This window comes from Peromyscus leucopus, chromosome 19 (genome assembly GCF_004664715.2).
Source record: "Peromyscus leucopus breed LL Stock chromosome 19, UCI_PerLeu_2.1, whole genome shotgun sequence".
Taxonomy (NCBI): Eukaryota; Metazoa; Chordata; class Mammalia; order Rodentia; family Cricetidae; genus Peromyscus; species Peromyscus leucopus.
Genome location: NC_051079.1, coordinates 44,798,749 through 45,060,390, shown reverse-complemented (window position 1 = coordinate 45,060,390; position 261,642 = coordinate 44,798,749). Strand labels below are relative to the sequence as shown.

Below are 261,642 nucleotides of genomic sequence, written 5' to 3'. Positions count from 1 at the left end.
TACTTCAAGATGCTGCCTTGAGATCCTGCCCTGATTTCTCCCAATGGTGGATTATGACCTGGGATTACAAGACGAATAACTACACCATCCCCAAGTTGGAGTGTTTAATCACAGTATCAAAAAGAAAACTAGAACACTGGTGCCCCCTTCTTGAATAATGATGATTTGATGGCTCCACTTAACTGTTAATTTCCTTCTTATACCACATGATGTTGGGAACAAACCTCATTCATCCAAAATTTAAAGATTTCTTGTAGCAGGGTCAGCCAGTATACTGCATGCTTGCTACTGTGCTTTCACCCATACCCTCGATGGACACTGTCCACTTGTCTCCATCTTCTTTCCTACTAAACCTTGACTTCAGCCTCACAGTACTTCACGGTAATGCTTCTTGGTGATTGCACTGGTACCAAGACAGAAGTCTACTTTAAAACCAATAATTATTTTGGGACCCAAATTAATCTTAATTCACGTAGTCAACCTAGAGACTCCCTCCACAATGCCCATGTGAAGGTCCAAACTAGCTCGTGTGCTTGCAGATGACTTACTGGTGCCTCTGACATCTCTAATCATGCATCCTCATCTAGAGCTTCTGACTCTGCTCCTCCCCAGCTGCTTACCTTCACTATCCAGGTAGCCACCAAAGCCTGTGCTTTGTCATTTCTAAAGATCTCCGGAATCTTTTGCCTGCTTTGCGTCTCTTCTGTCACTGCTTTTTCTGGGCTCTTGCAAAGCCTGTTTGCTGGGATCTCCAACTACATTCCACTGTCCTTCACCCACATCACTGCAAGGATAGTTCTATGATCCATATATATAAGCACGCCATTCCTCTCCACACAGGTTCTGAACAGCCTTTCCCCTCCATAAGTTTCAACGTAGAATTTAAGCCTCTTAATCCAGCTCATCACAGTTTGTCATTAATCTATGTCTGCCTTTCTATAGATGCTTCTTTCTCATTTCTATATTTGATGAGAGGCTTCTGATTGTGCTTCAAAATGACCACATTGGTTTCTCATATTGTTCAAATCTTTCCCTGCAGTTCTGTATCTTATCATTATCTTCTTTGATTCCCAATTTCTTTGATTTCATTTTCATTTATTAAGTCTCCTAATTCAAGTACTTGGTTAACTTATTTTAAACTTTTTGGTTTTTTTTTTTTTTTTTCAAGACAGGGTTTCTCAGTATAGTTTTGTAGACCTGAATCTCACTTTGTAGACCAGGCTGGTCTCGAACTCACAAAGATCCACCTGGCTCTGCCCCCTGAGTGTTGGAATTAAAGGTGTGCGCCACAACTGCCCGGCTTATTTTAAACTTTGATATTCTCTTACAAGTGTTTTTTAATTCCGGATTTCCTGGCACATATTATACTGAGCACATTCTGCAAGTCTCATTCTACTCTTTAAACACATTCAGTTTTAATTTGATTCTATTTCAAATTTGTTTTTGATTTCATATGGGATTTACTGTAGAGGTAATACATATAATATAATTATTTATACTATTATTTGAGATAATTTGCTAGTGAACGGAATAATGCTTTGCTCTTTTTGTGCCACCAATGTATTATGCATTAGAGTTAGAAAAATAAAGCTGTAATAAATTCTGCACTTTGAAATTTATTGAGAATGTATATTATAATAACATGTGGCCAGTTTTTCTAACTATTCCATGGAACTTAAGAATTTATACTCAGGTGCTTCTAAGTATACTACTCTTTCAACATGTTAAATGAAGCATATTAACTCGGGTTCATATATTCTTAGAGAAATTTCTTAATGGTACATTTTCTGAGTAAGGTATACATTTGATATAATATACACACTCTATCAAAGATGGGTGCATGCTCTTATATGGCAATGAGTAAGGATGCACATTTGATACAATGTGTACATTCTATCAAAGATGGGAGCATGTTCTTACATGGTAGTGAGATCTTGCTTGGGCTTTTAAGTCTAGGTCCCAAATGCCTGCTCCTCAGAGCTGTGATTTTTTGCTATTTAGCTGTGTTTTTGCTATCTAGCAACAATTTTTGCAGCTAAGAAGTCGACGTTAACCTGATCACTTCCTAATGGTACACTCCTGGTCCCTCTCAAGTGTTTTTGGATAATTCAATATTTGGGTCCTGCCAATCATCAAGATGAAGCTAATGGACTTCGTCTTTGTTTTGAGTGTGAGATTTTTTTTTTCATCTGAAAATCTGATAAGAACATTTTAATCTCTTACTGTGTTTATTATTTCTTCTATAATGTCCCCTCTCTTCTGCTTTTTTTGGAACTCTTACTAAGTTAATATTTATCCTTCAGGCTCTTCCTCATACTCTTGAAGTTTTCCCTCACATCTTCCATCTGTGTTCTGGGCTTTATGGTTGGAGAAGCACCCTCTTCTCTTATTGACTCTTCAGCTCTGCATATTTGGCTGTTTTGTTCCCAGGCCATGAGTAGATCAAACTTTTCACTGCAGAGATCTCTACTGGTGCGTTCATTACTGAGCTTCTATCACTGAATCCCTTCAAAGCAATTGGAAGAAGCCCTTCATTTCGGATGTTTTTTTTTTCTTTTTAATTTTAATTGCTTATATTATTCTTCTGTGTTTTTTGTTTTCTAGGATTCTGTCTTTTCCCAATTCTATTTATTGAGTTGAGAACTGAACTGTGGCCATTGTTTGGTTACTTCTTTACAGTTGGTTTTCCTCAGTGTTACAATTCTGCTTGTCATGTTTCTAGCTACAGATGTAGCTCCTAGCCCAGATGAACATCCATATTCCTGTAACATCGTAGCAGGTTCTCATTACAGAACTCCCCACAGCATGTGTGGGGAGCGTGTGAGGGAACGCAGTGCCAAGAATCCTGGTCCTCCTTGGTGTCCACAAGCTTCTCTGAGCCCACTCTTCCCTTTCCGGCTTCAGCTGCTCATTTTCCCATACTCCAACTCGCACTGAGAGAGCTGCCCTCATGCCTCCAATCTGGGCATGGACCAGGAGTCTGTAGCTATAAGAACTAACCGCTCCCTTCATGGCAACACAGCCGTGGGCGGGCACTGATGTAAATGTTTTGATTGACATCCTCCAACTCATCACCTCACCCACAGTCTCCATCCTGCTCCTCCCCTCTGGTTCCCACTGCTTCCGCTGTTTGGCTTATTCTGGGGCCGTTGGGAAAGCAAGGTCTGTTTGACCTTCTATTGCTCTGGTATCAATTGTGACTTCCTCAGCTCTCCTGGGTTTTATTTTCAAATTGTATCTGAGCTCCTATGTGACTGCTAGAAGCTAGACATTTGACTGGTGACATCAGTTTCAAATTGACCACTTTGATAAGATACATCCACTTCTATAAGGTTTTCCGAAATTTCACAGTTACCCCTTCCCCAGAACATAAATTCAACTTGCCAGTGTGGCCTAGAAATCCAACCAATTGCTTAGTAATTAATAAGTTACCAGGTCTTCCTTCTTCTTCTTCTTCTTCTTCTTCTTCTTCTTCTTCTTCTTCTTCTTCTTCTTCTTCTTCTTCTTCTTCTTCTTCTTCTTCTTCTTCTTCTTCTTCTTCTTCTTTTGGTTGAAGAATGTATAACCAATATCAAGTCACGTCTGAGATGTGCCACACAGTGCTATTTCTTGCCTCGTGATTACTCAGAGTCTAACTAATGCCCATGTTAGATATCTCTTACAGTAGGACTGAGAACTTGGGGGGCACCTTTATTTCACCTCTTAGAAAACATAATCGTAGGCTTCACATTTGAACAGATTTCTTAAAAGCCATACAGATTTAACTTGGGAAGCTTGGGACCTTTAGGCCAGGAATCCTGCTTCTCGAATTGGGTCCTGTAACAGCACTCAAGTTTGTATAATTTTTTCTTCCTTTTTCCTTTACTCAGACTTACCCACTGACTTTCACTTAAGCTCCTTGGTAGTTTCCTTTGTGGCTTAAAATATAATCTTTGTTTGGCACACAAGGAACATGCTTCAGGCAGGTTATTTGCCAAATCACACAAATTAAAAACTAGAGGAGGACTAGTTCTTAAACCCTAATGTTCGCCCTATTTTTTAGGCTAGTTTTTCCTATTTTTTGGATGGTCCCATGAACTATTCTGTTGAACAAGCACATGTCCCACATTAAGCTTAGTGGCTCTTGCTTCCAGCTCTACCAGACAGACAGTGGGTCAGGCTTAACTGAGCTCAGCTGGATTCACTTACCTCTGAGCTCTGTTCATGTGTCTGGTGATTGACTGGTTGGCTGCTGGCTGGGGCAATGTCTGTCATTGTCCCATAGGCCAACCCAGGCCTACTCATGTGGTGGCACTAGGCTTCTAACACCATCCATGGAAACTCCCAAGGCCTCTGTAACTCTGAGGTTGGAATTGTTAGTTCCTGTGTACGTTTTTTTTTCAGTCAAAATAGTTCATAAAACCAGTCCAGATATAAAGGACGGAGGGAGGGTTTGTAAAGTCATATTGAAAGAGTGACAGGTACCAAGAAGAAAGCCCTGGCTATCACCTTCACAACCATCTACCACACTTGGCGTCTGAACTTGTGCCTCAGTGGCTCTGAGTTTTGGCTTCTAACAGGTCACAGATGTCTCTGGGTATGGACAATATCAAGTCTCTCCAAAATTCATATGTAGGGACTTTTACCTTATGCGTCTGGATATTGGGCCTTTAGGGGGCGATTAGGGTTAAATGAAGTCATAAAGGTTAGGCTCTGAGCCAACAGGAGAGAGATGAGAGAGAGAGGTTTTTGTTGTTTTGTTTTGTTTTTACGCTTCTTGTTCAGGGAAAGACATTCATCTATAAGACAGGAGATGGGCCTTCATCATCACCCTTGCTGGCCTAGAATGCCATCCTCCAGAATGAGAAACTAATTTCTGTTGTATAAGCCACAATGCTCCATGTTCTTTGTTATGGAATCCCAAGATGACTAATGTGCTTCCTATTTGGGGGGTTTAATTGATACAGCTCAAGAGAAACTGTGTGACCCTAGAGGGTATGACTCTGTAGTTTATGTGCAGGGAGGGGTGAGGCCTGTGACAAATTGGTGCGGATAGAGGGAGATAAAAGGCTGGTCCTCCTAACTTAAACGCCAACAGCTACTTGCTATTATTGAAGCTCAAGCCTCCCTCTAGGTCCAGGTGAGAGAGGAAGACCTAGTAGATTTGTCTGAGACCACAACCCCTGCCCTCTCCTGGTCTTCTTCTGCTCCTCACTTTGCAGGGTCTTCCTGAAGGACTCCACCTCGAAAACTCACAGCATCCTATCTCGGAGTCATCCCTTGCTCTAGCATCCCTACCAAGGTGGTTGCTACAGACTGACCCTTGCCACCAGTGCATATTCATAAGCATAGATGCATATTTTAGCTGGCTTATAGACGCTCTATAATTCTAAAAATGTGGCTTTACACTCTGGCAAAAACAGCAATGATGAATGTTTTCTAATCCTATGCTGAGTGTGTAGATAGGATCGAATCTAGTCCTCATCATGACCATTTGAGATGGCTACTGTTATGTGGGATTTTAACTTTGGAGTGTTTTCTAAATCACTCCCTATCTGGGGTTTTGATCTACTGTCCTTTGCTCTAGCAACAAAAGACTTCTGGGCCAGCATTAAAATAGCCTTTGACACATGGCACTCAGGAAACACCTGATAAGTGTCCCAGACAAGACAATGTAACCTTGCTTCAACTTAGAAGGTCAGGCCTCTCTGGGTTCATTACTGGGCAATCTTGATAAGGGAATGTAATGTTCAAGGAATCAGTCCTACTTGAGACAGGCATCTCTCACTCTGTGTTACAAAGTGCTTTGTTGAGTAATATATTTTGGACCCAGGCACACTTCTCATGTTAAAAAACAAAAAAAAAAAAAAAAAAAAAAAAAAAAACAAAACAAACAAACAAACAAAAAAACCAAAAAAACCACGTTTTTCAAATTTTCTCATGTTTTCATTCGGTCGGGCTCACTCATTTGTACAGCAGACTTTCCTATTTCATCACCACCTGTTAAGTACTTCTGTAATAACTGTGGGTACTACTGGAAGGTGAGCAGCGGGTCAGTAGCACGCCCACTCTGTGCATCCCTGATTTCACCGGCTGGGGCAGGAAAGAGGAAATCTTATGAAGGGAGGGTCCAGGAGCAACCTCGGTTCTTTGTTAGTTGCTTGAAAATGCTTTGTCTTTTTCAGTTTAGGTGGAAATGACCTCTGACTCCAAGGGAAACCCCAGGAAGACCAGTTAAAGCTGTGTTTGTGTGGCAGGACGCCTGAACGCAAGGCTTAGAGAGGTAAGAGAAAGGCCGGAGGTCGCACAGCTCAGGGGTGGTGCACTCTGGATTGGAGCGCGGGTGCTTCCCTGTCTGCTGAGACCGCAGGAAGTGAGTGAGAACCACAGCGGAAATGAGTGAGAACCACCGCGATGAGCTGCTTCCCAGACAGCGGCGTGTGTGCTGAAGGTTCTTCCACAGTGAAGGCAGATAAAACCCCAACAGGTGGCATTCCCTGTACCTTCCACGATCCCACGGCCAAGCTGAACTCCAAAGAGTTTATATTCAGGGGATTCTGACCGGGCTTATAAAAACCAATTCATTAGGTACCCAGAATCAGGGAAGACAGGGGAAGAGAATGATGGGCAGGGGAGGTGGTGTGAGAGACAGACAGATCAGTGAAGGAGTGTGTTTGTGAGTTTGGCTGGTTTGAGATCTATGTTAAATTTGATGAGAAACTGCTAAGAGGTTTGAATGTTGGAGCTTCTAGAAACACAGTTGTTTTTTTTTTTTTGCTTTGTTTTGTTTTGTTTGGAAAGTGAATAATTAAGACGTAATTATTTCAGTGAAAGAAACACAGCCCAATTCACCAGAAGAGTGATTACCTTGTTTATTAGTAGCTGGAAATTGAAGGCTGCCCCGGGCACTCTATGAACACCTATGAGGGTGGAAGCTCACTGGCATGGAGCCCACGATTAGCCCAACTGTTTGCACACGAAGGATTCACAGATACAGTGCAAGTTCCCAAAGACTTTTTTTTTTTTTTTTTTTAATCTAAGAAACAAAACAAAAACACCAAGCCAGATGTAGTGGCCTCCTATCTGCAATCCTAACATCTGGGAGGCTGAGGCAGAAAGAGTATTTGTAGTTTAAAGGCAGCCTGGGCTACACAGTACATCATGGAATAGCCTGGAAGAGAGAGAAGGAGAAAGAGAGAGGGAGAGACTCCAGCGTCCCCAAATGCACTGTCTAGTCTACTTTTTGTGGATTTCCATGCAATTCTATGCCTTGGCCACTTGAGTTGGTTTTTTCTGTTTCAAGCAGGAGGCCAAGGCACACAGGTTGCCTCTGTCACGTACCAAGCAGGAAGGTGTATTACAGAGAGAGATGAGAGGAAAAGAGAAAGCTTAAAGGAAAGCGATTGGACTAGATTAAAAAAAAAAAAAAAAAAAAAAAACGGAAGAACCAAGGCCTGGTGAGCCAGCCGTGGCAGTGTGCCCAGAGCAACTTCAGGAGAGGGTCGGAGCCCAGTCAGAGCATTTCCTGCTTTGGGTTAAAAAAATAAATCCAACTACCCTCTAAGAGGTGGTCTATTCTTCCTGTGCAGCATTAGGTCATTAATTTGAAAATTGCAGGTAGTAATAAAAACAGCAGTCATTCGATTAACATGGAGCTGAACGGGCATCCCTGCTACACCCACTGCACACCTGGGTGATACTAATGCTGCCTGTGCGGGGCCAATTTCCAGAGAACTTCAGTCTGGGCCAAGGCTTGAAGCCTGCTGTCGGTTCTCCTGGATTTCCCATTAATTCTGTTTATTTCCGCTCAAAATCTTGGACATGACATAAAGGGTAACCAGCCTATAGGTTGGGGAGCTCTCTCTCTCTCTCTCTCTCTCTCTCTCTCTCTCTCTCTCTCTCTGTGTGTGTGTGTGTGTGTGTGTGTATGTGTATGTATGCATGCATGTGCATGTGCATATGTGTGTGTGTGTTTGTGTATTCATTATCGCTGGAATTAGCAAAGTTCTGTCAGGCTTCATGTATTCCTTGCCTTCGAGAGGTCACTGGTTCCCTTCCCCCATAGCACTTTTTAGCAGGTTTCACAGGGTTCTGCAGCTCAGCCCGGTCAGTCTAGCTGGGCTTCCTCCAGGCAGCAGATCAGCGTAACTTTCCGTCTTGTTTTGAGAGCTCAGACAACCTGGGTCTGGGGGTGGGGGCTTTGCCTTAGACTTCCAGGCTTGTGACCACGTAAAATTTTCCTGATGCTTGCACAGCCTGTAACAGAACCGCTCTGCTTTGAACTCCAGCAGGTGTATGGTTTTACAGCGCAATATTTTCAGATAGAATTTGTCTTAATCTTCCAGTTAAGCCTCTTTATATGAACAGGGCTGCCAAGATGACAAATGTAATTCACTTGCGAGTTGTTTGTCTAGTTAACAGTAAGTACGCAAATCAGTTTCCTGTTCACACAAAGGGTTTTCTTGTGTTGGGAATCTTTGACCAAGGCTACCTTGGCTTGGGTTTTTATAAGGGAATTCACAACGTTAATTATCTCTAGTACCCTGTGCACCAGGATGTGAGGTGACTTACTAAGCAGCCGGCTAGAACCAAACAAGTATATGACCTGTGTTGCTGAAAAGGACCTTTGTGTTTATACTAGGGGGACATTACAAAGGAGCCACAAGCAATCGGATCCTGGGCTGTGAGTGATATTAGGAAGTCGAGTGACAGCGCAGTTGAGGGGAAACGGAAAGATTTGCTGTGCAGATAAAACTCAGATAAAGGGTGAGAAATGGTTCATGGCCCTCTGAGTTTCTGTTCAGAATTTATTTTCTGCTTCTTTCTTTCTTGAATGAACTTCCTTCTTCTTCTTTTTTTTTTTTTTTTTACCTTAAGCAACATGAAAACACTCATGAGTATTTTTTTTTTTTTTAAAGAAAATACCTTTTATTTCTACTTTGGCAGCTTCATACACATATACAATATATTTTGACCCTATCCAGTCAGCTCCCTCTCCCACCTTCACATCCTCTCATTTTTGTTGTTATTGGTAACAAAACCGAGTCCAGTTAGTGCTGCCTGCTGGAATGTTCTCTGGTCTTGGTGGCTTGATCTTGTGCAGGTAAACGTAGCTGCAGGAAGTTCCAAGTGTGATGGCCATGCCGTTCTCAGCAGACAGTGCTTCACAATGGTCCTCTCCATCCCTCAGCTCTTACGTTCTTCTGTTCTCTTCTATGCTGTTCTCTGAGCTTTTTTGGTGTGTGTGTGTGTGTGTGTGTGTGTGTGTGTGTGTGTGTGTGTGTGCATGCGTGTATTATGATACAGATGTCTCATTTAGGACTGTGTAGCAATCTGTCCTTCTCAGCCCTTTGATCAGTTTCTGCATTAACTTGCGTCTGCTGCAGAAATCGGGTTCTGTGCCTGAGATTGAGAACTGCACTAGTCTACAGGCATGAACTTAAATACTTAGAAAGTACTTAGCCAACACAAAGCGAAACAAAAACAAACAAGCAAAAAAAAAAAAAAAAAAAACCCTCCAGGAGTCTCCCACCCCCAACCCCAAGGCCTGTGACTTCCAGAACTGTGGGCTTCTGACTAGGTTCTCCATCAGAAAGGGGTCAGTTACAGGCATTCCTGTCATGCCCCTATGGCCCCAGTGGGCACCAGTGGCCATCTTCCTTGGCAAGTCAGTATCATAGCATTCAGAGTTCAGTGTTAGGATATCACTGTAAAACACAAACCTTTAAAGATACTTTTCTGTTATGTTGGTGGCAGCTCTGGGCATCAACACAGGGATCCAACCTCTAGCCCCTGCATATGGCAGGCAAGCATTCTGTCAGTGAACTATACTACTCAGCCCTTAGTATTTTTAAGTGTGCTGAATTGCTGTGGAATAATCCTTCTGTACACTATAAATCTGTATTACTCTCATTGGTTAATAAAGAAGCTGATTGGCCTATAGCAAGGCAGGATGCAGTTGGTGGGACCATCAAACCAAGGATACAGGGATGAAGAAGGGCAGAGTGAAAGAGCTGCTGACAGATGCAGAGAGAGCAAGATGGGCATGCCGTACTGAGAAAAGGTATCAAGTCACTCGGCAGAGTGTAGATAAGAAATATGGGTTAAATGTAAGGGTTATGCAGTAACAAGCCTGAGCTATTGACCAATCATTTATAATTTATATTAAGTCTCCAAGTCAGTTATTTGGGAAGTGGCTGCCAGTTATACTTGGGAACAGGTGGTTGGGACAGGAAACATCCACCTATGCTGAACTATAGGGCTTGGGAAACAGCTTGGTGGTAGAGTTGTTGCCTGGCAAGCTCAGGTACCTGGGTTCAAGCTCCACAAGACAAATCTAGATACCATAGACAATGATATCATACCCAGAGCAGCTTGGGGATTGTAGGGCTCCATTTTCTCCATAACTTACATTGTTCCTATTATTTGAAAGAGTTCTTTTTCATTATTGTTATTATGTATTATGTATTATGTATTATTATTATTATTATTATTATTATTGGTATCTGGGTGAGAGCAGGGTCTCCTGCGGAGTACCTTACTTTCTGTCTGACTCACTAGTGTCACTGGCAATGGGTTACAGGTATAGGCCACCACACCAAGCTTCAAGGAGATTCTTGCATCTTAGGGACAAGCAGGTTTGTGCTAATGTGGACTTCAAGCTGTAGGCAGCATGGTCAGGGGAAGCCCTGTGTGGTCAAAGCACTGTGTGTTGGGGGAGGAAGGGTGTCGCTGAAGCATTTCCCTATGCATCCTTCCTAAGACACAGGAACCTGCATAGCAGGCCTACCCCATCCCTCAGGTACTAATGTCAGCAGCTTGCCCTCCTTTGCAGGCTCTTTGGACCCTCACTTGCTCATCCCAAAGAGATGGCCTTCAGCAGGATAACTTAGGTGTAAGAGTTGTGCATTGCCCTGAGTGAGCAGTGGAATCAGAATCACAAGACAGTGGAAACAGGATCTGAAGTTCAAAACTTTCAGTTCAGCTGGGAGCATTCCAGTAGAAGCCATGTGGAAAACAGACTGAAACTCGCAAGGGAGGGTTGGAGCACAGGACGGAAGTCTCAGGAATGGCCTCTTTCCAGAGGCATTCTGATGTAGAAGGCTGCAGATACAGAAGAGAACCAGAGGTCCAGTAGAGCAAAACAGCAGAGAGCCAGAGAGAGTGTCCTCAGTTTCACAAGAACGCCAGTTTGTGTGCAGAGTCATGCAGGTTCTGTAAGCCTCCAGAACAAGCCATTGATGTGAGCTGAGGCAAGTCTCTGAGATACACAGCTATGGACAAAGCAAGAGGAGGGATTGTATCCTAGAGAGAGTGTTAGGGCTACCTGTTAACAAATGGATGTCGGAGTGCTATGTGAGAGCAAGGCCAAGGTCTGGATTCTCTCCGGGAGCCATAGGGGAAAAATAAACACTGTATTTGGTCTCTGTTCAGTATCAGACTGGATAACACATACCTGGACACACACAGCACTAGGCTGGTGTCAACCTGACATGGGAATGGATACCTGTTGCCAATTGCTATCAGACTTATTAGCATCATCAATTGTAGGCTAAGGATAGAAAGAAACAGTTGTTTGTGGAGGTAAGGGAGGGAGAGAAGATGAGGAGGATGAAGAAAAGAAGGAAGAGGAAAAATAGCAGAGGGAGAATGAGAAAAAAGGAGGGGGAGGAGGAAAGGAAGGGGAGGAGAAAGAGGGAGAAGAGGATGATGATAAAAGAAGTTGAGCTTTTTATTTATTGAACTTCATATTTTAGATAAGTGTAGACTCACATTTAGTTCTAAGAGATACCATAATATTTCAATATTGCAGTTATGAGAGACCCTATGTGCTCTTTACTAAGTTTTCTCCAATGATAACAGATTAGAAAAGTATAGTCTAATATCACAATCAGGGTACCACCAGGATGCTGAATGCTCCTATCATAAGGAACTTCATGCCATTTGTAGCCATACCCTGAATCTTCTGTTGCCCTTGTACTACACAGTCACTAATCTGTCCTATTGCTATGGTTCTGCTTTTCTGGGGAAAAAAGTATTTCTTTTTCTTGAGACAGGATTTCATGTAGCCAAGACTAACCTTGAAGTCACTATGTAGCAAAGGCTGGCCTTGAACTCTTCACCCTCCTGCCTGCACTATCCAAGTTCTGGCACTACAGGCAATAGCTAACATGCAACACTGCTCAGCTTGCAAGTTGTTACTCCTCATTCACGTTTGAAAATTGGCTTCGCTGATAGAGAATTCTAGATTGGTAGTTTCTTTTAATTCAATAATGTAGGAATTTCCCTTGCTCATTTCTTTGAATTGGTTCTGATGATAAATACAATGTAATTTGTGTCTTTGTTCCTCTATAGATAATGGTGTTTTATCTTTTGTCTTTACTCAAGAATTTCTTTTTGTATCTATTTCTTTTCAGATTGACTATAATATGAATAACTATGTGAGGGTTATTTTGCATTCATTTTGGTCTTATTCTTTGCAAACCTGTAATTTGGTGCTCACCACTTACTTTGAAAATTTCTTGGCTACTTTTAATTTAAATATTTCCAAGTTACCTTGTAATCTAGTTAATATTCTTTTTCACATCAATTTAGGGTGGTGATTTAAATGTATCATAATCATTTTGCTGGAATTTGATCAGAATAATGCTGAGCCTGTGCATTAGTTTGGGAGAATGAATAATTTCTTCATGTTGAATTTTCTGACCTCCACACACAGTATGTCCATCCCTTCATCAACTATTCCCTTTTTTATTTGCACTCTTGGATTTTCAGCATTAAGGTTCTGCACATGTTTTGTTAGATTCACACCCAAGAATGTTTCATTAAAACCACGATTGTAATGATCCATACCTTTTCTTCGTTACAGACTCATTGCTACTCTAAGTAATTCAGTTTTGTGTTGTTTTTAATCTTAGATTCTGAGAACTTGCTGAATTCACTTAGAACTCCTAGGGAGTTTTTTTGGCAAACGGTCAGATAGGGAGAGTTTTGTTTCTCCCTCCCTAATCTTTACGCTTCACTTCCTCTGGTTGCCTCATTGCTCTAGCTGTGACTTCCAGCACTTTGCTGAAGAAGATTGTTGAAACCAGACAGCCTGACTTTGTTCCCAATGGCAGTGAGAAAGCACTCGGTCTGTCCTCATGGAGTGTGTGACAAGTAAGTCCTGCTAAGTAAGTTCTTCTTTCTTCTTTTGGCAGCTCCAGGGATCAAGCAGAGGTTCTGTGAATGATAGGCAAGTGCTCCACTGCCAAACTAGAACCCCAGCCTGAGAATAAGTTCTTAATAAGAAGTAAGTTAGATTTGACTTAATTAGTGTTTAATTGTGGGAGGATTTAGAGTTTTGCCACATTTATTTTCTCTGAACCCCATGATAAGACTCTTTGATTTTTCATCTTTAGTTTGTTACAGTGATGTATTACATTGATTGATTTTTTTTTCAGAGTGGGAGGGTAGGAAAAGCATCTCACTATGAAGCTCATGTTGGCCTTGAACTTGCTATCTAGTGCAGCCTGGCCTCTGACTCCAGATCTTCTGTCATAGCCTCCAAAATGCTGGTTACATGTGTGCACCACCATGCCCCGCTTCTTTATGTGCTTTAGATGTTGAAGCAACATTAGAGGTATAAAATGAATTGAAAGAATTCTATTTCTTGTGATAGTTTTATATTAAGCCATGTCAACATGACTAGACCATGATACCCAGCTATTTGGCCAAATATTATTTTGAATGTTTCTTTGAAAGTATTTTCTACATGAGAATAAGAAAGCAAGAACTGAGGATCTTAGGGTGGTCCCATAAATAATTTGAATCAACAGTGTGGGTTTTTTTCATCCTATTTGAGTTATTCTAAAGCATTTGGTAAAATTTTGTTAATATAATCAACTCTGTTGGCTATGCTTTTGGAAGTTACAAAAGAAGACTGTGTTACAGCGTGAGTCCACAGAGATGGACAGGAAGCTGTGCAGTCCTAGCATGGCCTTTCTCTAAGCTGCAGGGTTCAAAATGAGAATGGCCAGCTGAGGTCTTGACTCACCAATATGATGGGTTTGTGAAATAAAGCATGATGTCTCACTGGGTTTCCAGAAACCTCTTGTGGAGCAGAACTCAATGGAAGGATGGAGTCTACAAAAATGTTTAGGTAAAGGTGTGGTGTCCGTTCAAGCTGCATTTTGAATAGGAGAGTGTTAACAGTACAGCTCATGTAGATTTCAGTGAGAAAAAAGCCAAGTCTGTGTGGATTCCTTTTGACCTTAAAGGTTTCTGAGTATTGATCCTGAGCTTAGTTCTACCATGGGGACAGGAACTTCAACCAGTCATCCAGGTCTTCTACTGCCTGGCCTCATACCAGGGTTCTAAATACCTTCTCTGTCATATAATGATACTCAATCCTCTGCCCTCCTAGGCATTGTGGTCCTGTAAGATCTGCTGCTGGCCACATCCAAGCCACACCAGGGAATGCAACTTCAGCCGGGGCTATGTGCAGGGCCTTAGAATCTACCCCATATGGTAGGTATCCCATGGAGCCAGCCCCTCTCAGCTCCTTTCACATCCTGTAGCCATGGCAAGATGCAGGGATGGCTAGAGGAAATGAACCCCTGTCTCCTCATGTTCCTCTCAGAGGCATGTTCTCAGTCTTCCTTTTTCCTAATTGACTTGGGCTTTGGAATAAGGACCTGGAGTAGAGTCTCTGGATTAGCTTCTCATTTCCCTCTGCCACAGAGTCCTGAGCATAGGAGGCCAAGGCAAGCCACCTCTTAATGTAGGAATAGAATGGAACACAGAGAGAAGGATGTAGCAATAATCCAGAAGGAAAGGTTTTTGATACAGAATAGTAACAGATGGCTAAGCTTATTTATTAATATTTATTTTAACCAAAGTTCAGTGAGATTTGGGACTCCTGGTTAACATATATCTTTCTTATGATGTTTGTGGAGAATAAATATGTATAGAAAGGTTTGTATTCTGAATATAAGGTATACCCATCCTGTAATAAAAAAGTAAGCCTTGGGCCTGCTTCTGAACACACTGTCCATTTAACCGAGCAATTCATCTCATTGCTCTAGGCCAGGGGTCAGCAGGCTTTTGCTGCCAGATAGCAAGTAATTTAGATTTGCTTATTGTCTAATCAAATGAGAATCACTGTATTCCAATAACATGATTCATAGACAGTAAGTGTTGAATTTCATGTAACTTGGTGTCACAAACTGCTCTGTTTAGAATAAGATCATTTAAAACATGCAGAACATTCAAAACCCTCAGGCCTTGCAAAATCCGGTAGCACCCAGATTTGGCCCATGGCTGTAGTTTGTCAGTTTTCTTGTCTGCATTGGGAAATACATTAACTCACAGTCATCAGAACCAGTGGAGGCAAAATGTATTCCTTCGCTTTCTGATACGCTGCATGAAGAAGCCATACCTCTTCCATTTCCATCCAGGTTGAAGGTAAAAGCAGCTAGAACTAGACCACAGTCTTCGTAGTATCGCCTCTGGATTATGCTTGTGTAAGTGAGAATGGAGGTCTGTAGGTGAGGGAGGCTTCTTCCTGCCTTCAGAAAATCCCGGGCCTGGTGATATTCACTCACCTACTTACCTGTGTCTATCATGTGGGGCAAACAGCATTCATGGATAGAATTACACTCCATGAGCACAAGCATTCAGGAAGACGCAGTTGCTGTCGTGTGTGGGTGAGGGAGATGCAATGGACTCTTGGTCAGGGATTTTCTTCTATGTCTGTTCTTTCCCTGTCATAAGTTTGGGATGTGCATTAACCTTGAGTCTGACACGTAATTTACTCATTTTGAATACATATTGAGCTTATATGTATATATCTCAACCATAAGTCAAAAGCTCAAGTCACTGAAATTTATGACAGCACCAATTCACAACACACTATACAACTGTATTTCATCAGGGGTGACAGAACCATTTACTTACAGGGCCGGGCAGGTAAGACAACTGTCTTAAGCAGGTGTGGCTAAGACAATTGAGGATGGTGGGACACTGTGTAAACTGTAGAGTTGCTACAATTACTCTTCATAGGAATATTTATTTTAGAACAAAACAAAGCCCAATGAATAAACAGAAGCCAATCCTTCTCTCCCTCCCTCCCTCCCTTCCTCCTCCCTCCCTCCCTCCCTCCCTCCTCTCCTTCTTTCTATTCTCCTTCCTTGTGTTAGGATCCACTGAGTCTAGGGTCTTCATACATCCTAGGCAAGCACTCTACCTCTTAGCTAAACTCAGCAAACCCCAACATTTTCATCACTGAACCAAACAAATTGATAAACTGATTGTGGGCAGCTTTTTGTCTTTAAACCATTGCTGTGGATCAAGTTTGATAAAGAAGGTACCTGTGGAAAATTCTTTTCCTAAAAGTGGAATCGAGATTGACTTGAGAGAGAAGAAAGACAAGGAAGATCTCTGTGATAGAACTGTGCAGGGGTGGTGTGGGGGTGGGGGTGGGGTGAGTGATGAAAGATGCAATTGCCCAGGGCTGTGTGTCTTGGTCCTGTGTGGCATTTTCTAGTAATAAGTTTAGGATTTGTTATCTCACTGAAACCGTTTTTGTAAGAATAAATGTGTAAGAGCAAAACAATTCAATTTGAAAACATTGCCATTCATTCATTGTAAAGTACTGGGAAAATATCAATTACACTTTTATAGTCAGTTCATTGTTCTCAATGCAGGTCCCTGACAAGGCCATGAGCTTCTGCTGATGTCACTTTTTATTTATTTATTGTTTTCAGCAGCAACTAGGCATGGGGCATCCTTTTTACAAAGCATACCACTAGAAGGCTGAGGTAGCATCAGTGTTTGGATCGGAGCTGTAGCTTGCTAGCCCAGTCCACATAGAGCAAACAGCTGGTGGTAGGTTGTTCTTTTCCTCACTGGGCTCCCATCATTGTTAGGATAGTTCCATTCTATGAAAAAAAAATGACACCGGATAACAAATCTGTAACCCAACAGTGGGGAGGCTGAGACAAGAGAATCATAAATTAGAGTCCAGCCTGAGCTACAGAGTAACTCTCTCTATACATAAACAAAAGTGATATCAAAACATGTTACATGGTTTTCTGTTTAAGAACAGGACTCGATATTATTGGTGCTGAATGTTAAGGGTCAGTCTTTGCTAAATAAAACAAACAAACAACAACCAAACAAAAACCATATATACATGCTCAAAATGGAGCTAGTCAGACAACTAGGGCCTCCCACCAAAGGCTCGGGCTATGAGATGTGTATTGAGTATCTGGCTTTGGAAGTGTGATCCCTGGGGATCTGAAAACCAGCACAGCTTTTGTTTTGTTCTGTTTCGTTTTACCCTAAAACCATGATTTCATTAGGTGTGGGAAACTCTGTGACTCGTCCTGTTTTCTGCTGTGAACTTTGTCCTAGCACACACATCCATTAATTTTAGAAAGATCATTTCCTACTTGAACTCAGTTCTCCTCTATTAACGGGAATGCTCTCCTGTGTCTGGGAAATCTTAACCAAAATTTTTGTTGTAAGAATTATTTATTCTTTGTAGTTTTGACTAGTTTTCCCTCCCCCCTCCTTCCCTCCCTCTTTTCTCTCCCTCCCTCCCTCTCTCCCTTTTCCTCCCCTCCCTTCTTCTCTCTCCCCCCCTCCCTCAATCCATCCCTCCCTTTCTCCCTTCCTATTATAATTTGAACTCAAGGACTCATGTGTTCTAAGTCTACACTTTTATCATTGGGCTTTGCTCCAGTTCTTTCTTCAAATTCCAAGTCAGTGTGATCAGACCTTTTGAATCGTAAACATTGGCTTTCCAAGTCTTCGAAACAGCAATTTAAAGACTGGAGAGATGGGTCAATGTTTAAGAATGTACTCTGCTCTTTTAGAGGACCCCAGCTCTGTTCCTAGCACCCACATCAGGCAGCTCACAGCCTCCTGTAACTCTAGGTCCAGGGGACCTGATATCTTCCTTTGGAGTCTGAGATACCTTCAGACTTATACCCCTACACAGACCACACACACATATACATATAATTCAAGATAAAAATAAATCTTTTTTTTTTAAGTACTAGTGTGGGCACTGGAGAAATAGCTCAGTGGTTAAGAGAACTGGCTGCTCTTCCAGAGGACCCGAGTTTGATTCCCAGCACCTACCTGGTGGTTCACATCTGTCGGTAACTCCAGTTCCAGGGGATCTGATGCCCTCTTCTGTCTTCTGCGGACAGTGGGCACACATGGTACACAGCCACACACACAGACAAAATACCCATATTCATGGAATAAAAACAAAATAATAAAAATTGCTAGGACCTGCATGGCTTTGAGATTGACCTTTTTTTTTTGAGACGACAGGGAATGAAGAAGAAAATGACAGATGTGAGGTGGGTTGGGCCGTGTGCTCTGATGGCTGTGCAGCAGCTGCCAGAATCAAATCTCTTAGCACACTATTCACAGCTGAGGTAGGAGGCAGGTGAGCTCATCTCAGTAGGGGGTCTCTGTAGGGGAGCAGTCTCAGGCTGCAGTCAACCTGGAGGAAGAAACTTTTGTTGATACTTCCCATGCAGTGCTTGGACCAGGGACCAGGGTAAGGCTTTGCTCTCTTCTGAGCCTGTCCTGGGGAAGGCCTTGCTGTTCCCATGGATCCGAGGCACTGGGGTCCTCGACATGGCTGTGCTTATGTCAACAATATCCATTCGCTCAGCACTTCATCTGCTCCCCACATAAATAAAAGAAAATATTTGGGGGATGGTTTCATCCTTGCAATCCTTACACTTGATTGTATTTTGCTACTGTTGTTGTTGTTGTTGTTTGTTGTTTGTTTGTTTTTTTTTGGTTGTTTAAGACGGGGTTTCTCTGTGTAATAGCTCTGGCTGTGCTGTAACTCTCTTTCTAGACCAGGTTGGTCTTGAACTCACAGAGATCTGCCTGCCTGCTGCCTCCCAAGTGCTGGGATTAAAGGCTTGTGCCACCCACTGTCCAACTGTCCTTACACTTGTTAATTGCCAAGTAAATAGTATTTTGACTTAGGCTCACAGAATTTGCCTGAAATTTCTCTATTCATTTTGCTAAAGGAAGAATTCTTTATATTATCATAATGTAGAAGAAAATGGATTGGGGAAAAAAAAGCACAGTGTAGCAGATAATTATAATTTGGTTGAATTTATTCTTTCCCAGAAATGCATTTAGACAGACTTTTAAAAATTGTGACTTCTTTGCAGTTATCAAAATGAATCCTCATTTGTATTTTTGGGCCAATGACTTGATTTCTGCTCATTTTTAAAGTCTAGTACTTTAAAGCAATTTCATCTCGCAACGATTGTGTTTGGGAACATTTGACTACAATAATGAAATGAAATAATTGTTAATTCTAACATTTATTTAAATTAACTATATATCTCCTTATTTAACTTTCTGGGGGGGGAAGCTCCTGATTAGTGAAAAGATTAATTAATACTGTATATTTCTAGAAATGTTTTTAGAGTATTAGAAAATGGCTTTAAATATTCATGAAATATTTTATTCTCTGAATTTTGTTATGTTGATGGTTACTTTGTATGTGTGTGTATATATAAAGTGTGTACGATGTGTTTGTAATCCTCTGTGTGAGTGTGGGCAGGGGTGTGCCATAACATGCCTGTAGAGGTCACAGGATACCGTTGGGCACTGGTCTTGGCTTTCTACCTTTTTTTTGGCAACATGTCTTTGTTTGTTTGTTTGTTTGTTTGTTGTTGTTGCTTATTTTTCCTACTGCTTTCAAAACTAGGATAGCTAGCCCCATGAGCTTCCAGAGATTCAGCTGGGAATGTACATTTTTCTCTTAGAAACTGCTCAGAGGCCAGTGTCTCCCCTGCTCCATACGTCTCGGGTATTGAAAGAATTCTTGTTACCAAAATGTCACATCAGCACAGATTAACCTATTTATGTTTAGACCAAATCCCCTCCCACCTTCAGATTTGAAGGTGACCCAAACCTGAATCAAAATCAACTTCTTATAAAGATGGCTTTTCAGACTAACGTGACCCTTGATGCTAAACTCGAAGGGCTGGCGTGTGTGGATCTGTAGAGGTGACAGGCTCAATTAATCATTAATTGCAGATCTGCAGTTCCTGTTACTTATCTCCACGGTGCGGCTGCTTTCATGTGGGGGCTTGTCTGACCACTAACCAGGAAGTTGATGTAGAAGTTAACACGGGCCCATGTGGGATGCGGTGGGATTTTTCTTCCTGTCTTGTTCTCTCTTACTTCCTTATCCCCCTCAGTATCCCAGGGGCTCAAGGCAATCTTTCATAAACTAGAGAGGAGAGAACCTTGGTTATCACGTTAGTATATCAAAATGAGAAGACGATGGCTTGTCTTGAGGAATACTCCACTCTTTTCAAAAGGTAAAGATCTGAAGCTTTCTCTCACAAACACACAGTGAAGAGACGCCAACCCTCAGCACCACTGTTGTGTCAGGGCCAATGGGCACAACCTTATGACCACAGCTGGCATATTTAGCTGGTGTTAAAGATCATGAAGCCAAACCAAGGCGATCGTGCTGCATAGGGTGATGGAAAGGTACCAGAGAGAAGGGCTGTCTGAAGCCGATTCTGTAGGGCTGATGTAGGCATCTCAGAAAAGGTAGAGAAGTGCTTTGTGTGGTGATATATTGTGTACCCTAAAAAACTTGCCTGAGGATCAGAGCCAGCCACTAGATTAGACATAGAGGTCAGGCAGTGGTGGCATACACCTTTAATCCCAGCCCTTGAGATCTCATGCCTTTGCTTGGGAAGTGCACATGCCTTTAATCTCAGGAAGTAATATGGTAGGGCAGAAAAAGGTATATAAGGCATGAGGAAACAGGAACTCTCTCTCTCTTTAGGCTGAGGATTTTGTAGAGGTAAGAACTAGTGGCAGGCTGCTCTGCTTCTCTGATCTTTCAGCTTTCACCCTGATATCCGGCTTTGGATTTTTTTTACTAAAAGACCATCTAAGACTCTAACAACAGCTTTGAGCTGCTTTTTGGGATCTGTACTTATGACCAGTAAGTTTTGAGTTGCTCTCATCTCTGACATTAAACACAGGTGCAGACACACAGATACCGACACACACACACACACACACACACACACACACACACTGACATACAGATACAGACGCAAACACACATACACAGACACAGACACACACAGACACACAGACACACACACACACACACACACACACACACACAGACACACACACACACAGAGTCATTATATATGAAGCTGAGGTTATGTCCAAATACAGGAGGATTATAGCTCAGCATGAAAACCTAAATTACTAGTGGGACAGTTCTTTAAAAAATTATTTTGTATTTTTCTTTTGATGAATATCTAGAATCTCAAAGCCATCATATGCCTGTATAAAGCTCCATGAGCTCCTTCAAAGATAAAGGAAAAGAGAAAGAAAGGGAAAGAGGAGAGGACATGGGTAAGGAAAAGAAAAAGGGAAAGGCAGGGCAGGCACTCTGGTTTAGAAATTGTCTTGTAGGTGGTCGGGACATACAATCAGATCATGCGCTCTTTTAATAGTACTGGTCCCATCCCAGCTTGCAAGGAGCGTTTGTCCATGAATCAGGGAGTGAAAGTATAAAATCGGAGTTTGAAGCCTGCCTAATGTTGTCTACTTGGACAATACTCACCAGGAAATCTATGACTTATTAAAATGTGTCTATCATGTCCAACTCCAGAGGCCAGGCCTATGCAGTCATGCCAACCACTCATCAAATGTGAGGTCCTCTTTCACGGCAAGCAGGCAGCCCCCTGTCCCCGGACTCCCTCATGTTCTCTCTGCCCCTCCATCTATAAAATCACCACGGTTAAGGAGACCCTTCTGTGTCTATGAGCACCCTGCTTATCTAAGCTGATTCTTAGGTTTGCTCTGTTTCTGACATCTGCTGCTGTGCTCAGAGGACAGGATTCCGATGCCTAGTTGTTAAACTGGATGAATTGGATTGACTTGTAGCAATACAGCCACACTCAGAAGTCTGCCAATACTGCTTCTCATGAGGTTCACTAGAAGAGTTAAGTTCTGAAATCTCCTCATTAGTGCCCTTTGGGGAGGACATGGATTGTTTGAGTGGGAAGGGGACATAACAGGACTCCTTGCAGTCCATTAATTACAGGGTGCCCCCCTGTGCCAATGCTGCTGTTTTCTTTGCCATTATTTTACAGTGCTCACAGCGATGTGATCATCCTAATAGAAGTGTGTGGGGGGGTAAAAAAAAATCAGTGTTGTGTCTTTTCCCAGGGAGATACTGTCCAGAACCTTTTCCCAAAGGACCACAGCTCTGATTCAGTTTTGAAAATTGCTTCAGCATTATTTTGTTTCTACCCTTGCTAATGTTCATAAAATTCATGCCATAAAGAAATAAACTTGAGAGGACATGAAAGGACAGACCTCGTGACTATTTACTCGCTTGGCAATGATTTCCCTCTTCGGGGCTCTAACCTTCCCCAATGTGAAGCAGGCCCTCCAACCCAGCTTCCACTGCCCAACAGCGCTGCACCAAGGGACAGACACCTAGCATCCTTCCTTCCAAGTGTGGCAAACTTCTCGTGAGAGGACGGTAGCAAGCTACCTGGTTTTGTGTTCTTCCCTCACCCACAGGAGTGTCTAAAGACACAGCCTTCTACTGCTGTGTGGCCACTGCTGAGTGTTAGACACTTTCAGGGTCTGCTTCTGAATGCCCCCCTTTCTACAGATTTCTCCCAGCACGAACACTGTAGGTGATACCCAAACTTGTAAACTCGAATTTGACGGGCTGTTTAGATTTTGGACTCCATCTTGATGACACTAAACTTTAATTATTTTCATATAGGAAATCTACAACTCCTCCTTCGAGGCCACTGGAACACACCTATCGTCACATACAGTGGGGACTTCTTGTAAATCTTCTCTAAGGTTTGCTTCCGCTTGGAACAGTTGGCTACTGCGCGAGGCTACCAGCTCCTCAATCTTCCGTTCCTTTTCTGCTAAAACTTCTTCGAGCTGAGTGATCTTCTCAGTTTGTAGGGAAAGCTGGGTGGATAGCTCCATAATGAGGCTAATCTTTCTGTCACCCTCTTCCACAGGGGGGAGACCTCCATAGGGCACTTCCACGGAGTTCGACGCTAAAGCAGGCAAAGAACAAACACAAGAGGAGAGTCATTTTCATCAGAGTTCCCAGAGCTCAGAGAGAGGGAAGATGAAAAGCGCTTCATTTCTCACGTTCGCCAGAGGCGGCCCAGATGTTACATCATCCGGTTGGACACACTGAGAACAGAATCTAGATCCCGTGAGGGGAAGAGCTCAGGGTGCTCGTGAAAGAAGAACTTGGAAGTCTCTGGAGAGGGACCAGAGTCAGTCCTTGCCAACTTCTAATTTTATTTTATTTTTTTTTATATGCGTTTAACTTTCAATTAACTGTGGGAATGAGCCGACCTTGAAAGACAAATCCCAACAACAGTCATGCCAGGCTTCATCTTTTCCTTCCCCCAAAGAATCATTCACAAGAGGAATGACTGAGATAAAGGAACACATGCTTGAAATTCAATGTTTATGTGTCTGAAAAAACAACAACACATCTTGCCCTTGCTCCTTTTGGGGGAGATGGTAATATAATATAGAAAGACTAACTTCCTAGTCCAAGCATCAGAATTGCCAGGAGTAGAATTTGAGCCCAGGCAGGGAATTGCTTGCATGAGATCCATCACAGAGGTTCAGTTCTTTTAGGCTAAAGACTGGTCAGTGTTTTAAAATAAAATTAAGCATCCTCTAGGACATCGAAGTTTATTCAGATCCTTGGTGAATCTCTGAGTTAAGGATGAAGAATAGAAGAAGGGAAAGGAGGAACCTACAAGGAGATGGAGGATGCATCACTGGCCCCAATAATCCTGGAAAATGAATCTCACTACCCATAAAAAAATGTGGCGCCTGTAAAGTAAACGCCATCTTATTAGACCTCAGAAGTACCATGTGGTAGCCCACAGAGGCTATCTAGTGAGAACTTTCTCGGGGTCAGAGAATCTGAGCTTGCTTTACCCAGCAGGCCTGCATAAGGGGATGATTTGACCATGGGCATGGTTGCCAGGTGTTTAGAAAGGTCTACACTTATGGTGTGTTTTGATCTAGCAAGGAGGAGGTCTTTTGCTCTGCCCCTTGGCATTGTTATAAAAAGCCCTTTTGAATGAATGGAAAAGGCTGTTGGGTAGTGATCCAGGCCCTCCTGAAGCTATCCTGTGTTCTGTCTTCCTTCTCATCAACTAGGTCTCTCTATCTAATACTTTCTTAGCCCCCTCTCCCCCTCATAAGGACCCTAGAAAGGGTGGGAAAGATAGGAGCTGGACCCCACAGTACCATCTTATTTACCACTCTTTGCTTGAAAATTTCATCATCAAATTTCTCTGCGCTATGGAAAAGCCAGACATAGATATAAACAGTAAGAGATGTCACAGGCTTGGACATCGGTTTAGGGGTAACGGAGCCAATAGCATCCCAGTACGTGGCTTCAGTGGTTGATCTGATATAACTGAAAGCCCATTGTTTTCTCCAACCCCAGTGAAGAAAAGCCCAAGGACCGCATCTGATACACGATTGCCAGCTATGGATAGACAGGCTTTCTATACACGCCTGCGTGATGGCTCATGCTATTATTTCTAGCAGTCAGAGAGATAAACATTGCCATGAGTTCTAGACCAGTTGGGGATATAGACTGAGACTCTTAACACACACACACACACACACACACACACACACACACACACACACACACACCTACTACTGCTGTAAACCCATACTGCTATTCTCTGTCTCTGTCTCTCTCTCTCCGTGTGTGTGTGTGTGTGTGTGTGTGTGTGTGTGTGTGTGTGCATGTGTGTATGTGTGTATGTGTGTGTATCTGTGTTTGAGTATGGAATCACCGGCATTCATTAGTGAGTAAAACATAGTGGCCATTAGCACTTCCCCTGAAGGGTCTCTGGAGGAAGCTTGAGCACCTAAGGCACGATGTGTAGCATCCTTGTGGGTCACAAAAGTGACAAGGAGATGCCAAGCCATTCTCTAATCTTAGAAATTATTATTGGCAAATTATTAAATCTTTAAGACTGTCTGGGAAACTTTAGTTCTCGTTATTTGAAATCCTAATGTCAGTATTGAAGGGTGCGATGACTTGTTCACCTCCCTTGTGTTAAAGAGCAACAAAAGGAGATGGGGAGACACTCAGTGGTCCAGAGCACACACTGCTCATCAGCATCCCTTCCTGGAGGCTAAAAACCTCCTGCAACTCCAGTTCCTGGGGGATCTGATACCCTCTTCCGGCCACCACGGGCCCTGGAACACACACAAGATAGATTTACACAGACAGACAGACACACACACACACACAGAGAGACAAAAAATTAAAATAACGTATTTTTTTTTAAAGAATAGTTAAAAAAGTATTGCAGTTTAAAGAATTATTTGGTTCATTGTCTCTGTGAAAGGCATATGCCCTCCAGCCCTGTAGAAGCTGCCCATCCAGCAGGGGCTTTTCCTAGCTACTGATGTGGCAGACCCCACCTACCTTTTATATCTGGCCAGAGCTGTGCTGGTAGCTACAGTAACTACACATGACCAATAAGCAACTGACGCGGCTATTCTGAGTTGAGATATGCTATCATGGTGACATAGGCATTGATTTTGGAACACTTAGCTTGGAACAATGTGAACTGTCTCATTAATTTTTGTTGATTATTATTGAAGTAGCAATATTTTGGCTATTTTGCATCAGAAAAAAAACATGCTATTGACATTTATTGCATTCATGTGTTCTAGCTTTGAAAGTGTAGCTACTAGGAAGTTTGAATCACATGGCTTGAGTTTGTGAACCTCTTATATTGCTGTTGAGTAGTGCTGGGCGGGCATCTCCTGCAGGTGAGATCCAGGTGGCGGCCTAACTTGTAGACTGTATTTATCTACTCAGTTTTCACAGGCGTTATTTGGGAGGGAGGATTGGTCACTCTCGATGGATCATTTTTCTGTGTCCTCTGGGTGTGGAGGCCTGAAAATGCAGGTTTTCAATGGGTTCTTATGGGCTGAAGTAAGTTTCAACAGGAGTGGAAAGAATGAGATGAAAATCTGCAGCAGGGCGGCAGTGGCACACGCCTTTAATCCCAGCATCCGGGAGGCAGAGCCAGGCGGATCTCTGTGAGTTCGAGGCCAGCCTGGGCTACAGAGCGAGATCCAGGACAGGCACCAAAACTACATGGAGAAACCCTGTCTTAAAAAAAAAAAAGAAAAAGAAAGAAGAGAGAAAGAAAGAAGAAAGAAAGAAAGAAAGAAAGAAAGAAAGAAAGAAAGAAAGAAAGGAAGGAAGGAAGGAAGAAAGGAAGAAAGAAAGAAAAGGAAAAGAAAACCACAGCAAGGTGAGGTGAGTGGGTACAGGCTACCAGCAGGGTGGAGCAGCCAAGCTTGGCAGCCTGGGTGGAGAAGGTGTCTCCGGAGCTCTTCCCTTGGATGTGTTTGGCTGCTACCACTTTTCACTTTGACCCCTCTATCAAATTTCTCTCCCCACCTTGTCTTTAAACTGACGTGTGAAATGAAAAAACAGAGTGCAGTACCACGCCAGAAGGCACATGGGTCTCTCTCATTCTTTTCCTTCCTCCTTCTCCCCCACCCCTTTCTTTCTTTCTAAGATAAGTGAAAGTAGAGATAGTGAAAGGTTTAGACAGTCTGAAGAGAACCGGAGTATGCAGCATTGTAGATGAATACCTTGGTCACCCGCTTCTAACGATAAAGGGGCAAACTACTGCAATGGGAGGCCTTCCCTAGGTGACGTTAGATAGCACATCTGTATTCTTGCTCTGAAAGAGGACAGCAGAGAGAAGGTGGAAGAGAGAGAGAGACAGAGAGGCACAATGGGCCTCAGATGCTTTAACGAAGTGTCACACACTGGGTGTCTCAGGCAATGGGCATTGTTTCTTATAGTTCCAGAGGTGGGATAGTCTAGATCATAATGGTTGGGCTCTAGTAAAACCTTCTTGGATTGTAGGTGGCCTCCTTCTAAGTCTCTATGGTGAGGTGAGAGACTGTAAGTTCAATAGAATCTCTTCTCCTTCGTCTTTGACACAGGGTCTTATGTAGCTCAGGCTGAACTAAAACACGTGATCCTCCCACCTCCGCCTCCAAAATTCTGGGATTACAGGTATGTGCAATCATACCCAAAAAAACATTTTTATTTTTAAATTTTATGTATAATATTGGTGTTTTACCTGCATGTGTGTCTGTGTGCCATGTGCATACAGTCCCTGCAGAGGCCAGAAGAGGGTGTCACAAGAAGAGGGTGTCACAAGAAGAGGGTGTCACGTCCCCTGGGACTGCAGTTGCAAATCATTGTGAGCTGCCATGTAGGTGGTGGGAATTGAACCCTGGTCTTCTGGAAGAGCCATCCATTCTCTCAACTGCTGATCCATCTCTCCAGCTACCAGTGTCTGTTGTCAAGGGCAATAATACCTATCACAAGGACCCTATTCTCATAACCTCATCCAAGCCCAATCTCCATCATGCTCACTTCATATCATCGTCATGCTGAAAGGCAGGCCTTCAACATAGAGTTTGGGGAAAGGCATAATTCAATCTGCGGCCCAGGAAGTTGACACTTAGAAAAGGAGTAGACAAGGACTAGAAAGACGAGAAAAGGGGAGCTGACAAAACACTTTAAGATCTGCTCTGCGTGGTTTCTCTGAATGAAACGAAGATGCTGATAAGGAGACAAGTTAATGGCTACGTATGCCAAAAGGGAAATTTCTTATACAAGTCAGTTCATTGTTAAGCAGTTTCTTTAGCCACATAACACAAAAATGTCTGTCCTACTTCTCGGGGTGGGGGGATTTGCATGTGCCGTGGGGCACATGGGAAGGTCGGGGGACACCCTCAGCTCTTGTGTTTGAGACAGGGTCTCGTGGTGTGCCGCTCTGCAGTGTAGCCCACACTAGTTGTCTTATGAGCGTGCTGAGGCTCTTGTGTCTTTGCCTACCATCTCATGGAACAAGTGCTGGGATTACAGATGTTTGCTCTCCATGGGTTCTGGGGAGCACTCTACTCTACCCATTGAGCCACCCTACCAGTTAAGCCATGCCTACTTGTCCAAAATGTAAAAAAAAAAAAAAAAAAAAAAAAAAAAAAAAAAACTTTTAAAACTCTTCATCAAAGCGAGGGAATATATAGTTAGGATGTCTTGAAAATTGACTCAGGCCAACCTAGGTTGTTTTTTTGAACCCAACTATTAATCATGACTTTCCTTTCCCTGAACAGTAATCTCTCATTGTAATCTCTCAAGGTCCTCCAAAGTCCCGCCCAACAGCTTACATGTCCCAAATCTCAAACTCTTGCCATTTCCCCCAGACTTCCACCAACAGATAGATAACCCCACCTCCAAAGCCATGACTGCTTGGACATGGAGGGTCTGCCATCTGACCGGGTAGCTAAGATTTCTTTCCATACCGAGAGTTTCATTCCATACCAAGACAGAGACAGCCACAGGCAAGGGCACATCTCCCTGCGAGCGAGGCACAGACCTGACTAGCCACAGCTGGAGTAGGAACCTGTCACACTTGCAGAGGTTTTCTGTCATCAGACAACGGCTTTCATTATTTTCTCTGTTTCTGCCTATACTTAACATAGAGGTGAATGGGCTGAGACTGTAGCTCAGTGATGAGACAATGCTTGCCTGCATGCCCAAGGCCACAAGCTCAATTCTGAGCCCCGGAGGGCCAGAAAGACATGAAAGAGGAATAAAGCTGAGAGCTTAAGATTGCAGCAGAGAAAAGATGAGGCAGTGTACCACCTGAGTGTGAGCTGTCTCCCACAGGTTCCCCGAGTTGCACGCTTGACCCCCAGTGGTTGGTGCTTCTTTTCTGGAAGTTTCTGGAAGCATTAGGACATAGGACATATTTGGAGGAAGTAGGTCTTTGAGGGCATGCTGTACAAGGCTGTATCTGGTCCCCAGTCTCTTCTTTTTTGCTCCCCACTTCTTGACTGCTTGCTATGAAGTGTATGGCCACTTCCTCCGGAGGCTCCTGCTGCCGCAATGTTCTGCCCATGTGCATGCCCACGTGCATGGCTTAAATAGTGCTCTGAAATCCCAAGTCAATACAAATCCTCTCTTCCTGAAGTTATTCTCGCCAGGCATTCTGTCTCAACAACGAAAGTAGGCAAGCCATGGGTGGTGGAAGTCGGGCATGTTCAGCAAGGTTAAGAGTGGGAAGTACAGGAACGTTCTTGCATCTGGCCTGAGCTGCTCACTTTTCTCCGTCGGCCTGGAAGGACCAGAGGCTGGCAGAACTGTGGCCTGTGCCTTTGGCATTTCCACCTTTTCATTCATAACCTCACAGTCACCACGCTCTTAGCAGTGTGACCCATAAGAATTATACAAAAGTAACCGATAATAACTAAGTAGATTATAGCAGGGGGAAACAACATTTAAAGGAATGTCTTAGAGCCTGAGAGTTGGAGAGGGTAATCTGATCTTTCTTTCTTTCTTTCTTTCTTTCTTCTTTCTTTCTTTCTTTCTTTCTTTCTTTCTTTCTTTCTTTCTTTCTTTCTTTCTTTCTTTCTTTCTTTCTTTTATTTTGTAGCCACTATAGGAATTCTGAAAACCTCCACAAACAGTGATCCTCTAATCCGGAGTCCCTCAGGCTTTTCATATGTTAGCCACGGAACTGTAACCAACGGATAAAGTCTGTATCATGTTGTCACTGCAGCTACGAATTTATAGAGACGATGGACAGATGCAAAGCTGTCCTGGACAGACTGGGATGGGGGCAGGGCAAGCCCAGTGCTGTGCAGCATTATATTAGATTGGAAGACCTAGAACATGGGAACATGAGCTTGTGAGTACAGGAATTCTTACCCTGTTGAACGGAGGCCCAGTGAATGGTGGGAAGGACTTTGTTGTTGCTTTTTAACATCCTCTGCTGAAGAGGAGTGCACCCTCTAAGTTCCTTTACTGCTGTCACCTCTAAGTACTTACTGAGCTGAGTACCACTGTCTGGTTTGTGAATCAAATACCTCCAACCATGTGGCACTTTGTTTTCATCTGGGACATGAGTATCTACTACAGCCATATTTAGCCCATTCATTTTTTTCCCTAGCAATTCATGATTGGGCCCCTGCACACAGAGCATGGATATGATGTGATGTTGGCTCCTGCAGCCATGCTATGGGGCAGGGGATAGGCAGCCCCATGAAGCCCTGAAGGAGAGTCAGGATTAGCATGAACAAACACCCCCAATAGGTCCTCACCATGGCAGTTTATTTTTCTCTTTGTTTTTCAAGCGGATGCTGAGCCTGCCAAGTATTTACTCAATAAGAAAGACTCTTAGCATTGAGGTGATTAAATACCTCATCCTAGAGCCACCCAGGATTACTGTTCAGCCTCCAAGCCTGTGCCAGCATCCTCCTCTGAACAAATGCCCATCACTCTGAGTCACTTCAGACTGGTTTTGAAAGCTGCAGATGCTTGTCCACAACCGCCGGGGAGTCCAGGCTCACCCCCTTGTCATTCTCGGGCTTCCCGATTGGCACACCCACAGGCATATGCCTCGCCCACTTAAATAAAAAAACGAAGAAACAAAAACCTTCCTAGTTTTCTATCTTTCTTAATAATCATTTGTGTGTGAATGGAAATTCTCTGAAAGAAATGCCCCCCCCCTCCGTATTCTTGAATTTTACCGGCAAACACACAGATAGCTATTGTCTGGAAGTTCACTCCATCCTACGGCTTCCGTGTTTTCCTTTGCTCACAAAGACTAGTCTCGATGGTGCCAGACATATGACTTCAGAGGCTGTTCAATTTCCTTCTACCAAGCTGTGCACACTCAGAACACTCCTAGTGTTGGCACTTGTTAACTGACTTGGCAAAAATTAGAAATACTGTGCAAACAGACGTGATTATTAAATAGGGTTGGTCACTTAAAAAATTAAAATAGAGTGAAATATTTATCAGTTTTTGATATATCATAGTGATAATCATCTACACAATAGGATTGCATTTTAGAATAAAAACATTAGACAAAATTTCAGACTAAAGAGAATAGAGAGCTTAAGAGTGTCTGTCTGTTTTCCTAAGTGCCTTGGAAGACAAGGACACACTGAGACTCTGTACCCCCAAGGATGTGGCTCTTTCACCTCCTGAAGTATTAGGAGAGAGTCTGAGAGTACTGCAGAGATAGAAGGCAGGAAATCCAGGGGCCAGAGACTGAGTTGGAGGTCATTGTTTCAGTGTTCAATAGAGTCCCAGGTGGATGTGATGCCCATGTGACCTGGGCATCCACAACAAGACTGTAGGCTGGGTAATTTGAATACAAGAGAAACTCACTTGGCATAGGTCCCAAGCATGAGAACCCTAGGATTAAGACTCCAAGCCTGTTAGTTCAGTGTCTGGGGATGGTTCTTTCCTCAGAAACAGCACCTTCTAGCTGACCTCCCAGGGTGGGTAGGACATCAGGACAACAGTGTAGGGGCCACGTTCAGATTCCAAGGGCAGATTGGGATTTAGCTTTCAGCAGAAGAACTTTGGAAGGGTACAAACATCCTGACCGCAGCATTGCAAATGTCACTGGAGGACTGTAGAGCTCTCCAGAACCAGAGCAAGAGGTGGAGTGGAGATGGACACTTTCAGGACCTCCATAGTAGTTAGGGATCCTGGAGGCTGGAAAGCACTCTTGTCTGCTAGCTGCAAATATGGTATGCACTCTCTGTAAGATACCAGCAGCTAAAGGAACCAAGGGAACTGAAGACACCCATCTTCTTCTCATGGACTCTAAGGCGTGGAGTTACTACCCACCATGCTTATCACTTATGTAAATGCTAACTCACAGTGTGTAAAGTTGCAGCAGTCCACTAGCTTCCCATCTATCTTTGCTGTTTCTGCTATCAGGTCTGTTGTCAACATAGACAGCTTCCATTCAAACACACACATGAGCTATGCCAAGAGGCCTTGGTACTCTTACCCAATCCAATATTCTTCAATGATTTTGCATCTCAAGAAAACTAAATAACTCAAATGCTTAGAGAGACCCCATGTGATCTGGGTCCACTTTCCCTCCCTAACACATCTCTATTCTTCACAGTCTCCTCTCTAGTGTAAATCCAACACTTAATCTCCCACATCCCCACGATTCTTATTGCTACTCCTAAGAGATAAGGCATATTCCTACCACAGGGCCTTTGCATTTGCTATTACCTCTGTCTGGACTATTATACCCCGGATATGCACATTATTCTCCACCTTAATTCCTTCAAGTCTTTATTCTACAAAGTTTCCTTCATTCGGTAAGGCCTTCCCTGGACATCTTTCTTATAATTTCAACTCCCACTACTGAGCACTTCAAACCTCTGTTTACTGCTTTGATGTAAATGACACACAGCACCTGACCACTTTGGCCATGCTGTAGTCTCTCTTGCTCCCTAGAGTGGAAGTTCCAGATGGACAGACTTTCTCTACTGTCTTCTTCCCTGCTGTGTCTCCTATACTTGGAATGTGGTAGGTCCTCATTACCAGGTAGAAAGTGCACATGTAATACAAAATCACCATAGGAAAGGACTAGCCTGGAGATTTCAGTGGGTGTATCATTAAGTGATATCAGAAAGGGACTAGCTGACTATGAGTGGTTTGAAGGAGGGGATGGGAAAGATGGGGCAGAGATGGCTTTTATTATGGAGGAAGGTCAATACAGAAAGAGAGGGAGGAGGGTTAAATAATGCAAGCATGTCTGAAAAGTCACAAGGAATATTTTTATTATTTATTTACCTAATATATATATATATATATATATATATATATATATATATATATATGAATCTATGTGCATACATATACATATGTAGTTTGAATGAAAATTTTCTGCCTGTGCTGACAATGCTTCCCCCAAGAGCCACAGATGATCTAGCAAAACCGTCAATGCCAGGCATAAGAAGTCCTCTTTGAGTTGTTGGTCAGGGCTATCCCAAGACTCCAACATATTATAGGCTATTGCTATTCCATTGGTTGTCTCCCAGAGGTTGAAGATAATTCCTCCTCATTGCTGAGGAAAACATACTTCAGACACAAAATTTGAAGGACTTGAGCTGGATCTGACCAGAAAGCCTCCTCCCTGGGGACATTCATGGCATCAGAAAGTACCAAGCAAGCTCCAATGGAGGAAAGCAACTAACAGCCCTACTTGGTTATATGATGCCTATGGACTTCAACAATGGCCATCATGGCACAACAACCCTTAGTGTGCAATCGTGGCACACACTATCTTGATAGGAACCAACAGCTCTCTAGTAGGAATTAAGACCTGCTCAATAAGAGGGAAATCATGCCTGGTACTGGAAACCTAGTCGACTACTCAGAGTCAATGAGGTTGTGGATCTTGGTGGAGAACCTACAACCTCCAGTTTATGAAGCCAGCATAATTCCTAACAGCATCCCAAATGTGTATTCTTATACCCAACAGAAAAGTATAATTCTTATCCCTCATCAAAGAAAATTCTTTTTGAAACAGATGAAGACTGTTTCAGCAAACCACAGAAAATCAAAATTCAGAGAAGAAGTAATCTACCAGCTCCCACTGATAGACTTATACCACAAGTCCCGCACCTACGGCTCAGGAAACACATGGAAGAGGGGGCAGAAAGACTGTAAGACTCAGAGAAACGGGAAATATGCTGTGAGATTATGTCTCGTAGACTGTCAGGGAAACCACACTCATGAAATCTCAACAACATGGCTGCCCAAATGTGGCCTGCATAAGGAAATCACCAATAGACACGCTAACATGAAAGGGAGAAAGGCTATGGGGTCCCAGCACTAAACAAAGAACCTCAGGAAACTAAGGGATATTGGAATAGGGATGGGGAATATACATGCAAGTAACATTGTATGGCAGATTAGGGTATATATATATATATATATATATATATATATATATATTCCTAGATACACACACACACACACACACACACACACACACACACGCACACACACACACACCTTAACAGTTAAAGAAAAAGCAGTCATGAATTTGAGAGAAAACAAGGGTGGCATGGGAGGTTTTGGAGGGAAGAAAAGGAAGGGGGAGAACAATGCAACTGTATTTTAACTTCAAAATATAAAGTTAAAATAAAATGTAAAAGATGGCATTTAGGTTCCTTCCTGGGCACATTTCCCCCTCTTCCAGCAAATCTTTTAACTGCTGCATTAAAATAGTACTGATGATGTAGGAGAAACTTGGAGTAGTCATTTGATGTTATAAAGGATCTACTAAACTTGTTTCAAAAAGGAAATTCCATAAAGGAGAATTCAGCAGAGGGAGCAGTCAAGGATACGTAACACAACTAGACTTGGTAGAAGCTATAAAAAAAAATGAGACATCTAACATAAACAAGATTAGTTTGCTGAGAACATGTTTCTGTTAGATTTGTCCACTAAGATGGCCACCAATGAAGCCCTATTCCCATAACAAAAGGAGACAGCTTTGGTCACAGCTTGCCCTTAGGCCCATCCCCCACCCCCACCACACAGGGCAGCACTGGGACAGGGCCACCATTAAGTCCTGGTCTGTCATTAAATTAGGAAAGATGTAATTCTGCCCTGCAGGCAGGATGACCCTGATTAACAGCTGCTGGTCAAAGCAGCCCCATCTGTCTATGGTTAGCTACGACAATATTTTTATGTTGTAAATCTAATTTCTCTCAGCAACCATCTTGGTATTTCTGTCTCAGTGAAATGGGTTTAATTGCTCAAGTGTAACTTGGAGCCGTGACACTGAATATGTTAGTGGGGATTTCTGTTCAGGGCTGGTTCTCTTTTGTGCATTAGCTAGAAAAAGTCAGGTGATATTATTCAAGAGTTTTTCCTTTGTTAATCTCTAAGCGGTGGAGTGATTTCTCACTGGGAAGTCATATTAATTCTTTTTGTTTTTATTTTTTGAGACAGGGTCTTTCTATGTAGCCATGGCTGTCCTGGAACTCTCTATGTAGACCAGAATGACCTCGAACTCAGAGATCCACCTGCCTCTGCCTCTTGAGTGCTGGGCCAGTACATTAATTCTACAGCAATAAAAATATACTGTCATGATCCTGTAACACTGAATGTAACACATCTGAGTTTATTCTCTTTAAAAATAGGCATGTAACAGCTAGGGGATCTCACCTGCTAGTCTTCCTTGAGATCTGGAAGATATAAAAATGATTCCCAAACTTGACACCCAGGATCTCATCAAACCAGGATTTCATCTTTGAAATTCTGCTTGGGTGGATGGATCAGAGTGCCAGGGAATCTGTGTTTTCAAAAAGCCCCACAGCTGACTTGGATCAGCCAGCTTTCTGCTGACCTACGTGAAGCATGGTAGGTTGACCTTTTGACTAAGTCCTTAAAAGCTGGCCAGTAAGCATCCAGACAAGCCTCTTCTTAATAAAACTGCAGTTCCCAAAGCCAGAGAAGGGAGATCACATCTGTTTTATTCTTGGTGCCTTTCCCTGGCTATTGGACAGGACTCTGCTGGTAAACACTACCGGTTGACTAAACGTATTCATGGTCCTCATGGCCTCAGCCCTCTTTTAATTAGATTACATCCCAGAAACATCTCAACAGTTTATACTTGGCTAAATCATCTCCAGGGCATCCCAGAGAGAGTCAAAAGTGTTGGCTTTGTTTTGCTTCTGTTTCTGTTTTCATGTTTGAAGGGTTCATCTATCTCTGTTCTCTGCGAGGAGTCTCTTTCCACCAGGAATGGATGGAAAAGAGAGACTCCGAAGGCAGAGGAAGGGAGGATCATATCTGAGGTGGAAACGTAAGACCTTCTGGATTCTATGAGTGAGTTATCCCTAAAGCTTGCTGGAGTCAGATAATATGCCCCCAAAGACTTAAGGGCATTGTCACAGAAAGACAGAATGATACCTTGGTGTCAACTTGGGGAGGGTGGTAGTTGGGTATCACAGCTGTCTCTGCAGAACTAACACAGGTTGCTGCAGACACTTAACTATGGCACCCTGAAATGTCAATCTTAGACACACTTCATGATGTCTATTCAGAGAAACTACTAACAGACACAGCTCTTCATTTTGTAAATGAAATTAATACCTGAAAGGAAATTTACATTGAGGATGTAAAAAACCAGTGCATGTAAAATAAGCTTTCCCATCTGGTATTCACCTTTTTGCTTAGAAAGGATCCTTTCTGAGGAAGACAAGATTGGGAGGTGTGTGTGGTTTGAATAGGAATGGCCCCCAGAATCTCATATGTTTGAATGCCTAGAGAGTGGCACTATTAGTAGGTATGGGCTTGTTGAAGTAGGTGTGGCCTTGTTGGAAGAAGTGTGTCACTGTGGGTGTGGGCTTTGAGGTCTCATATGCTCAAGCTAGGCCTAGTGTGGCAGTCTCTTTCTACTGCCTGTGGATCAAGATGCAGCTTCTTCTCCAGCACCATGCCTGCCTTCATGCTGCCATGCTTCCCACCATGATGATAATGGACTGAACCTCCTCACTGTAAGCCAGCCTCCCTTAAATGTTCTCCTTTATAAGAGTTGCTGTGGTCACAGTGTCTCTCCATAGCAATAGAAACCCTAACTAAGACAGGGGAGATCTGACACTGGGTCCAGTCAGAGATCAGCAGAGGTAGATTTCATTGGGATAGTTCTTCTAACGATATGTTCCTCCTTCTCTGGAAACATGCCCTCTCAGCATTTGAGAGCCTGCTCCAACTCCCATCTCTTCGAAAGCCTTTGCTTAGCTCTGCACCTGTCTAGCCCTCTCTAGAATCATGTGCTTCCCATGTGTCTCCATGTTCACTTTTGTTTTCTAGTTAATATGCCTCTTGTCAGTTGTGTTGGAGCCCACCGAGGTTTCCTAGTAGCTTTACCCAGCAGGACTGGGTAAAGAGGATGACTGGGCCACGGGCCTGGGTACCAGGTGTTTGGAAGGGTCTATGCTTAGCTGTATCTAGCAGGGGGAGGTCTTTTGCCCCTCCCCTTGGCATTGTTATAAAAAGCCCTTTTGAATGAAGTTCTGGGCTGGTGGGTTTGGACCCAGGCCCTCCCAAGGCTATCCTGTGTTTCTGTCTTTCCTCTCATTGTCTAGGTATATCTTTCTTTCTAAGTATTCCTCACTTCTCCCTGCTCAAGAGTTTCCTGGTCATAGAAGTGGGGGCTGGTTCCCCCACACAGTTGAACACATAGATTAAAATTACCAAAAAATTCAATGGGAGAGAGTGTGTTTAAAATCTTCATAAGTTGGAAGGAAGCTGAGGAAAAAGTTCAAGTAGCTAGACATCGCCTGGTCAGCGGTGGTCAATACATATTTCATTCTGTGAGTTACTTTTATATCATTGTGATCAAACTGCCTGACAGAAACAACCGATGAAAGAGAGGAGGTGGTTCTAGCTCACAGTTTCAAAGAGTTTTAGTTCATCACACTAGGGAAGGCAGGGCACAGTGGATCAGTTCTGGAGCAATACAAGTATGTGGCAGTCGCCCTTCCCATGGTGACAGACCAAAACCAGGGAGCTCTGGACTAGGACTGGGGCAGGCGCAGCCTTTAGAGAGGCCAGGACTTAGAGCAGGGCAGGCACACCTTCAAAGGCACAACTCTGGTGAACTACTTTTGCCAGCCGGGCTCCATTTGCTAAAGGCTCCATAGCTCACCCAGATATCTACTCACTAGGGCTGAAGTGCTCAGAACACCAGCCTGTGGGGGACATTTCAGCTTCAAACTACAGTGCCCATCTTCTGTTAGCTTGCCCATAGCACAGGTATTTTGCTGGGGAAAGGTAAGAGCACATGGGTGAACTTGCTCTTTCTGGAACTTTGGGCCCTCAAGTCATTTCTGGATATTTACAGAAAGGGTTCTTGAACACAGTTGAGAAGATGTAAACACCGTTAGCATTATGAGCTACTCCAGGAAAGAGTCAATCTATGCAAAAGAAGGGGGGTTTTTAGAAATGCCTTACTTTTTCCAATGAGCAAGTCCAACAACACCTTTAAGAAAGTCTGAGTAGCTGGTCTTTCAAAGAAAATAAAGACTAAAATATAATGATCAACATTGCTTGCCAGAAGCCAAAGGTGAAAATGAACCATGGTGGGAGGGTCTGGAAATTTAAGGCAGGGAGAGACCCAGGGGATTATCTGAAGGGACAGAAGAAAGAAGACAATGAGTGGAGGTCTATTTCTGTCCTTATGGGAAAAGGAATCAGCAGGGACTCAAAGTCCATTAAGCTGAGTTTCTATCTTTTAGGGTCTGTGTTATTCCCTGAGCACCCCCACCCACCCACCCAGAGCAGCCAATGGTACATGAGTTCTATTTTATGGTTTCTAGTGTCTTGTAGTATTGAAAAATAATATTCTGGTAATGATAGCACTCACATAGTTATTCTTTGATAATAACAAAAGAAGTTAGTAGGCTTTTTCCTTTTCTTTTTTCCTTCTGAGAATGATAGGATAAAGGACATCATTTTTGTTTAAGATTTTGTTTATTTAGCTGGGCGGTGGTGGCGCATGGCTTTAATCCCAGCACTCAGGAGGCAGAGCCAGGTGGATCTCTGAGTTTGAGGCCAGCCTGATCTATAGGGCGAGATCCAGGACAAGCACCAAAACTACACAGAAACCCTGTCTCGAAAAACAAAACAAAACAAAAAAAGTAAAAGAAAAAGAAAAAAAGATTTTGTTTATTTACATAGTAAAAGGGAAAAGTAATTTTTACTTAGTTGACTCAATACTACTTACATCCCTTGTGTGATACAGTCGTATTTTGTGCACAGGTTTGAAGGATGTGCACCATTTTCTTCTCTTCCTCACCTATTAACACTCATGTATTCCTCTCTGTCTTTGGATTAGCCCTGAGATGAAAGTATTACCATGGACTTTACCAGCTCCCTAGGTGAGGTGTATGGTCTAGAATCAACCCATTTTGGCAGGAGTTCTGTTTTGTTTTTAAATTAGGCATAAGACATGATAAACTGCAGTAACTACTATAGCAGCTGGAGGGTTACAGAGAATTTATATGGGTGGTTCAGGTTTGTTTTTCTTTTTCTTTTTTTTTCTTTTTTTTCTTTGTCCTGAACACTAAATCCACTGTGACTTGTTCCAGCCAAATAACATCGTCACATAACTCTCAGAGCAAATTCTCCAGGTTGTGAGTACTCCATCACTGCGGGGTGACATTGCTGAAATTTGTTACTGAGACTTTTATTTATATGAAACATTGAGCAGAGGCAGATATGAAGGCTTCATCCATAATTCTCAGCATTGCAGAGTACTTTGGAAATACAGATATGGGGTTTGCAGAATAATGACCCTCTCAGAGATGTCCACAGAGATGTCGAGAATAACTCCTGAAGGATACTCCCATACCAGAAAGTATGTGTCTTTATGTGGCAAAGCCCCTTTGCAAAAATAACTGGGGATGTTGAGATGGAAAGGTTGTCCTGCGTTTTACCATGGTAGACTTAATGTAATCACTAGAGGGATTTCCCTTCCCCTCCCCTCCCCTTCCCTCCCCCCTCCTTTCCTCTCCTCTTTCCTGTCCTCCCCTCCCCTTCTTTTCCCTCCCCCTTCCCTCTCCCCTCCTTTCCTCTCCTCTTCCTGTCCTCCCCTCCCTTCTTTCCTCCCCTTCCCTCTCCCTCCTTCCTCTCCTCTTTCCTGCCCTCCCCTCCTCTTCTCTCTCCCCTCCCTCCCCTCCCCTCCCTTCTTCCCTCCTTTCCTCTCCTCTTTCCTGGCCTCCCTCCTCTCTCCCCTCCCTTTCCTCCTCCTTTGTCCTTCCCCCACGATTTGTGAAAATATAACAAGCTTTGGTATAGGCTCCTGTGGCCCCAGCTGGAACCCCAGCGGCCATACCCACCCCCCCCCACCCCCCCGACCCCCACCCCCATCATGCAACTGAGACAAACAAAGCCGCTTTTGCTAAGTGGTGCCTTGCCGGGCATTTGGTCACAGTGCTGAGAAAATATCTGATACACTACGCTGCTGGCTCTGAAGATAAGCAAGGTACCCAGAGCCAAGACGTGTCATTGTCCTATAGAAACTAGAAAGTATCAAGAATCATGTTGCTCAGGACTGCTAGTAGGGACACACAGGCCCCTCGCCTGCTGGAGCCTTGACTGTAGGCCAGACACAGTTGTTTTGAACTTCTGACCTCCAGAACTATACACTAATACAACTGGGCTGTTTTAAGTTACTAAGTTTGGATCATTTGTCACGGCCGCAATAGGAAATCAATAGAGGGCAAACTCATGCTCTCCTGAGTGGTAGGAATGGAGCCCAATAGCTCGCCCGGGCCAACGCACTACGGCTCAGGCTCTTGCATTTTACCTGAAGGGTGCTGAAGGTTTCCCCAAGTCCAGAAAATCCTGTCTCCAGTGGCATCTTAAGATATTGTCACTCCCTTTGCTTTTGTAGACGTTAATAGTTCCACGCAGTTAGCATTTAGACTTTCTCCTGCTGACGGTCTTTAAAAGGACAGAGAACCCTTCCCTATTTAGTCACTTCGGGGTGCTTCCAGACGCCTCTCCTCTGAATTCTCTACATCCAGACTGGCTTTCCTATCATTTGTCTCATGTTAACCCAATGCAATCTGGATTTTCATTTTGGGGTTTTATTTATTTGAAACAGACTCTTTCTGTGTGGCCACACTGGCTTCAACCACCCCACCCCAGTGCTGAGTTACAGGCATGCATCACCATTGTGCCGAAACCCTAGTGTTTAATTTGTTTAATGATGCAAAGATGTGGTGCATTCTTTTATGTTGCATTTGTTTAACCTGTGAAGTTAAATGCCTATCGAAAACACTTGACGGTCTAATAAACAGCCAATAGTGAGGCAGGAGAAAGGCAGGCGAAGCTGGAAGGCAGAGAGAATAAATAGAAGGAGAAGAATAGAAAGAGAGGAGTGAAAAAGGGAGGAGAGGAGGATGCTAGAGACCTTCCACACAGCCACACAGCCAGACATGGAATAAGAAGGGAAAAAAGATATACAGAAATAGAAAAGGGTAAAATCCCAGAGGCGAAAGGTAGATGGGATAGTTGAAGTTTAAAAAAGCTGGCTAGAAATAAGTCAAGCTAAGGCTGGGCATTCATAAGTAATAGTAAGTCTCCATGTGATTACTTGGGAGCTGGGTCGTGGGCACCCAAAGAGTAAAGAGCAAACAAAGAGAAAAAACCAAAAAAATTACACCCTAGATTTTGCTTTTAATTGCCATGCTAAACTTGGCCATGTGAATTACCAATCCTACTGAACTGGACGGGCTTGCTTCTCATTCATTGTATTTGCTCCCTACTAAACCCTTCACCTATTGACAGCACATTCCTTCATTGACTTCCATAGCATGATAGTGTTTCTCTTTCAAACTTTCTGCTGCTCGTTTGGTCATATTATCTGGGCTTCTCAGAGTAATTACTACACCGAGAGCCTTGCATTCCTATTTCTAAACTCCCTTCTTTCTGCAGGTAATTTCTGCAGAACGTTCTCAGGTAAGTTCACGCCTATGGACTTGGGTGGAATCTATTTGGAACAATAGATTTTGTGCCCAAGTTTACAACTATAGGTCAGACCTCTGCTATGGACCTTGAAGATTTATTTACATTGAGAAGCCACCATGCATCTATGTACTAAAGTTAGAATAGAGTTATTTTACATTTCCCCCTCACTTTAACCTCTTCCATGTAGTGTGTGTGTGTGTGTGTGTGTGTGTGTGTGTGTGTGTGTGTGTGTGTGTTTTGGAGATTGAACCCAGGGCCTTGCACATGCATTGAGCTACACCCCTCCACTGCTCTTCCAACCATCTTATCACAAAGTCCTATTGGTTCAAATTTCTAAATATTTCCTAGTTTGCCTATCTTTTTCCCAGTTAGGTCATAAAAATGTACTTCTGCAAACCACCCAGCCCCCCCATGAGTAACTAGAGTTTTTAAGACAAAATCTTGGACTCTAGCAAGCCCCATCATACTTGGTTCAGCCATGTGTCCCAACCACCAAGTGAAGAACCAAATAATGGTGAAAAGCAGAGGAAGGAGATTCACTCCTTGTGTCTCCATTAAGAGAGGACTGGTGACCACAAGTCCATCGTTAGGGTAGTAAAAGAGCATTGGGTTTACACAGAGGGCAAGGGGTATAACATAAGGAAGCAGTCCTGGTCAAGGCATGTTTCCACCCAACACTGTCTCAGTTCTGGTTCTGAGAGATGGCATCTAGAAGTCACATTGCAGTCATTCTCTCAACCCTTCAGAAACCATTTGTCACTAATGCTCTGGGGAGCCGTCTGTGTAATCATCCTTATGGGGGCTGATACTGACCTGCAAGGGTTTGTTCTCCCAAGAACCCAAGGTAACTGCAATTTGGGGATTCTTATCTCTGACCCTTTGTCCAGAGGAAAGGGGACAGACAGACAGAACCAAGGCAAAGATGCCAATCCCCCATTCTCTTTTAATTATCCTATGGGTCCAACTTTTTTGCTTTTCAGATAAAGTGCTTTTTAGCAAAAAATCTAAGTGTCTGTTTCACATGTCTATATAATTATCATTCAAACACTATGTGCTCAGGGACTGGATCTCAATCTCTTTGGGTACTGAACTATAGTTTCTGAACTCTGTATTTCTCCTTTTTTTTTTAAATAACTTTACAGGAACGTAATAGATATCTGTATGGAACTAGGAAGATAATGGGGTTCACCTATCAGATGACATCAATGGGCTTCAGCGCTTGGACATTTATTCTTGGAATATACAGGGACCAATTCAGAAAAAGACCAGAGAAAAAATTAGCAAAGAGGGAAGGAGCCATCAAAGTGTATGAGAAGCAGCAGCAGAGTTGAAGTTAGAAGTGTTAGAACTCTTGTCCACTGGAAAGGAGAGGCTCAAATTAATCAATACTGTTTCTCAATCTTCCTTCCAATGTAAACAATTCTAATGTCTTCCTTCCTTTCTTCCTTCCCTCCTTCCCTCCCTACCTCCTTCATTCCTTATTTTTTTCTTCCTCTTTTACTTTCTTTGTGATTTTTGAAATCATGCAGCTTAGGCTAGTCTGAAATTCCTTATGCAGTCCATGCTACCTTTGAGTGTCTAATTTTCCTGCCTCTATTTCCCAAGAGCTAGGATTACAGATTTACACCACCACACCAGCTTAACTTTATTTTCTTTTTTTTTTTTTGATTTTTTGAGACAGGGTTTCTCTGTGTAGCTTTGCGCTTTCTGAGTCACTTGGTAGCCAGCTGCTCAACTCACAGAGATCACCTGCTCTGCTCCGATGCTGGATTAAAGGCGTGCGCCACCAACGCCCGGCCCTAACTTTATTTTCATTAACACTTCGTTCTACTTTTTTTGGTGCAACTTTACTGATAGTTTAATATAAAAAAAAAAATAGACCCAGTGATGAGGCCAGGGCCAGAGATAGATGTCTATTACCACATTCAATTGTCAGCATAAAAACACCTTGTTCTATTATTATTATTATTATTATTATTATTATTATTATTGCTATTGTCTTACATAGCTGAGGCTGGTCTTGAACTTATTGAGTTATTAATGACTTTGAACTTCTGATTCTCCTGACTCTGCCTCTCCAGTGTTGAATTACAGCAGACAAAGTTGGGTGGGAGACAGGGCAGGAAATGCTGGGGGAGTTGGAGGGAAGCAGTGGTGGATGGCTATGACCAACATACATTGTGTAAATGTAGGAAATGTTCACAGTATAAAACATTTAAAATAAGACAGAAACAAATGCCCTGCTTTCCACGGCATTGTGTAGAACACAGTTGTTTCAATTCTCACTCCCTGTGGAATGCTACTTCAATTTTATCAGCTTGAATTTTTTATTTTTATTTCAGCTTCAAGATGTAATTTCATCTTGAAATTACAAGAGATAATTCAAAAATGATAGAGAACCTCCCCCAAAGGAAACTCAAACAAGCTTTTCTTTCTTTGCAAAACCTCCTCGTATTCAGTATAAATGGTAATTCTCATAGACACTTTACTCATTAGTTTTCTACTTTATCAGGGAAATTATATTTCTTTTACTATATTATTACAGCTAATTATTTTCAGCTTGGGCTTAAATGTTGCAGTATATTTGATCACAGTGTGAACCCCAAGTTTGTGTTTGCGTTAATTAAATAAACCAACCTGGGGTCAGGAGGCGGGGCCAGCAACTAGTTGACAAAAAGTAATCATAGAGAGTCAGAGGGAGTCTGGAAGATGGACAGAGAGATGCACAGGAAGTAGTAGGGCGGGACTTTGAGTGTGGTGGTCTTTTTTTTGGTCTGGGAGAGCATCTTCCTGAGACACTGGTGAAGAGGGAAGTTGCTCCTCAACCTCTCTGAGCTAGCAAGTTTTCACCCCAGCCTCGGACGCCTGTGTCTTCTTGATAAATAGAACGATAGAGATTTATTTAAAAACTACATTTGGTGGCAGTGGCAGGAAGCAGATCCAGCAGGACATAAAAGTCCCGCTGGGCTGCTGCTGCCTGAGAAACGGGCCAATGACTGCTGAGCCACAACTGCTGGCAGAAACAGCACGAGCTTCAGGTGCAGCTGCTGTGCCTGAGGAAAAACAACACTTAAATCCAAAGCACATTACGAAAGTACAAAAAAAAATATGTAGAGGATTGATAAAATACTTAGCAAAATACCTCTGTATTGATATAGGAAATTTCATTGTATGTGTTTGAAATATATTGTGCATTAAAGTCAGGAAAATAATACAATGCTTAAATATATCAAGCAAGTGACATCAGTGAATTCATCTACTTGTGTTCCTTATATATTTTATTTTATTTACTATGATTTGTTAATCTTTGTGTGTATGGTGTATGTGTGCATATGTGTGTGTGTGTGTGTGTGTGTGTGTGTGTGTGTGTGTGTGTGTGTGTGTGTGTACATGAGTGAGTGCATGCCATGCATGCATGTGAAGGTCAGGATTAGAGGACAACCTCTTGTGACTGTCATTGACCTCTATCTTGAGACAGGGTCTCTTTGGATGCCACTATTTGTGCTAGTTGTCCTGAGAGACCCCAAAGGATTCCCCTGTCTCTGCCTCCCATAAGAGGCATGCTAACAAAGGTATGTTACTACATCTAGCTTTATGTGATTCTGGGACTCCAATTTCAAAGTAAGGTAATTACGTTTTGCTTCAGTATTTTAATAGGATGCCCTCCAAATCTGTATGAGAGCATATGTGAAATGTGTAGGCAACTTTTAAATCATATCACTACATCTTGTTACTGGAGTTTCTATGGCCAAAGCCTTTGCTCTGTCATTGTCCTCGTCACACTAATTAAAGAGACAGCTAAAAGGAAAAAGCAAAGAAAGAGTCTTTAATCTGGCCACATTGAAAAGAGGAACAAAGAGCTGTAGTGATGCCCAAGTCTGTCTTTGGGATAGTTTCAGGAGGTTTTGATTTAAATAGATGGCATAAAGTTTGTACGAACAAGTAGTCTTAGTCAAGCTGTATTCCCTCCTCCTCATTGGATAAATATTGTCCCAAGTCCAGTCTCTCCTGAAAGGTAGTCTGAAAAGTTTCAGAAATATATGGAGTCTTTTCTTGGGAGACAAGTTTCTCCACTGTCTGGCACCCAGATTTCAGCCTTTCCCTTCCCTAGCATGAGATTCCTGGGGGAAATTTCAATTTCTTGAGGTTCATTGCTTCAATAGTTTTATATTCAAAGAGAGGGGGTACAGGTATTTCTATATAATTGGTTTTGCTCTGATTGTTACAATCTTGCCTCTGCTGCCAGATTTCTATGTGTTTCCATATAAAGTTTGTGCCACCAGCATTTCTTGCTTCTCTTAGGTCACAACATGTCCATTTGATTATGGGAGGTTTCTAATCTTTTCACATTGAATAGAATGCCCCCTAAATAACACAGGCTATTGCCATTGACCTGGGGTGCCCACAAGAACTCAATAATAAAACCCTGTTGCTGAGAACACCATGCTCTTCAATCACATGCCATGGAGAAATCAAGTAGGTGCAGGTGAGGATGTTTTTTGCATGCTGGCTAACTTCCATAGTACCAGGAGATATTTTGTAGGCAGAGGATGGGGGGGAAAGTCATCAACAGTATAACCAGTTAGTTTCCTGTCAATCTGATGCAATCAAGGATCATCTGTAAAGATGGAACATTGATTTTGAAAATGCCCTCCTCCATAAGATTAGCCTGTTGGCATTTTCTTGATTAATATTGATATGAGAGGGCCCAAGCCACTGTGGGAGGTGCCACCCCTGGGTAGGTGGGCCTGGGTTATTAAGAAAGCAAGCTGAGTAAGCCATGGATGGCAAGTAAACAGCGCTACTCCATGTCTTGCCTTCAGTTCCTGCCCTGACTTCCCTTAATGATGGACTGTGATAAGGGTATGTAAGCTAAATAAACCCTCTCTTTCCCAGGTTGCTTTTGGTCATGGTGTTTATCACAGCAATAGAAAGCAAACTGGAATAACAGTCTTACTCAGTTGTGAACTCTGTGAGCTTCAGTAATGATCAGCACGCAAGACAGGCCCATTGGTACAGCAGTGGCAGGAATGGTATGGGGGTAATCAACCACTTCCTGATCGGATGTAAGGCAAGCTCTGAAGCAGGAAACACATATCCGGTACTATAAACCTGACCAAGAATACATGGCTCAGAGCCGGGTGGTGGTGGTGGTGGTGGTGGTGGTGGGCGGTGGCGGCGGCGGCGGCGGCGGCGGCGGCGGCGCACTCCTTTAATCCCAGCACTCCGGAGGCAGAGGCAGGTGGATCTCTGTGAGTTCAAGGCCAGCCTGGGCTACCAAGTGAGCTCCAGGAAAGGCGCAAAGCTACGCAGAGAAACCCTGTCTCAAAAAAAACAAAACAAAACAAAACAAAACAAAACAAAACAAAACAAACAAACAAAGGGGGGAAAAAAAGAAAGAATACATGGCTCAGGAAGCCATAGGTTCCGGGGGTGAACCTACCTACTATTATTTTGCTAAATGGACACAGTATTAAATTGCCTTCTAAATATGTATCTCTCTACTCATTGATCAGTACAGCTTGTTAGGCCTCCTTAGAAAGGTTTCTTTGTACAATGGATGGATGGTAGTTAATGCCGTAACTCATAACTGGTCGAAGTATTGAGACTAGGTGTCTAAAGAGCGCTCAGCAACAAATGGGATTCCTATATCTCACTATCTCCTCACAAGATTCATTGTGGATCAAGAAAGAGAGTGCAGAAAGGTTCTAGGAGGCAACGCCAAGATATGAGAGTGATCTAGTTACTATCCTGTTGCTGTGAAGAGACATCATGACCAAGGCAACTCTTCTAAGAGAACTTAATTAGGGGCTTACTTACAGTTTCAGAGGCTTAGTCCATTATCATCATGGCAGAGTGTAGCATGAATCTTCAAAGTACTTATTGATAAAATCAAACCTGAGGCCAGTTATTGAAGTGAATACTGGAAGGTCAGAGAGACAGAACAAGCTACAGCTATCTCACCTCACCAGTTCCTCAGCTGGTCCTGTTTCCTCAGACTGGAAGCCTCTGAGTCCTCATCCAGAATGAATCCCAGCTGAACTGTGCTGCTTCAAAGCCTGAAAGCTTAACCAGCCAAATGCTTAACCAGCCAAATGCTTCTAGTTTCTGGTCATCACAACTTCTATACCTTTCTGCTTTCTACCATCACTCCCTAGGATTAAAGGCTTGCTTCCTGGGATTAAAGGCGTGAGTCACCATGTCTGGCTCTTTCCAATGTGGCCTTGAACTCACAGAGATCCCAGATGGATTTCTGCCTCTGGAATGCTAGGATTAAAGGCATGTGCTATCATTGCCTAACTAGTGGCTTTTCTGTTCTCTGATCCCAGATAAGTTTATTAAGGTATATAATATTTTGGGGAACACAATACCACCACATCTCCTCTCTTTTTGTCTAAAATTAAAGAAAGCTTATGACTAATACAAGAAAAACTATCCAATAAGTATATACAATATATACAGCCAAAAATTACATTAATGATGTCTAGTCCATTAGCATTTGACAGATTCAGATTAAAAACTCCATTATATATATTAACAATGTCCAGTCCAGTAACATCTGATAAACTCAGACCAAAAAATTTTCATTACTTATCTTATTTAAAACAAGTAGTTCCTTTTTAAAAGTAGATTCCATAATCTCCCTTTTTGTCTTATCGTATCCATATTCTCTCTTTTTTCTTTTCACAATACATTCAGTAGTCTACCTTTTGTCATTTTTATATCTTCCCCTTTTCATTCAGTGTAGATTCAATGATCTATTTATCCTATTATTTCTTTTCTTTCTTCTTTTTTTTTTTTTGGTTTTCAAGACAGGGTTTCTTAGTGTAGCTTTGCGCCTTTCCTGGAACTCACTTGGTAGCCCAGGCTGGCCTCCAACTCAAAGAGTTCCCCCTGCCTCTGCCTCCCGAGTGCTGGGATTAAAGACATGCGCCACCACCCGGCTTATTTCTTTATCTTTTTTCTCAAAGTAGATTCGATGATCTATCTCATATCTCATTCTCTTTTTCTTTTTGCTTTCTAGGGGTGAAGATATCTTTAGGGAATCTTGAAAAGAAAATTTTTGGGTTAATTGTCAAGTCCTGTATCATTTGTCCAGTCTCTGCATAAAAGGACAGTTCAGGGCTTGTTTCAAGTCCTTGTTCAAGTAGTCTGTCAGGCTGGATCATCTCAGCTAGCCATCTCAAAATTGTCCTAAGCAGTTTGTAGTCCAAAGCAGATCTTTCCGTGGTGTTAATCAGCTTAATGGCTTTACCATAGTCCTTTTGAAGATTTCAAAGTTGCTGTTAGGTATGGTCATGGTTCCATGCAGACTTTTTTTTTTTTGTGCATCCTCTGTGGTTTGGAGCAATCACAGTCTGATAAATGTCTGTCTCTCGGAACCATGAACATTCTTCCGTAGAACAGAAAATCTTCACAACAATTTTTCCCCACCATTTTTCTTGCCAAACTTTTCTAAACTGACCTTTGTCGATACTTTCTCGTAACACGGTGGTCCTGGCAATTCTTCTCTGAACCAGCAGCAGTAAACCCTTCGTCCCTGGTAGCCGCATCACTGCAGTCACCAACATGATGAGAAGGAGCTGGCAATGTGGAGCAGTAGCCACTGCTTCCATGGTCCCACCACTGCTTGTGGCTCAGTCCAGGCCGAAGCTTCTCCCAAGCCTCCTAGGCCGGCCCCAAACTCGGGATCTTCCTGCCTCTGTCTCCTTCAGCAAATCCTACTGGCATGCACCACCACAACCAGCACTTTTTCGTGAATTCGTACCACAAACATTGGGCGCCAGATGTAGCAGGAATCTTAAAAGTTCTTATTAATAAAATCAAACCTGAGGCCAGTTACTGGGGTGAACACTGGAAGATCAGAGAGACAGAACAAGCCACAGCTACCTCACCTCACCAGTTCCTCAGCTGGTCCTGTTTCCTCAGACTGGAAGCCTCTGAGTCCTCATCCAGAATGAATCCCAGCTGAACTGTGCTGCTTCAAAGCCTGAAAGCTTAACCAGCCAAATGCTTAACCAGCCAAATGCTTCTAGTTTCTGGTCCTCACATCTTATATATCTTTCTGCTTTCTACCATCACTCCCTAGGATTAAAGGCTTGCTTCCTGGGATTAAAGGCGTGAGTCACCATGTCTGGCTCTTTCCAATGTGGCCTTGAACTCACAGAGATCCCAGATGGATTTCTGCCTCTGGAATGCTAGGATTAAAGGCGTGTGCTATCACTGCCTAACTAGTGGCTTTTCTGTTCTCTGACCCCGGATAAGTTTATTAAGGTACACACACAATATTTTGGGGAACACAATACCACCACAGCAGAGAACATTGTAGCAGGGAGTATGACAGTGGGCAGATATGGTGGTTGAGAAATAGCTACAAGCTACATCCTGATCCATAAGCTGAAAGAGAGATTGGGCTTGGCATGGGTTTTTGAAACCTCAAAGCCCACCCCCAGTGGCATACTTCCTCTAACAAGACCACACCTCCTAACCCTTCTCAAATAGTGCCATTCCCTGATAACTAAGGATTCAAATACATGAGCCTCTGGGGGCCATTCTATTCAAACCGCAGCAGTGAGACAGTGTCTTCTAGACTGCTACAGAACCACTGAACTCATGAACTCACTGTGGCTGTGGCTGTCTGCACAAGATCAAGCCAGTCAACATTCCAGCATGGAAGGAGGAGGGACTTATGATTCCTGCTCCCTGCACCCCAGCTGAGGAGCGACTGACAATTGATAGATTCTAAGGGACAGAGAGTCACTTTGTTAAATAGTGGGGCACCTGGTAGCTCAGTAATGTTCCAGTGAATGGCCCTACTCCTATGAGTATATGGAAGGCATAAACCAGACTCCATGAATTATAAAAGAAAGAGGACATGAAGTTGGGGGAGGGGTGGAGAGCGGACGTAAATCCAAGAGGAGTTAGGGAATGAATATGATTATAATACATTTTATCCGTGTATTCAATTCTTAATTAATGAGATGTTTTATTTTTAAAAAGCAAAAAAGGAATAGCACAATAGGTCACATGTCTCATTCTTTTGTGTTTCCATCTATTACTGATTTATGATCCAGCAAATGCTAAGAATCTTAGGAATTGGCAGCAGGGTTACCATTAAGACGTGTGGGCATTTGTTCTGGCTATTTTCCAAGATGGCCCTCCCATGTCTTCTGGTTCTAACCACCTGGATAAACAAAGACTTAGAGAATACATTCATTTCAGCAGCCTAGCCTTTTATTTCTCACTTAAGATATAGAAATTGCTTACATTTAATCTGCATCACGTAGTAATTGGCCAATACAATTCTTGGAGCCAAATAAATAACACGTTTAAATGGCAAAGTTTGCCTAGAATTAAGAAAATAAGTTTCTTTTTCAGATTCAAGTCATCTTTAATCAATTAAGTTGATTTTATAGTTAGGATTAGTCTGAGAGAATCAATACTGTTTGTGTCTTTATCTGTTAGAGTGATTCAGCCACATATTAGATGGCTCATCTATCGACAACTTGGACAAAGGGAGATTATTATTATACATAGGTGAATCTAGGAATTCCAGGGTTAGTTCATTGTGTGGCTTCTCTTGTTTCTGACCCAGTTGCAAGGTTACTGTGTTTTTCAAAGAGCTTTGTCTACAAGTTGGAAGAGAAAAGAAAATCCTGTCTTATCTCCCGTGTAAGGGGTAAGAAAACTTCCATGATGCAGGCATGCTTTCACAGTCTCTTCCCTCTCCTCTCCCCCATCCTCTCTATGTATTTATGCTTGTAGAGAGATACTATAGATATACCTTTTAAATTCTAGCATATTCCTAAAGCAGTCCTGAAAAAAAAGATTCCCCATGATTGGTATGACTAATGAACATTCATGTTCTGGGTTGTATGTGCGGAAACTCCTATTATTTGCCTAACTTAAAATTGGGGTTCTGTTAATGAAGAATGGCCTCTTTTGTGTAGGTGACTAGTAGTGTCTGCCACTGAACAAAACTATTTTGTATTAAAATCAAATAATAGTGTATCATTCAGGGCTATTTTTATTCAAAAACTCTGAAAGCCCATGCCTAACCAGTTTAAGCAATGAAGAGAATGCACTGGCTCCAGAGACAGTATTAGCTCCAGGCAAGACTTGAAATAGTGGTCTCAATAATGTAAGTGAAATTTGTCCTCTTCTGGTCTCCCTGTTCATTCTTTACAATGCCAGATTCTCCGGAAAACCTGCACTATTTGGGATCTAGATGGTTGTCACTGTTTTCTAGGACAGACCTCTTTCAGTCTAGTGTCAAAGAGAATCTATTACTGCACAGGAAATCAGGCAGCTTTTCTTTCCTATAAGTCACAGACAAGATCTCATATTTTGTTGTTTCATTTAGTTTATGAGATTATCCTGCCATCTGTGAAGGAACTGTGTAATTCTTGTTTCAGCTTACAGATTACTGGCATGTGTTTAAATGATGCAGTGTATACCAATAATGTTCCGACAGGAGTAAACGGAATTAGGAAACAGCAATATGAGTAAATGAAAGAGTATGCTCCCAATGATCACAAGTCCTATATCATAGGCATTTTTTCTAGTAAGAGTTTCAACAAATTGAATAATTGTTTCTAGAAAGTGGCTTAAAATAAAGTAAGACTTGAAAATCAAAATTGTAGGAAATGTGTAATGAAATCCAAAGCAGTGTATAAAATTTTGGTGGAGTAAGCAGAGATTTCAGATATAGTCAAATTATTTTGAAAAAGATTAAGAAGCTATTCATGTTAAATATTGATATTAAAGTAGTTCAATTAGTTATTTTCAAGGGTAAAATTTTATACAAAATCTAGTTAGTTCAAATTCAAAATTGGCGTTGATAGCTATCATTTGAAGGCATTAAAACATTGAAATAAACAAGAAATCCTTAGAACCCTATACATTTCACTGAGCAACACTATTTAATGCTAGAAGTGTCTGTGGATAAGTGCCCGTGTGTGCAGGGAGGAAGTATGAGGACATGACGCACAAGTCAACAGGATAAATGGTCCTTGGCCCAACAGCAGTCTTTTGAGCCGGTCTTAGCTCCTCTGGAAGTCTGTGGAATTATGTTCTGTGGAAGTCATCCATCCTGCCAGTGTAGTACAGAACAGATAGGTGTAGTTGAGCATTATCCCACAGCAGATAGGAGCCACGGAGAATCAAAAACACGGGCGAAAAAGCTGTGGAATGAGCATTCATCAGGTAATTTAGCAGAAGCTACCTTAGGGAGGAGGGACTCTCTCAAGTGCCAGCACTGTCCTCATGCAAGGCACCATCTTCTGGAAAAGCTCTCCTGGAAAATCTCTGCTCTGCTACATAACTTTGAACAACTACAGGCAGGGAAAGGAAGAGCCTGCCTTGGGTATAGAAACTACAGTCCAAGACTGGGAGGTGCCATGTCCACCTGCTGCAAGCCGCAATAATATGAAGTAGGATTTCAGCTGATTAAAACAAGCTAATGTCTGGAAGAAGCCAAGGGTCTTCCAGAGGTCAAGCCAAGGCTCAAGGAGTCTTGGTGATATTGGCTTTTGATTATTAGTCGTTTCTTGCTATAAATCTCTTAGGTGCTATTGTAGTTTTTTTTTTTTTTATCATTCATTGCACACAATTTCCCCTCTACTAAAGGAATATTTAGATAGCCTTCTGTGCAGTAACACAGCCAGGATTCCTAATCTCAGGCCTTTCTCTAATTATCATCATTAGCAGCATCCAGCCAGGACCATCCCCAGATGGAAAAAAAGTATCTTATCAGAGATACCTCTGTATTCTCTAAGAACAGACTTAAGCATCCAGACTATCTGTTTGAGAAGGTCTGGCGGATGTGCCAATTAAACTTAACTTTCTCCTTTCCAAAGCCTTATCTCTAGTTTTAGATCCACCCTTAACAATGAACTCAGAACTAAAGGGTTCCTACTTACAGGTACATCTAGCTGTGATGTAAGTTGCCTAGCGACAAGCACACTTATCCTGCCCTGCCAGGAATGGCAGGAGCAGAGATGGCTTGGAGAGATAAGGACCAAACGGATAAAAGACAGTTTTATTTTCAGAGACAGGATGGAGAAGAAAAAAGAGAATAGAAGAACTAGATGGGTAAGAACTGGAGGGGAACAAACTGAGATGGGAAGAACTAGATTGGAGGAGAACTAGATTGGAGGGCTAGAAGAGAGAACTAGAAGGATGAGATGGAAGATAAGAAAGGGCCAGATGGGAAAGAACTAGATGGGTAAGAACAAGCTGAGAAAAGCCAAGATGGGGCAGAACTAAGATGAAAGAATTAAGATGGCACTTAGAGGGAACAGCAGAACAATGTAGAGAGAATGAGACAAGAAAGGAACTAAGTGAGAGAGCAGGAAAGAAGCAGTGTAGAGAAAGAACTGACCCAGAAGAATAAAGTGTATGGACTAAAGAGTTTCGTGCACATAGATTTATTAGAGAATCCCTCAGATTAATCCACCACCAGTAGCATCTCTTCTGGAACTCTGGGTGAAGGCTCTCGAGGGGCTGGACCCCAACAGCTTTAGTTATTCACCAGCACCTCAGATAGCTCAGGACCCAGGAAGAAGCTGCGAAGACTACAGAGGTGTGGCAGGCATACAAAACATGAGTGAGGCCAGAGAGAAGACTTTCCTCAGCCGCCAACTGCTTAATGAGTAAGTGTAGGAAACTGGTGCTGCAACTACACATTGAACTGAAGGTAAATTTGAATATACTATTTATTTTAACCTAGTGTGGCTATAAGCACTCTCCTTCTTTCTACTGAGTCAAAGTTCTGAGTGAAGAATGTTCAACTATAGGCATAGGAACCAAAAGGAGAAACCTAGTTCTGGCAAGTCAAAAATTTGGAGTGATAAAATTAGATGAGCAGCATTATTTTCCAAGCACTGTGAGAACAATCAGTCTGGATGGGTAACACCTTCCCGTGAAGGGCGATGTTATGGATATGTGCACATTAAAGTGTCTGGAGTGAGAAGAGACAAGTTCTAGCAATGATCTCAACCAAATGCAAAGCTGTGAGTTCATCCTTGCCATCAGTGCCACGCTTACACCTGAAGCAAACCAACACAAACAAAATGACTCCATAGGAGCTTGCAAAAGAATAGTGTACACCCAGAGAAATGTGTAAATAAACTAAATCCTGCAAGTTGGCTTTCTGGGAGGGGATATTGATTTAAGTGGGGGTGGAGTGGGAGTGATGAGAGAGCTGAACCATTTGTTTATCTCGTATAGTGTGAATTCATGCACAAGGTACTAAGTTTGGCCTTGTGGATAAGACAGTGATTCAAAAATAACCAGCTTTTTCCTTATGGAAAATGTAAATAATCCATTTTCTTTCACATTATTCAAAAGCTTACAATGTATCAATAATCTGCTAACCAGCACAGTGTGAAGATAATGAATTATAAATGTGGGTAAATGCAAAAAGACACTTCTAAATGAAAACTTCAAAACATACAATGCATTCCTTAATTTCTTGGTGTCAAGAAGAATATGTCTAGACTGCTATTTTTACTTGTATAAGAATAAAATTTTAATATTAATATTGAGGGAATGAACCAACCTACATATTAAACTTGGTCCTTTCCAATTGTTTGCTGCCAGTTGAGTAGAGCTCTTTACACTTTCTGTTCACCCATTTCCTCACTGGCAATAGGTCTATTAGTACTGTAGCAGGGTAACTTTTGCTTTCCTAAGAGACTTAGAAGGTGAATTCAACTGGAAAATTTTAGTTATGCAAAAATGGACATAACAACCAACTTCCCTCAATTTCTCTTTTCAATCCATAGATTAGTGCATCTCTCAGCTTTTTACAGTAGATGGAAATTAATATCGAAGACCCATAACTGGTCATTATACAGACAATAAGAGACAAGGGATTGTTCAGAAATCTACATCATACCTCTCAAAGCTCAGATCATTGCCAGAGGTAGGGAGGGGCAGAAAGATGGTAAGAGGTAAAGGGAATAGACACCTATAGAGAAACAGTATTTGTGCTAGACATGATAGTGTCATTGCATACATGAACTCACATGGACTGCATGCATAAGATTAAGCCAATTAAAACTCCAGCATGAATGGGGAAGGGACTCATGAAGTCCACCCTTATCTGAGGAACCGTTAGCAAACAATGGTTGCTGGAGAAGGGAGAGCTAGCTTTCTTTGCATGTGGTCCCTGATAGGACACTGGCAGCATTAACTTAACTTAGTGGGTTTAAAGAAAAGAGAGCACATGAAGATTCGAAGGGGAAGTAGTGGTGGGGATAGTGGAGGAATTGGAGGAGAGGGAACAGTGTTTGAATAAGAAGAAAACATGTTATGTGCACATGTTGTAGAATATTGTTTTAAGACATGTTTCATTTGTTTATGCTGTGGAACATTTGTTTTAATGATGCAAAGATGTGTTGTTTTCTTTTATGTTGCATTTGTTTAACTCTGTGAAACTGTGTTACTTTGCTTGTCTAAAACACCTGATTATTGATATAATAAAGAGTTGAATAGCCAATAGCAAGGCAGGAAAAAGGATAGGCAAGGCAAAGAGGATAAACAGAAGGAGAAAAAGAGAGAAAAGCGATAAAGGAGCAAGAAAAGAAGGGTCCAGCCACCCAGCTACACAGCCAGACACAGAATAAGAAGGAAAGAAATGATATACAGAAATAGAGAAAGAAGCAGAAGCAAAAGATAGATGGGATAATTTAAGGAAAGCTGGCTAGAAATAAGCCAAGCTAAGGCCAAGCATTTATAAGTAAGAATTAAGTCTCCGTGTGTATTATTTGGGAGCTGGGTAGTGCCCCCCCCCCAAAGAGCAAAGAACAAAAAGTAAAAGAGTAAAGAGTTAAAAACAAACAAACAACCCAACAACATGCATGTATAGCTATTAAATACAATATATTCTTTAAAAGACCTAGAGCTTCCTAGGGGACAAATTGGGAAGCAATGAGCCAGAGAATGAGAAGGATGAGAGAGGGTAATAGGGAATGAAAATAAGACCACAGTACATTCTATATGTGTATGTAATTGTCAAACCTAATATATCAGTTTAAAAAAAAAAAAAGAACTACCATATGTACTGGTACGGTTTTTTGTCTACTTGATGCTAAGGTTATCTGGGAAGAAGAAACCTCAATTGAGAAAATGTTAGAGGGCCAAGACCACCAAGGGAGGTTCTTCCCCTGGGCTGGTGGTCCTGGATTGTAGAAGAAAGCAAGCTGAGCAAGGGGGACCAAGACAGTCAACAGTGTTTTTCCTTGGCCTCTACTTCAGTTCCTGCCTCCAGGTTCCTGCTTTGAGTTCTTGTTCTGACTTCCTTTCACGAACAACTGTGAGCTGTAAAGTGAAATAAACCCTTCCCTCCCCAAGCTGTTTTTGGTCAGTGCTTTGTCACAACTATAGAGAAGCAAAGTAGGACACACTGTGACTCAGTTATCCCATTCCTGGGTACACAGGGGAAGGACTCCATATATTACAACAAGGACACTTATATATCCGTGTTAATTGCTGCCACAGTAGCCAGTAAGTGGAACCAGCCACGAATCCCATCAACAGATAAACAGTGATAAAAATATAGACACCATGAAATTTTACTGAACCATAAGGAATAATAAAATTATGAGCTGGGCGGCGGTGGCAGTGGCGCACGCCTTTAATCCCAGCACTCGGGAGGCAGAGCCAGGAGAATCTCTGTGAGTTTGAGGCCAGCCTGGTCTATCCAGAGCGAGATCTAGGACAGGCACCAAAACTACACACAGAAACCCTGTCTTGAAAACAACAACAACAAAAAACTAATAAGATTATGAAAATTTCAGGAAAATAGGTGGATTTGGGAAATGTTTTATCAAGCAAAGTGATCCAAATTTATAAAGACAAAAATTATACATACTTTCTCATGTTTTGGACCATAGTTTATAATGTACATGTGTGTGAATGCAGATGGGAATAGATACAAGTGAAGTTAACAACTAGAAAAGAGTTCATGAGGGGCCAAAAAGTGACGTTGAGGAACAGGACAGAGGGTAAAAGGTCACATGTCAAATTAAAGCAGGAAGGGACTCTGGAGCAAGGAGATTAAGGGACTGAGGAAGATGGGGAACTATAATCAACCAAAACAATATTTGTTGGAAAATACCATAATAATACCTAATACTTCTTAGGTTATTAAAAAAATAATTAATTGAGGAAAAGAGAAATCTTAAACTAGTGTCTGGCACACGGTAATGCTCAACAGATGTTAAATATTGTTACTTCCCATGTAGGCTTCTAAACCCATTCTCTGAATTTCCCCGAGTTTCTATGGATCAGCCGACGTTCTGTTCATACAGTTGAGCAGATGTCATTTGTACAAGTCCCCAACCCCTGGTCCTAGTTTGCAGATTCCCAGTCTCCACAGCACCTCTGCTGGCAAGGCCCAACCTGACTTGATCTCAATTCATTTGGCAGTAAGATCTGACCTAAACAGGGAGACTATTTATAGGGCTTCCACATCCCATCCAGTGTAAATATTGGTGTATTTCATGATGGAATGTTGTTCCAGGCCCTACCTGGTTGCCTTCCCAACTTGAGAAACTCTGCATTCTGAGAAACACAGGGCCTCTGAGATTTAGACAAAGGGTTGGAGACCTGTAGTGGCTGGGTAGGCAGCATAGACGTGATTTCCGTCTGTGGCTCTGTGAGTCAAGATTTATTAAACAAGCATTCGTATCGCTCCATTTATAAACACACTGATCGAATCAGCTTTCCGGATCTGAGAAATGTGGACCTTGTTTCCTCCGTGACATTCACTATCAAGGTCAATCTCCCTCCTACTTGTTCTCTCTGCTATAATTGCCAAGGACCACTTATTTTGGCTTTGGAACATTTTTCAAGTTGGAAAAATTCCCCTTACCCATTATTTTAATTCCTACCTCCATCTGTATGCACGCCTGTACAAATGCATGGATGAGTAAATGTCACTCGGACAGTCTGGCAGAGGTATTGTACCTCTGTCCTACTCAGTCCTGTGTCGGGGTGGCTTTCCCACCCAACTCCACCTGAGGTGGGTGAAGAAATCAAGAAGCTCAGTGGAGACTTTGTTCTGTTCTCTGTGTGTCCTATTGCAGGAGAATTACTGGCTGAAGACCTGGGTCATCTTCAGGCAGTTCATCTGGTTCTGTTTCAGGAAGGGATAGCAGATCACAATCTCCACAGCCTGTTCTTGTTAACTACTCCAGATCTTCGGAGATCTAGGAGAAAATTATTCTCACTGCTCACCTTCTGCTGTGTCTCTGGAAAGTCTAAAGTCTTTGCACGCATTTTAAACATCTCAGAACAGACAATAACCACACCAGAGCTGACTAGAGGAATGACATCTGGCTTTGAAAATCTGATCTCACCTCTATTTCACACTGAAAGCAGAGGTGTAGGTAGAAATGAAGTTGAAGATCTCCTTTGCAGGGTACTCGGCATAGTCTCTATCTTTGATGTGGTAAGAGAGGAGGCCTCAGGATGTAGAACTGCTAGTCCCCCCAGGGGCCAACAGGGAAGAGGCAAATGTTTTTCATGTTAATATGTTAATTCAAACAAGAGGGACAGTTAGATCACAGGGAAGTAGAGACTCCATTTTAAAGAAAACACAGCAAAAGGCCTTGACATTCGAGTTCTCCTTAGGCCCCTTTCCTCAAGTGTATTGTGGATCTTAGAGCTTCTTGGGGCTTTTAAATTCTTTAAAATAGGCATCAGGATCCCTGCTTTTACACAATCAGTCCCGGCCACCAGCTAACAGTCGCTGAGACTCAGATTCATTTTTGTTAGACTTCCAAACTACTAATTTTTGTCCTCAAATCATGCTGTCTCTGGAAATTTCACACAGGAAACACAAGAGTCCTTTTGCTGTTGAAAATGTCAGCGAGCTATTACTATGGTGAGGGAAGGCTTTTGCATTGTTTGACTTCCTTAGGAAACCTCATTGAAAGTACTGGAGCACCATGAGAGTTGGGCAGAAAATGGGGCAATGGACTGAAGAGATGGCTGGATACTCGCTGCCCTTGCACAAGGCCAGAGTTTGGTTCTCAGCCCCCACACTGGGTGGCTCATAGCAGTCTGTAACTTCAGCTCCAGTAGATGTAAATGGCATCTTTTAGCTACCAAGGGCACCTGCATGTACTTGGGCATATACACAGGCACACACACACACACACACACACACACACACACACACACACACACACACACAAATGAAAGGAATCCTAAAAAGTAAAAATGGAAAGATTATAGCAAGAAATGTCTGCTTGCTTTAAGGAACCAATCCGAGAGTGAAGAAGCATTCCTTCCGGGGCAATCCTGGACACTGATATGAGGCTTCAGTGACTCTCCCTTGTTACCAGAAAGAATCCCTCCTAGATAGAAGACAAGATACCATGGCCTGTACACACAGCCACTCAGGAGACTGAGGCAGAAGGATGGGAGTTCAAGGCCTGCCTGCTCTGCAGAGTGAGCAGAACCAACCTGGGCAATTTAGTGAGACCCCTGCCTCAAGAAAAATCTAGGGATATAGTCTGGTAGACGAGTGTGCAGTTAGCATGTGGAGGCCCTGGGTTCAGCCTTCTGTCTGCCATATAAAAACTACATATGTACCTAAGTGATAACAGATGGGATGGATGCCTTGCTGAGAAGCCTGCTCATAACAGTTGCTCACTATTCTAACATTTTTGGCTTCCTACAAGACTTTAAGATCTCACTCTCTCTGATATACTCTCTAAAACATCATACTTCTTTAGAAACTCAAAATACAATGTCTCCCCCCGAACCCTCACCCCAAAACTTGAGAATCTATTTAATGGGGATTGGGAGAAAACATTCAACCTAAGTTGCTTTTCCTGTTGTGGCAAAGTATTTGGATGAAAGCAGCCTAGAGATTTGCATTTGGTTCACAGTTGGTGGTATGGTCCATGTTGGAGCAATCATGGCATGAGGTGTAGTAGAATATTATTTTAAGGTAATACTTTTGTTTATGTTGTATTTGTTTAACTCTGTGAAGCTGTGTTACTGTGCCTGTGTAAAACACCTGATGGTCTAATAAAGAACTGGCTGATCACAAGGCAGGAGAAAGAATAGGCAGGGCTGGCAGGCAGAGAGGATAAATAGAAGGAGAAAACTGGAGAGGGGGAGAAATCAAGGAGCCAGAGAAGGAGGAGGACTCCAGGGCCAGCCACCCAACTACACAGCAAGCCATGGAGTAAGAGTAAGATTTACAGAAGTAAGAGAAGGGGAAAAGCCCAGAGGCAAAAGATAGACAGGTTAATTTAAGGAAAGCTGGCTAGAAACTAAGCCAAGATAAGGGTGGGCATTCATAAGTAAGAATAAGCCTCCGTGTGTGATTTATTTGGGAGCTGGGTGGCAGCCCCTCCCCAAAAAAGAGCCAAAACACAACCAACAACAAGGAGGAGTTTGAAGCAACTGGTCACATTGTGTCCACAGTCTGGAGTAGAGAGCAGTGAATGCTCGCCCTCAGCTCAAAAAAGCTCTCCTTTTTATATGCCAGCCAGGATTCCAACACAGAAATGAACGGTGCCACCCATAAGTAGGCAAGTTTTCCCCACCTCAATTAATCTAATCAAGTTAATCTACCACGAGTGTGCCCCAAGGCCCATCTCCTAGGCAACTGTAGATCTCATCAAACTGACAATTGAGATAACATCACACAACCTATTGTTGCGTAATGTTAATGAGAACCCCTGACTAAGGCCATTAAAAGAGGCCATGAGGATGACAGCCAGAGGACCAGTCTCAGGCCAGTAGTGTTTCCTTACCCAATGGTAATGGACAAGTATATTGAGGAGAGGAGGAGACAAGGAGGATAAAGGCAAATGAAGAAGTAAATGCTTCAGAAAAATTACGTGCAACACTGAAAACAAGAGAAAATAAAATTGTAGCATTTACACTTTCCTTTTTAATTTTGGATGTTGTTGTCTTATCTGTGGACCTAAAAGGAAACACTTTTCTATTTACATCAATCAGTGGATACCTACACAATGCTGAGGGCACAAACTTGTAGTGCTAGGGAAAGTAAGATATGCCATTTTTTTTAGGTTTTTGTTGATAGGTTAGAGAAAAGGGCAGGGGACAAGGTCATTTGGATTCTGGGTAAATGGTCCCATCTCCAGATTCCTAAGGACACCCTAGAATACAAGGCAGTGACTCTTTTCCCCATTTCTCCTTAGCCAACAGAACACACTAAATTATTTTTTCCTTTGTGTGTATACATGTGTTAAATGTGTGAGTACGTGGGGTGGGGGAGTGCCTGCTTGTGTATGTGGGTACGGGTGCATCCGTACCATGGTGCGCATGTAGAAATCAGAGGACAACTTTTGGACGTTGGTCCTTGCATTTTCACCTTGTTTCACCTTGAAGACAGGCTCTCTTCAGTGCTGTGCAAGCGGGGTTAGCTGCCTGGCTTCTGAACATTCTTTTGTCTCACTTTCCATCTCCTTGTTGGGGAAGCTGGAAATCATTCAGACCATCCTATTGTATCATGGCTCCGTGTGGGTTCTGGAGATCCGAACCCAGGTTATTGGACTTTCTTGTGACAAATGTTTTTTTTACCCACAAAGCCTTCTCCCCAGACCCGGGATTACTGTTACTTATGTATTTATTTACTTACTTACTTATTCATTTTTACCTACATCTTTGTCCTGTGCACTGGCGTATGAACTCCTTGACAATGTTACCTGCTTCACATTTTTAAGGGTTAAACAGTCCCACGGCCTACACTGAGTGTTCCAATATTTGTGCAATGGTATAGGAGGACAACATATGCCTCTGAAGTTGGTCTTTGTTGTAGGATCTGATGATTGCAACGATTGTAATGGAACACTTGGGGAGCTATTTAAAAAGTGTTCTTTTGGGCTATGTGCTATATATAGCTTGAAGGTCACATTTTACATAGAAGTAAATATGTCAGTTGATTAAATGAGTCAGAGCAAGTTTGTTTATATCTAATGAAATTACACAATACACAAGACTACAGGAAACACATTCTGCCTATCTTCTGTTTCCAGCTAAATTAAGCTCTAAGAAGGAAATACGTTGCTCTCTCACAGCCTACCACTTTTAAACAACCTCAAAGGCCTATTCCCCATGGGCTATACTTTGGCAGGACACCGCTGTCAGTCTGTGCATGGGGTCATGTGAAACCCTGTGATCTGGACAGTTAGTGGTTCGCTCTTCACTAATAGATACCACCTTTTGTATGACTCCTGCATGGGAAAAGAAAGGCCTGTTCCTGCAATGGGAATGTTTGGGAGAATCGCTCTCCACACAATTATTCAAACTCCAATAATCTTATCTCATTTTGAACAATGCCTGCTTCAACACAGGGACTTTATTGTTCTGTGGATTTCCTTATTACCCACCCTGGACAAGCTCAGCTCGAAGTTTCCTTGAATGCTGTACCATACCATTCCCTTGCTAACAAAGACAGAAAGCAGTGAGCTAAGGGTAAAGCACTGGTTTAATTGGAGCCTGCATTCCTGGTAATTTACTTAGGAAACCAGTAGAAGGAACTGCCAATCATCCTGAGAATGAGCGAGGAGGCCAAAAGCCCACAGAGTCTAAACAGTGATTTAGTTTAACAACAGAGAATTTTATAGTATCTCATCATAGATCTTCCAAACGACGCAGCTATCGCACTCCTGGGTATTTACCCAAGGGACTTCAAGTCAACACAGCAAAGTGGTATTTGCACATGAATGTTATCAGAGCATTAGTCACAATAGCTAAATTATAGGACTAACCTAGATGTCCAACTACAGAGGAATGGATAAAGAAAATGTGGTTCATATACCCAATAGATTTTTTTCTCAGCTATGGGTTAGGGAGAAGGCTTAGTAGGTGAAGGCACCTGCCTCCAAGGCACCTGCTTCCTGAAGACCTGAATCCAATCCATAGGACCCACCCATTGGAAGGAGGAGAGAGCTGACTGCCACAGCTAATCCTCCAGACCACCACATGTGTGCCATGACACATGCCACCCCCATGCCACACACGCCCACCAAATAAAAATGAAATGTTTTGAGAAGAATGAAGTTTTTCATGTGTAGGAAAATGGATGGAACTGGAGATAATGGTCTGCCAAGTAAGTCGGTCACAGAAAGACAAATATTACAGTTTTTTTTTTTTTTCTGGTAGATCTTATATTGATACATATAGTCAGTTATGTATATGCCATGAATGTAGAAATGATGCTGTCTAGGAGAACAAAGAGATGAACAGGAGTGGAGAGGGTCAAGAGAGAGGAGGGAAGGGTCAGGTGAGTGGGAGCAGGCTTAGCATACAATATGCTCTTACACAAAACCTTGTAAAACTACACAAATAAGGTATTTACTTAATTTCCAAAAAGTAGCCATAAAGTTATATGTTATCTTGCAGATGCGAAGACAAAAACAGATGTGTCTAGTGTCTGGCTTTAGGCCCAAGGTGCAGCCCCAACTGGTCCTAGGAACCCAGAAAGTCTGGCATTTCCTCCTTGGCAAACACCTTCTGCTGGGTCTAACTTGTTTTACATGGATCCTTATTGTGGGGTTTGAATAAAAATGGCTCCCATAGGCCCATAGGGAGCAGCACTATTAGGAAGTGTGGCCTTGTTGGAGTAAGTGTGACTTTGCTGGAGGAGGCGTGACTTTGCTGGGGGAGGCGTGGCTTTGTTGGGGGAGGCATGGCTTTGCTGGAGAAGGTGTGGCTTTGCTGGAGGAGGTGTGGCTTTGTTGGAGGAGGCGTGGCTTTGTTGGAGGAGGCGTGGCTTTGTTGGAGGAGGTGTGGCTTTGTTGGAGGAGGTGTGGCTTTGTTGGAGGAGGCATGGCTTTGTTGGAGGAGGTGTGGCTTTGTTGGAGGAGGTGTGGCTTTGTTGGAGGAGGTGTGGCTTTGCTGGAGGAGGCGTGGCTTTGCTGGAGGAGGCGTGGCTTTGCTGGAGGAGGCGTGGCTTTGTTGGAGGAGGTGTGACGCTAGGGGATGGGCTTTGAGGTCTCCGGCCCAGGCAGGGTGCCACTGTCCCCCCTGCTGCTTGTGGATCCAGATGTAGAGCTCTCAGCTCTTCCTCCAGGACCATGTCTACCTGCATGCCGCCATGTTTTCTGCCATGAGGACAATGGACTAAACTTCTGACTGTAAACCAACACCAATGAAATGTTTTCCTTTATAAGAGCTGCCATGGTCATGGTGTGTCCTTGGGGTGACAGAAGACCTCACAGACACTCTCTTGGCAAACACAGGGGGGTGAGTAAAGTGCCCACTTAAAATGAAAATATTTTTAAAGTCCTGAAATTGATATTTGTATTGGTTTTTTTAATAAAAGAGGCAATAAAAAAACTTTAGAAATGAACTGCATTTCTGGTTTTCCTTTAACAATAATAAATATATAAACTATTTTGTCAAATCTTAAACTTTTCCGTTTCTCTATCTCGATCAGAAAATTAGAGAAAAAAAAAAAAAAGAACCGATGCCCAGGACCTGTTGTCTGAAAATGTAAGTGTTCCAGTTGTTATCGGTATGATGGTGAACGAACTGCTGAGCTTCACTGCTTTTACAACCGTTGAGCTGGGGCCATCATTATCGCGCCGTGCCCCACCCCCCACCACCAAGGACTGTAAACCACACAGTGAATTTAAGAAATTGCAAGCATATTAAAATCAGAAGTCTGTTTTCTTCCTACAAACCACCCCCCTTTGAAGTGCCTGATTATGGGTATTCAGTAAGAGGTTTCCAACAATTTATAATTAGTTAATTCTTCTAACTGATCTCGATGGGAGCTGAGGAAGGAGGCAGACAGATATTCGCCCATTCAGGATAACTGTTCGGACAAGACCCTCAATTCAGGGCTTCCTGCATCTACCTTCCCTACCCTTTTCCACAATAAAGTCTTTAATCCCCTTGCTTTGGTGTGACACAAGGATGTCCACTCCTGGCACGGCCCCTGCTCTGGCATGTCTTGCTTTGTGCCCTCCAGTGTCCTGTGCTGCTTGGCTCTGGCTAGGCCTTGGCTGACTCCGCCTGCTTGTCCAGTGTTCTGCTGGAGCTGGACACTGAAGGCTCTAATTTCTGACCCAGCCCATTTTATCCTGGTTCCAGAGTTGTCTCCTTGTCCCAACCTTGGGCCTCTTGGGATCCCAGCAATTTTGTTACTTACTCAGTACCCTGTTGGGGCTCAAGAGAATTTCTTTCTCTCCTGGACAGTGTGTGTGAGACCAGAGGAACTAGAAAAACACCTCCTTTTGGTCGTCAGTGTGGTGTCTTGTGACATGTCGACTGTGGTAAAATGGTTACTCCAAAGCTAAATGACTACTTAGCTACTTGTTCTCTGTCTTTGAGGGACCTGACTGGACACACCTTCACAAGGCTTTTGTCACTCTGCCCTTGTGAGTGTGCTCAGCAGCAGGAGGATAAGAACTTTTTGACTTGACATCTCATGATCTTACTTATCTTGGGGGAGGATACAAACCCCATTTACCAATCTTGGAGTTTTTGATGCACATTAACAGAACAAACAATAGCACATTGCATTTTCATAGTTCAAAATGGTCAAATGTTAGAATTTTGAAGTGATCTAATCTGCAAAAATAGGATTTCAAACTCCAAAAATTAATTTTTCTCCTCAAAAGCAACACCTCCTCTTCCAAACCGTGGAACTTAAGCCATCTCAATTTGGATGCCAAACTGAACAGCTATTCTTTGTGCTGAACAGTTTCCGCTCTCCTCTATCCTGAGAGTTTCTCAGTCTCAAGGTCTAACTTAATGGTAACAAAACAGATCTGGGGAAAGTCCACCCATAATATCACATACGCCTTATTACAGTTTAAAATCCTGGGAAATCATAAGCACCTGTGAGGACGTGGAAGAACTGGTCCGCAAGCATTGTTAGAATGGCAGTTTCAGTGGAAAACACTATAGAGTCCTCTCAAACAATTAAACGCAGGTAAGTCCACAACCCAGCAACTACATTTCTATGTATATACCAAAGGAATCGAAAGGAGGGTTCAAATAGATATTTGTACACCAATATTCATGGCAGAATTGATGACAATGGCTGAAAGGTAGAAATGATCTGAATGCCCACTAACAGATAAATGCCAAAAAGCCACCACCACCATCAACAAGAAACTGTTTTGAGTCCCTGGGAATGTTGCCCAGCATGCATAAAACTCTGGGTTCAATTCCTAGCACTGTGTAAACTAGATGTGGTGACTTTTGTGATGATACAGCTAATGGACTACTTAGCCTTAATATACATAGCATGTGCAATGCACTATTAGGTCAGCATTTAAAAGTAGTGCAGCTGCATCGAGCTAGAGAGATGGTTCAGTGGTCAGGAGCATTGGCTGTGCTTGCAGAGGACCCAGGTTTGGTTCCCAGTACCCACAGGGCAGCTCACAACTGTCTGTAACTCCAGTTCCAGAGTATCCAACATCCTCTCTGGCCTCTGTAGGCACTACATTCATGGGATGCACAAACATACTTGCAGGCAAAGCGCTCATACACATAAAATAATATATATGTCTTTCATCAAAAGTGTAGTTGAAATCCATATCCATGGCTACATACGTGGGGACAGATGCTGTGTGATTCTATTTAAAGCAGGTACAGGGGCTGGAGATGGCTCAGAGGTTAAGAGCACTGACTGCTCTTCCAGAGGTCCTGAGTTCAATTCCCAGCATCACAACCACCTGTAATGAGATCTGGTGCCCTCTTCTGGCCTTCAGTCACATATGCTGTATACATAAATAAATAAATCTTTTTAAAAAAATAAATAAATAAAGCAGGTACAGAGACAAATAGCAGAACAATGGTCTGTATTTGGAAAGAGAAGAGTTATTTTTATAGCAGTAGAGAAGTTTAGTTTGAAATGAGGGAAGGTGGTGGTGGTGGTAACAGCAATGTAAATACTTGATGCTTCTAAATCAGATACTTGAAACTAATTACAATGCTAAATTGTAGGTTATGAGTATCTTACTGCAAAAACTTTTTTAAAAAAATTTCTTATTTTTTAAAAAAATTGTTTGACACAGGGTCTTGCTAGATGTGGCCCAGGCTGACTTGATATCTCTCTCTGCCTCAGTGTTCTGAGCACTGGTATTACATGTCTCCCCTGTGATTTCTTGGGTAAACCTGAGGTGCCCCCATAGAATATCTGTTTTCTGTCCAAACTTGATTTGCCCTTAGGCGTTATCACTCTATTAGCTATATGCCTACTTGATTCCCATAGTCCTGAGTTTCTCTTCCATTAAATAAGTAAAATGAATTGAGTTATTCTTAACATCCCAGACTATTAAAAAGAAAATACTAAATTGCTATTGTGAAAGCAGATTATACTTCTATTCTCTTTTCTTTTGTATTACAATTCTCAAGATAAGGATATATAGGGTGGATTTACTTTTCATTGTTAGTTGTATATTTTTGCCATCGTACAAAGAATCTTTTGGTAAATTTCTCTGTGGAAGGTGAGTTGGAACAGAGTATAGGATCCAGAGGATGCAGAAAACGACAGCCCGGCAGTGACTCCCGGACCTGACAGGGCCACTGCACATAATGAATTCACGTTGGTTGTGACAGAATGCATAAGCTCTACGCAAGCTTAAGTCAGACAAAAATCCTAGCATGGAGAAGGAGGGTGGAGTCAAGTCCCAGGAAAGGGACAATAGGTTTTCTTTAATGGTGTGGCCACAGGTAGGACAACCATGGTCCAGTGGGTGGGCACACCTAAGAGCATGTTGACTGCACAGATTGAACTAGATGGGGAAACAAGAAGACCCAAAGTTGAGTGAGGATGGAAGAGGTGGTAGATCTGGGAGGAGCTGGGGGGCGGAAGGGACTATGATCAAAATACATTGTATGAAATTCTCTGAAAACTAAAGAAAAAAAGGAGTAAGGCCTTAGCAAATATTTTAAATAGAAAATATTTTGAGATAATAAAAGTAATTTTCTTAACAAGTATTATGAACTTGCACAACTTTACACATCTGCAACAATGTTACCAATGACAGGGAAACAAAGTTATTAATAAAATGTTAATCTCTGAGGATTTCATATATGTATACAGTTTATTTTAAGCATATCTATCCCTTATTATATCATTCCTCTCCTCCTGGACTTCTCCACTGATAATATTCCTCTCCTCTTGTTCTCTTCTTTAAAAAGAAATTCCAAAGTCCAGTTAGTAATGCTCATATGTGCACAACTGTGGCATCACCCACTTGAACAAGGGCAACCTACCTCCCGGTGGCCACACCCTTGAAGAAAACCAGCTCGTTGCCCTCTTAGAAGCTGTCAATACCTTCCCTCAGCTAGGCATGGGGTCTTGGGATCCCTCCTCCACCCATGCTGGAAGTTTGCTAGTTTGACTCTGTGCAGGTCTTGTATAGCCAATGACAGCTGTTGTGAGTTTGTGTGTGTCATGTCCAGAACATCGCATGTTTACAGAAGTCCCCCTGGTCTTCTGGCTATTATAGACTCTCTGTCCCCCACTTCCAAGGATGTTCCCTGAGACTTGGTGAGAGAGAGTGTGATACAGATATTATTACATAGTCACTTATTTGCAATATGACCAGTTATGGGTTGAAACATGTCATAAAAATTACGACTATACAGAAGAAGACATTCCACAGGTTAATAAGAGTGACAAAGTTAGCCTGGTGTGGTGGCACACATTTTTAATCCCAGCACTTGGGAGGCAGAGGCAGGTGGATCTCTGTGAGTTCCAGGCCTGCCTGGTCTATGTAGTAAATTCCAGGACAGCCAGAGCTACATCATGAAACACTGTCTCAAGTGACAAAGTTATTTTGTTTATTTTCTTTTTGGTGTTGGGTATTGAGCCTAATGTCTTAAACATGCTAAGCATGTGCTTCACCACATCTCTGTTAATGAGAAGCGATAAAATTAGAAATAAGTTTTTACATCATACTTAATAGATTGTATCCTTTTTCTCCTCGGATGCCCATGTCTTGAGTATAGTTACTAATAAGTAGTGAATAAGTTGGTTTTCATAAACAAATACACCTAGAAACGTCTGTCACACAAAACATCAAAATGTATCTTTCCCTCAAACAAATCCAGTGGTTCTCCAGGAAGCCCCACCCCTTCCACCAGTCAAGAAGCAGGGATGTGAAATCCTATGCTACCAACTGTCTCACTAAGAGCCTTCCCATTTGCCTGTACAGGGAACACAGAGAACCAGAAGGCTGCATGGAATCCTTGCTCTGAGCCTGCAGCATAACCCATGCTGCTTAAGCTCATAGTCCATTGGCCAGAGAAGATCACATGACCCTTTATCACTGTACAGAGAATGAGACGGCGAGTGGTACATAGATTCAGTGAGGATTTTTGTTGTTGCTGTTTTTGTTTTTGTTTTTTTCAAGACAGGGTTTCTCTGTGTATATAGCCTTGGCTATCCTGGAACTTGCTCTGAAGACCATGCTGGCCTTAAACTCACAAAAACCCACCTGCTCTGCCTCCTAAGTTCTGGGATTAAAAACTCGTGCCACAATTGCCCAGTTTTGTGAGAATTTAGTCACTGGAAAAAAGAAATTCTTCAATGTAAGCATTCTATATGGCCTGGAATGACCATAGTCTAAAAATTCAGGTCATATTAGGACATAGGAAGTCTTCAAATTAGCTTCCTTTTTTTTTTTTTTTTCTGTGTAGCAATGTATTACAAACCATTAAAGAATACACGTTCCTTATCTTATCACATAGTCCAGAAGTCTACCATGAGTCTCAGGAGGCTCCAATCCCAGTGATGCCAGGTGTCTGGGTTAATTTTTGTCAACCTCATATTGCTAGAATTGTCTGGGAGGAGGGATCCCAGTTGAGAAAATGCCTCTCTCAGGTAGGCCTGCAGGCAAGTCTGCAGGGAATTTTCTTGATTAATGATTGATGTGGGAAGTCCCAGCTCTCTGTGGGTGTTGCCACTCCTCAGTAGGTGGTTCTGAGTAGTTTAAGAAGACAAGATGAGCCAGTCTTGGAGAGGAAGCCAGTAAGCAGAGTTCCTCTGGGTTCCTCGTCTGCTTGAGTTCCTGCCTGTTCCTTCCTTTCATGATGTACTGTAAGCAGAAGTAAAATAAATCCTTTCTTCCCCAAGTTGCTTGTAGTCATAGCGATTATCACAGCCACAGAAACCAAAGGGAGACACCAGGGCTAACACACTAGGAAGAGTTAGGACAGGCTCTTCTGCTTGCCTTTTCCATTTTCCAGGGACTGTCCACCTTCCTCGGCATCCAGCTCCCCTTCCCTATCTCCCAAGTCAGTAAGATTACATCTCTCAGACCCTGTTCACTCCCCTCTGACCACAGACTGGCAATGTTTCCGCTTTTAAGAACTCGTGTGTACACGCCTACCTAATAAAATCCATTGCCACTTGAACCTTATCTCCAGAATCTCTTTTACATGTAAGACTTACAGACTGTAGGGTTTAGGATGAGAATGATGTGTCTATCCGTCTGCCTGCCTGCCTGCCTGTCTGTCTCTGTGTGTGCATGTGTATGTATTCGTGTGATTCTTCTGCCTGTAATAGCCACTTTTTGTTATGATATTTACTCTCATTTTATTTTAATATCAATACCTGGCCAGGGCTTTAGAAACATAAAAGACAACAAGCCAGCAGGTGTTTTACTTCATTCACACTTCAAAGTCATGGGCTTGCTGAATGCTTGACTGGAGGAGTTTAACATGAGACATCACGGTCACCTAAGATGGATGCATCTTAAGTGCATATAGATAGGAGTTACATGAAAACCGGGGTGCTGATCAATTAAGGAATGGTTTTGAAAGCAAATTGAAGAGTACTTGGTCAACTCTTTGAAGGTATGCAGGAAGTTCCTTCTTCCCTCCCTCCTTTCCTCCTTCCCTCCCTCCTGTCTTCCTTTCTTCTTTCCTTCCTTTTTGTTTTGTTTCCTTCTAAACAAGCATGTTGTGAATGTCAAAGCCTAGATCCAAGAATGGAAAGCATCACTGTGTAGCTTCTGGCTGTTATGTTTTCCCCAGATCCCTTGGTTATTATTGTTAAAAGAAAGATTGACATTCCTCAACAATTATTCCCTTACACATAGAGTTTACTCATCCTATTTGGGATCCTCATGAATGGAAATTCATTGAGATGTAAAAGATCTTACAAAATAGACAAACATAGCACGGTGTTTTGATTATGAACACGTACATGTGTAAATGTGTTTCTATGGAGCACCAATATACAAAAACTCAACCTATTACTAGGACAAAGTCATGGACAATTTTGATCTTATTTAGAATCACAGCGAATGCTACAATTGATGAAATTCTTGCTTGATGCTTCATGTTGACAGTGATTTTGTTTGTTTTGAGACAGGGTCTCAGGCTGGCATGCAGCTTATCATTCTCATTCCCCGAGTCTCCTCATTGCTGGGACAGTAATCATGGGCCACCACACTTGGCTTTTGGAAATGCTCCCCAAACTATGCTCTGATCATACACTAAGGCATTCACTTACCTCTCTGAGTTTGCACTTGCTCATTCACTCACCTGTCTGAGTGTGCACTTAGGCGTTTATTCACCTTCTGACCTTTGCTTCCTAAGTTGGGACCAACATGGTCCCAAGAGATATCTGTCTAGTTTCCCTTTTTAAACTCCCTCACGGATGCAGAGGTGGTAACATAAAGATATTAGTGTTGATTTCCTTGCTCCAGCCATAAGCAAAGGCATGGAGACCCATTCCTGCCCTTTGCTTTGCTGACAGCTCTGTAGTGTAATTAGATGGACCACGGCTTTCCCCAGCTTCCACAAGCCTCCAGCCATCTCTCCTATTAGAGTCCCTACATTTTCTACCTTACATTTTATTCTAAACTGAGGTAGTTAAGCTGAAGAATTTTCTAGAAACAAGCCTGATTTCTTTTTCAGAATATTCCTTATTACCCATAAGGCTCTTAACTAGGGGATAAAAATACACAATTCTGCATGATCCAGTCAGGTAGGTACTAAGGAAGATTATAGTCAACTCTTCCACTTAGGCTCTGTCTCAAGGAGGCTACTACACAGCTCTAGGCATACTCCATGCATGGAGATATCCCTGTGTGACTAGCTTTTGGTTTTCAAAGAAACCCACATGCCATAAGGAATTTTGTGAAGAGAAGAGACTCTTAGGAACCCATATAGATCTCACCCTGACCCCTCTGATATTCTTGCTTATATCTCACTACTCTGACATATTTCTATTTCAATAAGACAAGGCAATCATCTTCTATCTGTGTGGTCCAGTAAGTACATGGAATACTTCTGTAACTTGGGCTTTGTTTGATAAAGGTTTGACCTGTGGCACTACAAACAAACAAACACAAAGGAAAATAATAATGAAAAGATCATTAAGAAATGATACAAAATAGGCCATAAGTGTAGCTCTAAATAGGAAGGCCAGATAATTGAGCCTAGAGTTGGTCAGGAAGGACCAAGGCAGACAGGACTGATTTCAATAGCTTCAGGACGCTGGGGTTTGAGATGAACCATCAAAAATGTGAGGAATGCGAGCAGATGAATGGCTAGGAGCAGGCTGATGCAGAGCGTGAAGGGGCTTCAGGCAGAAGCCACACACTTCCTCTGGGTTTTCTCTGATGCTGCTGCAAAAGGGATGTTCTTCATTTATTTCAGTCCTCTGAGAAAGACTTAGTCTTATTTTTATTTTACATTGTGTTTGCTCTTTACGGCTGCATGACTGACTCTGACTCTCCTTGGACTTTCTTTGTATATATGTTTAGAATTCTAAATCAATCAAATCCCATAAGGACTTGAATAAAGTTTTACAAAGTCCAAATCACCTCACGTATTTTCCCAAGAACAAAATCCTTATTAATCAGTAATAGAAATGCAAATGAAAGATGAGAGATAGACTTATCAATAGCCCTCAAAGCATTCCTTCTTTGGTCAATATCTACTCAAAATAAATTCAAGTATTTGGTGATTCATTAGGTGATTCATGGTTTTCATGACATTGATGTCATTCCATGACATCCTGCACTAACAATGCCACCACTTAACAAAATGGCTCACCATTTTCAAGAATATTTTAGTAAAACAAGATGGAATAAGTTTTATTGCCCAAGTGCTGTGCAAACAGGGAATCTACTTTATTTGATTACTATATGTGGATACTCAATTTGTTATGTGGAATTTATGAAATATTATACTGTTTGATCAAATTTATATTTATGTCTAAAACTTGAGGGCTGGAGAGATAGCTCAGCATTTAAGACCACTTGTTGTTCTTAAAGAGGACCTGGGTTGGGTTCCCAGCACCCACATGGTGGCTCACGACCATCCATAGGCATGTATGTGGTGCACACACACACACACACACACACACACACACACACACACACACACGTAGCCAAAACATTCATACACACATACACAGAAAAAGTTAAAAAACAAAAATTTAAAAAAATAACAGACATATTTAAACATTTTAAACACAATTATATGTACTTCAGGAAACACAGCTTTCTTTTGAACCCAGCTGCTTTTTTCCATCATCTGCCCCTTTGCAAAAGATGGAGTATTTAGTAAGCTGTAAAGCATAGAGCGGAATCACTTTGACACAATGTCTTGCTAATAAAAACATTTTCAAAGAAATTCCAATAAAAGAGAAAAGTTGCTATATCTCCTCTCTTTATTAGAAAGTTGCCCATTTCCATCCATGAAAATACGGCTGAGTAAATGACAATTTCCATTAATTGCAGGTGCATTTGTAAATGTCACAACATTTAATATGCTTTCCTATATTGACGTTTCCTTCTAATCTACTCTAAGAATCTGTTGGCCCGAGAAGAAATGGAATTTATGACAAAGGAAACACCAACAGGCTATACTCGGCTCCTGACCTTCAAAACTGGGTTATAAAGCAAACCACATGTGGTGGATGGTATTTTCCAAAGATGGCCACAGCAGTGTGTCCCACCCCACATGTTCTTCTGCAGTGGGCTTGCCACACCCTAGGAGGAGACAGAATCTATTCCTCTCCCCTAAAATCTGAACTGATCTCAATGACATTCATGTAACTAATAGAATAAACACATTTTCATGTTACATGCGCATCTGACTTTAGGGTGAATGGAAACTTGTGACCTCCATCCCTAGGAGGAATGGACACCTCCAGGAAAAGGAACACTTGTGGTAGAGAGAGTTTCCATATTTTTTTCAATAAAATTGTATAATTCCCTTCCAGTTTTAGAGCAATAAGGAAATTAAAGCATAGAAAAAAAATATTAGGATCGATAGAGCTGCGTTTCAGATGTTCGTTTTTTTTTCTCTTTCCATTCTACATTCTTTCCCCTGAGAACCAAATCCAATAAGTGTTAAAATCTCTTCAGCAAACAATGATTCAATCTGCACACAATGCTTAACCTATGCACGCAGACAATTTTTGAAACTGACGAGTCCGTTTGCTCTGCTTAAGTGTCAATGAAAATATCAACTTGGGGGCATCCTCAGAGGGACCTGATTTCCCTTTCAGAATTCAGGGCCCTGGCCTCCTTGATAATGCCAGTTGCCGTACTAAAGAACGAGCTACACACCCAGGGAACATGGACAAGTATCTGAAGATGAATGTGCACGTTGCGATGAGAACGCAACGCGATTTTGTGAGCACCGAAACTGTGGTTTTGCTCTGACAAGGTCAAGATCAGGACTGGATCCTTACTCCAAGTCTCAGGAAACCAGCGAGAGAGCCGATTGTAAGATGCATGAGCTTCAGCGCACAATTTGTTCTTGTTCATGCTTTTCCTCATTCTCATGTGATACTTTTTTTTTTTTTTTTTTTTTTTTTTTTTTTTTTTGCATTTGGGGCTGGAGGCTGAAAGGCAATGTTTACCTTCCGTTCAGGGATAAGCTGCCTGGCTGACTGACATTGGAGTCTTATGACTCAGCCGGTCCTTTTGCTATCCCAGAAACTCACCCAGCGTTTCCTCTCCTTTACGCTCTTGGCTTGCAATGCTGTGAGTCTCAGTCAGAAACCTCATGGCCAGGACCTTGCTTCCCTTCGGAAGTTATGAATCCTTCCCGTTTATCCTGAACATTCTCTGCTGTCTAGAGGAGTGGTTTGTGGGTCGCGACCCCTTTGACATGCTATCACATATCAGATATCCTGCATATCAGACATGTACATTATGATTCATAACAGTAGCAGAATTACAGTTATGAAGTAGCAACAACATAATTTTATGGTTGGGGGATCACCGTAACTTGAGGAACTGTATTAAAGGGCTGCAGCGTTAGGAAGGTTAAGAACCGCTGGTGACTGCTGTTTGGTCCTCTTTTTCCGCTCTGGATTCAACCTCTCCTTATTGGTTGAGTGGGTGGTTTTGTTGTTTTATTGGAAGTCAATTCACTGGCTCCCTCTCCCTCACCCAATAAAAAGCAAAATAAAGACCTCACTCCCAAGTTTTACTCCACAGTTTAAAATTAGCTTCCTATAAAACTTAAAACTAAATTTCAAAGTGAGTCTGTATTTCATTTATTCTTCCCAAACGGCTGGCTGATTCTAAGAAACCCACATTCTAGCTACTACCACTGCCTTGGAATTCAGAACAGGCTCCACAGAGAAAGCAAAGTCGGAGGGACCAGGAACCCTTGATCACAGTGACATCCTTAGATATGGCCTATGTGCCTCAGATCCGCAGGGCTTACTGAGGAAACCCTCAAGTCCACTCTAAATTCAACGCCGCCGCAGATTTCTCCTAGGACCATTCTGTCTGGAGTGACCTCGTTTTTCCCGACCTCCTTAGTGAGGTTGCTTTGGGACAACCTAGGCTCTAGAGAGCCACGCAGAGCATGGGAGGGCTCCTCCCTTCGGGTCTGCCCCTCCATTTCTGGGCATTGTATACTTCTTGGTGTGCTCTGCTCCCGCTAGCCCCTCCCTCCTTCAACCTGCAAAACTGCTCGATCATTCCTGCTCAGTCAGGCATGCTTTCAGGCTCATTTTTCTCCTTTCTTTGTTACTGTACCTGCAAACAAGATTTCTATTATTTGAGAACTAAATCAAGTAACTAAATCAGGCCTTCTCCTCTAGTAACTAATATTTGGACGATGTTAGGGTCTCCTCCAGGCCATTAACATCTACTCTAGTGTGTTTGAAAGCTATTTGGTTCCTAAGTTCTCATGTTAATCATGAAGCTGAATATAGTTCTTTCAAGCCATCACTGCTGGACTACCCATGATGTCTAGTTTCTCATCTGATACTGGGGGCAGGCTTACTAAGTGAAATCTTGCCCAGTAATTACTCCTGCACATTTATTTACATTCTAGTATTACTAAAGCTTTTTTTGAAATAAAATACATCAGAAGTTGAAAACTTCTTAAATCCTTTTTTACTCTTACCAATGATTTTTTTCTTCAAAAGCAATTCTTACAGTAGAACATCCATTCTAATGCAAAAGTTAGATAAAACTTTTAATGGAAATATAATATAGCCATTTTAATAAAATTATATAATGCCATTAGTGCCTAAATTTCTTTTTCATTGAATAATATAAAAGAATCTTGCAGGGCCTTTCTTCTTATGAGATGCCTGGCTCGTTAACTGCATCCACATCCAGAAATCATAAGTGCTTAAAACCCAAGAGTCTTAACTCGTACATAGAAAACTGTCTTACAGGAAATCCAACTCAGTGTCTTACTGAAGGGTCTGCTATTTTATATTTATTTATTTTCCTAATGTGTTGTCATTGCAGTTTCAATGTGGATTAATTATGGATAGATGTTACATCTCTTTTTGGTAAATTCTTTCCTGTAAGAAATAAATATTTTGGTTTTTTTTTCACTTTTGAACTAAATATAATTTTTTTGGTCCTTTAAAATGGCTTTAAGTAAAATAACCCAGAATGCATTTGGATATAATAAAGCACTAAAGCATATGCAACCTCATTTTTGTGGTGATAGGTGAGGAATCTCTACACCCATCCATTTTGCCTTTTGGTTAGAACAAAAGTCAGCTTCAAAGGAATAGAAAAGGAAAAATATAAAACTTTTCTGAAGACAAGTTTTAGGGAAGAAACACAACAAATTTAAGTGAAGATTCAAGCTACAATTGGGCAGATTAGATTAATAAAGGAATCCTTTTCAAGGCAAAGAAAATATTCAAGACACCAAGTCTGGAGTGGGCATCCTCATTCAAGCATTTTACCGTGGCTCAGACGTTGATAGTTGGTGGTTACATTTAGGTTTCTATCCTTTGGATTACACCAGTCATATACTTCATTGTATATCATATACAATTTATTTATTTAATGAAGTAGAAGCACGGAGCACAGAAATGCAAGGGAAGCATTGAGAAGCCCAGGAAGGTTGCATTCTCTGATTAAAGGGGAACAGGGTGGCAGGGTTCGGATCTAGGACTTAGTACCACCAAGGAGTCAAGAACAGATGTTCCTCTGGTAGGTAAATGGGATGAAATCATCCTCATTCAAAATTCAAATTCCCAAACATGGGCTATAGGTGGAGGCAGAGCCCTGGCCTAGCTTACTGCACTAAATAGTTTCATACTGAAAAATAACTAATAAGCAAATACATAAACCCGTGAAAATTAAACAGTGAACAGACAAGTGGTTTTCATGTAAGTTAATCTCTGAGAGCTGAATAAAACCAATTTAAATATAAAAAAATCATACATGAAAATGTAATAGTACTGACTTCTAATGCCAGCACTCAGAAAGACTGAGAATTTAAGGTCAACCTTCATTATATAATGAGTTCAAGGGCTGCCTTAGCTGCCTCTGTAGTAAGACTGTCTCAAAAAACAAAACAATGAAAAAGTATCTAAAAGTGTGGGCTGTATGTAGGTCCAGAACAGAGTCCCTGTCTAGCATGCATGAGGCCTCAAGTTTGATCGCCAACATGGGGAAAATACCATATAATCCATTTTCTGATAGTCTTCCTTCAAGAGCATTTCTAGGGTTGGTGTCATGGTGCATAGCTGGGATCCCAGCACTTGGATGATGAAGGGAAGAGAACCACATATTCTGGGGCCTGGAAGGCAGACCCTGCTTCAAAGTAAAAAAGAGGAGGAGGAGGGAGGAGGAGGAAGAGGAGGAGGAGGAGGAAAGAAAATGGCTATGTCTCTAACCTAAGATCAAACTAGGCAACTACTGATGGGTAACATTTTAATCTGAGGTGGCACTACTTTTTACCTAATTATTCATTTCTTTTACCTCTTACTTTAGGTTGTATTTACCTGCTTACTCATTTTAAAACATAACTAAGAAACAGTAAGCATTAAAGGATTTCTGAAATGGAAAAAAAGGTATAGCTAGTTTCTGGAACTATCTTCAGTCTTTTGATTTGACTGGGTTTGGGGTTTCCTTTTTTGTAAAATGTGGATTATATTAGACAGGCACTGTGCAGGTGAGGACATGGGTAGCCCTGGCCTCCTGTTCATCTCATGGAGAGATGGGAGAAGGACAACCAAACAGAACTTTTGCAGTGGGTGGCCAGTGTTCTGATCTAAACAAAGGTTGTCAGGCAAGAGTCCAAGTCCAAGGCTGCGGGGTCATCTGGCTTTCCAAGGGAAGCTGGAATGCTACTTGTAATGTAAAATCTTTTAATTGTTAAGTCTTTGAAACCATTGAAAAATATCTAAGATACAGCACAGCCCCCTGGCTAGTACTGTTGAGGAATACTATAAAATACTGTGGCTGGTTTCATTTAAACCATGAACTAAGTTTGCCCCATTGAAGACTCTTTTTCATCCTAAAACTATGTCTAATTTTCACCTTTCTCAGCCATCTGGAAACAACCCAAGTTATAGCCAGAAGACACTAATTACAGGGCATCCTGGACTGTCTTAAGAAAGTGTGCAGTGGAATGCTTGAATGGGCACCTGGCTGTGAAACCATAAACTGCTTATCCATCCTCAGTAAATCTTGACCAATGATTATTATGTCTGTATACCTGAACTATAATTAAATGTAGCTAAAATATAATGTTGTGGAATATTAGTCTAAGATGTGTTAAATTTGTTTATGCTGTGGAATATTTGTTTAATGATGCAAAAATGCATTGCATTCTTTTATGTTGCATTTGTTTAACTCTGTGAAGCTGTGTTACTTTGCCTGCCTAAAACACCTAATTGGCCTAATAAAGAGCTGAATAGTCAATAGCTAGGCAGGAAAAAGGATAGGCGGGGCTGCCAGGCAGAGAGAATAAATAGGAGGGAAAATCTAGGCTTGAGAGAAGAAGAGAGAAGAGTGAAAAAAAGGAGGATAGGAAGACTCCAGGGACCAGCCACCCAGCCATACAACTAGCTATGAAGTAAGAAGTGAAGAAGAAAGGTAAAAAGTTCAGAGGCAGAATGTAGTTGAAGAGAAACGGGTTCATTTAAGTTAGAAACCTGGCTAGAAATAAGCCAAGTTAAGGCCGGGCATTCATACTTAAGAAGAGTCTCTGTGTATTTATTTAGGAGCTGGGTGGCAGGCTCCCAAAGAGAAAAAAAAAAACTACAGTATAAGAATAATAAGATTGCTTGTTATTCATTAAAATTTATCCCCAGTGTTGGCGATAAACCTAGGGCTTCCAACATGCTAGGCAGTATGCATTACTAAGCTTACTAAGTACATTTTGTAAGTGATATGGTATGTATTTTCATGTCATGGGGCAACACAATAGAGGTAGCTAACTAGAATATATATATATATTCTCATCCTTCCACATATTATAAAGACATAAGTAATCTTTCTTTACCTCTCTGCCAAAACTCATTTGATGTTTGAATGCTTGGACTCTTATCCTGTCCTTTTGGGTAGATAAATCTAACAGAATCTTGCTGAATTAATTTTAAAAAGGTCATTATGATTTATAAAATCTAATTTGGCATACATGTATACAAAATTGGTATCCACACATGTTTAAATATAAAAGATTCTCTTCAGAAAGACCCTTCAGCTCTGTTCATTAGTGTATTTCTTAGTTACTAGATTTCTGGCCTTTTGGTTGAGTTATCTTCTGCTGTGTTGCTATTCTGGAAAAATTAGAAAGTTCCACTTGGCATTTTATACAATACTGACTCACTTGATATTTCTAGATTATTAAAGGCCTAAGTATTTATAGACTAGTACAATGATCCCCCGCTCCTCTTCATCCCCTTTCTGGGAAGAGGCCCACAGGCAGGGGATTTCTTAAGATACAGGAGGGCACCCTTGGACTGAAGCGGGTGTCTTTGTGCTGCTGCTAATCCCAGGACTTTGGGCAAGCAGGCCCAGCATTTGTTGATTCTCTCCGTGTGCCAGGTGGTTATGCACAATGCTCTTAATCCACACACCATCCCCATAAAGTACCTATTTTGAGCCTCATGGTACAGGTAAGGAAACAGGCTCAGAGATTTTGGAGGCGATTGAACTCAACTCATTGTGTGCTCTCTATTTTCTGCACTGCTTCCTGGTACACCCCAGGCAGTAGAGCAGAGTGATGGTCCACTGGTCCTTCACTGTCTCATCTGCAAATCTCAGGAGTGAGATGAGGCGATCAAGAAGGTCTGCTTGACTTCTGATGGCTCTGGCTGACTGTTTTATGGCTTTCTCATAGGTAGTATATGACTCATTCTTGGGCGAAACCCTCTTTAGATGTTTTTAGATAGTTCTGATCCTCCTGGCTGGGATTTTGAAACAGGATGTTGACAGATATACTTAATATTAATCTTGTCTCCTGAGGTATTCGGATTCTTGCCAATTCTTTGTCACTTGAAACAATGGGCAGCATTATTTTCTTTGCCCTTCTATTTGCACACGATTCTACTCTGCACTACTTCTTCTCCTAACCCTGAGCTGTGGCTTTATATTGAATCAAATTCTTGTGTATACTTTAAAATAATCATTCCGTGTACATCTCACCAACAATAGTATAGATTTCTGCATGTTGAAATCCATGATTACTTAGGCTCTCCTTAAAACACTATGTAAAACACTGACACATTAAAGGAGAAAACACTGGACCCACAACAAGGTGGATGCCAGCAGATCACGCTGCCAGTCACCAAATGAATTATAAAGCTATTTTGAGCACCAATTTCCATTCTAATAACAACTTTAGTGATCATGTAAAATAATGATTTTTCCCCCTTTGAAACAGGTTGGTTGAAACAGGCTGTCCTCATGCTCAGTATGTAGCTGAGGATGACCTTGAACTTTTGGAACTGACCCTTCTGCATCTGCCTTCTCAGTGCAAGGGTAATAGATATGTACCTCCATGGCTTGTTTTTTTCAGCGCTGGGGATTGGTCCCAGGGCTTCATGCATGCCAAACAGGCATTCTGTCAACGGAGCTACATCTCAGCACCCAATAAGTGGTTTATTTATAACGTTTTTCTCTATAAATATTGCTCATAATTGCCCTATCACCCTTCTCTTCCCGAATAAAATTTAAACTTCTCTGTATCACCCCTTTCCTATACATATTTCTTAATGTAGTTTATTCTACCTCAACATCTAAGAATAATTTAGGAGATACATTCTTCAAGAATTTTCTTCCGCCAGGAAGTGGTGGCGCACACCTTTAATCCCAGCACTTGGGAGGCAGAGGCAGGTGGATCTCTGTGAGTTCGAGGCCAGCCTGGGCTACCAAGTGAGTTCTAGGAAAGGCACAAAGCTACACAAGAGAAACCCTGTCTCGAAAAAAAAAAAAAAAAAAAAAAGAATTTTCTTCCATTTAATGTGTAATGACATCAGTCAAGTTTGATTGTGACTGAGAGATATCTTTCTTTAGTCTTACCCCATGTCATTAAGTCAATCTGTGGTCACTTAAAAAAAAACAAAAACCAGCAACTAGAGGGTATAAAATGTAAGGTCTAGAGTTCAAAAATAAAATCTTTGACAAACTGATGATAATTTCATTTACAATCTGTTTGTTTATTGATTTATAATGATTATTCAGCTCAGGGTCTTGCACATGATAAGCCTGGTGTTTTCTTTTTTCTGTTGCTGTGATAAGCACCATGACTTACAGCAACTTGGGAAGGAAAGGATTTATTCCATCTTATAACTCCCAGTTGAGAGACCATCAGAGTGAAGTCAGGGCAGGAACTGAAGGCAGGAATTGGAGGTAGTAGCTGAAGCAGAGGCCATGGAAAAATGATGCTGCTGCTGGCTTTTCCTCATGGCTTGTTCAGCCTGCTTTCTCTATAACCCAGGACCACCTGCCCAGGGGTGGTACCACCCACAGTGGTCTGGACCCTCCCACATCAATCATTAGTCAAGAAAATGCCCCACAGGCCTGCTTATAAGCCAACCTGATGGAGGCATTTTCTCAATTGAGTTTCCCTCTTCCCAGATGACCCAGTTTGTGTCAAGTTGATGAAACCCAGCCAGCACATCCATGCTATATCACTGAGCTGTACTTCACTCAAAAATCTGCTATCCTTTTGATGAAACATGTTTTCAGCCATAGATATCCCTAAGATTTATTTATGACACTGATTTAAGAGTCATGTTAATGAAACATGGAATTCGAAGGCATGAATATTGGTGTGCCCTGCTTTCCAAGCCATATTTGGATTTTTACTAATGTATAGGCATTATATACAGTGCTAGGCTTCATAAAGACAACTTGCTTCAAGTACATTATATACTTTGACTACATTCACCCGCTCCTACTCCTTCTTCTTACCCCTCCCTGACTAGTCATTTTCTTCCCCCATCTCTCTTTATAAAAAAAATTCCATGGCCCATAAATAAGAGAAAGTGTAATTTTTTTAAATGTCTGGCTTATTTTTTTTTAGTATGATTATCCTTTGTTCCATCCATTTTCCAGCAAATGGCCTGATTAAGTTCTTCTTCATGGCTGATTAAATTCCATTATGTAACTTATAATATAATATAATAAACATAACATAATATAATATAATACATATAATATCTACTATTTTTGCTATCCATTCTTCTAATGAAGAAAACCTAGGTTGATTCTGTAACTTAGTCATTCTCAGTAGTACTGTAATAAACATGGTATGTACGTGCCACAGGTATGTTGAATTACAGTCAGATGTTCTGTAGCTGCTTCCTATGGTAAATATATATATACACACATATATAAATACAATATATACATATATAATATTGTATATATGTATATACTGAAAAATACTCTGGACCAATTTCCATAATGTTTGGTCCAGTTCACATTTCTCCCAACAATGCCTAATGGTCCTTCTTTCCCCATCCTTCTTAGCATTTGCAGTTTCTATTTTCTTAATGATTTCTCTACTGACTGGGGTGATATAAAAATCTCAATGTGGTTTTAATTTGCATTTGCCTTATACTTAAGGATATTGAGCATTTTTTCACATTTATTGGTCATTTGTATTTCATCTATTCAGGACTGGCTATTTATTTCATTAGCCTCTTTATTGATTTTTTTGTAGTTTAGTTATTTGAATTGTGTATTTTGGATATAATCTTGTCAGATGTATAGCTAGCAGAGATTTTCTTCCATTCTGTAGCCTGCCTCTTACTAGTTTCCCTCATTTTGTAAGTCTTTTAATTTCATGCAATACCATTTGTCTGTTCTTGGTATTGTTTCTTGAGCTACTAGGGTCCTGTTCAGAAATTCTCTGCGTCAGCCTGGATCTTGAAGTACTTTGATTATATTGCCCCCTGAAAGTTTTGCTTCGGGTGTTATATGGAGGTCTTTTATCTGTTTTGAATGGATTTTTCTCTACAGGGTCAGAGGTTACGTTCTAGCTTCATTTCTTTCTGTGTAGATACGCAGTGTTCCGGCGCCATTTAACAAAAAGGGGCTGACTTTCATCCAACGTAGATGTTTTTGAAATCTCTGTGGAAAGTCGGGCACTTGTACTTGTGAGTTTACTTCTGGCTCTGTCTTTTCCTGTTTCATCGATCTACACATCTGCTTTTGTTCCAGTCCCACATACTTTTTGTTCCTATGGCTCGGATCACCTGAATTCAGGAGTGATGATATCTCCAGCAACGTTCTTTTGCTTCAGGATTGTTCTGGCTATTTAGAATCTTTTGTGCCTCCGTGTCGATTTTAGGATTTCTTTTCCTGTTTTATTTGCTACTTTTTCTGAAAAATTTTGGAACGTTGATTGGGATTGGGTTGGATCTGCAGATCACTTCTGGTAATGCAGCCAACGTCTGCCACTCCACAAGAACGTGTGGCCTGCCCATCTTACGCCAGTTTCTTCAATTTCTTTCTTCAGTGTCTTACAGCCTTCATTGTAGGACTTTCACTTCTCTGATTACTTTTATTCCTAAATATTTTATATTTGAAACTATTGTGGGTTGATTATTTTATTGATTTCTTTCTCAGTATGATCATTATCAGTGTATGAAAAAGCTATTGATTTTTGTATGCTGGTTTTGTGGCCCTGATACTTTACTGAATATGTTTTTAAGTTCTAAAAGTGTTCTGGTGAGGTCTTTAGAATCTGTCTTGCATAAGATCATATATTTGCAAGCAGGGATAATTTGTCTTTTTCTGTGAATATTATATCCTTTTTATTTCTTTCTTTTGTCTTACCGCTTTAACTAAAACTTAAAGGAGCATATTGAGGAAGAGTGGAGAAAGCACTCATTCCTGATCGTAGTGAGGATGCTTTAACTTCTCCCAAGTTAGTGCTGCCTTGACTACAAGTTTGCCATAGGATGCCTCGATTGGTCAAGGTAATTTCCTTCAATTCCTAGGTTCTTCAGGGCATTTGTCATGAACGGTTGTTGGACTTTACCAAAAGTCTTTTCAGTGTCTATTGAGATGATTATATTATTTCTATTCAGTAAGCTGTTGATGTGATATATTACATTTTTTATTTGTGCATGTTAAGCCAACCTTGTAAACCTGAAATAAAGTTACAGAAGCTCACTTACCTGATGAATGACATTTTTGATATATCAGTAGATTTTGTTTGCAGATATTTTATTGAGAATTTTTACACCCATGCTCATCAAGAGGATTGACATATAACTTATTTTTTTTCCATGCTCTTGTCTGGCTTTGATATTAATGTAAAACTTGCTTTTTAAAATTGATATTGGGAAGATTTCTTACCTTTCCATTTTATAGCATAGTTTGAGGAACATTTATTATTACTTCTTTAAGTTTCTGATAGAACTCAGCTGCAAATTTGTTTTTTTTTAGTTGGGAAAATTTAATTATTGCTTTAATCTTGCTGCTTATTACAGATATATTTAAGTTGTTTATATCTTCTTGATTTAATTTTGTAAGTTATATGTGTGCAGAATTTTAAACATTTCTTTTAGATTTTACAAGTTTTAGAACATAAATTTTCAAAGCAGTTTCTAATTACCTTTTCATTTGTTTGGTGGTTATCAGACTATTTCCTCTTTCATCTCTAATTTTGCTAATTTGGGTTCTTTATCTTTCTTTTGGTTAGTTTGACTAAGGGTTTTTAATTTTGCTTATCTTTTCAGAGAGTCAACTTTGTTTCATTAACTTTTTCTTGCCCTTTTTACTTCCATTTCATAAATTTCTGATATGTGTTACCCCTTTTCCATTTCCTGATTTGGGGTTTGACTTGTTCTTGTGTTCATAAGATGTAGGGCATCTTAGTTACTGTTCTATTGCTGTGATGAAACACCAGGACCAAGGTGACTTATAAAAGGAAGCACTTAATTGGAGGGTTGCTTATAGTTTCTGAGGGCCAGTCCAAGCCCATCATGGCAGGTCACACAGCAGCAGGAAGGCGTGGTGCCAGAGTAGGAGCTGAGAGTTGACATCTGATCCAGAAACAGGAGGCAGTGAGAGTGAGACTGGGCTTGGTGTGGGCTTTTGAAACTAAAAAACCCACCCCCCAGTGACACACCTCCTCTAACAAGGCCACACTTCCTAACTGTTCCAAAATACTTAAGCAACTAGGATCCAAGCATTCAAATATATGAGCTTATAGGGGCCATTCTCATTCAAACCACCATGGGGCAGGAGTGACCAGTAAGTTATTTATTTGAGATTTCTCTCATTTTAAACAATATAGATATTTATAGTTAAACTTTCTTCTTAGGACTGCTTTCATTGTATCCCACATATCCTGGTTCATTGTGGTCATCAAAGAAATATGGAGATAAATATAAAAATTCCTCAATAAAGTAAAACCCCAAACAGTGTGCCTTTAGCTGGAAATCACTTAACTCCTTACATATCCAGGATCTGTAGTTCTGTCCTTTTAAAAAGATCTCACATTCATCTATATTCTGCTTGTCCTTTCCTGTCAATTTATCTTTGTCATATTCTGAATGTTCTAATTTATAAACCTTGTCTTCCAGCCCTGATATTCTAGTTTCTATTAATTTATTTTCTTTTGATGGGTTTTTCCATGGAGCTTACTTTCGTTTTGAAAAATTGAGTTTCATTCATGCATCTACATACTCTAGGTCTCCTCCTCTTCCCCCCAATACTCCTCCATGTCCCTCACCAGGTTTCCCATTCAGCTTCACATGTTCTGCTTTTTTAAAACTACTGAGTCCACTTAGTGCTACCTGTACACATGTGAGTGTTGGACCATTTACTGGAGGTGTAGGGACCCTCCCATGTTCTACATCCCTGAAGAAAACTCCCACTCCCTCTGCAGTCATCAATGCCAATACCTTCTCAGCTACAGGTGGGACTTTATTCCCAACTCTGCGCTGGGATTTGTCTGGCTTGATTGTGTGCAGGTTTTATGTGCGCCATCACAACATCTTTGAGTTCCTGTGTGCAACAACCCAGTAGCTTCTGGGGAATAGTGTCTCATTGTAGCCAACTACTACTAATTTTGGCTCTGACAGTCTTTCCACTTCCTCCTCCAAGATGATCCTTTAGCCTTGGGAGGAAGGACATGATATAAATGTCCCATTTAGGACTTGTCACTCTGCAATCTCTTATTCGCTGCATGTTGACCAGTTGCAGGTCTCTGCTGCAAAAAGAAGCTTCTCTGATTAAGGTTGAAAGATTTTAATCTATGGGTGTAGTGATGTGTCTTTAGGAGTCAGGTTAATATGATAATCATTCTGAGTGAGGTAACAGAACCAGGAAGATAAACATCATATGTTCTTTCTCACATGTGAAATCCACTGAAGTTTTTTGTTTGATTTATTGGATCAAATAGAAATTTTAGTATTTCTATTTTGTTTTTTTTTTTTAGCACTTTTATCACTATTTCTTCATTGAATTCCCTATATTGACTTCCTTAGTTCATTTTGCCTGTGCATGCTCTTCTTGAATCCATGCAAGGATGTACTCATTTCTTCTTTGATGATATTAATATTATACTCTTTTTAAAATGCTTAAAAGTTATTTACTTTATTACATGCAGACAAAATACTCACACACATAAAAAAGTATGTGTGTGCACCACATGTGTGCCTGGTGCCTGCAGAGGTAAGAAGTTGTTGGATCCCTGGGACTGGAGTTACCATGGTTGTGAGATGTCATGTAGATACTGGGAGTCAAACCCAGGTTCTTAGCAAGAGTAGAAAGTGCTCTTCATCACCAAGTCAACTCTCCAGACCTTGAATACTCTTATAGTAATTCTTTTGAATTCTTTGTCTGCAATTTCATCTAATCCATTCTTGTTGGAGGCATTACTGTACAGTTAGTGGTTTTGTTTTTGTTTGTTTGTTTTTGAATAGTCATGTTGCCTTGGATCTTTGTGTTTTTATATTTGGACTTGTTTGTTGCTGGGTTAAAAACACTATCACCTCTACTCTTTTAGTGAAAATATTTACAATGTTAAAATTGGACTAAGATGTAGTAGCGCTAAGGTACTATTTTTTATCTCTGGGAATGCAGTTCAGTAGTTTGACATTCAGCCCACATGCTCAGGGCACCAGGATCAATCTCTATACTATTCCACGAGTAAACCACTATCTGCAGAAACAACCACAGCTAACAAATAATCCGCTATAAAAATATAGTAAATGAATAAATAGGTGTGGTAGCAGATATCTTTTATCCCAACATTCTGGAGGCAAAGACAGGATGGTCTGTAAGAGTATAAGGCCAACCTGGTCTACATAGAGATTTCAAGGCCAGCTCAGGCTACATAGTGAGATGTAGCTGGATGATATTACTGTGTGTATTAAGGTATTTCTTGAGAGCAAATTAACGTAAAGGAAATTTGTGAGTAAGATGGCAGTTAGAAATAGATTGACAAGCTAGGTGTGGTGGTGCACACCTTTTATCCCAGCACTTGGGAGCCAGAGGCAGGCGGATCTCTGAGTTTGAGGCCAGGCTGGTCTACAAAGCAAGTTGCAGGACAGCCATGGTTATACAGAGAAACTCTGTCTTGAAAAACCCAAAACCCAAAGCCAAAAACCAAAAACCAAGTGAACTGATTAATAGTATAAAGGGTAAAATGAAATGAATACTATCAGGTTGTGGCATACCTTCTTATACAAATAAGATAGATGCATATTGAGAATTAGCTGCCTTTTAATAGAAAACCTAGCATCTTGGGGTAGCCATTCCTTACCACCTGTGTGTGGGACCTAACACCCTGTAACTCGCAGATAGAAACCCTTCGAAACCTGTCAACTTAGCCAGCCACTAACTTCGACCAACACAAAAGCTAAGATAGCATCTGACGCCCGCAGCTGAGATTTCTCCACTGCACTGTGGCACACCTCTGATGCTTCCACCGAAGTATCTGACATTTGTTTTGCTACTATAAAGACTTCATGAAACTATTTCCATGTGGGAACATGGAATTTGGAGTAACTTAAACCTGTGTTCCAGAGCCATGGTCACTCATACGTGGCATCAGAATTAGCTTTCTCTTCTCCCTTTGAGGCAAAAGTTGTGTTTTTGCCTCAGCACCAGTCAATATTCCAGTATGGAAGGGAAAGGCTCCCGAGCCCCCAGCTCTACTTGAGGAACTGTTGACAGCTGAGAGCTGCTAGGGGAGGAAGAGTCAGGATGTTTTTAAGGGAATGGTCCGGACCGTGGGGGCTGACCAGGCTTCAGTGAATGACCCCATGACTGTGAGTATTTGCGCAGCATAGATTGGATATGGTGGGCTGTCAAAACCCAAAAAAGAGAAGATGAAGTGGAGAGAAGATATGGGGGAAGGGGAGCTGAGTATGATAAAAATACACTGTATGTGTCTATGAAATTCTTAAACAACTCATTTAAATTATTTATATATATATACACACACACATATGCACACATGTAATATAAAGCATTTGTTTTGCTTCTGAGGACTCATGTATTCAGCTTTCTTCCATATATGCACATACTAGGCACACATACACATTTTTTTCAATATCTTTTGCATCCTCTCCTTGGCTTCAGAAATTTCCTTTTTTGAGTTATAGCTGACAGTTTGTAGTAATCCAAGCTCAGATTGTGGTAAGGGACCCTTCCTTCCTTTAGCTGGTGGACTCCATTGAACATCCTCTAGACTGTAGACAGGGCTCCTTCCTTGTTCACTAGGAATAGGTATGGAAAACGTGGCCCCTAGAGCACATCTGGGCTATGCTTGGTGGAGCAGACTCGACCACTGGGCCCCAGTGCAGATGAAGTGCATGTGGCGGGACGTCCAGAGGGGCCCTGAAGGTTGCCTTGCTCTGTTGGCCAGTGGGTCTGAGATGCCGAAAAGCATTTGCAGAGGGTGTGAAGGGCTTGTCTTCTAGGTCCGATTTGCCCTGTAGCAGGGGCTCAGCTACACTCTAAGCAACTCTTTACCACCCCCTTCCCTGTCCTCTCACCCTTTTTCTTCTTATCCCCCTCTTTCCTTCCTGCCCCTTCCCCTCTCTTCCCCTCCCCTCTCCTCAGCCGCTTTCTTTCTTAAATTATCCCTGTCCTGGGTGTGTAGTCCAGAGCCTTACTCATACTAAGCGGGAACTCTACTCCTGACCTGTCCTATGTATCTTCTTGATTTCTTGGTATGTGCTCTGTGTGACTGTATTTGGTTGGGAAAGCTGGAGGCATAGCATGGTCATATGACACAGACAATGCATCTTTAAAAACCAACACTTCTTTCTAGACCAACACGTGTGGACAAGGCTATCTATACATTTAATAAATAGAGCATGGCATGTGTCTAACTCCATCCCAGAAGTAAATACAGAGCTCTTCCACTTGTCATACTGAATCAGGTTTTTTTTTTTTTAATCTTTTGGAAATTTGATTTCATGAGTCCATGTCCCCATAAGACATCTGCTCTTTAAGCCAAATTTACCCATATAACCAATGTAAGTAATCTCTACCTTCAGTGTCTTATCAAGAAACATCAAGTCCCTGAATAAAATCCAAAGATATTCCTGGGGAGCCAGAGGAGAGGATATCACTAATGTCCTTCCCTTGTCAACAAGAGAGGGAGCAGCCACATGGGTTTCGACAATTGTTTGCAGCCTCAAAGTGTCTGAAATCCATCTGCTGTTATTTAACGAAGGAGCGCCGGACACTGCTGAGTAAATTTCCTGGAAGAAGGCGCCTTCCTCCTCTGCCCTCCGCTTCAGGATTTAGCAGCATTCCCCAGCATTGCACGCAGCAGGGACCACAGTAAAGTAGGAAGCCTCTGCAAGGGATCCTGGTCCCATTCCCACGTGCCTTGTCTGACATTTAGCTCATGCTTGACCTTTCATCCAACCTCTCTGAATATAGAACCCAAGAGACTTTAAAAAAAAAGGGGGGGGGGAAGAAAAAGGAAATAAAACATTCCTAAGGGATAGACAGAAGGAAGGGAGCACCGTTTCCTGATGATGGTGTACTTCCAAAATTAGTCCCACAAACAAAGGACGGAGGGGACCTTGACATCACTGAATTCCCACAGCTGGTGTAGCTACAAATCCTGGCCCCCAACCCAAAGCTTTAGAGTGGATCTTCTTACCTTTCGTTCATTAGAAAAGAAACAGATTTCCAGAATGTTCATAAAGGAAGTGCCTAATTAAACAGTGATGAAACTGATAAGGAGAAAGAGAAGACGAGGTGTTCTTTCCTGACGGGACAGTAAATGGCTCTCCTCCCTGCTTTTATGAGATTTAACTAAGGCAGAGCAGAGGGGACCATGACAGGTGTACTCCTCAGTCCCGAAGGCTTCCCCCTCTCCCTTTATCTGACTGTGTTCCCTTGTTGCCCTCTGGCACAAGGCTCAGATGTGGACTACAATAACAGCCTGTGACCTCAGCCACAGCAATTGATCCAAGGCTCATCAATGTCGGTTAAGTGTGGCCAATTTTCCCCCTGAGATTTCTCTACAGACTCGAAGAGAAACGGGCCCCCCTAGAATTGGATATACAGTAAGGCTTTTTGGTTGCAAACACTACAATCCAATGCTCACTACCTTTAGAGAAATTTAGAGTATGAATTTAGATCGGCATATAAGATAGCCAGAACTGAAGGAAATCCTTGATAAAGGCAAAGAGCATGGGGCTGCAGTTGAGACACAGGTACCAAAACCATTAGACAATTTCCTCAGACGCCAGGGGCCAACTTCCAGAGCAATTAGCTCTGGCGTTTTGCTGTCTTCCCACATCAACTGAGCTCAAGATTCAAGGTCCTAGGACAATCCAGTATGATTGGCTAACCTACATGCGACCTCTACACAAGGGAAGAGAGACACCTCACCTGCCAGCTCCACAACACTACAGAGAATAAGGGGGGGGCGGTCCCCAAAGGAAAATCATACTCCATTACAGAAAGGAGGGGAAGGCTTTTCTGCACAGGCCGAAACAGCAGATGGTTGAGTACAGACTGTGAGCCAGGACCTCCTGGGAATCCATTCCTAGCCTATGCCTACCATAGACGAAGCCAACACCCACAGAGGAACCAGCTGAGTAGTTCCCAGGCCCGTGGCTCAGCACTCCGAGCCAGCCTTGGCAGCTAAAAATTTGCTTCCCACTCACATTGGTTTTATTTCTGTTTCTGTCACTTGCAGCCAATAAAATTCCAATCTCTGCCTAGTTTATAAGTCGGTGCTTTTTAGGCCTGGAGGTCTCTGAAGTGTCATTTTGAAAAGGAACACTATCCTTAATTTGTGCATACTGAATTAGGCTCCAGCCTCCACCCAGATGGAGCAACGTTTGTTTCTTGGGATCTTGTGCAATGGATTGCTCAGCTTCGTGGGGACTCTTGGGGCCAGTGCCAAGTCTCCTAGAGACTTGTGAGAAGGTTTTGGTTTTGGGGTTCAGTGGGTCTGTTTAGGGACGAGTTGAGTGGATAGAGGAGGCAACCTACCAGATAGTGTCTAAGTGAACCTGTTTCTGTCAGGCACATATTAAACCCTTGAGAAGCCAGTATTGGGAAGTGCTTCCCTGACCTGATCACAGTTGTGCTTTCTCCAAGTCTTTGCTGTCCAGCCCTGGCTCTTATTGCTCTAAATATAAATGACCCCACTTCAGAGGAGCCTCTGTTTGAGAAAATTCTGTGGCATTGCTTGCATTTTTGCAAGCATCTGGGGACAGACACCTGCTGGGAGAGAAATCATCATCTTTTGTTTCCCCCAAAGTCTTATCTTTTTTTTTTTTTTTTTTTTTTTTTTTTTGTCAAGATAAAGACATCCTGCGTGGTAACTAGGATTGCCAGCTGCCTGCCTGTCCTCAGTAGCCATTAGAGTGACCCCCTTGCCATCCAATGACACAGGTGTTCAGGGGTGCTTTATTGTGAAAGATTCACAAATGGCTTACACTGTGAGGTGCCAGGGTTGGCCTGGCCACTTTCTGCATAACATGAGGTTGCCTGGTAAACTAGAACCCTGTGTTCGGAAAGAAGGTTGTCTGTAGGACTTCTAGTCAAGCCGCTGTTTGCTGGTCTGGGGGATAAGAGCGTTTGAAAAAGCTGTGGGTGAGGATAGAGTGGGATTGCTCAAAATCTCTGCACACTGGAGAGTTATTCAAGATGGAACTCAGTCCAGTACTTCCAAAATGACCTCTCTCTAAATGCTCTTAATTCTACCACATTAAGATCTAATTTATCTCTACTGTTCTTTCTTTGGGATATACTTGGAGACTCGGTAGGGTCTTAGTAGTTATTATACAGCAGTGGTGATTTTCAAATTGCTATTTGTTTGATTATAACTGAAGTTAAGCCAACAGAATATAATTCAGTATAATAATCATTTCAGAGGGGTTTAATGTATAAACTGTATTGGGGAAATGCCATAGTTAGCCTTGGGACATTTTCTTCATCTTCTAATCTCTAGTTCCTTAACTTGTAATTGCAACAGGAGTTTTGATCTTAAAGATGTTTGAAAAGGGCAGAGGAACATTGGAGAGGAAGTTTAGTCTGGAGCACTTAGGGTAAAAGATTCCCCTTAGAGTATTTTCACTTAGCTCTGGGATGATGGCAAAGTGACTTCTCTCCATTTTCTGAAGAAGATAGAAAGAAAAGCAACAGTTTGACTTTCAAAAGTCATGGGGGAATTTGCCCAGTGTTTGAAACTGAAATGTTACTTCTATTACAAATTCTCACCCCCACATGTGGCTGGCTCTATGCAGATATGAATCCTGGAAATGTCTGCACTGGGATATGCCAGCATCACCTAGAGAACGTCCTTTGTTTGTTTGTCTGGTTGGTTTTTTGGTTTGTTTGTTTTTTGAGACTTTGTGTAACAGCCCTGGCTGTCCTGGAACTCACTCTGGAGACCAGGCTGGCCTCGAACTCATAGAGATCCACCTGCCTCTGCCTCCTGAGTGCTGGGATTAAAGGAATGGGACATCACCACTGAGCAAGAATGTCCTTTAAATGGAAATAAAGTTAAAGATGGCTTGAGAGTTGATACAACTCTCCCTTGAGGAGCGGACCCAGGCGAGTAGATAGTTGTGCATCATAAGAAAAATGAATTAAAAAATTAAAAGACAACAAAATCTAAAGCTTGAAATAATACATAGTCTGGCTAAAGAGAGGAACCTTGTATGCTGTCAAGTAACTGTACTCACTCAACAACAGGTCTGGGGGCTGGGAAGGCATCTTGTAAAGTAATGGGTGAAAAGTGGTAAGGCACACACCTATGGGCATGTTAGAGGGAGGGTTGGATATGAGGGTGCTGACTGAATCAGTAGTAGCTTAGCCCCTGGACACAGTCCAGTTGGAGCAGACGGTTGGAGGGTGGAGGCTGTAGAAGAAGGGGCCTGCTTTGAAGAACTAGGTCACCGGGAGTGACTTCCAGGGCAGACTTGGCCTGGCCACTCCCTTCTTTACTTTGCTTCCCGCCCTCCACCCAGCGAACAACCTCGAAACAAGATTCTGCCACCACCACGATAGTCTCACCACGGGCCCAGAAAGCAAGGAGCCGAATGGGCTTGGCCTTAGGAAACCAAGAGCTGAGACAAGGCTTTCCCCACTTGACTTGTCCTGGCAGGTCTTTCTGTCACATTAACCCCTCTTCCCCCATGGGTAACTCTGTCTTCCTAAAGCAAAGAGGGCGAAGACTGTTCAATTCCTACACACTGTGATCTAAAGAGTAGATGGCCTCAGACTTTGAAAACCCCAGCACACTAGGCGTCCAGGGCTGCTGGCAGCCAACAAAGCTGTGAGCACTTCAGGGGAGGACTCTGGAAATGACAGGAGGAAGTTGCTTTGGGTTGTGACTATGTGCACAAAGTCAAACCCACAAGGACTAGGGCTGTAAGATGCCTGCTGTTCTCTTCTCTCTCTCTCTCTCTCTCTCTCTCTCTCTCTCTCTCTCTCTCTCCCTCTCTTTTAATAAACAAAGTGTTTTTATTCTCAGCTGAACTCGAGTGTAAGAAGAAAAACAGTTTGGCATCTCACTGTTCTCTCAATTCGAGCATAAATATGCTTCAAGATATTCCTAACATTCTGGAACAGTCTCTGATCAGAAGGCCCGAAAGGTGATCTGATGGCTTGGCAAACAAAGCAAACGGGAAAAACACGGCATGTTTGGGTAGCAGAGACATCTGTTTTATTTGGAAACAATTCCATTAATCCGTTAGGCTTGTAAGCATCGGTTTGTCTCTAACAGAGAAGTGGTGTCCTGGTAATCCAGGGACGTGAGCTGCTACTTAGAATCCACACTTTCCTTTCCTCAGTGGGAATTGTTATAATAAGCAAGCCACTGCTGTGGGTGGCCACCCCATCACTGACAGAGGCTGGAAGGGCCTTCCCCCAAACTGTGCTCTGTATCTCTTATGGGGTCTAAAATCCACTCTGGATAGTTATTTCTTGGACCATTAAAGGCCTTCTGTTCATTGATTTTTTTTTTTTTTTTTAAATCTACCTTTAAAGTGTAAACGTCCCTGGGATCGATGACTCATTAAGTATTTCATTATATTTTAACTTGACCACGAACTGACAGTGCATTGATATTGGTCTGATCTTTCTCCATTCCAGTAATGGGACAGCCCTTCCTTTAAGTTCAGCTCTATGCGCTTGCCAGGCAGAGATCTCTTTATTTCCCCACTTCATTTTCCCTCTACCCTGCCACCCAGTGGTGGGTGCAGGACCTAAGCTTATGCATCCATCATCCCCCAGCCCAGGCCACATAAGGATATCCAGAGATGGGTACCCAACTCAAGCCAGACAGCCTTCTCTCAGATGTTTTTCTAACTAGAACTGCTAGGAAAATGTTTGCTTTCTTCTTATCGGAAGTGATAAGTGCAGATAGCCACTGCTTATAGTCCGCCTTCTATCCTCTCCTGACATCTAACTGAAGATAGAGAAGGCTCCGTGCAGGAAGAAGCAGAGATGGATGATAAAGAGTACCCTGAGGGTACCTGAGACTCCACTTCATTAGATAATACTGTGCTCTTTCTTGACTTGTTTCCAAGAATCACAAATGATCCTTTCTCCTTAAGCTCTTATGCCTGGGCCATCTGCCATTTGGTCTGAGAACCCCAAACAAACATTTTACAAAAAATGACCCCAAGAAAACTAGTAGTGTAAATCTAGAAATGTGTGTGTGTGTGTGTGTGTGTGTGTGTGTGTGTGTGTGTGATGAGAGAGAGAGAGAGAGAGAGAGAGAGAGAGAGAGAGAGAGAGAGAGAGAGAGAAAGAGAGGAGAGAGAGAAAGAGAGATTTGGTCTCTTACACATAAGCCATCGTGTATTAAAAGTCCCTGGATATCTTTTCACACAATTTTGAAGAGATGAAAAGGCATGGCAGGGTGACCAGGTGTCTGAGAATGCCAAGTAATATTAGTCTGGACCACGATGGACTGTTGAGTTCAGGGTAAGGCTTCACAGTAGGGGCTGACTGATGAGTTAGAATTTGCTAATATTGATTTAAGAAGGGGTGGAGAGGCAGCTCAGAGGTTAAGAGCACTTATTGGTCTTGCAGCGGACCTGGGTTTGATCAGGTTTGGTTCCCAGTGCCCACATGGCAGCTCACAACAGCCTAGAACTCCAGTTCCAGGGGATCAGGCATCTGCTGGCTCCTGCAGACGTGTGGTGCATACATTCATACACACATACACATAGACATAATTTATTGTGTTCAGTTTCCTCACCAAATAAGACAAGCAACTTGTAGGACCACAATGGGCTGACAATGGCTGCTAAGATTTTTATTTATATCTTTTTATCAGTGTATCAGATAAAAGGGGAAGCTACTTTCTTCTTTCCTTCACCTCAATATTATTTAAATTTTGACCTACCTGAACATCCAAGAGGTCCTCACTTCAGAAGCATGTAGACTAAGACTGGACACACACAGGGAAGAGAGTAGCGTGGCTGGTGCCCAAGGATGACTGACATGCAAATTCATGAAACATTCCACACCCTTAAAAAATGCACTTTGTTGGAAAATGTCATCACGATGTCTAACGCAACTCACATGCTAATTAAAAACAAATAATCAAAAAAAAAATAAACTATCCAAGAACCCAGTTTATTACTAAAGGGCCGTTTTGGCCAAAATGGAAAGAATGAGAATTAGATGGCTTGCGTTAACACTTCTGCACTAGGTTTACCAAGCAGCTAAAAAGTGGGAAGTTTTTGTCAAGTGAGTTGGAGTTGGTCCTCCAGTGTTCTAGGATGACGGTTGGCTTCTTCTATGTGACCCTTGGAACTCTGGAATGGTGCCTGGAGTAAAGACCGTTACGTTGACAACATTCTCTAATGGATTTTGTGAGGATTTATGTTGGTCAAAGGGCAATTAAAAAATCTTTCTAAAAAAAAATTTCTTTCTATGCTGTTTTGATGAAAAAGAAAATCGCTACCTTTCCACATGTGCCCCAAGGTGACGTTGTGACTGACTTATCAGTTGCATTCTGGGAAATTGATATTCAGAATTGAAAATGAAAACCATCCGAGTATTAGTGGCACACACTTTTAATCCCAGCATTCAGGAGGCAGAGGCAGTAAAATCACTCAGTTCAAGGCCAGCTTGGTCTACAGGGCAAGAACTAGGACACAGATTCTGTCTCAAAAAAACTAAAAGGAAAAAAAAAAAAAGAAAAAGAAAACCAAATTCATATTCAAAGCTTTACCCTGTAGTTAGGATGCTGGGAGTGCCCCCTTCTGAAGCTACCACATCGCCTGCTTCTTCCTTCCCCCTTCTTCCCAAGTTGCTCCTCTTTTTCCAGCATTACTTATGAGTAGGAAAGGACTGGAGTAAGAACAATGGCATATTCCTGACTTTGCAGGCAGAGCACACAGCAAGTAATGACCTTTGCCCCTCCCCGGGGACCAGAGTTTAACCTGAGATCCTGGGTCAGAAGTGAGCTGCTGGAGACCAGAGAGAAAATGTCCTTGGTCTATCTATTGGGTTGAGAGGTGCATCTGCTTTAGTAGACGATGCTACCTGCCCAAGATGGCTTGCTCCTTTCTAACCAGGACTGAGCTAATCACCATCCTGAGCTTCATTTGATCTAATGGAGTCTGTCTGCACACTTGGCAGTTATTCTGAGAACAAGCGTGCATGGAATTCTCAGTAAACTGTCTAGCACATACTGTCGAATATTAACTTGAATTATTGCTAACGAAGACAACTTGACGGGTTTGTTTTGTTTTTCCCCTCTGGTGAGTTTATAGCTTCTTGGTAGCCAAAGTTTTTCTGTTTTTTCTAAATCAGTGTAAAGCCAGGAAGGGTGGCCTACGCCTACAACCACAGTCTCTGAAGGCTGACAGGAGATGATCAAAAGTTCAAAGCCAACTTAGGCTATGTGATGAGACTCTCCCTGTCTCAAATGTCACCACCAAAAAACCCTTTAAAAACTAATGTGGAAGGGCCTGACTGTGAACTCTTAGCACCCTCATAAAAAGCTGGACCAAGTGGTACATGTTTGTAACCCCCTACCAAGCTTGCTGGCCAGCCAGGGTAGCTGAAACTGTGACTCCAGGTTCAGTGAGAGACCCTGTCTCAAAAAAACAAGGAAGGAAGCAATGGAGAAAAGCTCTTGATATGAACCTTTGGCCATCACATGCATCTGTACATACACACATGCACATGCCTACACATCTATATAGCTAGTTCTGAATTACCCAGATTTCTTTCCCAAGTACCATACCCTATTGCTTCCTGCTTCATTCATCTACTGGCAAGAAAGAATTTCTTCTTTCCCTGTGCCTGGCTCGGCCTACTGCCGCTCCTGGCTCCATTCTAGGGTCCCAGACCTTGAAGTGCCCTGTTCTTCTTTTTCATGCTGTGCCCTTCCCTCTCTGCCACCCAGCTTAGCCAGTGACATTTCTAGATGCATTTCAGCCCAGCTCTCCATGTACAGAGACATCCCCTCTGAAACTGCTGGTTCCTTATCGCCCTGTCAAAAAGTCGTAGCAAATCCAGCCTGGAGTTCAGAGATCCTGCGCTGACTCAACTCACGTGTTGTCTTAACAGAGCCAGGCCAGGCTAGCATCTAGGCCAGAACGCTGCCAGGCACAGGACCCAGCATTTTGTTTTGCTGTCAATCCATCTATACGCATCACCCAGGACCAGGGGCCAGTGTGCACCTGTCACGTGGTAATACTAACCTCTAGGGAGAGGCCTTCCTTCACAGAGTGTCTTTATCTTCTCATTGAGTTCCAGGACAGTAATGGCAGCCTCTTGCTTAGCTATTGCCAAATCAGTTTGTAGCTTTTTCACTGTCTTTTTGTGCTTTAGTTTCTTAAAAAAAATAAGAATTTCCTGTCACTGGAGACAGCAGATGCATCAAAGGGATAAAAGGAATTAATCGTGTCTGGGCAAGCATGGCTTAAACACTCCATTCATCTAAGCCCACTCTCTCCATCATCAACTCTTTTAACTTTCTTGAAGGGGGGAGGGGGCTCGTCTGGATCTAAACCCTGTGGTTTGGATACTTCGAATAGAGGCAATTAGAGAAACTCTATTTGTCATTTAGCATTTACTACCAGGCTGCTATGGCTTCCAAGTATCAGGTTTCCAACCCAACCTGTGAGCAGATTCTGGAGAGACAACCAGAGCCTTGATTAGGAGTCCTGTCTCCCCTGACATTTGAATTTTATCTGCATTCAAATAAACTCTGGAATGCATGTTGCTCCCAGGAAGTGCAGAAATGTAGACATTTGCAGACACTTGTTGCTGCGGCTGTAAAGGGAACATGGTCAGGTCTAAACCTTCCTGGGAACTCTACTGGGAAGTATTTACATAACGGAAGGATTCACACTGAGCCTCTATGGATTTCAACGTGGATTTGATTTGTCAGAACTGGACTCATTTGCAGAGCTGGAGCCAGTTTGTTAGAATAAGCGCTGCTTTCGCACATTGGTGTTGCTTTTGGGTAGCTGCCTTTCCACTGGAGAGCTCACCTTGCCAAGTCTTTGTGGCCGATCATTAAGAAGCCCAGAGAATGAACAAAAAAACACTGCTTGTTGGACACACATCTTGAGATAGGGAAAGGAATGCTCACTAGGAAAGAACCCACTCTTCTCTGGCCTCTGAAGGGCGTGCACGCAGGCTCCAGGGAGTCAGCCTCTTGGTGTAAAAGCCAGTGAAATCAGCTAGCTAGTCGAACACAGGGTTAGAGTGGCACAGCTTCCAGGTTCTAAAGTTGGGTGATGAGACCAAGGGATGCAGCTAAGCGGGGAAGCATATATATTGAAAGCAAAGCAAGGGTTCCCTCACTAACATGGGAAAGCAAAATCAAAAGCAGATTGTCGAGCCTGGCACAGTTGCCCATGCCTGTAGTCCCAGCAACCCCTGGGAAACAGAGGGAAGACTAGCAACAGGTCAAGCTTACTCTAGGCTACATATCAGAGATCAAAGCTGGAGTGGGCCACACGCGGGAGACTATCACTTGAGAAATAAAAACAGAGATGGACTGTCTTTTAGATTTAACCCAGGATGATAAGAACATCATAAAATCTTTATTAATGACATAAAGATGGCTAAAAGCAAAAGAGCAATTCAAAGGAATGGTAGGTAGCAAAGGAGCCTTTATCCAGGGAGTAGGAGAGCTAGAATACGGCAGAGTTTACCCTTGGCAGTCCACAACCCAGGTACCCTGACTTCTCAGCAGCCTTCCTCATTTCATTGTGACACATCCCCTGATTATCAGGAATCATACCGGGTTGGTTGGCTGCTAAAATCAAGACCAGTAAAACCTTATAGTTTCTTCCCTCTTTCTGAGTGTCTAATCACTAAAACCATTCATGATTCACCCTGGGAAATAGCTAAGTTCCTGAAGAGACTGAGCTGAAGAGGGCATGTGTCAGGAGGTTAGTTGTTAAACTGTCGGGCAGATCTGCATCTCCTCCTCTCAGGAGCTGGCTTGAGCCAGTCTGTTCCTAAAGACCTTCTCCCCTTAAGGCAGGCAGGCAGCAAGGGCATCTGGGAGACACCTGACTGCTGCTCACTTTTCCTGTTGCGATCTCAAGAGTATTCCACACTCACACATGGATTTTCGCCATGCCTTTTACAACTCAGAACTTTGGAGATAGAAGACTATGGACGTGAACACTGCAGAAGTGGAGATGACGAAGAGATGTATAACCAAAGAGGAAGAGAAGGGAAATGTTGAACTAAGAGTAGAAAAAAGTGCTAATAATGAAGCGCAAGGCAAAGCACTGCGGATAGATGTAGTGACTGGGTCCGGTTATGCCGACAGGCACAGAACAGTAAAGTGAGTGATGACCTGCTAGAGAAACAGACATGAGGCACACTGAGAGGCACAGGGAGAACTCGAGTGTGGTGACATATTGTGTCCCCCAATATACTGTGCACCCTAATAAACTCATCTGGGGTCAGAGGACAGAACAGCCACTAGATAGACATAGAGGCAAGAAAATGGTGGCACACATGCGTGCACGCACGCACATGCCTTTAATCCTATCACTTGGGAGGCAGAGATCCATCCTGATCTCTGTGAGTTCAAAGCCACACTGGAAACAGCCAGGCATGGTGACTCACGCCTTTAGTCCCAGGAAGTGATGGCAGGAAGCAGAAAGGTATATAAGGCATGAGGACCAGGAACTAGAGCTGGTTAAGCTTTTAGGCTTTTAGCAGCTGTTCAGCTGAGATCCATTTGGATGAGGACTCAGAGGCTTTCAGTCTGAGGAAACAGGATCAGATGGGGAATTGGCGAGGTGAGGTAGCTATGGCCTGTTTTGTCTCTCTGATCTTCCAGTGTTCACCCCAATACCTGGCCCCAGGTTTATTTTCATTAAGACCTTCTAACAATTTGTGTTACACTTGAGAGCTTTGTTATATATTTGTTCACATGACAAGCCTCCAGTATCTCTGTCTGCTTGGGGTTTAAATCAAAACATCAAAGATGAATTAAAAATTGAGGATTTACTTTCCTCATAATTCTTTTTTTTTTTTTTAAAGTGGATAGAATTTTGTTTTTTTATTTATTTTACATACCAACCAGTTTCCCCTTCCTCCTCTTCTCCCATTCCCTTTCCCTACTTCCTTTCCACACCCTCCCCCAACCCACTCTTCAGAAACGGTAAGGCCTCCCATGGGAATCAACAAAGCATGGTGTATCAAGTTGAGGCAAGACCAAGCCCCCCCCCCCATCAAGGGTAAACAAGGTGTCCCTCCATAGGGAATAGGTTCCAAAGAGCCAGCTCATGCACCAGGGACAGATCCTACTCCCACTGCTAGGGGCCCCCACAAACAGACCAAACTACACAACTATAACATGATTCTTTTTTAAAAAAAACTTGTCCTTTTTTGAGACAGGGTTTTGCTGTGTATCCCAGGACAGCTTCAAATTCGAGATCTTACTTCCTTATAGATGTATGAACACTGATAATTCTTAACAGACTATATTCACTTTCTTAAAGCATGTTAAAATTCTTTGAAGATAAGTATTTTTCTAGAAGCTTTTTTTTAAGTAGGCATTGATCATAGGTAAATAAAATAATAGCTAAAAGCAACCTGGTGAGAGTTGGTGATCTATAACTGTGAGTTGACATGATATTCCTAAGTTAGAAAAAGTCACATGGCTGCATTTTGACAAGGCCACAGAATACAGGAACCCAAGGTGTAGACATAGTGTATCTCAATATCAGCTAAGACTTTCAACCTTTCCCCTTTTCAGCTTTGTTTTTATTTCTTGGTATTTGAATTCAGATCCTTGCATACACTAAGAATGTATCCACCTCTAGGCTATGTCCTCAACCCCTCAACTATTCATTTAAGATATTTTACTTTAAAAATACGCAGCTTCAAGACTATATTGTTCTTCTCTTACAGTAGTTATGTGTCAACCTTTTCTTATTATTATAACATTTGTCTGCTTGCCTTATGACCTCATAGGGAAATCGAGGCTGTTTTGTTTGGAAAAAAACAGTATCCAAGGGCAGTCATGACAGTTGACTCCAGCTATCTAAGGGACTATTCAAGGGGAGAGGAAGTTGAGTCAAACTGTGTTGTTCTAGAGATACCATGAAGAACAATGGGGAGAAAACATGAGGAGGCAGGTTTTGGCAGGACATGAGAAAACACTCCCCAACAATCAGAGCTGCATCCATAATAAGATAGGATGGGTCCTGGCGAGGACTTGCCGCTCTGGGAATGATCAAGTAGAGACAGGAGGAACATAACCAGGCAGGCCCTGCTAACTCTGGAAGCTGGGTCAAGAGGTAATTCTGAGTTTGGCTCACCCTCCAGTTCTTTCCATCTCTGGCCCCTCCCACTCACAGAAAGGGCACAGTGCAGGTACTAAGAGCCCGGCCTCTGAAGCCTGGAGGGCTGTTAGAGTCACCAGGGACATTTTAAAGACGATTCTGGTTATTTGTGAGAAATTGGATAAGAAGGCCCATGCTTCTTTTAGAGTTCAAGGATGATGTGACTCAAAACATTAATTTTGTTATTTAGCTGCAGAAAAAAAAGGTTAGGTGACGTTAAATTTACAATACAAATTGAACAAACAAACAAACAAAAATTCCCTAGACTAGTTGCCTAAGGTCTCTATGGGAAAGTTTTGGTTATTTAAACACTCTTTCGAATAGTTTAACATCCTTGCCTTTTCTCTCCATCTCCAGACAGGATTGCTGTGGTGTTACTAATTCATAACTTTAATGGAGCCCTTTGGGCAGTTCAAAAAATTCAATTTGCCAATGTGTTTTTATTAGTCAGGGACATCAAATGATTTCAACAATGATAAAATTTTCCTTTGCTTTTCTTGGCATTCACTAACCAGGCAACCCAAGTTTTGTACTTGAATCTAATGGAGTCTGTTATGGTCTCCCTAGTAACCAGGGACTCTCTTTAGTCATTACTGAAAGGATAGGAAGGCTTCTATTGCTTGGAGCGAAATTCCTATTACTTTGCTGTTTTCCTATTTCGCCCAAAGGGTGGAAAGAGGGAGGAAATCATGTATTTGTGCAGTGTTTTGAAAAGGAAATATTTATCTGTATCATATTGCTGAATGGCTTGCATTATAACAAGTCAAGAAATAGCCGGGGAACTATTTATAGAGGAGTTTCAACACAGAGCTGTTAGTGATATTTTAAATTTCTCGGTATTTCCACATACTTTGAATCATGGCCTTGTACTGTGCAGCTGGGCCTTGTCACTTCATGGTCATGAGAAACTAGGCCAGCCACATGTCATTGAAAAGTTCCGTCCCTACTGTGGTGATCAAATGATATATTTAGACGTGCATCCTACTCTGTGTGTGTAGTAATGTCTATTTTTTTTTATCACTATTCCTTGAAGCACATAGGACACATTTTAGCCCTTCACTAACATACGAATACATTTTTGTAAAAGATGTCAGTCCACTCTTTATAAAGTGAATCTGCCCTTATTTGAAAGTAAGACTTCCCTCTTTATCATTTTCTGCATGGTTGATTTCTTTCTTACTTTGTATGGATAGAGAAAATGTAACTTAAATGCCCTGAAAATAGACCTGTGTATGGCTTGATCCTCTATTCAGCCAGTGCTGGCCTGATGCCTGGGTGAAGTCAGGGGATGAGTGGAGGAGTTTTCTCAAGCTCTAGTTCATATTCCCAGGGCAACGCTCTTGTCTCTACAACAGCAACTATTTCCCCTATGTCTGAAATCTACCTAGCTCATCCCTCCTTCATTTCTTATATCACAAAGATGAAAATGTTGTCTATAAATGACCACTAATAACACACTCAGTACCAAGGATGTAGGACAGACTTGGATTTGAATGCAGAATGCAGAGTTAAATTTCTCCTTTTAAACCTTTTCCAGTTAATAAAGCAGTGAAAATATAGTAGTTGGTGGCTTAAAAGTCAATTAATTGCACATCTTTTCTTATGTCTTTATTCATCACAGCCCCAGGAGATCAGTTTAAAGTCTAGGGATAGCAACTATGTGCCCTGTGTGTGTTGTTCTTCGTGGGGCCATGCTTAGAGATTATTTCATTCTGCCTTGCAAACATGCCCTCCAGCCCTTAACCCACATTCCCACTCCTCATTGGTGAAACTGATCATCATTCAACTTGTGTCTCTCTAGGTAGATGAGATGGCTGGGCTATTGGAGTAGTAAAATGGACTGGAAGCAAGGCCTTTTCTGATTTGCTTCAACAGCAATGGGAGGCACTGTTAGACAGTAGCACCATTAATATTTTTATAAGTTAATTAAATGTAGCTTAACAGACTTGGGATATAAAACGTTGGCTTTGAAGTAATATGGGGAAGCATTTGTAAGGTGGTTGCTGTGGTAACTGCAGTAGAACCTAGATATTAAATGAAATATTTGATAAACCCAGCCAATAACAATGTTGGCAAGGTGTTGTTAATTTCCTCAGTTGTTCTTATCAGGGGATCATCATCACATCTATCTATCTATCTATCTATCTATCTATCTATCTATCTATCATCTATCTATCTGTTAGCAGGCAATCACCATCACATTTCTGGGCAGGCAATCACCATCATATTTCTGAGTCATATGGCATGACAGAGAAGGTTAATCAAATGAAACTTGCCTACAAAGCATTTTGAAGGGAAAACACAAATGAAAACTGAAGGTTAGTCTTGTTCCATTTGGCCAGGTGTCAGGGAAGAGTTGATACACAAAGACTTAGGGCTCAGCATGGCTGTCACCACACACCTATGCTTGTGTGACCTCTGAGAGATGCCAAGAGAGCCAGATTCAAAAATCAGAACCAACAGTTTTTTTTTAGTTCCTTACAGTACCCCTCCCTCCCATTTCATTATTTTTATTCATCCCATTTGATGGGCGGAAATCTATACAATTCATTTTAATTACTCCCCAAATTTAATAAGTTCAAGGTTTCCAGTGACAAAGCAATCTTACTAATTAAGCAAGCAACTGAGCTTTGTAGAGGGGAAGGACCACCCTAAAGTAAGAACCAAGTCTCAATTCTTTTTCTTTGTGAGAAAAACAATTATTAGACATATAAGAGAGGATTTCTAGTTGAAATCTTAGCTTCCAGAACACCAATATAAGTGTCCATTTAATAGAAATTATAGATGAATACAAACCAAAGCGGTATTATACACTTTGGAGAGAATTTCCATGGCAAGGGAGTATTTTCTAACAAAAGAATTGTATTACATTTTTGCACTAAAGACAATAAGCTGCCATTCCCTTCCTGTGGCATACAGCCCATTCCCGGGAATTTTCTAGAGAGAAATGAACACTTATTGACCCTCTGCAGTACACCAGACATAGCTCTTGGAGTTTCATATTCATTGGCTCATTTCCTATTTATAGCCATTCAGTGAAATTAGACTATTGTTTTTCTCATTTTAGACACAAGTTACGAAGAGCCTGAAGTAAATTGCTCAAAGTGTGAAGATTCAAATGCTTGAGGACTAATTACATTCTACCATCTATCACTAGGGCAAACTGGACACAGGCCTCTGAGTTGTGCCTAGCATAGAACATTTCATAGTCTATACCTTTCTAACAGATATGGAAGTGGTGTGTAGCTCCTGACTCTGGAATTCTGACACTATGAACTTGACCTGAGAGCGAAAAGTCATATGAGGCCATCAAATCCTAGAATAATATAGACTTGGACTTTGCAGAGCGAGGGGTCCTGACTCTTTATCTCTGTCCCTCCTCCTATGCCAATATTATGTTGCTTTTGGGCCAGAAGAGCTTAAGAAAAATTGGATAGGTATATGATTGGAACTCAGAGTTGTACCTAAGATCTCTCGAGGCTAAGGCTTCAGTATCAGAAGTAGTTGGACTTCTGGCAGTCAGCCTTCTCTTAAAGCCTTCTTTATATAGTTAGCCAGCACACACACACACACACACACACACACACACACACACACACACATATGCATGTGCTGCACACACTCACACAAACATAGGCATACACAAACAAAGACTTTACTCATGATAGAAAGAAGGATCTAGGCAGCCAACTTCTTGGTAACTTGAAAGACATGAGCTCTGGGATGGGAATGTAGTTCAGTGATAGACTGCCTATTATGCTGAGGCCCTGGGTTCAGAGCCCAGCACTGCACACTCTCCACCACAAGAAACAGACAGAGTCAATCTCTGCCAGCAAACTTGCTCTTATAGTTGCAGCACGAATCTTAAAAGGTCTTATTAATAAAAACAAACCTGGAGCCAGGTATTGGGGTGAACTCTGAAAGATCAGAGAAACAGAATCAGCCATAGCTAACCTCACCTCGCCAATTCCTCAGCTGATCTTGTTTCCTCAGACGGAAAGCCTCTGAGTCCTCACCCGAATGGATCTCAGCTAAACAGCTGCTAAAAGCTAAAAGCTTAACATGGCTCTAGTTCCTGGTCCTCATGCCTTATATACCTTTCTGTTTCCTGCCATCACTCCCTGGGATTAAAGGTATGTGTCATCATGCCTGGCTGTTTCCAATGTGACTTTGAATTCACAGAGATCCAGATGGATCTCTGCCTCCAGAATACTAGGATTAAAGGCTTGTGTGCCACCATTTTCTGACCTCTATGTCTATCTACTGGCTGTTCTGTTCTTTGACCCCAGATAAGTTTATTAAGGTGCACAATATATTGGGGGACACAATATCACCACATACAGTGCTAGGCTATATGCTATATTATACTGTTAAAGATGTTCTGATATTAAGGGGGAAAGTTTCCCTGATTTTGGCTGAGTCCAGGAAGAAGAAAGCATAGTGTTTAAAGGAATCTTGAAAAAAGAAAAATGTGGGCAGTATCACAAATGCCAAGTCTACTTGGTCTCAGCGTTTCAAACCACACCCTATGAACAGAGAGAGGTGCATTGTCACACCTAACAGAGTCTGGTAGGAAACTGTTTCCCAGTCCAATTCTCCCCGGGGACAGAGCCCAAAGAGCCCAAGCTGTACATGAGGCAATTTCATTTTCTCAGCCGCACCTTTACAGGTGCTGGGATCATTAGCAAACAGTGATGTGGGTGGAAAAGAACAGGAATCAGAAAGGAGAGATTATTCACATGGAGAAAACGAATTCCCTTATCTGCCTGTGAGAGAGGTGCTAAGTTCCTCTAACATGATTACAAAACAACAAAGCGCTTTGCTATGCAATTACTTTATAATTGGGCAGATTTTGTTTTCTCTCTTTTTTTTCTGGACTCAGCACTACATTTGAACTTGAGGAAAGGCATCTTTCTAGAATGGAATCAGCGCTATTGGCCACCTGTGACCCTTCTTGACTCTTAAAGCAGAGGGATACAGGCAAGTGCTGGAAAAGCCAGATCCCAAGCATCAAGCTGATGTGATGACTTTTAAGGCTTCTTCTTGTAATTCAGACAGCCTAATTTAATTAATATTCTAGTCAACAGCTCCTTTTTTGCCAAGCCCCACTTAGCTCCCAGAGTGGTAGGCAACAGGGGCAACCTGTACACTGAGTACAAGTGCTGACCATAAAACAATTCTACAGTGATCAGGAAATTCAAGTAGAAAATGGGAAGCAATCTTAGGATGGGGACAGAGCCTAGGCAGCACCAAACACCTGCAGACTGCACAAGAGAGAGCAGCTAAGTGAGGCCTTTTTGTGCTATGTATTGTTTCCGCATGCAATGCAATGTTTCAAAACAATCACCATTTTATAACAGAAATCCTTAGGCTTGAAATGAAACCCATATGCTCTCATGTGAACAAGGTTTTATATTAAAAGTATGTAGAGATGAGTGGCTTAAAAATGCTGAGAAGTGTATGGATCACGAGTAATAACTGACTGTATTATTATTTTGAATTTTGATTCTTTGTAAGTAGAATTTCTGAGATCCTAATCAATTATTAGCAATGAACCATCTTGGTACATGATTTTAGAGTAAAAGCTGCAAGTCAACTACTTAATGGCTACAATTAAAGGAGCAATTTGTCAATTCTTTAATGTTTCAATTGCTCTAATTGGATGTATCTGGAACAAACATAGTTTTATAGAGGACAAGAGTCTCAATTAAGGTTTCTCCTAGTGAACTAAAAACTTATCAGATTGATTGCAAGCACTCTTTGAAAGTAGAGTGGCCTAAACCTAGACATGATCGTGGGCAGTGTAATGCACATCTGGGGTACCTGATGATTGAAACATGGGCAGTGTAATGCACATCTGGAGTACCTAGAGATGATTGAAACATGGGCAGTGTAATGCACATCTGGAGTTTCATTTTCTCAGGAGACTCAGAAGGAGAATGAAATGAGTCCAGAGTGCAGAGCTAACCTGGGCAATGCAGAAAGATCTTAGCTCTTAAAAAGTAAAGGTTATAAAAAATATAAAAGTAGAGATGATGGAAGAAATCATCTTGACTTGGCATTTATCACAACTATCAAGACTTGTTATTTCTTCAATGAAGAATCAGTTTAGCACTTGGGGAAAAGGTCTCAACACGCAGCAAACCTAAATAGTTTTATTCCTGTATTACTTATCTTCAACATCCCAGCTATGACTCTAGCTGCATATTAAAAACCACCTTTCCATACTGTTTAGAGAAACTCTATGGTTCACATCATGAAACCATATTTCTTGGCGTTGAGATTAAAATATTGGGATTTATGCATAGCTGTTTTAAAATAGTGCTTGAAACAAGTTGCTTTCAGAATCTGCTCTGTATGTGAATTGGTTTGCACACCATGACCTGATAAAAATCTGTGGATTGAGTGTGAGGAGTGGAGGGGGAGGGAGGGGGTGGTGCTGATGTAAACCTTTGCTTTGGAGGTATTAGCAAGTTTCAGATTGCATATTTTAACAAGTCTGAACAAATACCCTCACTAGAAAATGACTCATCAGAGAGAAGCTATTCCTTGGCTCTGGGAGTCTCAAGGGTCTGCCTCACTTGTTACTCCACTCTCTACAAAGTGCCTTCACTAATTCCATTACAAACCTAACAGGGTGATGATTGTACATGAATCTGACCTCCCTGGTGAAGATCCATAACTAACTATAGGAACTGTGGCTAGTAGGTCTCTACGCTAGTTCTCACCAACACGCCCTCCTCTCAGATGGGCCAGGATAACAGTAGGGAGGGGACTGTGTGGACTTGGCTGAGTACCACTTGCCACATCTCTGACTTGTTATGTCACAGTTTCCCAGAGCCTGAGATAGTAAGATTGCGGGATAACTGTGCCAGTTGTTTGTCAATAAAAGGTTGAAGATTTCACAACAGATGCATGATAAATTGCCTCTTTTCTTCTTGACCCAGAAAAACCCATGTGTGCTGGTCAATTTTGGTTAACTTGGTGCAACTAAAGTCACCTAGGAAGAGGCAACCTCAGCTGAAGAACTTGCTTCCAACAGATTGGCCAATGGGCAGGTCTATGAGCATTTTCATGATTAATGATTGATGTGGGAGGGCTCTTCCCACTGTGGGCAACTACCCCTAGGTAGGTGACTCTGAGTTCTATGAGAAAGCTGGTTGAGCAAGGCATGAGGAGCAAACCAGTAAACAGTGTTCCCTCACGGCCTCTGATTCAGTTTCTGCTCTAGGTTTCTTTCTGCCTCTGCTTTCCTGGAAGATGATGGACTGTAGGCTGCAAATTGAAATGCATCCTTTCTTCTCTGTGTTGCTTTTTGGTCATGGTGTTTATAACAACAACCAAAAGCAAACTAGAATACCATGGGAACCATGTTCACTGACTTTTGATTTGAACTTGAACTTCCAAATCATCTTTGAAATAGTGAAAACAACACTAGCCTGGTGGGAAATGGTAATGTCTGGTGCCCGGAAATACATCCCTGGGGTACCCAAGACTGAATTTGAAACTCCAAGATGAGAGTAAGGCTGATACAAGGTCAGCCAATCAAGCATCTGTGAAGCCAAAATTCAAAGTATGCCCAGGAAATACTTTTTATTGTGAAGAGAGTGAGTAGATGAACTAGATGCCTCTTTATTTTGTTCACAGGTCACATGTCAAAGGTGACATTGACTTATGTTTGCTCTAACTCAGTTCCATGGTGTCTTATGTAAGCTGATGTCAACTTTCTGAGTCACCAGTGTCCTTCACTTTCCAATGGAGGGTACCACATGTTCATAATCTTAATTACTTTGAAGTATATAGGGCAGTAGTGTCAAGTACAGAGATGTCACTGCCGGGCACCAATTTGCAGATCTCTTTCAGCTTGCAAAAACCAAGAACTCCCCATTTCCTCTTCCCTTCTCCTCTGGATAGCCATAATTTCTCTTTCTGTTTCTATGAATTTGACTGTTTTGGGAACCTCATGTAAATAAGATTATCATTTAGCACATTATCTTCAAGGCTTGTCCATACTGAAACATGGGTTAGAATTCCCTTCACTTTTAAAGAAGAATAAAATTCTGTGGCATGAACAGGTCATATATTTTCTTTTAATATTTTTACCATGTGTATATCTTGTGCGTGCGCGCGCGCGCGCGCGCGTGCGTGTGCGTGTGTGTGCGTGTGTGTGTGTGTGTGTGTGTTTGTGTGTGTGCTGGGAGGTGTGCATGCCACATGCATGGCGTAAGAGGACAATTTTGTGTAGTTGGTTCTCTCCTTCCACTTTTATGTGGGTCCTGGGGATCAAACTCAGGTCATCAGGATTGCATCAGAACCTTTGTATGTGGAGCCATCTGGCCCTTGGCCACATTTTGTTTAGCCACTGATTCATCTCAGCACATGGATTGATCTCACTTCCTGCATTGTACAGAGTATATTTCTTTATATATATGTCTTTCAAAAAAATTTGAGGTTATTATGTAATCACAATATTCTGTCCTTCCCTTTTCTTCCCCCACACTGTCCCATATACTCTGCTTTCTTTCAAATTAATGGTCTATTTTTTCATTAATTGTTATTACATGCCTATATGCATATGTATATGTATTATATATGCATGTGTATATTCATATATATTCCTAAATATAACCTGCTCAGTCTGTATAATGTTACTTGTATATGTTTTCAGAGCTGACCATTTGGTATTGGATTGTGTGTGCTCTTCCCTGGAGAAGACTATTTGCTTCATCTGATGAATATGATTTTCTTCTTTTCTGTTTACTGGACTATTCACTGGGCTGACTATTTTCTTTGCTGTGAAGACATTACTTAGTTTGACTTAATCCTATTTTCACTAATTGTTTTAACTGTAGCTTGATGACTAAGGCTAGGTGCTTTATAAAGAAAAGAGGTGGACTTAGCTCACAGTTTTGAAAGGTTGAGGCTATGGCACTGACATCAACCGGCTCAGTTCTGGAGAGAATTTCATGGTGGATGGAGTCCTGAACATGGGAATTTGTGTAAGAAGCAGCAGTTGTATCACTAGACAGGAAGCCAAAGAGGAGTGTCCAGGCTGGTTGCTCTACGACAACCTTCTCACAAGGATCAATTTACTGTCCTTAGAGAACTACACCAAGCCCTTTGAGGAGTATGCTGCCACTAACTTAAGGGCCCCTCTAAAGATCCCCATCTCTCAACATTGTCACATGAAGGACCATGTCTCAACTGCTCAGACTCTCTGATCTAAAACAAATCACACACAAACTGTAGCAAATGCTCTTTGTCTGGTTTTGCTTTCGGGGTCTCACCTTAATTATATCTTTTATCAGTGGCTTTAATTGTTTCTCTAACATTTTATCTAGTAGTTTTATGGAGATTGTTTTAAACCACAGATTTACAAATTAACTTTTCCTTGCAAGTCTGACCTAGAGCCTTCGACAGTCTTAAGAAGGAACAGCTGTAGGCTGCCATTGACCAAGAGTAGGCTACCATTGTGCTTGATACTTGTTTTACTTGGAAACATAAAACCTAATGACAGGAGAAGGCTGGGGTCATGGCACAGCCATAATTCAATGCACTAGGCTAGAAAACTGGTGAGATGTTCTAACCATCCAAGGTTGTTAGAAAGACGAAGGAGATGGCTATAAGGCAAACTATTTAGTGGTAATCTTCCTCTCATCTACTCTTTCAAAATAGAAATGCCAAGATTTTCCCTCTTCTACCTTCAACCCCGGTATCATGGAGGTCTTAAAAAAACATAGGCTCAAGTTTCTCTCCAAGCCAGCTTCAACCAAAGTTGGATGGGATATTAATCTGCGTTGTAGGCTTCCTGGTTAGTCTTGTGGTGGCAGACTGGAGGAGAACCTGTGGGGAAGATTCAGATGCTGGTCACAAAAGCACATGAGTTCCTCCGTGAACAGCAGTGTACTTGCACACCTGAGGGCACTTAAGCAACCAGGAGTGTGTCTCAGAAAGTAGGGCGGCCCACTAATTTGCATATGGGCTCCTTCCCATGGGAACTGGGTCCAGGTAACGTGGGTGGCCAATTTCAGCTTTGGACAGAAAAAGATGAAAGCAAAGGGATCTCTAGTTTTAGAAGTCATAAATTTGGGAGTTAAACTTCTGAGTGTAAAGACAAAGACATGGTCATGAGTGCCAACCCGCACCAAGTCACTCGGAACTCCGGTGCCTCTTCCCTCCCTGTGAGCAATGCATCACTGTCTTCAGAGTCTCCATTCCCACCCGTGACTCCTTCACAGGTCACACTAGCTAAAGAAAATCCCTCCGTCTGTTTTCTCACTTGCTGCCTTGTTGAGAGTCATGTTAGTGACTTCTATAACATTCAAAGAAACCTGCTGGGAGAATTTTAAGCCCTTTCCTTAACTCTGGCAGCAACAAAGAGATCCGAGACAAGTATCTCTCAGTTTTCAATGCCAAATGGAAATTTTGAGACCATGTTGGGGCTTATAAATGGATGAGTGCACTCATGTGGATTAAATGCTTTGTGCCTCCAATTCAAAGTGAGGTTGAAAGCAGTTGCTTAAAGAATTCTTTAAGAAACTCTCCCTTTAAAAGCTTTAAGATGATGATTTATTTTTTTCTTACTTAAAAAGTGACCCAGGAGCTGGGTGAAAAGTCCCAGGGTTATAATCCTAGCATTTGGGAGGCAGAGGCAGGAGGATGAGGAGTGCAAGGTCATCTCTGCTACATAGGAACTTTAAGGTTCAGACTGTGCTATGTAAGGATTCTGTCTCAAAAGTATAATACAAAAAGAGAGAGAGAGAGACCAAAGAAAAACATAATTCCTGCCAAGAAATTATTAGGTTATTAGTAATAAAAGAGTCTGAAAGTATTTTGCATGTTCAAATATTTGAATGTATGTTTGTACATGTAGATGCATAATGTGAGTACATGTGTGTGCGCGCGCGCGCGCACATGCGCATGCACACATGCATTCAAGTGCTTGTGCATGTATACTATGAATTGAACCTAAAGCCATATGCCTGGTAGGTGAGTTTTGTACCACTGGGCTACAATTATAGTTCCCATGTCAATTCATTTCAAATATGTAAACAGGGGCATAGCCCAGGTGGTAGAGTGCTTGCCTGGCATTTATGAGGCCCTGGCATCAATCCTTAGGACTGGAGGAAAAAGAGGCATTTGGCAAAAATGTAGAACAAGTCTGAAATAGAATCAAGTAAAATAAATTGAGAGTGAAGGAAAACTCTCTCTCTCTCTCTCTCTCTCTCTCTCTCTCTCTCTCTCTCTCACACACACACACACACACACACACACACACACGTAAAACTGTCAGCTTAATACAATAAACTTAATAAGCTGGCATGTGATCAGGGAGTGTGCATGCAGGGGATCATGCAAAGCTACAGAGACATGAGGGAAAATATGTAGGATATGTAAGAACACTCTAAAATTGGAGTAGGACAGGAATTTCTAAATGCAGTTGCAAATCTTGGGTTTGACTCTTTTTCCTTTCCTTCTAGCTGGAGGAGGATCATTGTGAATGCAGAGTGAGCCTATAGTGTGTCTCTGCAGTCTTTGCAGGAGGGAACTAAGAGTGGGCACGTGCTTTGTGCGGAGACAGAGGAAGCATGCATTTGTTTGTCAAAGGTAGACTTGGCAAGTAGAATACTGGGGGGGATGGGACAGTCACAGTTCTTTGATAGTGTTTAGAACCTAGTTATGAAAAGACTCAAAACAATACATATACATTATGCTAACAACTGTAATAATCGTCATGAAGGAGTGGCATGTATTCAAATAGATGTTCATAAAAGAAGTGACTTCACTAAGGATATTGGAAAAGTCATTCATCGTTTAAGGAGATAGGAAAAAAAAGATGCTAAGAGGTCTAAATAGTACAAAAGTTCATCAAATTGGATTAAACAGAATGTGTAAAGTCTTGGGATGGAAAGACAAAGGATGAGCGGAAGGGTCTGGAAGAAACCCAGGGGCCCTCCAGTCACAAGAGTGAGAGGCTGTGGAATAAAAAAGAGCTCCGTGGATGATAATGAAAGTAGTAAGAGGGAACTGAAATAATTTATGCGGTCAATCAATATGATAGTATTTATAATTTAGTAATCACAGCAGCTAACATTGATTCAACATATGCTGTATTCTAGGCATCATCCTGGGTGTTTGTCAAGTGTTATCTCATTCACACACTGAGCAACCCATGGGGAATACACCATTGATATTCTCATACACACAAGCAAATAGATTTGGAGCTGTTGTGCAGAGAGCTAACTGGTTGTGTAAACTTTCCTGGACTATAGTATCCAATTGTTTGGTCAAGTACTAGATTGGATGGTGACATAAACCTACCTGTGGATATGATTAACATTTACAACCAGTTGACTTTTAGAAGATTATAATGTGGACAGCCCCAAGCAATTGTGTGAGGTCCTCAAGAGAGACGATTCAAGTTTCCTGAAGAAAAAGCACCCCTGCCTCAAGACACCACCATAGAAATCCTGTCTGAGTTCCAGCTCACTACTTCAAACTGAAGATTTAGAACTCAAAAACAACATCAACTTTTCAAATTTCCTGTCTGCCAGCCAGTGCGACAGATCTGCACATTTCAAATATAATAGGCCCAGCATTGTGTGAGCCATCAATTCCTCAATATAATTATCTTTCCCTTTCTCTCTCTCCTTTCCTCCCTCCCTCTCCCTCTTATACTGATGACATATAAACCCTACAAGTCTTACTGAATAGATTCAAGCAAGCTAAGTCAGGATGGAGTCAGGTGAATAGCAAAAAGGAAATGAATTCAGTAACTAAGGCATATTATGATGGAACTAGAGAAGTTGAAAGAAGAGAATGGATTGTAGAAACAGTTAGAAGTCAATCTCTGTAAGATTTTGTTAATGGTTTAAATGAGGGAGGCAGAGGGGTAGGAGGTATGAAAGATGATGAGTCCTAGTTTATGTAAGTTGGAGAATTATAGTGTTGTTCAGCCAGTTGAGAAGCCTATAAGATAATGATGTCCATATGTGTGGTGGAATGGCATTAGTATCATGGAGCTATAACTGTGAGATGAAGAATGTTGATTTAAGATTTGAGATTTCCATATGAATATAATAATAGGAATCTAACATAATGAATATGATATTCAGTTAAGGGCTGGACAATATCATTTAGGAAGTCATCTACAAAGAGTGGTATTAAACTTTTTTTATTGGTGAGCTTGCCAATGTTGATGTAGAGTAAAAAGAGAAAAAAGGCAGAGGACTGAGCATTGAAGAACTCAGATGTTAGTGAAGGAAGAGGAGGATGAAGCTGCTAAGAATAAATGGATAAAAGGATAAAGGAAGTGGGAGGGTATCTAGAGGGTGTTAGGATGAACCCAAAGGAAGATATTGCTTCTATAATGAGAATACGGTAGTGCCTGACATTGAGTGCTTGAAGACAATGCAGTCTAAAACATTTGTAGAGTTCAGTGGACTAGATGTCCTGGATCATTGGGGAGCTGGATGGGATGATAGAAAAGGTTTATTGAAAAGTGAGTGGGACACAGATATGTAAGCACACACCTTCTAGAAAGGTTGTCTCTGAGTACTGACTCTGAAGCTGAAGGAGAGGGTTTGGAGGGGGAAATTCTCATTCACTGTACTTTTGACATTTTGTTTACTGTACATTTGGGAATATATTGCCAATTAAAATTCTTAAATTTCTAAAAAGTGGTTTAGCGAATGGAAACCACTGTCTGTACAACCTGCTGAGGCTTGGATGAGAAAAGAGCTTGAAAAACAGAGACTATGAACATTTTTCATGTTGCAGTCATGAAGACAACAATTTTTAAGGGCCAGAGAGAGTTGCATTTCAGAAGGTAATTAGGGATTAGATAGCGCAAGTAATTAGGTAGCAATGAAGCTGAAGAGTAGGTTGCAAACTGGGAGACTATTCTAGGGGAAGGTAAACGCCAGGGCTGGGGCAAAGACATAGATGTTTGTAAAGTATAAACACACACACACACACACACACACACACACACACACACACACACACACACACATATACAGGCGGTGGCTTGCTGTGATTAAGCCATGGAAGGAGCACAGAAAACTGATGATGGTTAAGAACCAGGTGTGAGAGCCCCAGCCATCTTTAGCAGGTTACACAGTGTCTTCCTGTCTTGCAGCGGTAGACCACCCATGAAGAAGAGTAAAGCTTAACACTGAGCTCTAATGAGTGAAGGCTTAGATGGGGTTTGCTGGGGTTGGTTACGCAGGGTAATAAACAAAGGAATGGTGACATGTGCTCAGATGCCACTGAAAAGTGTGGCTCTTAAGACATCTATGTCTCCTGGGAGCATGCGTATGTGACTAAGTTTTCCTTATTACACCCCATCTCTTCCTTTTGTGAGAAGATCCTCTAGAAATCTCTCTTCCATGAGGCTGAACAGGTGCCCGTCTCAGGAATTAACTCTACATTCTTGTCAGCCTATCATGACTAAAAGTAAAGGAACAGTTATACATAGTCTTTGTGTTCAAAAAAATCGCCAAGATTAGAGTAACTAAACCAAGTGCAAAAGCAAGCACTAGCTGCAAAAGGATGATAGGTTTTGGGTAAACCAGACTGTCACTAATGAGTGAAGGGAAAAGTCAAGGGGAAGAGGAAGTGATGCTTGTAGTCTGGGGTCGGTTGCTGTACAAAGCATGTTGCGTACAAAATGATGATTCCCAACTTCAAGACTTAGAGAAGGAAACACAACACTGGTGTTCAAATGCAATTTCAACTGTTAAGTTTTGAGTGGTCATAAAACTGGTTTAATTTTTTATAACCATAAATATTTACAACCCTGGACATATCACAGCCCATCTAGAACCGATTCCTGGAACACAAAGTTCTCTGGCATACCAGTTGGTAAACCTTGACATAGAAAAATAGCTACATGGATATGTGGGCTCCAGGCAAACGGTTTCACTTAACCTGAGCATTGCAATCTTGCTCAAATATTGACAGGAAGGATCAAGTTGGAAGGATGTAATTTAAATATATAAGAAAGAAATGAATAGTTGGTAATCTAAGATCCCTGAGACAGTGAGAGGGGTCTGGACTTAAAGCTAGGTGAACATTGTCTCAGAAGACTTAGGCACACACCTGTCTGTGTGGTAACAGGAACAAATAGTCCCATCTAATATCGTTTCTCAGGAACATTTCCTACTCTCCGATAAGTGTTCACAACTGCAAATCCGAAACCAACACAACAGAAATAATTTACCACTGGAAAACTCAGAGAATGATATTGTAGCACAGGACCAAACGAAAGGAGATGGGCAGCAGCTAGACAACCACCAGACCCTCCATCAGTCTCAGACCCCCCCCCCCCACCGTGTGAAGCAGTCACCAAGGCAACGGGTGATAGGTTGCTTCCTATGGCTCCTGTGGCCTCTGCTGCTTTGCAAGGTGCAATTTGCTGCTTCTCTAAAGAACTTCTCTGTGCTGTTCTCTGCATCTCCAATTTCCAACTCACAGCCTCAGGAATGCACACCAGCAGGGTCATATTCCTCCCGCTTGGCTGTAAGGGAAGCTGTAAAATAATAAGTTTGTTGGCTTACAGAGTGGGCTCTGCTTCCACTGATGGGTGGCATAATGGAGGCTTTCCTTTCACAGGTAAGCAGTTTAGAATCTGGGATGGTAAAAAAATGACTTCTTTGGTTCCCCAGGGAACACCTGTGTGAGAATTAGTCAAGGTGACCCATCAAGGCAGGTGCACCTTTGGGCATTAGTCATAGGAGTGTGTTTGAGAGAATCATTGTTCTTATTTTGAGGTGCTGAGGATGGAGTATTGCTAGGAAAATATGCCAACAGCTAACATGCACCCCCAGTGAGGTTCCCCCATCATCAAGTATTTTTTTCTCTAGGGAAATCCTTTCTTCAGCCAAAGTGCTCAGTTAAACTAGTGTTTGAATGTAGCCACATTTTAATCCTCCCTTCCTCCCCTGCCAGGAGCCCTTGTCCAATTCCATGCAATATCCCTGATGACTTCACCTGCAAGATAAGGGGATTAGATTCGATCATAAAACCACTTGTGAAGAAATGACAGATCCAGGCGGCTGCACTGATCCCAAACTCTATAATCTATGAGGTTTTTATTGTATAGCTAATCCTAAAGCCATAAACTACTGCCTTGTATCTAATCGGCAGATGTTATCAGCGGAACCGTTTTAAAATTCTTTTGCTGTTATTCTTTAGCTAGGGATCCAAGTAGGTAGCAGGCAGCATTAGTGAAATGAACAAAGTCTAGAGGTCTAGTTTTCACTCAAGATATAGAGGTCTTATCTCAGTCTCAGACCATGAGAGATTCTCCTTCAAAGAAATGTTCTCTAGTTGGAAAACCCTGGCTTGAGTCACTCCAGGAATCAGAAGGGGCCTTGGGAAAAGGCTTCAGTGAGAAGCTGAGCATTTGCATCCTCTCTAGTCACATGCTATATCTCCTCATCTCTTCATATGTCTAACCCCCCAGACATGTATAAATCACCCAGATGGCAATACTTTGGCTTTTACAAGTTGTAGAAGTATAAGGATCAGTTAACGAATCTCACAATGGTATTTATATCCCTACAGGAGTGATGTCAACTCTGTCTACAACCTGGAATTTCAGAGGCCACCTTCCAGAAGTTCTTAAGCAGAAATGAGCCATGCTCCCCAGTTCTCCTGAGGCATCCCTAGACCAGAATGGCCCAAAGTAGTCAGCAGTCAGCCTCTGGAAGTTGTAGGTAGTAACTGGGGTGGTAGGACTGTAGACATAAAACCTTAAGTAGGATTCTAGAAGTAGAATAAGTCAACCTACATATGCTAATTTGGACTAAACTCAAGATAGAATTTTTAATGTTTATATAGACATTTGTATTGTGTTTGGGGCTTTTAATTGTTTGTTTGGTCTTTGTTTTTGTATGTGGGTACAGATGGGTATATGTGTAGAACACAGGGTCAGCCTCAGGTGTTATTCCTCAGACACGGGCCACTATTTTTTTTTTTTTTTTTTTTTTTTTTTTGGAGACAGGGTTCTCACTAGCTTAGAGCACCCCTAGACACCTAGGCTGGCTGGCTAGTAGTCCACCTAACTCTTAGTGCTGAGAATTATAAGCATGCATTACCTCACCCAGCATTTTTATGTGGTTTCTGGGGCTCAAACTCAGCTCCTTGTCCTTTCAAAGCAAGCACTTTATCAACTGGGCTGTCTCCACAGCCCCAAGACTTTATTTTTATGATATATTCCTCCTCTGACAGAACTAGAGTTACTCAAATTTACATAACCAATGATTCCCTTTCTTTCCAGAATGAATTACATGTCTCCAGATAGTGAGCAACAGCTAATGCTAATGAACTAAGTCATTTTCATATACATTTTATACACATTAACTCCTGAGATCTTCATAACAAATAAATGTGATAGAGACTCTTTTTTTAGCATCCTTATTTTGTAGCTGAGGAAATCAGGCCTGGAAGACTGGCTATGAGACTTTCAAAGGCCACACCCAACCAGTGGCAGAAAGCTAGCTCCAGGGTTTTCAGGCCAAAAAGCTAGCTCTGGGCTGAGCTCTGAGGTGCTGTGCCAGCTTGGCGTCATGAAGAAAGCAACCCAGACTTTCCAGGAAGAAAGGACAAAGGCTAGAAGAAATGAGGTCAGGAACTGGATAACCAAGGATGGGAAGTAAATGTGGCTCAAAACATGGAAAATAAAGACATGGAAAAAGACACGGGAAATTGCAGACTCTATTCTCAAGTTCAGCAATGGCTAAAGGGTGTTACATTCCTTGTGCAACAGTTAATAAGCCTCAGAATAAAAGGACGAGAATATGTGACCAAAATGTTTCCTAGACTCTAAACATGCAAAGAACCAGGTTCATGCTTAGGAACATCAAAGATAAAAGAAGTCATATTGGATCCTAGCCATTGACACATGGAAAGGGAAAGTCAGCCTGACCTGTAGAAGAGTAGCTAAAATTGTTCTTTGATAGTGAAATTATTAAAGGAAAACCAATTTTAGAAGATGCATATAACTTTATAAGAAGCAGGGGTTAAACACCAAATAATCAAATGTATTGGGCTACCCTGTCTCTTCTTGTTATTGTCTATGATTTGGCCATAAGATGATACTTACATTGACATCAAACTCAGGTCTTAATGAGCCTCAGCAAAGGCGTTACAGAATTTATAGGGAAAAGACTTCTGGAGAACAATTGTCTGGATAGAGGAATGCACAAGGCACTGGTTTGGGGATCTGTTTGCAGAGGAAGTGCACTGTTTGAATTAAGTGCAATCATGTTATCACTGGAGACAGTTTGGGGGCGGAGGAGCTTTTACTTCCCAAGCTACCCTTGTTGCAAGCCTGATTAGCACAGAGCAGAAGGGTATCTTTAGTTTCCTGACCACTACTCCACTACTTCCAAATTGTTTCAAAGATGGGCAGCACAGTCTAAAGGCAACACACATCAGCCACTTTTCTAGAACAGCCATCTCAAATTTTTTGGTGGTGTATAATTTGCTCATGTCAACCCTTAAATGTGCCACACAGATGGCATTGTGCAGAAGTAAAAAAAACCCATGGCTCATAACCCAAGTGGACAAGATTTACTCACTGAAGCCCCTATCGATGCCTGTTAGAACCTGACTCCTGTCTGAATCTAAGTTTCTAATGAGAGTTAGATGAGGGATGGAGAAATGGCTCAGTGGTTAAGAGCACCGGCTGTTCTTCCAAAGGACCTGGGTTCAATTCCCAGTACCCATGGTCAGAACTCCAGTTCCAGGGGATGCAATGCCTTCTAAGCACTGTGTTCATGCAGTGCATAGACATATGCAGGAAAAATACCTACACACTTAAAATAATTTTAAAAAACTTTTAAAGGCGGAATAGCTGAGAAGTTAGAAACAATAGACTCATGCAAGTTAAAATTTCATAACCACTAACTTGCAGCTGAATCTAAAAGTCTGGTGGATATTAGTTAAAATTTCCTTCATAATCAGGATAGTAAATTTCATTCTCCTGATAAGAGTACCTATACCATAGCTTATCCTATTTTACAATAGAACTTCTACATATTGGAAAGTTTTATAATTATATATTATGGTATCTTATTTAGAGTTTCTATTGCTGTTAAGAGATACCATGAACACAACAACTTTTATAAAGGAAAACACTTAATTGGAGTGGCTTACAGTTTTAGAGGTTTAGTCCATTATCATCATGGGGACATAGTGACATGCAGGCAGACATGGTGCTGGAGAAGGAGCTGAGAGTTCTATGTCTAGATCCACAGGCAACAGGAAGGAGTAGTCTGTGTCTACATTGAGAGTAGCTTGAGCATAAGAGACCTCAAGCTCACCTCCACAGTGACACACTTCATCCAACAAAGCCATACCTCTTAATAGTGCCACTCCCTATGAGCTTATGGGGGCCAGTTACATTCACATTACCACAATCCATTCCCTGGTCTCCATAAACTTGTAACGATATCATAATGTAAAATGCATTTAGTCCAAATTCAAAAGTTCCCATAGTCTATCATAGTCTCAACAATGTTTAAAAGTTCAAAGTGTCTTCTGACATTCATGCAATCTCTTAACTGTACCCCTATGAAGTAATAATAATAATAATAATAATAATAATAATAATAATAAAGACCTCATGCTTCCAACATATAATGACACAGAATACATGCTACTATTCTAAAACATAGGGAAGGGAGCATAGTGAGGAAATACTGGATCACAGCAAAATCAAAAACCAGCAGTGTAAACTCCAAACTCTGAATCTCCATGTTTGATGACAAAATGCTCTTCAGATCACCAACTCCTTTCAGCTTTGTTGACTGCAGCATACTTCTTTCTCTTGGGTTGGTTCCACTTCCTATTAGTAGCTCTCCTTGGCAGGTACCTTATGTCTCTGGCATCTCCAACATCTTAGGGTCTCTAAAGCAATTCAGGTTTCACCTTCACAGCTTCATGCAATGGCTGCTCCGGGCCTTCATTCAGCGACACCACTGACATGACTGGCCTCAAAGGCTTTCCTTAGTCATGGAGGAAGATTCCATAACCTCTTTCTTCTATGCTTGACCATGCAGAACCATGTGACTAAAGCTACCAAGTTCTGCTGCTTGCTAGGGTGGAACACGACATGGCCATTGTTCTATTACATCTTCACCAGCTTTCTGTTTTTGATGGTATCCTTCACTGCCTAAGCTTGGCCATCCTGAAACTGAATCTGTAGACCAGGCTGGCCTCTAACTCAGACATCTTCCTACTTCTGCCTCTGGAATGCTGAGATTACAGGCGTGCACCACCACACCAGGTTCTGAGATTTTCTTTAATTCTTTTTACAAGTTGAAAACTTAGCTGGGTAGGATCTTGCCCTGAGGTCACCACTCCCGTTATTCCATTTCTTAATCTATCTCCTTGAACACAGGCCTTAGCTCCATTCTAGTTTCTGGTGCTCCTTTTCTCCTCAGATTTTACATTTTGTTTTTTTCCTTGCTCAACTTGTTCCTTTTCATTATAAATCTTCATTAGTGTTAACAATAGAAACCACACAAGAGAGTCTATACTAGGATGTTTTGAGATTTCCTTTGCCAATGCACTTAATCCAAAACTTTTTACTTTAGCCTTAGGCTGACTTCTCAGACAAGAGCAAAAAGCAGCCACATTCTTCACGAAAATATCACAAGAACAATCTCTAGGGAACATATTTATTCTCCTCTCAAAATTCTTGAGCCAGGCCCCCCACAGTTTATCAAATCACACTCAGCATGACTGTCTTCCATGCTCCTACTAGTATGGCCCATTAAGCAGCACTTAAAGTATTCAACTGCTTTTCTTTATTTTTTTCCCCCCTTCAGTTTTTCAAGACAGGGTCTCTTCATGTAGTTTTGGCGCATGTCTGGATCTTGCTCTGTAGGCCATGCTGGCCTTGAACTCATAGAGATCTGCCTGGCCCTGCCCCCTGAGTGCTGGGATTAAAGGCATGTGCCACCACCACCACCACCACCACCACCACCACCACCACCAACGCCCAGCTCAACTGCTATTCTAATCCATAGTCCCAAGGTCCATATTCCAAACAAAAGCATGGTCAGACCTATCACAGCAATACTCCAGTCTCTGGTACCAACTTCTGTCTTAGTTAGGTTTCTGTGAAGAGACACTATGACCAAGGCAACTCTTAAAAAGGAAAACATTTTAGTTAGGGTGGCTTACAGTTTCAGGGATTTAGTCCATTATCATGATGGAGACATGACAGCATGTAGGCAGACATGGGGCTGGAGAAGGAAATGAAGATTCTACATTGATCCACAGGCAGCAGGAGGGAGTCTGTGTCTACACTGAGAGTAGCTTGAGCATAGGAGACCTCAAGCGCACCCCTACAGTGACACTATTCTTCCTGCAAGGTCGTACCTACTTCAACAAAGCCACACCTCCTAATAGTGCCACTCTCTATGAGCTTATGGAGCCAATTACATTCAAGCTACCAATATGGCTATTTTGACTTAATTTCATTATGAGGAGAGAAGAATATATTGCATGTCTCTAGTTTATGCACATTGTTACAGTGGATTTACTATTAACATTAATAGGCTGTTTTCTTAACCATACATCATAAATTGTTCTGCATCCTTTGGAGAAAAGATTTTTAAAAAGTAAATAGCATCAGCAGGAAAGATACAACTTAGTGTTTAGTGTATGGATTTCAAAAGGAGAAGTTATTTGGAAGGGAAAAATATAAAGAGCAATTATGATTTCATGAGACAGGCTAGAAGGCAAGTGTGTTACGCATGGAAGAAGAGGCATGACAAGGGTCGTGGAAGTCAGAAGGGAAAAGTGCAGGGTGGGGTGGAGGGCAGAGATGGGAAAAGATGGAATCCAAGGCACAGCAAAGGATTCACTGAACCCTGCTAAAGGCTGCACAAAAACACAGGTCATAGGACAAACATTTGCAAACAGTGACAGGCCTATGTGAAAAACAGAAGTCAAGGGAGTGAAACATAGTCCCAGCACAATAATCAAGCTGAGAAATTCTGATGGTGTTCAGAGTGGGAATAATGGGTGAACATTATTGCTCTAACCCTTCCTAAGATGGGATTGACAGCATCTGGAAGCCAAGTTGTCTGAGGAATAATTAACAAAGAAGTCATTGACATTTCCTTGTTTTTTGTTGTTTGTTTTTTGAGACAGGGTTTCTCTACATATCCCTGGCTGTCCTGAAACTCATTCTTTAGACCAGACTGGTATCAAACTCAAAGAGATCCACCTGCCTCTTTCTCCCAAGTGCTGGGATTAAAGGTGTATAACACCATACCCAGCTGACAGTGCCCTGTTTTTTTTTTTTTTTTATTGTATTCACTAAACTACTGGAAACATCTTCAAGTTAGATAATAAGATTATTTTTAGGTGTGTGGATATAAAATAAGTCCATTTTTAACTTTCAGTTTCTTGTCAGAAGTCAAAGCAAGATCCTGCTTATCTCTAGGCATTCACCCACTTAACAAAGACTATATTAATCAAATGCTCACCTATCTAGGAACTGTTCTAGGCTTTGAGATTACTGTAGAAGGGAAAAAATCAAAACTATGATCTTTATAGAGGTTACTTTACACTAGAAAAACAAAAATATTAATTTCAGATAAATTTGTGATGTACATAGATGATAGCTCCCTCCCAGATACAGTAAGATACATGGAAACCTTTCATACAATTGATATATTTATCACATGTCTATCTCTCTTGACTCATCATAATTCATACACTGAGTAAAATGGTTAGGTTTATTTCCTTTTATTTTACACTATTATTTTGTCTATGTTCTAAAGTCTTGCTCAGCCATGAAATAGTTTATTATTATTATTATTGTTAAGTTTGCAGGAGAAACTAGCAAGTGTGATAAAATGGTTTTACTTGAAGACATACTCATCAGAAACCTCAATTGTTAAATGCGTATTCTCTGAACTTTGATTTCCTTATTACAGGTGGAAGACACACAACTACACTCAAATCCTGCCTCCCTCAAGTCTATTCAGTGCAGTCCACCTGTCCTGCCCTCACAATCGCCTCACATCACCCCCTACCCTAACCTACTTTCCTTGACTCTTGACCATTGCCCTGCTTTCACAGGCCTGCCTCAGGGCTGCTGAGCTCTGCAGAAGGATGAGCTCATGATGTCACATTTTAACGACCTTAGACAGTCTAGTTATCTAATCTCAGCTGAGTTGCCCAGGTGGCTCAGGGATCCTTCTGAGCTTCTTTTGCAGCATGCTTTCATTCCCCACAGTGTCTACTCATGAAACCCTTGCTTCAGTTTACAAATCTCCCTGCCTCCTTACACATGACCTTGCAAGCCCCTTCCCCGAGAGACACACTCAACTGAACAACTCAGACAGGCGCTCTCTCAAAGCTACAGCACACGTTCTGTGGGGCAGCATCCTTTGCTGTCTCTCTTCCTCTCTTTCAGCAGCTGCTCCCAATGGACAAGGTCCATAAAGTTCCATTGTCCTCCTCTTCTTCAAGTCCCATCTGCCCCCATATGCCCAGGGTCTTTCTCCTATTTCTACTCACCCATGTCTTTCTAGATCCATCTTAATAGAAATGAAAATGCCCAAGACTTTCCTTCTTTAAAAACAAACTATTAAACTTTCATATCCTCAACTTCCTGGGCCATCATCCTCTGCTCCTGTAGATGCTTCTCTCTAGTTCCACTCTCCATCTCCCACTTACTGCTCAGCTCTCTTCAGGGCAATTCTTGTCTCCACAGCTGACCAGAAAGTATTGTGTAGATGGAAATATTTTTGAATAATAAAAATGAAATTAAATACACAAGGCCAATTTCAGAACTTTTATTATCTGTAAGATTCCAAGTGAATAAGAGTTTTCCATATGACATGTGACAATGATATGACTTCTGGAGGACAACCTGTAATGGGTAATTTTGGATAATGTAGAAAAATGGAGAATAGACTTTTTTTTTTTTTTTGGTTTTTTGAGACAGGGTTTCTCTGTGTAGCTTGTGCCTTCTCGGGAAGGGGCGTGGTCATGTGTAAGGAGGAGGGAGATTTGTAAACTGAAGAAGGAGAGTAGACATGTGGAATGAAAAGGAAAAGAATCAGAAGATGAGACCTGGAACAGAATTAGATAATAGACTGTCAAGGTCGTTAAATGTATCATGAGCTATCTTTGCAGAGCAGCAGCTGAGGCGGGTGGGGGTGGTCGGGGGGGGGGGGGGGGGGGTGGGGGGGGGGGTGTGGGGGGGGGATTGAGTGCAGTTGTGTGTTTACCTGTAATAAGAATCAGTTCGAGAATACGCATTTTTTTTTTTTTTTTTTTTTTTTTTTTTTTTTTTTTTTTTTTTTTTTGGTTTTTCGAGACAGGGTTTCTCTGTGTAGCTTTGCGCCTTTTCCTGGAACTCACTTGGTAGCCCAGGCTGGCCTCGAACTCACAGAGATCCGCCTGGCTCTGCCTCCGAGTGCTGGGATTAAAGGCGTGCGCCACCACCGCCCGGTTTAGGAGAATAGACATTTTTAATAGATAAGGTTTTGGCTGAAAAATGACTCCAAATGAAGCCATTTGGAGATAAGAGTTGAATACTGATTGGGAGGAGCAGCTGAAACCATGCCTTTCCCAGTAGAGGATATTGGTTACTCAGATACATCTGCAGGATTCTCTCTCCTTCTCTCTCTCTCTGTCTCTCTCTCTCTCTCTCTCTCTCTCTCTCTCTCTCTCTCTCTCTCTCTTCCTTTTTTCCCCTCTCAGTAAAATAAGGCTGAAAATTTTGGGTAAATAGGAAGGTTTTGCTGTACCCATAAATGATAACTCAGCTCTACATATTGTGACTGGATCCAGAAAGCGTCTTTCCTGTGGTCCCTGTGTTTGTGAGCATCATGTGCTCTGCGGAAGAACACACTGGGTTTGTTAAGGAGTCCCACACACTTTCCATTTCGTTCTCAAAGGAAAACTTCACCTTTTTTGCTTTGCTTGGACAGTGGTATTGACTTGCTTTATGCCAAATGCGGCCTTTTCAAGCCAGGCCAATTCCTTCTTGTTATCTTGGGTTATTTGTTCCTTCACACACGATCCTTCTTAAGCTCAGAGGGTAGCCGTGCACTGTTGCTGTCTTCAAAGGACCACAAAGAGAAGGGTGGCACTCTTTGTTTTTTTAAAAAAATAATAATAATAAACACTCAACAACTAACAAAAGCCAAGGTCTTGTGAAACGGTGGCACAAGGCCCTAGGTGGCCACAAACATAACTTCCTCCTCCTGTCTTACCAGAGTCACTTGGTATTTTAGGGGCACCTGCTGACGGTGTCAGCTGCCAGAATACTGCTGGCACCACATGGCACAAAACAACAAAAGAGCAAGCACAGGGCACTGTTGGCAGGGCCACCAGGCAGGCTGCCACCATGAATGCACAAAGAGCAGCTACACCATCTACAGACTGCTGTGTCCCAAAAGGATCATGCTCATCCATCACACAGCTCTTCATCCTCAAGCCATGTCTCTGCTAGAGGGAAATCCAGTCTGGCACCAGACATGATCTGCTGGGAGGCACAGCATGCCAAGGAGAGTACAGATGCCCTCAGAAGGTGGGCATGAGCAACTCCAAAGAAAGACGGTTGAAGTTAAAGTAGACCCCTAGCCCAGTAACCAGGACTCTCTTCTAGTCAAGATGCCAGTGGATTATTTGTTTGTTTTTGAGATTTCTTCTTTATGGTCCCTGTCATATTTATCCCCGAGAATGCCTGTCTTCATTATTATAATATAATCTCAAAATGATACAAGCAAAATGAAAAGTTCATCCTATTTTGAAAATGAGACTTTGAGATACACGGGGTTCAAATGATTAAACTGGTGATTTTGAGTACTTTCACTGTTAAAAATATACCCACTGCCTCATTCTGAAGCTGTCAAAGCACAAACACAGGCTACCAATGGCTTACCAGAATTCTCCTTACTCAAGATGCCATGGAACAGGGTAAACAGAAGGATGCAGAGATACAGGAATGAAGACAAATGTTTACCATCCACCTATAACCCCAGCCCTTGGGAGGCTAAGACTTTAGGATCTCAAATTCCAGGTTATCTCAAAAAACAAAATACTATATTTCTGGAAAGATATGTTTATTACACATTTTTCAGAAGTAGAACTAACTCCAATAAAATTTAAATCACATATACCAAGAGTTCTTATTATGTCCATTAACCCATTAACATGTTTTCTTTCTTTCTTTTTTTTTATTCTTCTCTCATACAATTCATCCTGACTGCAGTTTTCTCTCCCTCTACTCCTCCAAGTACCCGTCCCCACCTCCTCTGTCTCCCAGATCCACTACTCCTCAGTTTCCATTCAGAAAAGAACAGGCCTTCTGGGGATGCCAACTGAACAAGGCATAACAAGTTATAATAAGACTAGGCACAAACCCTCATATCAGGGTTGGGCGAGGCAACCCAGTAGGAGGAAAAGGGTCCCAAGAGCAGGTGAAAGTCAGAGACAGCCCCACTGTTAGGAGTACTACAAGAACACCAAGCTAACAAAGATATATTTGCAGGAGACTTAGTGCAGACCCATGCAGGGTCCATGATTGCAGCTTCAGCCTCTGTGAGCCTCACTGAACTCTGCTTCGTTGATTCTGTGGGCCATGTTCTCCTGGTGCCCTCGACCCCTCTGGCCCCTACAATTCTTCCTCCTCCTCTTGCAGGGAGTCCCCTGAGCTCTAGAGGGAGGGACCCGATAGAGACCTCCAATTTGGGCTCTCTCTCCACCTAATATATAAACATGCCTGTAATGTGCTAAAAATGCATGCATTATGATTATGCATTTTTGCATGCTGTATTTTTAACCTCTTAGAACACACTGAGTGTTGGCAAAGCTGGCAGCATTTAAAAAAGGGAAAAATGGGCAAAGAAGGGCTGGAGAAGTGACTAGGCAGCAGAGAGTGCTTGCTGCTTTCCCAGCAGACCCACATTCAGTTCCCACCCTCATTGGATGGCTCACCACAGCTCCCGCTCTAGGGGGATCCAATGCCCCCTTCTGGCTCCCACGGGCACTGTGCACACATGTGGCAGACACATGTGAATAAAAAGCAAAATTTCAAAACTTGGAAAGTGGGGGGGGAAGCGAGAGCTCTTGGGTAGGATCAGGTGACATGCTTCCTGCAGCAGGCTTTGCCGTGGCATCACACTAACCCTGGCTAAGTAGAAATGATAGCAAGGCCAACAGTGGTTTCAAGTCCCTGGGGGGGAAAAAAAACCATGTCAGCGAAAGATGAAAGACAGTTTCTTGGCTAAAACACAGACCAAGCAATTAAAGTAATGAAGCAGAAAATGCACACTGTCACAGATGCCGCGCAACTCAAATCCTCATATTTGCGGGTGGGAATAGCATGTCCAGGAAGAAGTGAAGTCAACAGGCCCCAAGCACAGAGTCATAACTGGCTGCCTCTGTTTCTCAACTGGAGAATAAGGGGCTCGCAGGTTGCAATTTAAGCTCTATCTCAAGTCTTAAGACTCGTCTAGACGGGGAGGCCTTGTCAAGTTCAAATCTGTTGGCACGTTCCTCGGTCGGCCGGCTTGCCGTTGTCTACCGTTCACTTCGTTTCCACTTTTAAATGATTGCCAATATCTAAAAATATTTCAAAGAAGGCTATGAATTGCTGCCTTTAAAAATAGGATGAGTTGCACCATGCATTTTGTGAAGGGAGAGACCTGGTACAAAAATAAAAATTTTAGCCACTTCATCTTTAAAAAAAAAAAAAAGACTGGGAATTTCAAGTTGGTGGCATTAAATTTTACACCGAATGTGGGACCTTCTGAGTGTGAGCCTTGCGCCTCTACGTAGGTCATGTGGCCAAGAAACAAACCTCGTTGGAAAAGGAGGAAGTGGCAATGTGACCCACACACTCAGACAAAATTCAGTGGAAGCTGAGTGGGTAGCTGCCATGTCGCCACAACCTCCTTTCCTCTCCTCACCGAGGCCAGGTGTCAATCAACATTTGTCGCTGTATTTGCTCAGTTGACTTTTTTTTTGTTTTCCTACCACAGCCTCACTGAGCTCCTCTCCACAACCTTCCTGTCCCTGTAGAAATCAGAGCCGTGCTCTCTGGGGCAAAGGTTAACACAGCCCAGACAAAGGCATGCTTTCTCATCACCCACTGGGACATGGACCAGGCTCCTGAACTTTGTTTCTAATTCTTTATTCCAAGATGGTGCAGCTAAGGGTGGACACAGGTTAAACAGGCAGCTTAGATGAATCTCAGGGTCTTCTCCATCTTTTCTCTGGTGGGACCTTAAGGAATGATGTCAGACTAGGACCTGGTAGAAGCCCTTCTTCACTGTAGAATTCAAGTCTGTTGTGTGAAAGCCTGATATATTCTGTTCTAAAGTCCAAACCCAACCACATCACTCAGAACCAAGCACCAAACCAAACCAAAATAAAACAGAAGCAACAACAACGTCAAAACTCAGATAACCAGGAAGGAACAAGGGAGACCCTTGGTGAGGTACTGACTACCAGTCATTTTCTTTGATCCTTTCTGATGTACTTTGGTGAAGTACTTTGCTCATGCTTTGGGGAAAGTTTGGTGAATAAACCCAAAGAATCCAGACAGCTGTTCCTAAGTATAACATATTCCAAAATGATGTCTTGTTTAGTGCTTGATTTGTGGAGTTTCATTTGTAGAGACAGATTCACCTTGTTTCCTTGGCTAACCTGGAACTCATCATGTGGCTCGTATTAAATTCAGGCCTTCTAGATAACCAGATCTCAAGCAAATGAGCAAGTCAGGAAACACATCCAGGCCCCTACCCCTTGGGCTTCAAGGCAGTTTGACTAAGCCCTCCTTTCCTATCCAGCGTCTCTGTGACCCCAGTGAGGGAGCCTAAATCCTACTGCCTACTTCTGCCATGTAGCATAGAGCAACATTAAGTTTGCTTTTTTTGTTGTGTAGGTTAATGCTCTCCCTGGAGACCTTTAAGAATAGAGACCTTACTTTGTCTGGTAGGAATGATGCTTTGAATCCCTGCCATCTGGCTTGCAGTAGCGTTAACAATTGGGTGATCAGACTCAAAGTCTCTATCTATAACCTCCTTTCTTCTCTCCCTTTCCAAGGCCTGACACTAGCCAACATTGGCCTTGAACTCACAGTGAATATTGGAATTCCAGGGATGCACTATCACAGCTGATGTTGCTTCGTGTTGTTGAGCCTCAAAACTCATGACAGGCTTGACATTTATTCCCACCCCAGCTGTGACGAATGCTCTATACTACAAAGCCAATCTTCGTGCTATGAGTGCCTACAAATGGAAGGCTTAGTTTTTGCCAACAGTTCCCTTTCCCCTTTGTTTAACCTGATGTGGTTCCTGGCACGAGAGATGATTTCATTTTCCTGGGCAGTTTCCAGGCCAGGTCTTGTTTCTATACAAACCCTGAGAAGGTTCAATAATCAGGGTTCTGGTTGACTCATTCCGCCAAATTTCTCCCACTTGGTCAACATTCTTTTTTTTTTTGGTCAACATTCTTTACTCAGTTCTTAGCTGTAGCTGTAGCTGTCACCAGGGCTTTCAATGTACGAACACACATGGTAAATATTTGGTAGATTCTATACACCTCAGTAAATAAAAATATAATGCACTTAGCCCTTCAAGTGAATACTATAATGAAACACATTTAAGTCTTTGCCATTAATCTTTTACTACTGGTGAGCTGCCACTCAGTCACAAAAGATCAAAAACAAAGTGATGAAGGACAGGCATCAACTCCTTGAAGCCTCATGAGAGTTCAGGAAATGTATGGTTCAACAAAAAGAATCCTAATGTGTCTCTGTTTCTGCACGTATGTTTGCTCTTTTCTAAGGTTATCTATGTAGAGCCCTTGGGTACACATCTTCACTTGTTTGGTCGTTTGGAACAAGTATACAGAGTCTGCAGACCTGTTTGGTCTTTGTGTGTCTGTCTCCATTCTAGCCTTTGGGCTGCAGAGCTTGTATTTACTCAGTTGGCGTTCGGGACAAATGAGCCAATAGGGTGACTGCAATACTTGGGCCACTGCACTCCACTCGTCCTCTTCCACATGTTCTCTTGAAACCCTACACACTTGACTCATTAAGCAAGCTGGGAGGATGGTACACGTAAGGGCCCTGTGGAACACTGGACTTTTTTCCCAATGGTTTTCATACGCAGCTGGCAGGCTTGGTGCCGAGTCTTCATGTGGAGAGTCACTCTCCCCTAGTGTTCAAATGCTTTCCCTGTGTTCCTCTCAAATCAAACCCCTGCTTCACCCCCAGGTCTTCTCATGGCCTTAAGTCTGTAGGAATGGCTCAGAATTGTCAGCTGTTTGTTGTTGTGTATACTTCTGAGGATTTTATGCAGATTTGAAAGTTCAATTCTCAGAAACTCCTATGAACTAGGTACAACTATCACTACACTTCATTCATTTCCTGACACATTTTTTTTAAATATCTGAAATATGAATGAAGTTTCAGAATGGAGCATGAGAAGCATTAAAAAAAAAAACCCAACAACACTGTATCTGTATAGTTGCTGAAATAATGGCAAACATGTCTTACAGCCAAACCACTGGATTTGATGAGATATGGTGACCTCATCCAACTGACAAGGACAAAAAGTAAGAGATGTTAGCCCAAGGTGAGGAATCCATGCCATCAGATTCCACAGCCCACCTCCTGACCACTGCCTGTAATGTGGTGCAATGGTCCTCGACAGTTCTTTCTTCCATAATTTCCTTCTCAACTTCAAGTATATTAGCATAAAACAAATGATCATTTTCTTTTGTGACTTAAAAGTTTATGAATATTTACTGAAAGATCTAGAAGACAGATTTGAGGAGGAACAAACATCTAAATCACCTTAAATCTTACTGAGCTATCATTATTGCAAAGGCCTTGCTATGTTTTCTCCCCAACTTTTTCCCTTATTATATCGCAATACTTAAACCTCTCAGGTTAAAATACATTTTCCCTCTCTTGTCTCCTTTCTCAACATTACACACTGAACTTCTGACCCAAGTATTTGTGGACTCAATGTATAAGGACCCAGAGGAACATTCCCTTTATGGAGTCTCTTGGACATTCCAATATGTCAGTAACATTGGGAGCACATGGAAATGGGATTTAATTCCTTTCTTCATTTACTGTGTGTGCTGCTGATTCCTTCCCTATGATATTACAGCTTCAGAGAGAACACATCTAACTTTCAAGGTCCATCTAACTTTCTGTTGGATAAGCCATACTGTAGTTTAACACCCAGACTGTTTCCAAGTTATCATGTGATGGGATCCCATGAATGGCTGACCTTCATCTGGAGCTGTCAGGCTCAGCTCATCAGTAGAATTGAGAGTGTCCCCCATACCGAAGGACCACTGACAGCAGACCGGGAACACTCATCCAGCGGAACTGCAGCTTCCTATGGCACTGCTTCCTGGGCATTGTTCAGCTTCTAAGTTTCCGGCAAAGGCCCAGGCTACCATATGCTTAAAGTTGAGTCCCTTTTTAACTGTAGGGTGCTGGTCACACCTTTGAGGTGGGCACTATTTTCTTACTAATGAGCTGCAGAGTGGAGAAACAGATACGTAGCAATGGAAGGCCAAGAGTTTTAAGGTAAACGTTTTTCCAGATCTTAAGTTTCTCAGCCTCATTTTCCTTCTGCTTCTCTGCATTAACCATCATAGCAGAGCTCAATCATCACAATAGGGCACTGTGGACTGAAGAAAAGCAAGTTTTGAAGAGCCCGTGAGAAGGCTATTCACATTCTTGACAGCTCATCTACTATTCCCCAGAAAGATATGTGTACATAGTTCACCTTCCCAAAATAACCACTCTTGATTGTGGCTTTTACTTCCTGGGTACATTCATGTTTACTGTTGTGATTAAAATGTCTTGAAAATTAATGACTTGAAGACGAGAGGATATTTTCTCAGAGTCACCAATTAAAAGTTTTCAGCAGCATCTTTCAGTTTCAACTGAAATAAATCTGGAACTCTCTAGCCACAATTCAGCTTTCTCTAAGTCAAACAGTAGCACTCCATTGGGTCTGTTCTGTCCTTGTCTCAGCCTGCTTACAGCAGGCTAAGTGTATGTGTGATCGACACTCTCCTAGGTGCCTTACATGAGACAATACCTTGGCTTTCCCAGAGGCTACTGAGGGAGAGTGAGGGCATAGTTATTAAGAAGAGTGAATAAAGCTGCTTACTTCTATGGTATTCGAGGGTGAGCCCTGAGTGGGCAGCATAGAGTTGTAGGACTAACACTAAAGATGCCACAGATTCCAGAAACTTTGGTATGGACTATGGCCCAATTATTGTCTTCTCTGTGAAACCTTGAATACCTTCTATTTGAGTAGTAGATACTTTCCCAGGGAGACTGCCATGCTTCTTTGAGGTATAGCTCTTGTACACAGCATTTGGATTCCAAAAAGAGTGGGAGATTCCTTCATTGTCACTATAGCCTAAAGCCTCGTGATGAGGTCACAAGACACCCCATATTCAAAGGAAAGAAACAGGCTAGATTTCAAGGGCATGTTTCACTGCAAATGTGGGTTAGGAATTTAACTCGAGAAAATGGCTGAAAAGAAGATGCTGGGAGGACACTCAAGGAAGGAAACAGTAGAGAGAATCTGGGCAACTTGGAAGATTCTGGGTTGACTGCAGAACCATCTGGAATATCTCCTCATAAGGAAGCCAGATCAATTTCCTACTTTACATTTCAATTTCATTAAATCCATCATCTACTTGAGAATTCTTTTGCATTTCTTGTGGAGTAAGTCATGAATACATACCATAGGACCAAAGAGAAAAATAGTCAACTTTTTTTTTTTTTCTGTCATGTTTCAATAGGATTCTAGGGCACAGTTATTATTTTATTTCTTCTCTCAAGTTATAGATGCTTTCTGAGATAGTAAACTCTGGCTGAAGAGACAGTAAAATATTTTAAATATATAATGTTAGCTTTCTCAAATCAAGGTTCATAAATAATTTAAAAATCTGCTTTTTTTTCTGTTTTAAAAATGTCCCTTTAAGTTTCTGCTTGCTTAGCAATACACTCGTCACGTTTTACTGCTGTGCAGTCTCCTCTTGCCTCCTCAGGTGACAGTGTTCTCACAGGATCAGGAGCACACAACTGTTTAGTCTGTACTGGAGAACAAGCAATTAGCCGCTGACCCTCAGGAATAGCGTCTGAGTCTGCCCAGGAGGGCACTTGTTTACATACAACACTTACTCCTTACTCGTCTAAAAAATTCTCCTGGCGGTGATTTTGCGTTGTTGTGATTTCAAATGCTTGCCTGAAAAAATACTACGGTTGACTTGTGATGGTGCAGAAACTGCATGCTTTTATCAAGTTTGTTTGGGCACCACGATAACCGAGTTGAAGTCTTGCTTTTTATCACAGGGAAGGGAAACTTTTTATTTTCCTCCACTTAGGAGCTGACTGACATCTGCCTCATACATGTGCATGGGAGTCCTCAGGGACCAGGGCCCCTCAGGGATGGCTACAACCTGAGCATCTGTGGTTTCTTAGCTAAAAAACAAAAGAGAAGAGTGTTTGCTAGAGAAGTTACAAGATGAGGGGGAATGAACTTGAGCTCCTGGGGCATCGAACTGTGGAAATGTAGGCATCGTCATCTCATCAATTCTCTGGGCTCTGCCCCAGTGGATGCAGCCAGCCTTGAAGAAAAACTATCTGGAAAAAACCTGTACCTGTGCTAAATATATATTGACATTTGCTTCCTTTGCCCCGTCCCCCAAACAGTACAAGACAGTAACCATACAGCCTTCACCTTGTGTTCAGTATAGCATAGTGAAGGTTTAAAGTACATGAAGCATGTGTGCAGGTTACATGTAAAATACTGCTCTGTTTCAGATAAGGGATGTCAATCAGCCCCTGGATTTTGTTATCTTCTGAGAGCCTGCTCTCCAGCTCTCAACCCCAGCTGTACAGGGGCACACCAATGGAAGATGATGTCTAGCTGGTGACGTTAGCTGCGTTGATTCATCTCATGCTGGCTCTGGCTTGACTCGGGTGTCTACTAACTGTTTTCCTCCATAGAGGGAGGAAGGGCACCTTTGCATATTTATGCCCTGCTTTTAGGAAAATAGGAGAAAATAGGATGCTTTTTCTTTTTTTTTTTTTTTTTTTTTGTCTATTTCTAAATTCTCTTCAACCAAATAATCCTTATGTTAAAGGGCATGGTAGAACAGTGTTTTTATTATGATGGTTTCCACTTTTCCTTAAATAAAAAGATTTGTTTTTATTTCTAATTTAGAGGATGCATGTGTGTTCACGTGTGGGTATGAACACATGAGTGTAGTGTCCATATATAGCAGAAGAAGGCATGGAATTCCCTGGAGTTACAGGTGGTTGTGAGCTCTCCACATGGGTGCTGAGAACTCAGCTCACATCATCTGTAAGAACAGTAAGAGGTCCTGACTGCTGAGCCATCTCTCCAGTCCTCCACGATTTCCATCCTCTTAAACTGGCTTCTGGTTAACTGTCCCTTAACCATGGATGCATTGTAAATTAAATACTGAACAATTGTTGACATAAGACAGAATAGAGTTTTTCAAATTTCTTCTCCCTGCTGGAAACTGAGACACTTCCTGAGAGACAGACTTCCAGTTCAATATTTTCTCCTGCTGTGTGTTTGTCCTCTTGTTTGGAAACAAGATCTTACCATGTAGTCCAGGCTGGCTCAGAGTTTGTGATCCTCTTGCTTCAGCCTCCAGAATTCTGGAAATACAAGAGTTTGTCCATACCTGGATCAAAGTCATTATTTGTATATAGCTTCCTTTACACTACTGTTGTTCACTTCCATGGTCTGGTCTTGTGTAACTAAGAAATTAGCTTTTGACTCCAGAGGCACAAACAATAACTCATCCACTAAAACATGGATTTGTAGCACTGGAACTCTTTGAAGGACCAGAGATGTTATGTTTTACTTTAGTAAAGAGAAAAAATAATTAAATCCTTTTATGTAAAGAATCAAACAGTTTGAAATTGTTGGTATGTGTATGGTCGTATTATCTGTACAGATGGGGTGCAGAGTAAGGCCTCTGCCCCCAATAAGTTAATCATAGTGTGAAGAGAAGCAGGAACAAATATCTGGAACAAATTCAAGGCAGTGTGTGTTTACTTAGCTCTTAATGTGTGCTCGTTAGACAGTGAATTAAAAGCCAAATTAATCTGGAAAGTGAACACATAAGAGAATTCTAATAAGATAATATTTATTTTAATACAACAATTTAAATACTAGGATAGAGGTGTATCTACCTACTAGGGCAGAATTAGTCAGCTGATAGCATACTATGAGCTCACTGGTGAACCATAACAAGACAGACGGCTGTGGGAGGGGGAAGAGGGCCATAACAGTGTTCACACATGAGAGCTGAACAGGGCAAGGGAAAAGAATGAGATCACCTCTGCAGAGGGCCAAGCATTTTAATATGCTTGCAATCGGCATTCTCGCAGAAATTCCATAAGCCTGCAGGAAAACTCTATTCCTGGGATTACTTGAGAATAGGTGGTAGGCTTACTCTAGGTACAGTTTCAACAATTAGGAGATTCGAACTCTCTAACAACCCACAGCACTTAGCTAATGCCTGATGAAAACCTGAACAATTCAAAGATGCCCAGGCTCCCTCCAGTGGATTTTATTTTGGCTTAGTTGGATTTTGCTGGCTATGAACAGGATATAAACATACAATTTGGGGTTTGATGGTTTAAAACAAAGGCCATATAGGTTACAGTCATGTACATACTCACACATGTATATAATACATAAGCATGCATGGGTAGCATATACATTCAGTAATAAATTTGAAATCTACTTTGTTCAAATCTTAGCATCCATTGTTTCTTTTTCAGTTGTCCTAATTGCACAAAGCGGCAGTTTTCATTGTGACATATTTATACATGCATATAATCTACTTTGAATTCACTTGCCTTAATATTCTTCAAATTTCCTTTTTACTTAGAAGCAAGCACCATTTTGAATTCTTTTGTAATCTCTTCAGTTTTTTTTTTAGATAAAAAAAAAACAGATTCTGTCATTCTATGTTTTTCTCAATGGTTCTTCTACATGTCCCTTTACTACATGACTTTCCTACTTCATATGGTTGTATAAAAGTTTACGTCAGTGTCCTGAGTACTGACTCTGTGCAGGCACAGTTCTCCTGGTGAAGAACTTCCAGGGTAGCCTCCCCCGCCTCCCCCTTACCTGCAGCTCCGTTTTTCTCTGTTTCATTTACCCACAGTTACCAGAGCCCAACTGCTGTCCAAAAGGGCCGAGTGAAAATTTTCAGAAATGAAGGTTCTTTAGTTTCAAATTATAGGACATTTTGGGGTAGCGGGATGAACCCACACTCCATCCTGTTCCATCCTGCGTGGGGGAACCACCCCTATCTAATGTGTCCATACTGAGTAGGGCACACAACCACAATTACTTATCAGCTGTCACAGTGCCAGACATGTTCAAGTGTCCTTTATTTTACTGAGTAATGGCCCCAAAGCCTACGTGTAGTGATGCTGGTAAATCTATTGGGGTACATTGTGATATTTGTCTATTTCATTGTTAGTTACTGATACAGAAGTGCCAGTCTTCTGATTTTCTCTCTCTCCTCTCCTCTCTCCTCTCCTCTCCGTTCTTCTTCTTCTTCTTCTTCTTCTTCTTCTTCTTCTTCTTCTTCTTCTTCTTCTTCTTCTTCTTCTTCTCTCTCTCTCTCTCTCTCTCTCTCTCTCTCTCTCTCTCTCTCTCTCTCTCTCTCTCTCTCTTGCCATTGCTTGGTCCCATGGATTTCCATGTGCATTTTATAATAACCTGAACAATTTCTTCTAAGAAGCCAGCTGAGACTTTGCAAGCAGTTGTACTGAATAAGTGGTTGAATTTGAATTATACTGGTGTCTTAACAGAATCAACATGTTTGATGCATGAGGGTAGGATAGATTTTGATTTGTTTAGGTCCTAGACCCTTTACAATATAGATTTTGATTTAAGTTGGGGCCAATATTCTTAATTTGTCTCAGCTCTACCAAGCCACACACTCAGAGCAACAATATTCTGAAAGGTTGAAGCTGCCATTTCTTTCTAGGGTTTGAAGGCAGGAAGACCAAGAGGTCAGAGCCAGTCTGGGCAACTTAGGAAAAGCCTACTTCAAAAACAGTTGCTACAAATGTTTCAAAGGAGAATTCAAGAACTATACATCTATAGGCAATCAGGAGAGCTGAATGTTCAAATGAATTAAGAACTAATTGCATTCCGCCAGACAGCTCATTTGCATTTCTGTGGACCTTTATTTACATTACCATTCATTTTCTACAATGCACAATTAATTATAAAGCAGCTCAAAGTCAATGAGATAGCCCACAAGGCTACATTCTAAAGAACACCCAGGAAACTTCTTTTTTAATCTATTAAAAAAAGTTTTTGTGAAACATAAAAGATTCTTTCACTATTCCCATGGGAAACCAAACCAGCATGAATAGCAAAAACATTCTGTGAGGTGGAAATGGGCATTGCTACTTGGGGAGATCATTATATGTTCTATCTCTCTCTGAATTCTATTTTTCCTCTTATTATTTAGAAGTTTTACACTTATTTCGTGTGTTTTTGTTAGCTTTTACATTTTAACAGCTTCATCTGAACAAAGTCTAGAACAAATCAGTATCTTTACATCCTAAGTCACGTGTTTCTGGAACATTATCATTCTTGGCTCAAATCTGTCTCTGTTTTTCATTCATGTTCAGACTGTCTAAAAGGCTAAATTAATTAGGGTTTAGTCTGTAACTGACTTTTTACCTCAATAAACTTTAAGCCCACAGGGAAGCTGAAGGAATGTCTTGAGGAACACCCTGGGACCCTTTCCTTCCCTCCCTTAACTGCTAACAGCTCATCACCTACGCTTTCCTTCTCCCAAGTGCACACCAGATCTCATGACACACGAGTCTTAAGCATGTTGGCATTCACCTATGAAAATAATGACCTTCTTTATAAAGACACAATGCCATCATCACATTCAAGAAGTTATGCTTAGTACAAGAATTAATCCGGTCTCCAGGCCCTCACCTAATCTCTTCAATGGCTCTTAGGACTTTCTTTCTAACTCGATCAGCTTCTCAAGGACCACACACTGGATTTCAACCTCACATTTCTTCAGTTTTCTTTTGGGTGTGCTGTGTGTGTGTGTGTGTGTGTGTGTGTGTGTGTGTGTGTGTGTGTGTGTTTCCATGTGCAGGTATGTGCATGCTCATGTATGTGATCTGCTTGTAGAAACTAGAAAACCAACTGGGATATTATCCACCACCACCCCCTTTTTCAGACAAGCCTCTCACTGGCCTGGAACTCACCACTCACCAATTAGGCTATGCTGCTGATGAGCCCTAGGAATTCACCCGTCTGTACCTCCCCAGCAGAAATCAGAAGAGCTCATCATTACACCCAGTCCTGGGGAACAAACTTAGGTCCCTGGGCTTGCTAGGCAAGTGCTCCCCGACAGCTCTAGCTTTTTTTTTTTTTTTTTTTTTTTTAAATCTGGACCAGCCTTTTCTTTTCTTTCATAACCTTCCTCCTTCTTTCCTGCAGTTCATCGAAGTAGCCCTGGACTTTGGTGAATCTTATTGATTTCTTAGCTTGGGTATATAATATATTATATACCACATAGATTCAGACTTTCCATCCCTAAGCAGAGCATGCCTAGGATTTCAATTTCTTGTAGTTTATTACAACTCAATACACCAGTCTGGGTGGATAAATATGTCCTTCCAGTCATCACGGGTCTTTTTATCTTCTGTCCTATTACACGACAGTTTCTTAGCCCCAGGCATTCCCATTAAGCTCCATTCCAAGTCCTCTGTCATCATATCCTACAGCCTAGTTGTTTTTCCATGTACTCTAGGCTTCCAGCTACTGATCAGTAATGGGCTCTGCATTTCCCATGAGCCTTTTGTCATCAGCTCTAGCTCAGCATTCTCCTCTTGAGTTAGTCTTCTTGCCTACAACAGGAGAATTCCCTTTTCCTGGTTTTCATCTGTACTATGTATTTAAGTTTGTTTTGTTTTTCTGGGGAAAGGGAGTAATATATCACCTAATATCTCAATGTCGATGCAGCAGCTCAAGAGAGTCCCTGTGTACCAGATGTCTTCTAAAAGTTCTGGAAGTTCCGAGTCATTGTTGTTGAATGCTGCTTCTTGGCTTTGCAGTAGGCAGAGATGGATAGAATCCTTGTCTATGTAAGTGGCAGTGACCATTTTGACCAGATGTGAAGAGAAATCTTCAGAAAAGCAGGGAAGTTTCAATGTGACAAATACCAATCACCGAGGAAGAATGCCAAAGACAGTTTCTACCAGTGTTCTGTGATCCTGAAAGTTTACCCTTAAGAATGACTTTTAAATGTTTATTTTTTCAGTTTTTAAAGATTCTTAAAGGAAAGGGGTATCATAATCAACAGCTAGCACTTCAGTAGGTTCTCATTGGCACAGTCTAATTATTTTCTAATAAGTAGTTGCTAGGAAAAAAAGTACAATACAAACATCAAATATTGAGAGGAAGACGGTAATGTGAGAAGGCTCAAAATATAAAAATGTTTAATATGCAGGACAGTTTACTAACTCAGTGACTACAGAAGTAATATTTTTAATATTCCAAAGCATGGTTTATTCTCACAGCAATTATAATTTGAGTTTAAGATTCATTTACTATTACATTGTTCATGGTGCTGGGAGATACTCTGCATGCTACCAGAGGTGGAAACTAATCGTCAATATGTCCCAGCTACAAACCTTACACCTAGAACAATGATCTGCCTGCAAGAAACACACTGTGCAACGGTGGTACACATGTTACAAGAGTAAACAACTACTTTTTAAAAGAAGAAATTTAAGGCCTGCTCTGTGAGACAGAATCCATACTTGATACTGCTAAAGTGACCAGTGACTAAATATGTCATGAACCTAGGAGGAAACCTACTGCTAAAGGAACATAGTAATAAAATGACCCATAACGGCATTTTGCTACATTCATAGAGCAGAGAATCACTCACCCCTCATCAGATAAACTTTTCCTTGCGGTAGATGTGAATTACCACAGAGACTGACAACTAGACAGTGTACAGAGAGTAAAGGACTTGGAGTAAGCAGTCCTAAAGGGAATGTTTCATCCAATTTCCCTTTCACAGTTCAGGAATCTGTAGGGACGACTGGGGCAGAAAGACTGCAAAAGCCAGAGATGGTGGGTGACTCTAAGAAAAGATTATCTTCCAGACACAACAGGACTGATGTGTGGTTGAGCTCATAGAGACTGTGAGCATGCACAAGACCTGCACAGTTCAAGCTAGACAAACATCCCAGCACTGAGAAGGGAAAGTGGACACCATCCCATTCCTAACCAAGAAGTTTGCAATAGAAATCTGCTGGGAAAAGGACAATCCATTTTCTTTAGTGGAGTATCACTGTGTGGTTAACTGCATTGCTGGGCAGGCCCCATGCTCGGGAGCAGTTGGCCAACACAAAATGGACTCTATATTTTGATTTGGGGTTTTGTGGACTATTGCTTTTTTTTTTTTTTTTTTTTTTTGAGAGAAAGTGGGGAGGAGAGAAGGAGCATGAAGCTGAGTAAGTAGGGAATGGAGAGAAGGAGAGAATCTTGGAAGAGTTGGGGTAGAGGATGGGATGATGCTTTATTTGTGCTGAAATGTGGTGATATTTTATTTGTGCTTTAATTCATCTACAAGAGGAAACATGGTCAAAATATATAGTATGAAAAACTTTTAAATTTAAGGAAGAAAATGTTGAGTTCTTGATTTTTCTCTAGGACCCAAGAGGCATCTGAACACCCTTTGAGTATGTGCCTTGCTTGGTCCCCTTAGACAGTACGTATTGTTTCCAGGCAATAGAGACTCTTTTAAATCCTAGAAATAAATTTGTATTGAAAAGTAGATAAGAAATATAGGCTCGTATTTTTATTTTTCATTGCATTTCATGATATAGAATTTTTTTTTTTTTTTTTTTTTTTTTCGAGACAGGGTTCTCTGTGTAGCTTGCGCTTTCTGGATCACTTGTAGTCAGCTGCTCGAACTCACAGAGATCCGGCTGGCTCTGTCTCCCGAGTGCTGGGATTAAAGGCGTGCGCCACCACCACCCGGCATGATATAGAAATTTTTGAGAATAGATGTTACCAAAGAAGGAATTATTTTAATTTTCATCATAAATCTGGTTAAGCCACCAGCCTGTTCTTCTCCCATGACTCCCGTCTGATATCTGTGTTGTTATCCCTGGACAGGCATGGGGCTAGAGCTGGAGGAAGGATACTACCCTTACCATTGATTCCACAAAAATCAACTAAGAAACAAAAGCCCCAATCCTGGAAATGCATACACTAAGAAGACACATAACCTTTGAAACCTGAAAAACCAGATCCTAGTAAAATACGGAAGCCATTATGGCAAACGCCATGTGAAAAAGACATGTTTGACAGTTCATATACAAAACCACATCTTTTGGTGCGGCTGATCTTCACCCAGCTCCTCTTTGCTCTGTTCGGCTTTTTCTTTGTTACCAGCAATGGTGGTAAAAATAGATGAATGAACTCATTGGAAATTACAGTGCTGTCAGACCCTGGAAAGACAAAGGTGGCCGAAAGCGCTTTCTGTTTCGAAGTTCCTGAAAGATGTTTATAATGTGAACTACCAGAAAACAATGCGGTGTGTGTGTGTGGGGGGGGAACTCTCAAAGAGTATCAAAACTCTCTCTTTGAGCACTTTTAACTTTCAAATGGCTTCTCACTTTTTCAGCTTCAAATCTGCATGTTCAACTTACTCCCAACCTCGTTTATTTTAAACACACACTGGTCAAGTCGAGGCAGTGTACATGAAAGCATATTCGTCTTGCTCCCAACCCGCATGGCTGCTCTGAGTGGCACCACCTTCCGTTCCTGTTTCAAGATCCCTGCAGCATCCTAGGTTCTCTCACCCTCCCTCCCTCTGCATACTTCCTACCCTCCCACCTCGGAGTTGATACTAACCCCATCCCCAAGGCCAATGTAGGGAAAGCCACTCTTATCCCACCCAGGGTTACTCCTATGGACATCCTTAGTTCATCTTCCCTAGGCCACTCTCCATGGTCCCCAGTCCAAAATTTCTAAAATCTTATGTAAAATCATTTGCAGTATCAGCTGCTGTGGCGATGGCTTCCTGTCTAGATCTTATGTGTGCAGACTTTCTGCCTTGGCTCCTTTTTGAGGAGTTCAATCTGGCATCCCAGTGGTTGGTGTTCTCTCTAACCTGAACTCCTAAACACTTTCTGTTTTAAGGTATCTGATTTCTTCTGGGAGGCTTCCTCACTCCCTCTTTTCCTCAATTAGGCGATACTCCCAGGTGTTATCACAAATATGTGAGCTAACACTGTCTTGGTTCTTTGCGATCAGCATTGTCAGTGAATACTAATTTGACTGGGTTCTCTGCTGGCCTGAGAATGCAAAGTAGAGATAACATTCACACTGCTTTCCATTGTTAAGTTGACAGAGCCCATCACATAGTAGACAATTCTAGGTATTAGTAAATAAATGGGTCAGAAATAGAAGACAAAGATTATACTATTTCTGATGGATTCCTTCCTTTGCCTTTTCATTTGGATGGTTTGCCTGCATCATTGATGTCTTAAATATAATTGAAAAATATAGAAATTCCCTTAGGCAAACTTATTTTATTCTTCATACAGTCCTCGAGGGCAGTTCACTGGCAGCGAAGAAAAATAAAGTGGTACTGATTCCAAATGGATCAAGACATTGGCTCATTTTACCTCTCCTGTCACTTACTGAAAGATTTAATTAGTGATGTGATTCAATGCCCTTCTTGAGTGTAAAACACCTTTTCCCAGAGCCTTCTAATCACTCCAGAGAAGTCAAGCTTTTCCTCAGATTAAATATATATGGAATGGATGATTCTTTAACTTTCTTGAAAAATAAAATGTAGATAGATATAGAATCAATGAGCCAAGACTGAACATCCTTAGTAAATCGATGGGAAATAGCCATCCTGGGTCAAGGACTTTTCACAGGAGATTAGAGGTTACACTTCTCTTTCCTGATCAGGAACTGTTGGGACTGCTCCCAGAAGTGGGGAGTGACCACCTGACAGAAAGGTCACACCCTAGACAGTGTCCCTTTATTGTTTTGACATTCATATGTTAGTTTATTGTTTCAAGACAACCATTGCACAGCTGTGTCCAGTGAGACAGTTAATGACAAGCCACAGCACACACAGTTCTTCTGCAGACCACACCTAATTCTTTTATACTGGTTAAATATTTAAGAACGCCAAGGTTCCGTATTTAAAGATGCCGTGCGCCTTAAGCCATGCCAATCTAAACCAAATGGCCTTTAAAATGTCAGGCATCTCTAAGGCTTTAGACTAATCATCCACCTCTAGAACGACACAATACACTAACTTCCAAACTGAGGCAGCCATTTCTCTTTCAAAGCTGTGTTTCTAAAGAGCTCACTGGATGGTCCTGTAGTGTCCAAGAAGAACAGGTGTTGAGAGAAAGCCCTGGAAGCTCCCCTTCGAAGTTTCACAGATCAAATAGGTATTTGGTGTTGGCAGAGCAACCTGTATTTTTTTTCTCTCTTCCTGGAAGGAAGGAAGGACAGGTGGGCTTCTTGGGGAACGGTTCTGTGCTTTGGGATTTTCATTGCTTTATGGAATTTTCTACTTTGGAAAGCCTGCCGTGCCCTACACAAATCTCCCTTCTGCCACTGGCCTCCATTCTGTAATGAAGATGGTAGAGAGACACAAGTCTAAGTTTAACTCGTGTGTTCCTTCCATATTTTCTGTCTCTGTCTTTACCCCCCTTTCTCTTGTGGCCCGTTTCTCATCCATCTGTCTGATTCGTTTCTTCATTTCAACTGGAAAATAACTTAGACACACACACACATACACACTACTAAAACCTGTGGCTTAAGCTTCCACACATGCGGTGCTATTAATCAATGCCATTAATTAATTAATCAATTAAGCAACACGAGTCTTCATGGGTTCACTGCTATCCTATCTCCGTAGACACAGTTAGTATCCCTCCCCACTGAGGTTTCCTGCTCCTGGCCATTTGGTGGAAGTCAGTGAGGTAACTGTGTGGTGTTTTGTATGTCTTCTTAGCAATAGTGACATTAATTCCAATGTAAACCTTAATGTGCACATGTTCATTGACTATTTGAAAGATATAACTAAAGATACAACAGTGCTAACAATACTCATCCACAAAATAGCCAAGTAACCTTTTGTGTTCTTTGACAGACTGTAGCTCAGTCTGGCCTTGAACTTGTCTTCCCCATGCCTGAGAACACTGAGTGTTAAGATTATAGAAACACCACTGTTGTTGTCAAAGAAATCTCTAATAACCCCCAAGTAACCAAATAATACTCAACAAATAAAATTGAAAATGCTAGCACGAACCCAGCATTTACTCATGATTATGATTTTTATTTAGAAAATCCATGGCAACAGTTGTAAATGGTACTCAACTCCTGAGGCTGAGGAGCTCTGAGAAAAAGCTGACTGCTGGGTCTCCTCCTGGGAGGGTTCCGGGGCTGGTAAGCCTGCATTAGACTGGTCCCATGCAGAATATCCACCCTCCTTAAATTCTAGCAAGCTGCTGGTTCATCTGTGAACTGTACAACCAACCGTTCACAGTAGCACATTTTCAACTTAACTAGTAAGAAGTCTCTACTCCTCCTTAAAAGTGAGTGACTATGGAAACACCCATCACTGGTTAGAAGTGGAAGTTACACTGCGTCCTGTTGGAGCAGCTAGAGTCCAGCAGAAAGCTCTTACAGAAGCCTGGGTTTTGAAATGTCCCCTAGGAAAGCCAAGTGTAATGGTTAGAGGCTGGCTGCAGCCCCTTTAGGAATAACAGACAATAACATGATGAAATGGAGCTGGCTGTTTTTCAAGTTCCAGGATGCTGATATTTCCCATCTTTGACTTAAAGGTCCCTTAGGCTCCTGATGACCCTGGGAGTCCCCATTTATATTGGAAGGGAGATTACAGTAGATATTTCGGCCCAGAGTTTCAGCTATGTATTTTATTTCAGTGGCTGTACTCTTGATTTTTCTGGGGAAAGTGTAAGCAGTGTGAATTATTAGCTCCTAGACTATCTTTGAACTATTGTTCTCATGCTGTTAACTACAAATTAGGAATGGGTTTTAATAGACACAAGTATAAGTGACTGTTATTATCAATGCCTTTCCAGGTTACTATTTTTAATCAATCTTCCACTAGCATCTTCAAACCCTTGGTGAGGGAAGCTGGCCAACGAGCTTGATGGCCCTGTTGTATTTCCATCACGATATCCAGATGAGCTGAAAGGCCAGGTCATGAGTTTGAACAACTCTTGGGCTTGTCCTCTGCTATATTAAAAAACTTTTAATAAGAACTATCATTGTTTCTCTGGAAACAAAGATCTGACAGCAACATCACCTCATTAATCTGACCCAGGTGGTGAAAACAGGGTACTCTCAGCAGCCCCGTGACTTCCTCCTGAACATTCCCTTTCCCAGCTGTGACCCTGAAATAAGGACAAGATTCTCACGTGGGTCAAGAGAGTGGGTGGAGGTGCAGAATGGAGCCATTGCATTCTAGAGAACCCACAGGGCTCCCAACTGCCCCCAACTGCAATGGATTGCTCACACAGGCTGATTTCGTCTCGAGGCAATGTTTACATTACACGATATATCCAGAATCTGCATAGATCTCGTTTTGTGCGTGGGCCTGTGAAATCCAATGGTGGGGGTTCTCAGAAATCGCTCCAGTCAGCAAAAGAATTGGGGCATTTTGGAAATAATCAAACCTGTTTAATTTATATGAAAAGTTAGTGAGGCGAGTTTTAAGAATGGGAGGTTGAAATCAAAATTTTCCACATTATTTCAGAGTTTCTGCTTCCTTGCTGAACGCTGCTGGTTGCTTTTATAAATAATGTTTCCTCCAGCTGGCACACTTCAACAGGATCCATTCAAACAGATTACATGGAACATTAAGCAATTCCGGTACCTTTCTCAATCAAAACCAAAGGTTATGTTATTCCCTCTCTCATTTCCCTGTGCTGCCATTGGCTAGGGAAGGAGCTGGTGCTTTGGAGACGGTTTCAAGGAAAAGCACAAATGCTAGGCCTTTTTCTTAGATGACAGGCAGCTGTCAACCTTGGTCACGTCCTTGAAAACAGGTTCTTTTAGGTAGAACTGCCATTTCCCAGAGGATGAGGAGAGAGAGGGGGAACACCTCTGGCGGGCTTTACCTACTCATACTTCTTTTGTGGATGTGCTTGAGTGAAGGAACCTTGCTGCAACCTGGTTAGCCTGTGATACAGGCCGATCTGGCGTTTTGGAGATAGCCATGATTTCTATCAGCAGAAAAAAATTGGCCAATTGACAACTAAAGGTCAAGCCAACAATGACTCTTTTGTGTCTGGACACAGTTGGGACAGTAAACCTTTCACCGGTTTTAACAGAACCTCTGAAACATGATTATGTAGAGGCACTGGGGAAAATCCCATGACCTCTTTTAGAACACATAAGGACTCTCAAGGTGACTACAGAGGTTACAAAAGACATGGAGGCTTGGGAACCACTCTTTCTAATGTGAACAGTCCTACAGCTTCTTAGTGGCTGTTTTAGAAATGAGGCAGAGACCACAACAAGGCTTGAAAATAGAAATGCACTGGCTGGCGTGGGGGAATATTGGCCTCCCATAGTTAACAATAACTATGCAGTTAAGAAAGAGTACTTCACGGATGAAACCATCTTTGGGGACTGAGTTGGTATAATCAGCGAAGTGAGGAAAGAAACATGCAAGAGCATATTAAAATGTGATTACTAGTCATAAGCCTTACAGGAGACCTCTGGATCATTCTAAGGGCAAATGGATTAATATAGAATTTAGCAATCAAAAGCAAAAAGGGAAGTATCTCTCTAAAGACAGGGTAGATGGTAGAGAAGAGAGGCATGGTTACAAAGCCGTGGGCACTGTCAACATCAGCTGTATCTACAGATGTGAGGACATAGACTTTACCCATACAGAATGTGGGGAAAAACCCACAAACAAATAATGAGATAGATTAATGTCACCACAATGTTGTCAGTAAGTACTCTGACCTGGAAAATCAACTATCTCCCACCGAGGGACAGATTAGGGAGAGGCCAGGTTGGCCTGTATTGTTCTCTAATGATACAAAGTCTGGGCACTATTATCTTCTCTGGAGATGAATCTGGAACTTAGCTAGATTAGGGTTACCTATGGAGGGTCCTGGAGGGATGGTTGGTTCCTGCTTCCCCTGGAAATCTCGCCTCTAACTATAGCACTATGGGAAGGTATCCAACCTGGAGTGTAGAGGTGGTATGCTCCTGAAGACAGGGGTCATTCACTGTGCCTCAGAGGCCGGATACGTTGGGCACCGCTTCAGGTGCCACAGGAACACGTTATGCCCAAGGGACACCTGTGTTTCAGGACACTTAAGCTGCCAAACTGTCATCGGAAACCAGATATGTGCATTTCATCCTCCCTGGGGCTGCTGGTGGATTGTCCTTTCAGAGACATGCCAGAGTTCCCTGCGTTTCTAGACTTAAGCCAGCTCCTCCCGTCACTCTCTGTAGAGAGCCTACAGTCCGCATCCCAACCCTGTTCCTAGTTTGTTCTCTGTAGCCTTTTCACTGCAATATTTTATATATTTCTTTACTGTCGTTCTTGTCTTTCCACCCACACAGTAAGCTCCACAGGGGCAACGATTTTTGTCTATTTTGTTGGCCATTCTATCCCAGCATAGGTTTCTCATAAACGTCAGATGAACTGGCTGTCTGAGAAACAAAGGAATAAGGCAGTAAACACAGTCTGTCTCTGTGGTCATGGATCAAGATGTGAGTTCTCCGCTGTTCCTTTGCTCTCCCACCCTGGACTCCAACGCTCTGAAATCATAAGCCAATTTCTTTCTTTCTTCTTTTTTTTTTTTTTTTTTTGGTATTTTGTCACAGCCAAGAAAAGTAATTAAGACGAAAAGTCATGCAAGGTGACTCAGTGGGTAGTGGTGTTTGCTGCCTGTACAAGGGTGACAATCTGAATTCAGTCCCCAGAACCCGCATAAAGGTTGAAGTAGAAAATCGACTCCACAAAGATGCTCTCTGGTCCCCACACATATATATACCTTGGTACAAGCACTCACAGCATACACTATGCATGTGCATGCATATGATAATAAGTGTGAAAGATAAATACAAGAATAAACACTATTTCGTGTTCTACGGATCTTCTGTTGACTTTGATAATCTCTCAGGTAAGGGGAGCTCTGGAAGGTCTCTGCTAACTAAAGCTTCCCCAGACAAAGCAAGCTGGATACATGGCACACATCTGTTCTGTGCTTGGAAGCTAGAATCAGGGGGCTTCCCACATGTGGAAGGCCATTCCCCAACCTCTAGTGAGACATCATGTCTCAAAATGACAACGACCATTACGGTTTCTGCTTTAGTCTGTACTTGAGTTTCTGCCCTGACTTCCCTACGACGGATTGTGATCTGGAAGTATAAGCCAAATAAAACTCTTCCTCCCAGGTTTCGTTTGCTCAGAGTGTTTTATCACGGCAACAGAAATGGAACTGGAACACCATGATTTTTTTCTATGCAGACATGATAAAGTTTAACTGATAAATTACATATGGTAAGTGTGGGAGCCCACAGAGGTTTCCTAGTGAGACCCGAGCTTGCTTTACCAGCAGGGCAGCATAAGAGGATGACTGGACCATGGGCCTGGGTACCAGGTGTTTGGAAGGGTCTGCACTTGTTGTATCTAGCAAAGGGGAGGTCTTTTGCCTCACCCCTTGGCATTGTTATAAAAAGCCCTTTTGAATAAAGTTTTGGGCAGGTGGATAAGGATCCAGGCCCTCCCAAGGCTATCCTGTGTTTCTATCTGTCTCTCTCCCCTCTACATTTCTATCTAAGTCTCTTTTCCCTCATTCTTCAAGAGTACTCAAGTAAAGGTGGGGGCGGGCCTCCCACAGGTAAGATTAACAGCAGTGCCAGAAAAAAAAAAACAAAAAACTGGTTATGACAATGCATGGTAATAAAAAATATGTGAATGGTGTCCCTTTCTTTCTCAAAAATTTATTTTGCTATTTTCACCTTTCTTGTGACGATGTGATAGGATATAGAACCTGTCGATCAGAGGAAATGAAGTGGGGTCTGTGACACAGTATGGGGCTTCTACATAGATTTACCAGACACCAGCAGTATGGTACTGCCACAGTGCGGTAATGGAGATGGAAACTAAAGTGACTGATCAGGAAAGTGGCACATAGAGTCTAAATATCCGGGGCGAGAGTGAGTTCATCACACTGTTCAGACAGTATAGGCTTTTAAGCTTATGGTTGCTTATTTATGGAATTTTCCATTTAATAATTTCAGGCCATGATTGATAGTGGGTATCTGAAACCTTGAAAGGGAACTGTAAATAAAGGGTGAATCAATACATTTAATACATTTTTGACAGTGTAGACATTGAAAAAAAAACCATCAGAAGGCTTAGTTCCCAAGCTAACTTATATTAGGATATTAAATGTGTGCCAATACATAAGCTTCTTTAATTTCAGGTCTTTTAACTCATACGATTGTAGTGCCCACCTAGACTCAACATAATGAGCATGTATTACTGCATGACTGACTCTACCATGTCAGATAAAGGCAATCTCCCTACAACTCAAACAGCGCTGTAGAAATGACTCAGACTGTTTGCTCTCATGGGAACCACCAGCATGCATCACATGGCGATCTGATCGGAAAGATAGGAAGAGCACAGGGCAGGAGCCTAGAGCAGGACCTGCTGACAAGGAGGTGGCGGCTTCCCAACTGCCCAAACTCTTCCAGGGCTAAGAGAGAGCTAGACGTCTGCTTCGCCCTGCGGACCGTCAGTGTTCACTCACTTCCTAGCGCTTGTCCACCTTACATTGCCCCTGTTCTCAGCCGCTACAGAGTTCCGGACAATAAAGGAGTCTTACCTGGGATTGGCCACCTCTAGAAAAGTGGGTCAGCATTTGATATGGGAGGACACATTTAAAATACATTATAAAAATAGTGACTCCAGGACTTATCTCAACATCTAACATCCGCACAGCAAAAGCCAGCATGGCTAGACATTCTTCTACTGTGACCCCATAAAGCAGGAGACTGGGTTATTTCCTCAACTGAAAACAAAACAACAATAGCAACAACAAAAATAAAACCCACAAATGTGGTGGTATTGTGTTCCCCAAAATATTGTGTACCTTAATAAACTTATCTGAGGTCAGAGAACAGAAAAACCACTAGATACTTAAGATAGGCAGTGATAGCACACGCCTTTAATCCTAGCATTCCAGAGGCAGAAATTCATGTGTTCAAGGATACAGCCAAGCATGGTGACTCATGCCTTTAATCTCAGAAGGCGAGCCTTTAATCCCAGGGAGTGGTGTTAAAAAGCAGAAAGGTATATAAGGTGTGAGAACCAGAAACTAGAAGCATTTGGCTGGTTAAACATTTGGCTGGTTAAGCTTTCAGGCTTATAGCAGCACAGTTCAGCTGAGACCCATTCTGGATGAGGACTCAGAGGCCTCCAGTCTGAGGAAACAAGACCAGCTGAGGATCTGGCAGGTGAGGTAGCTGTGGCTTATTCTGGTTCTCTGATGTTCCAGCATTTCACCCCAATAACTGGCCCCGGGTTTGTCTTATTAATAAGAACTTTTTGAGATTTCTGCTACACACAAACAAACAAAAAAACAAGATGTCATGGCCAGAAGCTCCAACACTGTCACTTCAGCTGTTGCCTCCCATGGCTTCTGAGGAAACTTTAATTACAGCCAGTTATAAAACACATGACCAGGTTGTCGGGTTTAACTTCACAGTCCCTTCCTCCGGCTAAGGTCCAAATGTTTTCACCTCTCCTTGTCTCACAGGCCACCTTCCCTACCCGGACCAACCCCATTGATACCCCATTCTTCCCCTAAGTTAATGCTGTGCTCATGTCTGCATGTTTATGGTGGCTGGTGTCCACCTCCAGCCAGAGTCCCCCATCTGCTTACTGCCATGGTTCTTGGCAAAAGGTGCTACATCACTGGAGTGGGCCTCATCTGTAGTGGGTAGCTATTCTAGCTTTGATCTGGAAGTTCCAACCCTCATTGGGGCTTCAGTAACTGTCATGCCTACAAGGCAGGGCCAAGGGAGGACCCTGAAGACCCGAGATCTGGATGCACCGCGCTCTCTTGGTTCCTGGACCCTGGACACTGGAGGTAGACTGAGCAGAGTTCTCCAGAGAACACTGCCAGATTGTGCTACACCTTTCCCAGACTCTGTAAACTATCCCTTCACTTGTAAGTTACCCCACAAAATAAACCTCCCTTTTAACTACATGGACTAGCCTTAATAATTTCACCAATACTCATCTGTTAGTAACTCATAGCCATAGTTCCGAACTTTGTTAACACGATGAAATAATCCAAGGAAGATTATAAAGTCAGCATAACCTACCTGCACCCCAGACCAGCAAAAGTGGGGTCTCTGGGGACAGAGCCCAAGAGTCAGGATTTTCAGGAAGTTCTCAATTGTTTTCAACATGTATCTAATGTCAGAGACAGGCTAATTTTAGTCTGTCTGGTGCTAAGTTTTTCTAAATTAAAGAATTTCTGCTGTTAAAATGGAAGGGGTTTAGAATTGTATTGCATGGTATTGAATTATTGAACTTTATGTTTCCTGGGTGGTGGTGGTGGTGGTGGTGGTGGAGGTGGTGGTGGTGATGGTCATGATGGTGGTGGTGGTGGTGGTGGAGGTGGAGGTGGAGGTGGAGGTGGTGGTGGTGGTGGTGGTGGTGGTGGTGGTGGTGGTGGAGGTGGAGGTGGTGGTGGTGGTCATGGTGGTAGTGGTGGTGGTCATGGTGGTGGTGGTGGTAGTGGTCATGGTGATGGTGGTGGTGGTGGTGGTGGTGGTGGTGGTGGTGGTGGTCATGGTGGTGGTGGTGGAAGTGGTTTGAGTAGAAAACAGACAAACACCAACATGATCAAAACCACTAATTCACTGGTTCTTTCTTATAGCAATGCTTTGAGAGAAAGGTAGCATAATTTTCTTTCATTTATCATATTCTGAAGACTCTTCCAACAGCCTCGAGCTGTTCCTTGGGTATTTCCCATGATCAGAAGAGGAACCTAGAGATTTTGGCAGCACAGGGCAGCACTAGAGCTCAGGTGACCTAGGGACGTGAGGACCAGGTGCAGTGATTCTCAGAGCGTCATGGGTCAGCGGCAGGAAAACAAAACCCATATTCCCAGATTCCTCTCGCAAAGTTCAGCAGCCACTTATATTTCCCTTCTTCTATAGGGAGGTACAGTATCCACCTCTACACTGAGCCTACAATCCAATAATCTCCAATATCTTCACCAAGTCACACAACTCTTACTGTTACACAGTTCCTGAACATTTCTACCCAGACTCCCTGGAAGTTATGTCTCCCTCCCTACACAGACCAGTGGGAATGGGAATGGACTTTGTGTCTCCCCACGTTTACTTACATACTGGACATTTATATCAATGCAGTCATAAATATATAAACTTTGGTTTCTGGTTTATTTTGCTTAAGGTAGTAGTAGTAGTAGTAGTAGTAGTAGTGTGTGTGTGTGTGTGTGTGTGTGTGTACATGTGTATGCTTGGATATTTGTGAATTTGTGTGTGCACTCTCGTGTGTGTGTGTGTGTGTGTGTGTGTGTGTGTGTGTGTGTACATGTGTATGCTTGGATATTTGTGAATTTGTGTGTGCACTCTCGTGTGTGTGTGTGTGTGTGTGTGTGTGTGTGTGTGTGTGTAGGTGCCTGCACTCATGCCAGCATACTCATGTGGAGGCCAGAGGTTGATATGGGATACCTTATCCGATATTAACTTATCTCTTATTTCTCTTCACCCAGTTTTTTGACAGGGTCTCTCACTGAACTTGGAACTTCTCATTTTGCACAGGCCGGAAGGCCCACAAGCCCCAGGGGCCCTCCTGTCTCCGTGCTCCCCCACACACGCCATCAGCACTAGAGTTGCTGGTTTGTGCTGCCCTGCCTGGCTTTTTCGTGGATGCTGGGATCTGAAGTCTGGTCCTGATGCTTGCACAGCAGGTGTTTGACCCACCGAGCCAACTCCTGGGCCTGCAAGGCGGTGTTTTCTAATGTTCACCCGTGTCATCTATGTGATGGCAAGAACAGGTTTATCTTCCTTAAGAGATGTCCTCACCACGTTGCTCAGGCTAGTCCCAACCAAACTCTTGGGCACAAGTGGTCCTGCTGACGAGCCAGTTTGGCGTCATGGAGGTATTTGCCAGTCAATTAGCCTTAGGCGCTTTCCCTAAGCTTAGGGGTTCCCCACCTCGTGAGACCACACCTTCTAAAGAAGGGCATGCACCCCTTGTCCCTCAGAGCAAGCCTGCAGTCCCAGCAGTGGCCCCCATGCCAGGACTGAGATCACACAGCTGCTGTGAGTATTGCGCGCACAGGAGAAACCCCTGGTTCGGAAGCCCAGGATCTAGGGAAGGGTCTTCCAGCGCCTGAATCAGAAATGCCAGTTGGAACTGGGCAGCAGGGGGACGCTCTGGCGGGAAACATCTGTTGTGATTTGACTCTGCTTCCCAGCTTGTTTCTAGCACTGGTCTAATGCTTCCTGGGGGGTCTGGGAGTTGTCGGTGACCTCCACTAACACTGACTCTGCTTACATAGACCGTGTATTGCTGTAAATGGGACCATGACCAGCCTCCAAAGCCCGTCAATGCCCATTGTTAAATATAAGAGTGCTTCAAATCTGCATGTCAGCTTCAGTGTCCTGTCCAATTGCTGTCTCTTTTGTAGTATAATCCCACTTCCTGTAAGTCTGGTGCCTTTTCTCTTTAGTTTGGGTCATAAAAAGTAAAACCTTTCAATAATTCAATAATGCAACTTGGACTCTTTGTGATATTTAACACTAGTGATAAAATATTTCCCCATATTGTGATGCATTTCTTTCTTTCTTAGAATGTGTTACTTTTATTTATGTGTATGTATGTGCACCTGTGTGAGTTCTTACACAACATGTGTGTGCAGATGTCTTAGAGATTGACATGTGTCTGCCATCTTTATACTTTATACAGAGGTAATTTTTGGTTGTGTGTGTGTGTGTGTGTGTGTGTGTGTGTGTGTGTGTGTGTATTTGTTGTAGGTGTGTCATCTGCATGTGAAGATGCGGGTAAGCATGCTCACATGTGCACATGCACAGGCCAGAGAAAGACTCTCGGTGCCTTCTCTCACTCTCTGCCTCATTTCCTTAAGGCAGGATCTCTCACTAACAAAAAATCTCAGCTTTTCATGTAGGTAGGCTGGTCAGTGAGGGCTTGAGGTCTGTCTGTCTCTGTGCCTTTCACCCCACCCACCATGCTGGGGTTACAGGCACATGCAGCCATGCTCAGCTTTTTATGTGAGTCCTTGGGATTTGAACTCAGGTCCTCATACTTTTAAAGCAAGCAGTCTTACTCACTGACCTGCCTCCCCAACCCTGACACACTGTATGTTGAAAAGAAAAACTGAGATAGCATACAGTCAAACAGTGATGTGGATAAATTATCTTTATCATACTTCCCTATTTAAAGAATATCCTCAGATTCACATGATCAATCTGGATGTTCCTATAAGGAGACAGGCTCTGTGAAGTCAGGGGTAAATTCCATGCAGGAAATCCCCATGAGTTTATAGACATTGTATTAAACCTCATCATCTTCTACCTACCCACTCTATCATCAAGTAGCCACTCTACAGACCTGCCTCAAGATACCAGGCTGTGAATCTCTACAATCACTTTACGTAAACACAGTCTGGCGGGAGAGAGGCAGGGGTTCACCTGATGCTCTGCTCTTTCACCTCTTCTGGCTTCAATTTAATTTGCTCCCATACATGCTGGTGCACAGAAAACAACGTCGGCATCATTTTATCCTTTCTATTATATACTAAAAGCCAACTTGCACAGAAGTTCCAGTGCACACAGTAGGTATGCATACCACACACATGGCTGGGCCTATGAGAAGTGGAGCCTGGAGTCCCATTGCTGAGCAGTCTGGAAGGCTAAACCTGGTTACTGCTTATAGGGAGAGCTCCCACTGTTACACTGATCCCCAAGGGATGCAGAGAATCACATGTTAAGGTCAGAAATTTCCCACAACACCCAGTCTTGAAAAGGAAACTAAGAAATCTTAAGAAGAAAATAATTGCTATTCTGAAAGAAAATTCTAAAAGCGATTATTAGTCATCAACAATGTCTGAGACAACACAGGTGCGTGAGCCAGAAATGGGAGCTGAGGGGCAGCTGAGGAGGTCACCATTTCAATGACGCAAATTCCCAAAGGTGTCTGATTGAGGCTGGCGGGTAAGGGACCGATTTGTGGGGAGGCTGTTCTGGAGTCTAAATTTGTGCCCTAAAGTCTACATCTGAAGGGCAAACTGCACTCCCCAGGCTACACAGTTCTGTCGAAACATTAGGACTCTCCTCCAAAATATTACTGAGTCTCCATCCAACTAACTTTGAGCAATAGCAGGATGATTATTTGTTCCCAAGCATGAATCCTCCTTGTTCACAGGCTGAAATCCTCCTCAATGGGACAATTCCAATCGACCAATGTGAGGTGAATTCACAACATGGAACACCGCAGACCTGCAAGGGTTACTGCAGCAGAGCTCCTAATTACTTGGCTACCTCCTGAGCCCTGTCTCCGGGGACAGGTGTAAAACACACCTGGAAGGGTGTGGAGGGGGAAACATCCCCCTGGGCTTCAACTGGACATAACTTGTTTTCAATGCCTCCTGTAAACATCTAGCTGTGTTCTCATTAGCAAACTCGCGGAGCTGAAAAACACGGCTATTCTCATCTCTGTTCCCGCGGCTGGCTGAACTTCTGGCCTGACTGTTCGCTTTGTTCCTGCGCCCACTCCCATCTTCATGTGCTCTGCATTCTCCCCTACACCTGCAGCCTGCTCAGCCGCTTGCTTTTGATCAGTCTGGCCTCCTCCCTGCTCCCCCTCCTAATCCTTCCTCTTAAATGGTTCTTCAAGAGGACAGACAATAACAGTTCCCAGTCAAAGCTCCCAGCACCCACTAAGCCTGAAGCCGGAGAAGCTGTCTTGTTAGGATCAGCAGAAATGGCTGAAGCATGAACCATTAATAACCATTTCTTTGGGGTTCACATTCCTTTTGCCTTTTCCTGGAATGCTGTGATTTGCATGTGTCCTTTCCAGGAGAAGTTCAAGTTCCCCTTAGTTCTTTTCACACTGTTGATAGACTTAGTGAAGAGTGGAAAAGACACGGAGATGCTGTGGGAGTTTTCCTTTAATCTGAACACAACTGGTGTCTATTATTTCACCTGGTTATCCTTATTTGAGAAATCACATCGGCTCAGACCAGTCGGTTTAGCATCATTGACTTATATGGTTGCTAATTTTTGTTATAGATTCCAAGCTTACAGTAAATCCTTTCTTTAGAAAGGGTCAAGAGAACTCTCATGGCCCCCTTCCCCTTCCCTCCAGTCCTGCAGTGAGCTTTACATCAGGCTTTATGGCACATAAAACCCAGGGAAGAGATTGGACAACAGATAGACCTATTTATATTAGAAACCCTAAAAATAATAAACATCTGCACTTAAGCAGTGGCTTAAATCAGTATTTAAAATTAGAAGCATGTTCCTGTTGCACCAGACAAAATGAGGGATTGACATTCTCTTAAAAAGGAATTAATTCCCAACCATTCTGAGGTCTCTTGGCTGTAGATGGTAGTCACTTCCATTGCTGCCTGAGAATTTGAGAGTGGAGACTAAAACAGTGTCCGTTTGAGTCCTTTAGGGACTGAAATTAGGAGAGGGAGGAGTAACATCAAAAGCATCACATGGAAAAGCAGTACCATCCGGCCTCCCCAATCCTGTACTGGCGCCCACATTTATCACACTCAGATGTCTCCAGACAGGAATGCCTCACGGTGGAGGTTAAAGAAACTTTGGCAAAGTCACTGCAATCATTTAGCACTGGGCTCAGGGAATATACGTCATCAACATTCCCAGTTGGGACAGTTGTTTATTGGGGTCAAGTAAGAAGTGGAGAGAAACAGGTTGGATGACATTCTCCAGGGGGCTGAGAAAGCAGGGGCAGGGAAGGCAGAGTAGGAAGGACAGGAGTGTTCGGAACCGCCCCTCCCTGAGCATCAAAGATGATCTTTCCCAGTTGGGAACCACCTCGGCAGTAGTTTTCCATTTCCTGCGGCAGGCAGCGCTGGCAACTGCCGAACACAATCAGTGTATTCTCACTCAAGTGAAGGTGAGCAGAAGCGCCCAGCTAATTCCTCCCTCTGTGCCCGCTCTGGCAGGCAGGGAGCTGCCTCCTACACGATCCCCTCATGCGCACAAAGAATGAGTAATTGCTTGAGCTCAACACAGGGACATGATTTATTTTGAAAACAGTGAAGTAATTAAGAGCTAAACTCCATGTAATAGAATCTGATACTGAAAAATAAATGTTTATGAAGTGCTTGATCATGTCAAAGCACATATTGTGAGTGGTGAAGAGGGCTGGGCGTCACAGCAGCGGCAGTGCCAATAACGACAAGTGTTGGCTGTGTCCCAAGCAGGTGCTAGGGTCATCCCTTCACTCCTCTCTTCTCGTTTAATCCCACTAAACTGGGTTCCAGTATGCAGATGTTCACAGTGCAGATGTTCACAAAGACTTCGTTAAAGCGTACCACTGAACAAGTTAGGGAATATTTGCTGGTTGTTTTCATGGCTGTCGTTGTCGGTTGGTTGGTGTGGTGTGGTGTGTTGTTTCTGTTGTTATTTTTGTTTTCAGTATATCTTTATGTAAGATTTATACCTGTTTTGCATACACTGATCCGGGCTTCTGTCAAGTAACTTATTTAACCATCAGGCCACATCTATAAGTGATATATATATGTATCAATAAATAGCCCCACTTGGCGGTGAGGAAATTAAGCCCCCAGAGTAGGTGCCTACACAAAGACTCCCAGTTGGTGAACAGGAAGAGCTGGGCTTTAGACTCTAGCAGTTTGTTTTGAATGCTCAGAGGGGGACCTGTTATATAAATGGGATTGATGGTGTAACATTTAAAAAACAAGGTGTGGGGAGACAGCTCATCAGGAAAGCACTTGCTGTGCCGACTTGATGGTCTGAGTTTGAGCCCCAGAACCCCCATAAAGGCAGAAGAAAGACCATGATCAAAATGCTGCTCTCTGGTCTCTGCATGCACGGTATGGGTTATAGCACATGGGCACTCACACAAACAGCATGCACATGCACACGGTGATAATAAATAATGTCAGAAAGTACTTACTTAACTGGGGTGGACTAAGACCACATGAAGTATGTGGGCAGCACAAGGGAAAGCATTATACTCTCCTCTCTTGTCTCCAGACGTTGCCAATGACTATTAGGCATCATGGCTACTGGCGTTAAGCACTAATTGGTAATAAGCAGTTACTGATAATAAGCACTTCTCTTATGGAAGCTGCCTCTCCTAAGCCAAGGGATGATAGACCTATCACGGAGATGGCTAAATTGACTAAGGATTTGTCGAGTTCAGTTCTGCTAGCTAAAGCTCACAGTTCAGATTTTATTAAGACCTAATTGGAACATGTGTCTAGAAAGATTGGACATAGTGCTGTGTACAGACCAGAGGCACTTCTGAACTCTGATAAAATTTACCACTGAACAACAACGAAAGTCACAAGTATTCGGATAGGTTTATAGGAAGAAGCATGGCGCACAGGCCATGGCAGACACAACTGACTCAAAGTCAGTGGCTTCAACTCTGGAATAGTAAATCCCTTTGGAAGAGAGAGGAGCATTCTTCTAAGTAAGTGACTGAGACCAAACTTTCAGCTAATGGGGGGCTGAGCTGAATTTTATCGCATCCTAAACATGAAAAAGAAGGACTGGAGAGATACCTCAGTTGGTAAAGTGTCTGCCACACAAGCACGGCAGCCAGAATTCAGTCCACAGCCCCCGTGCAAAAGAGCTGAGTGCAGTGGTGCACACCCATCATTCTAGCACTAGGGAGGCTGAGGCAGGAGGATTCCCGGAGCTGGCAGGTCAGCCAGAGAGTCTGGCTGTTATCAGTGAGCCTCAGGTTCAGATGGAGATCCTGTCTCAAAAAACAGGCTAGAGAATAGTCTGACACCAACCTCTTGGCTTTCACGCTCATGTGTGCTCCTGCACACACTTGCATACACACACACACACACACACACACACACACACACACACAAATGCAAAAATGGCATTCGACATTCCTTTCCCTTGGACATCAATATGTAAGATATTTGGAGGTATTGTGTATATTCTCATGCACAGCTCTTGATTGTACGGTATTTACTGTATAAGTTTCCATCTTAATTCTTACTTGGTTTAGTAATAGTAGTACAATTTTAATGCACTTTATCCTGGAGCCAAAGATGTGAAGAACTATAAATTGTACTTCAGAGAATGATTTAAATGCTAAAGGGACAGGTGCTCATTGACATGTCTCACATCACCTTCTTCCTGCCAGATGATCTTTCCCAGAATTCCTTACAGTCACTGTGCCTTAGTACTGAGTTCTAACCATTGGGCTATAAGCAGAGGTGACAGTGCCACTTCCAGGAGTGTCGAAGCAGACGTTAGGCCTGACTGTCTGGAACAGAGAAGACCCCAAAGTGACCTTGGATTCTGCAAATTGAAGGAGGATCCTTCAGTCTACTACTGAGCAGTAACATCTGACCATGGACACGAACATGTATGACAATAAACAAGAAAAACAAGCTCCTATTGTGTTCAGGTGCTGAAATTCTAGGGTCTGTTGGTTATGACAGCTACCATTATCCAAACTAACAAATTAGTGCCTGAAAAGACAGTGATAAAATACACTAACTTCCCTCAGCTGCAAGCACCACATAGTCTTGCTCTTCAGAAGAGAATCTTTCAAGCAGTAGAGCAGATGTACTAAAGTCCTTGCCTAGATTTAAAATCTGAGATATGGCTGCTATCTAGTTCACCTATATGTAGGCTTTGCTTACTACACACACAGTTCTACTTTGAATTAGTTGCTAACACATAAAATGAGGAGACTTCACGCAGAGAGCTGGATTTTCATCTTCTGAAAAATTGGATAACCTGGTTGCCTGGCTTTATTCCCTTTTTTGTATAAGTCAGGCACCTTCTCGATGAATATAACTTTTTCTGGCTGTCTTCCATCTTGTACATTATTTGCTTGGGATTTGACTGCAGGAAAACTTGCCTGGTGGATTATCACAAATGGTTATGGATTAAAATCATACACAAAGCAGCTACACTATAATTAGAGTAGAGAAAGAACTTTATCCACATGTTGTGAGCTTGCTTTCTGCTGGTGGAAATTGCAGGAGCAGCCATCCAAAATCCATTACTATTAATATATCTGCTGATCTGTTACTGTTCGTGGATTCTTTTTGTTTTTCTAATGAGCCTTTCACTATTGTCTGTAGAATAGTTCCCACAAATCTCATTTCAGAACTATCTCACTAGAAAATAAATGATAATATTTCTCCTACCCAATACAGTAAGAATTGCTTGTGGAACCATTTTCTTTGTCTTGACTTTGGCTATGAGAAATATCCGATCCATATTTTTGTTACAAATACACTATGTGATAAGCTATGACTTACCCACACATATTCCTACTTTTCTATGATGTGGCCATTTAATATATGGTTCCAATGATTATTTATGGACTTTTAAAGAACAGCTATTTCACAAATGCTTTTATGAGTCATCTCAAATCTTTTGTGGAATTAGAGGATAAATGAGCAAATATAGTTAAACATTGTAGTTCATATTTAATAACTATAAAATTATATCAAGAGAGTAGTTGAAACTGAATACTCATAAAGTATCAGGCTATGTCAGAATAAATACAAATACTTGTTTCTTTCCTTTTGAAAATGGGATAGAATAATATATATTTTGACTCTTTCCTGGATAATTTACTATAAAACAGAAAGCCTTGTTTATTTATCGTTGTTGTTTTGAAGTTCACACTAAATCTGACATACGACTATAGCCATGCTCTAGAACCCAGAGAACTCAGCTAGTGGCCAGAAGGAAAGACTCGAAAAAGGAGTCAGCTTTGTCCTGAAGAGTTAGGAGGGGTAGAAAAGTGACAAGAAGGGAGTAGAGGAAAGGCTCATTCTGAACCCAGGGGTAATCCTTAGTGAATGCCAACTCCTCCAACCACTGGGTGTCAACTGCCACGGGGAGAGTGTCAGGAGATGATGGTGTGTAGGGCAACAGTTCACACTCCCTTCCTTTCCAAGCCCTCTGAAGTCTTTGGCTACAGCAAGCACCAGCTGGAAAACCTCTACTAAGTACCCAATTTTCAAAGTCTCCAAATCAAGTATAATGAAGACAAGCCATGGACTAACATACAATGGTTAAAATGGGTGGCTAAATTATGATGTAGTATAGACAATCCAGCCAAAAAAGCCAAGTGAGGAATAATTATAATACACCCAACACATGCTGCACTATTTCCTAGATTTATCCTAGGTGAAAACTGGCAGTATTATATGGTTCTGCCCATAAATAGCTGCTGAGGAATTTTCCATTAGGTTAAATATATATAGCTCTTTAAAAATGGCCTAAAAATGCTCTGTTGGAAAGGAATTTTATCATCCCTCATTGTCTCCAGTTAAGACACTCCAAGAGACATCTGCCCAATTCTCTCAGACTGATTAATTCCACCATAGGATCTAAAGAATACATAAAGTATGTAGACATCATAAGCAGTAATTTATTGTCATAGGCAGGATGCATGCTTTGGTCTAAATGCAGCAAAAGTTCTGAACTGGAATGAGACCAATCTTAGAACTAGGTACCCTAGACTCAGAACAGCTACAGTGGAGTCTTTGTGAGCAGGGAGCCTTAGCATCTTTGGTTCTCGCTTTCCTTATCTGATGGAGGAGAAATACCTCCCAGGATTGTTATGAAAAAGACATGACATAATGTGGGTAGCAGCACTAGGAAACCGTACTGTTAATGACTCCAAAGTATTCATTACTGTCACATGATGGCAGAATTAGTCGTGACAAGCTTCAGGAATGTAGCGATGATTCAAGAGCCGGCAGAAGTGTGGGGTGCAGAGGAGGGGCAGGAAGATGACGCCTTTTTTGGTTCATCACCTGAACGAATGTGTGCCTTGTGCTGAGCTGCGCTGCAATCCTGGTGCCGTGTTAGGAGTCAGGCCTGGGGAAGATTCCCAGTGGTGGGAGCATCAGCCAGCGCTGTGCAGCTCAAGGATAATGCCGGCGAGAATGCAGAAATCTGGCTGACCGTAGCAGTGGCTCCTGGATCGAGGTTATCAGCATCAGAACTACCTGGGGGACTTTCAAAACCTTACACTGCTGGATTTCCATCCTTAAAACTTCTGAATCGGGATATGGAATGGGGACCTCAAAATATGCTTCTTGAACGGCTCCCAGTGTGACACTAATCCTTCTAACTCCAGGGCCACACTTTGAAAATCACTGAGTTAATGTAAGCAATATGATTCTCTGTCTCAGCTGACTTATTTTGACTCTGACCAAATCAAACATAATGAGATCGTGCTTGGGGGAGTTCGGAGAGTTCTCTTAAAAGGCTCTTAAAAGCAACAGGAACCTGGTTCAGAAGAAAGGTCTAAGAACAATTCAAGTCCAGGTAGTATCAACTACTTCGACATCGGGCCTGGTACCACCGTCAGAACACACCCACTGGCATCCTTCTCCTGTTTCACCTGAATCAACATGAAGATTCCTGGCAGGTTTAGCAGGTCGGTTCATCTCAAGTTAGAAGCTAATGGAATACCTTGAATGACAGACCCCCCAAGACTGCACACAGTGAGAAAGACTCAACTGTAAAGGGAATCTAGGTATTACTGGGGAAAGTATGTTCATGGATGTGTAAGAGCAAACAAAAACAACCCCAAGAAAGTGAACCACATGGGGAAAGAGCAATCAGCAGATGGCTAGAGCTTTAGGGCAGGAAGAAACTACTAATGGACTGAACTGGCGCTTTCATGGAACTTTAGTTTAGAACATTTAAAACACCAAAAACCTTTCTTTAGAGAAAGAAGTTAAACTAAACTCCCAGGAAAAACTTTCAGGAGTTCCAAGGGTGACCCTGCCCATGTTCTGGGTCCCCTAGCCTCAGCTGCTGACTGTGAGCATCCTATGAAACTGGCTTATGAGATTCTGGTTTCAGCACATAATCACATCTTATCTTACAGAGTAAAGAAGGCTACATGGTTCATTTGAAGGATTTATTCATTGCAACAGTTTTGACAGGCTTATGCTGAAGTATTTTAGAAATACATGATGCTATAAAAATAGGAACACTTGAATGCCTACTGTCCAATTATTCCGATTTCCACTTTGAAAGAACTCCATTGAAGATTAACAGAACTTTGAGTCTTGAGTAGGTCTTATGGATAACTAGATGCCAAGAGACAAGAAGGCCACTGGGATGAGGGTATAGTGGGGTTGAAGACTCATGAGCTATTGTACACCTTAAGGTCATTAATGCTGGATTAGCAGACAGACAAAGCACTATGCCTCCAAATACTAAAGCTCAACAAGAAATGGATCTAGCCACTTGGAAGGCATTCATATTTAAAGGTTTTTTTTTTTTCTCTTAAGATCTCGTCTTAATTCAAGCCATTATAACTTAAACAATTGTCTTCAAGTGACTATAAACATTCACTTCAAGTATTTGTTTTAGCTTGTGTAGGTCTCTAAGCAGTTAAGTAACCATGGAATAGAAAGTGAAAAAATTTAGCCAGGGCAGCTTAGTTCTGTGGGTGGCCCAGTCTGGGTTCTCACATGTGCACTGGGGAAAAAATTTAATCTTTAAAAACATTTTAAAATATAAGCTGTCTCTAGGAACAGTAAAGTTAGTGGGATAAGATTTTAATCTTCAAAATATTAGCAAGTGGTAACACAGAAATGTTAAGGCTTGTATCGTTTTCTATTTCATAGGTGTCAATTTAATTATATAAAAATATAATTCACTTTTTGGGTTCTTTATGACTGACCTTAATAAGTCCAGACAATAAATTGTTGTTCATATTGAGATCACTCATTAGAAATATTTCTTTACCTGTAGTAGGAATTTATCATAACTATTTTTGTTTGTTTGTTTTTGTTTTTAATTTGCACTTCCACAACAGGACATTATTTCCTTTTCTCCTTTGCATGTTGTGGTGGTTTGAATGATAAATGTCCCCCATCGTCCTAGGCATTTAAATACTTGGTCTCCAGATGGTGGCATTGTTTGGGCAGGTTAAGGAGACAAGGCCTTGCTGGAGGAAATATGTCACTGGGTGGGGGTGTTGAGAGTTTTAATGATCCTGCCATTTTTAGTTTGCTTTCCCTGATTTGTGCTTACTGCTGAAGATGTGAACCTTCAGCTTTTGATCCTGCCACCATGCCTGCCCTGGCCGCCACGCCTCCCCTCTGCCGTCACGGACTCTCAGCCCTCTGGAACCACAAGCTCAAATAAACTCTTTAAGTTTCCTTGCTTGTGGTGTTTTAGCTCATCAATGGAAAAGTGACCAATACACGTTATATCCTGACAGTGCTAGCCTCAGGCTGAACTTACATAACTGGTGCCTTTATGGAATGTAATTCTCTCCACAAATTGTTTGCCTGGAAGCATAAAATGTGCATCTATAAATAAAGTAAATTTCACTTTCGTTTGACGGTATCATTTCTTGCTTTACTAGTTTTTAAATGAAAATATGAAATAATGGATTTTATGGTGAGATTTTTCACACTGATGCCATTGTGCATGCTCAGTCCGCCTGTAGTGCTCTTCCTTCCCTCCTGCTGCTGTTCTTCCTCCCCCTTGAGGTGGTGCCCCTTCTGTCTTCACTTCTCATGTAAGTATACACACGCAGATGAATCTACACTCTAAAGCATGAGAGAACATATATGATGGTTTGTCTTTCTCCCCACCATTCCTCCTCTTGTCTTCCTCTCTCCCCCTTAAGCCATTTCGTTAAAATCTGCACAAGGCACTGAGGAGACACTGAGGGAGAGGAGATGTAATGATAGGCCGGGGCTCTGCTCGCCGAGAATCCAGGTTTGGAGAAAAGGCTGGCCACATGAGGCTATTCCATCATGGGGTTACAGTGCCATGAAGGAGTGAGTGAAAGGAAGAACACAGGAATATGAAATCACACCAACAAAAGATAGATGACTTCTGGGTAAGAGAAAACTTCCCAGCAATAGCTATCTTGATCAAGAGTGAGAAAAGTATGGCAAACTGAACAGTGCAGATGGGTATGCCTTGTGAAAAGGAAGAATAAGCAAAGTTCCTAGAGACAAAACGGTATGGCACACTTATGGGGAGGGTCACACGTACGTAATGGAGATGCAGTGGGAAAGGGGTTCACACAAGGCTATGCATGGTCTGAGTGGTGCCTTCCCTGTGCCATAGACTGTGATATGCCAATGACTGACAGCTTGTTGCCCAAGCCCCCATTGCTGACATTCTCCGACAGAATTTGGTACTGTAAATATAAGCAAAAATGAAGTTTCATTTTATTAGTAGGGTCAGTGAGAAACTGAAATGAGTACAGGAGAAGACATGAGAGGGGTTAGGAGCTGTGTTTGCAAGCATCATGCAGGATGGTCTTCGGGAAACTGGAAAACCATCAGGTGGTTGTCTTAGAGTTACTATTTCTATAATGAAATGCCATGACCAAAAGCACCTGGGGAGGAAAAGGTTTACTTGGCTCCACATTGCTGTTGACCATCTAAAGAAGTCAGAACAGGAACTCAAACAGGGCAGCAACCTGGAGGCAGGAGTTAATGCAGAGGCCATGGAGGGGTGCTGCTTATTGGCTTGCTCCTCATGGCTTGCTCAGCCCGCTTTCTTATACAATTTAGGACCACCAGCCTAGGAATGGCCCTCCCCCAACAACCACCGATTAAGGAAATGCTTGCCAATAGCCAGATTTTATGAAGGTATTTTCTCAATTAACGTTGACATAAAAGTGCCCAGCACAGTGGTTAATTTACATAAGTGTGCATTTAAGGAAGTTATAGTACAATAGGAAATCTAGTTTTTGATAAGACTCGCAAATACCTAAAGAGACTGAAGTCAACAACACCGAAAAACTCTTCTTATCTCTCCCTATTATTTATTTCCTAATCTTCAGAGTCCTCAGAAATCTCAAGATACTTCAGTTTTTCTCCCAGAGAAACCTTCACTCTGTCTCCAAAGTTCTGTTATTATAATCTTAGTTTCTTAAGCCTCTTCTCATCTCTCACTGCCAGAGTCTCTTCCATCTAGTTTTGTTTTCTATGCCCAATTTAAATCATTCACTCTTCCCTTCCCTTCCCTTCCCTCCCCTTCCCTTCCCCATTCTTTCTTTTTTCCTTTTTTCTCCTTTCCTCTGTCCTCTCTACCCCCTCTTACACTCTGGCTTAAACCTCATGCTTCAGGTACCCTGAGCTATGCACGCAGCCCTCACTTAAAATATTTATACATAGATTTTATCCTTTCTCTTCCCAGCCAACCAAACCCAGTGCAGCTAAAACAAATCGGCTGCTTTGTGACCAGAGAAGGACAGTAGAAGGCCCTAAATTTTCATATGCTAATTATGTGGGACCATTTGCAATAACTAAACTCTACAATGGTCAGAAAAGGGTAGAGAGGTGGTGGGATCGTGAGACCAGAGGTGTGGAAGTCAGGTAACATAGATGTAGACCCAGAACCCCACAGCTAACTACATGAGGGTGGAGGTGGAGAAGGTTAGGGTTTTAAGACTGCTTTTTAGTTGGTCTCTAGAATAATCTAATAGTGTATACTAGCCACCGTGGCTGGGGAACGTAACAGAGGGATGTATTCAAGATACAGATGAAGAAGATGGCAAATCTGTTCCTGAGATGGCCGCATGATGCTAGGTCACAGTTAGGAAAACACTGCTTCATTGTGATGCTAGCTGTCAGCAGTCTCCAGATCTGTGTACTTTAAAATAGTACTGATGGATGAACACTTCGGGAGACCGGCTATACAAGGATAATTTCCAAAGGAAATACATTTTCTTTGCTTTGTTTCTGGCCCTCTGTGTTTCCTGCCCCCCCCGCCCCCCCCCACACACATTTTTTTCCCTTTCTTTTCTGAGTAGGTAGGAGCATCTCACTGAAGGTTTTCTCCAGGGATAATGTTTTTAAGAAACACACATTAAAAACACTTAGGGGTTATAATCACAGGATGACTAAGACAGAAAGCGCCCAAAGGAGTTGGAAATGGTTGTTTATCTGCAGAGAAGTGGGAGCTGACGAGCTGCAAAGGGATGATTCACTTCCAGGGCATGGGAAGAGAGATGTTGGTAGCAGGGCTCTAGACGACCTTTGACACCTCAGAGAGCATGCGGAGAAAGGAATTTGGAAAGACACTCAGTCGTGATGGCAAAATCATCAATTTCCAAGTATGAAAAGCAATCAAACCTCTTTAAGATTCAGTCTTTTAACTTGAGAAATAATGCCCAGCTTGTTAGGTTATATCAGAATTTAAAACTGATAACGATAGGAAGACACATGACCAACTCAATATATACTATTATTAACAGTTTTCATTTAAACTTTCCTAATGAATTAAAAGAAAAGCCTTGATGAATATGAACTGCTATGTTGAATTCTAGCTATTGGACAATTACTTTAGAAAAATCTAGAAACCCTATACAAAAAAAAAAAAAAAACCAAAAAACAGAAACAAAAAAAACAACCAACACCAGTTCATATGAACCTGAGATAATAGCAGCGTGGTGGAGGCAGACACTCTACAGTCAGGAAACACAAGTAGGTACCACAGGGATTTCCCCAAGGCACCAGTGACTCGGAGCTTTAAAATCAGCCTGTCCTGAGGAGATGCTGGAAGATAGCATCAGAAGCTTGGGAAGCACACCTGCCTTCCTCCATGCACAGAGATGGAGGTAACAGAGTAAGTATGGAGCTTTCCTCCCACCGCAGTCATTAGCTGGCACCCTAGGGCAGGTCAGTGGTGAAATATTTGCAACAGGATGCTGAGCTAGTGTGGCACACTTCTGCTAGAACTGGTCATGAAGCTGCACATGTAGACACGAGCCATTTTTAGTACCGGTCAAATGAGTAGCTGAGGTAAGGAAAAGACTGGGTTTGGGGATTAAAAACTCTGTCCTGACACTAAGGTTGGTTTTTGTTTGTTTGTTTGTTGTCTTTCAGCACAAAAAGATGGGACAATTAAAAAGATTTTCCAAAGACAGCTTACCTCACATAGTCAGTGGGTGGTCACAAGAATGCATTATTTTACAGTCTTTTCTGCTTGCTTTCTGAGCGGCTCTGAGGAACTAGTGCTATTGAGGGTGGCCGTTTGACGTGACTGGCCAGCATCCTTTATCAAGATTAGCCTACACAGCCCAGATGGAGATGACCAGAAGGATGACAACAAGCTTTGGGGACATGCTTAAGGTATCAGGGTCATTCATATTCTCAGGAGTACCTAGGTGACAGGTTTACAGACACTAACACACAAGGCTATCCTGCCTCTTGGTGCTCACAGACAGGCTAACGTGCAAATGAACATGGCCCAGACATTCATGAGGTATTCATCAAAGATGCTGCAGGGACAAATGGACACCCATGATGCACTGTGATTTGGGGTTATTTTCCCAAATATCACAAGACTGGGGCAAATGAGTACACATAAAACATGCTACTCATACTGACTCAAGGGTTGGGAACATTGGTATCAATGGCTTCTACAATCCCCTGGGGCCTAAGCACCCAGCCAACAGATCTCTGGGCAGGTTGCCTTTTGAAACTTTCCAGGGGCTTTTTTCACATGAACTAAAGTTTCAGGATCTCTGCCTCAGATCGAAGTTCCATGTGTCAATAACCACTGAAGGCCACTTCAGTCTCTTCCCTGACTTTCCTGGCATCCTTCTCTACATTTAGTGCTTTGCAGATGTGCATCAGCATAGACTGGTTATACCATCTGACCATATATAAGAGCACTTTTTTTTTTTCATTTTTAGCATCTTCGAGAACATGAGCTTTACTTATGGAGAAGTTGTAAAAAAATACCGTTTTTTTTTTTTAACTTTATGGTTTGTTATAGAGTGGATAAACCTCCTTTATGACTTCTGACAAATTTCTGTTCATTTTCAGGATTGCAGTGGTATGAATCATGGGATCAAAAAAAAAAAAAAGAAGAAGAAAAATAAAAACACTTACATGGGCTGTAAGTTTCTCTTGGGAGGCTTTTACTTCAGCTTGCAGCTTCTCAATGCACTGGAAAGAAGAAAGGTTTAGAGAGCAAGTGTCTGACTCTTTATAGTCCAAGTGTCCCACAAGTAAATATGTGCCTCCATCTGCCGACTGGCAGCATTATGATCCTAGCTAGGTGTTGAGGAAATCAGTACCAGAGAGATAATTTCTAGGTCTATGAAAAAGCCTGAGGGCAAAGTACAAAACATGTTAACTACTAGGAAATGGTCGAGGGGGGGGCAGATGATAGCTTGAGGTGATGAGGTTAATGCTCGTGTGTTTGTATGTGTGTGTGTACCTGTGTATGTGCACATATGAATATTTACAAAAAAACATATCCATAAATATACATAAACTCTTTGAAGTGAACAAAATTCAAATTTACATAATGATACACACTTAATTTTTCAGAGATCTATCACTTAGTAAATTAAAAATACATGTGCTAGAGAGTTTTGTGTCAACTTGACATAACCTAGAGTCATTTGAAAGGAGGGACCCACAACTGAGAAATGTTTCCCTAGGATCCGACTGTCTAACATTTTCTTAACTAATGACTGATGAGGGAAGGCCCAGCTCCATTGTGGGTACTGCCATGCCCAGGCTGGTGGTTATGGGTTCTATACACAGCCTGAGAAAGTCATGGGAGCAAGCCAGTAAGCAATACTCCTCCATGGCCTCTGTGTTGACTCCTGCCTCTAGGATCCCGCTCTGTTTGAGTTCCTGTCCTGACTTCCTTCAATAATGAACAGCCATGCTGAAGTGTAAGTCAAATAAATTCTTTCCTCCCCAACTTGCTTTTGGTCATGGTGTTTCATCATCCTTACTAAGATAATATGTCAAAATTTAAGAACAATTGTTTTACTATATAGAAATGAGTCTTTCATCAGGTCCAATCCTGAAAACCAAGAAATATGTGTATGGCTGACACCATGTACAAAATTCATAGACTACAAGGCTAATAAATTCCCAAAAGGGTACATCATCAAAAGAAAAAAAAACTTAAAAATGTAATGAAAACAATCTGTGAATGTTCATTAGAAAAATAAAGTGTTGTATTCACCTCCATTAACTCAAATATTAACTTGTTTTTGTTTTTGTTTTTGAATGCTAAGGATTGAACCCAGGCCCTTGTACACTCTAAGCAAATCTCTACTATTACCAGAGATTTTAGGTTAAAGAGCTGGGTTCTGGCACTCCCAACAAACTAGGCTCAGGCCCCTATCCCAATGAACCAATTTAGAGAAATATTGGGAAAGGCAAAAGAAAGGAGATATTTGTGTAGTATGACCACATTGGGAAGAGGAATAAATATAGGGGCCCAGTGACCCCCAAGCCCAATTTCTGGAGCACAGATGTGAAACTAGAAGGCAGGAATTCTGCACAGTAAAGCGCTACGGGTCAAGATGTGATCCAAACAGCACGGGCCCATCATTTTCAGCTGGATCTGTCCTGCATGGCGGTCCTCTACTACATTAAGCTGTTAACTTTAGAATGCAGCCTTACCACTGTGGACAATCGCCCTCATCTTGTGGGGGTGGGGCTGAGTGAGGGGTAGAGGGGGTGGAGGTGTCTTTTCCTCCCAGGGTTTGGTCTTCTAGAATCCTAGGTGACCGTAGGTTTAGACGACGACTTATCTCTGTGCCCTCGGCCAGAAACAGACACAGAGTGAAGAAGACAGGTGTCCGATTTCCTCTATGCTTTTTGTTACCTGTGGGCCATAAGGATGAGTCAACACTTTTAGTCAAAACAGCTCCTAAGTGCCTGTTTCATTACCGCTGAGTGACAGGCCCGGCCCATTAAATGGGGACTTTCAACCCAGCAATGGCTTACAGACTTGTCACATGCGGTTAAGTAACTCTTAAAACGTGACCTTTCCTCCACGAACCTTGTCTCTCTCAAGAACCATGTTTTCGTAGGACATTCCGCTCACACTCCTCTGGTTCGCAGCCTCCAGCCTCTCCTCCAGCTTGGCAACTCTGTCAAGCAGTTGTGATTTTGCTTCTTCGGAGACTGCAAGCTAAAGACATATTTTCTGTGAGGACACAGAAGTCAGAGGTGCTTCAAAGGCGTCTCCTAAAAATGTCAATTTAGGAATGAATTATCTTCTACTAATGTCTGTTAAGTCTTTCGGTAAAGAGCTTCTGCAACATTCTCTACACATGACAAATGATGAGGGAGAGAAGGAAATGTTGTTGAGATATAATTTCATTATTTCTGACATGGATAAGAGAGGTAAGAACGCAGTCCCAATGAAGAGAGACATTCCTGTTTGTCAAGGTCTCAGCACTCACCTCCTCCTCTGTGTTCTGGGGTTCCATGGCTGGCACAGCTGTCTCTGAACCCCATCTTGTGGTCACACATAGTTCTTGAAACTTAACACTTGGGAGTCTACCACTCTCCACAGAGTGTGTGGGTTCTCACTCACTTCACTATTTACCATAAGCGCAACAGTATTGGAGGCAGAGGAGAACATTGGAAGTTAAATGTCTCAGTTTAAACTCACTTGGATTAAAGCCAGATCTGTGCAAAATCACAATCAAAATATCTCTTTGTGATGATTCTGCTATTCGGATCCCTCTTGAAGGAGGGTGGTGCGGTGGCCCTAGTCCCTTGGAGAGCCCCTGACGAGCTCTTCCTTCCTCTCAGACAGCTCATTGCGCCCTCTCTCTGAAACTCAGCAGCACTCTGGAGGGTCACAGGAAAGTTTGGGGAAATGCGTGTTCACTGCAACTCCCTGGTGATCTCGGAACCATAGATCACCTCTGAGTATGTGTTTCACATTATCCTGGATGTTACTGCAAAGGATACTCTTTTTGTGTCTTGAAAACAAGCGTTTTTAAATAGTTCACTATATGAAGAAGGCAATCTGAAAGCAAATGCTAGCATACCTTACACCACACACTGGCTCTCCCAGTCTATCTACACAATCATTCATGTAACAAGTCTGTTAGTTGGCACTCAATACAGCCACTGTGTAATGTCCTGCGAGTCCACCAGGGGTATGTATACTCAGGACCAAAGGAAATGCACATTGCAAGAACTGTTGGTGGTACCTTTCCTTTTGAAGTGTTTGGGGAGGCCCAATGTGCACAGTCAAGTCTTGGGCACAAGGTGGCTTGGGAGTGTTGTCCGGCTTCCCTGAACCTACTTCTATCCTACTAGAGAAGAATAACTCATCATGTGGACTCTGAGGCAAAACCTTAGCTTTACTAAGTGATTGGGGCAACGTGCCCAGCCTCTCTGGGCTTCATTTCCTTTTACACTGAGCAGGGGAAGAAAAGAATGTTACTTAATACACAGGGTTTGAAAATGATGTGCGTTTATAAAAGAGCAACCCTCGGGATAGCTGTAACATATCAAGTACTGAATATTATTATTCTCATTGTTCTTCTGCCCCTCTAACCACAGTGAGCACCATTGCAGTTGTAAGAGTGTTTTTATTATTCTTTGGGAATCTCTAACACTGGATTTTGATCCTATTCATTCCCTCCCCATCTCCTCCTAGATCCACCCCCAATTCTATACCCCACCCAATTCTGTGTCCTCATTCATTATCTTATAAAATACCCATCAAGTCCAATTAGGGTTGCCTTTAATACTCTTGGGGATGTGGCCTTCCAATGGAGCTTGCTGGACATACTATGTATGGGCCCCACCCTTAAGAACAACTAACTCTCCCTCTCCCAAAAGCTAGGTCCTTAGGGGTGGGACTTCTTGCCCCATCTCCACCATGCTGGGATTCTATCTGGCTTGAGCTTGGGCATGTTTTGTTCATGTTATTGCAACTGTTGAGAGGTCATATATGCAACTTCCTTACTGTATCTGGAAGATATAGCTTCCTTGTAATCTCACTGCCACTGGCCCTTATATTCTTTCTGTCCATTCCCATAATGATCTCTGAGATTCTCCCCCGTCTCTCTCACCAAATTATATTTGGTTTGTTCATTTCTTGACATTATTAGAGAAAACCTTGATTTATAGAATTATTTTCTCTCAGTTGGGTACATTTTGTTTTCATATCCTGTCTGATCTATAAAATATCTTGTCATTATTTGATTGCTTTTCTTGTTAGTCCATCTTCTGTTGTTTAGAGAGTCTTTATTCCTTCACTCAGCAACTATTTACTCATTTGTTGCAGAAATAAGTTTGCTGTTTGTTATATGTAAGAAATAGAAGATTAAAAAATGAAAATATTATACTTACCTTCAAAAAAACCTTCACATTTTAACTAGAAAGGTAGACAGTTTAAAAGTAACTATCACACAAGATGGAACTGTACAGATGAATAAATAATGAATAACTATATCAATAATTGTTCACATTTATTATAGGATTGCTATATAGCAGACATTCTGCAAAACCTTTTATTTTTAATTTATTCCAGCATTTCAGTTTAATTCCTCAAGAAGTTTGTGCTGATGTTATTCCCATTTTACATGCAGTAGGTTGAGTTTCAACCAGGTTGAACTTTGATTTGGAGTGTTCTCTTTGGAGTGTTCTCTTATCTACCAAATATGATCACATTATAGCCATCCTATAAACATCAGGCAGGCCAGGCACATGAGAAGTCAAATATAAACTACACCCAGTGTACCGTATTGATAGTCAAGAAAGGGCATTAATATGTTTTAAAGTAATATTGAAGTAATATAAATTAGAGGATGGCAGATGAGAGGCTCCAGGAATTAATCTTGATACAAATAACAACTGAGTTGGCAAAAATGGACAGAATCAATCACTGAAATATTTTAGAGTCCAGAAGAACACTTTCTGGTTCTGGAAAAATCCTTGATGAAGAAAAGTATCAATATCCAAAGAAATCTCTATCATTACTGGCTAACTACAAAAATAATAAAAAGGACTTCAGTGACTACATACAAAAAGAAATACAGTCTTTGCAAAATTGGTACAAAGAAAAATCATTAACTAAAAGACAACTGTCTTCAAGGAGTGATATCACTAATTCTTAGGGGCAAAAGATAAGATCTGACATCTAGAATTTCTACATCACAGTAGTTAGCATGTCTACTTCTCAATAAAGCTACCATCCTTCAAAATACAATATGACTTTTCTTTGGGGGAAATGAAGAACTCATTTCTTAACAGGAATCAGTGCATGGAATCCTAGAGAATGAATTCTAGACTTTCTGATCAACAACAATCAAAACTTATGATCTTAAATGTGGTCAGAGCTAAGAACACAACCAACCAAACAAACAAAACCATGGACAGAACATCAGTAAAGGAAATTGGGAGAATAATATGTAAGCAAACAGGAAATAGCAAAAAAAAATTATAAAAGAGAGTCAAGCAAGCCAGGTGGTGGCAGTGTATGCCTTTAATCCTAGCACGTGGGAGGCAGAGGCAGAGGCAGGTGGATCTCTGTGAGTTTGAGGCCAGCCTGGGCTACAGAGTGAGTTCCAGGGAAGGCTCCAAAGCTACACAGAGAAACCCTGTCTTGAAAAACCAAAAGGAGAGAGAGAGAGAGAGAGAGCACGAGGCAATTCAAAAGTTGCCTTAGTAAAAATCCACTAGGAAGACACAGTACAAGCTAGAAGATGGAAGAATCAGAAAGCCAGAAGAGAGCTTTCCTTATCAACTCAGAGGGGCATAACAACATCTACCACAGTCTATATGTTTCAAACAATGCATACTATAAATGAGACTATGTAAGTGGCTCACTCCAGTCTTGTCTATTTCCTATAAGAAAATCATGTCACTCTAGATACTTTAGCTTCAAGATTATTTCTAGACCTAATTATTTTCTAAAGGATTAGGACCTCATCATATGCAGTCAGGACATGTTCAGTCGTTAACATTTCACATCTAGCCCTCCTCAAAGTCATGTTGTGCTTATATACAAATACATCTGATCTCAACAGCCCCCAGAGTCTTAGCTTGCATGACCTTCAACTGTAAAGTCAAAGTTTCCTCAAAATATTCTCTAAATCACATATTAGCAAAACAGTTCATCTGGAGGTAATATTCTTTTCCAGCTGGAAAACCACATAATTCATTTGTTTCCAAACTATAGTGGTCAAATAGGTGTAAGATATGCATTCCCATTCCACAAAGGAGACATAAGGAAGGAAAAATGAATTCTTTGAGCCTGTAAGGCTTGAGAATCATCCTCTGATGTGTTATGGTTCTGTTGGGCAACATTTGATTCTTTGTGGCCCTGCACAGTGTGGGTCATACCACCAAGGACTCTGCTGAGTGGAAGTTTCATCTCTAGGGCTCTGCTACATAGGGCCAGACTTCCAGAATTCTGCCTCATGCGTCTTGTTCCTAGGATTCTGCCATGCTGGCTTGTACCTCCATGGTTTCAGGTGACCCCACCACCATGGCTTGTTTGGCTCATTGAGACTAAGGATAACACATTTACATGTGCATAGCTGAATTGTCTTCTGTGGAATTTAGGAAACCAGAAACCCTCCCTGCATCCCATCGACTTTTCTTGTAGCTGAAATCTTGGTGTTCCTATTGAAGATGCTGAGTAGGTCTGCGGCTCACACTCATAACTATCTCTTTAAAAGACAGCTCCATGGTAAATACCCTTGACATCCTCTGCAGTGTAAATAAGCCAAGAATTTTCTGTTATTTGTTTGACAATTATTTTTTTCAATTTGCTTATCTTGTTATCTGCTCCTTCAACACTTAGAATTCTTTTCAGCCAAATATCCAGTTTCATCACTGACATGTTTTACATTTCTCACAACAGGCTGTGAACACAATTCAGCCAGGATCATCTTTCCTTTCATTGTGAATACCATGTTCATCTTTTCCTCCTGTGACCTTGTTAGAATCCCTGTTAATATTCGCATGATTTGTGTTTTCTGAGAAGATGGAGGCTTTCTCTCTAGCTCTCTGCTTTTCTTCCTCAGTTCTCACCAGATTATCTTTGGTAGTCATTTCACAGTAATAATTACATCCCCCAAGTACTGGAGATCTAAGTGAGCCTAGTATACACCAGGCAAACACTCAGTCCTTGATCTATGCCCTCCCAATATCTACTCATTAAGCATTTCCCTAAAGATTTCCAAGCCTCTACCCATCACCGAGCTCCAAATCTTTTCTATGTTTTAGGTACCTATTACAACAGCATCCCATTTTTTTCTTTTTTTTTTTTTTGGAGGGGGCGTTTGAGACAGGGTTTCTCTGTGTAGCTTTCTGCCTTTCCTGGAACTCACTTGGTAGCCCAGGCTGGCCTCAAACTCACAGAGATCAGCCTGGCTCTGCCTCCCAAGTGCTGGGATTAAAGGTGTGCACCACCACCGCCCAGCCCCATTTTTTTCTTTAAACATTTTTAGGAGCTAGAGAGATGGCTCCAGGATTAAAAGCACTGGCAGCCCATCTAGATGACCCAGGTTCAATTCTAAGCACGCATATGGCAACTCACACCTGTCCATAACTCCAGCGGATCTCACACATTCTTTTGCACCCCATGAGCACTACATCTATGCAATGCACAGATATACATACAGGCAAAACACCCATATACATAAAGTGAAAATAAATAAATAACATTTTAAAACTTCCTTTTGTTTATGTCTAGATGTAAGTGTGGCTGCATGTTTTGGTTGGGGTTTCTGTTGATGTGAGGAGACACCATGAGCACAGCAACTCTTACAAAGGAAAAACATTTAATGGGGTGGCAGCTTACAGTTCAGAGGCTTAATGTCCATTATCATCATAGTGGGACATGGCAGTGTGCAAGCTGAAATGGTGCTGGAGAAGGAGCTGAGAGTTCTACCTCTTGCAGGCAACAGGAAGAGGTCTGAGACATAGGATTGCTTGAGCATAGGTGAGACCTCAAAGCCTGCCTCTACAGTGACACACTTCCTCCTACAAGGCCACACCCACTCCAACAAAGCCAGAGTTCCTAATAGTACCACTCCCTGTGGGGGCCATTTTTTTCCCAAACCACCACAGCATGCATGTAGAGCTTAGAAGGTGACCAGTAGCGTTCACTTCTCTCCCTCCACCGTGGGAGTTCTAGGGAATGAAAGAGTCATCAGGTTTGGTGACACTTTCACCCACTGAGCCGTTGGCCTGGCCCACTCTCTTAATTCATGATATCAGTCTCTGTCAGTCATTCTTTTTAGATTATGGTAGTGCATACTGTGGATTGAGTGACTTAAGCATTTCTATTTCACTGTTGTGAAGTCTAAGATCAAAGTCCCAGTTTACTCAGTGCTGAAGGCATTCTCCCTTCTGACGTCTCTTTGCTATAGATCCACATGGTAAGACGGAGACAGTTCTTGTCTCTTCCTCCTCTTTTAGGAGTAGTCATGCCACCATTGGGATATCACTCTGATGGCCTTACATCTAAACCTAATTGTATCGCAAAGGCTGTACCTCCAAATACCACAAAATTAGAGACTAGGGATTTTACATGTGAATTCTGTGGATGGAGGACCTGCATTCCACGAGAATCGTATGTAATAGGGCATTGGGATCATCTGGCCGGAGGAACAGAATAAGGAAAGAAAATCCTAGAGGCCTATGGGATGCTATCAAGTGGACTAACATACATATTTGGGGGGAACAAACATATATAAGAGAATAACAGACTATCAGAGAGAATCAAATGGTTTGCTAGAAAATATGAAACATAGACATAAAGCACAAAACGTCATAAAATACATAAGCAACAAAGTAACTGAAATGTGTATTTCATTACTCATACTACTTTAAGTATAAGTGGATTCAACCTTCTAATTAAAAGAAAAAGACTAAAAATAAACGTGAAATGCAATCAAACAATATGCTGCCTTCAACAGACTGACTTGATACTCAAACAGGTTAAAGGTGAAAGAAAAGGTACTGTCTGCAAACAATAGCCAAGAGAGTTTGGGTAGTCACATGATTATTAGATAAAATAGAGGGTAAGGTAGAACTTTCTGTTATGAACCTGTGAGCTATCTCACCAGTTAAAAGTACTTGTTGCCAAGCAACAATTGCCTTACAATGTGAGTTCTAAACTCAGAATCAACATGTTGAAAGAAGAGAACTGACTTCTATAAGTTTTCCTATGACCTCATGCAAACTGTGACACACACACACACACACATGAAAAAAATAAATGTAATAAAATATTGAAAAAATAGATGTAATAAAATGTTTTAAATAGTATTCTTTTAAAGTATTTTTATTAAAAAATAATGGCATTGTATGTTAGTTAACAAAAGTATCATTTCATCAAGAAGATTAGAAAATTATAAATGAATCAACCAAGGGTACAAAAACATGTGAAGCAACCATAACAGTATTTAAGAGAGAAATTGTGGTTTGGCAAGGTTAGTTAGAGAGCAAAACATGCAATTGAAATAATGAACAATGAGCAACCAAAATAAGGAAATAAAAATATTAATCTATAACAGCATACTGAAAAATACCACCTAGTGATAAATTTAACCAAGGTAGTGAAAAGGCTGGTACACTGAAACTACAAAATGTTACTGAAAGAAATTAAAGAAGACCTAAACACATGGGAAGGCATCCAATGTTCATGGATTAAAAGGTTTAACACTGTTAAGGTGCCAACTCCCCCATAGATTAAATATGACCACTATTAAAATTCCAAAGTTTATTTCAGAATGAACAAGTCAATTGTTTAATTCTAATGGATTATGAAGGAACTCAGATATTCAAGATTATCTTATAGGAGAACAACATTGTAGGAATCACATTTCCCAGTTGCAGAGCTTACACAAAAAGCAACAGTATCAGACTAGGACAAGGACAGACATGTGAACAGATGGAATAGAGTTAGGCCCAAAGATCCAAGAGACTTTTGTCCAGTATGTCAAGAAGATTTAGTAGGAAGATTCCCTTAAACAAGTAGTTAGGACAACTAGATAATCCAATGCAAAAACCTAGTGTTGGACCCCTATCACAATCTATATAGAAATCAACTCAAAATGAGTCAACTGCTAAATTAGCAAAGCTATATAATTATTTGATGAAAACATACCAATAAGTGTTCAAGATTTCAGACTTGACTCTGAAATCTGTCATGGACTCTAACACTAAATGCATCATTTAAGGTTTCTGTTACTATGGTAACACTCTATGACCAAAAGCAACTCAGAGAAGAAATGGTTTGTTTGGCTTTCATGTCTCAACCAAGGCAGGAATTCAAGGCAGGAACCTTGAGGCAGGAGCTGATGCAAAGGCTATGGAGGAAAGCAGTTTACTGGCTTGCTCCTCATGGCTTGCTCAGCCATCTTTCTTATAGAAACCAGGACCACCAACCTAGGGGAGACACTGCCCACAGTGAGCTAGGTCCTCCCACATCAATCACTCATCAAAAAAAGCCTCACAGGCTTACCTACAGACTAGTCTGATGAACACAGTTAGCTCTTTAATTGAGGTTCTTTCTTTCCACAAGACTCTTACCTGTGTAAAGTTGACCAAAAATAATCTGTGAATTAACCTTTTCTCAGAATAACATCAGATTGTTCCTCAAGAACTCTAAAAAGCATGCAAGCATGAAATGATATAATTATATAAAATTTCAAGCCCTGGGTGTGAGTATAATAATATAGATAGATAGACAGACAGACAGACAGACAGACAGACAGATATAGATGATATAGATATAGATATAGATATAGATATAGATATAGATATAGATATAGATATAGATATAAGTAACAGTCAACCATGGTTGCTTTATCAAACAAAGCTATCTTTTAAAATTGATGGAAAAACAAAATCATGTCAAGATAAGCACAAACTAAGACAGTTCATGCCCACCAAGCCAACACAGCCCAAACCAGAAGCTTCTTAGAAGCATACTGTGCAGGGGAAGAGACAGTGTCAGTCACAAGAGTGCAGGAATGGATAAATGTCACAAGAGGAATAGGTGGACAAAGGACAGCAGGGAGCAGCTATTCTGCCTCTCCATAAATGTTCCTCACTCACCCTTCCAAACACAGAAAGGAAAGGTAGGACTCAGTCAAGTCGAACAACCTCCCTTAATAGGAAAGAAATAGGAACAAGCAGTAATCTAACAAGGAAACAAGCAAAACATTACAGTAATCATGAAACATCTCTCAATAATAAATGTAAGTGGCCTGAAGTCACCAGGAAAGAGAAGCAGATTGGATTAAAAAAACAAAACAAACAAAGTACTAAATCCAACTATCTGTTGTCTCCAAGAAATGGATCCCACTGATAAGGAAATTTACTGGCTGAGAGCTGAAAAATAGAAAGCAATCTTCAGGTGAATAGTAGCTGAAAAAAAAAGTTTGTATAGTTATTCTGACATTGGATAAAACAGACCTCAAACCAAAAGGATACACAAGAGATTAAGAAGACCACTCCATGCTCAAGTGGTGAACAGTTCACCAAGAAGTTATAAGAATTGTAAATGCATATGCACCAAATTTCGCATGCCCACTTTCATAAACAAACACTAATGGACATAAAATGCCAGAGTGGTCCTGGTATCCAATGATGGATGATTTCAATATGCTGCACTCATTTCCAAATCAGTCATCAAAACTAAAGGCCAACAAAGAAACCTAGAGTTACATTGTACCAGGAGAAATAAAGACAGTATTTCACCTGGCACAGATGGAACAGACACTCTTCTCTGTATGCTCTGGAATTTTCTCTATAGTAGACCATATTCTATGCTACAAACCACACCTTACCAAATACAAAGAATCAAAATAATCCTTTGCTGCTAATAGCCTTTTCCATATTTATCCTTTGAATCAAAACCCAACTATCATCAGGCAGAACACATGTGTAAAGGAGCTTAGCTTTGCCCAGCCCCGGCACATGAATCATGTATGAAATAAGCTGCCATGTTTGCCTGACTCTCAGGTAAAAGAGACTGTTTTAGGAATGGCCGTATAGTACAGTGGAGACACCTGAAGCTTGACGAGAAGAACTTTGCCAGAGGTTTGGAGACTCTGTTCCAGAATGTTCTTACCTGCACGTGTGTCCTACACAGGTGTCCTACAAGGCGGCACAGCTGGCATACAGAAGGGGGCAAGGCAGAGGTGAATGGCGCTCACACTCTGGGTGGATACTCTTGACTGACTGAGTTCATTACCTCCAGAGCTTCCTCCCTCTGGCCTTGCTGTTAAGTGGGATGATAGCCAGGCGTGTTACATTGGTAACTGGGTTTCTGCGCTGTGAAAAGCATCCATAATGAATTGGTAGGAAAGGTCTTCTTACCCCCAAAGACCATTCCTTCACTTAGCTTTGATTCTATCATCTCTTCCTATCTCAGAACTTTTGCTCCTGTTGTTTCTCTGAAACCACCAGATCCACTCTACATCTTCTACATTACCCTCTCTAGAAGGTTCTGTTCAGCATATGAAGTTATCATAAGACTTCTCACAAATCAACAATCTCATTGAACTCTCCCTTCAATTATTATCCCATCTCCTTGCTTCCTGCCCACTCACACTTCTTAAAACAAGTATCTATTCACTTTGTTCTTACAATCACATTTCCTTCTTCAAGAGCTGTAAAATTGAATTATACCACTGGAGAGTCCGAGGTAGACTACAAACTCAACCGGAGCCAACACATCTATCCTCTTTCTTCCCATTTCTACATCTTGGTGCTGGGCTTGTGCTGGCCTCATCATTTCCCGGTGGAAACAAAGTGTCCTTACACAGCAGGGACGCTACCCACTGACTCAATAGCAAGATGACTCATCTTCCAGGAGAAATGCAAAAGGACTCTCCTTGGCATCTTAAGCCATAAAAATCACTCCTGGATCAATCTTTATGGTCAAGAAGATGGGCCGTCATCAGTAACTGCTCTAAGGCTGTTTCTTCTGTTCATGAACACCACGATTCACAGTCATGGGTTATTATGAGACTGGAGATTCAGAACAGAAACAGGCCAGTTACAGTCCACCACGTGGATACTCGGCACAATTAGACCTTTATGCCCACATGCATACATACATACTGTCTCACTTTTCTACTGTTGTGATGAGATGCCATGACCAAGGCAACTTATAGAAGAGAGTCTATTGGGGTTTACCATTCTAGAGGGTGAGTTCATGAGCATCATGTCAGGGGTCAGGCAGCGGTCGGACATGGTGCTGAAACTATAATCGAGAGCTTTTACAGCCTGATCCACGAGCAAGAGGCAGGACAGAGAGGAACAGTGGGAATGGCAGGGCTTTTGAAACCTCTGAGTGACACACCTCCTCCTACAAGGCCACACCTTCTAATCTTTTCCAAACAGTTCCATTAACTGGGGACCAAGTATTTAAGCACATGGGCCCATGCAAGCCATTCTTATTCAAATCACCACACACACACACACACACACACACACACACACACACACACACACACACATTCATACACATATGCATGCATATATATATATATATGTGCATATGTGCATATGTACATATGCATTCACACAGATATGCATTGCCTAAGATGTCCTCACGTAATAGGATGCATATATTCTGTGTTAATTACAAAATGCACCCACCTCTTCCCTGAAGGAGGCATGACAAAATCATATCGACTTACTTCATCATGCTTCACATTCAAATCTCCAAGCTCTTTTCAATCTCCCATGGAATCATAATCACATGAGAATCCTCATGATACAGCATTTCAAAACCAAATGCACAATGTATCATTCCTCATGTGCCCAATGCACAGAAGAAGAAGATAAGGCAACGTGGGCAAGGGGAAAAAAATCTAGAGATGTCCCCAGCCTTTGCAGCTGGCACGTTCTAACTCTCGTTTTGGAAGGGCTGCGCTATCCTGGCGGTGCAGTGAGTGGAGGTGGAAAAAACTACTGGGCTCTGCCCTCACTGACCACTGGAAACCCTCCTCCTCCTCTTCCTCCTGGGTATATCCAAGAAAAGAACTAGGGGATTCCTTCAGCAAAGTGCTATATTAAGTTCCAGCCTCGGCAATACCACTGACTTCCCTAGACCGCTTCAGTTGTGTTATAGAGACTTAAAGCAAATGGGCTTTAATATTAGCTGGCTCGCTTCACTGGGAAGTAGAGGCACTCCTGGACCCCGAGTCGTACATTAGATTTTCAGAGATTTCTCACTCTACTGTCATTGGCCCCTTTCACTCTCCTTCCCTTCCTCTCCCTCTCTCTTTCACCCTCCCTTCTTCCTTCCTTACACACACACACACCCACACACACACACACACACACACACACACACACACACACACACCCCACTACGGAATAATTTCCCAGTCCTTGGAAAGAGAGCAGCCAACAGCCTCATTTATGCGTCCCTTCCAGCCTTCCTTCTGCCCTCCTCTGCTCTCCTGGTCCTTACTAGGCCCAGGGTCTGCCATTCTCTCCTCAGCAAACACAATGCACCCTTTCTGGTCATTGTATTCAACCTCACACTAAAACATTACACATTTGAGGACCCCATGCCTTTTTCAACACTCTTCTCTTTCTGACTCAGGACACTGTCTGGATTTCTCCTGTAGCTTTGGCTGGACTTTTTCCTGGACTTCCAACCTTCTGATTGTAGGAATCTATGGGTTTGGCACTGGGACCTGTCCTCTGCTTTGTGTACAGGTATAAGGTGACTTCTAAGTGATCCTGTTGACAGCTGGGGTTTAAACACTAGTCATATGTTAAAGACTCAATATTTTTATATCCAGCCACTCATTTTCAGTCATACCTATACACACCTATGAAATTTACCTAATATGTTAGTTGCTCCTATACCTGACGTGTTAGAATTACCGAGCTCAAAGTGAATCTACCTGTCATCAGTGCCTTTCCCTCTCTCAGTAATAGATTTGAAGCCACGGAGCAAATTAAGAATGGGCATTCATCCAGCCATCAAGTGCAATTGTGAAAACCACCCTACTAAGTAATGTAGAGTTACAGGTTCATCTATCTCTTCTTATCTGCATTCCTAGATTTTCTGCTCCACGACCTACATAAAGGTTCACAGCAAGTAATTGTATAAGCTAGACTTCCACAAAATTGCTCAAAACCAAACTCTAACCAAGCTTTGCAGAGCTCAGTATAGAGGAAAACATTTTGAAAACAAAGTCTTCACAAATGCTAAGTGCTTTACACGCTGGTGTGGGCAGATTATGCATCTCTGAAGCAATAAATAAGAGATACAGGTATCTTAATAAATCTTATCCCACCTGTGGATGGGGGACCTGATGTCTGAAGATCCATTTTGACTCACAAAACTTATTTGATCTAATTTAAAACTTACATTTAAAGAAACAACAAATTCCCCATCCTATCCCTAGTCTTAGGCCATTGCAAACAATGCAGATGTTAAGATTTATTTATGTTTTTGCCTTTAAAAGGCTACTTCCAGGCACTTCTGTGTTCATGTACATTTGAAATCGTGTTTTGGGGCACAGTTTAGAGTTAGAATTACTTCTGTGCTAGCCTGCCAGAACTGCTACAAAGAGGGCCACATGCTGAGGGGTGTGAACACCAGGGGTCTATTGTCTCCTGTTTGTGTAGGCTGAGGGTTGTATCTAGGTATGAGCTGGGTTGATTCCCGCTTCGGGCTATGGGAAGAATTGATGCTGTGCCTCTTCCCTCCCTGCTGGTGGTTTGTTGACAATTTCTGTAGCTCTTTAGCTGATAGAATTATCCTTTTGGTGTCTGCCTTCATCTTTGCACAGTTTTCTCTCAGCATGAATGTCTACATCAACCATTTCCACTTTGAACTAGGATCCCATCATCTTGGAAGAAGAGCTTGCTCATCCCACTAAAGGGCAACCTCGCCTCAGCTGATTATATCAGCAATGAGACCAGTCATAGTCATGTTCTCAGCTGCATAGAGTTACAATGCCAGCAAACGAATTTTGGGGGGACACAATTCAACCCATAGCACACCCAAATTATTTCAGAGGGAAAAACCTTACACAAGACAGGAAAAGTTAAGCTCTGAGTGAAAATGTAGAGAAATCTTCACCTAAAGGCTAATTAATAATTGAAATATAGAGGTCTAGGAACAGAGGTTTAAATTTTCATTTAATGTGTATGTGTGTGTGTGTATGTGTGTGTGTGTGTGTGTGTGTGTGTGCATGCTTGTGTGTGCATGCATATAAATAATACTAGAGAGAAAAGAGACATTGGAAAAGGTAAGATGGTTCATCATTGACTTGGCTATGAAGGTCAGTGTTTGGGTGTAAAAGATAAAAAGCAGTAACATCGAGTTATGAGACACTGAAGCTGGCATGATATTAGACATAGCACAATTAAACAACAACAAACACAGAACTACTCTTGCCAGGGAGAAAGTGCCTAATATACAAACTTGAATGTACTAGAAATAACATAACAGTCTGAAAAGAAGGAGGCTCCATCCTATAAATTTATCAAAGAAAACTGGGACTATAGGAGCATATGGGCATATTAAAAATCCTATCAGGAAAATCAGGCCCGCTAAATTGTCAGACACACCAGATTAAGGAAAGAGTATGACACCCTCACTTGAGCCCCAGAAAGAGGAGGAACCTATTTCTAAAATCTCCACGGACCAGCCTGGGACCCCATGACAACTGCTCAGCTCCTTTCACTGTGCCACTGACCTGCCTTCCGTCCAAATTGCCATCCGTCCCTCTACTTACCCATTCATCTGTCTGGACCTGCCATTCACTTGTCTGCCTAATCGATCATCTGGACCTGGACCTGCCCTTTGCCCCTACAGTTTCCTCCACACCACACATCTGCAGCTCAGCTCTGACTCTGTGGTCCAACTCTTATGCAGCACAGCAAAATCCCAGACTAGGCTTGTTAATCTTGTCCCTGAAGAGACTGTCTTTGCATCTCTACAAGCTTCTGCCCCTCGGACTTCTTTGAAACTCCTTGAACTCTGCTGTAGCCTCTTTAACCTCTTTGTAACTGTCCTATAGCATAGTTAGATAGATGATAGATTAGATAGGTGATAGATAGATGATAGATTAGATAGGTGATATATAGGTAGATGGATAGATGATAAATAGGTAGATGGATGATACATGATAGATGATGATAGATAATAATAGAGAAATAGAAAGATAGATGAAATTAGTATGTACTATGTAATGTGTGATCTGAGAGTTAATACTAGCAATTATAATTGGAATAAATAGCCTGTGTTTGTTGTGGCCAGGGATATTGGAGTACTTGGCATATTACTGCTGATGAAACCTCCATACCTTGTGAACTTGTTATTCAATAGGTCCTGACACTGTGGAAAGACACAAACATGTGTGTGTGTGTGTGTGTGTGTGTGTGTGTGTGTGTATGTATATGTATGTATGTATGTATGTATGCATGTGTGTTGCTCCCTCAGGATATCCACCATCTCCAGGGATACTCATCCATCTGGCAGCCTTACAAAACTTCAAGGCATCGGAAAAGACATTCTGGCCCCACCCTGGTCATAACTCAGAAACCTCTTGCCCCCAGGCCTGGACATTACAAATGAACTGATTGCAGATTCAATGCAGGGACCAAGAGCCCATTGCTTGGACACAGAGAGTCTCCCTAAGCTGCCACATTCTCAAAGCAATTTCATGGAGCATCAAGCAGCAGGCATTCTCTGCTGACAGGGCTCATGGACTGGGTTCCCTGCTCTCCAGATTGGGAGAAATGTATTTTGCTATCTTTGAGGTTCCTCTCCACCCTGCCACAGGATTAGTCCTTGCTCTAAAGTCCCTGTTAGCCAACTTGAGGGATTTAAATAAAAGTTACATAATTTCAGAGAAATCCCCCGAGGGAAAGAAATGCAGAATGACCCTCTTTGAATGAAGAAGACAACCGTCCTGGTCCTGGATGAGCTTTAAAGCAGGGAGCGGCTGCTTCCACTGGGACAGACTCAAAATTCAACTCACTGCTTCCTCAGAGTCTGTGAGAATCCTAAGGAAAAGAGATCAATCAGGGTTGACCAATAAAAGATGGAGAATGAGGTGGGAAAGACTTGGCACACACAGTCTTAGGACGACACAGCCCTTTTTATTACCAAGAAAAGCCAGGTATAGTACATGCTTAAGGGGGACCCAGTAGTGAAAGGACAGTCTGGGGGGGGGGGGCTGGTTTTCGTTGTTGGACACCAGACATAAATAGCACAGACATGAATAGCAAAGGCCCTGAAGCAATGGGAAGACATCCTAAATGGGATGTAATGGGAGACAGACAGTATATTGCAGACAGGAGTCCCAGGACCTGAAATGAAAGTCCAGACCTGATTAGTATTTCTGCCTTAGCACGACCAGGCAAGGGTTTTCTGTTGTGCATTCATCTCGTGTTCTGTGTGATCTCTGAGGATTTTTCATCATTGGCACCCGTGCACGACATTCTGAAGTCAGTCCTTCCCAACAAGCACCCTGACTCTTCAGGTGTGCACCAAATTAAGGAACACTCCATGGAGATAATTGTCCCCGAACAACCTCCTCTACCACCACTGAAACCAAGACTCTGGCAGCCATCTTGAGCCAAATCAGCATGGCCCTGACCTCCTCTTGTCTCACACAATTCTGAAAGGGGCACAGTTCTTCTCTGAATTGAAAATGCTTCCATCAGTTTCAACAGTGCAGTATCAACTCAGGGCGTATCTGAGTGGGCCAGGGTTGTGAAAATATGCCTAAGAAGCTGAGGGCAGGCAGTGGGAGAAGAGAATTCTCTGAAGGGGAAGGACAAAACAGCCTCTGGGAGACGTCGATGCATAAACACTGGTGGGAAGGAGAGCAGCTTGGGAAAGCATAGTTTCCCGGTGTGGGCGGTTCTTTTAGGATGTGTGGTCTATGCACAATGAATAGGAATGTTTTCATCTCATCGAGTCTCTTCCAAGTTGAGGGGATGTTTCTTGTCCTATGATATGATAATCAGGAGCCCATGTTCAACAGCAATGGAGGGGATTCAATCCCTTCTTTAAGGTCCTGATTAGAATTATTTGGTATATCAATAAAACCTATTTGAATTTGCTTTGCATTTTATTTAAAGTCACTGGTCATGTTCTCAAAGAAGACATGCCCTTCAATCATATGCTACAGAGTCCCTAAACTAGCAGCTTTTAAATGTTTTATCCTGAGGATCTTTTTTTGTTTTGTTTTGTAAACCAAGACAACTCCCTGGAGCTGGTGAGGTCATACGTGGATCTTAGAAAAGAACCTATTACTGTCCCTCTACTAGGCCAGCATATTCCTAATTACATTCCAAAACTTCTCCTTATGCCCACAGCTAAATGTAGTTCTCACCTCTCATCAAAGAAGCTTCTCTTTGCAACAGACAGAAACATTACAGAAAACCGTAACTGGTCAAAATGCAGAGACAACTGAGCATAGGTTGTCCAGTCCCAGAGGCTGTATCTTCTACACAACTTTCACTCTTAAGGCTCAGAGAACATCACAGAAGATGGCAAGAAAGATTGTAGAAGCCAGACGACAAGGAAGTCTGCTATGAGATTGATTCTCTTAGAAGTGACCGAGGGGCTACAGACACAATACCTAAATGACATGGCAGCCTAAACGAGACCCGAACAGTGGCACCATCGATAGGTACTTAACCCGAAAGGGGGAAATCTCACAGGGCCTCACCTCTAGAGAAAGTACTACAGGCAAGTAAGTACGGATGAAAAAGAGTTCGTCTTCTCCAAGGGTGAGCCCCTTAACCTGTTACCTAATACCAAGAGGTCAGCCCTGAAATCATATACAAAAAACAAGTAACAAAAATGAGCTCACCAAGTTGTGTACATATATATATGTGTGTGTGTGTGTGTGTGTGTGTGTGTGTGTGTGTGTGTGTGTGTGTGTAGTGTGTAGCAATAATAGTCAAAAAAGAGGTCATAAATATAGAGGGACTGAGGGGTGGGTGCATATGGGAGAGATTGAGGGAATGGTCATGGAAAGGGCTGTGGGAGCAAAAGAAGTATGGGAAATAGTGTAATCATAGTTCAACTTAAAATAAATTTAAATTTCTTTTTAAAAATCTGGGAACTTTTAATATTCTAAGTAAATATTGAGGACCATAAGGAACTTTCATTATATTGGTTCTATCTATTGGTGTTTACTATATTAAGAGTAAAAATACTTTTTAAAGGCATTTCCATCAGTTCATTTAAAAATAATAAACTCCACGTATGCTAACATAATAACATTTTAATTAAAATAAAAGCTTTTACAGCTGGGCATGGTGGCTTATACCTCTAATCTCATTTCTCAGAGGCAGGAGGCTCACCACAAGTTCAAGACCAACCTGGTCTACATAGTTGAGTTCCCAGCCAGCCAGGGCTAGGTCACAGTGAGGTTCTCACTCAAAAATGAATGAACAAAACAAAACAAAAAAATCAGTATCACCACCAACAAAAAACAATGTTAAACAAATGGTATTGTTTTCTATTTTCCAAATCATAATATCTCTTTGTAGAAGTCAGCCAGGCTTTCAGATGCACTTCAAAATGTTGTGTAGGCACAGGACACTTGTGTCTACTCATAAGAAGATGGCAGTATTAAGTCAATAGCTAACCGATAATGCTAGACAAATAGCTCTACATTTGAAGACAGCCACATCTAGAGTCCTTGGAAGCTCATTTGGAAAAGCCTAGCCCAGACAACTGTTCATCACTGTGCATCCACTTAAATAACATCAAATGATTGGCGTTTGTATAATCCCAGATGTAAACATTGTACTGTCCCATGGTTAGTAAATGGGATCTTTATACAGAAAACACACAGTCATCCACAATTTTCTCCCTGAAACTCTGAGGCCTGAACATGAGTATAAGAAAACACTATTTCTAAGAATGGGTTAAAGGCTACCATGTAACTTCAAAGGCTGAAATTCCTAACATCTAAGTAAGCCAGGCAACAAGCACTGATGGACAGATAGTTCATAGCATGAATGGTAATAAGCCTCCATGGAGGCTTCCTGGGAAAAAACACAACCTTCAGAGTGTAAAAATTCACATATAAGACAGATAACTTCGAATCACAGCCATCTGCCATCAGACCAGTCTTGAATCCTAGTTCATCTATCGCTAATCACAACTGATAAGTATTTCTTGTCTTCAGTTTCTTCTCTTTATCACCATCTTAGACACTTAACCATTTTAAAACTAGACTTTCACAAGTATCCACACATTATCCTGTCCTTCTCAGGAACCTTTAGTTTCAGCTCATGAATACAAATACAAATACACCTTCCTATCGGTCCCCATTGCCTGCATATCAACACTAACTCTTGTGATGGAAAAAAAAGTCAGGGTTGCCCAATGCAATCTCCTGTTCTTACTTGAGAGGAAATGGTATCAGTAAGATCTGGAAAGGAAGGGTTTCTTGAGGCTTTTTGGGTCAGGAGAAAATGTGAGAAAAGATCATATGAGCAGAGCAGAGATCTTCCAAACAGTGCCAAAGGGAAAGATAGTGTGGTGATATTTTATTTGTGCTGAAAAGTGATATTTTATTTGTATGTTAATAGATAAAGTTTGCCTGGAGATCAGAGGTCATAGCCATCCATAAACAGAAGTCAGGTGGTGGTAACACATGCCCTTAATCCAATCACATGGCAGGCAGAGTCTCTGTGTGTTCAAGGACACAGCCAAGCATGGGTGACACATGCCTTTAATCCCAGTACCAACCATAGAGACCTGGGGGTCTGTATAGACAGGTAGTGATAAGGAAGTAATGTGGCTGGGCTTAGAGCCAATGAGAAGGCAGAACAGGAAGGCAATAAAGGTTCAGGTTAGACAGGAAGAGTCTCTCTTGGGAAGCTACGGCAGCGTGGTGGTGAGCTAAGATTAGTTTGGTGGCTATCACTAGCACTCTGATCTCTACAGTTTTCACCCCTATATTTGGCTCTGTGTTTCTTATTTAATGAGACTATTTAGAAATTTGTCTACAAGACAGTATTAAAATTTGATTCTGAGGAACATGCTCTTTTTTTTCCCTCAGATAAAGAGAACAGTTTGTACATTGAAGAAACTGTAAATGATGTAATTCCACAACTCTGAGCACTTGCTGCTTAGGCAGAGGACCCAGGTTTGGTTACCAGCAACCACATAGTAGTTCAGAAACATCTATACCTTTAGTTCTAGGAGATCTGATATTCTCTTCTGATTTCTGTGGGCACCAGGCACATATGCTACACTTACATCCATGCAGGCAAGACAGTCATGCACTGAAAAACTAAGACCAGAGGAAAAGAAGAGAAAATGCCAATCATAGCTTGCAGGGAGGAGTGTAAGGCAAACTTGGGGAAACAAATGTGAGGTATGTTAAGGAATAGAGTTGACTTGGACAGCAGAGAGGTGCTATGTTGGGATTTTAAGTTGAGGAGAAATATGGGGTAAGAGTTGAAAGGTTTTATTCCAGCTGTAATACTGGTAAGTCACTAAACACAGAGCATAATGGTAGTCAGGAGTTCCTGCCACACAGTGTGTCCTGAAAAGGGAAATGGTGGTGGAAGCAGAAGAAAGATAGATCCAAAGACTATATGGAAGGCATGACTTATAAGAATGTGAACCAGCTGACTCCACCCTCCCCCCATTTAATATGGCCAACTGCCCCTTTCAACTGTCAGTGGCTATGATTATCCACAGAAGACCTGTTGGGAGCATTAAACTTCTTTCATGCTGGAAGAGGGGCTCCATTCCTTCGGAAAGGTTGATGGACAGTTAACGGTCATTTGACGGGGGAGGGAGCTTACAAAGCCGCCTTTAATTATAAAACCTGACAACCTTCCTTCTACCAGATATTAATCTTCATTTTGGTACTGGGTCGTTGGGTATAAATTGGACATTGTAAGGGCAGAAATCCAAGTCCCTGAAGAGATGGGAGTTTGTTTTGTTTTCATCGGTGGCGTAGCCACTATAAGTTGCCTGTGCTTCTGTAAGTACCCCTCATTCATTGACTCACCAAGGTACTCTTTGAGTTTTCTGTTGGTGCCCTATTGAGGATGAGAAGGTGTTTGCTCATGTCCCCCGGGGAAAGGGTCATTCATAGTCCTTGATTGGATGTGTAGGGGAAGGAAGCAGAACTGATGAGAGGACCACAGCGCTCTCGTTTTAGCCATGAGGTGTCTAGTAGCACTTCTCACTAGGGCATGTGGAACAAGGAATATGTTTATACCAGGAAGCTGATGTACTGGGGAGGCGGCACTTGAGTCGACTCTGGCAGCCTTGGTGAAGCTGTCTAGGAGGTTCTGCGTTTAGGGACAGGAAGAAAATCGGGGACAACGAAGACTTGGACATTCTCAGCAGTGTGTGCTCTGAAGCCAGGTCACCAAGGGAAGGTGGAGAAGAGCAGACAAGAGGGCCTGCACGTTCACGGAGAGACTTCCAACAGTAAAACAGCATAGAGCCATGTAGGACTGTGTGGACAATTGCATGGGCTATTACATGGGGATTCTTAGAAAAATGCTAACCCACAGGGCCAATAAATATTCCCTGGAAGAATCAATAAGTGAACAAAATCACAGATTTAAGTGTTATGGCTTAGGTACGGTTTGACCCTGACAGATCCATGTGCTGGGAGCTCAGACCCCAGAGTGGGTGCTCAGGAAGGAGACTGTTAAGGAGTGGGGTCTGGTGGCATGGAGTTGGGGTATGGGAGCTACATCTCCTGACAGGATAGGATTAACCCTGCCTCACGCAAGTGCTTGGGTCCTACAGAGTGGAGAATTCCTGCCAGAATGTTGTTATAAGCAACCAAGGCATTTGCTCTGAATCTGTCTTATGTAAACATCACTCATTACTCTCTCAAGAGTTCTCCCCCATTGTGATGGGGTCCACCATGAGTCTCTGGCCAGGGTTAAAACATGATATCATGCGTCTGATCATCTGAAAGTAGAGACCGAATAAACCCCTTTCATTATATAAAACATCCACCCCCCAGGGATCTTGTTATAGCAGAAAAAGACAACTTCCTATTTTACTTGCAAACACTAAGAAAAGAGAGTTTGCCTTCACAGAGGAAACATTAGAAATAAAATATAGGTAGAACCCATACCAAAATGATACCTGATCTTATCAACAAAGCCATGACTCTGTGGGGATAAGGCTTTCTGCTTTCCCTTGTATAGGAAAATCGCATTAATTAGCACCCAGTCAGCTATTTAAAACTGACCTCAGTTTGATCTTGACATTTACAAGCAAAAGGAAGTCTTCAGTTATGTAACAGGCTCACAGTCCACTCAGCCAGCCTGCGACAACAGAAGCCAGTCAGTGGTTGTGCCTGATTCCATTCAAAACAAAAAATCTCTGCAGGGACTTGAATTTTTGCCCGTACATTGTCCAATTTATACCCAACAACCCAGTCACAGAGAGAAGTTTAGCATCTACCTAGAGAGGAAGGGGCTAGATTCTATAATTAAAGAGGAAACTCTGGCTCTAAAATCAATCAGGACTTTGATTAGCCCAGACTTACCCAACGAGGCTCCATATAACAAGACTTCCTAGAGGCAAAGAAACTCATTCCAAACCAAACTGACTGCATGTGCTTTTGTGACATTAAAGTAGACTTCAAACCAGATCAGAAAACAGACAGTCATTCATAAAACCTCCTGCTTTCATACTGGCATGTAGAGCATGACTTCTGAGCATTTCCAGAATGAATACTCCTACCACGCTGCTGGCATTGCTTATTTCAAATAAGCTTGCACCAGGGGATCTACTGTTGCAGCTGAACAGTAAAGATGGACTTGGACTATTTTATTTGGAAGCAATCCAGCACACATCAAAATATTTTTAGCCATTCAATACACATCTCACTGTCTAAAATTTTGCTAGAGATCAGCCTTCCTTCTGTCCCTGAAAGAAAATATAAATCTGACACTAAGGTGTGAGACAAGGAAAATATGGAAGATACTTAGAGCCATTGATGTGAAATGCTTAATTCCTTCTTGGTTATTTGAGTCAAACATGACATGCCAATTCTTTGGGTTTCTGTTTCTTTCTCGTCGAATCTCAATAACTACACACATACAAATGCCTGGAGAATCGAGGCTAACTACCAGCCAAGTTGATAAACTCCTAAGAGAAAGCAAACTGCAGAACCCTCCCTGTTCTGCTACAGTGATCTACCTCCTTCCACCCACCAGCTGGCACCTGAGCTCTGTTTCCCCGTTTAGTGCACACTTCGGCCAAAGGAGTCCTGAAAGAAATGTCCCATCTGCTTTGCTTTGGAAACCTCATGTTGAAGACAAAAAAAGACAAAACCTGAGGCCCCAACAGTAACCTAAGATGGTGACTTGGCCTCAGCTCCCATTGTTTACATTCTAACACAAGAATAACATACACACACACACACACACACACACACACACACACCACAGACAGACAGACAGACAGACACACACACACATAGACAGACACATGGAGAGAGTGAGAGACAGAGTGTGAAGGGACTGCAATCTCCATTTTGTCAAGGGCAAGAGCCCACTGGTTAATCTCAGGCTTCCCAGGCAGAATTAAGACCCAGCACTGCCCCCTCAGGCTTTCTTTAGTGTGGCCCAGCAAACTACCAAGACCACTGGAAGCTGTGTTTTCAGCGCCTGTGTGACAGCGCCCGTGTGACAGTCCTGTGTCCTCCCCCATGTATGTCTTCTTCAAGTGAGGGAAATTTGCCAGTCTGTTCAATGCTGTAATGCTGTGTCTCCACTTCTCAGCACAGTGCTCAGTAAATATTTGAAGTGGAGTGCTCTGCAGAACAATGGAAAGAAAGCCTGAAGCAAGTGGACATGCAGAGCTAGCTACCTCCATTTGTCATGATCCAACTTCAACAACTTTCAGAGCCCCCAGAGTCCACATTGGGATCTTGCAAAAAAAAAAAAAAAAAAAAAAAAAAAAAGTCTGGGTGAGTTCACAGAAGAAGGAATATAGAGGTAGCAGAGGAGACACCGGATTCTTTTTCCTTTACCATTTTGCCTCTTTTTAGACGACTTTCATCTTTCTTATTCACTCTAAGGAAACACACACGATATTTTCTTTCTTTGAACTAAAGATTGCAGAGAATCTGTGCCTACCTCTTGGTACCTCTTGAATTCTAGAGTTCAGTTTGTGTCGCTCTCTGCTAGCTTGAGACACAGCTCTCCGTTTTGCTAACATTTCCTCTGAACACTGGCATACAGAGTTCCCAGGACAATATTTCTTCTGATTATATTCCCTGCACCTTTTCTATGCTTAAAAGGTACCCAGTGGCTAGCATATCTTTATAGTAGAGTTATTATGTCAGGTATGTGCATCAAAACAGCAAACAGAAAACTTCACTTGTCTTAGTCTGAGCTATCAGAGCCTATCCCAAATGCGTCTGTTCTGTGAGCTGTTGTAGTGTATCCCAAGTGTGTCTCTTCTGTATGAAGCGCCCCAAGAGCATAAACATCTTCCCAGAACAATTTGATAACTAGGACTTTCAGAGAGCAGTGCCTGCGGAATGTCACACAGGGAGAGCCCAAGGGACAGCGTTTTGAGTTCAGAGATTAACCGACACATCTAGGAAAACTAGTCTTTCTGTCAAAGATGTTAAGATGAGTCCATGGTAAAACAGTTCCCTCGTCAACAGGAGGTACCAGGAACACTGCGTCTCCAGAAGAATGTGGAGTTCACCTGGACAAAGCTCTGTGTGAGCCAGCGTGGCCAATGGGTTGGATATGAAGGTAGAGATTGCTGATCTTACTAGATATCCATTTTCCCTTTCTTAAGGAAGGAATCCAAATGCTTGTGACAGTGACATTGCATCCAGCTAATTACCTGTTTTTCTCACCTCTAATGTAAATATAATACACGAAGATTAATGGAAGTCTCCAGAAAACCCATCCCTGCCTTGTATTTGCCTCTTCTCCCATTGATGCCTGACATGTGGGTAGACAGCAGAGCGTCAGGGCCTCTTGGTCCCTGAGGACGGACACCTTGTTTGTGAATGCGAAAGAGACAAAGCTCAGGCCTCCAGGTGCCTGCCACCACCACATTTACTGCATGTGAGGAAAAGCCAACATCTACCTTTACTCAGTTGTCTCTTTAGTGCACTCAAACCAAATCCTAAGTGACGCTGTCACTCCACACTGTGGAGCGCAGTGTAACAATGGAAAAAATCCCTTTGAGTTCTGGATTAGCAATGGTGTTGAAACTAGATGGGATCTTGACAGAAATGTAAATTATTAAGTCCTACACCATATCTAGTAGATCATTTCTGAGGAGGAAGGGCCTGCCAATCAGGCTAATAAACCCTCAAGGTTAGAAACCCCAGCTAAGGAATCAAGAGAAATTCTTCTTATCCAATGTTGCAGGGTAGAAAAAACTCTTCCTGGTGTCATTGGCTTGTGTCTACATACACTCAAGAACTGCCAGGGTTATTTTCAGCAACAGTACCTCATCATCAAGTTGTTGAGGGTAACCTACAGTAGCCTTTGGCAATAGCCTGTGATGGCATTTTTGGTGAGGAGGGCTTACAGTACCCTTTTGGCCAACTATTCAACAGAATTGATGCACATATGAACTCACAGAGACTATGGCACCAAATGTAAGACCTGCTCAGGTTCAAGCCTGATGGGGCCCCAACACTGAAGAGGGAAATGGACACAGGATCCCACCACTAACCAAGAAGTTACAGTACCTAAAAGTCATCCCAAACTAAATTCTGACTTCAACTAATTATTACTAGATTCAGCTAAGTACAGCTCTTTACCTTTTCAAAGATAAAGCTAGAGCAAAAAGCCAAAAATCTCAGGGTTAAACCCTTTGAGAGCCATGTCTATATTTGATTGATTTGTTTCAATAGCAGTGGTAGAGGCAGCCAAATGTAATAAACTGCTCAACTTAATTAAAAATGTAATATTGCAAATCCTTGTAATGTGTTTTACACACCATTCTTTCCTTTCCTCACACTGTTGCCAGCTTCTAGCTAAATTCACTTTGTCATACAAGTCTAAAATGTCAAGAACTCTGTTCGGATAGTAAAACTTAATGTTATCATGCATCACACTTGGAGTCATAAGAAGACCCACTTCCCCTCTCTACCTGTCCAGTGATTCTACTTTCTGTGAGCTACTTGGGAACCAGGCTTGTACACTTTTCTTCCCCAAGTAGCTCACTAGCCTCTTACTATGCAGAAACAAAGAATTTAGATGGAATCATGTCCGTCTTAGATACTTAATTTCCTAAATGCCAAAAAACTACAGCTCAGTTTTTGGTGTTATACCAAGGGAGTCTTCCAGTTAAGAACTCAAATATTAGAAGTCATTTGTATCAGATAAAAAATATTTTATAAAAAAACAAATTTTATGAATAAATCAAATCTCACTTATTTTATTAAAATAATCAAAGCTGAGTGTGTTGAAACACACTTTTAATCCCAGGATTCAGGAGACTGAGACAGGAAGATTGCCATGAACTTGTGGTCAGCCTGGGATCTATAATGAGTTTGAGGCCACTTGAGCATTATAGCAACAACTTGTCTCATAGAATAGAGGGAGAGAATGGATCATAAAAAGCATTTGATTGTAAAATAAACATACATCTTAATGCAGGGAATTCTCCTTTAGTTACTCATTCAAAACATCTCTGAAATTCTGGTCTTCCTTGGGGAACAGTTAGAAATAGTCTTTCATGTCCATCATCATTTTCTGTATAATTCATGATCTTGCAATTGTTTGAGGTTTATTTTAGGGAAACAACAGTTGACAAGGCATGGATCTGTGATGGATACTTTCCCAAAAGGGCACCATAGTTTCACTGATTGACAAAAGTCCTATAAAAACTACAGCATCGATCACATTTAGTCACTACACAAGAGCAGCCCCCAGATAACATGTTTGTTTTGTAGGCTGAAAAGAAAATGAAGGCTGCTGATTGGTTCCATTGCATGCCAATTATAGTTCTTCTCATAATGCACACGTCCCTTTTCCTATTGGCCTATAAAAACATTCCTGTAAGATTCAGATGTATAAGTACCTGTGTTAACCTAAAGGTCTCACGAAATAACGTCTCCCCAAGTCTATCTAACTCCATCAACCCATGAGAAATTAATACAGATTTCTGACATTCCAGGTCTCCTGTCCTTTTCTCTGCCCTCTCTGTCATTAAAGGTGTATATTGGTGGCCTTGTGCCATGTGGGGAGACCCAGCTCTGGGAAGATTTGCATTGTAAGTCCACAACAACAAACATTGCACTGTATTTTTTTTTTCCAAAAGGTGGTATTATTAGCAAATGGTACTGACCCTGGACTGAGAATTTCTGATAGCTACATCCATATCAAGGCCTAGCTGTGTACAGGGAACACCTGCTATAAAATGTTCAATTAGCATAGGCCAAGCACCACGGATGACCTGCTTTGCTTGATTCCAGAAAACCCGAGAGAGAAGCCATTATCTGAAGTCATCTTTTCAGAGCAAACTTCCTTGGAATGATTCAAGAAAAATCTGTATGGTTCTGCTAGGTTTTTCATTTACCTCTGAGTTTATCTATTTGTAATGCAAATACACATTGCTTATTCAGGGAAAAACCACTTACTTAAGGAAGGCCTGCCCAACTCCCAGAGGGGCTTGTAGTGAATGAAAACCAAATAAAATACAAATGTGAAAGGGGGGGGGCTTTAGAGGCTGAAAAGGCTCTCTGTAGATTAAAGAAAGTGTTGTTAGGCTGAACACAAAGGAAGTGTGTGTGTGTGTACATGTGTATGTGTTTGTGTGTGTTCATGTATATGCACTTGAGTTGGGTCAATGGGACAGAGGCTAAAGCCTTTACCCTTGCTCTCCCACAGCCTAAGTGGCAGATCTCTCCAGTCCCCGTGACAGGTATTACCTGTTCCAATAGAACTTTAGCCTTTTCTTCTGCTTCCTTCAGGCAAATCTCCAAGTGCTCCAGTTGTTCCAATGTAAACGCTGCCATCTGTCCATTGACTGGTAAGTCTTCCTTCAAAACAAGAATCAAGGTTTTGGTTTGGGTTTTTGGTAGGAATTATTTCCTGAGAAATTTTTGAACAATTTTCTGAGCTAAAAATAAGTTTCATTCATAGACTCATACCAATCTTCTTTTCTTACTACTAACAAAACAGCAGATTGTTATTTAAAAAAACAAAACAAAAAAAAAAAAAAAAACTCAGTCCCAAGGGAAGGCAGAAAATAAGGAACAAGGAACAACCTCCGAACGTGAGAATAAAACTGCCTATGCTCGAATTTGGTTAATTTGCAACTTTTGTTCTTCAAGAGGGTAGGATCAAAGTTTCCCATTCTGATAGGAAATGTCACCTACATGCTATGTGTTGAACACTCATCTTTCAGGAAGGTCATTTTTTTCCTGTCTGTTCTGAGACACGAGCAAAGACAGCCATGGTTTATAGAATGAGCTTACTCTTCCCACACACAGCCTAGCCAAAAAGACCCGAACCACCAGACACAAACCTCTCAAAATTCCTCTACAGTTACTTTCTATGATCTATGGGATGAGTAGAGAGTCGGTATAGAATTAGTTATGGACTGGACTCTAAGCCTTGAGAATGTCCTAAGCATTCTTTGGCTAATGTAGCAATCACTATTTCAGATTAATTTGAAAACTTAGAACAGAAAGGCCCAGATGGGAGCAAGCATTCTGACTTCCCTGGATATGTGTCATTTTCTTGTGGATGCTCCAGCTGGACGACTGTTTCTGATCAGCCTTACAACTGTGGTCCTATGTACTCTAAAGATAGAGCTTTGGTTTTTTCCCTCCCGTTTATGACTCTGTCAGTTTAACTGTGTGCGTGGCATTTCCTGGTAATACTATAGTGCCATCTGGTGGTAAATGGAACCAGCCATTTAAAATAAAACCTTCATTCTGTTTGTCTGGATGAATCTTGGGGCTGTGCCACTGGCCTAGTGAAATGAGTGGACCACCGCAGGATAAAAAACAACAAAATGTTTCCAGGATACAACTACTCTTGCTTCTAGACCCACATCTGTCATACACAGCTGCATAGCTCCCTCCAACATTTGCCTGCTGGGGGTGAACATCTTAGGCTAGAACAGTGATGGTACAGGCCACGTGAGTCAATTGTCCATCCTAGACCAGGGTAATTTAGTCATTTCAAGAATGGGTTCATGACTTGTCAAAATACAGAGACTAACTAACTGTGTGGTGCCCAGTCCCAATGAATACATTCTACAAGACAATCCTCACACCTACGTCTCAGGAAACATCATGGAAGAGACAGACAGAAAGATTGAAAGAGCCAGAAAACTGGGTAAATGACAGGAAAGCTGTACCAAAATTGCCACAATGTGGTTGCCTAAACAAAACCTTAAAAAATGACACCACCTATTGGCATGCCAGAGTGGATGAGGGATTCTCAAAGAATTTCATTCACAGAAGAGCTAAAGGCAGTAGATGGCTGTTGTGAGAGGACAATCAGTCTTCTTCAGGAACAAGACCCCCTGAAAGGTCCACCAGTCTCAAGAAATCAGTCCTAAACACATACAAGCAACACTAAGTGATCTCCAGTCAGATGTATTAATAAATGTACGTACATATATATGTAACAATGATACATTGTACATTTGTACAATGTAACATTTGAATGGTTCAAATGTTCCCCCCAAACCAAGTTCTTGGATATTTATACATAGAGATAAACACACACCATCCAGTATTTTAGGCAAAAAGGGAGATCACCAAGAAATCCAATGAATCCACAAAACTGTGAAACCTGTTCTAGATGACTACTATCACCAGGAAGAACCCTCCTGACTGAAGTTCGATCCTAGGGGAAAAGTTTCAAAATCTGTGTCAACATTAGCTAATACATTTCTTAGTCCTTTTTCTCCAAGCACCCAAAACTTCTCCAAACAAGAAATGTAACCACCTGAGTAAGACAGAAGTTCCACAAAGTCAAAACCAAGCAGAACCGACTGCTATTGAAGACTGAACTACCAAGGACTGTTGGACAGACAATTTTAGGAACCTGTCCTGTATTCCAGGATGCAGCAGAACCTCGGCAAACTCTAAAACAGAGTTTGTATCCTGCACCTGCACCCAGGCACGGGCTACCCTTCTACACTTTCTTAAGCATCCCAAGTGCTCTCCTCACTGTCTTACAAGAAAAAAACTTATACAAAGGCAAGTGCTTCTCAATAAGAAGCAAATCCATTAAACAAATGAAAAAAATAAAACTTAAAAATAAAGTTAAGAATGAGCAAAACATGAAGTTATGAGCTTTGCCTAGAGGGGCACCCTGAGTTTCAGAAGCCCTGAAAAGGTAAAATGCAGTCCGTCGTTGTCCATTTTGTAGGATAGGAAGGCAGAAAATCAGAGACAGGACTTAAGTCATGAGTTTAAGCCCTCGTACACAAAATAACTCTGTACTACTTATAAAATTGAACACTCTCAATGGCTAAAGAATTGATAGGTGGATTGTGATAATTATCAATTTGTTTCATGAAAACAAAAAACTTTGATAAGAATGAAATAAAAGGGAATACTTACACACTGCTGGTAGGAATGTGAATTAGCCCAGACACTGTGAAAGTCAGCATAGAGGGCCCTCAAGAAAACAAGACTAGAACTATCATATCATCCACCTATACCACTCTTGTGTATATACCCAAAGAGTCCAAGTTAGCATACCACGGAGATATCTGCACATCCATGTTTATTGCAACAACTTTCACAACAACCAAGCTATGGAATCTGTTTAGCTACTCATCAATGAATGAACAAATAAAAAAAATGTGGCATATGTACACAGTGGAATTTTAATTAGCCATGCAGAAGAATGAAACTATGCCATCAATAGGAAAATGGATGGAGCAGAAGATCATTATGTTGGGTCACATTGTTGATCTCAAGTGTGGTACATTTCTCTCATGTGTGGAGGAAGGAGGGGAGAGTCGAGGGACATTGGGGTGTGACAGGAGAAAGGGGGGCTAGAAGGAGAATAAGAAAGGGTAACAGAGGGGATGAATTTGATCAATGTGCATTCTAAACAGGCATGGAAAGGACAATGAAAAAAGAGACAGCCGCATGACCCCACAATGCAAAAATACAAGTGATAACAAATAGGACTGTGATTTCTCAATGGATAAATTCCAATAACTCAATAACTCCTATTTATAATATTTAATTTTAGGTTTTAAATATTTCTACATAAGTGTCAAATCAATCTAAAGACATGTAGTAAATAATTTTAAACTAAACTAAATACTAAAATACAAGTAAATAATTTTAATCATCAGAAATATTCTTTGATTACAGTAAAGTGCCAAACTATTATACACATGAGCATGCATTTTGATTGATAGTTTATTAATGGAACAAACATACAAAACATAAACATAGGCTTGTTTTCAGTTGTACAAGTTTCTCATCTGAGTCTAGAGGAAAATTTACATCTCTCTCTCTCTCTCTCTCTCTCTCTCTCTCTCTCTCTCTCTCTCTCTCTCTCTCTCGTAATCGATCCCAGTACTTTCTCTGTATCATCACTGGTTCTAACTAGCTTTATTTCTGTGTCCTCAGATGACTTATCTGTGTTGGCCATTAAACTTCTTCAAACCTTGAGAGCTGGTTCAAGGTTGCTAATGGATGCAATGATGTTCTACTCCTAGTCTGGCTGGTGTGTGCAGAGGTCACCCAGGACTTTGCTGAGGCCTTAACTGAAGCCAAATAAACAACTGTTGATTGATCAGAGGCCCAGCAGCTCACAGAAGATGGTTGTACCAGAGCAAGCTGTCCTTCATGCTGGGGGTTGACAATGGCTTCTTTTAGCAATACTTCCCGTGTATCCTGCCTGTGACACCAGCGGAGTTCACAGCCCCAGGAAATTCTGCTTGCCAGGGCTCGGGATGAGATGGGGTAGCAGAGGGAAAGGCTATGGCTGTGGGCTGAGGTGACGGTAGGGCTGTTATAAAGACGAAGCTTTAACCAAATAGAGTAAGTAAACACTTCAACAGATGACACATTCAATAAATAGTAATAATTTCATTAAACCAACTTAAGGAGAACAGTTTGGTACTAAAGCCTTCTAGCTGACTAAAAAAAAAAATTAAAAGAGAATTCTCACAAGTGCAGTTCTGTGCTCAAATGACAGTGGTGAAAAATTCTGTTATGGAATTAAGCTAGCTAGTGCAGCCATTATATGCATGGACATTCATTTACCAGAAAAATTGCTAAAAGGAAAGTGGCCATAAAAATCTACCTTTATAGAAGAGCGTTTTGAAACAGGTTGGTTTTAGAGACAGTCTCTAAAGTCTGAGACTTCTAGCATGCCAAGTGCCCAGCAGGGCTCCCTCCTGCTCAGAGGTACAGTCACTTCCTTCCATGTTAGAAATTCTTTCAGCAAAGTTTGCAGTGGTTGAGCTTTCTGTCTGGCATCTCATCTCCTCATTGATACTGTCTGTTCTTTTTCTCTCGGCTTGGTAGACACCAATGGGCTTTTATGTCTTCTCCTACCTGCTGGCTGCTCAGATTCCCTGCAGGTTCAGGTCTGTCTCTGCTGCCATTTCCTCCATAACTTGCCCCCATTCCTGAGCCCTGAATTACAGACACGTAATCATTCTTTCTCTCTCACTTTTTATGATGGGAATTCACTCACAGTGGAAATTTCATCACTGTCTCCAGTGAAACAGCATTCATCTATGTTGGGGCTGCCTTCTAACCACCCAATAAGATATTAAAGTTCAAACGTGGAGGCTGCATGGAACATCTATCAACATGACTGAGCAGGAGGCGCTGGGGGAAGCAGGTAGGAGAGCACTGTCTAGGGAGCACTCTTCTCCTCACCAGGAGGTTGTGTTCTCTCTCTGACTTGATTGTGTCACTTGACTTGGTCTGTCTGAATTTCCATCTTTCAGGTAAGAAAGTATGTCCTGGCAATCAGCTGTTCCAAAGGAGTGTCTGGGGAAAAGGAATCGAAGGACCTGTTTAAAGGTGTGGGCATCGCTGGAGTCCTCCATGGACAGTGGGAGGCAAGTTCCAGATATGCGGGCAGTCCCAGCCTTCTCTTGACCTGTAAAGGGCGGCTGGGGAAGGAGGTGGGGAGTACAACAGATAAATCTAGACAGAAAGCTACAGCCTCTGCCCCTGTGTCAAGACAGGGGCACACATAGCCTGACTGTCTCCCCACCTAGTAAGGAGTCAAAGGCCTAGAGATCTGAAGGACAGGTGCAGAGAAAATGGCTTTCCTGGAAAAGAGTAGGGGTAAGGAACCCAGGGAAGAGGACAGACATGGAAAGAGCCAGATAAAAGGGGAAGTCTCGCCAGACAGTGGTGGCGTATGTCTTTAATCCCAGCACTCGGGAGGCAGAGCAGGCGGATCTTGGTGAGTTCGAGGCCAGCCTGGTCTACACAGTGAGTTCCAGGAAAGGCGCAAAGCTACACAGAGAAACCCTGTCTCGAAAAAAACAAACAAACAAACAAACAAAAAAAAACAATGGGGGGTGCGGGTGGGAGGAGCCTCAGCTCAAAAGAATTGAATTCCACTCCTGTGTCTCTGAAGCCAGCCTGGGGGCTGGACTTGTGAAAACAGCATCAGCTGTCAGCGACTAAAGGACAGGAGCCAAGCAAAGACTTGTCCAGGAAGCCTGAGCTCTTCCCTGTAGCAGAGGGGCTTTGAGTCAGTGATTATAATCTTTCTCTTCTCTCCTCTCTTCTGTGAACAGCATCTTTCATCTTTAACAAAATTAAGGTATGATGGATGGGAACTACTGCAAGTTGATATGCTTTCTTGGGGAGAAAAATGAAAATTTGCAATCCTGTGAGAACTCTCCTTAATTATGTTGAGGGAAACACTCTCACTGCTTTATGAAACATACATGTGGCACCCTCCCCCTCCCCCATTTATTTGATGGGTGTAGATTATGAAATGCATGCTTTGGTAGGTAGTTTTTCCAGAATTATGGTTCCTCAGGCTCCTGGACCAGTTTCAAGTGGATCTGTACCATCCACCAAGCTGTCTGTCTGACAGAGAGTACGGGATACCTGGTTTCTCACAAACCAGGCCAAACCCATTTCCAAGGGTTAGCCTTTTCTTCTGCGTCAGATCTGACTGTTTCCAGTCGACAGCATCAGCAATAGAGGGGAGAGACGCCACAAGGGAACCATGGGCTCATGCTTTAAAAGAAGATTGTTGTCGTGGAAGCTGATGCCATTCGGGAGCTTCATAAGTAACGTTTAAATAACGGCTGTGTCAGAGTTTTTATCGTTGTGATGAAACACTATGACCAATAAGCAAGTTGGGGAGGAAAAGGGTTTATTGGGCTTATACTTCAGCGTGGCTCTTCATCACTGAAAGAAATCAGGACAGGAATTCAAACAGGGCAGGATCCCAGAGGCAGGAGATGATGCTGAGGCCGTGGAAGGGAACTGTTTACTGGCTTGCTTCTTACGGTTGCTCAGCTTGCCTTCTTAGAGAACCCAGGACCACCAGTCTAAGGGTGGCACAACCCACCATAGGCTAGAGCCTCCCTAATCAATCCTTAATTGAGAAAATGCCTTACAGCTGGATCTCATGGCGGCATTTCCTCAGCTGAGGCTTTTTCCTCTCTGATGACTCTAACTTATGTCCAGCTGACACACAAAACAAACTAGTACAATGGCCTATACCTAATTCTTACCATGCTCACTCTTATTTCAATTCTGTTCAAAAACCAATTCAGTTTAAAGATCCTTATTGAGCAGTTGGGAGATTAACAAGTCAGACATGGTTGATGCTCACACCAGAGTTGTTACCTTAGAAGTTGTGTCGATATAAAAATTCTGAGCTTTGGTTGTACTAACTTTAGTTTAACACTTTTTATAGTGATTCATAATCTATCATTCTGTACTTCGGGGCTTCTCCAGGGAAGAGCACATCAACTGACTATCCAATATCAAAGCGCCCACCTTGAAGACATACATACAAATAACATTAGGTGGATGGAGCAGGGGTTATATTTAAGAACATATATGTATATGCAGACACATCTATACATGTAATAACAACCAATGAAAGAAGAGACCATAATTTGAAGATGATCAGAGAGGGTAATATGGGAAGTTTTGGAGGGAAGAAAGAGGAAGGAGAAATATGATTATAATCTCAAAAAAATTTTAAAAGAAAACTTTTAAAAAGTTATAAAAAAATAAATCAGTAAGAGACCATCACAGCCTGTACTAGGATGTTCAAGTTTGATCTCAACTAACATAACCTAGACCTCAAGCAGGAGAGATCATGAAAAGTTCATGCCTTCCACGCTTTACATACTACAGACAGGGTCTGACAGCAAGGACACCTGGATTCACATTGTGTTGTATTAGTTCTATTTCAAGGTCTCTTCTGTGCTCTAACACAGGGCTCTGCCAGTTTGATTTGTGAACCTCCCAAACTTCTCTAAGTACTTGATGAATCTCAAGGTCCACACACTTGGATCACAGGTATGTACAGTTTTGTAAATAACTTTAGGATGAGGTCCATCCACAATGTCAAAACTGATTATAAATCCTTTGTTTAGAAGGAATATTATATAAAATACACTCTGAATTTTTATATAAAATGAAACACAATTCTGGACAAACATGTCAATATGCTCTTGCTTCCTCCATTATAAGTTATGCAGGTGAGTAAACAAATAATCATTTCCTCTGCAGGAAATGGCCCAAACTTAAAAGAAGAAAACAATTTTCTCTGTTCAGTAAACACCACCCCTTCTAAACCAAGCTTAATTTTTAAAACTAAAACTTCTCAATCATCCATGTCAACCTTGCTGCCCACAGACTGAAGATTTTTCTAGTGAGGATATGCATTCTTCACAATGAGAAAGGGGGTAACAAAGCAAGGCTATCTTGTTACTGAAAACTGTTTTTATTTCCTTAAAATGCAAAGGACACAGAGTCAAACAGAAGCCTATTAAATGAGTGTAGAATTTCAGCTTTTGACACAGGGTTTCTCTGTGTAGCCCTGGCTGTCCTGGAACTCACTCTGTAGACCAGGCTGGCCTCAGAATCACAGAGATTCACCTGCCTCTGCCTCCCAAGTGCTGGGATTAAAGTGTGTGCCACCACTGCCCGGCTCTGGAGTTTCAACTTTAAATGATGAGAAATTTCAGGAAACTTGCAACAGTGAGAGGTATGATTAACACTGATGAGCTAGTCAATTCTAAACGAATCTCAATGGTAAAATCTGTAAGGACTTTACCATAATTCAAGAAGAAAATGACAATAGTCCTATAGCACCAGCACATGAAACACACAGCATGAGAAGTCTGTTTTAAAATAAACCCAACTCTTCTGTACCCATTTCAAAAGATTGTTATGATAATCAAGTAGAAAAAAGATGCAGCACAATATAAACTATGAAAGATTTAAAAAAGCCCATAATAGTCTTCTTGCCAGGGGGAAAAGAGGATTTGATTTCTCTAATTAAAATTACCCAAAACACATCATTTGCTTTGCTTTGAATGGTTAAGATATTTGAGGGACAGAATCTTTTTTTTTCACACAGCACACAAAAGTTTAGATTTTTAAGTACTTGGGCATATTAAATAGCAATTAATTCCCCTACTAAATATCACTATTTGAGGAGATAGACATGGCTATCTGAAGGACAACTGTGTAGGTGAGGTGATACAACTGTGTTCCCAAGACGACTGTAATTTCCCAGTTAGTTTTGTTATATAAATCATCTCTTATTCTGTATACTGACAGTGTTCAGAGTGGTGACAAATGCTTTTCTGCCAGTGATGTTCAGATTATAAATATATAAACATTAAAAAAAGTTCCAAAAAGTGAACTATCCTGATAAGAACATCCATATTCCAAGGATGCTGTTCCCCAAACACAGCAAGAAAATCCTTAGTTGAACTTGGTGTATAATGAGAAAGTTTTCTCCCCAAGCCTGGCATCTGCACAGACTCTCTTTCTTTCTCCCTCTCTCTCTTTTTAACCAAGATCAGAAGGAGAAATGGGTTATGTACCCTCTTGTATCAGATAAAAGCCCGGCAACAATTTCCATAGTACATTCCAGACTGATAAGCCAGGCAGAGGACAGGCTCAAAAGCTCATTTTTTTTCCCAGTAAATTTCCACTTCTTTTAAAGTCTCCCAGTCAACTACTCCTAAGAGGCAGGCAGAATACTAACAGGAAGTACAGCTCACACAACTGTTTCTTCTCAGGGAGGCTCAGTCTTCTCACTCGAGAAATGAGGCTACAGTGCCCATTCACCTTGAGCTCAGTGCGGCCTTCTGCCCTGCTGCTCTGCTGTCTTTGGGCTCTCCATGTTTTTGGAGAGTTTCTCATCTCGCTAATTCTAGAGTCTCTAAAGTTATGGCCTCTCAACTTGCCTTTGTAGCAAGGTGTAGCGGGGTGACTTGGACTCCACCTTGTCAGACACATCATCTTGGGACTCCAGTGTGGATGGGAAAGGTGAGAAAAGGTATTAAGCAGACTAGAATGTGGCCAAGTAGGCAGGGCCACGCTGCTTCCAGAGGCTGCAGTGGCATCAGCATTGGGGGTATATTCTATACTCAGGCCAAGTGACAAGCAATGCGAGATCCCTGCCTAGTGGCAGCAGTCACGGACTTGTCGTTAGACTGGAGAGTAATGGTCACGATCTCCAGGCTGGATTCCCTGACTCTCCTAAAGAACCATTGGAACACCCAACAATCTTCAATAACCCATTTCCTCATCATTATAACAAGAAGGAACCTGTTGATATCATGGATAAATGTGACTAATGCGAGGTATTTGAAATGAGTGTCACTAATTTGTGTGACTTGAAGTGAGTAATTGATTGTTTTGAACTCCCATTTGCTCATCTATGGAAACAGAGGAAATAACTCCAGGCCGGGACATCCATGATAACCCGCAGTGGTGAGCAAGATGGTTACCGTTCGTAATGAAAGCTCTGAAGTTTGTGTTTCGATGGTGTGGCTTCTGGGAGCTCACAACTCCAGGAGAGGCTGGGAGATCATTATAAGGACCAGAAGACTCAAAGAAAGTGGTGATCTTGGCACCATGGACCGGTGCGATCTAACTCTCCCTGGATGGCAAGGAGAAAGCACAATGTGAGAGCAAGTATTTAGAACTGCAGCCGGGGAAGACAAAGCCTGTCTCTTCTCCATCACCGGGAAGAGTCTCTGCCCATCTTCTTCATTTTTTTCTTTGACATGTTCTTTGGGTCTTCCAAGGTGAGGAAGGGATGGTAGAAAAGAGTCAGTGAACAGTGGGCCAGGGCCAAAGGAACAAGGTTTCTCAGGAAATTGTGAAAAGACTACTTGGGAAAGCCATCCTGTGAGAGAGAAATGTATGCACAAGGAGAGGAAGAAACATGATTTGTTAAAGAAGCTTTGACACCCTGCCCCCATTGCTGTTTAATTAATGAGATCCTAGCTTTGATGTGTCAAAGAGTTCAATGGACCCAATTAGAACTTTGTTTCTTTTTTGGACAGTTACATTTGTAATAATTGATACTTCATGACTTGGCAGTATCACAAAGAACAAAGTTTCAATACATTTGTTTAGAAAAGTAAGACAAAGTTAATTCTGTCTTGAAGGGTTTTTTTTGTTGTTGTTGTTGTTTTGTTTTTTTGTTTTTTTTGCATCAGGCTCTTTGGCACCTTTTAAAACATTAAGACAATGATGGAATCTTTGTGACATTACTTTTTCTGTGTTGGAAACGTTTTTCTGTTTGGTGATTCTGGCAATTATTTTATATCACTGCTAATTATTTCCAGTTGTATCTTAAAAAGAAAAAAAAAACACCAAGAGGAATTTCCACCCAGTGCTCTGGAACCCACTGGGGTAGGCAGATGCAGGACAGACCTGAATAAGGAGGGCTATGTCATAAGGGGGCCCATGGCTATGATGGCTGTGGTGGCTGAGGTCCCTGAGGAACTGGCTAGAACCTGCTGAAGCTACAGTGGAATCAGACTCGATTTTTAGAATCACATAAAGGAGAGAAAGGAAGAAATCTAGGGTACCTGTGAGGGTCCTGATGTCATGTCTGTCAGATTGATGTCTTCTGTGGTCATGTATTATATATATATATGTATATATATATACATATATATATATAATTTTATGTATTTATTTTCATATATATATGATAGCACACATTAACGTCAGGGATGATAAAAGCCACGCTGAGCAGGCCAGGTCAGTTTGCTGAGAACAAAACCAAGGTCAAGTTAGAGCCCTTCACATGTGCTGGCACAAGTGTGTGTGTATTTTACCGCCACACTGAAGAACTCCACCGGATTCCTGCTATCCCAATTGCAGCTGAAACTGCACTCAAACTGCTGATGGCCCCCAATTGCCTACATTGTCATATAAAATAAATTGTAACCAGCTATTCCTTTTCCAACGTTTCATACTTGTAGCTCAGTTAATCATTTTTCATATACGGCCTGTTGCCTGTTTGAAGTGGAACTATGATGTGCTTTGCAGAGCAGATTATCTTCTAGGCAACATCAACAAATGAAGGGCACTTCACAAGTGGAAAATAAACAATTATGCCAAATTGTCTGGAGTTTGCCATATCCTTTGGATGTGACTTTTAAAATTGTGATACAGCAAATACTGAAATGTAAGCATAAATGAACATAGTCTACAGGGAAAGGCAATGGTAAATATTTTTATGTTTTTAAAGAATTTGTTTGGGGCTGGGGAAATGCTTGCTGTTCTTGCGGAGAACTGGTATTCAGTCCCCAGCACCCACATGGTAGCTTACAACCATCTGTAATTCTAGTTAAGGGAATCTGACACCCTCTTCTGACCTCTGCAGGCACCAGACACACAAATGATGCACATACATACATGCACAGAAACCACTCATACACATAAAATAAATAAATCTAGTTTTTTTTTAAAGAATCAGTTCTGTTCTTAGAGCCACTAAATTGCATTACTAGAGTTACATAAATAATTACATGAAAAACATGTTTATAATGTAGCAAAAACATGGGTTTTTATAAGGCAAGGAATAAGAGTTGAAATTTCTTATGTGTTTTTGATGAACTGTGGCATTATTTAAGTGTTTAAGTACATTTTCTGTATTGTTTATTGCTACAATTTAAGAATTTCATTTAAAAGCAATTTTGGAAGACTACCAGGTACAATTTTGGGGAAAGTAACTGTTTGAAATGTAGCCAGAGGCTCGAACACGTAAACGATATGACTTTAAAAATATACCAAGAAGAAAGCCAAAATGTAGATGATAGAGGAGTCTAGACAGGCAATTCATAGAAATGAGTTTAAACCCATCTTCAGTCCCTTCTGCTGCCAACAGTGTGTAGTATGGCCAGGAAGGTTTTACAGAGGGGGCACCATTCTCTCAGTCTGTTTCAGATCTTGTTGAACACAGTTCAGTGACAAAATCCAGAACTTTCCCATAAAATGTGCACAGAAGAAGAAAACCGACCCAGGGAAGCATCTCCGAAGTTTTAGACAAGCCAGAAGGTGCCTGCCAAAGGGAGATGTGACCTGACACTAGCCATGGCTTCTCAATAGATGCCCCTAACCACACACAACTCTTCAGTTCCTGAAACTGCTCAGTTTGACCTGGGAGGTGTTGTAAATGTAAAATACACTCCAGGGTCCGGTAACTTAGCCCATTACATGAGAATATAATGTATCTTGTTAATATTCTTTATACTGATTATGTGTTGAAATGGCAGGACTGACTTTGGCTACATGAGGTTAAATAAAATGAATCAGCTATTTAAACTAAACTTTTAAGATTTGAAGTTGATTATTAGGAAATTTAAACTGGAAGAGTTTGAACTCATGAACAACTTACAGTTCATTTCTGCTGGCTGGTGGCGAGCTTAGAAACTAATGTAGAAATTGGAATTAGTCATAGATGTGAAATAGACATCTAGTCTCCAGATCACAGTTTTCTAGGGATGTCCTAAACTCATGAATCCAAACAAAAGCAACAAAGAAGGACATTCTCACAGAGAACAAATGATGTCACATGCTATTTGGGGACAAGAATATAGACGTTTCTGTTTTGCCAAGAGGGTGTGTAACAGAATTCACCATCTTTGATAATGCGTGTATGCCAAAATTTCCACTTGACACAGAGATGTTCTAAGCTTAAATTTTATATTATTTAAGTATAAATTTATTAAAGTAAATTCTCCTAGGAATGACTGAAGAATGATTTGGGAAAAAAAGGGGTTGTTGAGATTCAGGTAGACAGCAGCGATGACGTCACAGCACTCTGGCTAAGAATCCGAGTGGTTTGAAGTCACTGGCATGCTCGACACAGTTTGCTCTCTTCGTTTGCTTTGAATCATAAGCCAGTTCTGCCACTTGGACCTTTTAAGTCTCGAAGGACATGTTGCACTTTAACAAGGAAAATTACTGTGGATAACTTTCTCCAGATTTTCTCCAGTCCTTTTGGCTGGAAAGGACAGTCAGAACTCATGTGGAAACCAACCTGCTCTCCGCAGAAGAGGAGACCCAGTGGGATCCAAGTCATGGTCCCCAGGGACCTAGTGCAAGACTTTCATGAGTAGGTCTGGCTCCTACAGGAAGAAGATTGCTACAGAGTCACAGCATTTAAGGCAAGTAAAACCAACCTAGCAACAAACACCAAACAGGACTTAATTCCTTTAGTGTTTTAATCCCAAGAATGTTTTCAGATAATCTTACAGTTTAACTTCCCTTTGTATGAAGTTATGACTCAATCAAGTTTGATCGTTTGTTTTTGTTTTTTGTTTTTTTCTAACTGAAGAGTACAAGGGATCCCGGTATTCAGTAACATACACAGGTGAATAATCTAGGTATTTATCAAGCATATTTAGTTTACAAGGCCTAGAACAAAATGCCAGAGGATGAAAATTAACTAATGGGATTTCCCATAGTATAGTGAAGGCTGAGGATGGGAGTCTAGACACTTAGACAGTGAACTTCAGTACCATGAGGATGAGAGCTGTGAAAAGAGCTCACTCTTGGTATCATTTCTCCTTGGATGCTCAGGAGCTGGAGGTGCAGGGAGCCACCAGATGTGGATGCTGGGAACCCAACCAGATCCTCTGTAAGGCAGCAATTGTACTTCACCATTAAGCCGTCTCTCTAGCCCCTTATAATAAAACATCATATTTAAGGATATTATATTGCGATAAATAGCACAAATAATTTTTCTATCACTCATTTTGAATACTTCTAAGTGCTCCTTAGATGGATTGAAACAGTGGAAGGTGGTGAGGTGCTTCTTTAATGAGATATGGAGTTTTCAGAATCTGACTTATCATCATTATGTGTTCATTCATGCATAGCTTTGAGGAGAAGTCAGCTCTTTGAAGCCACCAACTAGACAGCCTTGGAGAACCCTTTCATTTCCTTAGCCCTCACCAAGGACAGATAACATGGCACATTAATCAGAATTGTTAAATATACTTAAAAAACAATTTTCTCTGCTAGCTGATGGAACATAAACATCTCCGCTATCATCAAGAGGTCCTGGCTGTTACCACTAGCAGCTAGTTTCAATTTAACTAAATTATCCAGATAAATTATGTTGATGTGCTCCCATCTGCCTGCAGAGGCTGAGGGCAACCCTGTGTCTATGCCTTCCCTTGAAATCTGTTGCCCTTAAACTGTCTACCTCAGGGCTCACCAAGTCTCTCACAACGTCTCATCAAGGATGCAAAGCTCCTCACCAAAGGCCGGCCACTCACCCCTTTCAGGAGAGCAGGGTTGGATAAAGTTCTAATGGTTTGGGAGGATAGCCTCTCTTGAGAAGATCTTTACCAACTTTCAATTTTCTTCAGCAACTGAAGTGTGTCCTCAAAATCAGGTTGACTGATTCTGTGGTCTCCCAGACACTTCCCCCTTAGTCAGCCTGCTTCAGAAGACGAGCAAGTTACACACAGGATTGGATCTTATCTAGAATGCTAACATAGAGGGACCCTGGGTCTCTAAGAAGCCAACATTTAACTTCTCTTCTACTTCTATCATCTATCTGTCTCAACGTTGCCACCCTCACAGAAAACAGCATGTCAGTAATTCACAACACTACTGTCCTTTCCTTCAAATAACACCAGTAATTTGGAACTTTTTGTCATTTGAAGGAACCAAATGATGAAAAAAATGGCCTGGGCACCTGATGGAACAATTTCACAGACAATCCACTACTTCCGTTTATAAAGGTCCTTTGCTCCACTGAACTGTCCTGGGGGAATTCTCAAAAACATTCTATGTGTAAACAATCTGTTCCAGAGACACATGTTTTCTAAATTGCTTTGCCTGTTGACATTTTAAAAAAAAGAAAGAACATATTTTTGTGAAGACAGGACCTTCTGTTTCTTATACATTTACTCTATCATAAAAATTAAAAATGAAATAGGTCATCTCCAAAGGCCTAGGAAGAATCATTTCCTTTCTAGTTCTTTGTCTAAAGGACTTCATTTTAAACTGACTCTTTTTCACAGCCTCGATTCCGAAGTTAAACGGAACTTATTAACATGAGATGCTAATGAGAAAGCCAATGCTTTTCTTTTTGCTTTTCTCTTTCCTTCCTTCCTTCCTTCCTTCCTTCCTTCCTTCCTTCCTTCCTTCCTTCCTTCCTTTGTCTCTCTACATAATTTCTTTTCATAGGTTTGATTTCATTCCTAAAATCTTTGTTTGGAGTTGAAATAGCTGTCTATCAAAGCATAGCTGAAATGTCTCCCAGGCTCCTCACATGGTCTCATTTCTTCAGCCTGTGAAATAGTTTTGGACCAGGTGATCTCATTCGCCAGTCCAGTGCTCTGGAGAAGTGATGCTGTCTGGTGAATGAAGAAACACTTCTTGTGTACAATTAATTTCTTCCCTCTTTTCTGTGGCCACTGGAAGTGTGTGCTCAGCTGAAGCATCCACCCTGAGGGCCCTTTAGAGCTATTCTGAACCCCTCAGTTCAGGATTTTGGGTGGGTTTTGTGATGAGGAAATACAGTATTTAGATAAACAAATTATTAAATACATCAATAATTTGGAACTGACAACTTTCAGAACTTTAATGCTAATCAAATTAAACGAAAATTGGCATTTCAATCTTACTTCACATTAACATTAATCAAAGATGAAGCTACTAATTAGAAAGATATCATCATGCTTACTTTTCCATGCACTACTTAATTGAAAGTTGCTGTAGAAGTAGATTCTGTATGGAATTCAGACCACAGGATTTTATGGTGGTATTTTATTTGTACTGAAATGTGATTTTAATTGTATGTTAATAAATAAAGTTGCCTGGGGGTCAGAGCTAGTAGAGCCATAGTAAAAGCTGGGCGTTGGTGGTGCACACCTTTAATCCCAGCACTTGGTAGGCAGAGCTAGGTAGATCTCTGTGTGTTCAAGGATACAGCCAACATTGGAGACACATGCCTTTAATCTCAATACCATAGAAGACCTGGAGGGCTGTACATACAGGCAGTGACGAGGCAGTCATATGTTTGGGTTTACAGCCAATGAGAAGGCAGAACAGAAAGTCTATATAAAGACAAACACACAGGAAGTAGGTCTCTTTCAGAGAGGTCTCTTGGTTGAAGAGGCTAGCTGCAGGGTAAGGCTCTTAGCTCTGATCTCGTGGCTTTCTTCTTTGCATTGGTTCTGTGTTTCTTATTTAATAAGACGGTTGATTACATCTACAGGGTTTAGACCCAATGAAGGGAGATGAGTGTGGAGCAGAGCTGGAGCTGCAGACAGGAGGGTATGCTATGAACCAGCAACTTTCAAATTACAAGAACTCAGTTTACAGGTAACTCTGCAGAAGACTGAGCAGTGGCTAGAAACTCCAAATGACATCTCACTTCCTAGATTTGGGAAGAAATAACACTCATCTACTCCAGTTTTCTCTAGCAGTGGAGGTTTGGTTTTATGCATTGCTTGTGGAGTTTAAAGAATTCTTTGGAAGTTTTGATTGTATCTATGTATTGCACACAGTTGTATATTACATAAGGGTACTACTGGTCTACATGGATATAACATACATGTTGAGCACTCCCCAACATGCTTCTTCACCCTCTGTTGCTGTGACAAAACCCTGACCAGAAGCAACTTGGGGAGGAGAAGGTTTATCTGCCTTACATGTCCCAGTCACAGTTTCTCAGTGAAGGATGCCAGGGAATTAACACATACAAGCAAGAACCTAGAAGCAGGAACTCAAGCGTAGACCACGGAGAAACACTGTTTACTGGCTTGCTCCGCTACTTTTCTTAAAATAACACAAGACCACCTCCTGCTCAGGATGACTCTGCTGACAGAGAGTTGGGCCTCCCATCAATCATTATTCAAAAAAACACCACAGCCACGACCTCAGGCCAATCTGATGGTGGCAAGTCCTCAATTGAGGGTCCTTCTTTTCAGGTAACTCTAGTTTGTGACATTTGTGTTCTTTTTGTGGGAAAATGTTTAAGATCAAATATAAGAACATCACTATGCCTTATTTAATGAAATATCTTACTTGCTTCAAGTTTGCAAAGCTATTCACTAAAAGATTAAGAAAGACTTCTCTAAAGGTCTGTCGAGAGTTAGTTTCTCTTCCTGATTTCCCTCTTGCCCATAATGCCAGTATATCAGCTCTTCTTATGGATTATCTCTCACAAAATCTCCTTCATTAGCTGACCAATAACTTTGATTTTGTGACTTTATTACGTTAGGGTCACAACAAACTGAACTGGAAAGAGAGATCTGGCCCCAGAGGTCGGATAGGAGATGAGACTGATAAAAGTAAGGCAGTCGGGTTCCAGCTCATCTCAAAGGGCAGCTCGGCAAGTTGGCCATCTCTACTGAATGGTCCAAGCCACAGGTCAGAGGCCCTACATCAAGTCATCATTGGAAACCTCTCTGGGATCTTGAGGCAACTGTTTCCAACTGAAGGGAATTCCTGAAGAGAAACCTAGCTAGACGTCAAATGAAATTAAAATGGATCTTAGACCTAATTATAAAGCCCAAAACTATGAAACTCTTAGACAAAATCTTGGAAACAAATATCTGTGTCCTTGGGCAAAGATTTCTTAGATGAGATACCAAAAGCATGAGCCATGAAAGTAGCCGTTATTAAATTAGATTTCACCAAATTGAAAACTTCTGCTCTTCTGAAGACACTGTTGATTGAACAAAGGGAACTTACCAAGACTGGAGAAAGTACTGTCAGAATGATAAAATACAAGAAAATTACATATACCCCAAATACATTTTCAAAAGAACTTTCAATACCCTGTAATAAGAAACAAGCAGTGTACCATACAAATGAACAAAATATTTAAGTACCAGATAGCAAGATGACATGTAAAATGATTGTCACCACTTGTTACTTAAGGAAATGCAAATTAAAAACCACAATGAGGTATAATTACAATATCAGAAAAGCAAAAATTCAAGGGGCTAACTTTACCGGGTTTGGAAATAATGTACAGGAACAGAAATTCCTCCTGCCTCTGGTAAAGGGGCAAAAATGCCAACAACCACTTCAGAAAACATTTTAGCAGTTAAACAAAATAAGTCAGAGCTACATTATATGACTCAACCATTCCACTCCTAGGTATTTACCCAAGATGGGGGCAGGGAATCATTTCCATACAAAGACTGGAACACTCACCATATGATTCAACCATTCCAGTCCTAGGAGTTTACCCAAAAGAAATGAAACCATATGTGCATACAGAGACCCAACCATGAACATCCTAGCTTCACTTGTAGAAACCCAAACCTAGAAATAACCCGAACATCAGTCAACAGGCAAAAAGATAAACACAGATGTACATCCCCCACAAAGGAGTCCGAGCCCACAGTAAGAGTGAACTGCTGACATACTGAAACATGAGTGGACCACAAAATAACTTTTTTTTTCTAAGTCAAATAGTCCAAGGGAAAAGGTACCTACTGTGTGGTTCCCTGTATATGAAGCTCAGGGAAATGCTGGAGGGTTGTTTGGGGGGGGGGTGTTTCCGAGAGACACAGAGTTTTAGGGTTGATAGATAGCTCTATTATCCTAATTGAGAGGATGACCTCACTGTGCACCAAAAACGTGTATACTTTAACTTCGTCTATTATGACTCTGGAAAGAAACTGAAAGGGAGGAAGGAGGCAGGCAGAGCAAATGTTCTGAGTTATTACTTTTTCCTTATTAAAGTGGCAAGCTTTGAAATCTAACCTATTTTCTAGAATCCTGACAAACCTTTCTATTTAAATATACATAGAAACACAGGTCTGTGTTGCTCTCATTTGAAGAATGAAAGGGCATTGAAGTCCCTTGAAATGTTCCTTTAAAGTGCAGTGTCCTGTTGATACCTTGATTTGTTAATGATTTGAACTTCTGCTCATCAAAGGGAAGGATCTTCTAAAAGCCCATTGTAGAATGTTAAAGTTTGGAGGAAGTGGAAATCTGGCTGCTGCCACTCTCAGGCAGAGCAGGACGAGCAAAGCCAATGACTTGCTTGACATGACTTAGCATCTCTTTCATGTAACATGGGTTCCTTTAGCTAACTTCATGTTATCTTGTAAACCCAACCACAGAAATTAAAAACCCCAAAGAACTTTTGTATCTTTGGCACTAAAATTGTGATTCTTTAATGAAGCTGTCACTAAATCACAGCTGGGAAGTGAATAGCTTTGTGATAATCTTAGTATGACTAAACCCATAGACATATTCTGGATTTGAGTGTGCCTCTCCTTGAAACCAGGAACATTAGTATTCCCCCCTGCCAGGATTCTCAAGACTAACTTGGGGAGAACAATTCCGATAATTTTAAGGCCAAATGTCTGTACAATAGAATTTTTATTTCCTAAACAGCTTCAAATGAGATCATTTATATATACTGGTATTTTCTGTCAGATGATAAAATGGAGGGAAGACATTTTGCTTCTCTTGCTTCTCCATAACATCTTGATTCTCCAGTTGGCTCAAAGGAGTAGTTTGAGATAAATGGGGGCCTCCTGGGTATCCTAGAAGTGAATCTAGTTCTCATCAGATTGTCCTAGAATGTCCCTATCAAATGTGAACATCTTCATCCCTCACATCTGAAATCTCCTTGAGCCTCCATAAATCACCATTTCTTAACCGTTAATAGCCTAAAGAAGAAACTCAACATAGTGGTGGTGCTTTTGGACCCCCTCATGTGCTGGTGTAACGGTATGAGTGGACACACCCCACTCTATGCCTGTAGCTGCCCATAATTTTTATTTCAAATGATACTTACAGAGAGCCATTTGGATGTCTGAAATTTGGTTACAGATTCATGGAGACTAAGAAATAAAGTCCATCTCTTTAAGAATTCCCAGCTTATCAAAGGATGTGGTACTTAAAATATTTAAGAGGGCAGTCTACTAAATACAAAGAAGAGACACATCTCCATGCCAATGTGACTGACAGGTAGAGTACGTGCCAATATGCCTGCATGGCCAAGAGGACCTCACATGACTGCAAAGGACTTCGTCCTTTATATCACCACCTTCTCTGCCCAAACTAAAACTAATGATTTAGAAGATGCATCTGATTGCCACCCACGTTTTTGTGCCTCATACTACGTAAGTGTTCTGAGGTATTCTGTCCTAAAAGTTCCATGACTTGACGGGACTGGATGGTAGAAGGGATAGCAGTAACTATGGATATGCCATGGCCTCTGTGGTCAATGAGCCTGATTTCTTCCAGCTAAATGTGTAATCTTCTAGAGACTTAAAAGGAAAGAAAGCAGAGCTGGCTCCTCCGAGCCCTAGACATCCCAATCACGTCAACCGTAAATTGGAAAGGGATGGATTCTGAACTCTGGGAAGCTAATTGGGAGCCCCAGGCAGAATTCTAATGCGGTCATTGTCCTCATCAGTGTGGATGCCACTAAGGAGAAACTGGTGGATATACACATTTAGAGGACAGACACTGGAGCCATGAAGTAGCCCATTTCTCAGACTCAAAGGTTGCCATCAAAAAGAAAGGTAATAGGGGAGAGATTTTTAAGCCACATATTCATAAATAGCTTCATTAAATAAAGTCAAAATTCATTATTCAGTTTCTCCCACCTAACTGAAAAAAAGCAATGTATATAGGCTAGATTTTTTAATTAAAATCATTTAATGAGTTGAACTGAGTTTCCACTCAATATTTTTTTCTAACAACATCCTTCCTTCTGAAAATGGTTTATGGATTTGAGAGCTATGCTCAGTTTGTCTAGAACTAGAAATACACTGGAGAATAGAGGTGTGTAAGTTCTGTTTTTAAAGATATATTTATTTTTATTTCATGTGTATGAGTACATAGTTCATATGTGTGTACATTCCTGGTATCCATGGAGGCCAGAAGAGGGCACTAGATCCTTTGAAACTAGAGTTAGAGATGATTGTGAACCACCCTGTGGGTGCTGGGAACTGAACCAGGGTCCTCTACAAGAGCAGCAAGTGCTCTTAACCACTGAGCCAACTCATCAGGCCCAGAGGTTAGCATTTTATGAACCAAATCACTTGCACAAAGGTGATGATGTCCTGGATATGTGTCTCTCAAGGAACGTGCCAGTTCTAACCCATGATGTTGGGAGGAGAGCAGACCACAGAGGAAATCTCGAGAAAGCACAGGGTGGAAGCAGCCTCCTGATGGGCACCGCAGTCTGTTGAGTGCTGTCAGATCCATAGCTTCTCTAGGTTTTCTAGCTCCTTTCCAAGAGATTTTAGACCCTGAACATCTCACCTGAAGCTGACTACTCAAGACACATTATCATCAATTCAGTATGTGAAAAGTAAGTCTCACAGAGATGAAAGGAATTGGCTACAATCACACAGTTTGGAGGTGAAAACTGAACCTGGATCTGTGTTTTGAATCCTAGTTTTATGAACTTGTACACTATACCACCCTCTATAACTCAGAGCTCAGATAGTTTGAGAAATGCCTTTGAGTAGGGTCTAGAAAGTCATAAGACTGAACCAAGAGAAGCTGAGGGAAACTTAAGGAAAACTCTTACACGTGCATAAAAATATACGCTCCAACTTCGAACCTCACCTGGCTTCCACTTCTCAATGACCACTTAGATTTATTCAAAGGCCAGAGAGTGACACAATGGGGTTGGGGAAGAAAGGGCCAGTGTTCCCAGTATATGACAGAACTACAGAAGACCTCTGAGGCCAGAACCAGTTACTTCAACAGCCTTGAAAGAGACCCAAGCTGGATATATCTGGAATAGACTGTGTTTTTTAAACCCAAGCTTAACTAAACCAAATAATACGCTCTGCTGGATTTATGTCATGTTTCAACTCAGGACTTCCTCATATATAAACAAATGCTTGAAATAGCCCAGGACATCTAAGCTATCTTAGGCCCACAAGGACAATGGGACATCATGACGTGTTAAAAGGAGAAAGGCCGACCACATCACGTTCATCTACCATCTCTTCTCCCATCTTCTTCCCCCAAAACATCCCCGCTCCCTTTCCTTCAGTATCCTGCTTGGGAAAGAAGATTCCACAATTTGTTTAAAAACATTTACTAATTGGATGTGAAAACTAAACTTTATCAAGAAAACCTCAATATCAAATTACATATTTTTAACAGAAAATCAACCAGGCAAAGTTTATTTCTTACCGATATTCTGTTTTGTGGCTGTATATCTGACTGATAACTTCCAAACATCGACCCACATGATCTACACAGCGACCTGGATGACATGCTGGAAGTGAGTAAAAGTTTTATTTTATTTTAGGCAACTACACACACACACACACACACACACACACACACACACACACACACACACACAGAGAGAGAGAGAGAGAGAGAGAGAGAGAGAGAATCACATTGAATAGGTCTTTACACTGTAACATGTAAAATTAAAAATTGAGAGTATTTCCCCCAAATGTAATGTTCTGGACATTTCAGAAGGAAGTCACACATGACTTGGAAGATAAAGCAGCCTTTCAAGTCTCCCTTGAGAATAAACAGACTGATCAGTGGTGCGGTCTGTTCGGAAACCCTGCAAAATCTCCTATTTCAACTAAAAAAAGAAAAGGGAGGAAGACACATCCTCTCTGTGAAAAAGCAGGAGGGCGGTCGCCCCCCCCTCCCTCCCTCCTCCCTCCCTCCCTCCCTCTCATCTCCCCTCTCTTCCCTCTGACCCCAGGCTCTAACATGTCATTGACTTCAACTTGAGCCTTCCTGACTTTTTAGTGTCTGCTTGATTCCTCTAACCCCCTTCCTGGCAAAAACTACTTTTTCATTGGCCCCCAGTCCTTTCCTCTTCTTCTTTTGCTAAAGCCACACCTATCAGGCTTTCCCTGGCACCAGTCCATGGTAACGTGGCATGGTACCAGGACGCCCCTGGTTGCTATCTACACTGGTCCTGAGGCAATTCACCTTAACAGATTTTCACATGACTCATCACCTGTTCTTAGAAATAGTTTCTTCATCACCTGGCTCCCAAGGCATCCCTCACCCTTAGGAATATACATGGATCCATGTGGCTACTTGTTCTTTCTTTACTGTCTCTGCCAAATACCATCTTCTCCATGGACCTACCGTGTGCATCTGACTTAGAATCAAAGCCTCATCTCACTGCACTTGATTTTCCCTGCTGATGCAACTCCTTTCTGACATTCTACATGGCTTATGTATTTATTATACAACAGCTGGCCCAGAACATTCCTTGAATGTATAGGATACCTTTTCCTCTTATCTTTGTTACTCTGTCCTTGGCAACTTCTCCGCGTGCTCAATGTTGGGTTCTGGCACTTGCTAATCAAGGGATGAGTCCCTAAGTTGCCTTCCAGGCCCAATACTTAGCATCTTGAAGACTGAAAGGCTGGTTAACATCGGTGGAAAGAATCAATGGCTAGCCGGGTGCTTCAGTAAGCGTCACCAGGTTAGCACATTCAATCTCATAGTTGCCGATTGATGAGCCTTCCTTTAAAACCCCAACCCACTCAATCTCTACTGTTTAAAAAGGTTCACACAGCAATAAGTGACTAATGGGTAAAATTAACCCAATTTTCACTTAATAGAAGAAGACGTGAGTTCTAAGAAATTTAATTGCTTTTTTTTTTTTTTTTTTTTTTTTTTGGTTTTTCGAGACAGGGTTTCTCTGTGTAGCTTTGTGCCTTTTCATGGAACTCACTTGGTAGTCCAGGCTGGCCTCGAACTCACAGAGATCTGCCTGCCTCTGCCTCCCGAGTGCTGGGATTAAAGGCGTGCGCCACCACCCGGCCTTAATTGCTTTTCTTGAATCACATGTACACTAGTAAAACATGATATTTTGGTACTTCCTATCTGACATTTCCTCTTTATCACAGAGTAAAAAGTAGCCTCTTCTTTCCAGTTGTGGGGCAAATCAACACATAGCACTGAATGAACTTAATGATCTAGACATTCTTATTTTCTTCTTGCCTTCTCTTCGATCGGTGTGCCTCACACAGCTGAGGTGCTGTGGACTGTATTATATAACGATTCCAGAGTATGTGCTTCAGTATATCTTCTTAATGAAATATTTGAGTTCTCGGGTCTTGCTGAAGGTTTGACATTTCTTTACACCACACTCAACACTACCTCTTCCAGAAGCCTCTGGGACCCTTTGTATTTCACAAGCAGTTTTTAGGCATCTCTCTTATAGCCCTCAATGTGTTTAAGGGTGTATATAATCGTGTACCTGTGTTTTTTAATCTCCCAGGAACACCTTTACAGGGAGAGAACAAGTACTCTACTCTCTTTACCCAATAGCATGTTCAGCTTTTGTGACCAGAGCATACTCATTGGGTTTACTCGGATAAGCCATGGATGCACAACAAAACCCACCCCATTTTAATAAAGCATGAAACAAAACTACTGACTTCAAAACAAGAGAGCCTTGGCCACCTGACAATAACATTTAAAGGTCATGAGTCATAGCCTCAGAGTAACCATAGTAACTCAGCATACACGCCGGAGACATGTATAATAATTAAAAAAAGCTCCAGAAGGTCTATTAGCCTTGAGATAAAACAACATGGAATTAACAAAATATATTTTTGAGCCTGTTTTTGTCTCAGTGTTTTCTTGCTTCGGGATTCATGGGAGAACTGAAAAGCTTCATTAAACGTCTGTGGCATGGAGTGTAGTGATATCATGCGAGGCTGGAAGTAGTTTCTTTTCTCTCCGTGCCTTACCAAAGTGTAAACATTTCTTTCCCTTTAATAAAATGTGTCTGATTGCTAGGCTTTCCTCTATGCTTTTTATTCTGGAGTTGTAATTAGTGGCTGTGGGAATACAGGATTTCAGCACAGCTGGTTTGGCAGTTGAGCAGGTGAGCACCCTGTTTTCACAGAGGAGGAGGTCCTCGGAAGATACTTTTCTGGTCCATGGATTTGTAGCATCTGGGGTCTCACCCTCCTTTGTTTAGGGAAGTTAGAATCAAGTTCCCATTTGGTTGGTAAAAATGCTGGAGGGGGTTTGTCTCAAGGGGATGAGAAGGGGGCAAAGGAGAATGGCAGGCAAAATCAGGAGACCTGTTCATACCAGCTCAGAAGAGAAACTTAAGCTGCACCCACCCGAGGATCAAGAATGGCAGTAGACTACTTCCCCATCTCTACCTCAGAAGCCCTGATCGCCGCCTACACCCCACCGTTGGCTCTGCCTATCAGAACAAGAGCCCACGGGACCCTTGACAATGAGAACAGTGTCCTGCTTTGCCCTGGGCATCATCATTGCTTCACACTGGGTTATTCATGTCACAGCTGATAACCACAGGACATTTGGCCTCCACTTGGAACACTTTATTCACCTTTCTAAATGTCTGCATATGGAAATATCAGTCCAATGGGGGACTCCTTAAGGGAAATTAAGAGAAAATGAACAGTTGCTAAGTTTCATTGTTTCAAAGTTGGACATAAAATGAGGTTGTGTATCTTTTGAGGTTCGTAGATTACACATTGAAACAAGATTTTTTTTTTTTTACATAAAAAAAATGTAAGAGCTTAATGAGTTCTCCTTATTAGTCAGGAACCTCGGGTCCAATGTGAAAAGCAAAGCTCTCGCAGTCACTAAAATGAAGACACAGTTTAAAGCCAAATGAAGTAGAATCCAGGGCTATAGGTGCACACCCCCACAGGAAACTGCCTTCAGGAGACAGCTTCTTCTACAAAAAGAGCACAATCATCTCACTCAAAATTTGAAAGAAAATTCTGAGCAGAGGCTATCTCCATATTTGAAGGGGAAATGTGTATTGAGCCCACGTGCAAATTTTCCAGTGATTGACTGCAGATCGATTAAAGAAGCCATCTCTATGTCCATGCCTATGGTCAGGGCTGGTTGGTAATTTCTCCTTAGAAAACAGGTTGAGAAGGAGCGCCCCCCCCCCATCTGTGAGCGTCCTGGCTGGAGAGTGGGCATAATGGTGCTGCTTTTCTGTGGTTCTGAAAAGAGGCCTGGCTGCTTCAGTACCCTCCTTCTCACACTATGAAGCTGCTTGGAGTGGGCGAGTGTATAAGTCTGAGAAATGTACATGAAGAACGTTCTTACTCTTTTGACAAGAGCACTTCTTGAAACCTACTGAACGTCAGGCCTTGCCCTGTGATCGGAAGACAGAATCTTCCATAGAAAAAGGTCATTCATCAGGAAAGGAAAAAAATCTCTTTGATGTTTCCCCCAAGACTTTAAAGAGAAAGGTTATCTTTGAAGTCTGGAGTGAAGGTTACTTTATCCAGAAATTTCCATGGATTATTTTTGAACAGAAGGAACTGGGGACTCACCTGCATTTTGCTGGGGTTTCAAAGTCCGGGATTACAACTTTCTTGCTATGACATTCTCCCATATTAAGACCAGGCCCATTGGGATCCTCTGTCCATGGACAGACACCAACTAACCTCATTCCTTAGAGTTTTGGAATCCCTGGCACTGCTCTGCTGTCCATTGTTGCTAAGCAACTATAATGACTGTGGTAAAGACTGTTAACTGCCCAAAACTAAAAATGAGTCAGTTAAGAGCCACAGGCTTCCCTCAAAACATCTCACAAGCCAGATCCAGGCATGAGGACAGATGGAGGACAGTCCCAGAGCCATCATCATTCTGGAAACCTGTCAAAGCATAAGAGGAGCACTGGGTTAATGTTCAAAGCAGAGGATGCTTAAAATCCAGTTCTAATGCCAAGGACACCATTGTCACGCTGCTGCCTGGCAGAGGCACACACTCAAAAACAGATTTGTTTAAGCCATGCTGGTCTGCTGTCCCTATGCCCTCACACAGGGAGTCCCATGTGGCTGAGGAACATTCAAGTTCCTTTCCTAACACAGGCTGGGGCAGGCAATACATTTCAGTATGTCCGATCACTGTCACAACAGGTCTGCAGTCTCTGACGCTTGTCAGAAGTTACCAGTCACTTTCTCCCAGACAGTTGCTGCACCTTTTCACGGAGGTGTCTGCAGCCCCCACTTCCTGCTTTGACAGGATTATACATAAGGGCCCTGAGTTCTTGATCCATGTGTTCTGCATGCAAACTACTCACACAGCTCATACCAAACAAAACTAGGTTAATATGAAAACAATTTTCTAACCCTAGGAATAAAGTTAAAATGAACTTGGTGGACCCGGTTAAGAAGTTAACATTGGCTGGATGTGTGTCGAGGACATACAACTAGTTCACAGCCTGTGGAGGATTAGAAATACACCACCCTCCTCCACACATTGACATCCTTACTGTGGAATGTCTTCCAGATCTAACATCTTGCTCTTCCCTTATCCCATCTCATTGAAGCACAGAGTGGGTTGTACTTTTACACACTTTAGAGACATGGGCAGATGCTTACAAGTAGATAGTTCATAACATTTTTATGAAAGGAAGGTCCACTTAGAAATGGCTAGTGAGAGGCACTGTGAGCACTATTTATAATGCCTATTAATCTCATGATATATCTTACTGATCAAAAAGAAAGGCAGAAAGTTATGGCTGGTACAAAACAGATTTTTCAACATCCTTGACAAGCAACCAGAGTTTTACATTCTTACCACTCAAAAGAACACTGTATGGGAAGGCCTTGGCAAGAAAGCTAAGAAGTTTTTATGAAGACATTTATTCACAGAATTCTAGACTAACCAGACTAATAAAATCAGTCATAGACCCTGTCATAATTAAGTTAAAATCATGCAAATAATTTTGTTTTTAAAGTCTGAACTACATTTTAAGGAGATCCACATTTTCTCTAAGTCTAAAGGAAAAACATTTCATAACCAACGTCTATTGCCATCATTAACACTGTTTGAAGCTAAAAACAATGTAAGCTCAGGGCAGCTGTTAAAGACTGCTATCTATAATTAAAATCTTACCTTGTAGCCTGTCAAATATGCATCCTTCTTGTTGTTTTTAAAAATATTTATTTTATGTTGGGGGAGAAGAATGCACATATGCGCATGATTGGGAAGTCAGAGGACAACTTGCAAGACCCAGTTCGCTCTTTCTAATCATCATGGGCCCAGGGGATCAAACTTAAGTTGTCAGAGTTGACAGTAAGTACCTTTACCAGCTGAACCATCTTGCTGGCCCTCAAATCTGTATCTTTTCTGACAATCAGAACTCACTCACATGTGTACACATATGTGCTTGTGGGATACATATACTTCATGGACTCTGCTGCTAATTAGAGTTCAATGAGTAGCTATGAACAGGACCAGAAGAGACAGGAAGAAAGGAACATATCAGTGAGAAAATAGCAAGGCAGAACAAGAATCAGTTATAGCGAGGTGACGTTGGCACTCTAGTTTATAATAGGAGTATTATAGTAGCGGTCTTTGGGCTCTGCTGCATTCATGTGTCCATTTGTCTTTCATTTGTTTACTTGTTGTTTACCAAATATTTCCTGAAAGCACTGTGTACCGCACAGGGTGGTAGTGTGAACAAACTCAATCCTGCCCCAGCTCTCAGAGAGCTGACGACTCAATTAACCAGCAGCAATCGGCTTATTATAAAATGAATACATAAAGTGGGTTTGGGATTCCAAAAATGTTCTTCTAACACAGCAGAGGTATGAGTAACTAGGAGAGCAAACTGAAGTCGTTCAAGGGGTCCCTCCCAGGGAGGTACAATCCTGCAGAGTGGCCCCATTTCTCGAGACGTTCTCTGTGTTCTCAGTGTGATGTGCACGGCATGGCTAGACTGGAGGTTGCGTCCAGATCAGCGTATTTATGTGTGGGGAGGCTGAGGGGAGAGGAGAGAGATGATAGAGAAGCCAGAGGGACAGCCAATAAAACAGGCCCAGATCAGTGCCAGCACACTGGAGACATCGCCCACTGACTAAAAGGCTCGCTGTCTGTCCCTGTGAGAGCTGGCTCCCTCGTCATCAGTTTGGCGGTCTTCCCCCACGAAGCTGATTGCCGGACACAGTGGGTCTAATTACCTCCAGGCTCCCATCTGTTTTAATAGAGAGCGATGTTTATCTGTGTGAGCCGAGACTTTTCTCTACTCATTTTGGTCCTAAACTCTTTGCCCCGGGGAAAACGGGCGATAAACATGAAAGCTTTTATTATGGAGCAAAGATGTAAACTTGCCCTTTATGGTTTGTTTGTGGCGGAAAAAGGCATGTTCATTCTCCCCTCACTGAAGCGAGCATTGGTTGTTAGGGGCCCCTAGCACTAATGTTTTCTCATGCTCTATGATTTAGCTGTACAGGAACAATAAATTCAGGTACCTGGCCCCCATCATGTAAGCTAAGGGAAAACAGGTGGATTCTACCACACACTCTCATCCGAGCCTTGCTGTTCATCACAGACTCCAAGGACAGAATCTGAAGCCTCAAACACTTCAAGTTCTAGATTTACAGTGGTTTGTTCTCTTTTGCCTTGGAAGTACAGAGGCCCTGGGTGGGACTGGTACAGACTGACGGATCTGTGCTAGTGTTTTAGTGGTTTAGGCAAGACAACGTTGCTGCCCTCTTGAAGTCCTTACTTTACTTGGTAGAGGCAAGTGTATACAAAGAGTCACTCTAGAGAGGGAAAAGTACTAGAAAGAACATAAAAGAATGTGATGAGAACAGGACCAGGGGGTGACATGACCTGGAGCATGAAGGATAGGAGGTGAACAGGCATGGGACACGCTCCATGGAAGAACCCTCCAGCCAGTCCCAGCATCGGGGAGCAGGCATGCAACATCCTCTTGACCTACATCTTCTTGCGCTCCTTTAACAACAACAACAACAACAACAAAAAGAAAGAAATTACAAAAGCTCTATGGAAGAAGAGTTTATTTTGAATGTTTCTCTTGTTCCATAGAGTCCACTAACATGCCCTTTGCCAGGTCTCACCAGCCCTCATCTTGCTGGCTCCGGAGACAGCATTCTGACCCAGGAGGCTGGACTGGTCTTGGTTCTGTGCACTCCGAACCCTCATTAGCCTTCTGTTGGGTTTAGGCTTGAGAGACACAGGAGGCATTGAGTACCTTGCCCCCACACTGACACCTGCTTGTCTGGGGCTTTTTGGCTACTCTGTTCTTTAGTCAAATCAAAAGTTTATCTCAGAATGGAAGACTAGAAGAAGTGGGTTATGTGACTGAGTCGACAAAAGGGTGAGGTGAAAAAAAGGGACAATATACAGGAAAGAGTGTACTACCCCGGAGAACTAGCCAATGACAGAGGAGGTAAGGCCTTGTGATTCTGATGCCATTTTGAGCCCAATGGGCCACTGTGTCTGGACTGGTGCCCAACCTTGCAAGTCTGTAAAATAAACTACCTTATTTTTTACATTCTGAGTCTTTAGAACGCATTATTAGGAAGTAGGGGTCCTTATTCTCTCTTAACATTAGCCTTTGGTATACACACACACACACACACACACACACACACACACACACACACACACAGCAGAGAGAGAGAGAGAAATCCCCCCAAACAAAAGCTTTGTGGGTCTGAAAGGTACTTGGAGACCCTCTATGAGGACTTCCCTGCAGGTTGCTCTTGCTGCTACACTGTTTCAATCTCCATGTCCTTCCAATGCTTTGCCACTTCCGTCTCTGTAGAAACCTCATTCCCTAGTTAGGTCTTTAATAAGTGTCTCAGAGATTCATTACCTGGAAAACTCGATGTAATTTCTCTAAATATTGCATTTTTGAGTCTTTGATAATTTTCATAGACTTTCAGTGGAGAATCTAGTGTCTGGTATGGAAAAACAAACTAGGTAACAGTAGGAAACACCAAGAAGCCTTGGAAAAGTCATTTTTACTTCTAGCATTTTCTCATGACTCACAGCCAGAGGGACAAAGATGCTATAATGGACTTTGTACCATGAAAGACACTGTAATGCACCAGTAGCAGAAAAGACAACTCATGATAATTAACTCACAAGAGAATTTGCTTACTCACATAGCTAGAAGGCTCAGGAGTTAAAAAGGGCGATGTTATTATCAAGCAGCATTGTCCCACGTTGCTGCTCTGAGAAGAACAACGTCTTATTCTGCAGGCGCTTGTTCCTTAGGGGCTAGCTGCTAGCTGCTAGCAGTAGCTATGACTATAAGTGGTTTTGTTTATAGCCCAAGATGGAGAGAGGATTCTCTCCTATAACCTCTAGTAGTGAAGTCCTGTATTGTGTTCTAACTTGGCAATCTGAACTAGCTAGAGCCCCATCAGGGACAATGTTCATTCTCTTTAACCTGAAATATATGCTCACCCCAAACTAATCCTTATATAGATGGGGGAAAGATCCACAGAATCCAACTTTAGAATTGCCAGTCGGATGAATTTCACTCAAGTTCTGGGACTGACATGCAGTGGGGAAGGCTGAAATACATTGAAGAAGATCTAACCACCATCCAGCAAAGGATACTATTTTCACAGAATCTGTATATAACTTATGTAGTTTCCCAGTTGCTTATATAATCATGGAAGTAATCGTTATTATATAATATAATAGATTGTTGCCACATATATAGTCTTTATGTTACACCAATAATTTTAAAAATAAATATCCAATAAAATGTACTCAAATGCTTCCTAAGTGGGATTGGGTGTGTTCAGGGTGGTATGGACAGAGACTCAAATACATTTTGACGTGACTAGTTTCAAAGGCCTTTCCATTGGGTTAATGATAAACACAATAATGATAGATGTGCTGGTTTATCATAATTAACACTTAATCTTTTAGTCCACAGTATGTTATCAAATGATATGGAACATTTAATATAACCATTTCTACAGAACGAGATGTTTCTAAAGACAGATTTTTACTGTCCCTATCTTTTATACCCACTCCAACAGTCAGTGACTTTAAGAGCTCAGTAATAAAGGCACTTTACTCTCAGAACCTGCAGTTATTGTTTGTGATGAGCATTGACACAAGATTCTAACACCCCCTCAATAAAACTCAGGGCTGGTTGTGATTGCCTGGGTAGCAACAGTGAACAGATTTAAACCATCTCTGCCATCTTGCCACCTTGCGGGATCTAAATGAAGCAAGTATCTTTGGTTATAAACTAGGATATGCTGGTCAGCTGTAAGAACTGTGTTCACAGCAATGGGTAGCGCAGTAGCTGACGAAGCAATGATGCTGAGAAATGACGTGATTTAGTACCTGGTATCATAGACAAAACAGCACACTGGGTTAATAAAGAGCAAAATTGTCAGAAGAGGTCAATTTGGGAGGAAAAGCGTGGCTCTACACTTTGTTACCAAAGGAGACAATAGTGCTTGTTGTGCATTGAGATATTCCACAATACTACAGGAGGGGGAAATACCTATGAATGGAGCTGACCTTATTTAATTCCTGGGTCTCATGTAGCCCAGACTGGCCCTGAACTCTTCATGTTCAAAAGATTGGTTTTAAACCTCTAATTCTCCTGCCCCCTCCCGCCCCCACATTCTTAGTGCCAGAGATACAGTGTGTGCCACCCTGTCCATTTAGGGACTGCTCGGAGTTGAACTCAGGGCCTGGTACATGTCAGACAAGCACTCTACCACCTGACAACATCCCCACCCCAATGTTTTCAATTTTGAATTAGAAAATAAATTAAGAGTCAGCAATTAGAAAAAAATGCTAAATAAATAAGCAGTAATTAACTAGGGGTTTATATGTTTTTTTTCCAAAATGTAATGTCTGTGTTATAATGTTTTGTGTTCATTTGTATTTTTCATAAAATCAGCAAACTACTTTGTAGCAGCTAAAGCTCAGCAATCATATTGTAATTTTGTGTCTGTTGGTACATTATTTAATGGAAAAGTTTTGCGTGCTGTTGTCTCCACAACATGAATATATTTCCATCTTCACCAGGCATCATAGCATCAGAGCTGAGCATCTTGATCTAGGTCAAAACTTCATTCATATTCCAGTGCAGTTGATACCATTGGCTGTCTTTATCTTCTTCAGCCATTCATTCAAACTTCACTGATTCTTACTGTATGCCTGTGTCTTTGTGTATCTCTGTATTTCTGTGTCTGTGCATATCTCTCTGTATTTCTGTTTCTCTGCATCCTCTGTGAGTGTGTGTGTGTGTGTGTGTGTGTGTGTGTGTGTACATACAATGCTTGCACAAGCATTTCTGAAGTCTTTCTGAGCATACCAAGAAGACAATGTCTGAAAGATTCAGGGAGAATCGTGATATTATAAAGATGCTCACACCAGACCACTGAGCAGTGGGACGAGAGCTCAGCGTGAAGCTTGGAGTCTGAAAACAGCTGACAAGTCATATCTTTAACCCAGAGTTCATGCCCCATCATCATCCTTAAAGTGGGTCAGGGGTTCTCAACCTTCCTGATGCTGTAACCTTTAATAGGGCTCCTCATGTTGTGGTGACCCCCAACCATAAAATTATTTTCGTTGCTACTTCATAACAATAATTTTGCCATTGTTATGAATCTTAATGTAAATCTCTGTGTTTTCCAATGATCTTAGGCAATCCCTGTGGAAGAATTGTTCAAGCCATGGGGTTGAGACCCACAGGTTGAGAACCCTTGGTCTATGTGCTACCATTTCAGGACTCAAAATGAATCTAAGGTAAGAAATGTAGAAAATATGACTGCCGACATCTCTCACTGGAAAGAACATTTCAGCACTCGGAAAGTTTTATCCATGATGAGCCACAGAGAGTTTTCTGGCACATAATACAGAGAAGCAATTTCTTTTAGAGCCTGCTCGTCTCAGCCGTTATAGCCAATAAATGGAAACTACTGGAATAACTTTATTTTAAACAACTGCAAAATACTGAGAAATATTGTCTTGGTAGTTTTAATTGGGGGCTAAAATGAATTAGTGCCCCCGCATCTAACAAAAAGGAAGAGAATTTGATCTCAGAGAGGTTTAATGTGTGGCAGACTAGAAAGAAGAAAAAAGAGTATTTTTAAAATGGATTAACTCTAAGAGATGACGTTTGTTGGAGTCCTCAGTGTCCATTAGGCACATTCAACCTGCATCACACAGGGAAAATCTGCCCACAGCCTACTCAACTCATCGCAACCAGGGAGTCATTATTCATCCTTGCAAGCTGATGACCATTATTTTACCATTTTATAGTTCCATGATTACTATTGATCTTTATTTTATTACTCTATAAGGTTTGTGAGATGCTTACTGAATCCAAAAGCAACATAGGCATGAAAATCTCTAGAAAATGGGAAGGTAGAGGCAGCCATCGACTTTTGATATATCATAATTGTCATTCGTCATCTACAGATGATTGCTTCGACCATCCCAACTCTCATTAGCAAAGCAAGTTACATGAATGGCAAATCCTAGTCCTGAATAGAAATTACACTTAAAGGAAAGACCATTATTCAGGCAAAGGAAAATCAAAAGTCATGATAATGTTTCCTAACAAATGTCACACATAATTAATCATCACAATGAGTTAAGCTGCTACTGAACTATTCTGGTTAACGACACACAATAACATTGAAACAATTTTTAAATTTGGTGAGCTATGTTACATGTACCAAAAATACAGATTTTAAAATATAAAAAATATTAGTTATAATGCCAGGGCTCATTCTGAAGCCTGTTGTCTATGTAATGGAAGTGCCATGTGTTAAATTACTGTGAATGGTGTGCAGTTTTCCCTTGAAAAGTACCCATCCTTCGAGGAACTACCTTTCAGTGTGTTCTGCTCAAAACACATGATAAGTAAATACTTTGCAAAAAAATACCTTCCTAGCAATAAGAAAAATATTGACAATAATAAAGACAGCTTCTCATTCTTTATGTATCAGCATCAGCTGTCCCCTTTAATCAAGAGAAAGTTCAATAAAAGGCTTTCTGAGGCTGTTCCAAGAACAAACACATCCTCATGTCAGAATGTTCCCAAAATAAGCCGTCTCATTTGGCTCCTCGCTGTGAGTATATTGAATTTCCTCAATGATCCCGCTGTCATTCCGCACATGGCAGATGCATCAGCGTGGCAACCAAACAGCCGGGGCAGTCTGTTTCTCGCTTCCACGATCAGAACTGTTTCCTTTTGACTCCTGATCCACCTAATGACATTAAAACCAACAGCAAACATCAATCTCACATTGAGCGATCGCGGACAATGGATTCTTACAGTCCCGCCACTTGAAAAGGGAATCAAACAAGCAGTCTCAATCAGTCCAATGTTGGCCGCACACAGATCAAAATCACAAATGTAATGGTGATGTGGGTTTTCCCAGATCATCCGCTTCCCCCTTGAAGCAGTTACTTCTCCAAACAACTTACAGCTTCAGAAATTGAATGCTAACGTTTTCTAACAGTTAAACGTCATTGCCTTCAGACTGTTCATGTCTTTTGAAATTGATCTTTAAACACATGTGTAAAAGATGGTGTGGTTTATTTTTATTAGCACAAATATCAAATTTTGCCCACAGGGAAACCTTTAGAGTCTATTATCCATTAGAAATTCTAAAATACACACTATTACACTCCGTTTACTTGAATACTCACTACCACATACAGGGATGAGACTAAATATCCAATGATAAACTTACGATCCTACTGGCTCATTTTAAGATGCAAATGTCTATTGACTTCCAGTTAGATTTTGATGGGAAATTAAGTAGTTTGTAGAAATGTCCAAAAGAGATGCTTAATGGGAAGTTGGAATTTGAAAGAGGTGTGATCTGGGGGAAAATCATTTATGTTTTCTGGTTCTTTGGTGCAGAAAAACATAAATTAATTTAGTCAGATAGTCTAATTAGATGTTATGGTCTAGCACCAATATTCATGGGACACCGGTGGCAGTTTATTTGCTGGATGTAAACTGTTAGAGACATCAGAGTTCATAAGTTTAGGTTAAAAATAATTGTGATAGAGAACACTGTGGCATCTGAATGTATTTCCAATTGCATTAAATATCAAATCCTGTATAGGCTGCATCATTAAAATTCACCACATATAAATCCAAATATGTGTTGAAGGTAAAGTAAGGATTGGATTATTTTTCAATATTAAAATTTTCTTCATTTCATTAATTCAAAATATTTTAAAATTGATTCACTCTTTTAAAAATGAAGTTGGGAACATGTGAAGACTTGTGTATTTGGACAGAAGATAGATAAGATACTTTTCATTAGCTTGTTAAAAAAAAAACATGCTTCAAAACATTGAAATAGTATTCTACTAGAAGGATTCTCATTTCTCTAGAGTAATGCCCACCACTCATCATCGACTAGGACTTGAGTTCCAAAGACTGCTTCATTTGTCAGGAAATGTTTGACTTTTAAAGGAAAGGATTAGAAAAGTGACATCATGAAAGCAGTAGTACACACATGTGGGCGTGCATGTGCGCACACACATGCACACACACACACACACACACACACACACACACGCACGCACACACACATGCGCGCGCGCACACACACACACACGCACGCACACACACATGCGCACTCTCTCTCTCTCTCTCTCTCTCTCTCTCTCTCTCTCTCTCTCTCTCTCAATGAGCGTGAGGATAAATGGACTCTGAGCCTGGGGACCACCGTGAGGGACCTGGCTACATCCACTTCATCTATAACATAAGCTCATGGGAAACAGTGACACACAGAGAGAGCTATGATCTTCTGAGCTCCAAGCAGTGCCGGCCTCGTATGCTGTTCACATTGTTTAGTTGAACTCTTATAACTCTGTTGACAACTGGTTTTGATCACAACCTTCTACAAATGGATCAGATAACTAAATCATTTCCACATGATCTTACAGTTAGGAAGTAGTTGTCATCTGATATTCAGATACATGTCTTTTTGAAACTAAAATCCATACTTTTTACTGCTTTGCTATATCTGTTTCCCATCTCTTGTCATCACTCAGAACAGTACTTGACTATTTCAAGTAAGTCATAGTACTCAGGTTCACCCACTGGATCAATGGCCGGAATCTGTCCTTCTACAAAGTGTGTCTTCCGTCCCATGCCACATCCTCATGTCTTTCCAGAACAGGGATCAGCAGGAGCCACTCCAGCTTCATGGTTCCTCTTGTGGGTCACCTTGCATTGACCATCAGAGGAGTGTGAAAGGGGTAGCCACTTACCCTGAAGGTAAGATTCAAGAGTAGGTTTTCCTTAATGTTATTAAACTTATGTAGCAAGACTGGTCAGACATTTTGTTGTGGGTAAATGATATGTATGTATGTGTATATAGTATATGTATATATATAATTTTAGTTGAATTTTATCCATTTTTACAGTTTAACTAATCTCAAGAACAAAAAGAAAACAGAAAACTTTATGCCCATTAAAAGTAACTTTCCAAGGACACAACAGACATATAGACATACCTTGGATGTGCCCTAAAGGTATGGATGAAGAGACATCTCTTAGTGGTACTTATCAGTCATCAGAGCATCTGTGTTTGGACAACTATGTCATGCTGCCTCTCTCAAAATGTTCTGAAATGTACACACACATATGGCAATAGAAAAAAATCACAAGTGGTAAATCATATTTTATATTTTTGATCTCAAACAGCCTCATGAGATTCTTGCAAGGCAAGGGAGGTTGAAACAGCTGTAACTGCTGCTCACACAGGTGGCAGTTCTGGGTGAAGTCCACGGGTTCAGATTACAAATTGCGTGTGTCCTCTCTTCACGGTGCAGCACGATACACCTGGTCACTCCAAAATCCCAAAGAGAAAAGGCTGAGGTGAAACTCCCAAGCTGTCCCTTCTTAAGCTTTACTTACCACTCGGGGAACATCCGGGACATGATCTGACATTGAATTACCTTCTTCCTATCACCACTCTGTGTATGAGAAGTCGAGCTTCTCTAAGTAGGACAGCTGGCATCTTCATGGGATGCAGATTCTGTTAGTCTTCCCTGGAGATGGTGTTCCTCTTCATAGTCACAGAAGGGGATTCGTCTGCAGTAGACTGAGCCCCACAGAGGACATCTGATGCTTACTGTCGTTTGAATTGTCCAAGCTGGGAATTGACCCTTAGTACTGACTTTGAGACTTCTCTTCATGAAAATGTGACAGTAAAAGTTTGTGACAGTAATGTAACAATGTTTTAAATTTCTTAAAGTTTTTCACTAACGTGCATTAAGTGCACATATTGAAGGTGTTCAGTGTGACATGGCAGTATATCGACCCAGGATGGACTGATCAAAATTCAACCTGACTTTATCTACACACGCCCCTTCCCAAGTCCTATTAGTCACTATTTTATACCAAGGTTTGCTGCTATCTGTGTGGCTTGGTCCTGGAAACCTCACTCAGAAGACCAGAGAATGAAGAAAGGGCAGACACAAGGACAGAAAGGCTGGCATCGAGGGGGTTGTCCTTATCTGATGGAGGGCACCAACGTTGCAATGCAGAAACTGAGTATGTTTATTTTATACATCTCAATCGAGGAGGCCGGTTTCTGGTGCATGTCACATACATTGTACATCAGAGCAAGGAGGTGGGTTTTGCTGTGGGATGTTCTGTATGTCCTGTGGGAGCCCTTCTTGGGTTCCTCGTGGCTTTACCCAGCAGGTCCGCATAGAGGATGATTAGGACCATGGGCCTGAGTGCAGCTGTCTGAGATGGTCTGCACTTGGCTGTGCTGGGGGATGGTCTGTATGTCAAGTTGTTCTGATTGATCAATAAATAAAACCTGATCGGCTGTGGCTAGGCAGGAAGGATAGACGGGACTAACAGAGAGAAATAAAAGGACAGAAAGGCAGAAGGACTGACTGCCAGATGCCGCCATGATCAGCAGCATGTGAAGATGCCGGTAAGCCACCAGCCACGTGGCAAGGTATAGATTTATGGAAATGGACTAATTTAAGCTATAAGCACAGTTAGCAAGAAGCCTGCCACGGCCATACAGTTTGTAAGCAATATAAGTCTCTGTGTTTACTTGGTTGGGTCTGAGCGGCTGTGGGACTGGCGGGTGACAAAGATTTGTCCTGACTGTGGGCAAGGCGGAAAACTCTAGCTACAGGGTTTAGCTAATCTCTCTCAGTAGTGGGTCTCTGCAGGGGAGCTGTCTCAGGCTGCAGTCATCCTGGAGGAGGAAGCTGTGGTTGTTAGCTTATGTGCCTGTGCTGGTCAATTGTAAACGCCAACACTTAGACTAGATGAAGGCTTTGCCATCTCTCTGAACCTCATGGTGGGGGAGGGTTTACCCTAACATGGGTCTGAGGCATTGGGGTATTTGACATGGCCATGCTCATGTCAACAATATACATTCCCTCAGTACTTCATCCATTCCACACACAGGTGGACTTTTCTTTTCTTTTTTAATTTCCAAACATGAAGAAAACATGAATTACTTGCTTTTCCATGTCTGGCTTATTTCATTGAAAATAATGCTCAACATTTCCATCCATCTTCCTACAAATGACAGGATTCTATTCTTCAATGTGGCTAACTAATATTCCATCATATATAGATACTACATTTCCTCTTGAAGTGATACTTAATCTGGGGAGGGGTGTGGGAGTCAAAGGGTTAAGATAGTAGGAGGATTGTGGGAAGGGAAGAAAGGGGTTTTTTTCTTCCCAAATTATAATTTTAGATCTTTGACCATATCATAAGCAGAGGGTCAAATCAGACATGCATTGACTTCCTTATGTCAGTAAGACTTAAATCTTTATTTACACAGAATGTTTAGAGACAAATGTTTTTATTTTAGAGTGGGCAGTGCCTCTCTAGGCAAGATAAGAAAATAATGCCTATAAGCCATTTTAATAAACTCATCTTCAAAGAGATTTTAAAATTCGGAGATGTAAAGATGCAAAATACTATATAAAAATAAATGCAAATAAGACAACGTACATTTCATGTGTTTGGAAAATATCAAATATTTAAACAATTATACATTGTCAATGGGTAAACACATGCTTTATAATCATGAGATTAGACATTTCTGAAGGCAGCCTGGCAATATCAAAATTTGTTACCCTTTGACATCCATAATACTGCTACACGTTTATTTTAAGAGATTGTCACAGTTTATAAAAGATGTTGTAAAAAGTTCTTTTCCATTTTTCCCTCCTTTTTCTTTCATTTTTTTTTTGTCTCAAATTGTAGGATGAAGGAATGTCAGCTATTCGCCAATGAAGAAAGAAGGGGATTCATAGAATCAAAAAGCTTTAGGGCAGCATTCAAAGGCTGATATAGCAGGATGCTGACCAACATGATGTGTGTCCCGATAGAGTGACTGGGAATTATTTAGTAGTGATCTACCAGGAAAGACTGCTTAAATAAAATACATTGTGAACAACACAACAGAAGACATCTTGTAGCTCCTCAAATGATAATTCCTATTTATATTTATTGCTATGAAATACATGTCTGTGATATATTTTCAAATAAAGCAGGAAGCTACAGAACCATGTAGCATTGTTTATATAGAGCTGTATGTGTATGTGCTGGGGTGTCACTGGCTAAGGGTGCAGAAGACTGATACACAGACATCTTTCAAGTTATAGGATCATGGATTTTTTCCCTGGATGATGGACTGTAAGCCAGAAGCCACATAAACTCTTTTCTCCAAGTTGCTTTTGGTCTGGGTGCTTATCACAGCAAAGTAAACAATCAAGACCAGGCAGATTCAAACTTCCTATTGGAAATTAATAGTGCTACTGGTGGAATAATTTTCACAATAGTCCCCTCCTCTTGCAGACATTGTTTTAAGCTCATCATAATCTGTTAATGACAACAGCATACCACTGTATGATCTTTTGTGCTAAATGTATTAACTGCCTCTACTGATAAATGGCTATGTTCCAAGCCATCTTGGCAAATTATGCCCTAAAATTGTGCTTCTGGGTTCTATAAATACAGAGACATCATTACTCAAAAGAGAACTGCAAATTAACTGTTGGTTTTCTATCCTAACCTGTCTTATTCTAGGAGAATGACTCAGAGAGACCAGCTCTGGGATTCTGATTACTTGAATGAGGAAATAAGTCTTTGGATGTTGTAGGTAACCAATCACTCACTATTTGCTGCTCAGGCCTTCTCTTTTGAACATCCGCAATGGGACAGGCATTGGGCTCAGCAGTAGAGATGCAACATAAGCCAGAATCTCTCTATGTACCACTTATGTAGCATGGAAGAGTAAATCAGGGCCAGTCACTACTGACAGTCTCAAGTCATAACCACAAATGCCTCAGCTCCCAGTCCAGGGATCTAAGAGCCAGACTGTCACACTTTTGTCACTGCATTACAGTGGTAGCCAGAGCACTGTTCCAGTCTGTGTGACATGGTCTCACCACCCTTGCCAGGCATCACTTCCGTGATCGTGTTGTATGACAAAGTGTGTGTGTGTGTGTGTGTGTGTGTGTGTGTGTGTGTGTGTGTGAAAATGTGGTTAAGATTACCCATCAGTTCATCTTTACAATAAGGGGATTTGGACAGGGAATATCGTTGGCAGAGTGCTGGCCTAACAGGAGGCTTGGGTCCAATCTCCAGTAATGACAAGATACAGGTATTTTGGGGATGGCCTTACCTAATCACATGAGCTTTAAAACCAGAGATTTCTGTAGATGATAACATATGTGAAGGGGAGATCAGAAACATGAGGATTCAATGTGAAGGAAGTTCTCTGTGCTGTGATGGAGGCACCATGGGTAAGCATCTCTCTGTCCAAGAGCTGTCCCCCGATGACAGCCAGAGAGGATAGAATGGCTTTGGTCTTGCATTACATGAAACTGAACTCCACTTACAACAGAAGTGAGCTTGAGGAGGACTCTATGTTACAGAGGAGAATGCAGTGAGCTGGTATCCCAGCCTTCTTCAGAGAACTCACTTACATTGTTTCCAACCTCCAGTATAGATATTGCAAGATGATAAGTCATGCTATTTCACCTACCAATTTTTTTAGTCTTCTGTTACACAGTCACAAAAAATTAATGCATATTCTTTGTCATTTGTATATCACTCCCAAGGACTGTTATCACATTACATTCTAACTGAGGCATAGCTGTTCGATCCTTCTTACTCAGATTGGGAAATCCAAGTCCAAGTTTCTAGTCATATAAGCCCTTTTATCTGTTTTTTTTTTTTTTAAAAAAGATATCATTTATTTATATACATGGGCGTATGTGCAAGGTTATGTGTTCTTGGGTGGAGGAGCCTGCACACACATGAAAGTCAGAAGACAGCCTCAGAACCCTCCAAATTAGAGTCAGAGGCATTTGCTGGATACAGGCTTGTTAAGTGGGTGTTGGGATCTGATCCTCAGCCTGCAAGATTGTACAGCAGCCACTCTCCATGGATGAGTCATCTCTCTAGCTCCACTCCTTGTTTTTAAACTATTGAATTCATTGTTCATTTTGAAAGAATATTGAGCTTGTTTTAGAAAATGTTTGGAAATATAGTACAAGGAACATTTTTTCCCTGAATCACTTGGGTGCACATGTTATAAATACAACCACCATTATCCTCAAATACTGGAGATGGTTTGTTTTAAATCAGAGCATCCCCTAACATGTATACACTACAGGCATCACACGAAGGATTTTGCATCAATTCATCTCTCAGATTCCATTCAAGTTTTACAAAACATATCCAAATAGTGTTCTTTACAGCCAAAGAGCCAGGTAGAGCCCTGTCTTCAGTTAACCATGTCTACTTAGTCTCCTTTGGCCTAGAACAAGGTTTTTATTTCTCCACTGACTTTCATGATCCTAAACTTTTATGATCACAGGCCAGTTATTGTAGAACATGTGCTTCAGTGTCTATGGTCCTGAGCTCTCATCATGACATCTGTGCACTTTGTTAGGCCAGGTAAGGAAATGGTGTTCTGTTCTCATTGATTGCCCTACAACAATACACGATTTCAGTGTGTACTAAATACACTAGCCACATAATATTGATCACTTATGGTAGTGTCTGCCTGGGCTCTATGAACAATTATGCCCTTTGTCTTCTTAATAGCTATTTTGTAGGGAGACAATTTAAAACTACATGAATCTTTCATCTGTCAATAAGTTTCCTATTGTTTTATAAGCTGTCATTATCTCCTCTTTTCATTCTGAACTGTCAGAATTTTGGCTAAAAGTAACTCCTTCGAGCTCGATTGGCTTCAATCTTGACACATCTCAAGCCTCTTCTTAGCCTTTTCTGCAGGGAGTCCTGTTAAAATTGAAGCCAGGATCTGGACACGGGTTTATTCACTCAAAGCTTTCACAGGGGTGCTGCTCTTACCCACACTGACCTTGTTTTCTAACGTCTCCAAACATTGTGCTGTCTGCAGCCTCGTGACTTCTGTGCATGCTTTGCCTTTCACCCAGAATGCTTTGCCCTCTGCCTCACAGAGTAAATGTTTTCTACTCATCTTGTAGATAGACTTCAGCTTCCAGTTGTTTCACCAAGGAAACTACTCTAGGGCTCTAGACTAGCCTTATCCTGATCCTACAGCTTTGCACATCTTTGGAGTGTGTCTTCCACCTCACTAGCCGTGCAAACAAGTCTGCTTTGGGTCAACCCTTGCTCTGCAGTGCCTCACACAGTCCTAGAACACAGTTTGTAAGACGTCTGTGGAAAGACTGAGTACGTGAGTGAGCGAAGGGATGAATGATGAAGACCAGAATTGGAAGCCAGCGCTTTCTGAGCTCTTAAGTAGACACTTGAAACTTGTAAATACTGCAATATTAAATACTGAAATAGTGTTTGCTGTATTAGTAAACATCAGCATTATTTGATCCTTCCTGAAAAACTCTGAATTTTGTTCTGAATCAATTTCCACTTTAAAAAAAAAAGAAAGAAATCTCAAACTGTCCTAGAATTCAATATGTAGCCGAGGCTGAACTTCTGAAAATCTTCCTGCCTCAGCCTCTCAAGGGTCGAAATTATTGGTTTGCACCACCCACTCTGGTTCTTCTTCCTTCCCCACCCCCTTGATTTGAGACAGGGTGTTACTCTGTAGCACTGAGTGGCCTGGAATTTGCTATGCACACCAGGCTAATCTAGAACTCAGAGAGATCCTCCTGCCTCTGCCTCCTGAATGCCACCTCTCACTTAGTCCCCTCTGTGTTATTTTTGAAGTTAGTTATACTTGAAATGGATTCAGAAAAAAAAAGAGAAAGAAAAGAAGACAGAAAAGCAGTTGCCCTCTGCCAAGGTCACAGACTCTGCTGCCCTTGATTTAAGCACTTGGGTTTATTCTCCATTAGATTTGTTCCCAAGTAACTTTGGTAATTTGTTAAGAAAACAAAACACTGCAGAAGAATATTTCATTTGATTGCATAACGCTAAATCTTCACCACCTCCTGGGTCCTTAATTAAATCTTGTTGTTACACAGTGCCTTGTCCTTGAGTGCCAGCTTCTCTAAAAGTTTCAGGAAGGGAATTTATGACAGGCGAAGGAAAAAGTAGCTGGAAACGACGTGGACGTCTACAAGCCCCACTAGAGTCTCAACAAACTAGACATAGTAATTGTCTTCTTAGCTTGTGTTTTCCCAGGTTTCCCCTGGTGTTTAGCTAGACCTATGCTCAACAAAGACCCACTTACGGAGTTGGCCTCTGCTTAGTTGCAACTATGGCCTGGGAATGTTGTAGGATCTATTAGCATCATTTGAAACAACTGGTTATTGAATTCTGATGACTCACCACAAAGGAGCTGAAACAGTTTTAGGTATGAGGACAATGTTCTCAAAGCTTTGCCTCATTTGTGATTTCTGATAAACTGATAATTCTCTCGCCCTTATATATGTTATAGCAATTTATAAGTAAATATATATATATATAATAAATATATATAATTTAAAATATCTCCTTCTCCTGAACTTGCAGAGCACTTTTCTTCCATTCGCAGATTTCTGGCAAAAGAGAAGATGAGGTTGAAGGAAAATTGAAATACTTCCTTAAAAAGACGAGAAAGATAGGTCAGCATTGCATGCTAGTTAGGTGTTGAGTGGCAGATGTATCAGTTGGGATTGGGCACCCACAATCACTTATTCTCTCCATTTGCTCAGTTGTGGGTCTCTGTAATGGCCTCCATTTATTGCAAAAACTTCTCGGTGGGTACAAAGCTAAGTATTTAGACCACAGGTAAGAATTATATTCCTTTAGAAAAAAAAAATGGCAGTAGTAGGTTGTCCTCTTGGGTCTGTGATCTCCCCAGCCAGGGGTAGTTGTTAAGATTTATGGTACCAGACATAAATTCTACTGAATGGGCCTTATGTCAACTCCCAAGACAGAAGTGCCACTATTACACCATTGGGTAGATCTTGGTGCTCCAGTTATTGTTATGGTTTATTGGCTTTATAGATTGTTAGGACTACTGATTGCTCCTCTCCATTGGCAGATTGCTAGTACCTTTGTATACTATGAGGGTCAGTGCTCACAGTGAAGACTTTCAGGTCAGTTCTATCTTGATTCCTCCTAGTCCCCTGTCCAAAATGTACACTGTCTTTCAGCAGTAGGGTCTTACCTGCATGTTCTGGAAGGCTACCAATGAAATAGTAATCGATCACATTGTTTTTGGAGGGAAGATCAGGGAAGAGAGGATAGAGAGGTTTTAAGAGACAGACGTCTAGGATGCTTGCCACTAGGTATGACAGGGAAAATGTATCTGTGAAATCTTAGCAGTATAAGCTGCTCAAATAAGACTAGCATAATGACACCACCAGCTGACACACCAACATGGAAAGTGGAAATTCCACATGTTTCCATCCTGGATAAAGAGGTACCGGGATCAATGGCTCCTGAGAGAGAGAGAGAGAATTAATGTCTTTCAGGAATGAGCTCCTGCAAAGGATGTCCAATTCCAAGTGATCAGTCCTGGACACATGCACACATGTGCATTACTAAATAGACTTTGGAGGTTGTATAAATGTGTGTGTGTGTGTGTGTGTGTGTGTGTGTGTGTGTGTGTGTGTAACAACAGTAATGAAAAGACCATGAATTGAGAGGGTAAATGGGAAGAGTTGGAGGGGGAAAGGAGGCAATAGTAATTCATGGAGGAGTTTGAAGAGGGAAGAAGGCGTAGAAGTGATATAGATACACTGCTTATGTACAAAGACCTCAATTTTTTCTTAAGGCGAGAACATCTCCTTTGGAAACCAGATGCATGGCTCAGTCAGTGAAATACCTGCTGGACAAGCGTGGGAACTTGAGTTTGGATACCTAAGATAGAGAAATAAAAGCATCGGATATGCTGCTTTAATCCCAGGGCTAAGGACATGCAGATCCCCAAGGCTCATTGGACAGCTCCAGCCTAGTCAAATTAATGAGCTCCAGCTTCAGTAAGACACCGTGTCCCCCAAAATAGGATGCGGAACTCTAGCCTCCATGGTTGCAGGTGCACATGGCTGTGCTTCAGACTTCTCTGAACTGAGACTTCCGTATCTTTTTATTTTCTGACAGCTCAGCAAAACTACTCAGGAGATGAAGTCTTGTGAGGGCTCAGAGCCTTATGTCTGGGAAAGTGGACACATGCAAGACTCTCTTGGGCCCTCACAGATTTATAGAAGTATTGAACAGCTACTGGGGGAAGAGACTCGCCAGCTAAGCTGCTGAGAGATGTGTGGGCCTGTTGAGCTGTCTTCAAGTTGTACAGAGAGATTCAGTTGTCATCCAGATGCGGGTGGATTTTTTTCTTTCTTTTTTTGGTGACACAGCTGCTTTTGAGTTGTCCTTATTCCTTGTAAGTAACCCCTCACCCATATTGGAGTTACCTCTTAGTAACTAGTTAGTTACCTATTAGTGACTCCAATAAAACTCATTGGTTCATCGAGTTGAACTTCAGGGCAATCTTTACTTTGATCTACATAGGTTCCTTTCTAGGGTGAGTAGACTTGTGCAATACGAACATGTGTATACACGCATGAACAAGTAGTACTGAGCACACACATGCATGCATGTTTGCTTTGTTCTTGAGACTTTAGTGAAAGATTCTTAGAATTCTTAGCCACACTGAAACACTCATAGTTGGCTATCTTAACCCTCCCCAAAAAACAACCTAATAAGTGGTTACCAACTCAAGAAAATCCTCTCTCAGGCCCCTTCCAGCAGCGTATTCTCAAGAAAGTGAGTTATTGAAAGTGGTTTAGCATTCAGGTCTGACTCCTTTAATATGATTTTTAAATGAGGATTTGTTATTTTATCACATCTTAAAAATAATTGAAATGGATGCATTTCCTGGCTACAATTAATTAGCTAGGACATTTTATCTGCAGCAGGAAAACGATAATGTGGGCTTTACTAAACAAACTAAACTATCCTGATGAAGGCCCAACAGAGTTAAAAAAAAAAAAAAAAACTGAAGGCAATGAATCAAAGCAAGCTTATAAAAAAAATCCCTTTTAATGAAAAAGTTGTTTGAACATACAGTGTTCAGCTTTGATATGAAAAATTGCTTTCTGAAAAAAAAAGACATATTTTAATTGTTGGGTCACTTTTGGAGTTTGGAATTATGGCCATGCATTTACCTTCTGTCTCCAGCAGGGGAAGAAGAGTGAGGGGGCTGTTTGTGTACAGAATGTCTTCATGAAAAGCTTGGAAAGTGGGAGGGCACAAGGCCTTCTCTTTCCTCTGGGACTGTAATTCATTTGTCAAAATGAACATCGGCCATCAAGTCGCTCCTAATATGGACTAACTTTATCTCAGTTCAGCGGAGCCGTGCTCTGAAGCAACCATTTACAGAGCAGAGCACGTTGGCAAGATCAGGGGTGCTGGCCAAACTTCAGCCCGGTCAAATGACACTCTGACAGCAGAGAACATTGGGTGTGGTTTTGTCAGGTTAGCCAAGGAAGGATTACTATCTGGTATATTTGTCTGTACAGAGATTCTCTTTAATATCTTACTGAAAGACACTGAAAATAATAGGAAATCCTACAAGCAGCATCTCAGGGAGGAATCTAGTATTTCTGCTTGCCTAGCAGAGCAGCCTCATAGGGCAATGCTGCTTTGAGAACTGCGCATGTTTCTGTCATAAATATTTATTTACCTCGACTTGTCAACAGATCGGTGGTTTCTCTGGCCTCCCACTTGTGGTCAGATGACATACAGAAGGGATCACTTCCCTTGGAGGCTGCTGTGTTTATCTGTCTTCTAAGTGCCGGTATTAAAACGCAACTCTCGATCCGGGCCCCATGAGTCATACGTCATTCATCATTGCCCTCCTCTTGCACAGCCTAGCATAGGTCAGTCACCTCTCAAGGTGCCAATCACTTGGCTCCTTCTTTCAACATAAATCAGGAGTGCTTCCTCAGCCCCAAGTGAAAAGGCAAAGAGGAATTTAAAACTCAAATAAATTTGTCAGATGTTTGGAAAATCCAATTCTCTTTAAAATTTTCAAATGTATTTATGAAAAAATAATTTTTGGAAATGCTTATAAAATAGAGTCATTTTTAAGGGGTTGATATAATTGCTTACAAGGAAATCAAATCTTAAATAGAAATAGAAACCCAAATGTCTTAAAATTTTTTTAATTGTTTGTTTTGTATGCATGTATGTGAGACTTGGAAATGTCAGTTCTTTGCTTCCACCATGTGGGATCCAGGAACTGAGTTCATGCTGTCAGCCTTGGTGGCAAACAATTTACCCACTGAGTCATCCAGACAGCCCTAACTGTGTGGGATGTTGATGATGGAGGCCACTAGAATCTCAAATGCCTAGCACATAATACGTGCCTAATGATCATTTGTTAAATAAATGAATGATGGGTGGAATAAAGCAAATCAAGGTCCTATTGGTTGATTTTAAAAAAGAAAGCAATGGAATAACAAGAAAGTCAGAGGATTCTTTAATTCTACATCAGCAGATGGAGGTAATTTTGTTTTATCCAGTGGAAAGTTTAGAGGATTTATCTTCATCCACTCACCTGATTCTGGTAAATAATTATTCTTACGGTTGGTAGTTATAGTAAATGACCGGTTCCTCTAATCTCTGTATTCATGTTGTACTCTTGGTTCCTTTGTCGTTGTTAGTGGTGGTGGTAGTGGTATTGGTGTGTGTGTGTGTGTGTGTGTGTGTGTGTGTGTGTGTGTGTGTGTGTGTAGGCACATGTGTACATGTGGAAGATGAAGCAATCAGGCGCTTTCCTGTATCACTCTTTGCCTGATTCCCTTAAGATAGGATCACTCACTGAATCCCCATTTCACCATTTCAGCCAGCTCCTGGGAACCACGTGTCTCCACTTACCAATGTTGGGGTGACAGGCATGTGCATGGATGCCTAGATTGTTTTATAAGACTGCTAGGAATTCAGTCTTAGATCTTCATGTGTGCTTAGCAGCATTCTCGTCCACTGAATCATTTCTCCAACCCCGTGTACTCTTATTCCTTTGTTTTTAAATTAACGCTTTACACTTGTATCACTCAAAGAGAACCCTGAAGAGGAAGAACAGCTAACTCTGAAATGGTACAACCCACTGGGAGGCAGCAATGGCAAATACACAGAAGAAGCCCCACAGTTTACTAGGCATTCCTATTAATTCCTCATATCTGTGACCAGTATTTCATTATAAATCATGTTATAAAAATTTAGAAAACTCAACTTCACTTGTTCTTTGTTTCTCAGAATCCTTTCATGCCTCAAAACTGTTGTGAATCTTAGAAAATAATTTACAACTGTGCTTGAATTTTTCCACTTTTCAGACTGATGCAGAATACTAATGAACCACTATTCAATATCTACTATATATCAAGCACCGTAAAAATTCTCAACAGAATATAAAATGATTCTGCTATGGCCACTACAGTCAAATGACATGTTTTCTTACAGGGAAAACATAACCAGCAATCATGAGACAATTACTTAATGACTCAAAACAGAAAGAATTGAGTTCCGGTTATTTAGAAAAAGAAAAATGCTTGGGAATGATGTCATTAAGAGACGAACTTTACATTCTTTGGGAAAGAGCCAGGAGAAGAAGGGAAGGAGGGGTACATGTAGTCCAGTGAGAGAGCAGAGAAGAGAGTGCGGGTAGCATGAGTCTGATGCTTCAACAACTGTCAGTGCTTAGTCAGAGTGTATCTGACCCCAGAACCATTATAAAAGGGCACCCCTGGTGCCTTTAGTAGGACTGAGAGAGGACAGATGGTAGTTAGAAGTACATTAGACACAAAAGATGCTCACTTGTCAGGGGATTGATCTGAGGTATCAGTTTGGCCTTTCTGCTTCCCATACCCACTGCACAGTGCATCTTGAGATGAAGGAGTCAACCTCCTCAGTGCATCTTAGAAGAAAGATTGCTGTTCAACTATGGGACCACTTGCTTCAATTGGGCCGGAGATTAAGGACTCAAAGTTCTTGGCATCTAATTTCAAGACCACTGATGCTGTATCATGTATGATCAAAGATATTTGAAAGAAGAATTTTTGTGAAGTACACCCTGTCCACTCTTGTCCCTTACCCCTCCCCACCGTGGTCCCACACCTGAAGGTAGAGGAGGATACATTGAAATTCTCATTTCAATAGCCTTCAGAATTACTTCTAGTGCTAGATGAGAGTTAATAAGTGAGTGGTCTACATAGAGAAGTCCCTGATGCTCACATGACCAGAGAAGCAAGGTGTTCTGGGTGAATGCCTCTGTGGCCCACAGTGAACTATTAGCTGCTGGTCAGTGTCTTTCAGGAGAATAGTTCATGGGTAAAACAATCAAGGGTGGTAAGGGTAGAGTGACAGGAACACAGTAAGCATCCCTGAATCTGAATTCCAAAGGGAAGGACAGAGGATATGAAGAAGGCCAAAAGAAGCCTAGAGATTGGACAAGGGATGACGTAGGGCATTGTAGAATATTATTTTAAGGTGTGTTACTTTTGTTTATGTTGCATTTGTTTAACTCTGTGAAACTGTGTTACTGTGCCTGATGGTCTAATAAAGATCTGAATAGCAAGGCAAGAGAAAGGATAGGTGGGGCTGGCAGGCAGAGAGAGTAGATAGAAGGAGAATTCTGGGAAGGGAGATGGAGGAATAAAGCTAGCAGCCAGAGAAGGAGGAGGACTCCAGGGGCCAGCCGTCCAGCTACACAGCAAACCACAGAGTAAGAGTAAGAATCACAGAAGTAAGAGAATGGGAAAAGCCCAGAGGCAAAAGATAGGATAAATTTAAGTTAAGGAAAGCTGGCAAGAAACTAAGCCAAGCTAAGGCCAGGCATTGATAAATAAGAATAAACCTCCACATGTGATTTCTTGGGGAGCATGATGGTGCCCGCCCCCCCAAAAAAAAGACTGAAAAAAATAACTAAAAACAGTAGAGTGGCAGCCAGTGGCTGTGGTGACATCACTGTGGAGTGACAGCCAGAGGCTTATCTGCTTATAAGCTTGTCATGCCAGCAGACTCTGTGGGCTTGTGCATTTGTCTTGGTTAGACAATAACAACAAGATGTGTTTAAAAATTAAATGAAATTACCTAAAGCTCAAAGAATATCAGCATAGGATGAAATGGCATCAAAACCCGAAAATTGTGAATGGTTCCAGTCCCAGCAGGACCGTATCTTTATCCCTTACCCCATTCCTCCAACAGATTAATACCCACCTCCAGGAGAAAGTAAAAGGGGCAAGTCAGTGAGGAAACTTCGTGTCCACATGCCGGGGCTAGAAACAAGCACTGTCTGAGAAATCATTGTACTTTAACTATTTACACCTAATAAAACACGCTGTGCACGAACAGAAGACTCAAAGTCATAAATGTATTTTTCATGCCCATATCCTTGACGTGAAATCCTGATACATTTATCTTCTGGGGCCTGTGACTCAGATTGGTTTGACCCCGTGCTGATGCTGAGGGACTGTAACCACGTGAACGTCATTTCTTGAACTATAAAATAAACATGCTGACTCCACTAACACCCATCAGGAGAATCAAATTAATATCTCCAGATTCGGCCAAGACTCTTCAGGGTCCAAATGGAACACTGAGATGTGTAATGTCCAGCAAACATCTAGCTGCCCATTAATCCAAGGAATGTTGACACATTGCCACAACTGTTCTTCCAACTTAAAAAAAAATCTGCTTTATTATAGTGTCTTTGTGGAGCAAGTTTATCCAAATTACCATTCTGCCTCAAGATAGCCCGACATGATCATCACCATGCTCGGGTGACAGAACCAATATGACCTTAACATACATTTCTTCACCACATGATAACCTGTCAGGTAGATTTTAGTATACCGAAGCTAAGGATCAGCAATAGTAATTTTTCTGAAGCTCACATTATGGGCAAAGGGCAGTCACCAGCTGATGACCAGGGATGGCCTCTTGACTGCAGTAATGTGGATGTGCTTCCTTCTTCAAAAGTTCACGTGTTAAAGGCTCTTGGCCCTCACAGTGATGGGGCTGAGGTAACGGAAGCTTTAAGAGGTGGAGCCTACAGTGACGTAATATATCTTGGAAGGCACTACTCTAGGATGGGATTAAAGCTAGTCTCAAAGGATGAATAAGTTCCCTCAGACGTGGATTGCTACAAAGCAAGGGCACCCAGGGACTTCGTCCCTTCTGCACACAGCTATTTCCCTTTCTCATTCTTCACATGATTCAGGCAAGAGAGCTAGTCTTCACTAGAGGCAAAGAGGAAGGGGCTGCCGTATCTCGGCCCCTGTCTCTACAAAACTGTGAGCTAAATTAACTTTCCTGTAAAGTAGTGAGCTGGGTATTTTGTTACAACAGGAAATGAATTAATATAGTATGCTGTACTCTACTACCCCTGCCTTTTCTTTTTCTTTTTTAATTGTCTCCAGGGATGAATATATCCCGTGCATTATGCCCTCTTGACTAGCTAAGTTCATTGCCAAACCACGTGGACATGTTGCTCTAAATCTTCTGCTGTATTTCCAGTTTTCAATCTGCATTGTTCAGAAATTCTTGGATGTTTGCAGACTTAACAAGACAGAAGACAAATGTATTTTTGGATATCAATCCAAACCCAAACTACACCCCTGTTTACACACTCCCTTGACAATTTAAATTGGAGGATTCTCTTTTCTGTCTCCAAACATCACTTTGCAAGGGTCTTTGATCTCTCTACCCAAATCTTAATCCTGGATTTGTAACCTCTATTACAAGATATGTTCATACTTTAAAGTGTTATCTCATTTCATGGGATACCATAGAGTTGATACTTTACTTACATATCAGCATTCTAGTGGTCAAGCTCACAGGTTATTACAGCATTTGGGGGGGGTGCAATGCGGCATAGTTACCAGCTTCTTACTTAAAAATAATAAAAACAAGTGGTCTTTAAGTGACTAATTTTTCCCCAAACTTCTGGGCATATTCATTTGGTACCTAACTGAAAGAGGTGCCTTTTACAACTTTTATTTTTACATGTTATGGGAATTTTGCCTTCATGCATGACTTCATCCATGTGTGCACAGTGCCTGTGGAGGCCAGAAGAGGGCGTTGAACCCCCTGGGACTGGAGTTGTAGATGGTTGTGAGCTGCCATGTAGGTGTTGGGTCCTTTAGAAGAGCAGCCAGTGCTCTTAAATGCTGAGTCATTTTTTAGCCTTAAGGTACCTATTTTTATCTTTATATTTCTACCTATAAAAATAAAGAAAATGAGCACATCAACATGTTCAATGTTCAACATGAACTATGTTTTACTGATCACAATAATTATAATGGGAGGACCCCACCATTGAGACAAATGGGATGGGCTGTGTGACATGTTCTGTTACTTTGAGCTTTTCATGATTCCCCTGCTACAGTCTACCCTTTGATCTAGGCTCTTCAACTTCACAAATACTACTGTCTGGCAAATTATTTAAGACTTTAAATTTTTTTTAAATATTCTCACAATTATAAAAAGTTGTAAAAATAGTATCATGTTGTATCTGCATATCTTTCCACAAACTTCTCCCAAATTACCCCAATTACAATATTACTAAGAAATCTATATATTTTATTAAGGTTTTTTTTTCTGGCATTTCCCAAATGTAGACTTTCTGGCATAGACTCAAACCCATGGACCCACAGTGCGTTCAGTCATTATTTCTCCCTCATCTGGATGGTCCTTAAGATTCCTAAGACTTTGTCTCCCACAACTATGACTCTGGAAAGTACTGGCTGATTTTAAAGACTGTCTCTCATTTGGGGTTTTTCTCATGTTCTCACATGATTAAATTCAGTTGTGGTTTTTGTTTTGTTTTTTACAAAAATGCCAAATATATGATACTGCTATGGTTTGAACATAAAATGCCCCACAAATTCATGTGTTTGAGTACTTGGTCCCCAGCTCCTGGTAATGCTTTAGGAAGCTGTGAAAGCTTTGGGAAGTGGGACCCACCTAAGAAAAAAATGTGGGTTAGCAGGGCTTGTCTTTTAGACTTACAGCCTTGCCCAGCTACTTAACCCTTTCTGTTTCCTGGTTTCCTGAGATATGAGCAAGCAGGCACTCAGTCCCATCCCCACAGCCATTAGCAGCCCTTCTCTTCCACACCCTCCACACCATGATGGACAGGTCCACTGTCAAGCCGTGATCCAAAATACCTTATCCCCTTAAGTTGCTTCTCGTCTGATATTGAGCTGTATCAATGAGGAATAATAGATACCGATACTATGACCTTGTCATTGAGTACAAAAATCCATCATGTTCCAGGTGATACCCAACCTGATCATTTTTGCTAGGATGATATATTCTTCAGTCTACAGTTTCTGTTTTCCACCTTGTAATAAAAGTCATGTTGAAAGGAGATGCTTTGGTTTTATATAAAACATTTTGTTTTAATCATAGTTTTCAGCTAGCAGTTTTAACGCCCATTATGAGTCTTGCCAAAATTTAATCGTTATGATATTTAACCAGTATTTTAAGTATACAGAATTCATTCTACATGTATTAATTAGAACAATACTTAAATCTGATCTTTCCTTTATTTATTTATAAATGGGCTCACTGATATTTATTTTGTTCTGTGGGTTATAGCTCATTATTATAATGCTTTTAAATTTTCTTTTATAAACTGTTCAATATTTGGCCAGCAAACTTCTGTGCCCTCTTGACATGTCTCCTTCATCTTTGGAACGTGGGAGAGGCCCCCTTGTAGAGGTTTCTCTTCTCTTATGCTTTCCACAGCCTTGGTTCCTTTTACTAGAGAACTGCATCATAAAAGTAGAACCCAGGCACTGCATGTGTTCATGTCATTTAAGTATCATTGCTTCCGTGCCATCTGAGGTAAGGGAGTGAAAATATAAGTGTAAGCATGCAAATACCTATACCCAAACATACCAGTCTGTGTGTACTTGCCTGCACATGCCACACACTTAGCTCTGATTTGAAGTTAAATGCCACAGTGTCATCCATACATCTAGCCTACTCTCCTTACTTGTAAAGATTTTCCCCATCAATAAAAACACTGACTCTATTCAAAGCATGTTTGCTCACTTGCTTAAGCCTATGGTTGACATGAGGGCAATTTCAGAATTTTGAGTGCACATTCCTTTGGAAAGGATTTCAGCTAGCCACAACATGATTGTGCACAGTGCTTTTTGCCTCCAGGCTACAGCGTGGAGTAAAAGGCACTCTATTTCAAACTTACTTAGGTTGGATCTTATTTCTAACCCATTCATTTACAACACATTTATATTCCTTTGTTATGTGCATTCCTTTTTGAGTCCCACCCCAACCCACAGACATATCCCAGTTGATATTAAATATCCAATATGCGGATATACACAGTATTGCCATGGTTCTAATCTTGCCCTCTCATTCTATCTTAGAAGTGTTTCCTTGGATGGTTCTTCCTTTGTCCACAAGCTCTTCTGACTATCTCTTATTCCAGGGGAAGATGGAGTCATCACTGCTTACCCCGTTAGTTCCCGAGACTAAGTCAGAATTCCTTCTAGAAGAGGTGAGCCTTGATTCAGCATCAGTTTAGAGTCTGGTCCAGATGACTCTGTATTTACTTCTTACCCTGTGGTTAAAGTCATAAGATTCCTCTATTTTTTTTTCTCCAACAGAAACTGTCTTCTGCTACGTTCTTTATTATCTCAGTAGAACAAACAAAAGACCACTTTTCCAATGGAAGCTTTATAATGTGTCAACGTGTCTAGATTTGATAACATGCCTCGGAATCACCTTTTCTGAACATCCCTACAGTCTAGTTAGGCTAGGCTCTAAGGAGGACCCCTGTGTGAGATTCTGAAGGTGAAAGTAAGACACGGCTGATCTGTAGCTCACACACTATCGCCACCTGTGCGGTTAATCACAGGGCAAGGCCGTGCTGCCCAGTGCATGCATCCTGGCTTGCCTGTATGTGATTTGCTCTATGATGAGGAGTCCTGGTTTTTGTAAACCACTCACGCTATCAAGATAAGGGTTAACGAGACCGAGAATGAGCGCCATCTCTGTTTGTGTTTATGCCCACCTCACCCCCAGTCTCTTCCATCCTTGTCTCCAAACCAATGCCCATCAAATTCTAGTAGTCAGTACGAAGGCAACACACCTCCCACAGAACACGAGTGTTCACACTTGCTCAAGGTCAGACTGTGTGCATGTCCATGTGCTTCCGCATGTCTCTATACACATACAACATACATTCTGCTACCACTCTGCCCATTTCAGAATTTTTCGAGCTTTAAAGTGAACGCTTCTGTAATGAGTACCTGAAAAGTGAGAGTGTCGTTGGAAACGGGGACTAGGTAGAAGATGGATGACTTTTAAGTAAGTGTGTATATTCCTTAAAAGTCCCAGCTCCAAGTGCAGCCCAATGGAAGGCAGGGACCCCTTCTTAAGAATGGACACACCCACACAAGACCCCTGGCCCTTCCTGGGAAACGCGCCTTCCTTTCTCGCCTTACAGATGGGGAGCTTTAACAGCCCACTTTCTGACATTTGGGGAGTCCAGCACCTCTCTCTCTTCTTTCCTGCCTGTCCTTTTGAACACCTTTGATCTCAAGGCCTTTGCTAGGACTGACTAGCTCTCTGATGCACCCCTTTGATCGTTCTGAGGATTAAGGACTGATTTTGCAATCCCCACCCCAGATCTGGCTCCTACCCTTCTGGTGTGGCTGTAAGCTCCGCAGCGTTCGGCTTTGAAGTCACTTCCTACCGTCCGCCATTATGGACCCCAGTAAGTCCAGCTCTGCTCAGCCAACCAGACCTCACCTTCATTGTTTATCTTATGTTTTCATTTTACTTTTTACAGCAAGAAGAAACCAGAAGGCAGCTTAATATTTTTGCCCGAAAATTTCATAGTAAATCACCCAGTTCGATAATCACATTTCCTGCTTTTCAGGCTATGGTGAGGACAATGAGTTATCTACGCGCCCTACACACACCACACCACCCCTAAACACACACACACACACACACACACACACACAAGTATCCCTGCCTCTAATTTCACATCATATGTGTTCCACGAACCCTTCCTCCTCTCATGGGCTCTTTGCAGCTTCCTCAGTTCTATAAGTGCTCTAAATTAAACACAGAAATCTAAAACTTTCAAGTTAGGATCCACACGTGCCATCCATATGGCACAAAGTTTGTGTGGGTAACCAACACCTTCCGGGTTGGGTATGAGGCATGCTCCATGGGAAGGAATCCATGCCTGGTACTGTTTTCTTGGTCAAAAATCCATGCCTTAGGTGATCATAGGCCCTAAGGGGAATCCTTCTACTTCTACTGTCTTCTAAATGAGCGTGTTGACAAACTACCTTCTAAATATTTCTCTTTATACCCATAGATTAGTGCTGCCCTCAGCTGGGCTAGAGAAGCTGCTTTCTGCAGGGGTCAGCAGTTAATGCACAAGACTCATAACCGGTCAAATTGCTGAGAATAAGTGACTAATGATTTTTCAGCCTTAAATGGGATATTTACATCAACTGTTCTGAATGAAGGTTTGGAGAACATTGGAGAAGACGCTGTAGGAAGAATATAAGAGCCAAAGGATGGGGAGGAAGGCTGCCGAATGCTGACTCCCAGACAGGCTTGTGAACTCACTACAGCTCCGTTTACTGCATAAAGACCTGCACAGAATCAAGCCAACAAATCAGTCAACATTCCAACAAAAAGCACTGAGTGGCTTATAAAAACAAACTGAAAATAGAAGAGGACATGAAGTGGGGCGTCTTGAGGTGTGTGAGGTGAGTAGAAAGGGGAATTTGGCTACATGTAATCAAAGCACGTTGCTTAGGAGGTTGGAGAGGAGGCTCAGCATTTACGAGTGCTTGTTGCTCTTCCAGAGGACCTGCATTCAACTCCAGCACCCATTCCAGTTCCAGGGAACCCAGTACCCTCTTCTTGCCTCTGTGGGCACCTGCACACATGTGCATGTACTCACACAGACACCTTTAAATAAAAATAAAATAAAAACAAATCTTTAGAATTACATTGTTTACATGTGGGAAACTGTCAAGGAATACATAAAAGATATTCTATTAAAAAAAGAAAAAGAAAGAAGGTGGACATCCGCAAGCCGGAAAGAAAGATCTCCTCGATGACACCTTTATCTTGGGCCTCCAGCCTCCAGATTTATAAGAAGATAAATTTCTGTCTGTCTTGTAAACTGCTTAGCCTATGGTATTTTATTATAGCAGCCTGAGTTATCCAATTGAAGTCAAAGGAGAGGGCCAATAATTCTGGAAAAATATCAATAAACTTCCAAAAATAACTAAGAAACATTCAACGTTTACAAACAGATTCCAGAAGTACTAGGGATTAAATACTTTTTAACCACCCCTCACCTTTCACATCCTCACTCTCTGACAAGAAACATGTACAGTGCTTCCCTATGTCCATTCCACCATTGCATGTTGACACATGAGAAGACATGAACCTGCATTCCGAGTTCCCTGG

General features: G+C 41.7%; 1 protein-coding gene and 2 long non-coding RNA genes across 3 annotated transcripts; 2 read left to right on the top strand and 1 right to left on the bottom strand.

Moving 5' to 3' along the window:
* Positions 1-22,756: 22,756 nt before the first annotated feature.
* Ccdc192 (coiled-coil domain containing 192) lies at positions 22,757-229,469 on the bottom strand. The gene is made up of 7 exons (XM_028891617.2): positions 229,289-229,469; positions 225,159-225,243; positions 202,467-202,577; positions 174,620-174,751; positions 172,699-172,755; positions 99,276-99,408; positions 22,757-23,084 (listed from the first exon to the last, which is right to left on the bottom strand). Exons 1-7 carry the CDS (start codon positions 229,405-229,407, stop codon positions 22,798-22,800), a joined length of 924 nt encoding a protein of 307 aa, XP_028747450.1. The 5' UTR covers positions 229,408-229,469; the 3' UTR covers positions 22,757-22,797.
* Positions 195,276-210,045, top strand: LOC119086273. Its single transcript, XR_005089520.1, has 4 exons — positions 195,276-195,560; positions 202,509-202,567; positions 207,228-207,375; positions 209,963-210,045. It is a non-coding gene; the product is annotated as an uncharacterized LOC119086273 (long non-coding RNA).
* A 10,327-nt stretch (positions 229,470-239,796) lies between the features above and the next one.
* LOC119086231 lies at positions 239,797-243,306 on the top strand. Its single transcript, XR_005089455.1, has 2 exons — positions 239,797-240,009; positions 242,986-243,306. It is a non-coding gene; the product is annotated as an uncharacterized LOC119086231 (long non-coding RNA).
* Positions 243,307-261,642: the final 18,336 nt, after the last annotated feature.

What these genes read in the sequence shown, in the direction of transcription:
- Ccdc192 (XM_028891617.2), bottom strand. Translation starts at nt 229,407, where the DNA reads ATGAGGTTAGTTGGTGTCTGTCCATGGACAGAGGATCCCAATGGGCCT. An exon ending in GAAACCCCAGCAAAATGCAG is followed by an intron (nt 225,244 to 229,288) that starts GTGAGTCCCCAG and finishes ACTCACTTCCAG; the next exon opens with CATGTCATCCAGGTCGCTGT. An exon ending in AAGAGAAACTTACAGCCCAT is followed by an intron (nt 99,409 to 172,698) that starts GTAAGTGTTTTT and finishes ATTTTTTTTAAG; the next exon opens with AAACTAAAGCACAAAAAGAC.